This window comes from Anas platyrhynchos, chromosome 5 (genome assembly GCF_047663525.1).
Source record: "Anas platyrhynchos isolate ZD024472 breed Pekin duck chromosome 5, IASCAAS_PekinDuck_T2T, whole genome shotgun sequence".
Classification (NCBI taxonomy): domain Eukaryota; kingdom Metazoa; phylum Chordata; class Aves; order Anseriformes; family Anatidae; genus Anas; species Anas platyrhynchos.
In genome coordinates this window covers 46,095,592-46,323,818 of record NC_092591.1, presented here as the reverse complement: position 1 = coordinate 46,323,818, position 228,227 = coordinate 46,095,592, and the positions used below count along the sequence as shown (strand labels likewise).

At 52.5% G+C, this 228,227-nt stretch overlaps 9 protein-coding genes, 4 long non-coding RNA genes and 1 other non-coding gene across 49 annotated transcripts; 4 read left to right on the top strand and 10 right to left on the bottom strand.

Moving 5' to 3' along the window:
• Window positions 1–5,021: 5,021 nt before the first annotated feature.
• On the bottom strand, window positions 5,022–46,069 carry CRACR2B (calcium release activated channel regulator 2B). 18 transcript variants are annotated; one of them, XM_072038950.1, is made up of 21 exons: window positions 45,712–46,069; window positions 40,844–40,943; window positions 28,524–28,582; window positions 28,327–28,438; window positions 26,806–26,917; window positions 24,430–24,598; window positions 22,134–22,280; window positions 21,709–21,799; window positions 21,485–21,577; window positions 17,760–17,947; window positions 17,011–17,082; window positions 16,422–16,476; window positions 12,813–12,955; window positions 12,076–12,237; window positions 10,699–10,993; window positions 10,422–10,563; window positions 10,102–10,183; window positions 8,137–8,251; window positions 6,737–6,844; window positions 6,331–6,407; window positions 5,022–5,500 (listed from the first exon to the last, which is right to left on the bottom strand). In XM_072038950.1, the coding sequence occupies exons 4-21, from the start codon at window positions 28,402–28,404 to the stop codon at window positions 5,416–5,418; spliced, it is 2,214 nt and encodes a 737-aa protein (XP_071895051.1). In that variant the 5' UTR covers window positions 28,405–28,438; window positions 28,524–28,582; window positions 40,844–40,943; window positions 45,712–46,069; the 3' UTR covers window positions 5,022–5,415. The 18 variants fall into 18 exon arrangements, with proteins under 18 accessions (XP_071895051.1, XP_071895047.1, XP_071895052.1 ...); XM_072038946.1 differs by having other exon boundaries at window positions 28,327–28,582; XM_072038951.1 differs by lacking the exon at window positions 28,524–28,582.
• A 5,646-nt stretch (window positions 46,070–51,715) lies between these two features.
• On the bottom strand, window positions 51,716–68,054 carry PNPLA2 (patatin like domain 2, triacylglycerol lipase). Its single transcript, NM_001310387.1, is given in 9 exon segments — window positions 51,716–51,974; window positions 52,604–52,726; window positions 53,196–53,328; window positions 53,758–53,925; window positions 54,779–54,839; window positions 55,720–55,929; window positions 58,438–58,503; window positions 58,683–58,915; window positions 67,868–68,054. Coding segments are annotated over 9 exon segments (1,440 nt in total).
• Window positions 68,055–73,405: 5,351 nt separating this feature from the next.
• On the bottom strand, window positions 73,406–77,996 carry RPLP2 (ribosomal protein lateral stalk subunit P2). Its single transcript, XM_038180742.2, has 5 exons — window positions 77,837–77,996; window positions 77,396–77,519; window positions 75,543–75,591; window positions 73,914–74,012; window positions 73,406–73,527 (listed from the first exon to the last, which is right to left on the bottom strand). Exons 2-5 carry the CDS (start codon window positions 77,516–77,518, stop codon window positions 73,451–73,453), a joined length of 348 nt encoding a protein of 115 aa, XP_038036670.1. The 5' UTR covers window position 77,519; window positions 77,837–77,996; the 3' UTR covers window positions 73,406–73,450.
• On the bottom strand, window positions 75,255–75,387 carry LOC113843926 (small nucleolar RNA SNORA52). Its single transcript, XR_003497871.1, has one exon. It is a non-coding gene; the product is annotated as a small nucleolar RNA SNORA52 (small nucleolar RNA).
• Window positions 77,997–78,677: 681 nt separating the features above from the next.
• On the top strand, window positions 78,678–94,371 carry PIDD1 (p53-induced death domain protein 1). 2 transcript variants are annotated; one of them, XM_072038943.1, is made up of 16 exons: window positions 78,678–79,054; window positions 80,610–80,981; window positions 82,606–83,019; window positions 83,575–83,778; window positions 84,639–84,693; window positions 84,904–85,105; window positions 85,453–85,581; window positions 85,869–86,048; window positions 86,646–86,793; window positions 87,182–87,317; window positions 87,831–87,981; window positions 88,895–89,018; window positions 89,758–89,876; window positions 90,301–90,408; window positions 91,464–91,669; window positions 94,065–94,371. In XM_072038943.1, exons 2-16 carry the CDS (start codon window positions 80,717–80,719, stop codon window positions 94,105–94,107), a joined length of 2,484 nt encoding a protein of 827 aa, XP_071895044.1. In that variant the 5' UTR covers window positions 78,678–79,054; window positions 80,610–80,716; the 3' UTR covers window positions 94,108–94,371. The 2 variants fall into 2 exon arrangements, with proteins under 2 accessions (XP_071895044.1, XP_038036661.1); XM_038180733.2 differs by having other exon boundaries at window positions 78,681–79,054; window positions 92,339–94,371.
• LOC119717255 (uncharacterized) lies at window positions 90,831–96,008 on the bottom strand. Its single transcript, XR_005266501.2, has 4 exons — window positions 94,570–96,008; window positions 94,367–94,446; window positions 91,881–92,076; window positions 90,831–91,211 (listed from the first exon to the last, which is right to left on the bottom strand). It is a non-coding gene; the product is annotated as an uncharacterized lncRNA (long non-coding RNA).
• Window positions 96,009–96,581: 573 nt separating this feature from the next.
• Window positions 96,582–134,815, top strand: SLC25A22 (solute carrier family 25 member 22). 8 transcript variants are annotated; one of them, XM_038179154.2, is made up of 11 exons: window positions 105,363–108,789; window positions 109,348–109,499; window positions 114,658–114,773; window positions 117,641–117,766; window positions 119,978–120,033; window positions 122,982–123,072; window positions 129,507–129,625; window positions 130,550–130,721; window positions 131,034–131,188; window positions 132,056–132,131; window positions 132,758–134,815. In XM_038179154.2, exons 3-11 carry the CDS (start codon window positions 114,754–114,756, stop codon window positions 132,909–132,911), a joined length of 969 nt encoding a protein of 322 aa, XP_038035082.1. In that variant the 5' UTR covers window positions 105,363–108,789; window positions 109,348–109,499; window positions 114,658–114,753; the 3' UTR covers window positions 132,912–134,815. The 8 variants fall into 8 exon arrangements, with proteins under 8 accessions (XP_071895056.1, XP_038035084.1, XP_027313951.1 ...); XM_072038955.1 differs by lacking the exons at window positions 105,363–108,789; window positions 109,348–109,499 and adding an exon at window positions 96,582–96,600; XM_038179156.2 differs by lacking the exons at window positions 105,363–108,789; window positions 109,348–109,499 and adding an exon at window positions 99,517–99,538.
• On the bottom strand, window positions 134,231–138,023 carry LOC140002656 (uncharacterized). Of its 2 annotated transcripts, none has more exons than XR_011809768.1 (3): window positions 137,872–138,023; window positions 136,991–137,318; window positions 134,231–134,783 (listed from the first exon to the last, which is right to left on the bottom strand). It is a non-coding gene; the product is annotated as an uncharacterized lncRNA (long non-coding RNA). The 2 variants fall into 2 exon arrangements; XR_011809767.1 differs by lacking the exon at window positions 137,872–138,023 and adding an exon at window positions 137,735–137,850.
• A 143-nt stretch (window positions 138,024–138,166) lies between these two features.
• IRF7 (interferon regulatory factor 7) lies at window positions 138,167–141,727 on the top strand. 4 transcript variants are annotated; one of them, XM_072038953.1, is made up of 11 exons: window positions 138,167–138,335; window positions 138,435–138,597; window positions 138,905–139,067; window positions 139,148–139,222; window positions 139,383–139,427; window positions 139,574–139,696; window positions 139,779–139,943; window positions 140,054–140,179; window positions 140,247–140,621; window positions 140,766–140,884; window positions 141,123–141,727. In XM_072038953.1, the coding sequence occupies exons 1-11, from the start codon at window positions 138,313–138,315 to the stop codon at window positions 141,267–141,269; spliced, it is 1,524 nt and encodes a 507-aa protein (XP_071895054.1). In that variant the 5' UTR covers window positions 138,167–138,312; the 3' UTR covers window positions 141,270–141,727. The 4 variants fall into 4 exon arrangements, with proteins under 4 accessions (XP_071895054.1, XP_038035080.2, XP_071895055.1 ...); XM_038179152.2 differs by having other exon boundaries at window positions 139,148–139,233; window positions 139,382–139,427; XM_072038954.1 differs by lacking the exon at window positions 139,574–139,696.
• Window positions 141,728–142,072: 345 nt separating this feature from the next.
• LOC101793943 (malignant fibrous histiocytoma-amplified sequence 1 homolog) lies at window positions 142,073–150,121 on the bottom strand. The gene is made up of 11 exons (XM_038179150.2): window positions 149,307–150,121; window positions 147,387–148,263; window positions 146,722–147,013; window positions 146,260–146,446; window positions 145,240–145,430; window positions 144,657–145,144; window positions 143,917–144,074; window positions 143,528–143,687; window positions 142,995–143,065; window positions 142,370–142,476; window positions 142,073–142,233 (listed from the first exon to the last, which is right to left on the bottom strand). The coding sequence occupies exons 1-11, from the start codon at window positions 149,452–149,454 to the stop codon at window positions 142,216–142,218; spliced, it is 2,697 nt and encodes an 898-aa protein (XP_038035078.2). The 5' UTR covers window positions 149,455–150,121; the 3' UTR covers window positions 142,073–142,215.
• Window positions 150,122–151,859: 1,738 nt separating this feature from the next.
• Window positions 151,860–178,388, bottom strand: PHRF1 (PHD and ring finger domains 1). Of its 2 annotated transcripts, none has more exons than XM_027458126.3 (18): window positions 178,243–178,388; window positions 175,062–175,176; window positions 174,630–174,749; window positions 172,970–173,187; window positions 171,980–172,063; window positions 170,868–170,989; window positions 167,985–168,082; window positions 167,279–167,451; window positions 164,935–165,064; window positions 164,419–164,558; window positions 163,416–163,603; window positions 162,397–162,516; window positions 160,493–160,647; window positions 157,258–160,056; window positions 156,495–156,571; window positions 155,663–155,923; window positions 154,513–154,641; window positions 151,860–152,823 (listed from the first exon to the last, which is right to left on the bottom strand). In XM_027458126.3, the coding sequence occupies exons 2-18, from the start codon at window positions 175,150–175,152 to the stop codon at window positions 152,689–152,691; spliced, it is 5,040 nt and encodes a 1,679-aa protein (XP_027313927.3). In that variant the 5' UTR covers window positions 175,153–175,176; window positions 178,243–178,388; the 3' UTR covers window positions 151,860–152,688. The 2 variants fall into 2 exon arrangements, with proteins under 2 accessions (XP_027313927.3, XP_038035076.2); XM_038179148.2 differs by having other exon boundaries at window positions 164,431–164,558.
• Window positions 178,389–182,545: 4,157 nt separating this feature from the next.
• Window positions 182,546–186,597, top strand: LOC119717147 (uncharacterized). Of its 2 annotated transcripts, XR_011809764.1 has the most exons (3): window positions 182,546–184,552; window positions 185,285–185,468; window positions 185,615–186,597. It is a non-coding gene; the product is annotated as an uncharacterized lncRNA (long non-coding RNA). The 2 variants fall into 2 exon arrangements; XR_005266193.2 differs by lacking the exon at window positions 185,285–185,468.
• Window positions 186,598–186,788: 191 nt separating this feature from the next.
• On the bottom strand, window positions 186,789–216,656 carry RASSF7 (Ras association domain family member 7). Of its 5 annotated transcripts, none has more exons than XM_072038941.1 (7): window positions 216,632–216,656; window positions 194,047–194,200; window positions 192,272–193,176; window positions 191,525–191,693; window positions 191,064–191,171; window positions 188,523–188,675; window positions 186,789–188,427 (listed from the first exon to the last, which is right to left on the bottom strand). In XM_072038941.1, exons 2-6 carry the CDS (start codon window positions 194,147–194,149, stop codon window positions 188,527–188,529), a joined length of 1,434 nt encoding a protein of 477 aa, XP_071895042.1. In that variant the 5' UTR covers window positions 194,150–194,200; window positions 216,632–216,656; the 3' UTR covers window positions 186,789–188,427; window positions 188,523–188,526. The 5 variants fall into 5 exon arrangements, with proteins under 5 accessions (XP_071895042.1, XP_071895041.1, XP_021126252.2 ...); XM_072038940.1 differs by lacking the exon at window positions 216,632–216,656 and adding an exon at window positions 215,582–215,719; XM_021270577.4 differs by lacking the exon at window positions 216,632–216,656 and adding an exon at window positions 205,590–206,180.
• An 863-nt stretch (window positions 216,657–217,519) lies between these two features.
• Window positions 217,520–223,442, bottom strand: LOC110352216 (uncharacterized). Its single transcript, XR_002400849.4, has 3 exons — window positions 223,233–223,442; window positions 220,087–220,269; window positions 217,520–219,915 (listed from the first exon to the last, which is right to left on the bottom strand). It is a non-coding gene; the product is annotated as an uncharacterized lncRNA (long non-coding RNA).
• Window positions 223,443–228,227: the final 4,785 nt, after the last annotated feature.

Below are 228,227 nucleotides of genomic sequence, written 5' to 3'. Positions count from 1 at the left end.
CGCTATGAGAGACTTTCTCCACTATGGTTTTGTTCAGCATTACTTAGCATCATCCCGTTCACAGTGATCAGAGGGAAGGGATAGGTTTAAAGAATAGGGATCCCATCATACCAAAACCAGCAGAGAACAGCCTGCCTCACACAGAGCTGGGCAGGATGAGTAAAATATACAGGTACGGGTTTTTCCGTGCCTCCGAAAGTGAAAACAAAATGGCATGAAGTTACGTGTGAAGTACAGGCAGCGTTATAAAAAGACCGCCAGGGAAAAAAAACAAACAGCTCCCATCTCCCTTCTGCCCACGGGATCTGAAGCTTTAGTTTAGGGCTCCTGGAGAGCCAAGTGATTAAACAGAGCCCCAGGGGATCAGCTCACGCTCCGACACCGAGATTTCTTGCAGAGGGTGTGTGGCAGAGCCAGGAGGCAGCAGCACAAGCACAGGCACCAACCGCAGCCCCTAGCCCTCCTCAGTGGGGTGCTGAGCGCTCCTGCTCCTGGCTGCTGCCTTCTCCCCGTGTGTCTGGAGATTTCATGTGCAAACAAGAAAGAGATCAGCCTCCCACCCTGGCAGATTTGGGTCAGCAAACGGGCAGGATTAGATACAACTGCTGTCTGTGTGGCAGTGGCGTGCTCGGGGAAGCCTGCACGTAAAGGCGGGCTATACCACAGAAACCCCTTTTTCCCCGGTTCCTCAGTTCATTACAGGAATACGCAGGAGCCCAGCAGCAAGGTCACATCACTCAGGGAACGGCACTGCAGGGCTTTTCTGCAGCACTTTGCCATTTCAGTGCTGGCTGTGGTTGCTGCTGTCTCACCTGTAGGACCCACCACCGCTACCTCTACCCAGAACTGCACAAATGTAATCCCTGTGAACATTTAATTATACATTAACCTTGTAAAAAAAAAAACTCAATTTACTGTAATTTTCATAGTTCTACCATAGCCTAGTCACTTCAGAAGAAGCAGGCAACTCTTGTGCTTGCAGGATCAGGGCCTTATTAAATAAACTGCTTGGCTTGATACGCACACAAAGCACGCCTGCGGGCCTGGGGAGTCTGGAGCCGGATTACTCCAACTGCACCAACTGAAAATTCACCGTGACTCAGAAACAGATAAGTAATGAGCAGGCTGAGCGAGCTAACCAAGCCCTGAGCTGCAGCACTGTGGATCTTACTGGAGCTGAGCAGATTTACAAATAAAGTATTTAAGTGCAGATAGCACAAGCTACAAGACACATTTAAACCAAAGCTTAAGTATTTCTTCTGTATATATGCATATATGTATGCACGCACTAAGCAATTAACAAGTAAAGAGTGTGAAAGTATGTGAACAGTAGATGGTAAGGGTCAGAAAATAATCCAGGAAGGGATTCCATGGTCCCCATAGGAACAGATTAAATGTGTTTAGGTGGAAACTGTCTTTTGGAGTTCAAGCTGCAGGAATAAAGTGGTTCTACAGTGGCTGGTGAGCACCTGTGAGCAGTTGCACCTGGCATGCCTCGGGGTGCCAGCAGCACCCCAGGAACAAGCTGCCAGAAAGCAGCAGAGGCACTCCATGAAGCCAGAGTGAAAAAGCCAGCTGCATGTGCTTAATCACTGATGGATGGTGCAAGCCTTTGCAAGGGGAGCCCTGCATTGCCCGGTTTCTTTCCAGGCACCCTGGTCAGCCCCCCAAGGGCTCCAGTCCCAAGCAGAAGGCACGTGAGGTGGGTGGAAGATGCTGCATGTCTCCAGTTTGTTCAAGTGGAGGTGACAGCAGAGAGTCAGGATCCTCAAGTACCCTTGTGTTGTTTTTTTTTGTTTTGTTTTGTTTATTTTCTAGCAATGCCATTTATCATTCCCCAGGCTGAGTACATTTCCCCCCAGTATTTTACCCATCACAGTCACAGGCAGCAGAAAGCAAACATCCCAAGCGTTTGGGATTCCTACATTTGTCCCATGGGAAAGCTTTAAGCCTAGTCCCATGGCTTACTGCGCTCTCTTCAGCCCTGTTTTGCCTTTTGAAATAGAAGCTGTCAGGCTAATCCTGTTGTGCTTATCCTTAACATATTAGCACAAAAAAAGACAAGTGAAACACAAGGCAGAGCAGGGTCCCTTTGCCTGCATGCAGGGCTTTGTGGGACTGTGGCTGCTTGTCAGAGCAGCTGTTTTTTTCTCCTTTGCTCCTAGCTCTGATTGTGTACACAGCTGCACCGTTGCATGTGCCAGGATAGGCTTCTCAGGCTGTAAGTGTATTTTCTTGTGATAGGATTCCAAAATGCTTTACAGATTATGTGCAAAAAGTCACCTGTCCACTAAGAGACCGCAGCCAACGCAGTGCAGGAATAAGCCCTCAAGCAGGGTCTATTTTTCATCCTCCCTTGTCTCATACCACCTTAGGGTATCACTATTACTTGCTTTTTATTTATGTTGGAGTTTCCATCAGTCACCTGCAGAGTGTGGCTGCTCCCAGGGCTCCCGTTCAGAGGCAGGAGAGATTCTGATGAAAGCCTGATTTTGGCTGGGATGGAGTTAATTGTCTTCATAGTAGCTGGTATGGTGCTGTGCTTTGGATTTAGGATGAGAATAATGCTGATAACACGCTGGTGTTTTCATTGTTGCAGGGTAGTGCTTACACAGAGCCAAGGACTTTCCTGCTTCTCATGCTGCCCTGGCAGCGAGGACGTGCAGCAGGGGCTGGGAGGGGACACAGCCAGCACAGCTGCCCCGGGGCGACCAAGGCCCTGTTCCATAGGGCACCATGCTCACCAATAAAAGCCTGAGTAAGGAAGGAGGAAGGGGAGATGTTAGGAGTGACGCTGTTCATCTTCCCAAGAAACCATTAAATGTGATGAGCCCTGCATTCCTGGAAGTGGCTGAACATCTGCTGATGATAGAAAATAGCATGGGTCTGGCATTCAGAATAAACCCCACCCTGGTGCTTACTGTCGTCCAAGTGCAACCTGCTCAACCTCTGTGCCACTTTGTCATGGGTGAAACAAAACTCCAGCTTGTCCCTGCTAAAAAAGGTATAGTTAACTGCTCCCTGTGCTGGCTGTAGCAGGAGAAAGGAGTATTAATTGCTTTGGCCAGAGCTACAGGTAGATAGTTCTGTAAATACACAAGTGTATCGAAACAAACATAGGGCACAGGGATTAAGAACTATGAAATTCCTAACTCTGGTGAGCAGGATGTATGGGATATCATTAAATACGTCTAGTTCTACACGTGTAGATGCAAGGAGACAACGTGCCCTCTCGGAAGGCTCTGCAATGGCCCTGGTTCTCCCAGTTCCCTCTTCCCTGCTCTGCCTTCCCTATCAGCCAGGCTCTGGCTGCTTTAAAGACAAAAAAAAAAAAAAAGACAGGAGACAAATTGTTCCTGTGCTGCCCCTGAAACAAGGGGTTCTGAGCAACTTTCTCCCTGCTTTCATAACTTACAAACCTCCTGTGTGTGCCACCACTGGGTACAGAGCACTCAGCACTTCCTGAGCGCTGTATGCTACAGTGGGCAACTAGAAAAGGCAACTGAATCTCCTGCAGCTCCTGAAAAAACCTCTTTCAACACAACCATTTGCAAGACAGCATGTCTTTATTGTCTGCACTCTGCTTGCACACTAAGAAAACATACTTAAGGTTGTACTCCAAAAAAAAAAAAAAAAAGAAAAGGGGGTAGTTCTTTGTTTTTACTGTAGTATGACAACACCGATGATGGTAATACACACCGTGTCCCATCCTCGCGTGCCAGCTACATTTCACTCCTTTATCTTTCATGTGCTTTGCACGCAGCGTGGGAGGTGCACGTTCAGACCACGTTAGCAGCCTGGATGCTGCTCTCTTCCTTCTGCAGCAGCTTCCCAAATCCCGCCGGGATGCTGCTGCAGTAAGTAAATGTTAGCGTTATTGCTGTGCCTGGACCAAAAACACCAGCTCTCGGTGCCGCTTCCTGGTCCCTGCAAGGCATGTGTGCAGTTAAACCCACCAGCTCTGCAACAGCATGAGCCCCAGCCAGCCAGCAGCAAGGACTGAGCAGAAACGTAATACATTTTACCTACTCCTACTCCTTTTAATCAGGAATCTGGCTCTTCCAGAGAGAATCTTCCTCTTTGCTTTCAGGATTAAATGGCAAAGGGAGGAACCCTGGAAATTCTTTGTAATGCTCATGGGCTGTAGGTGACTCAGAGCACATTGCTGCCTGGGACGTTCCCAGAAAAACTTGTGCCATAAATGGACATTCAGGGTCAGAGTAAATGCCTTATCCCCAGAGAGGAAAGCTGCATTATCATGGTGTGTGCCCAAGATTTCAGTCACATGCAGAAACGGGTTCAAGGAGAAACCCACAAGGCATTAAGAGCAACGGAGCTGTGAAACAGAGAAAGCATCACACCCCAAAGGACACAGGGGCTCCGTGCCCAGGCACAGCAGTGGCTGTGCAGTGTCCTGCAGAGCCAGAGCAGCCAAGAGGGGCACGTGTAGGGCCAGATCCTACCTCAGCCCTGCTCTTGCTTGGGCCTTTTATAAGGAAAGGGAGGGAAAGCTCCACTAGGTACGTTTCACAGCTGAGGCGGCTCCAGGCCACGTATGTACTGCGGATATGTCAGCTCCTACCCGCTGGAGACCTTTCAGGAAAGGATAAGAGAATAGGAGGAAGCAGGCGGCACGCAGCCATAAAACAGGCTGTATATGGCCCCGCTAGGTACAGCACTGCGCCTGCAGTAGGTGCCAGCACCACGGTCACACGCGAGTCTCAGGGCAATGCTCTCTGTCCTGTAAGCAGTACAAGAAGGAGGGTAACAAGGCAAGAAAGGCATGGGGATGAATGATTTTACCAGCTCATAATGTGTCCGCACATGGAATCAGTTAACTACAGTGGGGGCAAGTTCAAGCAAATTTCCCAGCAAGTGCGGGGCCCGATTCAGATCCTGCAGGGACGGACGGAGGCTTTCCCAGTGAGCTCAGCAAGCTGTCAGCTGGGCTCTGCTCCGACAGAACCGAGGGGAGGAGGATGCTCTGAGACAGAAGGATTACTACCTAGAGTTAGCCCAAATTTAAAATTCTCTCTTTATTTCTTACACTAAAATAATCCATTTAACACAGCTCCCACTGCACCCTCCATGCTGTTGCTAGGCCACGGTGCCAGAAACAGAAGGAAATGGCATTTTACACGGAAGTGACCACTGTGGACAGAAGGTGCATCTTGTGCCAAAACTAGCCCAGTTCCAAGCAGAGACCAGGGCTGTGTGAGAGGTGGGAGATGGAGCAGTACAGATCACACGCACATTTTGGCCTGGTTTAGTGCCTTGAAATTCCCAGATGGGGAAAAACTGCGGCTCCCCTAAGTCTCTGCAGACCCAGTCCCATCAGATTCAGCTTGCTCTGAAGGAATCCCAGCTTCACAAACTGGCGCTGACACGCGTCTCTTGCTGACATGTCGATGTGCCTTACGTGCAGCACCCCCTCCTCCTGCTGACATCTTCCAGCTGCAGGGCATTCTCCCTCTGCCTGTCTTCCTGTGCTGTCAGCAACCTGCAACAAGCAGCACGGATCGAGAGCACATCAGACTGCTCAGCTACTCCTGCTGTGGCACCTGACTGCACTCCTTGGCCATCATCCAGGGCCAGTTAGGATTGTAAGAAGGGAGTGGACCAAAGACTGGGCTTCCCTGGGAGCTGGGCTACATAAACTACACACGCAAAATGAGCACAAAGGCGTGCGCTATGCAGCACATCATTTATCTGTCTAAGTAAATCGTCCCAGTTAATAAACAGCCATGTCCTGTTGTGAACTTAACAGAGGCGTTACAGCAGGAGGGGGAGGGATAAAAGAAAACAAAAGGATATTTTTCTCGCAAGATTTCAAAGAATTTTTCAAAAACACTTGCTTCTTTAAAAACTAAAAATCTTAGTGCAAACCTCCTTCAGCCTTACAAGTATCCCCCTTAACCTTATCTTATCCTTAGCAAGAAAAATGTTACTCCCAAAATATCACAGTCTCTGTAACGCTTAGTAAAGAAGAACCCCTCCACCCTCCCCAGAAGCACGTGTGGATTGCAAAGTGAAAATGCCAAGTTAAAATCTGGGATAGCACACCCAGTTTTTGTGATGCAGTGCTCAAATTTGGCTCCTGATTTTTCACCAGAGGAAGGTTTGCATGTGACAATGTCCAGTCTATGCCTGGTGCTCTCCAGCCACAGATTAGGGCCCTGGAGTCAGTGGGGGAGAACTTTTTGCTCCAGGTGCTTTTAGTGCCATGGCAAAGTCAGTCTGACAGCGCCTCGTCTTGCCCACTCCCTAGGAGAGCCTGCACCAGGGACCTACAGCCGGGAAAATATCAGGGGGGCTGCTCCCGTTACTGACCTGGCCATGTGCAGCATGGGCTCCATGATGTTATAGCCGGTCATCGCGCTGCACTCGTAGAAGACAGCCTTGTATTCCTGCCAGGGAGCACAGCACAGCACGCACCCAGCTCAGCCCAGCTCACCCCACCGCGCACCCGCAGCCCCGGGAGCTGGCCCACCCTCAGCACCAGGGTGCACCGCGGGGGTCCGCGGGTGGGAAAGCAGCCACCTGCCCTCCCCTCAGGAAAAAAAAAACAACACTAAACATCCCTGCAAGGAGGCACCGAGCCTCAAGAGTGCCTCAGTGTGTGTTTGTGTAGGGGCAGGGAGGGAAGGCACAGCACTGGGCAAAGGCTCCCGGTTGCTCTGCTCCCAGCTGCAGGGAGGCTGCCAGGCAGGAGGAGCAGGGGGGCACAGAGGCACACCTTCGCCAGCCGTTCCCCCTCCACCCTGGGGACGTGCCGGGTCTCCCTCTGTGCAGCATCCATTTTATTTCCGAGCAGAAAGACCACAGCTCCGTCCTCGATACCTTCCTGCAAAAGAAACAGAGCAAAGCACCCTGGGGACTCAGCCGAGGGACAGAAATATCTCGAAGCAGATCCTGCTCCAGCTCATGCAAACAAGAGCTCTGCCACTGCCTTCAGTGGCAGCAGGATTAGGGGCCCTGAAGGAGCTGCCAAAATATTCCCTGCAAGCACATTAAGGGGACGTTCCTCAAACAGCCCCAGGGACTTGTGGAAGGAAGCTTAAACCATGGGAATATATTTCAAATGTTTGGTGTGTGCCGCCGGGATGCTGAGAGAGGGGAGGCAGGGAATAAATTCTCTGGAAAATAAGAAGCCCAGAGAAAAGTCCAGCAGCCTATAGGGCAAACTGCATTTAAGACCAGGCGGGACTTCTGTCCTAAATTTTGTTTCTGTCTGTGTAGTGCTATTCATCTACCGTGCTGTTCTAAGCTCAGCCATCCCTTGCTGAAAACCCTCTGGTCAAGTTGTGAGGGGCCGAGCAGCTTCCAGCTCTTACAGTCTCTGCAGTAACTTATTTCTAGGTGATTCCTGGAGCCCGCTACCTTTGGTAAAACTCCCTACAGCTCCATCACCAGAGTAAGCCTGCAGGATGGGGCTGGAAGTTATTTCCAAATCTGACTGCCCTGGATGACTTACAGTGCTTGAAGACTTTAGGTTTCAAAGCAAGAAAAATACTAAGATGGGAGAAAGAAAGGAGGAGAGGTTATTAAAGGTTACAGAGTTGGGGTGCTTTGATTCTCTGAGTGCTCATTTTAACCTTCCTGAAAGGAGCCTGATTTTCAGAGCCTAGTTTTGAAAAATCTTAACCTTTGATCTTTTAAAGCGCAAAGAAATAGATATATATTTTTTGTTCTCCCCCAACAGGCCTGTGCAAGTTACAGTACTAGAAGCCTCCAACCTACGCTTATTTATTCCATTTAGGACTCGGTTTTTGAGACTTAACATGATGCAAACAAAACCAACTCTTGACTATTTCACAACATATTTAAATTATACAGAGGTATTTTTGTGTCTGCTTGCAGAGACGAGCCACAGATGAATGCTTTCCGATGAGAGTTTGCAGGTAAAAATGGGTGGGATTACCAGAGCATTGAAAGAGATGCTGCCACTGGCTTTGTGGTACCTGGTCCCATACCATCACAGTCAGCACCCGCAACATCTGCTTCCACAATTCCTCTTCCCAAGGCCACCAGGACCCCCCGAGGCCCCCCAAACACCGCTCTGTCCCTCACCAGAGCGAGACCAGGGGCAGGCAGAGGCAGCAGGGCCAGCAGTGCCAGCCGAGGCGCCGCTCTCACCTGGACGCTGCTCATCCAGTTGCGCACCGCCGTGAAGGAGCACTCGGCCGTAACGTCGTACATCACCAGAATGCCATCCGCCTTCCGGAAATACTGCTTGGTGATGCTGCGGAACCTGAGCCCGACAGAACCACGGGAAACACACCTCAGAAACAGGAGGAGATTATCTGGCTTTCAGCGCAGGCTCCCTGCACGTGCGATGCGTCCCCTGGGGCTGGCACACACAGACTGGTGACAAATAGGTCAAGTCCGTGGGCCTTTGGGACCCCAGGCAGCCACGAGTGAGCAGGAGTTTTTCCCAGCACGCTGTGCTGAGAAAGCAGAAAGGCAGGCCTTTCCAGATTAGGAAAAGAAACACAGAAAAATCTGTTTAGGTGGGATAAGAAGAGGTAGTAACCTGTTAAAAGGGAAGTGGATGGAAAAAACATGATCTTTTTCTAAAGTCTGGAAGAATCTGCAGACTAAGCTGTACCACAGAATAAACTATGCGTGCGTAATGTCTGCCCCAGTGTTGCCAAAACAGCAATTAAGATCTCAGCATCAGCACAGTCTGTTTCCAGTTTTAAATCTACAAAGCGATGCTGCCATACATAAACTCAGCAGTTAGACACAATTTCCAGGAGAAACTCCCACCAGACATCTCCTTTGTCCTGCTAGAACAACAGATTTGTATTTTGGGAATAAACTCCAATAAATAATAAATAATAATAATAATAATAATAATAATAATAAGCTTAAAACCTGAAAGCAGCTTGTGATAGGCCACAATACAACGTCACATTGCATGCAAACTGATGGAATTAAACGGAGCACGAGGATGAGATCTCAGCAGGCAGCTGTGTGTTTCTGCCCTGCCCAGGATAACAAGCTCCCCTATTCCATTAAGAGCCAAGAAAACCCACAGCAAGCAGTGACCCTCCTGAACCCTTCAGCTGACTGCCTGAAGCCTGTTGTGTCTCCCTGTGCTAAGGGCATGGCATTCTGGCAGCTGCCCCAGCTGAGAAAGCACAGGCTGTGTCTTTGGCAGCCCAGGTGCACCTCTGCAGCTAGGGGACAGGCTGAATACTCCAGAGGAAACAAAATGCAGTGTGAACTGGTCTCGGGGGAGTCACCAAGGAGCTCTCCCCTGCCCGCTCCAAGAAGTTCTGTCTCCTCCGTAGGATATGCAGTTGGGCCCCTCCAGTTAGAATAATTCATATTTCTCTAGTGGTAAGGAAAGCTTTGGCTTCTTTCCAAACCTCCTCTTCAGTATCAGCGCTGAGCCAAGTTCTTTCCTGCAAGCACACATCTAAGACATGCTAACGCTTCAGGGGCATACTCTAATGGATCTTCTGCAGAGCCAATATATTGAGTTTGGCCTCTGACGCAACCTGGCCTCAGTAAGCAGCCACGTTTCGTGTCATAACAACTTCCTGCCCAGCTTCAGCACCGAAAAAAACAACCCACAGTAGTCCCCTCAAATAGAAATCTCGATCTCTTCAGCGTGAACCTTGAGTTTGGAAGGAAGAGTCCACTTCTCAACAGAGCATCCTACAGGTCTAGCTGGCTGAGGCAGGCAGCACGGCCGTTCTGCTGCCACAGCTCCGGACTGCCGGACTGCCGTGCCTCCAGCTGCCTCCCAAAGGCCTGGTCCGTACTGAGCATAAAACACCCAACACTTCTTCTTGCCAGGCTCTGAGGTTGGCAGTTCTCTTGCAAAAGCTTTTGATCTTAAGCTTCAAAGTACATCCTAAATAAAGTATAATTTACACAGAGGTAGTGGTGGGCCTGCATGTCTAGCAGCAGGTGAGTGAAGCACGTCCCCTGCTACTCTGACCCTCTCCAACAGGTGACACCTTCTAGTGATGGCCTGTGCTTCTGAAATCATTTTCCTAGGGACTGAATCCAGTGCACACATTCCTTTCCCTCTCCTCCTCTTTTCTACGCTGAGCCTGGCAGTGGGGAACCCTCACAGAATTTGCTCACCTTTCTTGTCCAGCTGTATCCCACAGCTGCAAGGCAACTTGGGTGTTATCCACCATCAGGCTCTTCACCTGGTAATCAATACCTGTCAGGGAGGCAACAACAATCATAAGGCAGGATGGGGAGAGAGCTGCTTGCCATTGCAAGGCCAATGAGCAAGATCAATACTAGTTCAGGGAAACTGCCAGTTTGACCCAAAACGGGGAGAGGCACCGCCTTTACTTTTAAGGGTAGAAGTTGTCTGGGCTAAAATGATGGAAAAGAAGGCCATCTCCAGGCCAACTTCCCCGTTACTCGGATGAGGCAGGAACCCCGTCACGTACCGATGGTTGCGTTGAGCTCAGCCCAGAACCTGTCGTAGCAGAAGCGGTGGATGAAGGAGCTCTTACCAACGCCGGAGTTCCCTACAAACACCACTTTGAAGATACGATCCGGGGAGCAACTGGCTGGTTCCAGCACCTGGAGCTGCAACAGGAGAAAGGGATGCGCTTTTGAAAAGCCCAGCTACAGACTGTGCTTTGGTTTAGGCACTGAATCACAAAAAAAACATTAATTGTGCTACAAATTTATGGAGGCTGAACCCCAAGCAGTCAGACTCACCCTGGTTTCGGTGCCCACAGGCTGTCCTCTAGGAGGCAGTGGAGCATCATCCAATCCATCGGCATTTTTTCTACAGCCAGCATCACCCTTCAAAGCCACCTTCAGCCTCTCAGCATCTGCTGCCACCGGCCACCCCTCCTTGGCTCTGCCACTCTCCCCAAAGTTTGTGCTGCCTCCTTCTCCTGCCTTCAGCCATGCCTCGCTGCCTGGGAAGTATTTACAGCTCTTCCTGTTGGGTTCCTCCATTGCCACATCCACGGGGAAGGCGACGGGAAGCTCCGCAGAGGCCAGCTGTCTGCATTAAAGCCCAAAGGCACCAGAAATGGGGTTTGGAGGGGAGGGAAGAGCAGGAGGAGGGGGGTGCCAATTCCCCAAACAACCAGCGCGATCCAATTAGCACACACTGCTTGCAGGAGCTCTGCTTCACACACACACACACCCCATGTTCCCTGGGACTCAGGCACCAGCAGCACCCCTGGGGGAAGAGACACAGCTCACTTGAGCCATGCTGTGCTCTTATCTGCTGACATATATTTCATTAGTTTTAATAAAAATCCCTGCCTTCTGGATTTTTCACGGATCCTTTAGTACTTCCCCCAGTACTGAAAAATGAGGCAAGGTAGAAGAAAGGTTTAAAGAACGACCAAACACGAAAACAAGCCAGCAGCTCTTTGTGCACGCGTGTTGCTGCCCTCTGCTGCAGGCCCACAGCCGTGCTGCACAAAGCAGAGCTCCAGGACTTGCACACACCACTGAAGCAGAGCCGTGCTGAGGCCAGGCAGCAGCAGAGCACACTCAAACTGTTCCCACGTCGCTCCACCTGGCATTGAGTGCCATCAGGGAGCCATAACCCCAAAAAACTTTTCTTTTTTTTTTTTTTCTTCTTTTTTTTAAGCTTTCTGCCAGCCATGCTCGTAACAGACCCCCAGGGCTCCTCTGCCCAAGACGTGGTGCTGTGCACAAGGGCAGGCTGATGCACGTGTCACGCAGTGGGGACAGAGACATGGTAAGGGGAGGGACAGTCTTCAAATTACAGCTCGGAATAGCAGGCTTAAGCCACTGCAAGCATTGCCGAGGAGCAAGGAAGCATCCTAACTCAGCCTTGGCTTTCTGTGGTTAAAGAACTAGAAGAAGGGAGCGAGAAGACTCAGAGCTCAAAGGCTTTATCCACCAGGGATCTCCGTTATCTTTGCTAGACACCAGATTGCACTTGGAAGCAAAGAAGAGAGAGCCCAAAGGCTTACTGCAGCCAGTCTGAGAGGCAGCACATCCCACCTCTCTCTGTGACATTTCCCCCTTCCTGCTGGTGCAGAAATCAAGACCACCACTCCCTTCTTGTGCCTGTGCCCACAACCTCACCAGGGCTGCAATATTCACCTGCTGCCAAGCCTGGGCTTTTGCTGCTTAATGGAGCTCACGTCCCTGGTCATCCTCCCTGCATCTCCCCAAATCTGGAGCTGGGCAGCCGGAGCCGCTCCCCACAGAGAACAGACACATCCTCCTGGGCTCTGGGGAACGGTCCCCATCTTCCAGGGCCAGCTGGAGAGGCAGCAATGAGAGGCTGAGACTCAAAAGCCTCTTCAGGGAAGAAAGGGAAAGAAAAAAAAAAAAAAAAGGAAAAACAAAAAGGAAAAACAAAAAGGAAAAACAAAAGGGTGTTTGGTCCATGCCTGCCGCTCGCCCAGCTATGAAGGAGCTCTGCCTCAGACCTAGCCCAACAGCTCCCAGCCAGGGCTAAAAAATCGGCCCTGCTCCACAGTTCAGCTGGTTTACAATCAATCCAGGAGCCTGGAGCTCAGCTTTTACAGAACTGCAAGCACTGAGGGTGAGAAACTCCGAGCCTTGCCCCGTTTCTCCGGCTGGCACCAGGAGCAACTGGGAAGGGACGGGAGCCTTCTGCAGAGAGCTGGTGCGAAGGAGGGAAGCGTGCCACCTTCAGAGCCTGTTTGGGGCTGCAGATGCCGGGGAGATCCAGCTCCAAAAGCCAGGCCACCACCACGTCTTTGTGTTTTTGTGTTCCCCGAGGACACCCTCTGGCCACGTCTCCCCCGTGCTCCCGCAGACAGACAGACAGACAGCACCGACGTGGGACCAGGCAGGACACACGGACAGACCAACGGGGTGCTCCAGCGGCACGGGGCGACAGCAGGGACACGACACGGAGAGGCCCATCTAACCGTTTGACCGGCTTGTCGTCCTGCAGGGAGCTGCCTAGCACTGACCCGTTCTTCTGGAGGGGCTTTGTGCTCTGGGGCGCCTGGAAGTTGAAGAGAGAAGGGTGAGGAACATCCCCGCGGCCCGGCACCGCGGGCAGCCCCAGCTGAACCAGCTGCCTCAGGCGCAAGGCTGGAGCAGCGGTGGTGCCCCACAGGCTCCAACAGACACCAGCACAGGGGTTGCTCTTCGCAGCTCAGCTCACTGAACTCCTGCCAGAAAGCACCACTTTCCCCTCTGCAACGACATCACCGAAAAATGACAGTGTCTCGAGCTGTAGTTTTCCTCTGTCATCCACAGCTCTCCTTCCTGTGGCTCCCTCACCCCTGTGCATCACGGCTGATTCTCTCTTTCCCCACCGGCCTTTTTATAATGCTGGTGTTTGGTGGGACAGACCAACCCTGTACTCCACAGGTACTCACCTGCAGCCGCACAAGTACCAGAGGAAAGAAAGGAGCCAAGGGCAGTGCACATGCTCTGCCTCACACACTCGTCGCCACGCTTCGCTCCCACTTACCTCCCCGCGCTCCCTACAGCCACGCTCAGCGCCTTCCCGAGGAGAGGAGAGCAGAGCAGCTCTCACAGCCCTCGTCCCCCAGCTGCAGCAGCTTTCCCGTTCCCAGGGTCAAGGAGAAGCGATTTGCTGAGATCACACAGGGGAGCCTGTGGCGGAGCGAGTGCTGACCCGCCGGCTCTCCCCAGAGCCACGCCAAAGCCTTGTCTCCCTTCTCATGCTCCATCCTAATTGCTCTGTAGACCCCAAAACCACCAAGCGAGAGACAGTGCAGCAGGGCACCACCACCCCGGCACTGGGAGCAGGGAGACATGCTCCCTCTGGAAGCCTGAAGATTTCTGACACATCCTCCCAAGTTATTTTGGGGTAAAGGTGGAGAAAAGAAAGGATCCTACAGCCTGTGGGATCTGCAGCAGTTTTGAGGCGACCAAACGCCGCAGGCAGCTCCTGCCAGGCCTGCCTTTGTGCTGCCCGCAGCCCAGGGGAGGACCATGGAGATTATTTCTTCAATAATCCCAGGTTCATTTTGTAAGGCAAAACCTGAAGAGGCAAAACCTGCGGAGTACCTACCTGGGGAAGAAAGGAGAAACAACGGGGGTGTTTTGCCAATGGTTCTGCCGTGCTTTATTGGCCTGCCGCCTTCATGGAACATGTGGCTTTTCACAGAGATGGTAAAGGGACAAACACGACATCACAGCTGTACAGCACACAGAGCGAGGCTTCCACAACGGAACAGCACACATGCAAGCATTTGGGATGGGAAAGAAAAAAAATATATGGAACAAAAGCATCTTCTGGTTTATTGGTGAAATACAAATGTACGTCCAGTGCGGCCAAAGTTCCAAAGCACTCCTCGCGATGAGCAGACGTGAAATTTGCTCATTCAGGGCAAGACCTTTGTCAACATGCAGCACACAAGGGTGACTCCACAGATGGGTGGGGGCAAAACAGAACCCAGCAGCGGTTTGCACACAGGCAGAACAGCCACACGTTGCTATCTGTGACCCAGCCATCGGGGCCAAACTGCGCCTCACCGTGCTGTGGGGCTGGGTCTGCCCACCCCGGCAAGGCCAGAAACTCTTATGAAGAGCAAGGTATTAGGCTGGGCACTGAGCAGTGCAAAGGAGCAGCAGCTGGGTCGCTGCCAGCCACATGCAGCCCAGCGCCTCCTTCCAACCACTTCAAAGTCACTGCTATAAAGAACCACTGTTTGTCATCCCTTCATCTCAGAGAAATAACATAGCCCTTCCCAGCACTAAGAGAGGACATTAAGGCTTTATGTTTCTTTTTAGCTTGTGAAAGCACTGACACTCTCTGCCAGAGCATGTCACGCACTAGGGATCCACAGCAGAAGGCTGGACTCTCCTTTTTGCTGCTGCAAGGATTGCTATTTCTTTTCCCTCTGACAGCGGGACAGGCTGGACAGCAGATCTTCTGCAGGTGTGTGACGACAGCAGCGTCTCTGCAATCCCCTGGAGCCCTGTTTTGCTGCAGACTGAAATGAGAATGGCCAACGAGATGTCCTGGCTGACAAAGGAAAAAACCTCATTCCAGTACAGGCTTCATCTGCCAAGCATGACACAGCCATGCAAGATGAGCAAAGGTGGGAGCAGGAGTTCACCCTGCTGCTGCACCCCTAGTGCCAGCAGAGGAAGGAGAAGGTGGCTCCTCTACACCACGACTCTCTGCAAGGCCCTCTCTTGGGTCCACCTGCAGCTGTCGTGTTTCAGAGCAGCCCCAGGCGGGGCACAGCAGGAAAGCAGAAGGGAAGGAAGGGGAAGCAGACAAACTTGGCACACACAGGCACGTACCTGAACCGTAGTCTCCATGGGGCACCCACCCACCCACAGGAACCCAGCAGCTGCTGAAGCTTCCACATGGGAAGAGGAAGCCCTGGCACACACACACACATGCACTCACATACGCTTACTGAGCAGCTTTAAAATTTAAGAAAAAAATAAAAACATCTTCCGTCGGATTGCAGAAACACACACAGGCACACGCACGCACACCTCACCTCCATCCAGAACAGTTACTGGAGTTATTTTCTACAGGCGCTTTTCTACTTAGAGATGAACTCCAGCCTCTCCCCCAGCAGCTTCCCCTCCGCAGCGTCCTGTCTCCTATCCAGGCACTCTCCCTGTGCTTCCTGTCTCGTTCCCTCGCACACCAGCCAGAAAAGTCTCTCTCAGCCTGCTGCTGCCTCTCATCACTGCAAGCCAGCTACTTCCAGGTCTTCAAGTGCAGCGTGGTGGCACAGCCAGGAAAGGTGCACGGCAGCAGGGGTGGGTCCAAGATGGGCACAGAGCAGCCTCAGCAATGACATTTGTGAACAACAAGACTTTTTCATGAAAAACTAATAATTAAAAACAGAACTCGTATTTGTACTCGTCTTGGAGTCTAGGAAAGGCCAGAGATGGCACTGCCAGTCCCAGACGTTCCCCAAGGCTCAGAGGCCCCCTGCTTTCTCTTAGCCCTCTGATACAAGGCTCGTTGCTGCACCTCCACCACAGGAGCTGCCACAGGGGAACATCTGAACACACCTACTATGAACTCAAGGGGTCAGAGAAATTCTGAACCCCACTTTGCCCCTCCCCCCCAGGTCAGCAGGCAGCACACCTGGGAATCCATCTTCTTCCTCCCCACCACCCAGCTCCAGGAACGCATGCAGCTTCAATCCCCTCCTTGCACGTGCCCAAATCCTGCCCAGAAGCACAGGCGCAGCACGTGCAGCAGGCAGCACGCGTTCAGCCCTGCCCGCGGCTGCGTTACAGTCACGAGCTAACATGCCTTGGGTTACACCCGGGCAGCTGGAAAGAGCAGCCAGCAGAGCTTGTCTCCAGAGGTGCCACGAAGTCTGTATAAGCACCACAGCAAGACTCGTGAGGTCAGGTCATTGTCCCCCGTGGAAGGGATAGGCCCCCAGGTGGTGACAGCAACAGCAGCAGATGAAAGGAGGGTGGTTGGGAATTAGGATTTTCTTTCTGAGACTAACCGGCTTCTTGGCTTCGAAAGTGTCTCGCTCATCTCGAAGTTTCTTGTTCATCTCTCTGCTCCAAAGGAAGACACAGGAGAGAAACAATGAAGCACTCCCTGAAAACGCGGTAAAGGCTGACATCTGAAAGCTAAATGGGAAGGGAACTTGGGGCACAAATACAGGTGCTCTTTATTGCTGAGCATGTTGGGATTTCCAAGCATCCCAGCTCAGGTAACAGGCTCTGCATGCTACACTTTAGTCAGCAGGGAAAACTAAATTCCTCAGCTGGAGGGATTACTCAGTAAAATAACACAGCCTGTGCCCTGCTGGAGCTGAGCGGATTGCAACTGCTCTGTCAGGGCCTACAAAAACAAGCAGTGTGAGCACTTGTCGAGTACACTCCCATAGCTTTCTGTGGGAGAAACCAGACCTCAGCACTGCCAGCGAAGCAGGCAGCCAACATGACAAGGCCAGCCCCCCGCTCCTACCCCCAAAGTGGCCATCGGCCATGCCAGCCGTTTGGGCTCCCCCGAGGAAGGAAGCAGGGTCTGGTCTGCATCCCTGATGTGCATGAGAGCTCGAGATCTGCATGCAGCCCTGTTCTTACCTGAGGAGCTCCAGCTGCCGAAGGAGGCTTTGCTTCTCTTTCTGCATGTTCTTGGAGACTCTGAACACATCCCTGGGCGAAGGGGATTTAAAAGAGAGAAATCAATGGGAGAGGAGATGCAGAGATGCCTTTCTCAGGGACACAAGTGATGTTCACAAAGATGAGGGCCTGTCCCATGCCAGGAGAAGTCGGAGGAAGCAGCACTGCCATAGGAGCTGGGATCACAGCTCTCCCAGTGTCCTCCAGCATGAGGGCAGGGAACCCAGCTCCCCCTTCACACTCCGGTTTCCCCAGCTGTTAGGGATGGGAAGGATGCTCACTGCCAGCTGGGAGTGAAACATGCCAGTGTTGGAGCTGAGTATTAATAGATTAAGGCCAGAAACAGGAACACAATTGGTTAGCATAGGGTCTGTAGGAACTTCACAGAGGCAATGATGAACTGGAAACGACAAGGAGGAGAAGCCTCCTTAAGGCTGAGGAACATTTGCATTTTTACAGGGCTTTTAAAGCCAAATATCAATGAAAATACTCGTTTCCCACCAAAGGCAGTGGGAGACAGCAGTAACGTACCCTTGTTAGGCCCATAGCACCACTGCACATTCCCTCTCTCCCTCAAGAAGAAACAATCTCCTGGCAAGGCCAAGGCTTCTAATTAGAGATCCTTATTCTTTAACTACTTGCACACTTTCCTTCTCTGCCTGGGTTCCTGCTCAGACAGCCCACACAGCCCTTTCCCTGCCCACTCCTACCTGTCCTTCTGCTCTTGCTCAAGCTGGGCCTCTTTCTGGAGCTTCTGTAGCTGCCCCTTCACAGCCTCCAGCTCCCACTTGCTTTTCTCCAGCTCCTCCAGCAGGTTTTCGTTCAGGTGCCGGAGCCTTTCATTCTGCACACGGGTCTCCAGCTGCTCCGAGTTCAGAGACTGCAGCTGATGTTCCAGCTGTAACGGGAGAGGAGGAGGAAGAGGTGTCAGATACAGAGAGGAAGGGCTCTGTGCTGCAGTCATGACTGTAAAAATAACCTGAAAGAGCAGATGTAAACGAGGCAGAAGGGAGGAAAACACAACTCAGGTCTACAACACCACCAGGGGTATCAAGAAGGTGAACTGGAAGCAATTATGTCTCATCAGCGCCAGCACTGGGGAGCAAGCAGCACAATTAGTCAGGCACAGCTGAGGAAGTGCTTCAGGCAGTGCAAAGAACTTGCTGCTATCGGAGAAACCGCTGCAGAAATCAGAGTGCAAATGGGGCTCAAAGGAGGACTGGGAAAATCAGGGTGGAGGCAGGGGTTACTGAGGGAAGCATAGCTGTTGTAATGCATCATCTGGTTTAAGGACTTCTAAGCCAAAAGGGGATACCTCGAGGTGTTGGGGCATGTCACACTGCTGGCATAAGGGAAGGTAAGTGACTGGGTGCCTTCTTCTACTGTTGGAGACTGAACCTCGGGCCAGAGGTGCTGTTTAAGTGCCACTGGGGCACAGTGCCACTCCAGACAGCACAACAAGGCACCAGCACAAACAACAGGCCTGACTTGGGAAGTTCAAAGCCTGCTGCCACAAGTGATGTGATTCCTCACAAATGGCTGGCATAGTCTGGGAGAGAGCCCAGGATGGATGCAGCAGCCCAATTCTCTCGTCTCAGCTGAGTAGAGCGTCACTAGGAAGAACATACTGGCACGTCAGCATCCAGCCAGCCGTGCCAGCTAACCAGGGCCCTCTGCTGAAGCTGGTGCTACGCAGGAATTGTGGTCCCCACAACCTGAACCGAACGCTCCACTTCCATGCTCACAATTACCCAGGCAGCACAAGCTGCCTGTTACTAAATGTTTTGCCCACGCACACAGACAAGTTTAGCCCTTCGCACACCATCTGTGACAACTTCTTACCACACAGACAGAAAGTCAGGCACCGTGAGATGCGATCTCACCACAGAGCAGGTACCCTTGCGGAAATGGAAATCCATGAGTGCTTTAAGTCTGCTTTTTCCACACCTTCAGCTAGACTCTCTGAGGGAAAGGAAAGCAGCACGCTGTGGACAAGATAAAGTGCTTTTCTCCTTCCTACTGCTCTCTGCAAATGTATAGCTACAACAGCCATGATCAGAGCTCACCCTTCCTATGTTCCTTGAAACACAAGCCCCACATCTCTCCCCACTGAGGCTTCAAGCACAAGTCATGCCCAGCTTTGCCTGGAGAGCTCCAGTCCTTTGGACATCACGGAAAATTTGCATCCAGCCACACATGCTGAGCAGTCAAGTTCAGAGTAAGAAACAGCAACAGCAGCCCATGGCCTCTGGGTCTGTCAATAAGCCAGAGGACAGGCTTTAATTAAAACACCTGCCCCTCCCTAAGAACTCTCTGTCAGAAAGAGCTCTGGTTTTATGCTGTCTGTACTCAAACAGTACTGCAGAACAGCACGATCACAATACTGGCCTTACACCACAAGAGGGACCCGGCTATCCATGTAGCTTGGCATGAGCCTCGGAGTTAAAGGCATCAGAAATGCTCAGTTGAGTAAGAGTCTCCACATAGTCCCATATTCTGCCCTGAGCCATAACACACAAAGATACTATTTAGGAAGAACATGCCTAGAAAGCCACTACGATCTCCATCCTCAGCACCTACGGTACTTGGACTGGGGATAAGAATCTCCATCCCTGATTATTTCTCCTTTTCATGTTTACAGATTCCTGTCCATTAGTTTGTCCAATCCATTTTTGAACTGCTGATACTGCTTTCCTCTACAACCTCCTGTGGTAAAAAAATGCAGTTTTCTAGTCCCCTAGTAAAGAAGTATATTCTTCAAGACCAGTCTCCTACTAGTCTCACTGAGTGCCCTTCGCCTCTGCTGTTGTTGGGTTTAGGGAATAATAGTTCCACGTGGATTTTGTTTTATATATAATTATGTAATAATATGTAATTATATATAATAATACTGACATGTTTTATACACTACATTATACAATATAATATATAGTAATAATAATTATGTATAATAATATACAACACCATCCCGAGTCCGTAAAGCTGTTACACCTTCCCTCAGCCTCCTTCTCTCTAAAGTTAGGTTAAAGTTTTCCTAGTTTCTCCTCTTAAGGCAAACGCTCCATTTCCTTAATCCTACTAGCAATTGTACCTTTATGTCTCAAGAATAATTCTCAGGGGTCCATCTCGGGACTGGTGCTGTTTAGTGTCTTTACCAATGACATGGACAGTGGGACCAAGCGCACCCTCAGCAAGTTTGCAGGTGACACCAAGCTGAGCAGTGCATCCCTTCCAACAGAAGGAAGGGATGCCATCCAGAGGGACCTGGACAGGCTGGAGAAGTGGGCCCACATGAACCTAACGAGGTTCAGCAAGGCCAAGTGCAAGGGTTATGGTTAAGGTCAAGTCATTGAGAGCAGCCCTGCAGGGAAGGACTTGGGGGTTCCGGTGGACAAAAAGCTCAACACAAGCCAGCAGTGTGAGCTTGAAGCCCAGAAGGGCAACTGCATCCTGTGCTGCATCACCAGAGGAGTGGTCAGCAGGGGAGGGAGATGATTGTCCCGCTCTGCTCTGCCTTTGTGAGGTGCCACTTGGAGTGCTGCATCCAGGGCTGGGGCCCCCAGCACCAGGAGGATGTGGAGCTGTTAGAGCAGGTCCAGAGGAGGCCACGAGGATGCTCGGAGGCTGGAGCACCTCTCCTATGAAGAAAGGCTGAGAGAGCTGGGGATTTTCAGCCTACAGAAGAGAAGGCTCCAGGGGGATCTTACTGCAGCTTTTCTATACTTAAAGGGGGCATATTGAAAAGATCGGAGGGTGACATTTTGCTCGGGCAGGGAGTGACAGGACAAGGGGGATGGTTTTAAACTACAAGAGGGGAGAGTTAGTTTAGAGGTTAGGAGCAAATTCTTCACTCAGAGGGTGGTGAGGCCATGGATCTCGGTTTTTCAAAGAAAGGAAAGACACCCAGAACAGACCATCACATACAAATGCACATAGCAGGGACAGAAAGCCAATGGAAAGTTTCTGCTTTGATCTTTTCATTGACTGATTAATCAGTACGTCATCAGATGCTGAAATGCAGGTATGCAGCACAAACAACTCAAAGCATCACAGAACTGTTCCCTCTGGGTTATTCTGGGGCAAAAGAAAAACTATAGAAATTTGGCTCTTGCATGTGCATACACAGCTTTCTTACGCACCACAAAAGGCCCCAAACCCACAATTTCCAAATCTCTACCCCATTTTCCTTGCCAAATAAAGGCAAGGCAAAGTACCAGAGAAACCCAACCAGATAAGAAGATGAGCAGCCAGGATGTGACAGGATGACACTTCAGCTGAGGACAAACCAATCCACTTCAGCACTTTCAGGGACAGGCGACAACTAGACTAGCCAACACTAAGTGTCAGCTGATGAAAACCACCCTCAGACAGAAGCGGTCTTAATAGAAAGACAGTAGAAGTGGATATGCTTTAGAAAGGCTTTGGGTCCTGTTACCTTCTTCTGTCGGTAGAGAATTTTCTCCAGCTCCTGCTCTTTGCTGCGCAGCTCCTTTTGGAGCAGGTTACTCCTGTCATGTCTCAGTGCTTCCTGCAGAGGTAAAGACACACAGCTGCTGATGTAACACCCAGCACAGCTAAGAGCTGTTCCTTGGCCAGATGAGCCACCACCCCTGCTTCAGACCAGAGAAAGTTTGCCTTCAGCCAAGAAAGACGAGGTACCTGGCAGATTATCCTCTCCCTTTCTGCTTTGATCTGTTGCTCCATTTCTTCATAAAGGCACCTGACTTCTCGGTCATGGTCTGTCTCCTTCCTACAAAAGGAAAGGTGCATTGTCAAGAGAGAGAAAGAGAATGCAGAAAGAAAACAGGAGATGTGGTGGAAAGAGTTCTACTAACAGCTGTGCAGCATTGCCAAAAAGTTATTTGAGTGGGATTTTAACCAGACCAAACATTATGGGTGTGCACCGATGCAAAACAAACCTGTGGCAATTAAGTCAAGATAAGGAGTCATTTTATCATAGCAAGAAAAGAGCCCATGTCCTGTAACCCAGTCTCCCCTTGTCCTTGAAGAAGAACGTAACACAGGAAATTGCATCCAAGTACCAGCTGGTTCCTGGCAGCAGCTGGCCATGATGTTCTCCTTACCGCTTCAATGCCTGCTCCATGGACTCCTTCTCATGATTCACCTCCTTGATGTACGATGAAACACGCAACAGAAACTCCTCAAAGCTGGATAAGAGCTCCGGGCGCTCCTTTCGTAGCCGAGCCCAAAGCTCCCGAACCTCACTTGGACTGGAGCAAGCACACAAGAGAGAAGGAAAGCAAATGAATTTTTGTCATCTTCTGGGTTGTTACTCCAACTCCAATATGCATTCAGGGACTGACACCCTGCCTGTGACCCCCTGCATTACACCACACAGCAAAGAGGAAGGGAAAGCAGTTTCTGAGTGTGCACGGGGACTGAGAGCTACTGCAAAGTTAACAGGAAGGAGGTCAGCTGGAAGAGCAAAGGAGTTACCTAGAAAGCAGTTCTGGAATGATTGTTTTCCAAGCACTCAGTCATAACACATTTGGTGTTTAAACGAAGATAGAAAGAGATAAACATTCAGCAAGTTTGCTGTCAGCTGTGATCAAGCAGCAAACTCTCAGAGCCAGCACACATCACATTGGTTTTATCACACCATGACTGTACTGGTGGGTGCTGCTGCCCTTGTTTGTTTGCTTATTCAGCAATTTTGGAACTGAGGCACAAACAAAAGAAGCAAGTTTTCCAAGGTGTTGCATTAAGATTATGCAGGAAGCCCCAGAAATCCAAAGTCTTGTTTTTATGAACCTGCAATAACAATTGTATTATTTGGCATTTAGCTCATCACAACTGGTACACAGCACTTAGAAACTCAATCTTTCTCAAAGAGTCTCATAAGTCTCATGTTTTTTTTTTTAAATCCATGGATTACTTTGGAGAAGCTACCTTGAAATGTACAAAACAATTATATTCATAGCCATTATCCAAATAGAAAGTTTTCTTTGCCTATGTATTTGTCTCCCTCAGTATTCTCCATGAAAAAAAAAAGATTACCAAAAAGCCCTTGATTCCCTCTGCCACCATCACAAGATAGCCTCCCACTTTTGTCTCAAGTTGAAAAAAATTACTGACAGTTCTTCAAAACTTCAGATTTTAGATAACAGAAAATATTCAGCTCCATTAACACTCAAAGCTATTTATCTGTAGCAAAACCAGTGAAGACAGCTCAGATTCCTAATCTATCCCCAGTTAAGTTCTGGTTTTCATTAATTCCTTACAACTGGCTCGGCACAGAAGTATGATATGAAGTAGCTGTTGGACTCATTGCATAAACCTACAAGTAAGTGGTCGAAACAAAACACAGGGTAAGTCCTAACACACTTTAAGACCAGATGCTTCACAAACAGCTGTAGACAGCAGAAGCTACTCATCCAAAACAATAATACATAAAGCCTTTCACAGTGTCATCCCATTCTTTGAGGCATAAAAGCTTCCCAGAAGTTTTCTTGAGAAGCTGTTTAGCATTAAAAAAGACAGGTAGGTGTTCTGTATCACAATGAAAATGAAACAAAACAATCTGTTTCATGACAGACGATGCTCTACAAGCAGCAGAATCCTTTGCTCTCAGCTTCTGTCTCCAATCCTGTCTATCTCCTGTCCCTGTTGGGAGCAGGGCTGCTCCCAGCAAGCTGCTGACAACTGTTGTACTACGACACCTGAAAAAATCAAAGCCTGCCATGGATGCTGTCGGGCCACCCCAGCTCCAGCAGGTGTGCATCAGTAAGAAGCAATTATGGAGAATGTTTCACTCGGGAAGGCCCTAAAAAAATCTCTTGTGGTGTAGCAGCTGCATGACACTGGGGTCAGCAGACTCTGCCACTGCATGAGCATTGATATCAATTTTTAAGGCACGGGTTTTTATCCCTTGCCCATTTTAGCCTCTCACCGTTCTCAAGATTAGCCCAGCCCCAAGCGGCCCCTTGAGCACAGATCCTTCAGGCACGCTCTCAGAGCTAAGATTCTCTGGCCATGTGTGAACAATCACACCCCCTTTTGGGAGAGACAGCACACACATCCTCCTTACCTTGTCTAACCCTCACAGGCTTTTCATTTGCTGTGTGCCAATGAGTTTCCACATCAATTGCTACATGTTACAGCTGTGGAATTGAACTTGCAGTTTGGGAAACAGAGAAGCACTGCACTGAAAGTAATTTATAACCAATGAAAAAACCCAGACTTCACGGCATTTGTTACCAAGCATATGAAAACACGAGAGAGCAAGACAGAAAACGCACGCAGTAGTTCAGGGAGCAAGCAGCTCACTTCACCTCCTTGGTGTTCCGCTGGTACTTTCAAGTGTTGGCACTGCAAGTTCAAAACAGGGCAGAAGTAGGGCCATGAGATTCTCCTACTTACTCTTCAAATACTTGGGCTGCTCCGAGCTGCTCCATCATGGAGCAGAAGCGTTTCTCTTCATCATCTGCCGGGTCCATATCATCTGACCAGCCTGACTCAAAGGTCTCCTCGTGACTGGAGCGATCCGTCCTTCCGGCCCCCTGACACAGGTCAATCCCTATCAGCTTTCCTGATGGAAGGAGAAGGGAAGAAGGAGAAAAAAGGAAGTCAAATTACATGTAGATGTCACTTAATGAGTTGTTGTTCAAATGGCAGCCCGACACAGCTCCACCAGAAGCTGCGTGCATGCTGCTCTTGTAGAAGACAGCTCCTGGTCAGCAAAGAGCCTTCGCTCTGCCATCCTGAACGATGTGTCCAGCGTCCAGTCTTCGATGCTGGCACTGAGGCTGGCTTCCAGCCTGACAAAGGGCTGCTATGGCTCTGCTCACGTCTGTGCTAGGATGATCTACCACCTGCAGCCTTGGATCCTCCGCACATGGAAGATGGCATTTGGTCATTTCACTGCTGCGGAGCGGTGCTGTGGGTGCGTTTGTCAGTGGTGCCACAAACTCCCTCTGGGACTGCAAGCCAGGCACCGAATAGCTCCGTGCCTCGGTTTCTCAGCTTATAAACAGTGGTGGTGGGAGAGCATCACCCTTCCCTCCTCATGTGCTACCTCTGCTCTGATTCAAGCGCTACAGGACGAGGACTGCCTCCTGCTAGGACTGCGTGGCGTCTGAGCAAAATGACCTTATCCTCTCGGCACCCCCTCCGGCCCCATCCCACGTATGTTCAGCTTCCAGCCTTCCAGATCCTGTTTCACGCTGAGACACTAATGCCATGAGAATTTCATGCTATGCAAGGCATGTGACAGGAACTGGTGCTGGGAACGAATTCTTAAAGAAACAAATTGAGTGAGCCTGTCCAGAACTCAGGCCCTCGTCCTGCACACCGAGGTCAGGCCTCTGTTAGCAGCCACCCTTCCATCCCAGGACGCATCTGCTTGGATCCGAAACTGACATCCCAGCCACAGGGCCAGGAGCCAAGGATGTTCAGAGCATGGCTAAGAACATGAAGCTACTCTACAGGGAAAATATCCCAAATTTGTGCACCTCCCATCATTTAACTCTACCACGGCTTGGCTCCAAACGTCTTCACCACATCCTCTCCGCTAACTACGTATAATACTGTGAGAAGTCACCTGTAAAAAAGAGTGCTGAGGTCCTGATGCAAGCTTCTTTTCCCTTTCTGTTGTCTCTCTGTGCTTAGATGCCAGGGATTGCATCCAACACATGGCAGGTTGCCCCACTGCACTTCCTCCTCCTCTTCCCAGGTGGTCACAGCTCCACTGCACCCTGGGCATCTGCTGGAGACCTGCCAGGCTGGGGGCCGCTCCAGCCCAGCATAAGACACACATTGCTGGGGTCTGCAACATGTTTTCCTTCACGCTGGGAGTAATGCAGAGGGATGCAGAACCTAGCAGCCTCTCTCCCACTCTTAAAATGTGTAAAAAATCTAAAGCACAGGCAGGCAGGCCCCACTCCAGCTTAAAGCCTTGGACAGTTATTAAGGGGGTGGACTTAGATTAGGCACTTTGGATGTCTACTTAAGAAAAGAATCATTATCTCTCATTAACTGTCTCTTAGAGCTGGGAAAATTGAGGTAGGGAATGGTTGGAAGATTGTTTTGACACCCCAGAAGGATCTCCCATCACATTGCTTTACATTGAACATTGTAAACTGATGTCAGCTGTGCAGAAACACCCCGTAAGCTCTCAGAGGCCATGCAAGGAGCCCTCTGAAGAAGCAGAGCTGATGGCTGCTCAGTTCCCAGCTGGAGCTCTCTCCCTTGATCTCCCCCCTGTACGCTCTGGAAGGACGACAGCAGGATGCCAGGCCAAATTCCTGAGCTAGAGGTCAGCCTGAAAAGGATCTCAGTGAGGCCAGCCCAAGGAATGACCATAAGGAGAAGAAATGGAGAAATGAAGTGTTTTGCAATAAAGTGTTTTGCCCGGACTGGAGCAAATGTCAGGGAGCCAGGCTGCCAAGACAGGGTGGTACCTGACGAGTGGCTCTGTTCCTGGCTGAGACACAGCAACCAGCCAGGGTGGCCCAAAGGAAGATCTGGCCTGCTCTACCCGCACTGAGGCAGGTACCCTCATGATGTCTGCCTATGGCTAGCTGCCCAAACCCAAAAAAAGCCCTGCTCAATCAGGATACAGCTACTCCTCCAACAGCCCTGTACACACACTTGCTCCAGTGATATTCAGGTAACCATGGGGCACTGCCATGCATAACTGGTACAGCTTCAGCAGAAGCACTGCACTTGCAGCTTTCTTGCCAGCATAAAGAAATCTGCAACAGATTTTTCCTTCCTCTTTCTCCGTGCAGTCCTTACCCAGCCCCATGCTGAACTCCACAGGCGTCAGATATCCATTATTGTTCTGCTCCAAGCTGTCAAAAACAGTCTCCAGCTGCTCAAGCGTTAGGGGGAGTTCACTCTGAAGCCGCTGCAGAGAGAAAAAGAGCGAACAAAATGAAGGCATGACTCAAGTCCTCCCTGTGACCTGCTCTGTCTCTGCTGGACCCAGCTTTCTGTGCCCTGGCTGGGATGAGACAGTTTGGGGCGTGCCTGAGTCACACCACAAGCGCCCGTTTGAGCCCACTGATAAAGCTCTCCATCACCTGGTGATCCAAGCAGGTCTGCAGAGAGAGAGCTCCGGGTTCTGTTGTTTGAAGGGAGCTCATCCCTCTTCCAGCCCCACTTCAGCCTCCAGCTCACCGCCTGCCCCCACCCAGCCCTGCCCAGGCTCTACCCAAGGGTGGCTGTGCTTCCTGTGGCCACTGCTGCTCCCAGGGAGCTCCGTGGGCACATCAGGTCCCAGCTCCACCTCTTCAGCCAGGAAGGGAGCACAGACTGGTGATCTAGGACTCAGGGTGTCTGCGTTCAGCTCCTAGCTCTTGCAGGAAACCTTGCAGATCACAAGCAAAATGTTCAGTCTGTAGCAGAGAGTTAGCTTCCTTCTGTCATCTGTCTGTTGGGATTGCATCATTATTCCCGCTACACAGACAAGGAACAGAGAGATTTCCCTTTGTAATACATGTGCAGAGTACACAGTGCCAAGGGGTTTCCAAAAAAGCTTCCAAATAACATGAGGTCTGGGCCAAAAACCCATCACCATCCATTAAAAACTCAGCTTTGGATAAAGCTTAAGAAATCTTTATTAATGTCAGTATACAAAATGAGGCATCGCGCAACCCATGAGTCAAAAGTCAAACCAGGATTTGTTTACTAAACTGGACTTGCCAAATGTTAATCAGAGACTGAGAAGGAGATGGGACAGGAGAAAAACAGCCCACATGTAACCTTCCTGATAAAACGTTAAAGCAAAAAGCACAAAGAAAGCGAGATTCTGTTAACACGGGCTGTTTTGAACAAAAAGCAGCAGAATGTATTATACCAGAAAAATATTCAGGCCTAAAGAGAATGTCTGAGATAAGGCTTCAGCTATGTTTGAGACAAAAACAAAAGTTAGAGGGTTTCTTTTTTGTTGTTGTTAAAAGACTGGTGGGCTTGTTGTTGTTTATAGTGGTGTTATTTTGTTTTTTAAATAAACCAAAGATTTTTTCCCCAGATTTCCCATCCATCGCATGCTTAACGTTTGTAGGATCTGTTGCAATTTTTTTAATTATATGCATTCCTTACAAATTTGGGATTGCAGTCCCAGGAATTCCCAAGGGGTACACGGCCTTCCCAGGAGTTTTGGCAGCCGGCTGTGGCAGAGCCTGGCTCGCAGGGAGGCAGACACATGCCCGCCCATGCCTGCCAAAGGATAAGATATGCCACGTTCTCCCCCCTTCTGGCCCCCCATACTTTTACAGCTCCTCCCAGGAAAGGGGATGGATTTTTTTCCCTCACCTGCATGTCCAGCTTGGTGATAAAGCCCTTCTCATCCTTGTCACACAGCTGGAAGAGCTCCCTTGCTTTTTTGAGCATCTCCACCTCCACCTCTTCCAACGCAGTCGTTCGGCTGGAAGGAGAAGCAGCAGGAGTCACCTCACCCTCCTCGGCCCCCTCCTCGTCTGCTTCCCAGTGGACGTATCTCAAGCACGAACCCCTCCGCTTCTCCATCTTGTCAGAGCTTTCTCCCCCAGGGCAGGGGCAAATGGGTGAGCTGTGGGGCAGGAAACAGAAAGCCCAGTCAAACGTCACCCTCTGCTTCTTACCACCGCATCACCTGGTTGCACGCCTTGTTGGTGGCTGATATTTAGCACCTGTGTCTGCTACCCAGCAGAAAGCTGGGGGTTTGGGACACAGAGAGGTGGCAGAGGTATGTGCTGGACACCACACGAGCACAACTGGGCTTGCCACACGGCTGTAACCCTCCGTGCTGTGCGCTGAGAGCAGGGCCAGCTCCCTGCACGCGATGCTTCCCTCTGCTCCGCGTTCCTCTGGCATCAGCACGAGCTCTGCCTCCTCCTGCTGCTTTTTTGTGCAGACCTGCACCACAGCTGCACGAGCCCAGAGCAGGACAAAGGCAGCGAGGAGGAAGATCTGTGCAGGCGATGGAGGAAAGAGGAAAAGGATCGCCTCTCCCACCCAGACCCCACGTCCGACTTCCCAGCGCTGGCATTTTCTTGTTAACACTTCCCAACAGTAACTCCATCTTCTTCCGTGGTATCAGAGTGTAAAAAGAAAGGTCTGAACATTCCTATACTTGGACATAAGATGGGAAAAAATTAATAATCTGGGCACTCCTGCCCTTTTTGCCTCTGTTTTGAGAGCTCATAAACTGCCAAACAGAATTTTAATCTGAAATGTTCACCTTTGTAGGAAGGAAACCACACAATTATGGAGACATTTCGAATGCCAAAGAAAATAATTCCCATTATTTACACGCACATGAAACAGAACGGCTAAGAAAGAGAGCACCCCTGTAAGCACAGCAGGGGGACTGTAAAGATGCACACAACGCATCCCTACCCCAACCCACCTTCCGACCTGCTGAGCCCACCACATAACGCTCTCCAGGCAGCTTTTCTTCAGCACCACCACCGCATTTTTAAGCCCTGTTGCACCAGTTGATTTAGGCGTCTCCTGCAGCAGCTCTGTGCTCTGCCCTGCAGGGCAGAAGCGAGCTGTGCAAGCAGGCTGACAGCAGATTTAAACGGAGCTAGCCACGAGGGCTTGGATTTTTGTTTGTGAAACCTCCAAGGAATTAAAAGCCGTGTACAGATGCAACGATAACGAGCGACTCGACTCTGTTTGTACCCTCAGTACGTCGGGACGATAAAGAACTTGTTGGCCTGGAAGAATGTCACCACGCAAGAACTGTATGAAACTAATACAAAGGGAGAAGGCGATTATGCACCGTGCTATGTGACTCCATTCATTACTGCCGCTTCGTGAGCCAGAGGGTTGTTCTGCTTCAGAGAACGAGCAGAATGCTTTGCTCCCTCTCGCAAATCCGTATTTTTTTCCGGGCATCTCTGCTTAGTGTCACTTGAAACAATATTTACTTGAAACTCTGCAGAAGACTGCCTACAGACTGGGAGCGTTTTGTGTTTCTGGTCAAGCAGCCATCCCTGGCAAGCAGGGGACGCAGAGCTGGACTCAAGCTTTGGGGAGCAGCGTTGGGGAAAGAAAGCATGAGAAGTCAGACCTGTAAGAGGAAAAAATAGACCTAAGTATCTTTAGCTGCATGGATTTTACAGGTGTCTATGGTGAGAAGTCAGAGAGCCACACTGATGAATGGTAATTAGTGGCGGCCACGGGCCACCTTGCTAAAGCTTTCTGCCAGACCCATTTGTTCCACAAGGGAGTTCAAAGCAAGAGCCCTGACAGGACTGAGGGAAAGAAAAAAAAAAGGAACAATATGGAAAAGCACGAATAAGAAATAAGTCTTCTAAAACTTCCCACTAAGAGACACTGATGCCACCAGAAGATTTTACTTTTTTGCTAGCAGTGCCATAGTTTATGTTTCAACAGCCCAGGGCAACCCAAACAGAGGATGTCTCCCCAGCCCTGCTGCAGCCACCAAAAGGCTGCACAAGGAGGATTCTCTGCTCTCTCTCAGAGACTTGTTTGCAAGCTGAAATCAGAAGCGTTACATCCCCACCTCTAGCATCTCCCTGTTTTATCAAAAGCCCAGCTGCATTGTAACTCCCAAATCCTAGTGGAGCTAAAAGCCTCTTCATTAGAGGAGCAGGGGCAAAAGTCTGAAAGGATTTGACTCCTACATGTGAGAAACCAAGCCCGTTAAGAGTCTCTTGTTCAAGTCGTTTCAGGTGGCTTGAAGCCAGAGGTGGCTCTCCATGTTGAGATGGCACTACCATAAGATGTACAACCATAAGAACACCTGCAGTGGTTCGCAGCAGAGTTCATCCAGCCCAAACCACCACCAACGCCCCCAGAAGGTGGAAGGGTTGGGACCTGATGGCACCACCGAGCTCCAGCCGCTCCGGCCCGCTGGAAGCCACCTCTGCGTGTCACGTCCTGCTGCTCCCTCTTCCCTCACCCAAGGGGTCTGAGATGATCCTCAGGACCTGTGCGTTACACCTGGAAAGCAAACACGGATCAGCTCAGGGAAAGCACAGGAGAACCCCGATGGACAGTAAGGAAAACCAGCACTGGGTGCTCTTCCACGCACAGGCAACTCAGGCCAGTCTTACACATATTTTAACCACTCGAGGCATAAACTGCAGTTTGTCTCGTGCAAAGCTGGGTCAGAAAAACAGCTGGGTCTGCTGGGCAAGGCCTCCTCTGGGGAAATCACAAGACCTGAACCTCAGTCCTGACTCAGCCTGCCATATGGCCCGGGGTAAGTCACGTCACCTGCCCATGCCCGCAGCGCCGTCCTCCCCGCCGCTGCGAGGCCGGGGCTGGTGCTTCATTTTAAGGCTGTTCCTGGATCGATAATTACACATGAAACTCAAGCAGCAGAATAGTTCCAAAGCCTCGCAGATGAAGACAAAAAAAAAGAAATGAACATGAAACTTGGAAGGCCTGCAGATTTCAACAAAAAGAATGAACCCAAGGTGCTTTTCCTGCGGGGGGGGGATGCTCCTCTCAGGATACTTTTACAAGGTCCTGGTTTCCCATTTATTCTCTCAGAAAGTCTTCTTTTGTAGCAGTAAGCAGTGTTACAGAGGTAAAGAAAAGTCATTACTCGAACACAGTCGACAGCCAAGCCCTTATCTGTGTGACCATGAGGACTGCGCACACATGACAATTTTGTTCATTTTTCTCAGCCCGATGACAAGGAGGAAAGGAAAGGGGGGAGCCCAGCCAAATTCCCCACAGCTGGTCCTCGGCTGACCTCCATCACCGGCAGGGCATTGTGCAGGCACTGGACACGCAGCATTCCTAGCAGCCCTGCCAGAACAGGGGCAATGAATCAACAGTTAACAAAGGGAAAGCTAAGGACAACTGGATAAGTGGCTTACCAGGATTACAGAGCAAGTCCGGTGCTTGGGGCCTGCGGAGCTACGAAGGACAGCAGGGTTTTGTGTTCCTGTACCACTATTTTTCGGTGACATTGTGGCAGAAGGGAATTTTAAAGGAGATTCTTTATAGGTATGCAGGAGGTGTCCCAGGTGTACAACAAAACAAAGCGTTCAGATACCTGCTGGGAAGTTTCGGAGAGGAGATCCTGTGTGTCTCTGCCTAAAGCAATATTATCGGAAATGAAAAAACCCACCCTCATACTAAAGCCAAACAGCTACGCCAGTTCTTGAAGCAGGTCAGAAGAACACACCCTGTCATTTCTACTCCTCCTGCAGACAAAGAGCCCGGCAACTTTAAAGGAAGCCCAGCACCAGAAATGCCAGAGAAGTGATGTTAGGGGCAGCGAGGTGCCCAGGGCAACGGTGTGCCGCAGGCAGACCGCCTGCTCTCCAAGCAGAGCCCACAAAAAGAGGCTTGGCAGGATCAGGCCCATGCGAGGAGCCCACCCAGCAGCACACGCAGGCTTGTGCATGAGTCCTGCAACGATTCAGCCTTGCCCTTCTCCGGGTGCTCAGAGAGCGCAGACCGAGATGCCGCAGCTCGGCGCCTTCGCTTGCTCACGGACCGGGAGCGTCACTTGGGAGCACCAGCTAACAAGTAGGATTTCAAAGAAAGGGTCAATAAAAGCTTTATGGGTCCGTACATCATTTTGCATCAAACACGTGCCGCTCGCTCTGTTTATTCTGCCTTCCCTTCCCTCCTGCTCTTTGGAAAGCCAGTAATTGCTGTAAAAACAGCGCTCCTCGTAGGGCACAGTCCCCTCTGCACGTGACGAGGCTCTCAGGTTTTACAGCACCGCACGACTCGGTGATCTCACATATTTACAGCAATTATAATTACTCACACACGTTTACAAGCATCCTCACTGTGTGCAAAAGGCAGATATTACGAGGGCTGACTGAATGACAGCCAGGCAAGTCTCTCTGATCAGGCGAACGTGGAGGAGAAGCCCTGCCAGAGAACGCCACCAACCCCGTGTCGAGAGAGGTCCCACGCAGGCTGAAATTTCCAAGAGCTGCTCCAAGGAACCGGACGCCCATTTGGTGGAAGCTGTTTTAACAGGCTCTGCCACAGCCTCTGAAAAGGCTGGGAGGAGAGCAGGAAGAAAAGAGTTATTTCTCAGCGTACTTTGTACAAAATTAACTTTACTCTCTCCCTTCGATAGGAAATTGGCTCCCATTGTTTGGGATCTGTTTGGGTGGTTGTTGGGTTCTCCCTTCCCAAAGGGAACGGCAGGAAAAGAAATACATTGAAAAATGAGAAAAACACCGATTGTTTTATGAGGCTTTTTTCCTTAAAAAACTAAGAACCCACACACACGCCCAGGGCCGAGCGCCTGCAATCAGGTGTAATATCTCGAGCTCCACTTCATGCACGCTCTCTCTCTCCTTTAATTGCCTGCACTCGATTGTATCCCTTTAAGGGAACAGGAACGAATCCAGGAACCTTTGTGTTGTTTATTCAGCGGGAGATTAGCCCAGCCTGATAGCTCGGAGCTAACCCGTGCTGCAATATCGATGGGTGACTTCACCATGGGATGTGCCGGGAAGATAAGGAGGTGTATCCCAGCAGCACGGACTGCAGGAATGGGCTCCCTCGCTCACGGCAGCATCTTGGAAAACGCGCTCTGCTCCAGTTCAGTACTTCCCTCACCTCAAGCAGGAACTCGTTTTTTATGACTTCCCACGCCAACCTCTTGAACTTTCTCAGAGAAACCTGCCGTGAAGGAACCTGCTGCACGCCCCGATCTGCGTCCAGCTGGAGACAGTTCTCTGCTTTATTTCAAGACGTGAGCACGAATGAACTTCCTGAGCTGCACTTGGGGCTGCCTTCTCAGCTTCTCGGTCCAACACCGCAGCAGAAAGCACCGACACGCGCCAGGAGTCATCACAGCAACATGTCCAGGTGTCCATAACATCCCCAGACCGTATCCTTTCCCCAGGAGATGGCCACAAATGCTCCGTCTCATCACGCCCACGCTCTGCCCCTCTGCCGTACCTATGGCCAGCCAGGGACACTCGGCAGCTGTCACGCTGGCCGTGTCACCCTGCTGGCACCACAAACACCGCGGGCGTGTGTTTGCTCTGGAACCGCTCCTGCTCGCTGGGGTTTTGGCCTTTGTTGGGTTGTTTTTCTTGGGGAGCGGGAGAGAAAGCATCAGTTTTTCCTCCAGCAGTGTTTGGGCCGAGAGTTAATTCTCAGCAATTAAAAGCTAAATCCAAAACACATTTTTTCCATAAACAGCTAACAGTCTAGGATGTGTCCATGTAACTAGTACGCAGCTGATTTTCCAGAAAATAAAGAACAAGCCTGCAACAAGACATGACAAACAGCAATAGCCAGCTTAATAACAAGTCATTTTTAGAAATTTCTTCACTTTATAAAGTCTTTCAAGTTTCCCCAAACTTTTTTTTTTTTAATGAGACAAAGCAGAACATTGCGACATCCCAAACAATGCAATGTAAGGATTCATCTCACACACCCCAACAGCAGAGGAGTGGAAAAACCCCACATTAGACCCTTTAGCGTCATGAAGAAGTCGCTGCACTTCCACAGATCAGAGCTCTCGCTGCACAGCCACAAAGGACACAATTATCCAGCAGAAAGTAAATATCACTCACTCAGTCAAGTGGAGAAGGCTCTGAGAGGTATCGAGTTTCTCGCTGATGCCACTGCTGTTAATGTTCCACCACAAGTATGTGGTTGCTAGAGGACAGGGGCAATCAGCTTGAGCCCAGCAGCTGAGAAGGACAGGGTATTTTACCCGTGTGGAGGTAACACAACCTTTATTCCCCGCTGAGCACTGCCGGCAGCGCTGCGAAGCTGAAGGTCGGCGCTTTGAGCGCAGCAGTCAGGAGGCAGATTGCACCTCGGGGCTTTCAAAGAGTTTTTACAGGAGAAGACGTCAATCTAGAGCAGCTCCTCGGCACCTTGAATGGAGCATCACCGCCGATTTCCTCCGAGCTCCGCTGCCTTGAGCAAGGGGAGCCCTCAGTCCTCTGCTGGTGACGAGCCACACGCACCCTCTTGGTGTCCTCGGAGTACTTGAAGGGCAAAAATGTATTATCCAGGGGCAGATTTTTGCTCAATAAATGGATGAAAGGTCCTAAAGGGTACATAAAATTTTTGAATGCAGAAATTTGTTTTTACGGAGTCATGCACGTAACCAATTCCTGAATGGCAGAGATGGTAAAGAACTGTCCCCAGTCACTGCCATCTCGGAGAGGAGAATTCGGGAGCCTCAGCTGAAATTGGGTGGTGCACACAAAGCACAAGGAAGCACTTCTTCATGAGCTGTTGAAGCGTGGAACTCCCTAACACAGGATGCCAGGGATGTCATACGCATCCACAGGCTGTAGAAGCGGTTGGTTTTTCCTTCCTGAGTTTGTCCACAAAGGGCTGCTATAAAAAATCTCTCTTTTTATCTCAGAGAAATCTCTGAGCCACAAGCAACCACCAGAGCATACTAGGGACGTTTTGTTCTGCATTTACGATGGGAAGAGGAGGGTACCTGCTATCAGCTGCTGTTGAATACATGATGCTGGTTCAGCCTGGCCATTCCTCTAGCTGGATCCCAATCTTGTTGCCACTTCTTCATTAAATTTCCTAATAGCTGTCCACTCTTCTGGGCCCGAGCTCCTGGCCAGCTGCAAGGTTCCTCAGCAACTTTGCCCTCTTTGCACAAAGGCTAAAAATCCCGTGACAATCCTATCCTGGGTGACTGGAATGCTTCTCCCCAGGACTGGGGAAAGCTTTTTTTGTTTAACATCCTTGACCTTGAAATTATCCTTCTGCAAAGAAAAATCAACAGCCTAATGCTGTCCTCCAGCAGTTCCCTCAGCACACACACAGACGAAACAGCAGACCAGAACATCAGACCAGCAGGTCCCTTTTGAAGGAGACCCTCTGCTCTGCTCACACTGCTCACTGGACACATTTCTTCTCCATCTGAGCCAGCAAGCTCTCTGCAGGATGCGACAAACTCCTCCAGAGGGCTACAGCTGCAGGGGGTGTGTGAAGTTGAACCATTTTTTCCTCACCCAAGGCAACCCATCTCCAGTCTGTTGAGAACTGGACAGGGCGATCTCACTGCCCTTATCATTTCTGGGTTGTATGTTAGCAACAGGACCGGGGAGAGAAGTTTCACCTCACCGTGCTCAATCTGCAAAGCACACTTCAAGGACAAAAACCCTTTGCAAAGATTAACAAGTGGGAGAGGATTTCTGGAGAGCGCAGCCCCCCGAGGAGCCTGCCTGTGGCTGGCACTGTATCGGTTTCGCCCACGAGCAATGCATGGGACCCACGGACAGTTTGACCTTCCTGCAAATGCTGCTGAAACAACAAACACAGCTGGGGGAAGCCGATTTCCGAGAAGCCCATTAACCCGTTCCCTGCCCCACCAAAATGCCCACATCGCCGCTGCGTGACACCTGGGCACCTCCCAGCTGGGACCCCATGGGTAACAGAGGGTGTAGAGGCACAGGCTCAGCCCTTCTGCCAGCTACAGAGGTGCTGGCTGTGCTACACACCTTCCCTGAAATGCCACAGTAACCTGGAAAATGCTCACTGGAAAGGGATGAAACCCGTTCCCTGAGCACAGACACCTCCTGGCTGTCAGGCCACACAAAAAGTCTTGGCTCCAGGGAGTCACCGCTCCCGCTTCCTCCCCCTAAAGAAGAGAGGATCCGCTCTGAGCGCCCAGGAGCTCCAGGCTATCCCACGAGGTACCAGAAGTGTCCTTTCCCTTTCTCACGCAGGGGGCACAATCCCAAGAAATCCCCGGAAAGCCTCGGAGTGCCACGAGACGGAAACCCGGCGTTTAAAGCAGCCGCAAGCCCTGAACCACTCCTCCAGAACAACACGTGCAGCGCGCACACGTTCCCCGCGCACTGGGGAGCGCAAGGAGCGAACACCACAAGGAATGTTCTTAAAGAATAATTCTAAACTTGCACAAAGCATGCAGAAGAAAAGCCTTAGTTTTCCATCTAGCCAGCTCACGACACCTGTTTCGTAAGGAAACACCACAGCCCCACATACTGTAAGCTCGTACTGCTTTTTCCTTTGCTCTGGAAAACGTAACTATTGCAGTGATCGCTCCAAATCCGCAGTTCCCAAACCACAGAGCCACCAGAATTAGCTAAGCGACCTGCAGAACCTTACCAAAACTGAAATCAAGTGTTTTCAGCACAACACTCACAAAGACGCTGGGTAACCTGAAAAAAAAATAATGAAAAATGACCCATCTGCTAATTAAGCGTCTCCAGCTCTTCCACACCGATCAACACATTTCCCCCTGCCCCAGGAGCAGCGACCCTTTCCTGCGGGCACACGGCGTGCCCCTGCAGGCAGCGGGTCCGTCCGTCCCCACTCTGCTTCCTTAAAGCAAAAGCAGGAAGTCAGAGCAGAAAGTCCCGAGGCAAAAACCGCCGAGACACAGCGACTTGCTAACTCCTTCAGTCTTCCTTCTGCTCAAGTAATTCCTTGCCTGAGAGAGGCTTCCTGCACCTCCTTTCCCCTCTTCCACAGCCTCCTCTCCTCTCTCCCGGCGGGCGTCCCCAAATACCTCCAGCAGCGGGACAGTGTCGTTCCCCTTCCCTGCAGCCAGCAGTGCTCCACAGCAAAAAGCCAGCGAAGAAATGACACCGCCACTGTAAACAGAGGATCAGAGCAGGTCCAAGCGAGGAGGTGTGGTTTGCAACGCTCCCCACGCGTCTCATCCCCCTTCCAGCAGAGGCTAGCAGCAGTCGCTTGGGAAAGCAGCACAAGAAATCTTGCTGTTACGTTCCCCGGGCAAATTCCTCATAACCCTGTCCCACACACAGCTGGGAAGAAGGGCTCATTTCCGAGCTGCCACAGAAGCACTGCTCTCTCATCCCGTGCTGATCTTATGGGCACAGCTGGAGCTCCTCGGGGAAGGCACGCAGCTTGCTGCCTACCTCCTGTCCCGCTTCAACAAGGACCGGGCTGGAAACTGTCCCCGGGAATCCTGCCTTGAATTTGATTCCACTTGTATGTCGCTGGCTACTGCCTGCTTCCCAAAGAGAGCTTGGGATAAAGGCACAGCGAGGCAGAGGGCTACGGTGCAAGGAGCAGCTTCCCAAAGCACAGCAGGACGTACCCCAGCAGTGGGACACACACCACGGGACTTCCTCAGTGAAGCAGCCCGAGATGCCATCACCCTCTGTCCCAGCACTAGCTCCTGCATCCCACAGCCCCACCAAAAGGAACCAAAGCCCTCTGCCAGTTTGGGATGCTGAACGAGGGTGGGGTTTTGTCACTCAAAGGCAGCTCCAGCTGCATCACCTCCCCTCAGTGACAAGGGGTGACAAAGGAAGGAAAAGTGAGTGCAGTGAGACCCCAGCGTGCCAACTCTTCGTCACTCAGCACGGTTTCGTCCCCTTTGCTCACCCCCAGCCCTAACACCCCTTTGCACCAGCCTCAAGGACACTCTCTGCCCAACAAACAGCCTTTGCTGTGCACGTCACCACGGGGAGCAAACCCTTTTTTCCACCTGTTTGCCACTGAGAAGTCTCTGGCTGGCACCTGATCATCAGCCTAAAGGCTGTGAAGGGGGAGCTCCAGACAGCTCCATCCTCCCAGCAGCAAGCAATGAGGGGATCCACAGGAAGCAAAGGCAGAGGTGGGTCCTTCCTCGTGTGTTTTTCCTCCCTTAGAGGAGGGTAGGAGCACAACCGGACAAGAATGCCTCCCTGCAGTCCCATGGATGAGATGACAAAACAAGGAGGAAAGGCTCCACACGAGCCATCACTAACGCATGGCAGTTCCTCAGCTCCACAGCCCGAAGCACCACAAGGCCCCTTCACTCCCTGCAGCCAGCTCTCCCGAGAGGGCTTTGCTGCAGGACGGCAGCCCTGCTCCCCTCCAACTAGCACTTTCATGGCTCCACTCATCTCCTCCCTGGCTTTGCCTCAGCCCCAGGACCACACACGCTTGGGGCAGGCTCCAGGAGTGCAGCTGAGGCATAAAAAAAAAAAAAACAGACCGAGTGAGTTACCTGCCTCTGAGCGGGGGAATTTACTCACCAGTTTGTTTACTGTTGGTGCAGAGGTGACGCTTAACACTGAGCTGTGGTCCCAGCTTGCACGCCTCGATTCAGCTGGGGCGCTGCTAACACAGCACCAAGGAGGCACCTCGGGGCCTGCCTCCTCTCTAATCTCCTCCTGGAGTCCTTTATAAAGCTGCTTCTAGTACTGACCGCGACAAAAAGCTTATTAAACAACAACAACAGAAAAAAAAGCATCTTGGAGCCACGTTAACAAATCTTTAGCATTATACAGGTAAAGGTCAGGGAACACAAAAGTTATGGTTCCCATAGTGATGCTAATTCAACCATACTGCACGTCCTGTGCATTCAGTTGTACGTGCTGAAAAGAAAAAGCCTTCATCCACTGCTGCCAGGAAGGTTTCTCATTTCCTAAAGACACTTGAATACCACCCCACCACACGTCCATTGTTCGGAGAAGTGGATTTTCAGATCGGATTGGATTAAGCCAATCTAAGCATTGTAGCAGCCTCCCCAGAGCTGGGGCAATCCAAGGGCTCTCGAGCACAATTACAGACTGCAGGTTACTCGCCCAGCCTGAAGAGGGAAGAGAGACCCAGGCGTCAGAGCAGGGTGAGTCACCAAACTGCAGCCTGCACTGATCCTGCACCTGGATGGGGGACCCTGCACAAGGAGAGAGGGGAGAGAATAACCAGCCAACCCCCAATGTACCCATGGCTAGGACGTGTTAATCCATTTCTACAAACACCAACTTGTTTGACACCAACAGCTTGAAACATCCCCCTGCCTAGCAGCCCACCTCACAAGTTCAAAAACGGGAGGCGAGCAGCATCACTGCAGGAAGGCAGAAAGAAGGGGATCAACAAAACAGAGAGGAATGTATTTTTCCATATTAATATCACTCAGTGAATCCTCTTAGCTGACTCCGTGTTCTCCCAAGGCAGTGCTCTCCTCCTGCAGCAGCTGTTTGCCCAGTGCCGTTTCTCTCCCTCGTGCAGGTGATGCAGGAAGGGAACAGTGCGCACACCTCAGCTGGATTAGTGGTCTGCAATTTAAACCAGCTAAAGGAATCGTGTTGAAAGCAGGATTGATTTAAGTGTAATAGGAGAGGCTTGTTCACTTCCCTCCATGCGGATCCGTCCTTTAAGACCAAGGATCCCCTGTATGGGAGAAGAGGCCCGGAGCAGTTGCCACACATCACAGAAGATAATGATACACCAACCCTAAGTTGGCAAGAGCTATTTATGGGATCATTGTGAACGAACCGCTGCCACGTTGACCTCTCTCCAGCACAAATCCGTGTTGCTGCGTTTGCTGACGAGCTCCTGACATCTTATCTTTATGTTTTACATAAAGCCCACACCACTCTTCCCAGAGCCAATAACTACAAGTGGCGCATTTGCATTTAGCGGCTTAGAGCGAGCAACCCGATTTGCATTGGAAGCAAAAGACTTTTTTGTGCCATAGGAAACGCATTAAATCAAAGCGTTTTGTGCATCTGTGTGGAGCAGAGGATTATTCCTCTGGCGCTGCGTCTAAATGCCAGTTTGGGAGGGAGGGGAGGAGGGTGGGAGAGAAACCTTGCAAACTCCTGTGAGAGGCAAAGAGGGGGAGGAGGAGGGAAGGAAGCTCTCACGCACAGTAGCAAAGAAGCAGCATGCATTTGCAGGGGCATCAGCGTTTGCCCTTTTTCCCTCCAATAAATCCAAATTCCTTCCCGAGTTCCCACGGGACAGCCCTGTGCAGAGCACCCTGAGCTCTGCAGGCCCACTGCTCACAGCACAGCAGCACACAGCAGAGGTCCTTCTGCCTGCAGAGCCCCCGGGTGGCTGTTCCCTCACTCACAGCCCTCAGGCCTTGCTGTCACCGTCCCTGGGGGCACAACCACACCACTGTCACACCCACCTTGCCTCCTGGGCTCTGGCGTCAAGCCTCCACGCTGCCTGGAGGTGAGGCCTGGCGGTTCCTCAGGGCTGCGCGAGCCCCGGCCGGTGGTTAGCCGCGCCTGCCAAGGGTAACAAGGAGTTATTTGGGCACAGTTTATCTTATCTGAGCAATGACGCGCGCCTTCCTCCTTGGGCAAAGCTCAGGAGCTTGGTGTCTGCTGCAGGAGGGCGGCTGGACAAAGGCCAGCGTCCAGGAGGAGGCCTGTGGTGATTCACGGCACAGAGGGAAGGCCAGCCCGCTCCGCAGGGCAGCCTGTCCCACCTGCCGAACAACACGGATATTTGCATTTGGCCCACAAGCGAGAGCGAGGTGGAAAATGTCTCGGCAGTGTTTGCACACCTCATCCCTTCACCTCAGCCGCCCCGGGCACGCTCACGCAGCTCACTTTCTCTGGACGCAGCGCAGCCGCGCTAGTCCTCGCCGGCAGATAAGGCCCAGGCTGGCTGATGTTGTTTTTCTGGGAGTCAGACCATTTGTCTGCAGAGGAGATTTCCAAATCCGTCACACTGCCAACCCACAGGCCGCCCACAGCTTGGATGAGCTCAGTCTCCTCTTCTCCGTGTTACAGAGGGGAAACTAAGCCAGATAAAAGCCCCGCTCGGAGATGTTTTGCTGAGCGTGGTGAAGCATTCGGCATACTCAGCTACTGCAACAGCGAGGGCCATCAAGGTTTCCTGCAGTAAGTACCAGATGTGCCTCCTTGCACCTCTCCCAAGCCCCCACACGGACTTTTTCTGGATTATTCCCTAACGGTTTGTTTTCCTCCACCTTTCAGGGAAGGGTGGCAGATAGCAGATGTAACACCCGGCTCCTGCAACCCGCCAGCACACACAGACCCCGGCGACTTGAACCCCAGCTGCACTCCTACAGCTCCCTGCACATGCCCTTAGACTGGCTCACACAGCTCCCTCCTGGCTAACTGCTTTAATTACACCTTGAGCATGGGTCCCTAACACTGCACAGCCTAAACATGTCACATCTGTATTTTTTACACCACCTGGATAGCAGTCTTAGACCCCCAAAAGCCTACAGATATATCCTACTTGTTACTTGTTTGAAGAACATGATAGGAATCAGTGAACGGCTGGGTACTGTTACCTTGATTGCACAGCTCCAGCAGCAGGAGTGAATGTTTTCAAACCTTCACAGCTTTGCTTTGGCCTTCAACCTGCACACATGCTGAAGGCTAATTCTTTCAAAAAGCTACAGAAGAGGTCTTAAGGGCTGCCTTTATTCGTTCTTTCATTTCCTCTTCAGGAACGCAGGTTGCCTTGTCCCGTGTTACCTTTCATGCTTTGAACACTGACATCTTCCCACCTGCCTGACCTTCCCAGCATTACAAGCTCAGGCCAGCCCTGTACTGTCACAGCAGACCTCAGGAGGTTCAGGACCCCTGGTTACATGTATAGAGATTTCCTGCCATCCTCAGGACAACACCACGTGCACCTGTAGGACTTTCAGTTTTGTGTAATTGTTATACATCCTCCCGAATCAGGCAGTCTCTTCCACATGGACAGGACCATTATCTCGTGCAGAAAAGCCATACAGTCTTGTACCAGCACAGAGATTAAGACTAGAAGCAGACACACAACAGCTCCTCCTTTGGATGACATCTCTGCTAAAGAGATGCTCTTCAAGCACACACTTCACTGCCCATTATCCCAACTGTAGCCCAACTAGATAGAAAGAAGGGATGTTACAAGCCTCTTCCTTCTTGATCTTAGGACTTGGCAGGTTTTCCCCTAGTTATGCCAATCAGCTAAGAGCACTGCACCCTTTCAGTGCACTGCACCGGACACCGCTTCCTTCAAAACAACCCCACGATTAAAGTCACTCTCTAACAACACAAGACAATCCTTGCCCCCGCGTTAGTGCTCTATGACACAAGGTAAGAGCAAAACCCTTGGTTAAAAAGTCCACAGGGCTTCCCAACCACTTTGCCCCAACCCGAATGAAGCACAGGAAAGATAACCAATGCTCCAGACATCATTTGAAAAGTCACAGTACCACAACCTGTAACAGCCATTAACATCAGGTTTGGCATCATTTTCTCCCAAAGCTTACACAATTTGTTATTCCGCTTGAAATGCTTAGGTACTGCAGTCAAGCGAATTCAAGCATTCCTGGCAGCTTATACGGAGACACAGAAATATCCACAACAACCAGAAATATCTAAGGCAGATCAGCATGAGAAAAAAAATTAATAACACCACTTTCAAAAAAAAAAAAAAAGCCAACACTTAAGTCATCCCATGGCACTTTTTTTTTTTTTTTTAATGTCTGCCTGGTGATTTTCAAACACTTAGGGCTGCCAAACTTTGTGAACATATGGCCCGAGAAGAGCACATTGTGCTTGTTACTGCAGCAGAAGCGTACAGGGAACATTTAGTGAACCCACCTCAGTGCTCCCTGAACAGCTGCAGAGGTCAGGTTTGCTTAGCAGCATGTGTAATTAGGTCCATGCACAGTGAAAGCCATCTCGAGATCTGCCAAGAAAGGTTTTAGACTGCAGGATGGGGGAAAGAGAAAACTGTTAGGAAAATACTAAGAGAGGCAACTGGAACAACACTGAGCGGGAGTATCTCCATTTCAAGCTGCTGGGCTATGCCGTACCGCAACGGGAGCACAGCGACAAAGGACACAGAGCCTTCCTGTTCCAACACTGCTCTTTGGGTGCTACAACAAAACGGATCCTTCGGGATTCAGATTTGTGAAGTAAAACAAATATTTCCACCTTAGCCTTTATATGGACAACAAGCAACTGTGTCTGGCAGGAATAGGGAAGATGCTTCTTTGCTCAGTGGAAGAAAACACACTTATTACAGCTGAAGTTTCTTGTCACTGTCTTTAAAATCAAGATGAGCTCCTGCAAGCAGGCAAAGAGAGGTGGGAGGATTCAGTCCCCAGAGCAGCTTTATCAAATCAAAAAGATTTAGGAAGTGAATAACATGTGGGCTATATTATGGAAACCAAACCTAGTTTACTGTACGTGAGGATCAATATCTGCAAAGCTCTCTGACCATGAAGAACGCAGTGCCGGGAGCTATGCCTATTTGATTTATGTTACTTGTCAATCGAACCTCATCCCATTAGTTTATTCTCCGAGGCTGCCTGGCAAAGTCACGAGTAACAGCAGACCCCATCAATGCCTGCAGACTGCTGAAGACAGCCACACACAGAGCCCTCATCTGCAATACAACTTTCAGACCAGTAGATGAAAGTCTTGATTCATTATATGCACCAAACTGGGGCTGGGGGTTATCCTATTTGATAAGGACAAACAAAATAGGCAAGCAGACTTTCCAGACACTTTCTGGTACCCAGCTTAGCTTGCCACTGTCAGCAGAAAGACAAAAAGAATGATACCCTGAAGAATGATACCCCTCTCTGATCTAGCACAGGGATTCCCATAGCTCTCAGCAGATGAATATGCATGTTTTTATGTATATACCTGCTTATATAATCCTCATAAATAAATATAGTTCTAGAACATGAAAAGTAAGGTTAGAATTGCTCCTGAAGCTGGATAAAGCAAGCCTAGAAGCTACCAGTTTTCCGAGAGTCCCAACAACCACCGTCTCCCTCAGCATAAGTACGGATTTAGTAGGTCACGTTTAAACAAGGAAATTGTATTTTGATTATCATGTCTCCTCAGGACATTCCTGAGCACAGCCATTTCTCTCTATCTGAGGCAGGCAATCACTGGCCTCTTTTTCCCCTTGCTGTTTCAGGAAGTCCTACAGGAAGGATCTGAGGTTTCATACACAAGTTCACTGAAGTGCAGCCCATGCTCACGGGACATTAAAGAGAAAGATGCTGCAGTCTGAAGGTAAGGCTTTCCCTTTTGGGAGGGAAAGCTCTGGAATCTCTTCAAAAGGGAAGGAGAAGCACTAATGTAGTTGCTAGAGAGACCCTTGGCATCCCTGCTGCACAAGAGCCATGGAGGCCTGGTGTCATCTGCACCTGGATCTGGGCAAGAAAGAACAGAGGGTGATGGGAAAAAAAAAAAGAGAGAGAGAGAAAACAAAAGATCTTCATTCAGTTCAGTCACTTGCATACAAGAACAAGGTCCCAGGGCTGTAAACTCCTAATTTCTAAGGAGCCTGCAGGCTACAGAGCAACAGAGGGTGGAGAAGGCACAGGGAGAGCAGCTCCTGAGCCCAGAGGCACCAGGACCGCGCTTCCCATCGCCCAGCCACGGCTGCAGCTATGCCTTCAGCAGCAGCATTTGGTCAGGGAGGAGGTTTTGTGAAGGAATGCGAATCCATACCCGTCTTTCACTAGCGAGAGACTCCCGCCAGCTGGGGAAGAGGCGGATATGTAGCTCTGAGCGCACAGGGACATTCGCAACAGGCAGAAAGCCCTCGGCTCGCAGCTCCCCTCTCCTTGCTGCCTCCTCAACAAGGGCACCGCAGAGCCGGGGAGCTCCTGCGAAGGAGCAGAGCCGGGCTGTGCAGGTAGGGAGGTCAGTGTGGCGAGGGGACAGCACGGAGCGGGGACAGCACCACGAAGAGGGGATGGCAGCGCGCAGGGCCGCCAGGTCAACCTGCCGGAGGGGGCAAAATGGCGGGCAGGGCGGGGGGCGGCCGGCCCGGCTCGGGGCAGGCACCGGCCGCTCCCGGGCGGCCCCATGGGGCGACCCCATGGGGCGACCCCATGGGGCGACCCCATGGGGGACCCGTCCGCGTTCACCCCCTCCCGGCCCCACAGAGCACCCCCCCCGGCTCGGAGCTCCGGCCGGGGAAGGCACCGGCGCTGCCCGCCCCGCCAAGCCCCCCGCGCCTCGCCGCTTACCGGGTCCGGCAAAGGGGGAGCGCAGCGGGCACCTGCGGCTCTGCCCGGGGAGAAGGGAGCCCAGGGCAGCGCTGGGGGCCCGCAGCCGAGCCACTGGGGCTGCCCCGGGGGGCGAGGTGGGGCCGGGGCTCGCCGCCCTCAGGCGCTCCCCCGCCGGGGCCCGAGCCGGCTGGTGGAGAAATAAAAACTTGGCAGCTCACGGCAGCGGGTTGTGGTGCTCGGTTCTGCCGCCACTGAAGGCGAGAACGCCGCTTGCTTCGTCAGCTGCACGCTGTGGTGGTAATTAGGAGAGTTTAGCCTGGCCTGCGCTACCACATGAAGGGGCTTTTAGCACCGCACTACGCTCAGAAGGCTGGGAAAGATACTGAGGGCGAGCCCTGCAGCCCAGCACAGCCCCAGCAGGCACCTGCAGCAAAAAACCACCCCATGTGGGTTTTGGTCCGCCTCAGCGGCTGCAGCCCAAGCTGAGCAGCAATGCACACAGCTTGTGGGCTCACACTGAGGAGAGCGAGCCCTCGGCTTGCCCCAACACCAAAGGGGTCAGCCTCTGCCTGCCCCAGCTGGGCACGACCCCGGGCAGCTCACAGCTCACTGCTCCAGCCCTTGGCTCTCCCCCGGCTGGGTACCTAACAGCTGCTGCTTGAAGCATTCACTGCCACCACGGGGAAAACAGATGTGAGGTTCAGTTCCTCGATGGAGAAGTTTGCAGTTTAGAGCTGTGCAAGACCTCCTTGCACACCTGTAGCTCCCCCAGGATGGTGCTTAACCCATCTTGGGAGCCAGGTGCTACCCAGAACTGCTGAAGCTGATTAATGGGAAGCAGAACTGGGCACAGCGCTCAGTTTTTCACCTCTAGAGCAATCCTCCCCCGTCATCACGTGCTGACACATATTTTAGACTATTTAGAGAATAGGGCTCAGCAAAGCAGACCCACATAGCACAGCGCCTCCAAAACTGTTTAATAAGCCTTTAAATGGCAAGGCAAGCAACCTCCCACAGCCAGGTGAGTATATTGAGAAAGTTTTTATTAGAAGATATATTTCTGCCAAAATAAATAGTTACATTTTCTTCAGCAAAACATTAGAAAAAGGGAAACAGGAGAAAAAAAAAAAGCATCAACAATTTAATACTGAACTTTTAAAGTGACTGAGCACTACAGACATTGCTATGTAAATAACATCACTTGCATATACTATTGCTGGTCAAGTTGCTGCTCTGACATGAGTAATTTCCACAGGATTTCCACGTGCGTTGTGCTCTTAAGGGTCTTCTCCAACTCTATGGCAACAGCAGAATCCCAGGATACATTTAGCTCAAAAATCTGCTTTAAGATGCTGATCCCCAGAGCAAGAGAAAGCCCCCTAATTAAAATGCGTTTATTTCAAAGTTACATTGCTTGTCTTCTGCTTGGAACTACAGGTTCCCCCTCCCTTTGCAGGGGGGCTGAGGTGGATCCACACCGGAGGATGGATGCAGTTAGCAACCATCCTAGTGGAGCCACGGATTGGGAACAACGTCCCACAGAAGGGCAAGGGGAAGGAGGAAAAGGAAAGGGCACGAGTACTGCTGCATTCAGAAAGGCAGACACCGCAGGGACACAGAGGGCAGGCAGGCCAGAGCCCACTGTAAAGGCACAAGGTGAGTTTGGCACAAACTGACTGGCTGACCTGGCAGCCAGGTGCGATGGTCCATTCTCTCATCAGTTTAAGGGGAAGAGGGAAACAGCTTGAGAGAACTGTTGGCAAGACCCCTTGACTTTGGCAACCCACCACCTCCACCAGGAATTTAGCAGAAATGGACCCCTAAGGAAAGCAGACAAACACAGAGAGTTGCAGATACTTCTCCCCCAACCACTTTGGTGAAAGTGAGATCTCTTCTCTCAAGGGAAGGAGTGAAAGCTTGGAAAAGGGATTACTAGATTAATTTTAAGAGAATAGACAAAACAGTAGCGGATATGTAAGCACTTGGGGCAGACAGCACAATTCTTTTATTCTCATGGTCAGAGTGCTGCAGGTACAGTCCCCCCAGGAAGTCACGAGAAACCAACTCCTAGGTCCTACAGACTGTGGTCAGAAATATTTCCTCCTACCTCTTGAAAAGTCAGTTTGCAGAATTATTAAGAGTAGGTCAGGCAGCAAACCAAACCCAACATACCACACATGCGTGGTGTCTTACAGAGCATGCCATAGATACACACTGTTGTGCACAACATCAAACAACTACGCTGTTGTATAGGTTAGGGACTGGTTAGATGCACGAGAGGTTCACTGTTAGCTTTGTTAAAATCAGCAAGTAGTAACCGTGTCACAGGAAGGAGAAAAAGAAAGTGGATTCCTGAATGCACAGACCCTTTATGCAAACCAGTGGAAACTGCAAGGGTTGGGACTCTTGCAGAGTTCAAGTGAATGTTATACAGATTTCAGATGTGCGCTGCAAGATGAACTTTTGGTCAAGGAACCTGACCTCTCAAATACCACGTACAGGAGAGCACAGGCCCTGGCCACCACCTGCTGGGCTTCTCTGCCACACATTCTGCCAAAGGACTGACTGCTGCAGATGATTGCCTTGTTCAGAGGAACTTGATGAGTGCAGGTTAATCAGCATCTGCTCACCCGAAGATAACACATGCCATGAGGTATACAAAGAACAAATGCTTCAAGAATTCAAGTTAGCAATATCACAATAAACACCTCCAGGTCCAATACAGAGCCTAGCAAGAGGTTTCCAGCTATTTCAAAGTGGGGTCTGGTCTAGACAAGGTAGCACTGGATAACAAAATGCTAATCTCCAAAAGCAGCCGCAGCCCTTTTTCTACATCAGCTAGCTAGAAGACCTTTCCTAACTTCTTCATCCTTAGCAATCTGCAGCATGAGCAGCAAGAATTTCAAGAAAATGCTTGAAACTTCTCTTAAGAAAGAGGAGGATAGTACGGGGTATTTATTTTTGACAGATCTGCCTTTTCTTTATCAAAGCTTAAATCTCTATAGCCAACAAGCTATCGCACAACAGCCACTGCATCACTTGGTGAATAGAGGCAAAAAGAGGGTTAATACAGAGTGGTACTTTCCCAAGTATCCGTTCACACCCTGCAAATTAGCATAGGGAAAGCAGGATTTTCCTCCCTGAAGAGTTAGACCTTTACAATTAAAGCCAGGCTTTGGTTTGTGGTTAAAGTCAGCAGTGCACATGAGCTTCTCTTTGAGAGGTTAATATAATGAAGTAACGACAGATGAGGTGAACCAGAATGAAGTTCTGGCCTTTTACCAGCCACAGCAGGTTGGAAGGCATGGACCAGAACCAACAAGCCTCCTGGATCAGAGTGCTGGAAGACAGGGCCACCAGCTGGGCTGGTTCTGATATGCAAGAGGAAAGCTGAGGAGATCCAGGGAAAGAGGGTGCCAAGCTGCAATTTCTTAGCACACGCTACTGCCAAGAGAATTTGGTTCACAGTTTAGTGGTTTACATAATCATACAGTGGTTTTGCCAGTCCAGGAAGAAGGAATAAGAAAAATAAAAATAGTTACATCATTTTCTCCACCCATATGTTAACACAAACCAGGCAGAGTCAAGAGGGCAGCAGCTTCTAGACACGATTTTCTTATCTGGCTTTGCCCCTCACAGACATTTTGCTCCTGGATGAAATATTTTAATTTCACGCCACTAAACATCTACGTGTTCTTGCCAATTACTCTATGTGCATTAGGAACAAGAGACAGGCATTCAGCAAACTAAGAAGGTAGTCCAGAGCAGCAGCAGAAAAGAAGCCCTCACAGCATGCCACAAAATAACCCCCTCTTCTTTATGCCAACTCTCAAATTTATCCTTCTTTCGCAAACTGACAGCAGTTTGTTGCTGGTTCACCTCCACTGCAGTTATATTCATCTGGCAGTTCAGCTTTTCACACAAGCTTTAGGAAATAACAAGACTGATTTGGTTTGTAACCCGACATTCGCATTTTGGTTTCAGAATCCTATTTTCTTTACCTCTCCCCCCCCAGCGACTCCCGTTCCCCAGTTGCCTTAACTACGTGAAGCTTAAGAATAAATCTGACTCTAAGTGCAGGCCTGTTGCATGAGCTACGCAGGCCCTTGTGTTACATAGGTAGGTTACATCCAGGAAGGACAGTGGGGTGACACTCTGAGTCACAAATTCGTCTTTGCACTGGTGTCTCGCAGACAGTCGGTCAGCACTGCAGCCGCCCAGTCTATTTATTGCCTCCCAGCTTGCAGTGGCCCCTGTGGGAGAGCCCTGATGCTTATCAGCCTCTGCTACAAGCACTCAAACCCACACCCAGTGCACAGCTGTGCTGGTAGGAGACAGCACCCACCACCTCACCCACACTGCTCAGGAAGATGCGATCGAGTAGATTCACTACTTTCTCCAGCTATTATTAGAGTTTCTGAGGATATTTTCCCTTTTCACATCAAAGGGGGAAATGAGTGTTATAAATGACTACTCCGCACACAGGCTCTGTATCGGCCTCAGACACCCTGCCTGCTCCCCAGGAAGGAGAACCTAAGTTAGCTTTGGCCAGTTGCATACTGTTTGTGCTAGGAGAGGTAGAAGACGCCTCGTGCAGCAAGACACTGCAGAAAAAGCTACTGGGAGCTGGTTTTGTGTCATAGTGACTTCAGTTGAAGTACATGCAATCCCCACAGGAAGCCATCTCACCCTGGGAAGAGAAGAGAGCATTTCTGCACAGCAAGTCACAACTAGACCATCACTGAGAAGGCAGAATTGCGCAAGGCAGAGTCTTGCCCTGCTGTATATCCACTAGATCTGGTCTTTTAAGGGACAAGACAAGTGCAGCCAGTTCCAAGAGGGCTGAACATGCACCAACGCTCCTGATTTCACTTTGCTTCTTGTGCTCCTGCTATTGCCAGCTGCAGAGCCCGTGAGCCACAACGCAAGACAGGCAAACTGCAAGGCTGATGTAACTGCAAGCCTACATCCTTCTCACCCCAAATCCTCAGGGTCAAGCCCCAGCTTGGCAGGAGATCCCTTACGTGGCACCCACTTGGAATATCCTTCAGTTGTATGGTCCCTTAAGGGGCGAAGCCCAACCCCTGTCAAAGGTGGCCACTTACCCAATGCTTGCTGCAACACAGCACCACAAACCTCTCAAAGATAACATGACCCACACCATCTCACCTTCCTACAAACACTTCACATTCCTTCCCCGGTGTCAGCTGCTAAACTAATCCTGAGACAGTCAGACTGAGCTTTTCCAGCATGATCCCACACTAATTCCATTCACAGTGACAGGAATGGGGCCTCAACCTCCATGGAGAAAAAAAAATCTCAGTCTAAATTACTTCTTTCAAATAAGCTCAGTGACATTTAATACTTTAAATTCAAGCTGCAGAAGTTCTATCAGGTTGGAAATCATATAGGGAGAGTAAATGATAATACGAATCAGGGTGAATACACAAGTTTTCTACATTTCTGCAGTCCCAGTGCAGTCCGCAGCAGGGCCAGCTCTGGTTTCCAGTGGGGATGCAGTTAAGGGACAGAAGGATCTGGCTTCAGCAAAGAATAAGTCAAGAGGAGATTTGGAAGCCCTAAGAAAAACTGTTTTGGCAAGAGGCTACCTCATCTTCCAGTAGCACAAAGGTAAGTCAGACAAGTCAAGAAAAGCAGACTGTTATACTCTAAAGATCCAAACTAAAAGCTATGTGAACTCGAGAGCGTCGTCTACGTCCTGATTATTTGGCGGTAAAAAGCCAACGGCAATTCAAAGTGCATTATTTGGGATAGCCCAGCTGGGCCAGCGTCAGCACGGCCACGGGCAGTGGCCAGGCCTCAGCACAAGTCTAGAGCAAGGAATCCGCCTCTGCATCCTCTAACACAGAGATCTCCTGCCTGGCCCAGGGGGCAACAAATGGCTACAGTCAATTCCACCAGTCTCCATCCCGGGGAAACCCCCTTTGCAGCATATTCATGAGCACAGGGCAGCCTGCTGCCAAGGGATGAGACTGGTCCCACCCTACATGTGCTTCCCTTCCCACCCACCCCCATCCCCGCAGGGCAGCAGGCTCAGAAGAGCGGCAGGCACTCTTTCGCACAGTCTAGAGGTGGGAATTTTATCTGAAACCCTTCCCGAGGGAAGAGGGAGGCCTGCATGTCCACGTTGATGCAGAGTAAGCCCAGCATGAGCTGGCGCTGGTACTCCTCCCACTTCAGCATGACATCGGACAGGGAACGGTTGCTTCTCATCCACATGGGCATTGCTTCGCCACAGGCAGGCGCTGAAGGAATTGGCAGACTCTGGGGCCCTCCGAGCTCAAAGTAAAGCCTGAAAGACAGAACGCAGAGGGTCAGGATGTGGGATGCCTGGAGCAGTCACCAGAGCAGAGCTCCAGAGCTACAGGCACAGTCCCCCTGCTCACACCTCCTGTTTATACAGACCATGAGCTCTTGTGGAAAGAATCACCACGTCTTACCATCACCTGAATCACAGCTGGGACCCTCTGCCCACAGCTGTAATACAGTTTCCTATTCTTATCCAAAAAAAAAAAAAAAAAAAAAAAAAAAAAAAAAAAAAGTAATTTGAACTCAAGAACCCCTATGAAGGAACTTTTAGGGAACCTTGGGCTGGCAAATGCCACACAGACAAGCACCTGTCTTCTACAAAGGGAGAGTGGAATAAGCTAGTGTATCATTTCAGTTAGACCTCCATCTTTTAACCTATTGCAATAACAGCTTCATCACAGAAGCTGCCTGAAGAAGCAGACCACAGGCCGCATCTATCCAACAGTTAAAGAAACCAAGAGACCGTGGAGCAGATTTTTGTTTGAAGTTAGGCAGCAAATCCTTCTGGTTAATCTGAGCTGCTCTGCTCCCAAGGACAAGATGCCACCTTTCAGAAGGTGGACAGAGAAACAGTACTCCTCCCAAACAGGGCTGTGGAAAAAGCAGCCATACCTGGCTGAAAGGTGATTGCCCAGTTTCTTCTTGGCTTTCTTCACAAGATAGTTGCAGATTTCAGTCATCTGCTCCCTCATCCATCTAATATCCTCAGGGATATCTGGAAGCCATTCCAGCAACCTGGGAAGAGACAGGAGACAAACCTAAGTTCAGCTCACACAAAGGATAGGACAGAAAGAAACAGTTTTGCCTCCTATGGATGGTTACTCATTTTTAGTGACAACAGCAATACGAGCCATTCACACAACCATTCAGAGAATTAAAGGGGAGAAGCTGTGAAGAATGGGAACAGCCCAGGATTTACTCTTTAAGTTTTGAATCTGCTCTTTCTGTATTCCCCGTCCATTTTCAGATTTGGAAAACGTTTTTCTCCCAAGCCTTCCTATCACAATCTCCTTCCAGAGACCTTTTATACAGTACTTTGTACTAAGAACAGGTCTGAAGGACTTGCCTTCCCAGCTGTGGAAGTTTAGGGCTGAAAGTGACTGGAACTGCTCTCACTCCAGAGGGGAGACGCCTCTCATGAGATTCCTACAAACAGCTGGCTGCACGGGGAAGAAAACCACCGGAGGAAACAGCTGAAGCATACCTGACAGTGAAGGAAACTGCAGACTCCAGGGGCAGCATGTAGGGGACCATCATCGCTGTGGCCACACGTATAGGCAGCATGTTGGTGATGCCAGTCAGGAGACCTCTTCTTTCTGCGCAAGCCTCCAGAAGAGCTGAAGACAGAAGAGAACACAGCTGAATCCCTGCAGTGGGATTATCCCTTTCCTTGCCATATCCTATAAGTTACCCAGCCTCTCTCCCCACCTCCCACTTCTCAAGGAAGTCTCACTCAGGATAGCAGTTCCCCGAGCACAGCTGAGGGACAGCAACTTTTAATTTTATCAGGTTACCAAAGGAACAAGCATCGAGATCCTGTCCTTGTGCTACCATGCGGAAGAGTCAAATGAGAATCCTCTCCCAGTTCAGCCTCCACACCTTTATCTAAGGGGTCCCAGCTACAACTAAGCACCTGTGTAGACCAGTTCAATCCCTGGGTGCAGCAAAACAACCACCACAAGCAACACCCCACATCCAAGCAATTCTCTGACAGGGAACAAGGCAGTACAGGAAGATTGCCAGGGCTTTCTTCCTTTGGATCATACCTTGGTTCAGTCTGGGAGGCAGGTGTTCAAAGATGTGGTCTTCAACAACAGCAAGAGCTGTATTGTCCTCTGACTGGTCCTCAGCTTCTGTTTCTTCCTCTTTCTTCTCTCCTGGGGGAGCTTCTATGGCAAGGAGAGGACGGGCAGGACTCGGGCGATTAAGGAGACCTGAGAAGAGAAGCCAAATCATAAGGATGATACAAAATAGCTGCCCTTTCTTGCCTTGCACTTAAAACATTTGTCTTCACTTCACCCACCACTAGACAGACATTACATCGAGCCTCTTTAGCTTGTATCTGTTGTAATGCTTACCACAATGAGTTAATAACCAGCTGCTTTAAGCCCATCTTCTCTTTCCCCAACAGAAAATCTAACGTTTCACCTCCACATACTGCAGGGTGCTGTTTCACAGGGGTTTGTTGCTATATACTCTGCCAGTAACTAATTTCAATTTCCCTCCTGCAGCTTAACCCAGAGCTGCATGACTGTTCTTATCCTGTAAGGTATGCACTACAAAGCAAACCGTGCTCGGTCTGCTGGAAATTGACACTAGGTGGCATCAAACACACTCAGACAGCAACAGGAGGTTAAGGAGATACGGAAGTCTGGGGGTTCATGTATCAGAAGGTTTAAGAGCAGTGTCAAACTGCCACGCTCCAGAGACTACTGAGAGCATGCTCTGCCTCCTTACACATACCCTGGCTGCACATGAGAGGGTGCAGGGTACCTGCTGAAGCTCCAAATGGCACTGGTGCCCAACAACTGCTCTAGTGCTGAGCACACACTGTGTGATTTCAACTGCATTGCACTGAGAAGGTGTCCACTCTAACTCTACTTCCTGCAGTGCTAAAATATACTTACAGATGGAAATCCCAAATCCCATACACTGGTATCCAAGGCACGCACCTTGATCGGTTCTACCCTCCCACATTTTATACATGCAGTAACTGGCCTCAAAGCCACACCACCAAGCCGTGCAGAGAAGCAGGTCAGTGCACCCCACAAACACTCAGTGCCTTACCATTCTTCTTCAGGAAGTGCAGCGCATCCCGGTAGCCCTGCTTGCACATATCCCGCAGCACCTGTGGGCAGGGGAAGGCAAGAGCAGGTCATTTGGAGACTGCCTGGCTGAGCAGAGCAAGCACTCAGCTCAATGCTGACTTTCGAGAACTCTGGTTGTGAGCAGAAGAGGCGTAACGTGGAAGCTTTGGATATGGGAATCACCAGATAACTCATGTTGGAAGGGACAGCTGGAATCCTACCCAAGTACAGGCTTAGAGTGGCAGCTACTTCATTTGCCCCTCTAGAGCCGACGCTGCTGTGGGCAGCCTTCTGGGAGTCACTCTGATAAGCAGCCCAAAATACTTCCTGCAGATGCCAGGAAGGGCCGCTGTGTTTACAGATAAAGCCAGCCAGGACTAGGAATGGGGCAGCAGAAAACTTGTCCAAGCGATTCAGGACACGGATGCATGTTTATTATGCTCAAATGCCAGGGCTAAGGTTGTATTTGCCCAGCAGCAGAAGCATGCAAAGCTGTCTGCGGTGCCACCTGCTCCAGTGGCACTTTTTAGGAGGCAGTCACTGGCTTCAGCCTGGCAGCTCTAGCGTGACCTTAAAAAACATCACGAGCACATTGGTTATGAGGGCTGATACGCCCTTGTTTAGAAGCGAGCCTGGCTTCCTGGCAAATGCCACACAGGCATGTGGGAATACTTTCCAAGCAACTGCTAGCACCTGAGTTCCAAATCTTACAGTATCAACAGAAAACCAAGCCACCTACATGACCTCGTGCAGATGCTCAAGGTTTGCCAGCTCACGGGGCTGCTAAATGTCAAGGTGAAAAAACAAACAAACAAGAGATACAAAACTAAGCATCTGCAATCCTCCTCCTGCTCCTGAAGAGCAGAGGTCAGCCAGCATCTATCCACTGTCCCCATGTTTGGGCACTGCCAGGAACCTCACCTGTGGCTCCGGAGGAAACAGGGCCTTCGAGAGGCGGTAGAGGTTGCGAAGGTTGAACTGGATGCTTGTATTGGTTACTCTCAGCTCGTGCATGTTGGTGGAGCTGTCCCGAGGACAGATATCGCTCTCCCCTGAGAACGGAGACACTGTGATTGTGTTCTTCAGCTCGTATCGGGGCAAGTTGTCTGAAATCCCTCCATCAACGTATCTCTGAAATAAAGAGAAGTGAATCACTCTTCACTCTTGTAATTGATCAAGCGACTTCAAGTAGAAACACTGCCCCCATTAACATCTGTGCCAACAACTTCAGGTAAGAATGGACAACAGCCACCAGTGCCAGAGGAGCTGAAAGTAGCAAAAGCACAGCTGTGTTATTTATAGTCACCATTTGCTACGTGCTTTTCTTCCTAGGAAGGAGTGCTTTGGTCACTAAAGTTCAAGGAGAAAGGCAAAATTCACTCGTGTGACTGCTGACGTATCTGCTGTGGGGCTTCAGTGCTATCCAGCGTGACACACCAACAGCCACGGCAGTGCCAACTCACGCTGGTCTAAGCTGTCACACTGCCATTAGACTTTGCTTTACTCATCTTTAAAATGAATAGCTCAGACACAGGTCCCCCCCATCAGAAAGCTGGTTAACTAAGAACGAAAGCAGCTGGTTTGTTTCTAGCAGGGTAACTGAGCAGCAATCCCAACACATCTGGAACCAGCTCACTGTGCTGTGATATAGCGTAAGGGACTTGGGTTTTGCGCCTAATAGGCACCCTCTTATCAGAGAATGTTCTGTACATATGTTCTGTAAACACAGTGGCATTCCCCTTGCAGGAAGGGCAACCAGACACAGCTAGGGAAGACAGACGCCCCCTGCAAGGAAGGACCACGCCATGCAGAGTGGCAGAGGACAGAACAGAGCAGGCAGCACAGTGCCAGACACCTGCTTTGTCTGAAGAAGATTCAGATCTGAGTGTTTTGGCCGCTTAGCCAAAACAGCTAGTTTGTGGTAAGGACGCAGAAACCCACGTTTCCCTGAGGGTGGCAGCATGAGTTAACATGCTGTTAGAAAGAAGCCTCCAACAAAGCCGGCAAAGCAAAGCCTGCATGGAAAGAAAGGAAAAAAGAGGCAGACCCTGCTTTCTGGTCCATCACAACCCCCCCCAAGCAACACAGAATTAATTTTTCCTCTCCCTCCCACCCATTTATTTCATCATCCCCTCCAGGAGGCTGCTAGAGCTCAGAGAAGTAAACACAGGAAAAAAAAAAAAAAAAAAAAACAACGAGGAAGGCAGGATTTGGATAAGGACATTATACTTTTCACAATCACACTGCCTTGAAAAGTGGTCCTCATGATCTGAGTTGGCCTGTCAGCATGTCCCATGGCAAATATAGTCATCAAGGGTATGCCAGGAATCATGTAGCCCCATTTCAAAGCCTAAGCTCATGTCCAATCTACTATAGCCTCTCCTTCACCGTACGCCCTTTCAGAGTCAGGAAGGATCGTTATTTTCTGGGCAAGAGGTAAAAACTGATTTCCTCACACACATACCCCCGCTGCCACCGCCTTCCCCCACGAGGAAACTCGACATGAGAAGTCGGGCAGCTGCAAATTCCAAAAGCCCTGGTGTTGGGAGTTTTGTGATTTTGCCTGAGCCAGGCTCACCTCAATTAGCACCAAGGAGTCTCATGCAAGAGCCACTGAGACATTCCCACCAGCTGCGGGACAAAACCCCAGCCTGTGGCTGCTGAGCACATGCCAAACCAGCACTGATTCTGTCACTTTGAAGGGCTGGATGTTGAATGTTTCCTCTAGATCATTCCCCTGCCCAACACGCTTGCACAACACAGAAGCAGCCTGTTTGGATGTTAGGCAGGAGCAGAACCGACCTCGCTCTCAGGACACTGGTAGCAGCGGGAGCAGACCTGATGCCCTGTCAGACTGAAGCACCTCGGTCAGGTCTCTTGTGTGAAACCAAGGCACGCAGACGTTAACAGCAGCTCTTCCTTTCAGCTTTTTAGTGTAAACTAAATGTTTGTAAGCTAAGTGCCTTTCAGTGCATGCAGTAACCTACACAGCACAAGGGAAGTCCGAGCTCAGCCGAGGCCCTCAGCCGTGACTCCTATACCCAGAGATGCTCAAGCTCTCACAGCTTTCAAGTGCTTTCACTTTTAACATGAACATACAAAAAAGTACAAACTGCTCTGAATATTCCTGGACAGGAAGCTAGAAGAAGCTCCTGCAGGCAGAGAACATTATTCTCACAGGAAGGACAGGAAGAATGTCACGGAGAAGAGGCCTGGCATCAGCACCACTTGTCAAAGCTCTGCAAAGAGCGTCAGGCACGTGGAAGAGAGACTACAATCACGATTTCTACCCTGTACCCAAGTTCTTTCCACATGCACACAGGGTTGGAGCCTCAGTGCTGGGAACGTTTGTAACAAGGAGCCCGGGGAACTATCTGCTAAGTCAACCAGCACTCGTCCAGATTGCTCTGTATTTCCATCCTGTTAAACCATCAAGCCTTTGGGACATTTGTAGCCAACTGCAGGACTGGAAAAGAAGATCTATTTGCTGCTGAAGTTATTTACTTGGGAATTTCTCATGCTTCTTCACAATATTTCCTGCTAGCAGATGGGCAACATGACTATCAGAACTGAGTATGGCATTTCTGCCTTCTTATTCACCAGTACATGATTTAACAAAGAAATGTCTTAAAGCCTTACCACTCCACGCAAGGTTGGAGGTATCAGCCCGCAGTACACAGGGATGAAGGTGCTGCAAACACAGGCCTGGGGAAAAAAAAGAGAGTCAGCACGTAAGGATCGTGTCAAAGCCTACTGAGTTAGTCCAAGTGCCGTACTGGCATGTGCTGGGAATTAAGCTATGTTACAAAGGACATTGGGAGTGCAAGGCAAAACAAACCAGCTCGCAGTTGTTGCCCAGCCCTCTGCAAGAAGTTTCCAGTCACCTGGATGAGCTCCTCCTTGGAATGGAAGTCCGACAGGATGACGTTTTCTCCATCAGACACCCGCGTAAGGGAAATCCCCAGACGTCCTGCTGCGACCTCGTGCCCATTCTCCGGCACGGTCTTGGACAGGCAGATCCGAATGATCTTCACCAAGTTGAAGGATGGGTGGAGCGGCCCCAGGAACCTCTTCCGTGCTTCTTTGGACACTCGAATGATGCTGGCGCCAGCCTCACCTGCAATGATAGAAAGAAAAACACCCCATGAAATGCTAGCAAAACCAGCCTTCTTCACAAAAAAAAGATGTAGAAAAACCTCATGCAGAGCTTTATTCAGAGGTTTCTCGCTGCTTGAGGATATAGCTCAAGATGAGTGAGGCTTTGGTGTCCATCCCGCCCATATCTGACTCCAAAGCACTAAACCAGGCCCCGATGGAAGGGTTCCCAGAAGCACGGCTGCTTGACACTTTCACACAGTGACCCAGCTGGGTTTGGAGGGGAGAAGACATCCCCTCAGCACAACAGGGACATCTGCACGGCCGCTAAGCCCGTGAGCTCACGGTCACTCGGAGCCCAGCCTGGCAAGAGCTCAGGGCTTTGCGGTGGGAAAGGAGGGACGGGAGAAAACAAAACAAAAACATCACCCCCAGCCAACTCCTGCATGCCCAGCACGCTGCCCTTTGCACACCCTGCCCTGCCTGCTGCTCCCAAATGCAGCCCAAGCCGTGCTGAGACCCAGGGCAGTGCCTCCTCTGGGCACAGGGAATGGATGGGTGAGGAAAGTATCCGGGCAGGAATTAAAAGAATGGGGGGAAACAGCCACGCTTCCACAAATTAAATCTTCTCCCCAAGCTGCAGGTCAGTTCTCGGGCACAGATGAAAGCTGCTGTCGGTTCCTGCCAACCTGAAATCCCTCTGGTTTGCTCCCGGTCCCTCTCAGCCCTGTGACTGCAGAACAGAGGCAGACGAGTTGGGCTGAGGTTAACAGAGATAAGAGCAACACCACCCTCGGCGCACCGGGGGCGTTGACACATCCCATTCTTTTGCAACACACGTGTGCCTGCAGCATGTTTTCCACTAGGGCAGCCTGTTAACGTGATTGTGTGCGCAGGAAAGCCAGCGACACCAGCAGCTCAAGCGAGCACCAAACGAGACCCTTGACCACGACCAGAGGCTCTGGGGTCAGGATTTGGGTACTGTGAGGTAGCAACTGAGCAGAAAATCCAAGTTCCCCTCTCTGAAGCAATTTTTAGCCCTATAATCCCAGTCTTCTGCTCTTTCCTAAAGCAATGTTTAGCAGCCTAACTCTGATCTTACTTACTCAATTAGCAGTAAGCCACTGAGCCCAGCCTGTTCCAGATAGTAGTTGCAGTTCAACATCCTTCCCAACGTGAAGGACGACAGCCAAAAACGACAACTTATTAGCACACCATGCCTAAGACACCTTTGTGCCTAACGAGAGGAAGGAATACACACAAAGAACCCGCAGCAGAGCCCAAAAATGGCCGGATCCCACTCCAGCACCTTGGCCACACGAGTCCTGGAAGCCCCACTGCACGCTGCTGGCCTTGCTGAAACCCCAATAATAAACAGGGTGGGTGCTGAGCCACGGGGACACCCCACTCGCAGGGCCATGCTGGGGAGGGTGGCTCAGGGATGGTGCTTAGAGAAACTTGCCTTTGGACTTGGCACCTCGGCCTGCAGAGATGTGATGGCGATACTGGGGACAACTGCAATTACATGGAGCTTATGACTAACGTCTGAGCAAAAAATCTGATCTGGGAGTTTAGGGAAAACAAAACAAAGTCCCGAATATGCCAGGAAACACTGTCTCAACATCTGAGGAGGGACTTCAGCTGCAGCTGCTTCTCTGTCATCATTACCCAGCCAAGCAGGGCATGGGAGAACTGGGGACAAAACAACAATTATTGATCATTAGCAATCGCATTTTTTGAATAGTTTGGGTTTGTGTTTTTTTTAACGTGTGCATATAAACAGATTGTGCAAAAGCTGCTTCCCAGGTATTCCAGTTTGAGGGCAGCTCTGATCCCGTTGGACTCGTTGGCTCGCTTGCACCAAAACCGAGCGCAGAGGAGCTCTGCGGGACGAGGAAGGCACGGGGCGGCCTGCAGCACCGCCGGCTTTCCTGGAAATAAGGCCAGCCGAGGGCTCAGCCAAAGGAGTCAGGTTTACGCAGCGAGATCCAGGACAGATGGCAAGCCCTCCTGGAAATGAGTCCGGGAGGAGAACGGGGAGGTGAGAGAGTGAACAGAACTGGAGCTGGTTTTCCTGGAATAGCTTTTCTGGTAGTGAGGGGATCAAAGGAGTCTGCCAGAGGGAGCAGCTGAACGAGAGTGGGAGAGAAAAAGCCTGCAGGAGTCAGCCACCAAGTGCCTGCCCCTGCTGGGGTAATTCTGTGCCAGCTCCAGTCCACAGAGCAGTTTGTTTCTGGTGGCTCTGATGATTCAGGGCACAGGGTCACGTGGAAAACCACAATATTTATTTTCCTCTCTTGGGGTACATCCCAAGGAGCACTGCCAACCTCCCACAGCTGGCACCAGCTCTTCTCCCACCACCCCATTTATCCAACGCTTCTCCCCGTACAGACTTCACTAAACCATTATCCCTCTAAAAAAACAGCCTGTATCAACGAGAAATATTTCACAAGGCACAAGGGAGCCCAGCTGGGCCACCTCGGGCCTGGGATCCCTCTGCAGCAGCCACAAGAGGCAAAGGATGGCTGCCTGGGGGAAGAGCCCTGTAGGCAGCCGCGGGATCCCAGTTCATCTTTAAGCTTTGCCAAGCCAGCTTTACATGAGCTTATTGTCCTGCTGAGCCTGGTTTCCTTAAAGAATTAGCTCTTGCTCCCATGGGTTGTGCTCAGCCTGCTGGGGGAAGGCAAGCAGCCCCGGGCCCCTCCTGACCTCTGTCTTCTGCACCAAGGGCACCTCGGCGCTCGCCTGTTGCCCACACCGGTAACCATCCCGCAGCCAGCCAGGGGACGGCTGACCCACGAGGTATTTCAAGTGGAAAAAAGAGCTTAAGGCAGGCACAAAAATAGGAGCAGCACAGGGCGAGGAGGGAGGGGGCATGCTGGACATTCCGGCTCCTGGGGCCGCAGCTCCCCTGGAAGAGCTCCACGTGGGCACAAAGATCACCCCCTGCGCCAGGGACATTCCTGCTCCCCGGGTGGGAAACAGGAGCAGGGCTGAGCGCAGGGACAGCCCTGCAAGGGAAACAACCAGAGAGGGGCACAGGTTTTGGGATAGCTGCCTCACCCTCCTCCCGAGCTCAGCCCCTGCACTGCCTCCTCGCTGACAGCAGGCAAGGCGCACGCTTCTCCTGCCCGGCCTCTCCCTGGAGAGGGCACAGCCCTAATCACAGCCCAGCCCCTCACCAGCCTGAAAACACTGAGCTGTAAACCAGGGACATCGAAAGAGGAGTCTGCAGGCTGACAGCTAGAAAATAATTAACCGAGGGAGCTTCATTGGACGTTTCCTCAGCGCCCATTCGCTCCCCAGAGGGGCCAGCAGACAGCAGCCTGCAGGTGAGCCAGGGACACCTCCAGTCCTCAGGGGCACCGACCTCAGCCTGGGAAAGATCCGCTGCCACTATGCCTGTGGCTGAATTTGTATAAATGCCACTATTTGACACACACAAAAAAGCTCTTTAAGTGCCTGGGGCTGGGAGAAGGCAGCCAGCACGGGAACCCCCAGCGGCACTGGGCGTTTTCCCATCCATGCACATCATCCTGTCAGCGGGTAATGCTGAGAAACACGTACCAGGACAGGCTGCTCCTTGGGACTCCCCTCATTTCTGTGGTTGTGAGGAGCATTTATGTGATCTATAAGTTATCAGTCATTCCTTCTCTTCTACTGTTTTGTCATCAGGTAACAAGGAGCTGCCTCAGCTCCAGGTAACAGCTGGGAAGAAGTGGTTTCTTTCTTGCAGAGAAAAAGATTTTTTAGCAAAAAATCAGAGTGACTCCTCAGGCCCCTTCCAGGCTGATAAATAGCCCCTCTCCTTACCTGGCAGGTGGGGTGAGTGGAGGCACCAAGAGACAGCTGTTGAAGTAGGGCCAGCTCCTGCAGCCCCAGCTCAGCCCACCCCAGCTGCTGGCCCAGTGCTGGGCACTCAGCGCTGCAGAGCCCAGACGCAGCCCGCAGCAGGAGGACACCCTGAATGCCCATCGCCTGCAGCTGCTCCAGAGCCCCAAGCCTCCCTCTCCCTAACGTGGCAGTCCCCAGGATGTCTGAGGTAGGTTACTTTGCTTAGGGCACAAGCCAAAAGGCTTTGGGAGAGCAGGCACAAGAGCTGCCAGCCTTGCTTACGCCTCAGCCGAACCTTTGCACTGGCATTAGGGCAGTGCTGGCACAGCAAAGCCTCACCAGGCAGCAGGTGTCCTGCAAGCCAGTGCCTGCGTTGTTCCTGCAGGCAGGACCGACAACCAGCTGCATGAGTGTGAAGCTGCCCTTCTGCTCTGCCCTGCACGCAGGCAGGACAGGAACCAGCAGCTCTTGCCTTGTTCATCCAGGTGACAGCCACTAACACAAAGCCCCCAGGTTCATCCCCAGCAGGACTCGGTGCACAAGGGGCACCCACACACCACACTGCGCGCTCCTTCCTCGCCCATACTCACTGTACAGCCCTGTGCTACTGGAGCACCGTCCTGCCCTGGCAGGGAATGAAAGGAATAGCTCTGAAATCCACCCCTGGCCCTGAGCCTGCATCGTGCCCTGCTCCTGACGTCCGTGCTGCCGGCGAACGCTCCGTCCCACGCCAGGCACCTCCCTGCTCACCGTGCCCGCTTTGCCCTTCCATCGCATTCGGCGTCACCTCACCCTGCTGAGCTCACCCCACCAGCCCCGCATGAGCAGAGCAGGCTCCCTCCGAGCCAGGGGGATGAGAGGTGCTCCAAGGCACTGCTCAGGACGCAGGCAGGGGCATTGTGCTAGGAGGAAGCAGCCATGTGAGGAGCTGCTTCACAGCGAGGCGGAGGGCGCAGGAGCAGGGAGGCAGCCAGAGGAGCAGCAACATCCCCTGACACTCACACACACCCAAGCTTCTCTATATTTCTAAGTATGGCGAGGAGCTAAAGGGCTGGTTTGGTCCCTTGGAGTTTTTAGCAGGCCCACAACATAGCACCGCTGGCTGGATACACCGAGACATCTGTGCTGCAGCCTGCTCTGGGCCAGGGCTCTGACTTTCTCCGTGCCTGACATAACCCGAACCCACACCCTGCACACCACGAGCTTTCTCACCGGGCCCAGCCCTGAATCAGCAGCATTCAAATAAGCCAGCAAGAGCAGCTCCTGTGATTTGCATATGTAAAGCACTCCTTGACTCATTTACACCCCCAGCTGCCACCTCCCCGTCTCAGGATGGAGGAGACAACCCATGGGGGTGGCAGCAGAGCCACTGCCAGGTCCCACGTGAAAGCAGCGCTCAGCCCTTCAAATCCCGGGCTTCCGAACCCAGCATCCATCCTGAGACCGCATCCTATCTAGAGGAAGGTTTGTTCTTGGGAGAAATACTTCAACCACGAGCTGCTCAGGCCACCTGATGAAGCTTGGTGGGGGTTTTGCAGGCAGGAGGCACCAGCACAGACCCGGCCCTTAGTGGCACCACGAAGCATCACAGCCTGTAAGGCTGGGCAAGCAGCAGAGGGCAGCACAAAGCCCGCTGGCCTGCCAGGATTATCAACTGCAAAGCCCCTGTAAGAAGGTTTGGCCATGCCCAGCTCCAGAAAGGAGCGCCAAGCCAAAGGCCATCTCTCCACCTCTTGTGCATGGCCATCCTCAAGCACAGAGCACGTCGAGCTTAGCAGAGTTAAGGACAGTTTATCTGCAGGCACTCTGGGCAGTGTTTCAGCCGCAGCCCAGCACACGCAGCCCTTCTCCCACAGCAGAGGAGAGCCCCATGGATCGAGCGCCACGGACCCCTTCCCACAGCAGCACCACGTGCGCTTCCCTGCAGCGGGCGGCACGACTCACACCTTGGCCAGCACAGCCGGGTAGTGCCCTGCGGACTCCATAGAAACCAAGCTGATTTATTTATTATTAATCTGGGATTTGGCACTGGGCTCCACACACGCAGAGAAAATAACCTCTGCCATCAGGCTTTAAGCCCCTGCACGCACCTGCACTTCAGCAGCCCATCACTAACGATGTCTCTGCCGCTCATTGAGAGAGGTTTCCATTTCTAAGGGCAAAGGAAAGGGTTAGCCCTTCCTGCCCCCTCCGCTGCCCAGTGCAAAGGGAGCCCACACTGCTCCTGGGGATCACACAGTGACAGGCAGTGAGCAAACCTGACTCAGATAACAATTACTGCATCACGGGGCAAGGCTGGGACAGACGCCTGGCTAGATACTAAGGGGAAAAATAATAAATGGTTGTAATCAACCTAGGAAAAGCTTCCCTAGGTTGATTTCCTAGCTCAGGAAGGGCTGCAGGAGCTGAGGCACACATAAGGCAGAGCAAAGCCAGCACCAATTTCTCGCCTGCTTGGCACACGAAGGTGTTTCCCAGCGGGCCAGGCTCCAGCAGCCCCGAGAGCTGACACAGAAGCCCATTTCACAGAAAAGCCTCTGGACAAGAGGTGATTCATGCTCCAACAGCGTAGCACGCATGATCAAGCGCCTTGTAAACATGCAAGTGCACCTCGATATCCACACATGTGACTAATGGAGAAATAGCAATGTTTTTCCATGCCAACAGGCCAAAGAGTCTCAAAGCTGGAGAGAGCACTTCAAACACGGGTCAACACCCCAGCTACAGCCCTGGAGAACACATCCGAGATCCCTACAGCCTGCAGTGAAGTGCTTAACAAGAAGAAAAAAGCTGGAGGAGGCACCTTAAGTGGGATCCTAGGCTCTGAAGCCCAGGAGAGGCTGTTCTCTTTGGTCAGGGCCTCAAAGGCTCAAACCCAAAGAAAACCCGAAGGAAAAGTTTTTTCCACTCCTGCCCAGGAACTGCTTCTCTGCACAGCAGTGACAGAGTTCACAACCATGAGCAGATGCAGGCAGGCACTAACCTTACCTACACTCAGCCAAACAAGCAAGGCTGCTGCAGGAGTCCCGTGCTTGCCACCCACCCGGAGATGCCCTTCAGTCTTCCCAGTCGATGGGCAGGGCAGCAGGGAGCACAGGGCATGGATGCCACGAGCCTTAAAGCTCACGGGCTGCTATGAAGAGAAACCAGCTGCACTAACATCCTCAGGGCCCCCCAGCAGCCTGCACCAGGATGAACTGCTCAGCCAGCACAGGCTGCAGCTGTACCTCTTCCCTGTGAGCTCATCCCAACCCCTGGACCTCAGCCTGCGCTGTCAGGGAGCTTTATGACAGGGACAAAGTGCAGCGATACCAAGTCTCAGCTGGGCACCTGCTCTGCTTTTACTTTCACAAGTCAGCTCTGCTGCTTTTCTGCTGGTTTTTCTATCCAAGACATGTGGATGCTCCAGGTATATAAGTAGCAGAAAGAAGGCAGACAAGATAAGAGCCTTGCTCAACACGGCAGAGGTGTCTGGGCCAGGGGAAGGGTTGGGGCACTGCTGCCAGCCTGTCCCACGGCGCTGCCACACCTGACAGCGAGCCGGGGCGCTCCCAGTGCGGAGGCTGGCCGTGCACTCACCTCTTCAGCACAAGCAACAGCAAGCGAAGCAGTCAAGAGCCTGGCAGCAAACAGACCCCTGCAGGAGAAGGGATTAGAGGAGGCCTATTCCCTTATCCCTGAGGAAAGCGGCGTGACTACAGCCCAGAAATGCCAGGCTGAGCTTTGAGCAGCTGGTGAGAGCTCCCCACCCTGCTCCACAAGCAGTGGCCCCGCTGCATCGGTCGGTCCTGCAAACGAAACGCTCAGGAGGGGGAAAGTTCAAGCCTAACCATACAGATAACTTTTGCTGCACGAAGGCTGCATCACAAAACCCTACCTGTCCCCAAGGAACAGGGAGTGCCCTGAAAGATCAAGGCAAGAGGAGCTCAAGCAGTAAACAGCTCTGGTTTCACTTTGCTCCAGGACAGGTTCCTATATTCACTTCAGAAACAGCCTTTCCACCGATAAATTATTTGAGACTGAAGAGATGCACCTGATTCCCTCACATCACATCCCTCATTTCACGTTTAAGGTCATTGTATGTATTTGCTGTTCTCAGAATAAAAACTTCCAAGGGCAACAAGCTGTGCTGTGCTTGTTGGCTTCCCCACCCCCCCTACGTAAACCAGCTGAACTTGACAGCCAGCAGCTTTTTTAGGCTGCCAGGCGAGCAAAACAACATGAGGCACCACACACACCTTCAGCTGGCCGTTCCCAAACCATACCCTAAGCATGAAGAACCTACACTGGGTGCCCACTTTAAATAAAATTATTCTGTAAGTGAAGAATGTAGATAGATAGCATTGAGGCAAACTGAAGATCTGGCTCATACAAAGGGTGAGAAGATTCCCCAGTGCCTGGCAGCCCCAGGAATAGCCCTCTTCTGAAAATAACAGTGCTAAGAATAAAGCCTCGGGGATGCAGTGCCTGGAGACGCTCAGCCCCAGCCCGCACACACACGCTGCATGGTGGCTCCGGTTGCTTCGCTGCCTGCTCACAGCACCCAAAAACCCACAGCCATGCGGCGAGAGCTCGACATCTCTCCACCCCATGCCTCGTCAGGCCAGCCTGCGCACAGACGACCCTAAAAACAGATCTCCCCCTACACCAGGGGGGTGAACATGGGGCCGCTCGGCTGCTTTCCTACCGAGGGGAGCCTTCTCCAAGGCGCCCTCGGCAGCCACCTGCCCTGTAGGCAGCACCCGCTGCCTTCCTCACAGGGGGCCCATTTCAGAGGGGGTTTTTACCCCTGCCACCCATTTCCGAAAGGTGTTTTTACCCCTTTGGCCTCCACCTCCTGTATGCAGGGAGCTGAGGGCGCGAGTGGCGAGGCAAAACCCCTCAGAAACAAAGCACCACGCGTGCTGTGAGGAAGGCAGCAGGAAGGCAGGGCGCTGCCCCCATCCCTGTGCTGCCCTAAGACAGAAACAACACCAAAAAAGAGAGAATAACGACAACAAGGAAGGGAGGGAAGGCTGAAGGGTCCCAGCCGGCTGGTGCACCACAGGCAGCCCTGCACCCATGGGCGCCCCAGAAGGGCCCCAAGGAGCCCCCCAATGCCCCCAAATCCCCCCCAAAGCCTCCCCCGGGCCCCCCTTACCCAGGCAGGCGCCGCTGACGAGGGCGGTGGCGGTGAGCGCCCCGGCGGAGGCACCGTAGACCTTCCTGGCGTTGGCGACGAGGAAGGGGGCATGCTCCTGCAGGCAGCTGGCCACCCCGACGTGGTACACCCCCAGGAAGCCGCAGCCGGCGAAGGAGATATTCCAGGTGGAGTCCGTGGGGAACATGGCCTCCGACACGGGATGGGACGGGACGGGACGGGGTGGGGGGGGGACCCGCTCACAGCCCCACCGCCGCCGAGCGGGCGGGCCGGGGGGCGAGAGGCTGGAGATGAAGGAAGGATAAAGGCTGCTGAGACCCTCTGGGTTGCCACTGGGCGACCAGGGCCCGCCGTCGCGGTTTTATGGGGCGCCCCTTGCCGGCGGCCCGCCCCGCTGAGGGGCCGGGCTGAGGGGCGGCGCTGCCGCCTCCCCTCCGCGGGCAGCAATGGGAGGGCGGGCGGCGGCTCCGCCTCACAACCCTTCCTCCCGTGAACCCCTCCGGGGCCGGGGGCACCGAGAACTGTGTCCCCCTCAGCCCCCTCTGGTCCACCCGTGGACACAGGGGACAGGGTTTAGCGCCCCAACCTCGGTGCTGGGTGTCGGAGGTCTGTGCTCCCAGCCCGTGGGCTGTCACACCAACACGGCGCTTTGCTTCCCCAGAGCAACATACAGGCAATAAATGTCAGGGGATGGGAAAACATCGAGCTTTTCTCTTCACAGAGCGCTCAGGAACCTGAGGGAGGCTTCTACATCTCAACAGCAGAGCACAGCACTCCTAACAGCTCCCTGAGCCTGCCCCGAGCTCACCAAAACACAGTCGCTTACCTTTCACCAAGGTGACCACAACTTCTATTGGTGCTTCCGAACAAGGCTGTGTTATATCAGCCCATGGCAGCACTGTCAGCTCAGCAGAGGTCTCGGAAGGTGGAACTATCCCCTTGTCACAGCTAGGGCAGGCTGCAGGCACTCAACTCACTAGATAAGCGTGAGAGTTTACAGGGACATCAGGAGGCTCAGCATGGCAGGCTCAGAGGTACAAAGAGCATAAATAACTTCTTAATAGCACCAATATAGAGTAAAGGCATTTCTATCAAGAGAAGGACCTCATTCAGGGTTACACCTGTCCTTAAGAGCTCTCAGACTAAGCCTTCCTCCCCACAGGACTTTCACTAATTGTGTTACTGAGGTTCATCAAGGTGGCCCCCCACTCCCGTTCCTTCCCCTGGAAGCAGCCTTTCAAAGGTCTTAAGTTTCCTGTTTATACACAATAACCTCCCTCTCTGACTTCCTCTCAAACCTCTACTTAGTCTTGCAATTTCCTTCCTTCCTCCCTTACGTTGGGTGTCTTTATATGACCCTTGTCAACCTTCATCTCCTCCACCTGGAGAGGTGAGTTTTGGGACACCTGAGCCTTATCCCTCCTAAAGGCCCTTCTTACCCCTCAGCACCAAGACAATCATGGTGCTTTCACCTTGTTCCTTTGGGGATGCTGAAAGACATTTTCCATGTAGCCAAATCCAAAGAAAACATTGTCTTGCACTTTTCAGAACTGTGCAGCTGGACAGCTAGTCACTGGTCTGTAACATTAGAGGAAATCTGTGTTAAAGCTGAGCTGAACCTTGTTAGCAGAAACCTCCTTAACACTGGCAACCACAAGAGCAGCTTTGTTCTCGAGCTAACATTGCTTCCTCTTTTGTCAGCATTTTACGAAACATAACGTTCCTGCTGTGTTTGGAAACCAAAAACAATGCTGTGACAATAACGAGGTTAGTTTCACTTTAGTTTTCAGTAGCAGCCTCATTCTTAGTTTTTTACACCACTCTGCCTCAAGTGGTTACCTCTCAGTGTTGCCTATCTGAGGAAGTTATTGCTGCACGATTGGAACAGGTTGATGAAATAAGCCTTGTGAACAGTAATCTCTTGCTGAGTGCTTCCTGGGTACAGATGCTAGCAAGCTGGCAAAAAGCAACTGCGTTTTCCTCCAAAATAAATTATGCCCCTAAACTAATCTTTTTCTCCTCGGTAAGAAAGTACAGCAAGAGAAATGTTCATAATCCTGCAATAAACTAGGTCAAGCAGATTTTCACGTGTACTGAACTCCTATCAGAACACTGCAAGTTCATTCCTGCCCTTGCATGTTGTGATAGAACTGAGAAAACTTCTCATGCAATTCCTATTTGTCACATTGGTTTTCTAGTGTTGTGTTTTGTTTTGTTTTGTTTTTTTGTTCATTTTTTTTCTAGTTTTGAATTGTGAGCAGTCAGCAGGTTGAGATAATAACATACTACATATGAGATAATTACATACAGGCAAAGTCTCTGCTGCTGTTGTGTTGTTTTGTTTTCAGGCAAGACCTTAGTTGTTGGTTGGCAAAAGGGAATTAATAATTTTAAGTGGAAGCTGAGAGCCTGTTGTTTTCAGCATGTTACTTTCTTTAATACTGTGGCCTGTGGTCAGAGGACTGGGGCACTGGTCATGAAGCCCAACCCAAGGCTGTGAAGGTCAGTGGCAAGCCTGACTTCGATGTCTTTTTCCCACCTGTGAGATGTATCAGAGCAATCCACGGCAAACAGGAGCATCTCCTGGTGCAGTGGGGCAGTCTGTCCTGCTCTCTGGGGACTGGATTCTTCCTTCTAGGCAAGCTCCTTCAGATATCATTGCTCTACGTAAGAGAAAGCTACTGCGTTTGGGATGCGTGTAACAGCTTGCAAAATTGGGCCTCAGTAGGAAGAGTGAAACCAGCTAATTTGACAATGCCCCCCAGGGATCCGTTGCTTATTACTCCCCAGTTGTGCCCAGGACGTTCTCATTGCTTTCCAAGTAGCGGAGATGTCATGTCACACCCCCTGGCCAGTGGGGTTTGTGAGGAAGTAAGGAATGGTTTTCAGGCAGAGCTGATTTGAGATGGAGCAGTCCCAGCGAGGAAAGCTCACGTGTTTCAACGTCAAGCCTATGACTACATCACTCTCCCCTACAATCAATTTAGTAATAATCAGTTAGCGGTGCAATCTCCAGGCCCGAGGTTGTCCTTCCCTTTCCCTTCAACATCTTTGAGGTTTCTATATTTAAAAAGTCAGGAAAAATCTGTTATGAAACTGATTCTGCAGGGGGACAGACTAGGCCACCTCTCTAGGTCTTCACAGGCACTCATTTTCTCCGAGAGCATCCCGGAACACAGCACATCTATCCCACTGCTATCCCTGCTGTTGGAAACCATCGATAAGCCTGAAAAGGAGACAGCGACACTTGAAATCTTGAAACAGTACCCAAAGAGCAGAAGTAGGGATCCCAATTCCTTTCGCCTAGAAGCTCATTGAGATCATCAGTGGTGGACTCCACCCAGAGCACCAGACAAGCCTGCAGCAGATTTCCAGGCACACGGGGTTCTGTACACACCAATCAGGTGACAACCACCTCATACTGCCTACGGGGGAAGAAAGCTTGGATTTTGCACTGGGAAGAAATGTTCACCATGCAAGACGTTGCACCAAATTCTGAAAAAACGTGTGAAAGTTCTGTGCGGACAATTCTGGTAGAAAATTCTGGTAGTAGAAATTCTCTGGACTTCATAAGGAAAACCTGCAGGGTATTGGGTAAAACACATTGCCTGCCTGTGGCAGTGTAACAAATGCAGTGTTTTCAGTGCTTTCTCCCTCAAACCACCCCTCTCCTCAAAGCAGGAGGAGCGATAGTCCTCATCAGAACGATGCACCTTCAGGAAGGTGCTTAAGGGTGATCGTAGGACACACAGCACAGGATCGCGTCTGTCACTTGAGATCTAAGAGGTTGCAACGAGAAGAAATAGAAGATAAAGAGGAAGGAAGAAGGCTGGGTGTAGCCGGAGCCCTCCCGGGGTCCATTCCTCTGCAGCAGCAGCTAACCGCAGCAGCCAGCAGCAGCTGACAGGCTTGGCTCATCCCGCAGCCCTGGGCACAGCACAAGCCCATGGAAGAGCTGTGCTACGGAAACAAATTAGTTTGTGCGTGGAAAAACCCCGATGAGCAGAATGACAGGGCTCGTAGCATGACACTCACTCCTAGCAGCCAAGAAGGGGAAGGAAGCAGGTCAGGGGAGGCTCCCTGTGAAACCACAGCCTGGAACCGCTGTTTCCCAGGGGGCTGAAACGGAGCAGTCTGTGAGGAAGGAGCACAGGTAAGGAAGGAGCACAGGTATACCTGCATCCTTTCCAGTATCGAACCACAGCCAATCTCACAGGGAATTTGAGCAAACACAAGCAATTGTCATTACTGCTACACGAATCACCGCACTAGGACTTCAGAGGTTGAAAACCATTGGCATTGCCCCCTGTAATTCCTCCTGACAGCACGCACAGGTCGGGAAGGGTTAGTTGCTTAAGTGACAGCCGTTTTGAGGCCCGAGGATCAAAGTTTCAACTGCCCTCTCCCTTGGCTGCTGCAAAGTAAGGGCATTCTCCCTCAGTACACCAGAGGGAGATAAAATAGCTTTTCCTACTTGGATTTCACCCATCTGCCCTCTCAGAAGCACTTGCCATGCTTTGTCCAGTGACTCATAACCAACATAGCAGCAGCAGCTAGTGCCTTTTTTTTTTCCACAACTTAATTAGGCTGGCAAAGCTTCACAACACAGAGTACTCCAGGGTCTCTCTCTGGACTCTACCTGCGGAGACTTGGCATGGGGAGATCATCACATGTACACTACCTACTCGTGGTGACAGCCCAGGACTGCTGTAGAAATCACTGGAAGTTGCCTGCTGGAATCGTTTCCTAGCACGAGGCAGTTTATAAAAGCAACATTTACTGTCCTCCCCAGCTGATATTCTGCGTGCACCGGAGATCACATTCAGTTCTCCAAAAATACTACTTCCGTCATCAAATATTTTGGTTTTTATCCTCATCAAGGAGATTCGTGTCCTGGTATTTCAGCTGCCACCAGAACAGACACCGAATATGAAGAGATCATCTTGGCATTGATCTCAGGGTACCAAGAAGAACAAGACACACGCAGCAGGGTTTTGTTAGAGGTTCCACATTAACCCTCTGGATGTCATGTGAAATCCAAGTATAGAGAAGCATTTTAGTGTTGTTGTGCCTGGATCCTGGAAATACAAAGCAGCAATGAACTCAGGGATGTTTTAGATGTTTACAGAAATTATAACTAACTCTGAGATTACATTGCTGGACTTGTTCTCCATTCAAATGGTTTTGTATATTGTGGAACTGATTAAATAGACACCCCCAAATAAACTTTTTTATTGCTGGATATGGAGGAGAATTTCAATTGGTGTCTGGTAAATTCAGCTGTCACACACTATTTAACAGATGGGAGCCCCAAAAACAAGCATCCCGATTCAGACAAGCTTACCAGTTCCTGACTACTTTAAGAGTAAAGTCCCATGGCTTGCTCATAAAATTCATAGAAACATGGAATCATTAAGGCTGGAAAAGACTTTCAAGATCATCTGGTCCAACCAAAAACCAAAGCTTTGTCAGAGCTATTTAAAGAACAGCTGTCTGAATCCAGTAGCATTTGCGTGGTTATAATAATAAACAAAAAAAAACATTTAAAACAAACAGTTTTAATAATTTCTCTATAACAAATAATTAATCAAATAGGCCAAATCCCATGTCATCATCAGATTCTTCAGATTCCTCTTTCTTCTCTTCTTTCTTCTCCTCAGCTGAAGAAGGAGAGACAAGATAACGGTCAGTATATATATTTTTTGCAGAGACTTTTAAGCAACATTTTGGTGTTCCCAGCTTCCACAGTTCCCCTTCAGAACTGCCATCCCCTTCCAATAGGGGAACACAAACACCAATACCAAGGGGATGCCCTTTACACAGTGAAGTCTGTCTGATTTTCTGTTCTAAGCCAGAACAAACTTACAGTGAATAAAGAAGAGCCAACGTTTCTCATTGCCCATGGCAAAAATAACCTTTTAGTTCACATTTCAATCACACAGCGAATTGCCAAAGTGGAAAGACCTTGAGATTTGGTCTTCAGCATTAGGATTTTAACAGGGAAAAGAGAAATGCCCTGTAACCACCCCTCTCCATCCATACTCACCGGCAGCAGGGGCAGCACCCGCAGCAGGAGCAGCGGAGACCCCTCCAGCAGAGACTGCCACAGCTCCCCCAGCTGGCATGCTGGCAAGCTTGCCATTGCCTGAATGAGAAGAGAAAGGATTTCAATGCTCATCGTAAGCACAGGCAGGCAAGAAGAGGAAAAGAAATGAGTGCAAAAAAAAAAAAAAAAATCAGGTTGCAGATCACAGACAAACTGTCACTGTTAGTGAGAGGAGCATGAAGCTGCGCCTGTAATAAAGTAAAAACTAACAAAGAAACCTCACAAAAATCATTCCTAATGACAGCTTACCCCAACAACATGAACAGCACATTAATAAGCCTTCTGCTGTATGCAGTCCCCCCCTCAAACACAGAAGTATTTTTTTTGTTTAAGGGTATAGAAAATTGAGGGCATGGCTGGGGCCATCCAGGGGAGAAGAAATTTATGGCAAAGAGTACAGCATTTTAACCAAGTTTTCCAACACCCTATGAAACCTATTGCATCTCCTCTGAGAGTGGCAAACTCGCTTCTGATTTACGCTCGTCTTCAGCACATTAGCGAGCTCTCCGGCATCTGCTTGTCACATACCAGGGCTCCCTTGGCACTCAGGGGTCACGTACACAGTACATTTGCCTGTATTCCAATTTCTGGGAATCCATTTCTAAATAATTCCTTGTTACTTCAAGCTCTAATAAGCTTGCCAAGTAAACAAACATGTTTCATATACATGTCAGTATGTTCTAGGAAACAATTTATTTTAAGAAAAACCCTTACATAGAGAGAGAGCTTAAATGTGTTGTAAGCACACGCATAATGGCTCTCTTAGGTCTTCAGACCACACGGACAGAAATGTCCTGTTACTGCTCAAAACAGCAACGCCAAGCAAAGTGCTGGCAACCTTTAAGCCAACATATGCCCAAGAGTTCCCTTGTGCCTAAGCATTTGCAAAAATAGAAGGCAATTTTATCAAGACCTTTGCGCTACCTCAGCTCTGCATTATTTTAGCCCTCTGACACAGTCAGGCAATGTTGTAAGCCCCAGCTTCAGTGAGAGCCAGCAGGTAGGAGCACAGTGAGAGCCAGGAGGTAGGAGCACAGATCAGCACCCAGAGTCCTGCCCTCACGAAAAGGAAGTGCTAGAACAGGGAGCTCCAGCAGAGATACGCTGGAGATGCTTGTGTTAATCACTGAGGGTGTAACTGTGCCTTTAAAGTCAATTGGCACTTAATTACATTTAACAGTCCCTTCTTCCTATTTTACGTAATTAGTGTGTAACAAGTGGGTAACTGCAAAAAAAAATATTGTAAGAGTATGGAAGGAGAGCTAACTCCTCCTTCATTCAGCATGTCCAGAAAACTACGTCACGAGCAGACCACCAGTAAGCTCAGACACATTTCAGTCTTCCAGTTTGATGTGGTCCACAAGCGAAACCCAGCAGGTACTGGCACCAACCTGCGAGGCATTAGAATGGACCTGCTGGATTCCAGCCATTTCAACAGGGATCCAGCATGGAAGCCCTCAGCTGCATGAGGAAACCGATGAATAATCGGGGAGTTGGCGGCAGTTCTGTGCTCTCAAGTTCCTGAAGTAGCAGAGGCAATTATCTGTGACACTCAGGGACTGTACTTACCCTGAGCAATGACATCCTCGATGTTTTTTCCATTCAGCTCACTAATAACCTGTAAATTAGATTTAAAATGTTAATAGCTTCAAAACAGCTTGAGTACGAGCTACACTCAAACAAGCAGTGATTAATCATAACACGCAACGCCTCCATCCTGCTGCTCGCACAGCTCCCACATTCCTTATTTCTCAGGGGAAGGAAGAGGACACTGGAACAAGAACTCCAGCTACATCTTTCCTACCTTTCTGTGAAAGCTTTTTCATGAAATCTGTTCCGATAAATTCACAACAAATCCAAGGGCCTTACAAAAGGCAGGATACACAGACGTGGTGGAGCCAGCTGGGAAACCCCACTAACGGCCTGTTAGTCGCTGAGGGACTGTTAGCATCTCTTGCTTAATGTCCACAGGGAGCCTCTGAGGCACTGGGCACTGAACCAGCAACCGCAGGGTCCTGTTCCTAGCATTACTAAATGTTAGAGCCACGCTGGTTATTGTATCCTTAGGACACAGAGTCCTAACTCTAGATTTACTACCACTGTTGTATAAGCAGGGATGAGGAAAGCAACACACGAAAATACAAGTTGCTAAAGCATGCAACCAGTTGTAATAAAAAAAGGAGTATGCCACAGAGCCTCCTAGTGAGTTCCTGCGTTGGGGTCAGCGCTGAACACTGCAGAGTGCTCAAAGGCCTTTTGGGAGGTTTTCAATGTTCCCCTCCTGATTACACTGCCTGCGAAATGCCGTGCCTGTACACTTGTTTCATCTACAAGGTGCTTTTAAGACTTCAGTAGATTTGCATTCGCAAGAGATACAGTCAGCACAAACATAATAAATTAATCATGATCAGCACAAATTTCAGAGATGCTTTCTGGATATCAGAGAAACCAACGAGTTTACAGAAGAAGATTAAAGAGACCTAAGCATGCCAAGGCCAAAGGCCCTAATGTTTCACAGGAGCACCACAACTTCAAGCCAACGTCCTAAATCGTATAAGGATGCTCTCAGCTGATTCAACTCATCACTGGGTTGGGCCAATGGAAAAAAAAAAAAAGTTTCCAGCTGGGAAAGTAACTGTTCTTCCTCCATCTCTCCAGAAACACCACACTGATGTATGGGGCAGACTTCCCCTAGCCATCCCCATGGCCATTTCTTCTTCACTCCCCACAGACTGAAAGCCTGCTACATCACAACACACATTCCCAGTAGGACACCCTCTTAAAAAGGCTACTTTCCAACCTAATCATTCCAGAAATTATTTCGTTTCCCTACATATTATTGAAGATCCCTATTGTCCATGTTAAAATTTACACCTATGTTTCCTGGTGAAGGTACAAATGCTTCCTTGCAGCATGCTAAGTAAGAATTTACTACTGTGTATCAGGCCTTCAGGAGTGTTCACTTTCTGACCAAGAGCCAAAATTAAACACTTAAATGCAAGCTAGAGCTTAGGTCAGAATAGAACAAGCTTTAGTAGATACTTATCTGTAGCTGTGACCCCACTGAACATTACTAGATTCAGCGGTCAGAGGGCATCAATGACTGACAGAGGTACTTCCAGACAACAGAAGCTAAACTAGAAAGCCCGGCTTCTACAAAAGCGTTGCACAAACAGCTCTGATTGGCTAAGCAGTGTTTAAGAAATCATGTATGTAATTATCTGCGAGAGCCTGAAAGAAAGGCAGAGCAGGCTGAGAGCAGGGGAAACAGAAGGGTGCTGGAGACCAGGGAGCAGCCCCGAGGTTTGATCACAGCGCCCCGGGGCTGGCAGGGCCCCCAGAGCCCACCGAGCTGAGTGGAACAAGGAGGGTAACGCAGGGCACGGTCACGCAGCGGCTGCGGGGCCGTGAGGAGGCAGCACCTTGTTGAGGCGCTCATCGTCCGTCTCGATGCCGACGCTGTCCAGGATCTTCTTCAGGTCCTTGGACGTGGGCGCCTCGTTGCCGCCCAGGACGGCGAGCAGGTAGGCCGCGACGTAACGCATCCTGCAAGACGCACAGCTCAGCGGGTGAGCTCGTGTAAAGGCCCCACAGCCCCCATTTCACCCCCCTGCCCCCCTCTCCCCCCTCCGTTTAACCGCAGCGGAGCCGCGGCCGCGCTTCCACCCCCCCCCCCCCCGCTCCCGTCCCGCAGGCCCAGGCGCACATGGCCGCCGCCGCCACCCCCCCCCCCCGCGCCCCGAGTGGGCTCGCCCAGGCCCCGCCCCAGCCCCCCGCGGCCGCCGGCCGGGCCCCGCCGGGCGCGTCCATCGCCGCGCGGCCCGGGGGGGGGTCGGGGGGGGTCAGAGCGGCCCCGCGCTCACTTTGCGGGAGCGGGGCCCGGGACGTGCGCTCGCCGCTGCAGCCGGGCGGAGAAAGGGAAAGAGCGGCCCCACGGCGACGCCTTCTTCCCGTCACCCCTCAACAAGGCGCGCTGCCATTGGGCCAGGGCCGGAGGGAAGCGGGGAAGAGCCAATCCAGGGGCGCGGGCGGTGAGGCGAGGGAGGGGGTGGGAGCGCATGCGCAGAGCGCTTGGAGCTGCTTCTGAGGCGCCTGTGGGCTGCGCGGGGGGGGCAGCGCTCACACGGCCCGTGCCGCCCGGCCGCTCCTGCGCATGCGCACACAGACACACAGACACAGCCCCCCCCCCCCGCCCTGCCACCACTGCCACCACTGCCACCAGTGCCACCACAGACATGTCCCCAAACATGGTCCTCTTGGCCACCTGGGCTCACTGCTGGCTCACGTTCAGGTGAACATCCATCAGCACCCCCAGATCCTTTTCCCCTGCACACCTTTGCAGCCACTCTGCCCCAAGCCTGCAGCGCTGCATGGGGCGGTTGTGGCCAAAGTGCAGGACCTGGCACTTGGCCATGTTGAACCTCATCCCAGTGGCCTCTGCCCATCAACAAATCCTGTCCAGGTCCCTCTGCGGGGCCTTCCTGCCCTCTGGCATTCAACACTGACCCCCAGCTATGTATTGTCTGCAAGCCTACCAAGGGCGCACTCAGTCCCCTCACCCAAGTCATCAGTACACATATTAAAGAGGATATAAAGCTATTAAAGAGGATGTAAAGATACTAAAGAGGATATAAAGATACTAGAGGAGAGCTATCACTTCCTTCTGGTAGTTCTGGCACCGCCAGGCTCCCAGCTTTACGGCAGCGAGCGCTGGGAGCTGCCCCAGAGCGCTGAGGTGCCAGCTGTCCTCACGCACAACACGAAGAGCAGGACAGGCACCGCAAAGCCCAGCTGCGGTTTCCCTGCGGGCTCGCATTTTGGCACAGCTCTATCACAGAGCGGAGCCACGTGGGCCCAGCTGCGGAGCTGGGCTGCCTCCAGCCTCCTGCTCTGTCCCAGAGCCGCCTGCCCCTCGCCCCGCTGCATCCGGCACCTCCCATGGCTCGGCCCGCCCCGGCTGAGCAAACTTTGCAGGAAGTGCCTGTGCTGAGCCGAGCTGAGCCGTGCCGGGCTTGGCCGAGCCACACAAGGGCGGCCGGGCTTTTGGGACGCGGGTTTTGTGTGCCAGGGACGGGGCAGGGGTGAGATGAGTGCGGGCATGCTCAGCGGGACACGCAGTGCCTTCCGCCTGGGCTGAGGGATCCGGGGGGCTCGGGGCCCTGCAGGGTGTGGGGTGTGGGGTCCTGGGGCTGCCGGAGCTGGCGGCAGGGTGGGTGAGGATAGCCTGGGGCGAGCGGGTGTGCGTGCACTGTTGTGTGCACACGCATGTGTCTGTGTGCTCGTGCACCAGTGCGCCTGCCCCTGTCCCGTGCGGACACGTGGGGCTGCGTTTGTGGGCTCTGAGGCCTTGGGTCTCTTCCCCATCAGCTGCTTTACAAAGCTGTCTTTTTGCTCACACCTGTCTGTCAGAGAGCTGTGAGGTCTGTGTATATGTTGCCTCCTGTTTTTAGTAAGAACTGCTTACTTTTTTACTAAAGCAGTCATTTCCATTTGCTCTGTCTTCATGTCCTGATGTGCCCATAAGGTGTTTGCTCCCTCATGGAGCCGGGTGTGCTGGGGAGCATCAGTCCCAACGTGTCCCACCCTTGAAGGGTAAAAAGGAACACGTTTGGGGTGCCTCAGGGACTCTGGCTTGCTCCTGCTGCCCGCGGATGTTAAAGCTGCTAAAAGGTTTTTGTAGCTCTGCATCCCTCACTCAAACAAAACATTTATTCACCTATTCAGCAGCGGCAGGGCTTAAAAAGATCTGATGTTTGCATCTTAAGCTACTGCAATTACCAAGCTCAGGAGGAGTTGCAAAAGACAAAGGAAGTGGAAATAACAGCTAATGGGAGACTTAGAAGTGGGTAACTTGGTATAAAAACAAAGGAAGTGCCTGCGCTCATCCCCACTGTGCCCGTTCTGAAAGTCCCAAAGGATGAGGGCACCAAGGTGGCAGAGCAGCAATTAACCTGCTCAGATCGCACAGCTCTGCTCCTTAAGCATGAAACCTCTGTCCGCATACTTTCCCCCTGTCTCCCTGGCAGTGGAGGGTGCTGGCGAGAGCAGCCCTGCGGAGGCAGCCCCACGCGGGCCCCGGTCCCGCTGCACCGCGCAGTGCCCCCGCCACAGCCGTGCCTTTTACAGCCCCCTCTCTCCGGCCCTGCCACGTCTGCTCCACTGCCCTTTGCCCGTTTTCATCTCCGTTTTCGAACCACTGGCAACCAGTTTCACAACCGGGTTCGCTGAGGGTTGGTGGCAGCCTGCGAGCAACGTGCAGGCCCGGGCTGTGGGGCGCTGCTGCTGGCTCGCTTTCCCTGCCCTGCTTTTGCCCTGTGCCTGTAAAGCTCCTGACTCCCTGCTAAGGCAATCTGCATCAAGCATGGGCACTATGTTTACGTCTTTTAACGCTCCTATTGCTGTTTATTCTGGGAGATAATGGGAATTACAGGTGCTGGCTAGGGAAACTCGGAGGCTTTCACTGGGAGGGAGAAGCCCCCACGGTGTCCGTCACCTGCATTTCTGTCCCCGCTGCCCACAGAGCCTTCAGTACCACGTCTGTAATCCCTCCTGCCCCGTTGCTGTGGTTATAAACTGCTTCCAGCCCCCCTGCGCTGGGGCTGGAGGCCTTCACCGTGCACTCGCCTTCCCTTTCAGAGCCGTCCTCCCTCCTCTTCCTCGCCCCGGCTGCCTGGCGGTGCCGCCGGTGCCTGCCTGCACGGCAAGCTGGAGCATGTCCATCCCCTGTGGACGAGACGCAGAAGATGGCAGAGCTGCCGGGGCTCGGCGACGAGCGCGGGGAGGGGGCTTCGGGGGCTCCTACGCTCGCCGACTGCTGCCTGGCGGACAACAGGCTGAATCTGGACGTGTACCCCGCTGGCTGCCGCCGGCTGCTGCAGCTCTTCGAGGGGCGGCGGGCAGAGGTGGTGCAGGTGGAGTTCCTGCGGCTCAGCACCAACGACCGCCTGCTGGGTGCTGCACTGGGCATCCTGCCTCGCCTGAAGCACCTCAAGTCCCTGGTGCTCAAAGGTGAGTTCCTGCACCCATCGCCTAGGCTCGGGTTTTGGGTTTGCCTTCTCTCCACATCCCAAACTGCCTCTGGGGCTTTTTTAGTTCTAGTGCCCTGTGCGATGGCTGTGGCTCTTAGCCTTGCTCCGAGCTGCATGGAGATTTCATCAGGAATTACCTTCCAGACTCCTCTTTCCTTCCTTTCTCCCTACGGCTGCATGGGGAACAATTTTTGGGTTTGGTGAGGCTGATGCTGCAACATTTTCTTTATCCATCCTCTAGAAGAAGAGCATTTTTTGCAGAAGTTATATAAGGAGAGGGGGATTGAAAGATGCTTGACTTTTTGATAAATGTTCAGCTCCCCTTTCATTTCTGGAAGTATAATGAGCTGCCTTTGCTGCAGGTTGTTCTGAATCAGTCTTAGCTTAATCCTTGCATTGTGTCAGGGAGCGGAGGTTTAGCAGGGCTCAGCACAGACAGAGCAGCCTCTGCTCAACATTTTACCAAAGGCACGACCCAGAGTGCCTGCCGTTCGGCACTCTGTAATCACAGTTACATGTCTAGCTCTTATCTCAGTCCCTGACGTCCTTATCTCTTTCCTGTAGGAGTCTCTCCATATGAATGATAAATTTCTATATCTGACTGAATCATTTCACCTTTAGGAGGTAACATTTGAAAAGCATGGTAGAGAAAAGAGTGAGTTTGTAGCCAAAATTCAGGGCTTACAGCTGAAATTTTCAACTGCAAACTTTAAAGGATGAGGGTCATTTCTATGCCTGCCGCAGACTACCCATAAAATCTTGTACAGATAATCTCACTTATCTTTCCCCCTTCCTTAAGGTGAGGATAATGGCAATGCATTTTCGGAGAATTGTTTTGTGAGCTGTATGCGTCCTCCGAGCATCCTCAAGTGCAATAGAATAGTTCAGCTAAGCTTTCCTTCTGTGTGAAGTGCAGGGTGTCCGTTTGTTTGGTTACATTTTTTACCCTTACGCAGCACGACAAATGTCTGGTGCCCTCTGCTGTATGTGCTTACCGTCAGACCTGAGTGGAAGGGGAAGAAACAGAGGGTTCGGGAAATTTGCTTTTGTGTGTTCAGCTTCTTTTTCCTGGGTGCAACCCTTCTCCACTTCGGGTGCCACAAGCTGGGGCAGGACCCGTGCCCTTCTCTCTCTGCGCTGCCATCCAGCCTGCACAATACCGAATGACCTGCTTCTTGCCACATTTTCTCTGCTTTTCCACAGCTGCTCCCGTCTCTCCAGGGCAGGTCTCATTCCTTGGGGCTGTTGGTCCCCAGCAGCACGGGCAGAGGCCGGAGGGTCAGGAGGTCTCCTCCATCCCTGCAGTGGTGTGTGGTGTCCAAAAGTGGTGGAGGGGAGGGAGAGTGGGAGGCTTTGTTTAGCAGGACTCTGCGAGCTCACTGGGGCATCTCTTGATTTCCCAGCGGGTCTTCACATTTACACCCCTCTCGCGGGTCAGGAAACTGAGCCTAAGTGCAGACAACCTAGAAAACTTTGTAATCAGCACTGCTCATTGTGAGTGGTGACCATCTGAGCCTCTGCACCATGGCTTGAGGAGGGTCACACGGGCTGGCGAGGTGTCCCTGCAGCACGCTGACCTCTTCCTCCACTCCCCTCCGCACTAGGTGGCCATGCCAGGGACGAGTTCGGCTCGTGTCAGCATGGCTCCCTGACAAGCTTGCCACCAGACGTTGGGAGCCTGAGGTGCCTCACCCACCTGGATCTCAGCTTCAATAGCCTCTCCACCCTGCCCAGCTGCATCCCTCGCCTCCCCAGCCTCCGCGTGCTCTCGGTGAGCCACAACAGCCTGGTGGCGCTCCCCGAGGACTTCGGCTCCCTGAGCAAGCTGACTTTCTTCTCCGCCATGAAAAATCAGCTGATGGGCTTACCTCAGAGCATTGGGGACCTGGCGGCGGTGAAGGACCTGGATCTGTCAGAAAATGCTTTGGAAGCCCTCCCTGAAGAGGTTGGAAATCTGCACAGCTGCACACAACTGGATCTTTCTGGGAATCGGCTGTCGAGCATCCCAGACTCCATAGGTATGTGTTTCCTCAGGACAGTGAGAACAACGGGGGCCTGCCGAGCTTTTGGTCAGGCTAGGAGCCCTGGGGCCCTTGCTCTCTGTCCCCAGAGCTGCTAGCAGGAGCTGCCCATTCCCCAAAAGAGCCAAAATGGGAGGGATAACCAGAAGAGACATACTTGGGTCAGTCACTGTGGGCATTAGTGACCATGGACCATGCTTTCTGCTCTGTGGTTCAGAAAGGCTCCTCAGATTTAGGTACAAAGTACAGCAGCTGAGGGTCTGGCCTTGCTGCTTTTGGGAAGCATCCGGGACTGGAAACAGTAAAGCTGGGGTTAAAGGGGAAGCAAAGTGGGGCTTGAAATCAGGCTGCCTGCTGCAGAGCAGGCCACGGAGCCAGGTTCTGAATTCCATAAAAGATAGGCAGAGCTATTGTGCCTCCCTTCCCCTTTTTGCACGCACGGGAGGCGAGTGGAGACCCAGTGCAGGAGGGCAGGAGTGTGTGTGTGGGGAGAGCTGGCTGCAGCCCAATTAGCAGCCCGGCTGGGGAGTCAGTGCTTGTTGTAACCTGCAGGCAATCTGAAGGCGCTGCGGCAGCTGCATCTCCACAGCAATCTCCTGGTGACAGTCCCCGCGTCGCTCGCCAGCCTGCCCAACTTGTCCAGGCTCGATCTGCGGAACAACTGCCTCCGGGCCGTCCCCCCCGAGATCCAGACCTTGCCTTTCGTGCACCTCCGAGGCAACCCCTTAGGAGAGACGGAGCCGTCCCCGCAGGCCGGTAATTGCAGGGCTTCTGCTTCTGCACGTTGTGCCCAGCTGTCCCCTCGCTTGGCCCAGCGTGGTGCGAATGGATTTGGATTAGGGAAGGGAAGCAGGGGGCAATCAGATCAGTATTTACTTGTCTGGTGTAATTATGAGGTTGTAACGGCACAGGCAGGCTGGCTTTAGGAGTCCGAGCCTATTCTGAAGCGCTCAGAGGTCCCTGGAAGTGGGAGTCCTCTGAGCCTGGCTCACTCTTTGGGAACATTTCACAGTGGAACTGAAAATGGGATTCACAAGAAATGGATCAGGTGGGGCCCTAAAGGGGTCTGGCCTTGTTAGCAAAGGAGGACCCCAGTTCTTGGATGTGCTGTGTGACCCTCAGGCCGTGGTGGCTCGTGCTAGAGGCAGAGGAGGCAATCAGAGGTGATGCTGCTGTAGTTAGCTCCTGCTTCCCCCCTGCTCCCGGGCTTCAGAGCTCTTTCTCTGAAGGATTCAGAAAGGTAACGGATGGGCAGGGATCCGAGCAGGGTTCCCCAGGGGTGTTCACATTCACAAGAGCGAGCACCGATTCCAGCAGGTGGCCCTGGGTGATTGACCACGGATGGCCCTGAGAGCTGCAGGACTGGTGGAGGGGAAGCTTTTCTACCTCCTGAGGGTTTTTCTGGGGCAGAGAGCCAGCATTTCCAGCGTGGCTGGGGACCCCTAGGCTTCTTCCCATCCTCCTGCTGCTGCTGCCAGATCTGAAGCCCACCACAGTGTGAGCAGGGTTCCTTTAGCAGCTTCTGTCAGATTAGGATTCAGCCCACACTGAAAGGTGAATTCAGCCTTTCTTGCCTGCTCTGATGTAAATAACCTAACCAAACCTTACTGCTGCAGAGGGATCCAGTGCCACAGAGCTACAAAGACTGTTCCTTGCATCAGGAGAGGACAGGTAAGCTTCTCTTATTAACAACTTACTTTACAGTAGTGTAACGAGGCCCCAGGCAAAACTGTGCGTGGTAGATACTGTGTGTGTGCATGGGGAGCATAATGGAATGTCTCACTAAGCCAGTTGTACACAAGGTGGGAGATGCTTCTGCTGGATTTGTGGAGGGTTGAAGTCATTGCACGGTGTCATACATCCGTGTATTTCTTCTGGAAGCTTTACTGTGACTTCGGAAGGCTGCGAAGTGATCCTGGCCTGTGGCATCCATTTCTACTTCCCACCGGGGGCTGCCTCTGACCCTGTGCGCATCGACTTCCGAACCCTGGAGCCAGACCCTCGGTGGGTGAAGCTGCGACACCACGACGTCCTGCTGAGCAGGGTCCTGGAGCTGCAGCCTCACGGGGTCACATTCCAGCAGGTGAGGGCCCAGCCAAGCTGCCCGCTCAGCAGTCTGCCTCTGCCGTGGCTTGGCGGAGTCCTTTGGGAGGGACTTCCCAATACTATAACCTTCCCCACTCACAACCCTTTTTCTCCCCCAGAAGAGAGGTGCTCTTTCAGCATTTGCCCTTAGTCTGCAAGGCAAATGGTCCACATCCTTCCCCAAAAGTCTGCTTATGTGGTTTCCACTCCAGATGCCCAGCTCCTGCCCCACTCCCTGCGTACAGGCTGTGCTTTGCCTCCCCTTTTACCCTGTGCAGGAAGCCACAGAGCACAGCTAGGCCTGATTTTATCCTCTCTGTTGGTGCTTTACTGCTTCTGTGCTAGGAGGTGCAGATCTGGATGCCGTATGCCTCCCCGCAAAGCCTCCAGCAGCGTGAGGTGGTTGTTCGGACCTTCAGTGGGCACAGCTGGAGTGATCTGAGAACACAAGTAGAGCAGGAGACAAAATCAAAGGTAAGCAGGTTGGAATGACCAGTGACACACATTGCTCCTCTTCCTCTCCGTGGTTTTACCGAGCCACGAGTTTCAGCATTCAAGTGGCTGCTGTAAAATGGAGTGGATTTCAGCTCTAAGGTTCCTCTGTCACGGAGGTGTGTGTCCTGAAGGTGATGACTTGCTGCATGCCATGCTTCATCCCTGTCCTAATACTCTACCTGCCCAGGTGTTGCTGTCTCTTTTTTTCCTGCTGTTATCGTATTGTGTTGTCTATGTTCTCTCTTCTTCTCTGTCTTCTGTTACAGAAGCACGTGGCTCACTGTCGTGTCCTTCACTTCTCCTGGTTCCTTGTTGTGTCTCGACTTGTGCAAAATGAATGCCAAGTGTCCACAGAGGGGACCTTGCTCTTTTCCAGCGTGGATCCCAGCATCAAGGTGACCTTCCCTCCTGGAGTGACGGAGGAGACTCGCAGTGTCAAACTCCAGGTACGCCTGCTGGAGAAAACACGCCCCAGTAAGCCCTGGTGCAGCTGCTGACCCATGCCAAGGGGCAAAACAAAAGAAGAGACGTCTGCCCTAGGGCAATTTGTGTCTGACGTGGATGCTTCATGGGCTGACCCATCTCTGATCACTTTCTGCCTTAGTTTCCCTGCCTGCAGAACGGGCTGTGCGCCAGGCTGCCCCAGGGGGGAAAGGGGGTTTCCTCGCAGCTCTGCCAGCGATCCCTGCAGCAGGGAAGCCTTTGCCTCTTGTTCCATTACAGACCACACCAAGCCTGGCAGAACAACTCAGCAAGCCAGGTTTGGGGGAATTATTTATGCAGATCTAATATTAGAGCAGTCCCACTAAAAACAATTGCCCTGTAAAGCTGGTAGGTGCTGCAAAATGCTCCTGCAATAGCTCGGTCTGTCCCAGCTGGCAGTATTAGAGCAAACTTCAGCCGAAGGTCACTGTGCTTCCATTGCCCACCGTGTCCTGAGCCGAGAGCTGCGTTTGCTTACTGAGTGCTAGGGGTGCTGAGCAGGAGATGGGGGAATTTGGGCGCCTGACTGCTCGGCTCATTGCGCTGCGCTCCACATCCAGGTGCTGCCGGTCTCCGCGGAAGAGATAGCAGAACTCACGGCTGACGCGGGGTGCAGAGCCAGTCCTCTGCTCTGCCTCTCCCAGGACTCCTTGGTGGATTTTCTCAAGCCTGTGAGAATTCAGCTCCCCCTCCCCTTCGGGGTCACAGGTCAGTTTATTCCCAAAATCGGCACAGAGAAATTGCGTGTGGAAAAAAGCAAGTGGCAAGCTATTGCTGATGGGAATCAAATAGTGAATCATGAATGTGTGTTGTTGGAGATCATCATACTCTCAGTTTAAGGCTGCATATTCTGCTAGAATATCCTAGAAGTATTCGGACAGCCTCATCTTTTTATTGCTGCTCTTCTTTGACCAAGGCTCAGTCCTGGATGCTCAAGAGAAGGGCATGAGTCTTAACGTGGTGCATGTAAAAAGTAAATCACTCAAACCTGTGGCTGGGTATGTAAAGCCAAGAACAGAGGTAGCGAGGGAGATGCAGATATCCACCTCATATTTAAGTCTTCTGCTGCATATAATATCTTGATTGTTGTTATTAGGGTTAAACTTGGATCGGTCAAGGCTGCATCTGCTCCGTGGGGATGTGCAGGGCCAAACCTGGGATGACATTACCAGCCAGGTGGTGCTGGAACTCACCCATCTCTACGCAGTGTTTGAAGTCACCCACTTCTCCTGGTAAGTGCAGGGTTAGTCCTGAGGACAAGATGTTTCTCTGCCTTGCATTTCCCACAGCCCAAGCAGGGGTCATGCTACCTATTTCTCTTTCCCTTTGCAAGTCAGGCTCAGCTTAGCACTTTACCCATCATTTTTTACTTGCTGATAATAACCCAGATCCTTTTGCGTATTGCGCAGGTTTACTGGAGCAAAGCTCGTGGTTCTGCTCTCCTCACAATGCTCTCAGCCCTTCTTGTCTTGTAATGCAGAGAAGTCCAGTCAGATTTGCAAGCAGGGTGTCCTCGGAGGAAATACATTCCACTTAGTGCCTTTCCCCTTTGAATTTGTAGTCTTTCAGCTACGGATTTCCAGATCACACTCCCTCAGCTCCCTTTTCTTCCTCACTGGCCTCAGCCTCCCTCACTTTAAATATTATCCTTCCCTCCCGGTGTGAGTCCCTGCCTCTCGTGGACATGACGCCTGCCTCTCTTCTCAGACAGGATCCCTCCTGTTTCTTAATCCCTTGTGTGCCAGGTACTGGCTGTGGTATACCACCAAGACCTACATTGGAGGCATTGCCAAGAAGGTCTACGAGCGGTTGCGCATGTACCAGGTGAACTTCATTGCTCTGCAGAGGAAGAAGGACCCCGAGCAAGTCCTGCTGCAGTGTCTCCCCAAGCACAAGGTCTGGTATGGTTGCATTGCCTTGCTCCTGAGCTCCCTGGGCCTCTCTTTGTAGGATTTAAGGGCAAGAGAGTCTCGTTCACCGCTCCAGAGTCATGACAGGGGTGTGCTGTCACCACACGGTCTGGGCCTGCATATCCAAGGCTCTGCATAATCCTCTGACCTGGTTGCTTCTTTTTCCTTTATTTGTTCTTCTGTATTGAAATGACGCGTGGAAAGAAAATCTGTCAGGGATGTATCTTGGATCCTGGACGAAAATTCTGCTTCCAGGGAAAGCAGCAGTGGCACTCACAGTGAGATCAAGGTGCTGCGTGTCTGCTTGCCTGCCAGGGGTGGTCTTGGGGTAAGAGAGAAGGTTTACTGTGATAAATATAAAGAAAAACAGACACCTCAGCTCTAGCTTAACATGTGCACTGCTTCTGAGACCCCAGGTCTTACACTGTTATTCCAGGCTGCAATGCCAGAATGAGTTTTCTGGTGCTTCCTCTTCTGCGTTCTTGTAGCACATGTTTTTTTGCAGAGAAAATGTTTTTTGATGGCATACTACAAGGAGGAGAAGGTAGCAAGTAAATCCTTGTCTTTGAAGGTTACTGACCTGTTAAAAAAAAGAACAGTTGCTGATAACCCTTTTTTAATGGCAGTTTTGGCCTATCTTTGTTAGCCCACAGAGGATTTTCTTCTCTTTACTTGGGAAATAAAGAAGCCATGAAACCCAGAGCACCACTTCTTCAGTTGTGAATGTGTCTGGGACATAGGGCGTGGGTGTTTGTTCATTCATTTGCATCCTTTCAGTGGAAGATGGACTTTCCCTATCAAAGATGAGTGAGAGGAACATGGTGGGCGTAGGGACACAGCTCTGAGGACAGACTTCTGTGTCAGACCAAACATGGGGCCATGTGTTGTCACCTTGCCAGGTTGACTCAGTGTTGAAGAAGCTGCAGGACCGCTACCGAGGACCCGAGCCGTCCGACATGGTGGAGATGTTTGAAGGAGAGCAGTTCTTTGCAGCTTTTGAGCGAGGCATCAGCATCGATATGGGTATGGTAGCACTGAGCTCCTTTCTGCTCTTACCTCTTCTGCTTCCCTCATCCCAGGCCTGTTTTTCTGGGGGCTGTACTCCTCCTTGGTGCACCCTCAGTTTCCAGAGCACTGCTCGCCCGCCGCTCACAGCCCCTGGACGCTGAACCTGTCACATTCTCTGGTCACCCAACTTTTGTGTCAGCTTTTCCCTATAAAAATGCTGTTTGCAGGCTTTCATTTCCTGTCATGCTGCTGCGGCCTGCAAAGGGCAATATCCAGAAGGGTTTATTCTGTGACTGATCTGCTTCTGCAGCCAGTTATGCCCTTTTCCTGGCATCTCAGGCAGTGCACTGGAATGCCCTGGGTGATCTAATTCCTGTTGTCCATTTCTAGGTGAACATATATAAAAGAGGCTTTTTGGAGAGGTTATTTCTGGAACAATCCAGAGCAGAAAATTCCCGTTGCCAAATTTAATGTGTATCCCAAGAGGGAGCAAGACCCTCATGTTTTATCCTTCCATTCTTGAACTCGGCCTCCACCTTGTGGCCATTCTTCTTTCTCACCTGTAGGACCTGCGTGCTCCACAGGCACTTTTCTGCTTTCCCAGCGAGGAAAGGAGGGTTACAGCTCTTTCAGGCCTGAGTAGAAGGAGTAGATGGTAGCATGGAGGCTGCCAGTGGATGGTGGGCTGTTGCCCAGGCTTGAAAAGGTGCACACTTTCTGCACAAGTTGAGTGTTTGCTGTTTCTCTGACACAGATCGCCCTGACTGTGTGGATGGACGTCTCTCGTTTATTTTTTACTCCCACTTGAAGAACATGAAGGAAATCTACGTGACTTCCCCTGTAGACAGGAAAGGCCAAGCTGTAAAGGGCCAGGTGAGCAACAGTGACACGGACATTTTGTTTCCTCCTCCTTCATCATCATCATTGCTTTTATAATGCGCTGTGTGATAATCTCTTGAGCACTGGGCATGACTCTTCCTCCCCTCTTTCCCTTGGCTTTGCATTTCACTGACTAACCCCTGAACACATGGCGAGCAGAGTCTGGAAGGATCACTCATCAGGATAGCTCTCTGCCTTTACATTCCTGCCATTAACTCCTGGGGTGTTGGCAAAGAGTCCAGCCTTTATGGCAGAACCCCAGTGTCCCTCCCAGTCACACTTAATTGGGCAGTTTATGGACTGAGGATGGGTGAGGAATGCTGAATTCATTCTTTCGCAGAGAGAAAACTCATACTGCAAACAGGTTTGTCCTCTGTGCTGGCATCTGAGTCTCACTGTGTGCTTTCTGTTTGCCAAGGTCTCTTTCTACCGAGGGGCAGTTCCTGAGAGCATCCCTGAAGAGGCCAGCAGAAGGAGGAAAGGACCAGACTCCCTCTGGCTCGCTACTTTGCCAATCAAACTGCCTGTGAGTTATTCTGCCTCCTGCAGAAAAATTAATCCAGATTATCTAGTTAATCAAGATTATCGAAATCACTGCCCAACTGTGTGGAAGAAAGGAAAGCCTCTTCTCTTTCTTTTAAGAGCTCTGTGTGTGTAAAGGAGGGGTGTTAGCTTTCTGTAAACGAAGCGTAGGGCAGGGTTGTGGTGACAGATCACTGAAACACAGCCAGGCACAATTCCATGAACCTTCTTGGGCCAGAGTCCTATCAGATGTGCACCGAAATCTCCCGTGTGCTTTTTGCCTGTCACGGTGGAGATTTCCCGCTCCCCGTGTGAACTTCCCAAAAGGGAAACATGAGTCAGTCTCCATCTCTCACACTCATCTCACCAGTCTAGCACAGGCACTGGAGGTGGTCAGAGAGGGTGGATCCTTTATATAAATGAGGCATGTGGAGGAGGAAGCTTGCTGTGACTAAGGGAAGTGTCTGCTTTGGTTTTAAATTTCTTAGTCACCCAGCTCATACTGACAGCCAAAAAAAAGGTCTAGGATGAGGTAGTTACAGGTGTTGGGCTTAAGTATTCTGGTGTGAGCTATTGGCTTAAAAGGCCAGTGAGAGAGCCACTTTATCTTACAGAATTTAATTGGTTTTTTTTTTGAGAAGCTTAAAGCAATAAATACCTGTGTAGTCTGAATGCTTCCCTTCGGATCACATGCCATGATCTCTGATCCTTTTTTGACACATACAACCTCACCTGGGAATCTAGACCAAGTGCTTTCTTACTGACAAGGCAAATACGATCTGGGGAGATGGTTCACCAAAAAGTGCTCTGTGAAGACAAGAAAAAAAGTTTCCAGTATGAGCTGTGACTGAGAGCATTATGATTTGAAACTTTTCAGAAGTACTGAGCATTGCTGGTCACTGCCAGTGTGAGTGCTCCTTGCTTTTTACATCTGTCTCTTCAGCCTCAAGTTAAGATCTCCCCTCCTTAGGAGGAAAGCTTTCAGGAGGCTGAATGGCCAGACAGACACAAAAGTCAATTTATTTAGCAGGTTCCCCTTCTCTCTTCTCTATGACACAGAGGCTGAAACCCCGCTGGGGTGAGAACCCCAGTCCCCAGAACGGTTTCTCCTTCTCTCCCCTGAACCTGGGCAACGCTGAGACGGGCTACCTGACCCAGGCAAACCTGCTGAGCATCGCCAGGCGCGTGGGAGCTGACTGGCAGACCATCGGCCTGAACTTGGGCCTGACCTACCAGCAGATCGAGCGCATAGGGTACAACCACAGGTAAGTGGGGACTCTGAGCAACAGCACGGGCAGCTGCAGTGCAGTAGTGTAAACATATGCTCAGGTGGTGGGAAGTTTCCCCACTGGAATTTTGCTGGATAAAAGATGGGTTGAGTAACAGCTCTCATGACTTTGTCATGGAAAACTGATTATTCTCTCTTGCTGCTGTAAAACAAAGCTTGACGTTTGAAAAGCAAAATTCAGAAATTACCAGCTTGATGAGCTTTGTAGTTCAGTTGCGTGACATTCCTGTTGTGTTCTGTGGTCTGCATTCCCGGCCAGGCTCCATCTCCAACAATGAGCAGTTGTCCGTGGCATTAAGTGTGAATATCTGTATTCAAAAAGGTCTTGTGGCATGTTGTAGGACATGCGGTCTGACCAAAACCTTGAGAGAGTGGGGCCTGTTCCTGTGGGAAATTTACATTAAGAAAAAAATTACCCCTTTAATTTGAAATTTCTGTTAGAGGAAGATATTCTGGGGAGATTTTAGTGCGGGAACTACAACTGCTGTGTGATGGGTGGGGAAAAGGCAGCCCCACTAAGGGCTTTGTTCATGTCTGGATGGCTTCCTATGGGGCTCCAGGTCTGGGCTTGGACTCAGGTAAGGCTTCTTTGGGTTGCCAGCCAGGAGAGTGTCTTGGTTACTTCTGCACTTATACCTTTCTTCAGAGAGGACCTTGATAAGCAGATCCTGGACATGCTTTTCTCATGGGCTCAGCAAAATGCCGAGGATCCTGACTGTGTGAGCAAGCTGATCAAAGCCATGAAAGAGAGCGGCCGCCAGGACATTGCCGACGAGGTTGAAAGCATCATTGAGCTGGGGCGGCACAAATACAGGGAGTCCATCCGCCGGGTGGGCTTGGAGCAGGAGAGCAGCACCGAGGACTCTGCAACAGCCGCGATGTAGCACCCAGCAGGAAGGAGCAGGCTTCGTGTGGGGGCTCCCTCTGTGTCCCTGGGGTGACAGCGCCTTGGGGCTGCTCCCTAGGGGCCAGTGTCTTCCTGAGGAGTTGGCCACTGATTTAATTGTGAGCAGACTACCGAGCTCTGTTGGGTCTATACCTGCATGCCACTTCTACTGGTGGAAATTCGTAGTGGCCAGGCAGTTCATAGTGCATTTATGAGCCTCTCCTGTGCAACCTAAACATTAAGCGTTAGGTTTTAGAAACAGGAAGACGTTCAGAGGCTGAAGTGTCTGCCAGTTGAGTAGTGGCTAAAGTAGCCTTCAGTTAATTAATACTGATTTTACATATATATCTGGAACCGTCTTCTGCTGGAAAAACAGGGTGTGAGCATTTGCCAGTAGGTCTGTGTGTGCTCTGGTGCTTGATGAGAAAGTGGAGATGCGATCATGTGTGAAGTCAAATGGTGCATGTGTGAAGTCAAATGGTGCAGTTCAGCTACTTCTGTCCATTACATGCATTGCTCACATGAAAATGTGAGCTGTACTCCCCATGAAAATGTTTACTGTTTTCTGCTAAATCTCTTCTGGTTCCCTCAAGGCCAAAACAAAACCTAAGGCTTTGTGAGGAAAAGAGAAGAAAATAATTTCTAGCATTTTGGGGGGCTCCAAAAGCTATTCTGGAGCAAGTAAGGAAGTTTCACGCTGTCCCTAGGCTCCTGCACCTGCCAAGCTTGTTAGACGAGATCTACAAACTGGTGGTCTTTGATAGAGTGCCAGTTTTATTTTACAAATAAGTAAAAGTCAATAACCCCGCTGTTTTGGAAAGATTCTAACTTGGCTGAAAGTAAAATTTCCCTTGCAGTTTCAAAGGGTTATTGGTCACAGCCACTCTGTGAAATGTGCCCGTGTACTAGTGAAGGAGTTTGCAGAGCTGGGTGAAAAGCATGATATCAATTTGCATTTTAGAAACTGGCCCAGCCAGCTGCGAGATAAGCACTGTTAAGGGGTTGGCTTGAACTGTGCCGAGCTAACCTCCCGGTTTTGCAATCTGAACATCTTGTAAAAGGCTGTAAGTATTTATTGTTATTTAACTGTCCTCCCGCTGACTGCTGAGGTGCCCTTCTCCTCCTGTCACCCATCTCGTAGTGTGCCTTAGCTGACAGCCCACTGAGGGCAGTGGGAAGCTGCACGCAAGCTGTTCAGAACAGCGCTGTAATCTGAGTGTATTCAGCTCTTTCAGGACACGTTTGGACTCAGTATATCCCACTCTGAACAATATTTAAAGGGCTGCTCTCAGTCTGCAAACCTGTATGAAAGTGCCAGGTTGTAACACCCAAAGTCAGCCTGAAGCTGCGGGTCTGAGCAGTCCTTGTGCTTTCTTCCCCCAGTGAAGAATCACCAGTGATTTCCCTGATGCTGTGCTTCAGACCTCCCATCAGTATTGAAAGAGGATAAAGAGCATAAAACTGTTGCATTTTTTCTTTTTTAAAGGACATTCTTACATCTCAGGCCACAGAGCACATGGACTGGGTGATACAGCACTGGACAAGGACTTGCAGACGGACTCAGATCTGATTTCTTAGACCATGCTGCCCCTCAAGATTCATGTTGGGTTTGTCAGCAGTCCTCTTTTGTGTGCATGGAATCTCTGGTGTAACCCGTGTCATTTGTTCTTGCCTGTAATTTTGATGTACACCAACGGGGTATTTGGTTTTTCCTCCAGTTTTGGAGAGATGCATTAGGGCATATTGCTCTCATTGGGAATAATAATAATAATAAAAAAAGGTGCTTACCTGTTTCATGTCTCTGCATGATCTGCTAACCTATAAGTGCCTCGAGGTACTTGCTGTGTTACAGCTGGGTCCCTTCACACCTGCGGGCAGAAATACGGAGGTGAGCTTGGCCATGCTGCATGGAAATGGGGAGGAGAGTCCAGGGGGAGCAGGTCCAGGCAGCAGTAGGAGAGAGGGAGGGTAGTGCCAAGCGTTACGGTTACCGAAGGTCTGTGCTACAACCAGGCCAGGCGACAGGAGATACACATGCCAAATCCTAGGCAGTATCATCAGGACTTGTGCAGATCACACAATGAAAGGGAAGGTAAGTCACTGCCCCAGAGATGTGCTGGTGTCTGTCCGTCCCTGCTGAGCAGCAGCCACTGGGCTGGTGGCCCTGGTGGCAGCAGGACTTCTTCTTGTAGCAACACCAAAGCAAGCGCTGGGCTGGGAATGTGGAGGTGCTCGTGGAAAATCAGAGCAACAGCCCCAGTGCCCTTTTCTTCAGCTGACTTGGCATCAAATATTTGAGCTGGATGAAGTCAACAGAAAGCACGCTATTTGCAGGCATGTTATCTTTATCGATAATCTCTTTGAGGCACAGTAACTCCTTCTTTAAACCTGTAGTTGCTGTGGCCAGAAAATGCTGGTTACGTTGCCATACGTGGTTGAAGCAGAAAAAAAAATGTGGCATTTATCTTTTGCTTCCTATTTTCCTCTCTTCTTTCACAAATTGATTACAATTCTTGAAATTGACTGCCATCAGAGACAGTCAAAACAAAATAAAGGGGGAAATTGTTCTTTTTTTTTTCTCCTCCTTTTTGACTGCAACGTCTGCACCTCTTTAATTCTCATCACCAGACTCTCTTCCACCTCCTAGAGCCCTACAGACCTCCAGCAGCATGACCCAGGACCATGAGCAGTGCATTTCCCAAGCACCCCATGCCCTCTGCTTCCAGCTCCTGCTAATCGCAGCACTCCTCTAGCCGCCAGGGGCTAGCAGGCTCAGATAAAGTGCTTCCAGCCCATAGGTGGCTTAAACATTAATAAAGTTCATTGGTGAGAAATGAAAGCCTAAGCAAAGCTCAGATGGGTTTGTTAATTATAAAACAACACAGGCAAAGCCTGGCTGTGCCCTGGCAGGGGTTTTACACTCTTGACACAGCCCCGCCAGTGAAGGGGTGCACAGTTCCCAGTGAAGGACCTGAAGGGAGCGTGGACGGGGCAGTCAGCTTGCAGGGGCTGCACTCAACTTGTCTGCTGTAGGCCAGACAAAAATGCTACAAAGCAGCACACAACCACGGGACGGCTCTGTTAAGGGACCGGTGATAGCTGTGGTGTTTGGAGGACTGGCTGGTTCAGCCATGACCCTACAGAGCTTGCTAGGAGGGAGCACAGAAGCTACCCCGCCAGTAGATAAGATTTCCTGCTGATTGGTACCCTAAAGTTTTTCTTCACGCCCATACTTGACTGTGTTATGCTGCTCTTAAAAGGGAAAGAAAATCCAAATCCCCTCAAATGCACCATTTTCCCCCAAAAGGAGGATCACAGCAGCTTTCACTGGGAAAGGTACGGGGCAGAGCCCCAGCCCAGAGCTGCCTGGAGGTGAGCCTGCCATCATTGTTGGTTGGATGTTGTTAAAATAAAGCAAACAGCCTTTGGGAGAAATCTGTGTCCATTTTCTGAACTCTGCATAAATAAATTGTGTGTTCTTAAAGCTCACAATTTCTTATTTTCCTGTAAATCTGTGGAAAATTTGGCCTCCATCCTTCCTGCCTCGCAGTAGGCCCGTGTTTTTGACACAAGCGGGTGGTTGCGTTGGGAAGGCAGCACAGGATCCTCCTGCACCATTTGCTCATGGCACAGCAGAGCAGCTCTTGCCTTTTCCAGAGAGGAGACGGTGGAACTGGGAAATGTGACAGGGTAGGAGGGATGCTCGGAGGAGAATATCACGGAGCATTTTTTCCTCTCGGGAGGGAATGAAGGCTGAGTAGGTGGTTGCCATCCGCTGTTCCACGACTAGGTGGCAGCAAGTGAAATAGTCCAGCAGCACCTGCCAAAAAAAAAAGCCAAAGGGAAGTACTTTTTTTTTCCCCCCGCTGTGCATAGTTCTAAAGCTGACTCATTGCTGTGAAATGTTTGAGGTCAAAATATAAACGTTGTGCTCGGAAAGTAATTGGGTAAATTGGTGGGAAAATGAGCTGCTGAGCGCCAAGCGAGCATGGAGCGCTGAGAGGAGCTTTCTCAGGCAGGGGGTGAGTCAGGCAGCACTGGGGCACGAGGGAAGATGGAGCGGGCAGAGGGAGCGCATCAGACATCGGGGACATGGGGAGACCACGGGCAGAGGTGGCTGCTGCCCTGATCCCTCCTCGGAGCCGGGAGGATTTCGGTGATGGCCCCTAACAATCAGGCAGCACCATCCAAAGGCAGAGGAGATGCAGGATTCTCACCCTGGGCACGTTAAGCTTGGGCACATCTGCTCTGCCCTGATTTTACCAAATGTCTCTGCAGAGAGCTGCAGCTGGAGGTGTCGTCCAGCACTGGCCGTGAGCAGGAGGTGAGGACGCAGCACTCTGGGTGACCCCGGGCATGTCCCAGCCCAGCCACAGCTCTGCCAGGGCTCTGCCGGGACTCAGACCCGGCCTTCTGGAAGTGTTGAGCAACCCCAGGCTTAGACACGCAGCTCAGTGTGTTCAGGAGAGCAGGGCTCGTGCAGGGTGTGGCTGCAGCCCCTCTGGAGGGCCCTACCTCCCCACTGGGAACCTGGGTGGTTAGGCTCCTGGTTGCGCTTTGTTGTTCTGATAGACGGAAGCTTTAGATTGCAGCGGGTAGGACAGGCGAGCTGGCTGAGGGATGTTGCAATCTTCCCCTTGCTGCTTGCAGCAGGCTCGCCCTCCCTCTGAAAGCAGTAACACCTATCCAGAAGAAGGACAGATGTTTTGGCTTTTCTTCCCTCCAAGCTGGAGAAAAAGGCAATCCTCGTGATGCTCAGCTTCTCCCCGAGGACGGAGCTGAGATCGAGCAGGTGCTGTGACGCTGGTTGGAGCTGCTCCCTCCCAGCACCGCTTCCCAGGCAGGTCGCTGGCCTCTGGGGCTGAGTGTGTGCTTCAGCAGGCGGCTGGAGAAGATCCTGGTGAGGCTCTGATCCTGCTGCGCTGAGAGGAGCAAGAAGACACCCTCAAAAATCCCTTACGACAGATGATTTGGTCACAGCCCAGGCAGAGAAAAGAAGATCCCGCTGCTTAACAAGATATTTTCTGACAACTGCTGCGCGGTGACGATGGCTGGAGGGCAGAGACGGTCAGAAACAGATCCATCAGCTTCCTGGGGAAGGAGCTCAGGATCCCTCAGTAACACGGCTCTGAAAGGGCTGGCAGCATCTCCCAGCTCTGGGTGAGGCAGCGTGCCCAGGAAGCTGTAACCCTCCCTGCAGAGGTGTTTCAAGGAGGGTTAATGCGGCCGTAGGGCTCTCTTAGTTGATGGAAGGGCAGATGAAGAAATAAGCTGGGGAGAGAAGGGAGCAGGGTAAAATCCCAGAGCAAACGAAACCATTTGCAAATGCTCAGCTGCATGCCCTGGAGGAAGAGCACGATGCTCCTCTGGGCTGCCATGTCCATAAATCCCTCTGCAGTGGGGCAGGTGGGGCCTGTGGGACGCCGTGGGGCAATTTCTCAAGGGGCCGAGGGGCTGAGCCCTGCCAAAAGGCTCCTGTGGCAATAAGCGCCCGCAGCCGCCAGCTCCCTGCCAGCAGCCAGGCCTGGAGTGGGACCTGGTGGCTGATCTCGCAGCCAAGACAGCTCCATTCATCAGCACTCGATAAACAAAAGTGCCCCGCTCCTTTATCGGGGAGATAAACGCGCAGGGCAGCAGACTGGCTGCTTTGTGCTCCCTGTGCCGAGTGTGGGAGGCTGCCCCGGCTGCACAGCGGCACCGAGGCACTGCTGCTGCAGGAACCAGCGGGGAGAGATGTGTGGGAACGGGGTCACAGGGTGGCAGGCATGGGGAGATGCTTATCTGGGGTAGCTGTTCCTGTGGGCACGCCGCAGGAGCTGGGCCAAGGTGTGAGTCAGGTCTTGAGGCATTGCCGGCACCAGAAGCTGCTTCATAAAGGGGAGAAAATCCCCTTTGTGAATTTTTATCCTTTTTTGGCTTCTTTATGGTCAGAACTTGAAATTCCTTCTGCTTGCTTTTTACATTTCTTTTCTTCTTTCAGAGCCTAACGATGCTGAGCCTCAATCCTGCTTTTGCTGGAGAGCAGTGGCAGGAGGGTTTGCTGGCCAGCTAGAGAGGAACACATGTGTGATCCAAGCATCAGGGACTTTCCCCCTGTTGTTTGTTGGGCATTTGAATCAAGTAGCTGCTAAAAATACAGCTGCAGCCTCCCTCCACCGAGTCATCACTCCACGGGAACAGACAGACCATCCTTGCTGGTAGTCCTATGGTCTTTGGAGACGACAGAGGCAGGCATGGGGCAGAGCTGTCCCCTCCTGTGTCCCAGTCACTCCCCACCTGCATCCTCTTCCTCTCTCCTTTCGTACAGGTGTAGATGTAAGGCTGAGTGTCAGCACCAGAAAATGAAACCAGACCTGCTGGGGCAGTGGTTTCTGGGTGATTCCCAGCGTCCAAGCCGACTGCCAGCTTTGAATCCATGAATCATTGGATTCATCTTTGCATCAGCTAACACTCCTTCGCTGCATTTTTTGTGGTCGGACGCCGGATGCCTCTCACATCACCTCTGTGCTGTTAACTCTGGCAGCCTACCCTATGATCCTAATGAAGAATGAGATCAAGCTTGTTTGAGATTGATTCTTCCTGAAAATGACGTTGACTGGTGTTAGCAGTACGTTACTGCCTCTCCAACCTTTACCAGTTGGATTGTCTACCAGCACTCTGATTACCGTGTCCAGGGTGGCCACCAAGGCAGCAGTGACCAAGCTCGTCAGATCTGTCTTTTTTAGTGTCGGTTTAATCCCCACACTCCTCGCGCACCTGGGGATTTCACCGGCACTCCGTGATTTATTGAAACAGAAAGCAATGCAAATGGGGAAGGAAGCTGCAAAATGCAGCCTCGTGAAAGCCTCTTCCCCTGCAAACAGACTGAACTCTCCCCGTTTCCTCAGCAGCACCAAAACAGCCGGATCCTCGCTGTCAGCCAGCCTGACGCTTTCCTCGCCTTCCGCTCCGACAAGCCAGGTGGGATTTTGAGATCTCAATTCCGCACGGGGAAAGGCATGGGGCAGAGAAACACGAAACCTTGCCTGCCCTTCTCTGGGTGGCTGAACCGTGCCACGCAGCGGGTTTCTCTGCACGGGAGGGCCTGAGCTCTGCTCCTGGCCACGTGTGGAAGGGCAGGGGGTGCGAGCCCACCGCTGCGATCTCGCCTGGTCCCCTTGTCGCAGATCAGACAGCACAGGTTGCTGCTGCTTGTGAAGCTCCACTTTGTACCCAGCAGTTTTAAATTTTTTCTTGTGCTCTGTCAGGAGAAAAAAAAATATGTTCGAGAGCACAGGAAACCTTGACAACCTGGCACTTGCTGAATGCGAATTCTCTTCCTCTGCTTTTTTTTTATCCCCTCTCTTGAAGGCTGCCAGAGGAAGCGGGTCCTTTGCTCCATGCAGGTTACAAAGAGCAGTTGTTCTCATGCAGCAGAACCAAAAATAAAAACGGGTGATTTTGCAGTCCTATTAAAACTCAGCTTAAAGCAGGCCAGCGTTAACCTCTTCTGTGCCAGGGGATGGCACTGTCCAACCAGCCCATCTACAGGATGGCAAGATACGATAAACGGCAAAATCTGTCCCCAGCTACCCATTCTGAGTTCAGTTCAGCTTTTGTCCGTGTGAAACCTACTGATGTCTTTGTGAATCAGGGCAGAATGGGGACCCAAGGAAGGCACAGGCAGGGCCAGACGCAGCCCTGTGTCCCCTCGCATGCAGCTCATTAGCATTGGCTTGTGATATTTCACCAGCCCCTGGTTAACATCTTTTTCTCACCTTGGGTCACAGGTCTGGCTGCGATAACAAGCTCCTCTCATTTTCAGGCACATGCACCTCTCTGCCACGTATGGGCTGTTCGTCACGTCTCCGTGTAATTGCCACTTGTGTGTGTGCAGTGTTCTCGGTAGCCTGAGGGGCTCCCCCATCCTTGTAGCTGCTCTTCTCTGATCACCCCTGATTTGTTGCACACCCTGACTGTGTATTAGTGCTCCTCCAGCTCCTGCAGGTGAACTCACGGTGTCTTTTACAGCGTAGTCCCAGGTGAATGATGCTATTACAGAAGCGTTCCCTGGAGATCTTCCCTTCTTTATGGCTGTCATCCCAAGAGCCACAGAGGTCTGCCTGGCTGCTGCTGTCCTCCTGGACTCCTCCGTTATTTTCCAGAGCTTGTTGAAATAGCCTCAGTGGTGTTTGCTTGTTTGTTTTGTGAAAGGAGTCAGGTCTGAAGCCCTGTGTCGTGTTTTTCCATCTGCAGCTCATCTCCATGAAAACCCAGCCTGACCCTGAAGCAAGCATCGGCTCCTTATTCCTTATTCCTTATTCATCGGCTCCTTATTCCTTGCATACCTGGTGGTTTGTGGCCCAGGCTGCATTTGTGTGTGGCTGGAACAGTTTTTGGAGGAGCCCAGAGTCCCGGTTCTTGTTTCTGGGCCCCTGGTTGTCTGAAATCCTTGGAATAGCACAGGCATATTGCTCTCAGACACCACACTAAAACCCCACTGTGTCCTTTCTTTTAATTCTGCTTAAAAAAGCGATCCCCTTTGCCTGACACAAGCTGTCTTTCCAAAACCCCTTCAGCTTTCCGCTGGCCAGCTGTGGGGCCACCCCAAAGCAGGAGGCCTGGCCGTGGCTGGCCTTGCTCCTGTCTCCCCACTGCCCTACACGTGTGTGCCTGCATGAGGGTGCCGCAGCCCTTTCCGCCTCCTCAGTGCCCATCAGAGGTGTCGTTCCCAGTTTGCAGAAGTGAGAAAATCAGAATCCATCTGTTCCAGTGCAAAAACTGGGCAAAAACAACAGAAAATGGTGCTTTCCGCACAGCGCCTTGGGTGTTTTGGCAGAGCTGGTGCTTGGGGGAGCCACAGGAAAATTGAATTAATTTTTAAAAGAGGGGTACGGCCCCTCGGTGGTCGCTGGCCAGGACATGTAGGGTGTCACCTGCTGCTGGCAGAGCAAGGCGCTCTTCTCAACCCCCCTGCACCACCCCGGTACTGCCCTGAGCTTATAGAAATGTGAAAACAGAGCCTGCACGTGGAGACATTACAGCTGGGCAGCCGTGCTCAGCAAGGGACAAAATATCATCACCCATGTGATGACAGCCAGGCTGGCGTTTATTTTGTAGATAACAGCAAGTTTTGGGGGTTCTGCTTGTTATTTTACCGGGGCTGGAAGGATGCTCGCCAGGGAGCAAGATGACGGACTGGCGGGTTTGGTGGGCACACCACCAGCCATTTAACGGGGGCAAGGATGGCCAGGAGGGTTTTTTTTGCCAGAAAAACGTCAGTTTTCCAGCGATTAGGCTCAGTGTGGGTGCTGTTGGGTCTGAAGCCCTCGGCTGGGGACGGACTCGGGCGGCGATGCCCCAGGACCCGCCGCCGCGGGGCCAGGCTCCTCCCCGGGGGAGGCCGGCGCTGATCGCCCCCCCCCTGCTTTAAGCGATTTGCCGTGAAATCCTTCAGGGACTATTTCAGGGGGGGCGCCTGTGGCCAGCACAGCCTGCGGGCTCCCCACAGCCCCTTCCCGGCAGCGGGGGAGGCACGGAGGCCGCGGCCCGCTCCGGGCCCGTGTTGCTAGGGCGACGCGGCGGGCGGGGACGGGCCCGGCGCTTTTCCTGCAGCGAGCACGGCCACAGAGGGCAGAGCTGAGCCCCGCCGAGCCCCGCCGAGCCCAGCCGCTGGGCAGGAGCTCCGCACCCCGCTCCCCACCGGCCCCCGGCCCCGGCGGGAGCCGCCGCCGCCCGGCCCGGTAAGTGCGGGCGGACCCCGGCCCCCCCCCGACCCCATCGCGGCCGCCCCGATCCCCCCTTCCTCCTCCTCATCGCGGCGCCGCGGCCTCCCCCGTGCCCCCTTTTATCCCCTTTTATCCCCCGAAGCTGTGAGCTGCCCCCCCGGGCTCGCCCCGAGGGCTGCCAGCCGCCCCCCTCCCCCCGGGGTGCGGGTCCCGCTGCGGAGAGCGGGGCCGGAGCCACGCGTGGGGCGAAACCCAAATTGGGGGGGTGGTGCCCAGGCCCCCCAGGCTCGCTCGGATCTCCCCACGGGGCTGGGGTCGCCCTGGGTGGGTGCTGGGGACGGTGGCGACCTGCCCCGTGCTCCCTTTGCCCACACCGGAGAGCTGCGGGCGACACGTGTGCGGCTGGAGCTGTGCCCCACAGCCCACGGCCGCCGCTCGCCGCCACCCACAGCCACTCGTGGCTGCCCCCTTGGCTTCTCTTTGGGGCCGTTTGTGGGGTCAGAGCGTCTGCTGCCACCCAAGCCAGGAGGACGGGCAGCCTGAGTGCCACCGGGATCCCGCCAGGCTGTCCTAAGCCAGCTCGGCGCCTGGTGGAGGTGGGTCAAGGTTATCGTGCGCTGCCCCGCGGGGATGGGCAGCCTGGAAGTACGAGGAGCTTTGGGGTTTCCTCAAGGTCACCCTGGGAAGGGAACACCCCAAGCATCCTCTCTGCTGTCGCTGCACCCCGCAGAGCTGCCGGGCTCCTGCTGGGCAAGGGCACAGCCGTGGATATCGCATTTTCCAGTGCCGCGGGCCTGTCTCCTGCAGGGGTGCTCAGCATGGGGTTCCTACATCCTGCCAGGCTGTCAGAGTCCAGCAGACAGCAGGGCAGGACTGGATTTACTCATCCCATAATCTTTGTTTCCAGGTGGGGCAGGGGCTGTCAGCATCAGCGGTTTTTGTGTAGCCCCCCAGGGGATGGGGCCTCATCCCCGCCACGCTCGCTGCCCCGAGGACGTGACCCGTCGCGGTGTACCCGCAGTGATTGGGATCACTGCAAGCCACTGGGGCTCGCCTCGTACGCGCCCTTCTTGGCAATGGGAAGCAAAAGGCAATCAAACTAGAGTGGTACTTGGCTGATAACAATATATCATGTGGGGCTGTCTTCTTCGCCGCAGCTTGTGTTTTGCTTTCCAGGCTGTTAAAAGCTGTTGTAAGGTATAGAGGAGGCCTGATGGAGGGAGATACTCAAAGCTCTGCACCGGAAAACAAACACCAGTGTTTAAAGAGGATTTGTGCCTGTAGGATCTTGAATCATGTCCTGCTACCTCTTGTCGTTCATGCAGGTACAGTTTTTCTCCCTGAGCTTTGTTTCCAGGAAGCCCACCGTGGTGAGGCACGCTGGATTTTGGCAGCCATGGTGGAGGTGGATGGCCGAGTTGGAATACGGAGCAAGCCTGCCTCGTAAATTGGAGCACGGCACGGCTCAGAAGGAAAGCCTGCTGTCTTGTTTGACGCCTAACAATCTTGTTAATGTCTTACTAAGATGCCAGAGCCCCGTGCGATCCTCCCGCTGCCATTTTAAGAAGGGATAGTGCGCTGTGTTAAGTTACAAGGAGGTAGAAACCACTGACAGCCTGGCAGGGTCATATGCTCCCCTTTTCCTGCCAAGACACACGTAGTGGAGAAGAGAGGGGGAAACACCTACCTGACCCTGGCTGGCCAAGGTGACAGCAACGTGTATATGTAGAAGCAGACCCTGCACTTGTGCTTCGTGTTTTGTGTCGTAGGATTCTGGCAGGGCAAAGGTGTGATGGAGACAAGGGACAGAGGAAGAGCTGCTGGGGTTTGGTGTGCCCACAGAGCCTGGGAGCTGTGAGGCTCTGGGCGTTTTTTGGAGCTGTGCTCCATTGAGGGTGCCACGAGAGGGAAATTCTCGCTTAGGAGCTGCGAGCGTTTCATGTGCCTGCATAATTGTTCTTATGTAACTGTCTTTGTGCCAAAAATTGTGAAATATCGGGAGGGAGAGCTCTTCTGGATTAGGGCAGCAACGTTTTTAGGGGGAAAAGTAGACGTGAAAACACTGCGCTGTGTTCGGAGCTTGTATTCCTGATGAGGGAACCAATTTACAGATTCCTCTAGGAACAGATTTTCCGTGGGGAGTGAAGCCTGATCTAGGTGTGTGATGACTGCACAATGCTGTGAAAATAGCTAATGATCCCTTGACACTCTGGAGTGACTGACGTGACTAATACTTTCTCAGCAAGGAGCGCCCAGGTGTGGTGTAGCACTGCCTCGTCTTCCCTTTGGGTCCTCCCTGGCAGGAGCCAGCTGTGTGCTGGGCTGGGGGACACTTGTTCTGCAAGCGCTGGCAAACCTCTGAGCCACCTCTTGCACCCCTCTCTGTGTCTTTGGGAAGCACAATGCTCTGGGGGAGCAATTGCCAAATTCACCGTAGCTGCTGAAAGGCAGCGTGCCCTTGTGAAATATTTGGGGTGAAAGGCGAGGGCGGCTGGTTGCGTGGCGAGAAGTTGAGCAGCACTGAATGCATCTGCAAAGGCACTCGAGTGCCCCTCGGTGCTGGCCCACGGTGCTTTTGTCACTCCATCCCTGAGCCAACCTGGGCAGGGAACTGCAAAACTTTTGCCCTGCTAACTTCCCAGCGCCAGCAAGATCCCTCGCACAGGGTGGATCTTGCAGTGGGCTGTTTCTGTCTGCCTGGAAGCACGCTGTGCTGCCAGAACGACATAAAAGAGCTTTGAACTAGGCCCCAAGGCTGAAGGAAGAGGGGAAAAATGCAAAACATTTTTGTTCAGTTGTTAGGAGATCCCGTGCTGGGGAGATGAGGTGTAGCCAAACCAGGTTTGGAATGGCTGGGAAGCTCATTTGAGCTCCCTTGTGGTCCTGCTGGCTGCAGCTCAGGTATATCATAGCAGGGTGCAAATACACCATCAAGGGACCTTCTGCAAGTCCTCCTCTGCTTCAGAGCAGATAGGCATTTCTCCTAAGCCTGCCTTCTCCCTGGCTGTCCATTTATCAGATTTTTTTCTGTTGTTTTTCTGTGTTTTTTTTAATTATTTTGTTTTTCCCCAGGAGGAAGTTTCCACACATCTGCTGGCTGGTCAGTGGCGTCCCAGAGCTGTGCGCCGTGCCCTTGGCTGCAGTAAATCGAGGTAGTTCTGGCAGAGGCAGTGCAGCAAATTCGGTTTGCACCAGCTGAGGCCAGGTCATCATGTGCGAGCCCTCGGGCTACGGGGAAAAGCCTCTTCAAGTCTGTCCCTTACAAGTTTGTCAATGTCCTATTAGGCTTTCAGGCCGATGTGGTTATGTCCCAGCTGCCTGCACAGCCCTAACTCTGCTCCCAAGTTTAAATTTTATTTAATTTTGACAGTTTGCAAGGAATCCAGCAGATTGCAGGATGGGGAGGGATCTCTCGGTCTCCGAGTCCTGCCTCCTGCTCTTGCAGGGATGTAAGGGCTGGTTCTTTCTTTTCTGCCTGCGTCTGCGTCACCTGATGCCTTACCACTGCATTGTGGGGAAATGCAAAAGCCTGCTTAGAAATAAGTACCCAGACATCTGCACCATGAGAAGGTAGCAGAATTGGATGCGTAGCAGTGCACGAGCTACAGATGCTGCCTGTTCAAGCCAGCGTTGTTTTTATTTCTGACTCTGGCACACAGCACACACGGTACCTCTGTTTCAGGGTGCATTCCCAAGGACTCCAGCATTGCAGAATTTTCCTACCCCCTTCTGTGTGCCTTCAAGCACAAAGGTAGGGTGCAGAGGGTGTTGCTGTAACCTCGCGGGATGGCTTGCTGGGAAGTTCCAGTTGTTAAGATAAACCAAGAGGGGCACAAAAGCTTTAGGAAACAAGGCAGAAACCCAAATAAACCCGATGAAAAGACCTTGCCACCCTGGGTGGTTTGGATTTCTGTCTGGCAGTTTCCTCTGACGCATCTGCAAATAAGAAAGCTTTGCATACTTGCTCTCTTACGAGGGCTGCCCACACGGAGATTATTTGCTGGGGAAAGGGAAAGGCACCCGGGCAGGAATGCTTGTTCTTAGTGTCAGAGGAAATGCGATGGGATGCTGTTTGTTTGATTTGTGAGGTCTGTGTTGATCTTGATTGAATGCAGCCCATGGCGAGCTACTCCCAGGAAGGCAATTTGATGTTTGTTTTGTTAAACCTTCTCATAATCAGCTCTCGTTCTCGTTTCAGTGGTGCTGGTGTGGGTGGGTGGCGATGCCTTGTCAAGTCTCCCCGTGTCGTGCGCCTTCCTTTGGCGCTGCTGCTGGTGTGTGGCGCACCAGCAGAGCCGTCTGGATTTCATTTCTTTCCTGGCTGTGTGGCATTTGTTGATTTTATTTATTTATTTATTTTAATTTAGAGATTAATTTGCCAGAATGGCGTGAATTTGAGCAGCCGGAGATGCCCCAAGTCCCGTCAAAGCCAGTGCTGGGCTGTGCCTGCCCTACCTGGGGGCTGGCTGTGTGGCTGAAGCTCTTGCTTCCAAAAAAAAACAAAGGAGGTGTGGTTTTGGGACAGGATATTTCAGGCACTAACCGTGAGTTTGGGTGCTGCTCTCTCCTTTGCCACAGCCTCAGAGCGTGACCTTGGATGAGTGGTAAAATGTCCCTCTGCCTCTGTAGGCTGCAAGAAGCAGGAGCAGCAGCACCGCAGGGTTTTGCCTCTTGTATGCAGTTGCAACAGCAGCTGCTGCAGAAGGTGTGACCCGACAGCATGAGAGCTCTCTGCTGGGCCCTTCATTTTCCTCTTTCGTTTGATGTCAGTCTTCCCAAGCACGGGGACAGCTCCCTTGTCCACGTCCTGGGTAAGCTGAGCTCCTCTCTGTAAGGCAGCAGCAACACTTGTTGGTTCATCTCATCCTTCGGGAGCAGCTGTTGTTTGTGAAGGCTATTTTGTCAGGGGAGCAGTTCTTCTACAGGACATAAAACACGTTGCGTTGGCCTGAACCGTTTCCCTGAGCCATCCCGCGTGCTTTGTTAGCAGCTCACTGTATGCCCGTGGGCACTAGTTGCCTGACTTTGTGTTTGTGTGTTTTCTTATTTTTATTTTTAACTTTTTCCTGTCTTGTATTACCTGTCTCCTTCTGTGCCCTGCCGGTGAGCGGATGAGCAGGACCGTGTGTGTTTTTGTTTGTCTGGAGCCTCCTAAATATATTCTCTCCCTGCCGGGTACTCCTCGCCTGCCTTGCAGCCTGCTGGAGTCTCTGCTGATTCACAGCACCCTGGGCGAGGAGGGATGGATCACGCCGCAGACTCTGGAGCTGTCAGACAGCAGTTGCAGCCCCTTGGCAATCCTCCTGCCCGTGGCCGAGCACGGGGAAGTTTCTGCGAGGAGCTGCTAACCTCTGGAGGAGCAGCGTGACCCGTGCTGGCTGCTGGCGAGCGAGGAACCATTTTGCTGTGCTCCCAACAGCTTTGGTGTGAGCCAGCAGCTGAGAGGGGAGGAGAAAAACGTGCTTCGTGCTGCAGGAGCAGAGCAGGTAGGTTCAGGCACCGGTACAGCAGAGGGACAGGCAGCAGCAGCAGCGGTGTCCCGGGAGGGCTGCCCTGTGGCGGAGAGGCGAGGAGCACGGAGCAACGTGACACTGAGCTGGCACTCGGAGCGTTTGGGAGCATTAGTCACAGCCTGCCTTCAGCAGTGGGAGGTGAGGACATCTGCTGCCGTCGTTGGAAAGGTTTGGGAGGCTGGGAGAACATCCGTGTGTTAGCCTCTTCGCTCTCCACACCCGTCCTGGTGCTTTTTTCTTTGTTTGTTTGTTGTTTTTTTCAGTGTGTTTTTTTTTTGGCATGGGGAGCCAGGGGAAAGGCCTGGTGGGAAAGGGGTCAGGCTGGTTGCTGGGGGACAAAGAGCTCCCTCCTCTTTGGCAGTGTCACGGCTTTGTGCCGGGCTGGTGCCTGAGTAACCACAGCCTCTGCTGGGAAACAGGCTGACATGGCTTGAAAGAGGGCTAAAAGCCCCTCCAGGGGCTAAAAACCCCTCGCATGGCTTCCTTGTGAAAATATTTGCGTCTTCTCTGCCAGCTCGCTGCCGAGGCTGCGTGCAGCCTGTACCCATGGCTCGGTGTAGGGGACGAGCCGCATTGTACCGCAGCCCTGGGTCCCTCGGGGTGCCTGCTAGGAGCTGCTGGCTTTGGGGACAGAAAGCATCTTTAAAACACTGCGCAGTTCCCACGGTGTGGTCCTTGCTGCTGGAGAAAGGTGATTGCTTTTGGGCCTCCTGGGCACAGCTCTGCTGCTGCCACACGCACGTGGTGTTGGAGTGGGAACAGAGGGGAAAAACCCCTCTGCTGCGGTGCTCTGTCACGGTCCCCTAGTGTCCCCTGGCAGGAACATGCGCAGGCTTTGCAAAGGGCTCAGCGAGCACGTGTCCCTGGAGATGCAGAGCAATACGAGCGACTTCCTCTCCTCTTCCTCTTCCTCTCCCTGCCTCGTGTGCCTGCAGGCAGGCACCACAGCGTGGCCGGCGGCACCGAGGGCTCCCCTCCGGTGATGGCAGAGGTGAGGGACCCGTGTCTCGGGGGCTGGCGAGGGGGGGGCTCCTTTCCGAGCACACCCCAGCCTGGCCGGGATCGTGCGTTGCCCTTCCTGCCCTCCTTCCCCGTCTTCCTTTCCCTCCGTGCACTCAGGGCTGGATGGAGGAGCCGGGCTTTTTGCCCGCTAGCCGTGCAGCCGGGCTGGGCGAGCTGTAGGGCCGAGCCACAGCGCTGCTGTGCTCCTCCTGCAGCCTTGTCAAGGCAAGCACCTTCCCCTCCTGCACAGCTCTTGTGAAAGAGCCTGGGTTTGTTGCACCCTTCTCTCCCTTTGCCCTGGGGGCACGCTGGGCTTGTTTGAATTAATGTAATTAGCACATGCCTTATTAGCTCGCTAAGGCACAAAGAACTCGTGGATATTTGTAGCCAGGTTAAGCAGCCCCTATTAATTTAATAACCGTGTCCTCGGCGCATGGCAACAGTTAACGGCTGGTGGTGACTCAGGACGGGGCAGGATGGAGGGAATTTGGGCAAGGGATCCGTGTGCGGTTCCCTTTTATTGTGTTGTGCTTTTGTTAACGAGCAGGGCTGCGAGGGGAATTAGCAGCAGGAAGGGGAGGTGGAAGGAAGCTCGCCCTGCGCGCTCGCTCCGCAGCCAGCCTGGTGTTCTTCTGCAGCCCCCGCTGGGGGACCCGGACAGGAACAGCTCCGCGGGTGTGGAGGTGGTGCTCTGATGAGGTAATGCCACGAATCGGCCAGAAGAGATGCTTTTTTTTTTCCTTTTTTCCCCAGCAGGGCTGCTGAAGGCCTGTTCTTGCAGAGGAGAGCCATCTGCTGAGAGCCAGGAGCCCGGGTTTTGTTGCCCGTGGGGAATGAATGGGGCCTTTCACACCCCGGGTCCTCAGCTCTGCCCTGCTTGCCTCGTTCCTACTGAGCGAGCTTGAATCCAGCCCTCATTTTCCCGTGGGCTCTTTGGCTGGTAGTTTTTAGTTACTGCTTTGTACCTTTTTTCTACTCTGCCAGTCTCTTGGCAGAGCAGCCAGGTGAGGGCTTTGCACCACGTCGTTTCCCAGGGTGCAGCAAGTCCTGCCAGCTCAGAGGGGTGGTCTGGCTGCGCTGCCAGGCTCCGGGTCTGCCTTTCCTTATGGACAAGGCTGCCGCAGAGCAGTGGAAAGGACAGATTTCATACAAGTTCTGATTTCTTTTCCCCTCGGTCAGTTTGTGCTTTCTCCAGCTAACGCCGTGTTTCTCCAAAGCTGTAATTCCATAAAAACTGGCGTGGGGAACTGCTCCGGAGTGGGACGGCGTGACAGTGTGTGTGAATCACACCAGTTCGGTGCGTGACTACACGATTCCTCCGGCAGCACTTGGACGGGGGATCACTGGCAACAAGCACGCATGCTGTCATCTCGAGATGTCCGAGCTGTTAACTCGCCTGAATACCACATGGTCATGTCTGGGCTGCTTCAGTGTCTGTCAGCCAGCTTCTGCTTCCACTCCGTGCTCCAGCTGCAAAATACCATCGGCTGTTGTGAACTTAATTTCGATAGCCATTGGCTCTGGGAGCTTCCCCGTAGCTTGTTTGTTGTGTCTGTGTATGGATTATTTGCTCCGTAGCCACTTTTTTCAAGATCCCTGTGAATCAGGGCATGGATTTGCAGGTCTCTCCCGACCACAGGCTGGAGCCTCCTGCTGTATTCGAGCAAAATTGGGCCTGAATTTGTGCTGCTGCTGTGCTCTGGCCTTGTCTCGCCGTGTCTCTACAAACCTTACAGCAGGAGACGCCTGGAAGGGGCTTGTGTCCCTCTGGCTCCTGTGCTGCGCTGTCCACGCTCCTGTGTCCGCCGCGGGGAGCTGACAGAGGTTGCCTTCGTGCATGAGGAGCTGTCCGAAATGCAGCAGGTTGGCTCTGCAAATCCCAGCCTGCGCTCCGTGGCACAGCATTGGACGTGGCCGTAGTCCTAGGGTCTGTAGGGTCACCCCGTGTGCCCCTATTCCCCACTGTGGCTCCTCTCCTGCCGCGATGGATGGGCAGCTGCGCGGGGCTGGGCAGGCAGAGGCACCTCTGCTGAGACGTTGAACACTTTGTGTCTGTGGCTTGTTTTTCCTAAGCCCAAACGCTGTCTGGAGAACAGGGTGTTCCTCAGCCTGCTGGCTGCGGTTGGAAATCCTGTCTGAAGGCAAAGAGCAAGTCAGCAAACGAGCTGGAATGAGAGCTCAGGAGCCTTTGTGGCTGATCAGGAGGCCTGGCTCCCCTCCGGGGACATCCAGGTTCATCCGTGCTGCCTCTGCTTGTGTTTGCCAGGCCAAACGCCCCTGTGCTGTGCCCTCACCCCGAGGGTTGATCTGCATCCCCAGGACACTACCCCATTCCTTCGCAGCACGATGGGGGTGTCTCGAGGCATTTCTGTCGCCACGAGGGCAGCAGGGGGATGGAGAGGCAGCCCGCACCCATGGGGGAGTTTGCAGGGAGCAGGGCGGGCAGGTGCTGGGGCAGAGTTTGCTGCTCTTTTGTTCTTTTTTTCTTCTTTCTGCCCCCTCCACTGTGCGGGCAGCCAATGGGGCAGGCGGGCCCGCGGCACCTCCCCGCGGGGACTTTGTCCTGCTTTCACCTGGGCCAAGGGGGGACCTGCCCTGGGCCTGGCACTCCGAGGGCTCGGCGGGGACGGGGCCGGCTGCGGGATCCCTTCTGACCACGAGGTGAGTGGGTTTGCAGCTGCACTGCCTCTGTGGAGCGCGGCACGGAGGGGCTGCACAGCCGGGGAGCCGTGTCTGCTCTCCAGACAAATGGGAGTGCGTGGCAGGGAGTCCTGTTTTCCCCTTCTGCTGTTTATTTTCCAGTCAAGGTTGTAGTTCAAGTGTTTGCTTTCAGTGACAGCTCCAGCATGTGCTGGCCTCGAGCTCTGTCATCCCTGCCTGACCGCCCTGCGCAAATGTTTGTGCTGGCACGGCAGCGGGGCCGGGAACACATGTCTGGGAGAGGACAGGGCTGCTTCTTTCGGCAGCAGCGCCAGATAACGCTGGCTGGAGGTCTCCCCTCCAAACGGCAGCCCGTGTGTGCTCAGATAAATCAGCATTTCTCGGCTGGGCAGGGGGAGAGCAGGACGGGACAGAGGGGCAGAGCTGCAGGCACGTGGTGCTGCCCCACGGCCGTGGGGCAGTGCGGTGGCATCTCTGTTTGCATCCAAGCTTTGTGGGTGCTGCAGCTGCTCGAGGTTCCTGATCAAAGCCCAGATTTAAGGCTTCAGCTGTGCTTAAAAATATGGGGAGAAGGGCTCTGCGATGTGTTGATCCCGTGCTTGTAGGGGGGAGCATGAGCAGATGGCTCGAGTGGCTGCGTGCAGGTGCTGTGGAAGAGGCTCTGCGCCCTTCCCTGCTCCTTCTGCCTCCTCCACCCCCTCTGCGACCCCTGAAGTCTCAGCCAGGCTGAGGACAGCCGACTGCAGCCTCCCTTGCCACCTGCCTAGAGAGGAACAGGGGGGGAAAATCCGCCCGTCCGTTCCCCTGCCTGGGCTGTAAATCCTAGAATTACGATGTAATGATGGGATGCTTACCGGAGTAAGCACTTTTCCTTCGAGTGATAAGGAGGAGACACAGAGGTTCAGAGTCCAGCCCCAGCAGCAGGTCTGAGGGCTGCAGAGCTGGCCACCTGGAGAACACCTCACAGGACGAACGTGTGTGTGCAGCAAGGACAGGAGGCTGCGAGGACTGGGTGCATCCAGAGCTGGCCACGTCTGTGCTGTGGTACCCTCAGTCTGGCTCCTCCATCCCTCTTTGGAGCCGTGTTTTTGGGAGCTGGGGAAGGCTCGAGTGGGCTCCCGGGCTGTCTGCACGGCAGCGCGGGCTGTCACGGCGCCTCTCTGCCTGGCACGGAGGTGCTTCCCCGGGCACGTCGCTCTAAAACTAATTTGCTTGATCATTTTAATAAATGGAGAAGGGACGTCGTGGGGTGCGAGTAATGGGGCATTAATCCACGCCTAGCTGTGCTAACAGCACTCTAGGAAGGAATTACCGCCACGTAATTCATCGCCTGCGCGGCTCTCGTTGCTGTAATTACGGCACGTACACTTCGGGACCCCCTTCCCCTGGGGTTCCCCAGCCTCTCCCACTCGAAGGCAGGCCTCTGGTGGCTCTCATTTCCATAGCTCGCCTGTACCAGCTCCTCCAGGCTCCTCGTGCCTCTCCTCCCTAGGATAAAAGCACAATGTTGTCCTGGATTTCTTTTTTTTATCGTCCCCTAAGACTAGCAGCATTCTCCTCCCTGCCGATGGTTTAGCTCCTCTCGGGCTGCAGTAGTTATTGTCCTGCCCTGGGGTCTGGCTCTCCCCTGGAGTTTCCCTGACAGGACACCAAGGGCTTCATCCTGCACCACCCTTTAAAGGGCTCGGGGCATCCCGCAGGCTCCGGGAAGGCACTGAGGCAGCGTGCGCAGTCACACTGCGCCTGTTGTGCAAGCTGGAGCCGTGCTTAAACAAACAGAGCTCACGCAAGCTTTCCGCTTTGGTGCACTAAAATCCCTCGGTGCATGAAAATCCCCTGGCCAAGGACATCGAGGCCTCTGCGGAGCCGGGTGCTGGGTGCGTGGTCCTCAGGTACGTGGCAGGAGGAGCGCAGCCGAGCCGGGCAGGTCGGGATCACCCAGTGCGCTCTGTCCGAGCTGCTGCGCGGGGAGCACAAACATCCTGCGGAGGGTGTAGATGTTATCAAGTGAGCTTTCATGGTTCAGGGCTTATTTACGCCGGGATAACAGGCTTTCAGCTGGAGCTGGCCTGCCTGTGTTTGTTTTTGTCTACTGGTCTTGTTCTGGTGAAGGCGATGGGGAATCAGATTAAGCCGACCTGAAGGAAGTTGCTCTGGGAGACGTGACAGCGCACACAGGGAGGTGCAAGTGGTTCTCGCTTGGGAAGTGCAGGCTTCACCCAGCTCTGGGCATTTTTAAGCCCTGCTTCCTCAGAGCAGTCAGGATCAGGCGAACTCTCTGGAGAGGGATTGTGGAAGAGCAGGAAGGTAACCTGATGCAGCAGGTGAGGTCGGCGTGCAGTGTTTGGAGAGGAGTCCCCTTCCTTAGCAAGCTGTGTGCTGGTCGCTCGGGGCCGGGGCTGGATTTGGGGCTGCCAAAGGCAGCTTTAGTCCCACACCGCCAAACTGTGGGGCCGTACAAGCGCTCTCCCTCTGCCCCATCCGTGACACTTGGCATAACAGAGAGTGGTGCGGGTCAGCGCTGAACCGTGTGTGCAACCTTCCCCCTGCCTCGGGGTTAGGCTTTCAGGGAGCTTTTACCCTCGGGAGTGCCTCTTGCCCTCAGGTTGCATCTCCAGAGCAGCAGTATGTCAGCCCAAAAGCCACCTTGCTGAAAGTGAAATCCTGCAGGGCTTAGGAAATCATCTGCAATCAAGGGGCAAATTTCAATCCCGAGGCAAAGGGCAGAGGTATTTCCTCGGCTTCTGTCCTCCAGAAGCGGTGTGTCTGTGCTGCAGGGACGGGCCGAAGGGGTCTTGCAGCAGCATTTGATCCTCGTGGGGTGGCTGTGTGGACCTGTAGAGGGCTGGGGTTGGGGATCCTGGTGTTTGAGGGCGATGAGCCCTGCTCTCCTGGATGGCAGGCAGAGCTCGGGCACTGCCTTGCTGCGGCCCTTCCTCACGTGCTGCTGGAGCCTGACGACTCTGGCAGCTCTTCCTTCCAGTTGTGCATCTATATTTATGTGTATGCGGGCGTATTTTTACACGGCTCCCTCGGGAGCCCAGTCAGCAGCTCAGTCTCCTCTAGCAAAGGAGACGAGGTGCTCTCCCAACTCACTTCTTCCTCTGCCTGTCTCGCCCTGCCAAGTAGGACCGAGCTGCAAGAAGAGCAGTGCCCCTTCTCAACAGTGTCTCTCTCTCTTTCTCTCCTTTCCCAGGAAGAAACCAAACTGGAAAAGAAGTGACTGAAAAAGAAATTAAAGAACGGTTTGAAGGAACAAATCCATTTCTTAACAAGATCAAGTTGGAATTAAATGGCTGATAAACAGATCAGGTAATGTTTTATAAACGTTGTTGGCTGTGCTTTGGAGTTGTCTGTTGAAGTATTTCCAACTCAATCCCTTTTGTGATACAGGAGGTTGGGGAAAAACACCTGGGCATCTCTTCTGACCTTAAAGAGCTTTAACTCCTTCTCTGCTCCTTTCTTACCTTCTTTTTTTTTTCTTTCATACCTTATTTTTCCTCAGCCTTTTCTTAGTTTGTCTGCCATGTTGTCACATCTCTGCTTTCTCAAGCTGTTTTTCTCACTGCTTATTGTTTCCCTCCTCTGCTTTTGACCTTTCATGACCCCATTGCTTTTTGCTTCCTCTTCCAAAGGTCAGCTTGACCTGCTGACTTCAGCTGCTGACATCAAGGGAGCAAAGCAGGCTCCTTGAGCAGCTGCGGATCCAGTGCTTGTCGGTACAAGGTCCGCGTGGATGCAGCCTCGTGCCCTTCTTCTAACCCCACTCAACACTTGAGTGATTGCAGGAACGTAAAGTACCAGTAATAATTTGTGCCACTTAAGTGCACAGCAGGAGCTTAAGATCCAGCATATGCAAAGGCTGGATCTGAGTCCGGTCTGGGGGTGAACTGGGATGTGTTTTCTCAGAAGACACCACCATCCCCTTAGCTCCCTATGATCTGTGCCAGTGCTACAGCTGGGTTGAACTTTCTGCTGCTTGTGAAGTTGTCCAGGATGAATGACTCCTGTCTGCCACGGGATTCCTCTTGTTTTGTTGTGGTTTTGGTGGTGTTGTTGTCACCTTTTTCTGATAGTTGCCTTTCCAGGTTATTAGCTCAGGACAGGAGGGAAGCAGCTAGCCTGGACCAGTGGGGGAATGAGACCTGGTGACAGAGGACTGGGATTTGGTGACAGCTGAAGGCGAAAGGACAGAGGGCTGCCCCCTCTTAGGGCTTGCCATGATTAGGATATCTTCCTGCCCACCATCCTGCTGCAAATGAAGGCAGTCCTGAGCTGCACTGATAAGGATGCAGCACTGCAGGGTGTTCATGTGCCTAGATTTGCCTGCCGCCACTTACCCAATCTGGAGCCCTTGGCATGCTCTTATGCCAACGAAGGGCACGCTGAGATTCACCCCGTGAAGCCTGCTGGGTGCACGTCCCTTGTAGCCCCAGCAGGGCACCGCAAGCAGATGTCCCTGGCCGTGCTGAAGGAAGGGGAAATGCCCTGTAAGGTGTCCTCCAGCCTCCCCGATACCCCCTGGCAGTGTGAACAGAAGCCTGCTGGCTACAGGGGCTGGTTAGAAGGGCTCGGGGGGAGCACTGAGAGAACTGGGATGTTTCTCTCTCCCTTCTGGTGTAAAACTGAGCGAGTGGCTTTATTCACGTGCCAGCCTGTGTTAGCTCCACTGCAGCAAGCACTGCGCACATGGGCTGTGAGGGGCAGGGTCCGTGCAGAAGGTAAAAAAGGGAGAGAGCAGAGAGCACCAAGGTAAAACACGGAGTGACTCAGTCATAAGGAAAGAAGTTTTGCTTCAGCTGTGGTGCCCAGCTCCGTCTGATCCCTGGTTTCAGGTTCCTCTCTGTGCCCCGATTCCTTCCCCTTTTCCTGCTCAGGTCATCCCTGCCGTCTGTGGGACCGTGAGCCTGTGGCAGTCACAGCCAGCCGGGCTGAGGACATCCCTCTGAGCTTGGGGAACACACCGAGCGCCTCCTCCCTTGCAGCGCAGGGGGATGGCACATCCCGTTGTCATGCTAAAGCAAGATGAGCTGAACACCAAAAGACCCAAAGCCACAGCAGCACTTTGCTGCAAGGTGAGGCGGAGGGCACTGCATTTCCGCAGCTGTGCTTGGCTAACTTTATCTGAGGGTTTCACCAGCCACCACCACGCGCTGTCTGCACCAGGCTCCCTCTGCAGTGCTGCCTGGGTGAGCAAGGATTTCTCATCCACAGACAGGGCGAGAAGCTCTGTGCAGCCCGTGTTGCCCCAGGTTTTTGGCTTGCCCAGATTTATCAAACTATCCCCCTTTTGTGCTGCGGTCTGGGCTGAAATCAGTGAATCTTTTGCCCCTGGTGTGCCAGCAGGCAAGGTGTTTGCCGTGTGCCTGTGCCTCGCTCCCCCCTGATGTTAAACCCTGGGATGATCTCGCTGTTGGAGCAGGCTGAGAGCAGGCATCTGCCTGCCCCGCGTGTCTCGGAGACACTTAGAGAAGTGGTGACAGCTCTGAGGCTGGCAAGAGGCACGGGTAGCATTTGTGAATTGCCAGCAGTGACTTCAGAGCTGAATTTGGGGAGGCTGATGTGATCCTCTCTTGAAATACCCTCCCGTCCAACGGAGCTTCCATCCTGATGCACTTTGTTTGGTCTGTAGCCTGCCCTTGCAGTGTAACCGGGGGTTAGATGAGAACGCTGTGAAGCTTGCTTACTGCTGGACATTTCCCCATGTCCTGAGACAAAACGAGCACAGGAGCTTGCAGGCACATCTCTCCCCTTCTCCAGCCGTGGTGCGAAGATCCCTGAGGCAGCAGAGGCTCAGGCTGGTGAGTTTTTAGTCTGGCCCAGCGCTGAGCTCCTGCACTGACTGGGGCCTGGCTTCCACACACGCCGTGCCTGATTTAATCTCAGTCAGCACCGCCTGGCTCCTGGATGCGGGCTGAGCCGGGGCTGCTGCCCATCATTGGCACCTCTTCCTCCAGCTGCGCCAGCCACGGGGCTGCCGGGGAGGAGGAAGGAGCTGTGGCTGCCAGGGAGCAGGAAGGAATTTCCTGCAGCGCCCAGCTCCTGCTTAGCACCAGCAGGCAGGACTTCTCCTGTCCCAGCCTCGTCTGGCTGCTCCCCACGGCGAGATCTCGAGCAGCAGCCCGGAGTCTCCACGCCCAGCGCTGAGACAGCTGTTTCTGTGTCTTGTCCCCTTGCAGTTTACCTGCCAAGCTGATCAATGGAGGGATAGCTGGGCTGATCGGGGTCACCTGCGTATTTCCCATTGACCTGGCAAAGACTCGCCTGCAGAACCAGCAGAATGGCCAGCGGATGTACACCAGCATGTGAGTACTGTGTCCGCGGGGCTTTCGGTGGGGAACCCTTCTGCCTTGTTACCTCTGCCAGCTGAGCTCAGCATTTCCAGGAGCTCGGCTTTCCCCCGGGAAGCCAGGGACCATCTCAGAGCACGCTGTGCTGCAGCAAACAGAGCGGTTATCCTGGCTGCCGAGCCCAGCAGGTGAGATCTCTGCAGAGGACACGTCTGTTTGTGTCCCTTGCTCGGGAGCAGCGTGTTCCCTGCTTGTCAGCACCGGCCAAAAGGGCAGGGGGGGCTCAGGACCAAAGCACAAGGAGCCTGGTTCACTTCTCCGCCGAGCCACAGCCAGGAGCACGAGAGAATCTCTGGCTCTTCTGTGGCTGTCATATCAGAGGGAACAATCCTTTCCTTTGCTGTCAGCTTTGAAAAGGACAGAGTAACCCATTCCTGGGCTGGAGCACCGCAGTGCAGCCCTTCTGAAGCCTCACAGGCTGCAGAGGGTTTCGGGATGATGGGCTATTGGAGTACCCCATCAGTCTTGTGTCCAAAAAATCATGCTGCAGGCTGTAGGAGAAGAAGGCACAAATGCCTTCAGCCCTCCCAATTCCCCTGTGCTTTGTGAGGTGCGTAGGGCTGTGTGTCTGCCACGGGAGCGTGCGCTGCCCTTAGCACAAGCTGCTTTAGCTCAGGAACCAGAGGCAGGCCTTGCTTTGCAAAAACTGGTGTCATTGAGGGCAGAGAGGGGTCTGGGGCTGAAGATGTGCATCCTCTCCTCCTGCCAGTTTGTTCAGAAGCAGTGCCACTTGCTCCCTGCCCTTCCACACCGGTTATTTTCCCCTTCCCTGCCCAGGAGATTCTGGAGCAGAGCGGGAATAGGAAGGAAACGCTCCCTGCATTGAGGGGAAGGGAGCAAGGCTGGGCTCCGTGTCCCTGCTGCAGCCCAGGGGGCTGGGAGTGCTGCTCAGGCCTTACAGATCCATGGCAGGTTGCGTGGGGTGGAGGCAGCTCTTCCCACTCCCCTCCCTGCCACGGCCTGCTCAGAGCAGCACTGTTGGCTCGGGGAAGGTGCCTTGCTCCAGCAGCACGATGGAAGAGCCCGATGGGTTACAGGAGAGAGGTGCCCTGAGTCTGGGGCTGGGAATGGACGGGGGGGTGTCCCCAGGAAAGAGGGGGGCACGTGCAGTCTGCAGGAGTGGGACAGGCAGGGCTCCGAGGGATGCGGGGGTGCTGGAGGGCAGGGAAGCTCAGTGCCTCGGCCGGCAGCACTGCAGGGTGGGCTCCTTGCAGGCACTGTGTTACCCTAGAAACCGTCTTGGCCAAAGCAGGCAAAAAAGCCCTGGAGAGAAATCTGTATTTCCTTCTCTCCCACCTCAGCTTTACTGCAGAGCGGACACGAACCTTCCTCCTTGTGCTGCCAAGTCTCTCAGAAGCATATTCCCATTTTAATCAGCTACATTTCCCTCATTGCTCCTTAAAAAAGCCTGTTGTTCCTGAATAATTGACACGTGCATGCATGCGTGCACACCTCTCCCTCCTGCTACAGCCACAGCAAGCACCTGACCCCTCCCAGAGACTCCTGAGCAACCTCCAGACAGCCGTGCAGGACCCGAATTTCTTAGCCATGCTTTCAAAGGGCTTTAAGCAATTCCGACAGCCCGCAGAGCTTGTAGGTTAAAAGGGAACACAGTGGGGGCAAAGAAGGTGGCAGCTTTCCCCCGGGAGCTGCCCACGGCTGCCGGCCCTGGCAGTCAGCGTGCTGGAAGTCAGCGCTTTGGGCCGAGGGGGAGGTCACGGCTGGCTGAGCGCTCAGGGCACCCGGTGTCTGTGTGCCCTGCGTCAGATTTCATGCAGGAAGCGGAGCGCTAGGCGGGCTGGGCCCCCTTCCCGCTTCCCTCTCTGAGCTGGATCGAAAAACACACACGGGGATCTACTCGTCAGAGCACCTCATGTGCAGTGCCACGGGGAGCCTGGATAAGCAGCCCTCGCAGTGGCATTGTTCCCTTTGTGTGTCCAGAAAGCAGACAGCGCGTGCGGGGCGAGACGGGGGTTTCAAAGCCCCGCTGAATTAGGGGCTGAAGTCGGGCTCGGGGCCGAACAATGGGGCATTCAGCGCCTGACACCCGGCCCAGCCCGGCTCGGGGTTTTGCTGACGGGTTGGAAATGAAAACCACTCCGGGAGATTTGGTCTGTTGCCTCTGGGCTCCCGGGGCTCATCTCTCCCTGTTTGTTCTGTTCGCAGGTCCGACTGCCTCATTAAGACAATCCGCTCGGAGGGCTACTTCGGCATGTACAGAGGTGAGAAAAGCTGAGGCAGGGCCCTGTGTGCTGACCTGCTGTAAATCTGCCTCCTCGGCTTGGGCTCACGCCTTGCTGTCAGCAGCAACTCCGCAGCTCCTGAGGAAATGTGGACGCTGCGGCCACCCAAAATGGGACACGGGACGTGGGACATGGGACATGGGATGTGGCACTGGCTGCTGAGGCAGCAGCAGCTCTTGCCCAACTGGCTGGTGGGCGTTTCGGGGGAGTGGGGTGGATGCTGGGGATGGATTGGCTGCTTTGGGGCAGCTCTCCCGGGGGCAAATAACCCCGAGGAGCCCTGGCACGCTCCGTGCTGAGTGCCAGCACAACGCCTGCCCCTTGGCTTTCCCCAGCAGCGGGCTGCTCCTGGGTTCCCAGCCAGGAACGAAGCCTGTGTTGGCTTTGGCCGTAAAAATCCAGCTGCAGGCCAATTTCTGGGGAGTGGAAGGAAGAAGTTGTTCCTGGGAACCTACAGAGGAGATCGTGGGGTTGTCAGGGCTTTTGGGAGAGACCACTCAGTCCTCTCAGAGGAGGTAAAACACATCCAAGATTCGTGAGAAGCACGAGTGCTTTTCTGGGAAGAAGGTAAAGAGGTGGCTCAGCCTTGCAGGCAGTGGGAGTTGGAAATCAGACGGTGGGACTGCTTCCTGCCCCTTCCTTCTGCCCCTGTGCCCCAGCAGTTTGCAAATTGTCTGGTGCAGAAGACAAGTCCCACGGCTATTCTGAGCGCAGCCGTTCAGCCAGGCTGGCAGCAGCCAGCGGCCCGGGCCAGGCTGGGAAATGCCCTTTGCTGCGGGTGACGTGTGGTGTTTAGCTGCACCTCGGCTGAATGTGTTCCCAGCACAGTGCCACAGCGGTGTGTCAGCCTTCCCTGGCCTCTGCTAATAATATCTCCCGTCTCACCCCCTACATTCACACACCGCCTGCCAAAATTACCCTGGACTGCCAGGATCATGCTAAGTTTTCCAGGCTTCATTGTATCCTATAGATACGTGGGATAATTATCTCTATATGGCCCTGGTTCTGCCCCTTCGCTCCCCGTCTTGCTCAGTTCTGCTTTGTTTCTGACGTCCTCAGTGCGGAGCTGCCTCCGTTTTCCATCCCAGGAAGCACGAGCCGTATTTTTCCATGAGGTGGTACAGCAAGGTGAGCTGTGCCCTCCTCCCCTGCTCGTGAATCAGATCAGTTTAGGGATCACAAACAAGAGCACCAGTCCTGCACCGGGGGCAGAAAGTGACTCAAGGCCCCTGCTGTTCCCTGGGGCTTCCATGAAAAATGAGGTTAATGACAGAACCTGAGGCTCGGGGAAAAAAGGGCACTCGGCGGCTCTGCTGGCACACAGCTAGCTGTTCGCACCTCTCCCTGCCCGATTTCATTCTTTGTGGTGCTTCCCTGCTCCTTTGCAAAGTGTGTTATTCTTAATGATTGCAATTTATTTCGCGTTCTGGTTGCCTGCCATTGCTGCAGGTCCGCGCCGCGTTGCCTATAGGCCAAGATTAGCTTTTAATTAGGAACACACAGTTGTTGGCATAGCTAACTTGAAGAGCTGTGAGGTTTTTTGAAGAGGTAGAAAACACCTTGGAAAGCAGACAGCCAGCAGTTGAAGTATCTAATTTCTCCTCCTCCAGTGGCTCGATGCTGCTGTGGATTATTGAGGGCAGGGATTATCCATTCTCTGCTAAGCAGCTTTGCTGATAATATCAGAGATGGAGGAGAAAAACCCAGTTCATTTAACTTTTCCTTGTCTTTTCTGTATTTTCTTTTTCGCTTGCTGCCACACAGTCTTGCTCTGTGGCTGTGGTGGGCAGAGGGAGAACCGCGTTGCAGTGCCCAGGCACGGCCGTTTTCTTGCTGTGACTTCCCACACGGTGGAGATGTGTGCTCTGAGCAGAGGAGATGGCTTCAGGGATGCCCGTGTGATGCTGCCTTGGAAAAGTCCCCCAGAGCCTGTTTTTAGGCTGTCTGCAAGCACCAAGCAAAGCTCTGCTTTGCTTTCCGAGATGCCTGGAGCTCAGCGTGCTTCAGCGTGGGCAGGGGAATCGTAGTCATCCCCTGCAGGACTTTTTGAGCCGTAAGATTTAGAGGGAGGAGAATATTGGAGCGCTAACCTGATGGTGCAAAACCCCGTGTGCCCACGCAGGACAAGCCAGGCGGCCAGTTTCCCCCAGGGCAGCTTGCAGGCTGTGTGCCCTGCTGTTGGATGTCACTAATGCCCGGCTCCATGGCCCCAGCTCTTCTTTGTGGCGGGCACAATGCAGGGATTTGCTGCTTGGTGCTCCGGACAAAAGGGAGTTCAGCGGGGGGAGCAAAGGATCGTGCGCCCCTGGTCCCCAGCGAGCCCAGCCATGGGGCTGGGAGGGGAATTTCTGCACACCAGGGCTCGGCTCGTGGGGACAAAAAGCTCAACAGCCCCACGGAGCAGCTGCTCTGAGGGTGACACCCAGTGGTGATGTACAAACGGGATCATCAGACCTCAGCAGTCGGTGCAGAGCTGGCTGGAGCCTCTGCAGAGGAACTAGTGGCCTTCAGCGACGAGGCAGCAGCACACACATGAAGGGGGGAGTTGTGCTTCCCAGTACCACAAAGTATTTGCAAAGGAGCTGGGACTGGGTTTTAATCCAGCTTGTGCTCCTTTCTTGGTCCTCCACCCTTCTGAATTCATAGCAATGCATCCTTGGATGGGGGAGAAGGAAGTGGTGGGGGTCAAGAAGCAGGTTACAGACGGAGCAGAGCCGTGTCACAGCCCTTCAAAACTCCAGCCTGGGGGGAGGCAGGGACCCCACTCATTTCCAGAGGTGTTCTGTGCGGCTAAATCCCATTGGGAGCTCTCTCCCAGCTGGCCTTGCTTTTTAGCAGGGGCTGCAACATGTTCCTGAGTGCTCCAGTGAGCTGTTCAGCCCTCCGTTTGCATTCTCCAATGGACTTTCCCTCTCTTCCTCTCCTAGGAGCTGCGGTGAACCTGACTCTCGTGACACCAGAGAAGGCTATCAAGCTGGCAGCCAACGACTTCTTCCGGCATCACCTCTCCAAAGATGGGTGAGCAGGGGGTGCAGGCCTTTAGCATCCGCCTGAAGGGCCACCAGCCCTCGGCACAAGGCTGGTGAGATGTCCGGGCAGAGGTGGAACGGGGTGATGTGCTGACCTTGGGCAGCTCAGCCAGCCATTGCGTTTGATCAAAGGATGTCATGTCTAAAACTGGAAGTGAAAAGCACTTCACGGGATGACTGCTTTTTATTCGAGCCTCTAAAAATAGTCCTAGATCTTAGTCAAGGTTAACAGATCCCGGGTTTGTAAGCAGCGTGTTTGAGAGGAGCCCAGTGGGATGGCTGCTCAGGCAGCTGCCGGGAGGCTCCGTGTCCTCAGCGTCCCAGTGGGCCCTGCTCTGCTCTTTCTGGCTCTTCAGTGACTGTAGCTCAAACAGATGGCAACCCAAATTCTCGAGACCCCAGACTCTCTCCTCTGGTCCTTTTATAGCTTGAAAATAATTTCAGGGAGGTGATGAATGAACCCAAGTTTGACAAAGGGCACTCACTGGCAGTGTTGCCCAGCATGTAAATGCCGAAGGACTAGGATTATCTGTTTAGTTTGAGTGGGGTGGGGGTTAGTTCCTGTGAATTAAATGCCAGTAAAAGATGCTAGCTGGGCACTTGAGAGGAGCTGGATCCTGAATATTTAATGCTGTTTTCACCAAGATATTTCCCCTGCAGTTCAGAGGCCACTTGTGTCCCCCTTCAGGCCAAGAGCTCTCTCCAGCAACAGCCAGTGAAGGGCCCAGCAAGGGCACTGCCTCAGGTCCTCAGTGACAGGGCTAGAAAACAGCCTGCCTAGGGTATGAGCCTAACTCTGCAAACACAGAGCTCTGCCGCAAACACTTAGTTTAACACCTCCCCGTGCCGTGCTGACCTCCACTGCTGCAGGTCAGAGGGGCTCGACCACTTCAGGGGCGCTTGCAGGCTGGCACGGGTTGAGGAGCTGGGCCTTTCGTGCACCTCCCTTTTTGTTCTGCAGCATTTCTGAGCAGCACTTGCTGTGTCTGCGTGACTCATCGGCTCGCAGCTGTTTGCGATTGTCTGCCTCCTCAAATAGCATCCGTCCCCGTGCACCCTGCGCAGGGGGTGGGAGGTGATGATGTCCTCCTTGCTGCTTCCAAGTGCCGGGTCTGAGCCCTGCAGCACACAGCACAGCTAGCTCTTTGCCACCCTTTGTGAAATGAGTTGAAAAAGGTTGTGCAGGGAGGGAGAGCGCCAAGCTGAGTGTGTGTGTTTGCTCTCCATGCTTAGGCAGGCTTTGAGCTGGTGTTGGGGTTAGTGGGACGGTGCCACATCCACGGGGAGCTGAGGACAGGGCTTCAGACAGGCCATCTACTGCAGCCCTGAAACTGGGGTCTAGGCAGAAGGTGTGGTGCGTGCTGTGACCTGCCGTGGGTTTGCCTTGATCTTTCAAGCTCTTTGCAGTCGGCAGGTTTCTCCCTTGAGATGCGTCTGTCCCTTCCTCCCGGGCTGGTTTGGATAGAAGACAGGGCAGGACAGCATCCAAACGCCTCTCCTCCTGCTCAGGGTGAAGTAGGTTGTGCACCTGCTAACATACCTCAGGGCAGGGATACCTCTTTCACAACTGGACCAAAGCCCAGGCACGAACAACAGAATAGCCTGGGGGTAGAGAGGTGAGGACCAAAGCTGCTTGGTGTGTCAGTTGATGGATATGGCTTCATTTATGGGTATATAATTATGGTTAAACGGTGTGAAGTACAGCTGAGGGAGTTCGGCTCGGTGTAAGCGCTGCTTTTTCACAGTGAGTGGTTTTTCATGGCCATCAAGATCTTGGCTGAGCTTCACCAAAGCCCTTTTTGCACGAGGCAGGCTGTGCATTCACAGCATGCTGTGCTCTCAGACCAGCATCCTAAAGGACGTGATTGCCGTCAGGGCTGGTGCTTTTCTGACTCGGAGAGCTGCAAAAGTCTCCTAGATCTATTTGACATTGAATGCCTTCACGGCTAAGCTTCTAGCACTTGTCTTGCTTGAAATATGTTGTTGATCAGATCTGTGTCTGATAACACGGGCACGTTTTATCACTATTTGCTGATTAAAATTTGCTGTGTGTGTCTTCCACGTGCAAGTGGAAGAAGCACGTGTGGGCAGCAGAAGATGTGGCAAATCCAGCATGACCCAAAATAGCCTCAAGACATGCAGCAACTGTTAGCGTGCCTTTTTCTTTCCCTTGAAACACTTTGTGTTGAAATGAACCTGCTTTTAAACTGCTAGAAGAAGAAAGTGGCACAAAGCCTGTTTCCAAGAGGCCAGATGGAAAACACCCGTGGTGTAGGAAGCTCCTGGCTGCAAATTGCTGAAGGAGTATTTTGGGGATGCATCGCTGCAGGTTTGTGCTAGACTCCCTTTTTTCTTTTTTTTCTGGCTGTGCTCTTGGATGCTTCAGGAGGTGGGATACTGGGGCTGCAGGACTGCAGGTGGGACCCCTGCCCCTGTTGGTGAGCTGTCTCCCCGAGGTGGCAGTTCCCGCAGGCCTCTCCACCCTGGGATCAACTCAGGTGGCCTTTTCCAGTGCTTTTCCACTTCTTTTGGTACCAGACATGTGTGTTCAGAGGCTAGGGGACTTCATTTCTGCTTCTTTTCCTGTTTCTATTCTGATGTTGAGGCCAGTGTGGCAGCCTGCTGCTAGCACTTCTCGTTTCCAGAGGAAGCAAAACTTACTGCGCTCGCCTTCCCGTGCTGTCCTCATCATTTCGGACCAAGGAGGCTGGGGCGAGTTTTGTGAGTGCTGGAAAGCCCCTTCCTTGCTAACGTGGCCTCATCTCGTGATTATTTTGGCCTTAGGGTCTCTGCAGTCCCCAGAACAACAAGCAGGAGGGACCCTCAGAAGTCTTCATGGGTCCTCATTCCTGTTGTGCTCCGTGCTTGCTGCTCCCTACCTTGGGGGGAAGGCAGGATGGAGGGAGAGGGGAAAGTTCCTTTAGGCTTCAGGAAACAGATAAGATTTTCTCTCTGCTTTCTGAAGCTGGCCATATTGAGACACCCCTAAACTCTTTTATAGATGCAAGTGTCGCCCATAATTTTTTTTGTCCCCTTTGAATTCAGGTGTTAAGCACTGCCTAAACACCAGTCCCTTTGAAGTCTCCTCTAAGGTTTCATGTTTATCTCCCAAGCGCTGAGTGCCAGACAGCTGTTGTTGGCCACGTGTTTGCCAGGTTTTGTTGCTCATTTCTAAGGCTCGTGGTTAAATACTCTGCCCTGGCTGTAGTAAAATGTGTCTCATGTCTTCGTATAAAAGGGATTTCTTGCTCATAAAATCTCTGCAGTGTTCCTGGATGGGTTTCCTGCTGCTCCTCCTCAAGGTGCATTATTATGTATTCCCTAACCTCTCCTGTCATCTTGAATCTTTACCTTCACTTTGTTTGCTGTTGTGGAGCAAATCTGCTGGCAATCTGCTGACTGAGCAGCTCAGGTTCCTAGGAAGGCCGGTACAATTGCATCGTTTCTTTGCCAGTGTCAGCAATTTTTCTTCCTTTCTGTCCCTCTTCCTTTCTAGCTTTGCTTGGAGAAGTAGCCAAGAGAGACAAGCGACAAGGCTCTTTTCCTGCTCTCCCATGCAGATATGGAGACTGGACCTTGTTCTCTGTTCCCTTGCAGGCTGCTACAGCTCCCCGGGGCTCCTTCCTCCACATGCTCTTTTTTCAGGCTCTCCTGAAATACTCAGACCACCTCTTCAGTGGCATCTGTACAAGCAGCTGGCTGATCCTTAAGCTGCAAAATACACGTAGACAGGCTTCAGAGAGAGGCTTTTGACTTAGGAGGAGGAAGGATGCTGCCATTAGTCCTGCTGCTGAGCTGCTGTGTCATCTTGCCCGCTCTCACGGGCCAAGGCAGTCTCTCCTCTGGATGTCCAGACACGTCTTTAATGCCGATAACCCTCATCCAACCCCCTGGGACCTGTAGGAGGGAGGCTCCAGCCCTTCCTTAAGAGAAAGAGCAAGTTAAGAGCTGCTAATCTTACCGTGTCTATTCAGGGAGAACTATTTTGGGGATGCTCTTCTATTTAGGACACAGAGGCACAGGGGGTTACAGTGCATTGAAATCATAGTCCCCAAAGGTCAGCCAGAAAGTGAGCGCACTTTCCCCTGGTAACCTGGAGGGAGCTGGAGACGGGCTGAGTAATCACAGCAGGCACCCACAACAGGAGCAGTGTCCTTGCTAAGTCCCAGGTGCCCTTCCTGGGACAAAACACGGGGCTGTGCCCACACTCAGCTCTAGTTTGAAACTTTATATTTTTGAAACTTATATCGAACATGAATTTGTTTGATTTAGCACCCTCCTGCTGGGATAAAAGGGAGGTCCTGCCTTTGTAGGGCCAGTTCCTTACTGGGGTCGGGGCTTTTGAAGTTGGCTGAGCTGTGCCCCTTTTTAAGGCACTGAGGACAAGGCCCGTGGTGCCTTAAAGCTGAAACCCCTTGTTATCCAGAAACGAACCCTTTTGCAACTCATTTTATGTGCAGACCGGTGAAGTCTTGCAATGGAAGTTTGACCCTTGTATGGCAAATTGTAAGCCTCCTGACAGGAGATTTGCTTATCTTGGTCTGTTGTTTTTTTTTCTTCCTGGACTCTCCCCAGGTTCCCAGGAGATGCAAACGAAAAGCCGGAAGCCCTTTTTCTAGCTGCTTTTGATGTACCTGCTTAGCATCTCTCTCAAACACACCCACACACGCTGATCCTGCACCGGGTTGCACTGGCGCAGCTCCACGGCGCTCAGCCGAGCCAGGCTGCCTTCTGTGGGCTTCTCCGCAGAGAAGCACATGGGCACAGCTTCCTGATCTTTTGAACTGGGTATCAAAGCTGTTCCCGTGGATGAAAGGCAGGAGCTGTGTGCCCCAGGGCTCTTTCTGGAGCGGGAGATGCTCTGCCTCGCAGAGCAGGGAGCGGGACTCAGCTCTGCGGGTGAATTTGGAAAGGGAGGGCTGTGAAATGTTCCTTCTTTCGGCCTCAAAGGAGAGCTCTATATTTAGGGACTGGTAATCCCTGCCGTGGCTTTGTGCCTCTAATCCCCTGCTCTGGTGCCCTGCCTGGGGAAGACGAGAGCTGGGGGAGCGGGCGCAGTGGACGTGGCAGGCAGCAGGCTCGCCATGCGCCGTCAGCCTCCCGGCGGTCCCGCCGTGTCCTGGGGTGCCCCGCGGTGGCATGAGCAGGGCTGGAAGGAGCCTGGGAGCAGAGCAGAGCAGTGTGCCCAGCCTGGGGGACCCCGAGCAGATCCCTCATGCTGTGTGCTGCTCGGCACACAGTGCTGACAGCTCCTGGGAGCAGTCCGGACGCTGCTCGTCGCGCTCAGACCCAGCAGTTTGCACCCGTGGGATTCATCTGAAGGCTCAGGCTCGTGTGTGTCGTCATCAATAACACGCTCGGGGCATTTTAGGAAAGAGTCACAGGCTCGAAACCTGTGCTTCCCTCTTACCCAACAGAGACTGAAAGGCATTTCCCCTCCCTTTCCTATAGGGCTGGAATTGAAACTTCTGGCACGCGGCGCTGCAGCTGTGCGGTGTGTGCATGCGTACGAAACCCCTGGCTTGGTTTTGCAAAGGGATAGGGTGTCATGCTGGCAGATCGCCTTTGCCACGGCATGGGGCTTGCCTCACATTGCTTAAGGTGAGGTTTTGCTGCAGGAGCAGGGCTGGGGGAAGTAAAGCTCTTACTTTAAAACAACAAAAAAGGAGCCCGTTTCCTCTGTCTGTGTGATTTAGCTATGCTTTTTTTTTTCCTCTTTTAAAAAAGGAACAGATCCTAAGCGCTTTTTTTTTTCTTTTAATGAAGTCAGTGATTTGTGGTGTCGGGGGTGAGATTTTTGTATGGTGAGAACTCCTCGGTTTCTGAAAAATGACCCTGTCTGAGCATTTGCCTTCTGAGTTCCTCTTTGAGTCTCAGCTGGGGTGTTTCGTGGCTTTGGGAGGGGGACAGTTATGTTTTGTAAGGCAAGAACGTGCCCCCGGTGCCCCCAGCTCTCCGGCACAGAAAAGCACAGCGCTGCAGTGCTGGGGGCCTGCCCCATCCCTCGTCCCTCAGGCAGGAGCAGTTTGGTGCTGTTCCTGCCTTTGGGACGCAGGCTGGGAAAAGGCAGCGAGGTGAGGAGGTGCCAAACCACAGGGAGCTGCCTCCTCCACTCTCAGATCCACTTTTCACATACCCTGCTTCTGTCGGAGAAGTCGAAAGCAGTAACTTGCTTTGTTTGGCCCTGTTCCTCGGCCGGTGGCCCTGGTTTGTGGGGATGCTGTCAGTGCTCAGAGGATGAGGCCGGCAGGAGGAAAGCTGCTTGTCTCCCTTCGTGCCCCTTTCTGAAGGTTGTGCCCTGATGGCACGGCGTGACAACATGCAGCCTCGGCATGTGGGATTCTGGGGCTGGTCGGGGTGGGCTTGTGGCTTTTCCTGAATGCTCGCCACCTCCTCTGACTGCCTCTCTGTTCCTTTGGGCAGGAAGAAGCTGACGCTGCTGAGGGAGATGCTGGCGGGCTGCGGCGCAGGCACCTGCCAGGTGATCGTCACCACTCCCATGGAGATGCTCAAAATCCAGCTGCAGGACGCGGGACGAATTGGTGCGTGTGCCTGGCCTCCGAAACCCTTCTCCTTCCTCCCACCCTCCTGGGCCAGAAATGTCTCAGGTCGTGGTGGAAATTCCTCCTCCTCTTTCCAACTCGTTTCCTCCCCCACTTGCGGAGGCCCTTATGGCTACAAGAGGTGGTATTTCTTGCTCAGGGCTTGGGGAGTGAAGCAGCAAACGCTGCTGGTGGGTGGAGAGAGACAGCGGAGGTGGCTGGGTGTGTGATTAAGACTAATTAGTTCTGCATCCCCAAGGGGTTACCATCCTCCCTTGTTCTATGGCACTTCATCTGTCTCCATGTCTTCTGGTGTCTTTTCTCTCTCTTTTGCCCCGTGTGATAGCACCCCCCTGACAGCTTCCAAGGGTCCTTAGCAGATGATTTTTCTCTCCCCTCGCTCTTTATTTCCCTCCTGACAAAGGCAGCAGCTGTGGCTGAACCGGTAAATAAAATTCTCCCGGCGTGCTGGGTTTGGAAGAAGTTGGGGGCCAGGCTCTGAATAATCACGGCTTTATTTTCCATTCCTCTGCTTTCCACTGTTTGCAGTGCAGGCCTTATCCTCTTTGTGTGTAGCATTTGGAAATGTTTGAAGGAATTAGGCCGCGGTTTGAGGGCTCCGAAGAGGCTCTCTCTGCCCGAACAGCCTGTTCTCTGGGTGGCCAGGGGACCGCGGCGTGCCAGTTGGTTGCTCACGGGTTGATGTGCTCACGGGTTGATGTGCTCACGGGTTGATGTGCTCACGGGTTGATGTGCTCTCCACCTCCTGGCCAGAGAGCAGAAACGCATCGCGGCTTGGAAGGGCTCCTGGAAGGAGCCGAGGAGCTGCCGAGCTGCTGATCGCTTCCGAGGGAAGGAGGCTGAGAGCAGGGGCGTGAAGCACGGTGAGCACCTTGCAGAGCAGCTCTCTCTGCTTCTCCCCAGCGGCCCAGAATAAGCTGATGGCGGCTCAGGCCCAGCTCTCCTCGTCCTCTGCGGCGGGGGCAGCGGAGCCGGTGGTGGAAGCGCGGCCCACGGCGACGCAGATAACCAGGGAGCTGCTGCGCAGCAAGGGCATCGCGGGGCTCTACAAGGGCCTGGGGGCCACGCTGCTAAGGTAGGAGGCTGGGTGCAGGGCCCAGTACCTGCTCTGACACCCTTTACCTGGGCTCACGCAGATTTAAGGAGGGCAGAACAAGAGCAAGGCCTGGTGGGGTGGGGAGCAGGCTGTGAATGCCATTCAACTAAAAAATTTTGACCTCTGCGTGTGCTGGGGTCTTCATTTCGGGTGTTGAGAAATCAGAGGGGTGGCTCCCTGCACGCCTCCCGGGAACCTGCTGTATCCCACGCAGCCAGCTTTGACCCTGCTGAGTTTCACTGACTTTCTCACGTTGATTTTGCTCATCCTCATCCTCCTTCCCTCCACCAGGGACGTGCCGTTCTCCATCGTTTACTTCCCGCTGTTTGCAAACCTGAACAAGCTGGGCCAGAAGGACCCCAGCGTCAAGGCCCCCTTCTACGTGTCCTTCCTCTCCGGCTGCGTGGCTGGCAGCACGGCCGCCGTGGCTGTCAACCCCTGTGATGGTGAGTGCTCCGCTGGCCGCCTGCAGCCACAGGGCAGCTGCCAGAGGCCCTGGGGTCGCCGAGGTGAGGAGGAGGGTGACCAGGCCTGCCTCCACACGCCGCGAGCCTGGGGGAGGTGTGGGAAGGGAGCCCTGCTGCCAGAGCTGCCTCCCGCAGCGGGAGGTGTTTCCTGCAGTTGGGCATGACCTGGGCTGCTGTTTACACAGAGCTTTGCAGTGCTGGCTAGGCACAGCAGGAAGAGGATGCCATTTGTTTCAGCCTTTCTTTGAAGGATGTGCCCCTGACAAGGCACGTTGCCACGTGCAGCGATGCCCTGTGCTTGCCAGCCGCTTACACGCGTTCCAGAGGTCATGGGCAGGATCCCTTTCCTCCTGCTCCACAACATCTGCCTTAAATGACACCTCCTGGCGGCTCTGCTGTGAAAAACAGCAGAAAGCAACTCCTCAACGTTACACGCTTCATGGTGGGAAGACATCTAAGAGCAGCACCATGTATTTTTGATGCTTTGGTCTGCTCTTCCAGATGGAGCTGAACATTTGAAAATGAGCTACCATTTTGTACACGAATACTGACTTGGAATTATTTAAAGCTAGGCCAGCTTTGGAAGGCTTCCTAGGTCACAGTGAGGGGAAGGGGTGGTCAGCTTTTGGGTAGTTGTGTTTTATTTTTGTCCGTTTGTAAAGGAATGCGTTTGCTTTTCCCCATTTTGCTGATAAATGTATGAAAATGGTTTCTGTTCCTAGTGATCTCCTTTTGGCTGTCTTAAAGACGTTGCTGGTGGGTTTGGCTCTTGCCTGCTTTGAGACCAGTGACTGCAGGTGGAAGGGCAGCCACTCACTCACTGCTGTCTCTCCTCTTTCTCCCCAGTGATCAAAACACGGCTGCAGTCCCTGCAGAGGGGAGTAAATGAGGACACGTACTCAGGAATCCTGGACTGCACCAAGTAAGAGTCCTTGTGGGACAGATCACTGAACGTACGGCACCTGCTGGTGCTGCTTCTAGACCCAGCCAGCTGCTTCCCCACTGCAGGTTCCCTCTATCTACCTAGATATAGATAAACAAACAGATACACACACACAGATATCTGTGTGTATATGCAGATACCTGTGTATATAGGTATATAAGTATATACGAGACCAGATATATACTGGCCATATATATAGGTACATAAAAGGGAACTTGCTCCTATTTTAAGCAATGCAAATATAGCAAAGGGCCCTTTCCTGTCAAAGCCGCAGCTGTCACAACAGCAAGCTTTTAATTTTGCAAAGGGAGGCTCTGGCGTGGCTGTGCCTCCCAAGGCCCTGTTTGAAAATCCGACAGCATTCAGCCTTGTATCCCTCTCGGGAGAGCTCCAAGCACTGGCTGCAGCAGTGGGTTCTCTTGGTTTTATATCTCGAGCTGTGCAGGCACCTCTGCTCCTGGCCGGGGAGGTGAACGGGGCTCCGTGGGGAGAGATAGATGATGTGTGGGGACTTGGGTTTAGTACCAGGGGTGGTCGGAAAGCCAGAGGCTGTCCCACCACGTGGAGGGATGAGGTGGACACTGAGCTGTGCTGTCTCTCCCCAGGAAGATCTGGCAGAAGGAAGGGCCCACGGCCTTCCTGAAAGGGGCGTACTGCCGAGCCCTGGTCATCGCCCCTCTCTTCGGCATCGCACAAGTTGTCTACTTCATCGGCATCGCCGAGTTCCTCCTGGACATGCTCCCGAAGCACCGGGCCTAGCCCCGGCATGCCTGCGTGTGCCTGCCCGTCCTCTGCCGAGCCCAATTCATCCCCGTGTCCGTCGTCCGTGTCGATTGGTGTCAGAGCAACAGCACAAAGGGTTTGTGCCGGAGCGCCGAGCGGAGGTGGTCTCCAGACGAGCAAGCATGGGGAGGGAGAGAGTCCCTGTTCTGTCTTCACCTGGAACCTGCCCCCTCCTGCTCCTGCCACGGACAATACCTAATTATGCATATCTTGTTCTTTTTTTTTCCTTTTTTTGTTGTTTGTTTTTAATTGTCATTCTTAAGGACACTGGTAAGCACAGACTGGGCCTGCAGACCCCTAAGTCTCCTCCCAGCACCTGGAAGGAAGAGGGAGGGGAAAATAATAACCTGAGCCCTCGTCCACCTCAGCTCCCTCTTCCTTCCTGGGGGCTGCAGCTGGCTGAGGAGGAGCTGGAGGGGCAGCAGTGTCCCGTGTCCCCTCAGCCCCTCCTTGGCTGTGCTGGGCCCCAGCTGGGGCAGGTGCTTTGCACAGGGGGCCCAGCGCTGCTGGAGGGGCGGCAGGAGGGGATGCTGGAGCTGGCAAGTTCCTTGGCCTGGAAACCTCCGCCCCTTCCCTCTCCCTTGCTCAAAATTGAGTTAGACTTAGTTGAATCTGTTGGAGATCGGAGGAAGGGAAAGAGGCTCGTTGCTAGTGTTTTGTAATTATTTCTGTTTTAAAGCAAAGGGACTTCCCTCCCAGCTAGGTGTCACAGGCACATCAGCGAGACGCAGAGCCGAGCTGGCTGCTCTGCAGGGAACATGTCCGTGGGATCCTATGGACGTCTGAAGGTGCTTCACTGCTTGGCTGCAGGCAGGGGAGGGAGAGGAACTTGGGATCAACTATTTTTTCCTTTTTTTTTTTTTTTTTTTTTTTAAATAAGCAGGGGCTGTGGGGAGGGAAAACCAACCAAGTAAAAAGAAACCACTCACATTCCTTCAGCCTCCCCGCCCCAAGCATCAAGTGGTGGCCGCAGCGGGTGCACGGTTAGCCGTGCGCATTTTCTGGCCTGGCCCCAGGTGCAGGAAAGGAGGAACCTGTTCTATTTCCATAGGGTCCAAGCTCTAGGAGCCACATTGTAAGGGCTGTGCATTTGTTTGTACCTCGCCAGGTGAAAACACAAGGTCTAGTTGTGCTCTGAGGAGCTGTTGGCACCTGCGTGGTTACGGGATGGAGGCCTGCGGACCACAAAATCTCATCATCCTGCTCGCTCCTGGGGTCGTGATCGCTGTTGGGTGGCAGGGGGCAAATCCACACTGAAGAACCCACGCTGTCAAAGGGATACTGCCCAGATCAAATTACTTGTCAGAGGACTTCCTTGCTAAGTACTCTCTTGGGCTGTGTTATTAATTCTAGCTTAAATTATCTTAAGTGCTAGATCGTCAAACCCAGCGTGATCTCCATTATTTATTCCATTTGCTGCAATCCACCCGACCTTGATGTTTAAATTAAACCAGTCAAATCCACTTTTCATTCCTTCTTTTCACTTTTTTTCTCCAGGCGCTTGCTTGGTGTTCGTGTTTCAGATGTATATTTAAATTAATTTAACAAAAAAATCCATGTTTTTAATGTTTGAAAGAAAACCACCCCTGTTTCAATGTCCTTGGGTTAGTCTTTTTTTCCAAACCTGTGCGTTGAGGGCCTTCTTCCTAGATGTGTCTCCTTTCTCTTAGAAAAAAAAGTTGTTCTGTGGCTGATTCGTTACTTGTCACTTTGCTTCTGTGAATCACTTTCCTTTTTTATGACTTTTCCTTGTACCTGGGAAGGAATCTGTGCAGAGATGATCTCTGAGTCCGATAGATGTCTGTGGTGTGTGTAGTGCCGTGATGCTGCTCTTGCTCTGGATTTCCTCTGGGTGGATTAAAAGAGAAAGATTTGTGGTTTTCTGTTTTCTTTTTTCTTCTTTTTTTTTTTTTCCTTGCTGCTTTGTGATTCACAAAGAGGGTCCCTCAGAGAAACCCTGCATCTAAAGCAGGGGGGTTCTGCTCGCCCTTCTGCACGGGGATTGCCCCTTAAAGCTGGTGACCCGGGGACCCCCCCCTTGTGCTGTCTGAGTGTTGGCAGCTGGGGGGGAAACTCGGTGCAGGTGCAGGGCTGAAATCGAGGGAAAGTTCCCCTTCTTTTAGATGCTTTTAAAAACCTCTTCATGGAACTGCTCCCTCCTCCTGAAACCTCCAGCTCCTCTGCTGCCTCACGGGGAAATTGAAAGAAGTCAGCCTGAGCTTTGCAAAAATAAGGAAGGGAGGTGGGATGCACACCAGAAAGCAGCAAACTACCCCAAATCCCACTTGCTGAGAGGCCGACGTTTATGGTTTTCCAAATGAAGGTGTAAGTTTGGGGGGGCTCGGAGCTCTTTTCCTCCCTGCTTTCCCCACCCTGCATTTCGGAGGGTGAGGGCTGGGGGGCACCTGAGGGGTTGGGGAGGTGGCAGTGGCTGTGACCCTGCAGGCTGTCACCAACCAAAAGCCAAATACAGGTTGAAGTGGGGGGATTCCAGTCAGTTAATCACCTATTCATAGAAACCTCTAAATGTTTATTTTTTTCAGTATTAAGAAAGAAAAGCAAACAAACGTGCTTAAAGCAACACAGCTCTGCACGCCCTGGCCAGGTCTCTGCTCCCCTCTCTGCAGGTGACGTGTCCCCAGGGCAGGGGACAGCAGAGGTGGCACCTGGAGCAACCTAACCCCATTGCTCCAGCACGGGGTTCCCCTTGGCCACAGGCCCCTTTCGGTCATACTTTGTCCTGTGTCACCTTGTCCCTGCCCTGGCACTGGATCTGGAGCTTTTTGGTGCTTAGTGCCTGGTCTGGGCAAGGAAAGGGGGGAAATGCGCTGAGAAGTGCAGCGCCTGGAAAGCGAGGAGGAAATGTCCTAAAGCAGGGGGAGGAAAATCCTACAAAGCAAAAGGGAAAAGTCTGGGGAAATGAGAGAGAAATCCTTAAAAGCTGCAGTGAAATATCCTGGAGGGTGACGGGGAAATTTCCTGCAAGACGAGGTAGGAATGCCCTAGAAAGCTCTAGGGGGAGGAATTCGTCACAAGCAAAGGGGCAAATTTCCTGGGAATCATCTGGAATTTCGTAGAAAACAATAGGTGGTGTGCCTAGAAAGTAATGGGGGAGCTAACAGGGGCATTTCCTCAAAAACACAATGGGAATTCCTGGAGGATATAGAAAACCATATGGGGTGTCTCCCGGGAAGCAAAGAGGAAAAAGTGCTAGGAAGCAACAATGACATTTCTTTAAAAAAATAAAATAAAAATAAAAAATGTCTTTCTGAAAACAAAAACAAAACAAACAAAAAACCTTTGAAAAATTGGTAAAAATCTTGGAAAGCGAAGGGGGAAAATGCTTAGAAAGTGACATTTTTTTGGAGCATGAAGGGGAGATTTCCTGGAGCAAAAGAAGCTAGGGAGCGAGGGAGGAACTTCCCAGAAAGGAGGGTGAATATTTGCTGAAAAGGAACAAGGAAATCTCCTAGGAAGCAAGGGAGGAGCTTCCCAAAAACCAATGGGAGGGAAATGTCCTGCAAAGCCACGGGGAACATTCCTGGAAGACAAGGAAGGGGTCCCTGGGAAGTAATGGGGAAATTTCCTGCAGGGCAACAGAGAGGGACAGCGGGGGAACTTTGTACAATGTACCGGGGGGAAATCCTGGCAAGGAAGGAGAAGAAATTATTGGGGAGCAAAGAAATTATTGGGAGCCTCTCAGCACTTCCTCCTAAGCAACAGGGAGAAGTTCCTGGAAAGGAGGAGGAAAATTCCTCACAAGTGAGAAGTGTAAAGGAGAAAGGGGCCCAGAGCGGGTGCTTGGGCCCCAGGGTGTCAGCACTCGAGGCCTGGGGCAAGGCCTTTGCCTGTCTGCCCCCAGGGGCTTCTTGGTTTTAAATGCTCCCCCCAGAGCTGGGCCAGGCTCAGGGAGAAGCGAGTGCTCAGCCCTACTGCCGCCTGCCCTGAGCTGTGCCATTCCCTATTTTCCCCTCGTCTCACGCGTGGCCTCCCCAGTCCCGGAGGTGCAGTGGGGGCTCTGTTTCTCTTTTCCGTGACGGGCCCCCGGCACTTACTGGAAACCAGCTGCAGCCCGCCCGGGCGCCGCTTCCCCTTTCCAGCACAGAATTTGCCCCCAGCCTCCGTCCCCCTCCCAGGGGCTTGCGGGGCCGCAGCAGCTGCAGGCAGGCACCCCGTCAGAAATGTCCCCGTGGGGATGCACAGCATCAGGCCTGATTTATTATTTTCCCCTCTTATTTTTTTACGTTTAACCCTGGTATTTGCATCAAGGTGGCAAGAGGCTCTGTGGTGCTGCAGCCGTGCCGTCCTCGGGCTGTGCGGGGAGCCCTCACCCCGGGAGCTCCATTTCCCCGCTCACGCCCTTAGCGTGCAAACCCAGGCAGCCTGAAAGGAGAAGGCACGCAATAAATATCGAGCAAGCAAACATAAAAAAAGAGGCACGGGAGTTTCCAGCCTCAAGGTTGAGCCCTGCGTGGCTGTGCCAAGCCGCCGGTGCACCTGGAAAGCCCCGGTGGCGGCGGGCGCAGCCAGACCCGGGCGTTTTGGGGCATCCAGGGGCCGGCCCCATTACTCCATTTTGGGGTGCTGCCCTCCCTTGCCTTGGCTCTTTGGGGCTGGAGCAGCCTGTGGGGAGCGAGAGCAGCCAGCAGCTGTGCTGGATGTGGAAACCACAGCCACAGCACCGAAACCGGGGCCGGGAGCCGCCAAGGCCAGGCCAGGCCAGCACCGGGCACCCCAAGCCCCCCCCCAGCACAGCGGGGCCTGATCCTGCCCGGGACCCCCCCGCCAGCCCTCATCACCTCCGGGCCTGCCATCCCCGGGGGTGCAGCTCTTACAAGTGCAGCTTTCAGCCTGGATTTGCTGAGTTGTTGTTGTTGTTGTTTGAGGGGTAGAGTCACAAATATTGCGGCACGGCACTGGTCAGCGCAGTAATTACCTCGGAGGGCACTAATTGCTTTCAGGTGGGCACAACAGGGCTGGCAGCTGCTCCTGCTCACCCCCTGCCATCACCGTGGTGGTGCTCGGGGGGCCGTGCACCCCCATCCTGAGCCAAGCCCCCTGCACAGTGGGGACGGGGATGTGGAGGGGAAGGGGGAGACCCTGTGTAAAAAGGGGACCCCAGGGGTTGCAGCTCGGTGCCGTGACCCCCCAGCCTGCCACCCATCCTCCCCCCCCAGCCACCCAAGCAGCCAGTTTCAGTTTCGGGAGCCCCACGTGATTTCCAGGAAAGCCGCTCCCACTGTCGATCCTATAAAAGCCGGCACCCGCGGAAGGGAACCCCGATACCAACAGGTTGGGGGGAAAGGCACCGGGACCCCCCAGCCAGTCCTGCTGCTGCAGGGGGCTCCAGGAGGGGAGCGAGGGCAGCGGGGACACCATGGCAGCGGCGGAGAGCGAAGGGTAAGCGGCAGCCTCTGCCCACCGGGCAGGGGGCCCAGCACCGCGCCGGGGGGCTGCGAGCCCCGAGCCCCCCACGGTGACGGCCCCGTGCCCCCGCAGGGACGCCCAGAAGCTGCGCTTTGGGCCGTGGCTGCTGAAGGCCATCGACAGCGGCTTGTACCCGGGGCTCTGCTGGATCAACCCGGCCCAGAAGGTCTTCCGCGTCCCCTGGAAGCACAACGCCAGGAAGGATGTCACCAGCAGCGACATCGAGATCTTCAAGGTGGGTGGGAGGGAGGGGAGAGGCGGCCGCCCCGCCTGGGCCGTCGAGGTTGGATGGGAGGGGGTGCAGGGAGCAGAGACCACAAAGCCTGCAAGGGAGGCGAGATGGAGGCCACCAGCAGCGACCTCAAGTTCCTCAGTGTGGGGGGACGGGCTGACCACGAGGCGGGGGCACAGGTGTAGGCCAGCAGTGACCGTGAGGTCTCCACGGTGGGTGAGATGGGCAGACTTGGGGAGGGGGCACCAGCGTCCCCCACACCGGGTGCCCCCGGGGCCGGGGTCCCCGCGCTCACCCCCGTGCCCCCCAGGCCTGGGCGCAGGCCAGCGGGAGGTATGAGGGGAGCCCCGAGGACCCTGCCAAGTGGAAGACCAACTTTCGCTGCGCCCTGAGGAGCACCCACATGTTCGTGACGCTGGAGGACAACTCCAAGAACAGCGACGACCCTCACAAGGTCTTCGCCGTCACCTCAGGTGAGCCCAGGCCCGCAAGGAGCAATTGGGGAAGGGGAGGCCGAGCTCGGGGCGCCCCCCTCACCCCGTTCTCCTTCCAGCTGCCCCCCAGCATGGCCAGGACACAGGGTTTGGGGTCCCCGTGGCGGACGCCCCACCGCAGCAGCAGCCACAGCAGCAGCCACAGGTACCGGGGTCAGCATGGCAGGAGGGCAGGGAGCCAGGGCCTGCATCCGCCGTCCCCCAAATCCTTGGGGTGCTCCAGAACTGGAGCCCAGCACCCACCCCGTGCCCCAGGCCCTGTCAGTAAAGCCCCTTCCTGCTTCCCTTTGCAGCTGGAGCTCAACCACCACGATGTGGCCCCACAAATCGTCCCCCGAGGTAGGCACCGGTCCCCCAGCTCGTGGGGGGGGCACCTGGGTGGGTTTGCCCCAGGGCCAAGCCACCGCAGGGTCCTGCTGGCTAGCAAAGGATGTAATTTGGGGTTGCTGATGGCTGGTAAAGCTCCCCCCACCGTGCCCCCCCAGGCAGCACCACTGCTCCCACCACGCAGTCAATGACGCTGGAGGACCTGGACACGCTGCAGTGGGTGCTGCAGCACTGCAACATCTCCAACACTGACCCCACACCGTCCCCCTGGCCGCCCGCAGGTGAGACTGGGACCTGCTTGGGGCCAGGGGGAGGCGCAGAGGGGTGGGGGTGACCCTGTCCCCACCTGTGCTGTCTCCTCAGGGGATGTCCTGCACAATGAGGATGCTCTGCTCCAGCCCGGCCCTGGCCAAGGCGGCTGCCTCCCCCCGACGGCGTTTCAGGAGTGGGGGCCCGCGGCGGAGCAGCCCCCGCTGGGTGCCTACGGCCCCTCGGAGCACATGCTGCTGGGGGAGCAAACCATCCCAGGTGGGTGCTGCAGGGCTCCGGACACGGGAAACCAACATAATGGGGCGAGAAGTGAATGGGGGAGGATGTCCCCAAATTGTGAGGCTGACGCTGTCCCCGTGCTGTCACAGGAGCCGTGCCGCTGCCGTGCCACACGCACCCTGCCGAGGCAGAGCCTGCTGTCCCTGCACTGTCCCCGGGCGAGGAGCTGCTCTTCCACCCCAACGCCAGCCCCGCGCCGCCCGTGGATGACACAGGTGAGGGGCTGGAGGAGGGAGCGGGTCGATGTTTTTGGGGGCTGCTGCTGACCGCTGCTTGTCGCAGGGATCCCCCCACACCTGGATGTCACCATCTACTACCGGGGGAAGACGGTCCACCAGGAGGTGGTGAATGACAGGCAGTGCCTGCTGACCTACCAGTCCCTGGACCCGGTGGTGGTCCTGCAGCCGGGGCAGCACGTCTTCTTCCCCAGCCCCGAGGGCCTGGCCGATAGCAAGCAGCGGCAGTACACCGAGGAGCTGCTGCTGGGCGTGGGGCTGCGGCTGGAGCAGCGCGCCGGCAAGCTCTTCGCCACCCGCCTGAAGAAGTGCAAGGTCTTCTGGGCTCTGTCGCAGCAGCTCGACAACGGGAGACCCCCACCCAACCTCCTGTGCCGGGACCAGGAGACCTCCATCTTCGACTTCCACAGGTTTTGCACAGGTAGGGAAGGAAGGGTGGAGGTGGTGGGAAGGGGGCAGCCCCAGGCTGGGCACCACCCAACCCCTCCCGTCCCTTTTGTCCCCACGGTGCCCGCTGCCGTCTCTCGGGCTCGCCCCGAAGCCAAGCCCGGCCTTTGCTTTGCAGACCTCAGGGACTTCCGCGACAACCGCAGGGAGCGCTCCCCCGACTTCACCATCTTCCTCTGCTTCGGGCAGTGCTTCTCCAACTGCAAGCCCAAGGAGTCCAAGCTCATCCTGGTGAAGGTGAGCGGCCCCGAGGGGGCTGACGGCCACCCCTACAGCCTGGGGAGGTGTTCCTGGGGGCCGCGGGAGGTGGGAAGCTGGGGGGGGAGCCCTCAGGGGCTGGGGGCAATGTGGGGCTGGGTACACGTGGAGTGGGCCCCTCGGGGACAGGGGTGCCCTGGGTGCCTCCTTCCTCAGCTCTAGGGGGACGGGGCCACAAGGGCTGCCTGCAGGACACGGTGCCCCTTTTCTGCCCCAGCTGGTGCCCAAGTTCTGCGAGCACTGGTACGAGCAGGTGCAGCGGCAGGGAGCCTCCTCCCTCAACAGCGGCAACGTCAGCCTGCAGCTCTCCGACTCCTTCAACCTCTACGAGCTCATCGAGCAGTACAACATGCAGATAGACTGACACCCCCTGCCACTGCCCCCTCCGGCCTCTTCTGCGGCGCTTGCAGAGTGTTTTCGGGTGCTGTTGCATCTGGACGGACTGATCTCCCCGCTGCGCAGCACCTGCTCTGGCCGCAGGTGCTGACTGAGAATTAGCAGAGCACACCTGGGGCCATGCAGGCCAGCCACGTCCCACCCTCCAAGAGAAAGCAGCTCTAAAAGCACCAGAAGTGGTTGGCAGAGCCTCTGCTCTGGCTGTGCGGCACTTTACCCCTGCAGCAGCGGCGGGGCATCAGAGGTGGGCTCCCTCCTCCTCCACCCCCAAGGACAGTTTCACCGGCCGGTGCTGGAACTGACACTCAGCTCCTCTCAGCCAGTACGGGCAGCTGCTAACCTGGGTTTTTGTAGTGTGGTCACTTACAGATTTATTTTTCTGATTATTTTTTTTTTTAAGTTTAAATATATGTATATATAAAAGTGCTTCCTGCTTGCTGGTGTTGCATAGACATCTGCCCAGAGCCCTTCGTGCCCTGAAGCCCCCGGGCCAGCTTTGTCCCAGCAGAGCCGCGGCCAGCTGCAGCCCAACAGCGACCACGTCCCCTTTGGGAAAGGGATCGAGGCAGGGGTTAACCCCGGCAGCAGGGAGTAGGCTGCTTGACGTGCAGCTCAAGAACCAGAAGTGGCCTTTGCAGCTAAATTATTAACCTTTGGGGCACCAAATTGCTGCTGTGCTTTGTCTCGTAGCTGCTGACACTGGGCTCGTACGGCAGCAGCTGTGAGCACGCTGTCCTCTGGAGACGAGGCAACTTCCCACACATGAAGGATGCATTTATTTATGTATTTATTTCCATGCATCAGGGATGCATGCAGGACTTGCATGCCAGGAAGAAAACATGTTGAGGACAGCTCGTCTCTGCCTTAAAAGTAATATTTATGTCTTCCACAAGCACCTCCCTGCTGGCCTGAGGTTACTCACTTGAGATGTTCTGGAAACAAAAAATAGAGTCACGGCAACACAGAGCACGGGGGAGCGCCACAGGATCAGCCTGCTGCATGGAGCTGCGTGGGGAGGGTGGCACGGGGACACGGGCAGGGGACCTGCCACGCAGGGCCCCCACCTACCTGCCGGTTGACGTGGATGCTGCTGGGTCCAAAGGTGGTGGTGCCGTAGCTGGTCACGTAGTAGTGAACGGCTGGCTGCGCCGGGGGCACCTCCGGGTGCGTGGGCACTGCGGGGATGCAGGAGGGGACCGTCAGCTGTTAGGCAACTCCGCTCCCATAAACCCAGCCACTGAGTTATTCAACCCTAAAGATAAACAGGGAGCCCCACTGGTGACAGGACAGCGGGTAGCAGCTGCTTTGGGCTCAGCGAGAGAGGGAAAACTGCTGCGGTTTGGGTGTCGGGGGACGTGCTTCCAGGCATGATGGGCAGTGGGAAGGGGGAGCACAGCCCGTGTTGGCCTGGCTGTCACAGCCACCGCCGGCGTGGTGGCCAGGGCCTGCCCATAGGGTGAGACGCCCCGAACCAAAAGGGTTTGCAACCCACCGAATTGCACAAAGGCTGCTCGCTGCCACTGCTGGGCCAGGAAGAGACGGCCATGAAGTGAGCAGGCACCTGGCATGGGATTTCCCCTACAAGCTCCTCACCATTTAAAGACAGTAAACATGCCCCTTTACCCCCACACCTCCCATTTAACCCCCTGCTTCTCGTCTGGCTGCTCTGTGGCGCTGCCCTTTCCAGGCTCACCTTTTGGTAAGAGCAGCTCTGTTCCAAACCGATGACCACACGTTCCACAGGTTTTAACTTCTTCCTTCGTCCTGTAAGGGAAAAAGCCCCAAGGATAAGAATGAGCAGGATCTGCCTTCAGCACTTCCCATGGAAGATGGTGCCAAGGCGGTGGGCGAGGATCCCTCTTCCCACTCTGATGTAGGGCCCTGTGGTTTTTGGGATGGGGCCGCCTCCCTGGGTGCCCGAGCCCCTGGCTCCTTATGAAATGGGGGGAATCTGGCACTGCCCTGTCCCAGACCAAGCTTGAGAGGACATTATGTGACTTTTCCCTAAGCCCCCGTCTCAACTTTTTTCTCCTTTCCTTCCTTGCTCGAGTTTCTCGTGCCATTAAATGCTACCACCTGTGTGGCACGGGCTCAGAAGGGCAGCACAGGGCCCGGCAGCATTACAATGAATTCAACACATCTTTTAAAAGCTGATCAGCCTCCCTGGCACTGCAACAGCAGCCATCGGGCTCCAGCCTCGTGCCTGGTGAGACAGCACATACATACACAGCGTTTTTGCCATCCATGTCTGGCCAGACCAGCTCCGCAGGACAGCCGGCAGTCCGGCAAGGCGTCTTCACGCACACGTGCAGCCCTGGCCACTCCTCTGAGAGCTTCTGGACGATGAACACGACAGCCATGAGGAAGTCCCAGGTAAACTGGAATCCTTCAGGACAGAAGGAGAAAGTCACAGTTACTCATGACCACCCAGAGTGGTGGCCTGGGTGAACGTGGATCATTTCCTGCTTGGTTGTGTCCATCAGAACCGGTGTGCCAGCTGCTTTTCGCCTTAACCAATTTCCAGCCCTCTTCAAAGGGAATTGCTGCAGAGGTTTTTGGCTGGGAGCCATGGCACCAGCACAGCACACAGGCTGCACGGGGACAGGGATCCTTACCCGTTGTTCCTGCTGGCTTTCTGCTTCGGAGCTCCAGGTAGCTGTACGCCCTCTGGTTGTTCTCTTTGATCAGCAGAGGCTTGCCGTTGCATATGAGCAGACAGGTCATCTTGGCCACCCAGTGTGTGGAGTAGAAGGAACAAGCTTTCACCAGGAACCTGCAGGTAGATTGCCTGAAGCTTTAATCTCCTTCCTCCCGCTCATGGAGAAAGAGTGGCACCTGGTGGGCCTCAGAAATACAGAGCCAACATCAGCCAGGATCGAGCTAGAAGATAAAAGAGGACCTCAAAAGCTCAAGCAGCCTCTTAAGCCAAGAGCTGCTTCCATGTTTGGCCACCAGATAAAACTCTGGGTACAAGTCAAGAACCCCAGGAGACCTTCCGGAAACTGGAACTATCCCAGTGGAAACTGGACCCTTCCCAGCTCTCTGCTGTAGTGGGACTGGGAGATCTCAAAGTGCCTGGATAGGCAGACTAGCCCTGTGGCCTGCCAAAAACCACCCTGCATGAAAGGTAAAGCAGAAGGACTGTTTTCCTTGTTCACATCCAGTCAGCAAACATTAAAATGATTCACGTACAGCCCCACAAGTCTGGGGTAGAGTTGAGGTCCCACCATGGTCTCCCGAGTCCTGGCCTTGTGCCTCAGCTGTTTTGGTTGCCACAGCTGAGAGCCTGTCATAGCTGCTGTGTCCCAAACCAACCCCAACACCAGCCTCAGCACGGCCAGAAACAACTGCTTACCTCTGAAAGAAACCCTCCGGTATTTCAGGTGAGAAGTAGGCACGGATGTGGAGGTCCTCGGGGTGATCTCCTCCCCACACCTCAGCGACCTCTTCGGTCTGGTTCAGGTAGGTTGGGAACAAGTACCAGGACTCCCCTTGGCCCTGCGTGGTCTCCCATGGCTTCCCAGGCACAAACTCGCAGGCCTGTGGGTTGAGAGCTTTGGCGTGCCTCACCTCCAGGCAGAGCTCGAAGTGCTCCAGGAGGCTGAAGAGCTTCCCTCTCCCTCTGTGGGGCTTGTACCCCATGATTTCCTCAAAGACGTCCTGCATCCCTTCCGAACAGAGCTGGTACTTCACCAGAGCCCGCACTGCCCGGTGGCACAGCATTGCCTTTGACTTGAAGGTCCACACCCAGTTGGACCTGTCTCTGATGGTGGCGTGCTCTGCAATCAGCGTGTCCACGGAGATGCTCTCCAGCTGCTGGACCAGGCGGTACCTCACGAGGAGCTGCGCAGGAAGAAAGGGAGGCAGGAGGCTGCAGCGAGAGGAGCACCGCCGAACTCGGGCTGTGCAGAGATCGTGGTCTTTGTGCCCGTGCTTACCCTGAACATAGTGATGAGGAAGGTGGGCTGCAGGAAGACGGTGCTTTCCAGGTGCTTGATTTCCTCGTACCACACAATGAGCCCGATGCGGTGGAGGTACCGCAAGATGTCCTGCAGCAGCTCTCTGTCCAGGCTGGCCAGGTGCTCGCGCAGGGAGAGTTTGCTGAGCAGGTACTGGAGGTCCATCATGCCTAGAGGGAGACGCTGGTGCTCAGCACGCTGCCCACAGCTGCCAAGCCAGCAGTCGGAGGCTTTGCAGAACCAAGGAGCACCACCAGTACCCATAGTCACACAGGCCGTGCCACCCCTAGGGCAGCAGCCGGGACCAGAGCGATGCTCGGTGCCCATGGCACAAGGTGCTTTGCCCACCTTGGGCTGTCCTGCTGCGGTGCTGCAGCAGAGGCCTGAGAAGCAAAGCTCAGAGGGCATGCAAAAGGTGTGCACAGGCGTCCCCAGGGAGGTACCAGCTCCGCCGCCGCTCACGATGAGTGCCAGGGGAGTGTCCCCATCTGCACACACGTCCCTTGGGGCGCTGTAGCGAAGCCACCGTGCAGGAAGCAGCAATGCTTCGCCCCGCCACCCTCCAGCTCCCATGGCATTGCCTTGCCTCAGCGCTGGTGGGTGCTGATGGCCTGCCAGAACCTCAGTGGAGCACCTGAAAAGTGAGGCTGATTCTGCTTTTTTCAGTGTTTGAGCGTATGGCTTGTTTCCCACTAGAAGACCTCTGAGGCAAGTTTAATCTCAGTGTCATTTAGTCATGCAGAGAGCACAGGGAGACAGGCAACAAAATGTGGCTTATCTCCACAACACACTGGAGTTTGCTCCTCATCCTCTAGCCCTGCAGCTGCAGGGGAGCCAGAGAGGACTCAGGTGGTGCAGGAAATTTTTTTCTTTTGCTTTGGAAATGTGAGTGAGAAACCAGGGCTGCCTGCTAGGCCCGTCACTGAAGACACAGAGAAGGGGCTAGGGGCGTTAAATAAATTTGGCAAAACATAGGTTTTGGAAACCAAAACCGCTCACCGTGCTCGGCCACCTCCTCGCCCTGCGCGATATCCACGATGGCGGCTTCCACCTGCCGGTAGACAGGCGGCAGCACCCGGACCACCTCGGGGAAGAGCTCTTCGTTCCTCACGTGCTCCAGAATCGTGGCTTCGAGCCTTTTGATGTCACGGTGGTTCGTGCAGTTGACAGCAACTAAGTCTAAGATCTGGAAGAGAAGAAGCACGCACACCTGCCAAAGGGAAGACCGGCGGAGGCCAGGGCCACACAAAATGGTGGACGCCCTGCTGAGGGAAGCCAAGCAGCGCTCCTGGTTGCCCAGTGAAGCGCTGCATCCTCGGAGGTTCGCCACACTGAACAGTGTGCTAAGCACCACAGGAAGGACAGCTACCCCACTAAACAGGCCTGTGTAAGCATCCCAAACCCTGCAAGCTTGCCCAGCTCCCCTGATAGCTGCAGCAAATCCACAATAATCGGCCCTACGGTTAACATGTGGTTCTCCATCTCCTTCAGCCTCTCCCACTGGTCCACATAAAACTCAGGCTCCTCGCTGTCCTCCAGGTTGTTGATGAAGTGAGCAAGGTTGTTTTTTCTCTCCACCAGCATGGCCGCGATCTTGGACATGATGTCGGACCTCTTCTCCTCCACCTCTCCCTCCCGGCAGCAGTCCACGTGGGTTCCCACAGGAAGCACCACCGAGTTTGGGACTCGCATGGACAGGTTGTTGATCCAGAAACCAACAAGGTCCTTGAACGTGTCATCGTTAGTTTGGTACCTGGGGAGGGAGAGAGAGAAAAATTCCCAAATTCACATCTAGTGCTCTGAACCTTTGAAGACTGAGTCCTTGAAGAGGAATCTCTGAGGCAGAAAGCAAAGCTGGGGACCACATAAACTGGGATCACTTGCCACAAGACAAGTTAATGCTTAAACCTCTCAAAACAGGGGGCTTTAGTAAGGTGATGCCAGATCTAGTGGCTTAATAAAAAATGTGATCTCCAAAAAGGGGGAGAGTGAGATCTATTTAGTCCAGCAGAGAACAGCCATGAAGGTACAATGGAACTGGCAAGAATTGTGGACATGGAAAGGAAAAGCTTACCCAACCCAGGTTCGTTTGTCTGCTCCCGCTCTGCCTTGAATTCAGCACTTACCTGTGGAGGTTGATGACAAGGATGACAAGTGCCTGTGGGGTGATGAACACATGGTGAGTCATGTAATACTCCAGCTGGCCAGCAAAGTCCCAGAAGAGAAAAGTGAAGTCATCGATCCGGAACTCGCTGATCTCTATCCCAACCGTCCGCTCTTCCTTGGGCACCAGTTTGCTTTGTCTCTGCTTCAGGCTCTTGCAGATGGTGGATTTCCCTGCCAGCGAGGCCCCCAGGAACATGGTTTTGACCCTCTTGTCCTCCTGCCCTGAACCATGTTGGAGCTGGTTGAAGTAATTCAGGATCTGCTGGATGCCACCGGCGCACACTTCGCTGGGTGGCTCCCTGAGCGGGTTCCCGTTGGCCCTAAACATTTTCAGGGACTGCCCCTGGAACAGCTCCTTGGGGAGCTGGCGAAGGGCATTATTCTGCACGTGGAGCTCCTGTAGGTTTGCCAGCTGCAGGACAGGCTGGGGGAAGGTTCGAAACAGGTTGTTGGAGATGTTGAGGTACTGGAGGCTGCCTCGACAGGCTGCCAGGTCCCTGGGGAGAGCACCCAGACGGTTGTTGTTCAGCCGCAAATGCTTAAGCCTTGGGAGATGAGAGAAAATCCCCTCTGGGATGACTCGGATTTGGTTCTGATTCAGTTCGAGCTTCTCTAACCAGACCAGTCTCTGGATTTCTCTGGGAAAGTCCACGATCTCGTTCTTGGACAGTATGAGCTTCTTCAGGTTGCGAAGCTTAGAAACGCCGGCGATGCTCCTGAGTTTGTTCCTGTCGAGGTCAAGGCTCTCCAGCGCGGGATTGCTCAGGACTGCTGGGGGCAGCACCCGCAGCCTCTGGGTGGAGAGAGTCACCTCCCGCAAGCAGTCCTGCTCTGGACCTGGGCACGTGGGACAGGAAAGGTTTGTAAGGACACCACGCAGCTGCCGGCCTGCTGGAAGAGAGCCTTTCAGCCGCACAGGGGCAGATCGTTTGCTCTCTTGAGACCTTGTGCTTGGCAAAATTTGAGACCATTCTGTCCAGCAAGGCAAAGCTGAGGCTAAACGCAAAGAGCTGTTTGAGCAGCGTGACCACAGCTCCTGGCCCCACTCAGGAGAGGGAACAAAGCCGAGACGAGAGGATCTTGTCTGGGCCTGAAGATGGGGGAAGCGGCAGAAGAAATGGTGCCCACCGCATCTCGGCCGGGAGCCCCAGGGTTGCAATAACAGCTTTGCTTTCATTAGAGCACTGTGAGAGCTGTGCCAGCAGATGCAGCAGCCCTTATTTCAGCAGCGGGCTGGCAGGGCAGAGCCAGCACGTGGCGGAGAGCTGCTCCCCAGATAACCTGCCCAGATCGCCCTTGTGCTGCCACCCACCCCCAGCGCCAGACCACAGCCAAGGCAATGATGCTTTGAGGCCAGGGCTGGCGAGATCAGACACTTCCTCTCTCACATCCTCCCCCTCCAGATGCAGGCTCCGACTCCCCAAATCACTGCTGCCAGCCCAAGGAGGCCAGGGAATAAGGCAGGGAGAGCAGGGGTGTCCCAGAGGATAGGGAGCAGGAGATGGGAGCTGCGGAAGGCCTTGGGCCAGAGCAGCCCCAAAAGGAGGGTGCTTATGGCAGAGGGATTTGCACGTGAGAATAGAGCCGGGGGTCAGGACTAGAAGCAAATAGAGCTGAACTCGCTCTCCTCTCCCTTGTTTCACTTCCTCGCCGGATGACGCCGCGCGTGGCACCCCCTTGCGCAAGATGCCGGGCTCAGGAGCTTTCAGCATCACCACCTAAACCTGGAGCGTGCCACGAGCCTGCTTGGAAAGCCAGCTTTGACCCGCTCCCAAACACCTCTTCTTGCCTCTCTCCTCCAGAAAGACAAGCCAAAGGGCTCCCACCACCATCCGAACCAGGCCCCGTGGGCAGCACGAAGAGCTGGGGCAACTACTCACAGGCTCTGGGCTGGGCCATGGCCCTGCAGCGCAGCACCGGCTGGATCCTCCCGATCGCTCGGCCTCCCCCTTTCATTTCCTCCTCTTGTGTGGCTCCCCGCCTCCCCGGGCTCTGCACGGGAACCCCACCCTCTCTTTCTCCATCCATGCCCAGAGCAGCTCCCAACAGCTCGAGCACGCCTGGGCAGACACACCAAGCCCTTGATCACCACGCTCGACAAATGACGGGAGGATCCCGGCCTCCTGTTTTCAGCTGCCCGTAACGTAGAGGACTCAGAGCAGTTCTTCCTCACACTCTCACCTATTTGCATTCTCTTACGGGACAGGAAAACAGCTAAATTGCGGAACAACTTAATTGCTTTTAAATCCTCATGGTGGGGCAAGGGTACCTACCTGTACTGCTTGGTAATTATGAAGCATTTCCCACACGGAAACGAGCTGCCACCCAAGATCCTGGCCTCAGAGTGCTGTACACCACCCAAACCGTTGTAACCCTAAAGGAACACTCTTCTCTTAAAATACAGGGACAAGGGCTCTGTGTAAGACAGGCCTTCACCCCTACAAGGAGGACAGTGACCTCTTTCAACATTACCTTATGCAAGCCAGGGAGCTCATTCCTATAAAGAGCGCTGAGAATGCTATGAGATGAAGACGGTGGCAGAGCAGGGCTCGTGTCAACCTCCAACAATCCTTGTGCTTGCTAAAGGAACTTCTCTTTAGCTTAAGTGTTACCACTGGTGTAGAGGAGGGGAAGGACATTAACAGGAGGTCATTGCGCACGTCAAATAAATGAGATTTCTTCCACTGAATCGGTGGCAGCACCTGATCTGAGAAGGTCAACCAGAAAAAAAAAATGCACATGGAATATGCAGCATACTAGAAAAATTGTTTTGTATAACATGCTCAGAAAGGCATTTTAAGGTATGTCGCTCAATGTAAGTCAGCCCTTGGGAGAGGCAATCTCATGAATTTATTTTTCACAGTAGGCAGATTGAAGGAACCAGTATTATTTCTCACACAACTTCAGGGGAAAGCACTTGCACAGTGCGTGTTTTTCAGCTTCGATGCTTCTCCAGGCAAGGGCAGGTGCAGATGTAAGTGAAATTTAACAGCTCCTAGACTATACACACATTTGATATATCTTGCACCAGGCTATTACCTTTGCAGCTAATTCAGACTAGTATCAACCAAAAACTGAAAACAGTGAATCTGTCTGGGGAACAAAGCAGGAAGTTATTGTCTTCCTAGTCACCAGCATAGTTGCTTCCACTACTGGGTCAAGCTTTGTCATTCAAACCTCTTGTCAGGTGCAGGCTGTTCACTCCAGAATTGTTCCTCTGATAAATCCCAAAGTGTCTGATTGTCAGCCTATATGGAAACTCAACTAGATAACACTCTAATTCTTGTTTCATCAACACCATAAAGGCTTCTGGGCTTTATTTTCTCAAGAAACCTAGCAGAGGTGTTTCTGTTCACAATCCCACATCCACCTGTGAGGCATGCATTCTAGCTACATGTTTAACTGTAAAACTAAAACTCTGCTCCCTAAAAAAGAGGCTTCCTTCCAAAACTTTGGAAGTCATCAACCCCTCCATTCAATTTGCACTTTCATACAAAAAGCAGACCAGAGAAGACCAACCCCAAAATGCTCAAGGCTTCTCCTTAAGCACAGCTCTAGGATAGTGAGATAGCAAATTGTGGCAGTGAAGTGGTGTAGGAGGTCAGGCAGTACTGGTGGAGGTTTTTGTTTGTTTGTTTTAAACAGTCAAACACACACACAGAACAGATACTTAGAAGCCATCAGAATTACAATATGCCAACAAAGCTCGAGACAGAAATCAGCATTTGCTAAAAAGTCAGGAAAGCCAGCAATGGATGGGAGTTCTTCCTATTTGTGAGCTCTTCCCATGCTCACGAGGAAAAATAAGAGCTGAAAAGTTCCTTAGTTCATTTAAAAAACAAACAAACAAACAAACAAACAACAACAAAAAAAACCACCCCCAAGAGCTTATTTTCTCTTTGAAGATGAGCAGCAAGACCCTCAAAGAGGGTAGTTCCTATGTGCACTTCACAAATGTTACTGATACCTGGTCTAACGGGCCACCTATACTCAGATCCCCTTGAAAGGAAAAGCCACTTTCTAAGTTGTTTTTTAAGTTGTAACTTACTGTTTTTTTCTCCAGCTTCCCTATTAAAATGCCTTCTCTCTTCCTAACACAGGAAAAAGGAGCTTTTTGTCATATTCAAAAGGTGCTGAATATATTTTCAAGTTGCTGTATTTCAGACGATCATTTAAAACAGTAGTTGCTCTACAGTATGTGTGAACAAGGAGTGCTTTTCAAGTGCTTTTAAAGCAACACAGAGCCATTACACATGCAAGATGTCCTTGCTTCTTGAAAAGGAAAGCAGCCCCCCTCCTTCATAGGAGGAACACTTACTTATCCAAATCCAGTCCTCTCCTAGAAACCCAGTATTCCTTTGTGTACACATTTATACAGAATGGTCACGGAAAGGGGCAGCTGAAAGGCAAACAAACGACACCTGCTATAGGACTAAAACCGTTCAAAATAACTTTATAAATTCTGTCACATTTCTGCTTTGTACATCAGTTCAACCTTGTCCCTCAAGCTTGTTACTGAAAATTCACTATGTTTGCTTTTTGTTTCATTTTTCCTGAAAGGCAGACACAAAACCAGCCATCAGTGCATTATTTACAGAAGTGCAACATAATCTCCCACCCCCAAAATTAAACTTTTCACTAACAGGATATTTCCAACAGGATGTAAATAAACACCACGGGTTGAGCAGTGTTTCTGAAGTCAATTTATAAAGGTTAGCTCATTTCTGCAATCCCCAAATGACAGAGCGAGTAAAGCTTCGCTCCTCATCGAGCAGGCTAAAAATACCACATTTCAAGTATTAAATTAGAAGTTTCTAAAGACAATCCATATTTTGATAAATAAACACAAGGGAAACAGTATATAGCTCTCAATATACTGTATACGAAAAGTGGTGTCCAGTTTCAAACTTTTAGCAAGACAGGTGCACGGGCCAAAAATGTGATCAAAATAACCCTGAAAATGGTAGCAATCCGGGAGTCCCAAACATCAATCTCTTCTGTGTTTCCCCTGGAATTACTCTGCTGGTCTGAGGCATTTGATTGTTATTGAGTTCTACATCTGTAGGTAATCAGAAAAAAAACAACAAACCCAAGCTCATTCCCATATGGAAACAATTCAAAAGTAGGTTCAGCAGATAAATCCTATCTTGCTTCTCTGCATTTTACTTTTGATGAGATGTTACTGCAGATCTGTTATTTCTTCTGGAATAATGTTCTCAGTTCATAGAGTTCAATTCAAGTCATTCTGGCTGCAGCTTACTCTCAGTTTTCCACTTCACGTGCATCTTCACCATCAGACTTCTTATGTTTCCTCATATGTTTGTATTTTTCCACATACGCCTTCACCAGATTAGCTACCTTCATAGGGTTGATCTCTCCACTTTTGCTGTGGCAGATCTGCAAGAGATTAGAAAAGGCATTCAGTCGCTTAACGGTATCACAGCAGCTCAGGCAGACAAGCAGTGACCAAGAAACCCTGAACTTCCCAGGAGAACTGATTCCTTCATAGGCTCCTAGACTCTCAGACCAGGACGCAAAGTGAAAGACTCAACAAGAATAAGAGTGTTTTCAGCCAACGCTGGGGTAGGTCTAACCCTCTATGGTTATTTGTAAAACCTACGATGCATCTTGGACTAAATGCACATGGGCAAGTCATATCAAACCCTTCCTCGCTGCGATAACTGCATCTGTGTTCTGTCCTAGAGAGTTCAGCCTCTGTTGCATTGCAATAATGAAGCTTTCAGCTCTAATATATCCAAGCGTCAGAGCAACCTGGCATGACGGCTTACACATCTCTGCGGAAATCATTAGCACATCACTACCCCCACCCCACCCAAACTGTATTAAAGAACACCACAGAAGTTACGCTTGATCGAAGACTAATTAAGAAGTCTCTCCAAGAAAACAGATACCCTATAATCCTAGCTGGCCTTCTTCTGCACGTGTAATATTTAGCCTCAAGAGCTGGACACTGTTGTACTCCCATCCCTCTACCATTGCTCAGGATGAACAGTGCTCACTGGTAATATTTTCCTTCACGCATTCCAGAAGCGGCCCGAGCACTTCCCTACTGAGCACTAACTGAATGCATCTCTGAAAGGAGAATCATTCATTTTTATCATGGGCTTTTCTGTGGTTTCTAATTAACATACCAAACTGCACTGCAATTGTCCAGCAAATCCTATATAATACATGGTAAATTAATGTTTATTTCCCATTTTTCTGACGGTTTTGAGGAAGTGATGTTCAAATTGAAAGAATTTGGCACTTTTGAAGGCCCATTCTGAGATACGTAGTGTCTGCTCACTTTCTCCCAAAGTACTAAGAACTTAATCACAGGGACTTCACAGTTCACAGGGACTTCAGCTGTAACTGGTTTTGCTCAGGTCTTCTACAAACTGGATTTTCTTTTCACGTTGGTCATGCAGAAGATGTGAAATTGCAGACATTATCTCAGGAATTGTTGTTTACGATGGAATTTCCTAGTGATAGCAGGAAGGCAGAGCAGGGAGAAAAATAACAGTTCTCCAGGGTATCATTTACCTGCCTCAATCGCAAGAGCATTAATTGCTTTCACAAGACAACATGCATTTGTCTGCTGATAAGGTATTTTTTTCCAGCCACAATCTAGTCAGCACTAAGATTTGAGACAAAAGTCAGCGTCAGCCAAATTGCAAAGCCCTCTTCTAAAGTTCAGGGACATCACAGGTGTCCAAGGAATTAATACACAAAATATTTTCTAACTTTCGGAGAAGCAGCTTGACGATTCAGGCTGAAGTTCTTAATGAAAGGGAATTAAGAACTCCCACACAAGGCGTGTGCCATATAACACCTGAGATCAGGCAGCTTAAGCTTCAATGTTCCATATCACTGAAAACATATTATAAAAGGGTCAGCCTTGACAGCTCTCAATGACTCTGCTCAATCCTGCTTGGAGCAACTTCACAAGACTGTCGAGTCCAGGTCAGAGTCCAAAAATCTGCTATTTCAGTAACACCATGTAATTACTGAAGCTTGCAAGTGCAATCCAAAGTACTGCCACTATTTAATTACCTGCACGGCTCCTCCCCTTCACAGTCACCTTACCTTTTGCACAGCTTTTCGAAGAATGTTCTTATATTCCTCCTTCGTAATCTCCCTCTTCTGGTAAAAAGGTTTAATGGCAAGTTTCACTTCTTCCACAGCTCTTTCCTGCATGTGAAGCTTCTTCATGTACTGCACAGCAAAGAGAAGTTCATTACCTTGTTTTAGCCTGGGAATACTTTCAGAACCTATTCTTCTTAGAAGTGCTCAGACAATGAAAATACCCATTTCACCTTTCAACAAACCAAGAGCTAGCCTCAAAGCAATCTCCTTTACCGTACCTTGCAGTCTTGAAACAAAACACGCTTCATGCAGTGAGAAAACCTTGTTTTGTGAAACATTCTGTCTTAGAGAACACGTTTTAAAAAAGCAAACATGACACCTTAATTTTCATCTCCTCCTCCCATTCCAACAGCTCTGGAGTAAACATCCATCAATCAAAGAGGCTGTCAGAATCTAAAAGCAGCAGGTCAGAGGCATAAATACAAAGCTTCGCATAGCTCTAAAGGTACTCTGACATAAGAGCATACTCTATCAAGACAAATTCACAGAAACTGCTGCTGAAATGGAGGTTCAGTTGAAAACATCTTCCTACCAATTTTTTTTTTTTTTTTTAACTTTATGATAGAAAATAGAATAACTGGCTAAATGACAGTTCTTCTGTTAATGTGCACTGTGCGTTTACAGCAGATGGTCTGTACAGCAGACCCAAAACTCAGCAGCAAGGGACTAGCACTGTTAGATCTCTAATGTTTTTTTCAGTGCTGATTAACAGCAGGATGCAGTCCTACCTCTCCATAGGACTGTCATGAGAATTGATGCTCATTTCAAAACTGAACAAGAGAGGAGAGCACCAGGTGTTTGGAGTTTGGACATTCTGGCTTTCTGAAAGCAGCTTTCAAACATTCACACAAGAAAGTTTCACAACTGTAAGGGTAAATTAGCTGCTTTCACCCCTCTCAGAGAGGGTACAGAGAAAGTTATAAAACCTAGGTTTTAAAAGTCATAAAAAAAACCTTTAAAATTCCAAACAAGCAGCTTATTAACATATTATTTTTAATTTCTAAAGAACAGGTAATGCCTTAACTAACAGGACTGTGGCCTGCATGTGCAATTCCAGTTACGCATTTGCTACTTGAGAGCATTTACTCACTTCCTCATTCTTCGTTTTATCCACTGGAGGTTTCGGTACTTTGATCTTTTCTTCTGCATTTCCAACAGAAGCAGCTTGAATTCCTGGCTCAGAGGCAGTAGCCAAGCTGCCCGGCTCTGGAGTCAGGCTCTGCCCCGCCACGCAGCCAAGCGCTGGCAGGCTGCCCTGCATGATGAACTGAACCGTGGGCTGGCTGACGGGCGCGTAGGGTGGGAGGCTCGAGGGCAGAGGTGGCGTCAAAGGTAGATTTTGACAGAACACCTATGAAACAGAGACCGTTATGTAAATGCCTGTCCTCGGAAGAGAGCATCAGATTGGTATTTTCAGAGCAATTTTTATCCACTGAAACAGGCAAGTCATTAGTAGTGTGAATCAGGGAGGCTGCAGTCCACCTCTCAGCTAGGTTGGCACACACCTGTGCCACCAGTCCATTTTATTTTATTTTATATTTTTTACAGCCTGATTGCAATTAGCAAGATGCTCAAAGCTTCTGGAGCAACATGGTTGTTCATCAGGGAAGTGCTGAAAATGGAAGCTGCACACGTGGTGCAGAATGAAAGGGAGATGTGCTTCTTCAGCTGTAAGAATCACTCGAAAGATTAAATGATTGGAGGATTGCTGAGGCGTATGGGCTTTATGAAATGCACTAGACGCAGAGGAAGGCGAGCTCTGCCATGAGGGAAGGGTGTCGTACAACAAGGGCACAGATGAGGTGGGATGCCTTCCATGACACTGGGCTGTCAGAATAGGAACCAACCTGAGAGGAATCTAGGTCAGGAAACATAGGCTCGGGAATCATATAATTGGTTGGAGGAGGCTCATTTAACTGCACCTGATTTAATGTTTGGTTCAAGTCCTCTGCCTTCCAGGCCCCTTCTTTTGCTCGCTGAAGTTTGTAAAACGGCATCCCTAGGTTCCCCAAGAGAAGAAAAAAAAAAAAAAAAGAACAAAATAAACCTTGTGGGTCAAAGATTCGAAGCAGTTATACATAAAAAACCAACAGTGAAGATGGTTCTAACAACAAGGCTGGCTATTAAAGGACTTAGTTTAGTAATCATCAACATTTTAAAGCTGATAAGAGAGGGCTTATCATCCACTTGTGCAATTGTTTTTAGTGGGTTGCTGTGAGAGGAACTGAGAAGCACACAACTGTCAATACCCACAGCACAGGGCACCAAAGTCGAGCTGTTTCGAGCAGCTTTTGCTTAGCAGAGCTCACAGGAGCAAGCTGTAGAGATCTGCAGCACTGCTCAGTTTTGAATAATCTTAACTTCTGAAGGATAAATCATTCTAGTTAAACGCAGAAAGCATGGAACGCAGGCTGCCAGTTCAGAGATCAGGTTGCAGTATGTGCTTCACAGCCAAACAAGTTGCCACTGGCTAGCCGAGCTGCTGAAGTGACAGCAACAATTCATTAACGTGATTTGCCTCGTGTTTTTGGCAGGTACAAAACGCAGGCTTTCAGGACTGGGAACCACAGCATCACCCCAGCTCAGATGACAGAGCTACTACACTTACAGCTTAAGCCGGGCACCTAAGCCCTAAGCCTTATGCAGCCTGCTCCAACTGCTGCTTGTTTTCCCCAAGAGACTTACGTGGAGCTTTTCCAGCAGACAACGCACCGCTCTCTTCCTCTTGAAGATTCCAGGTCACTCTTTTCACTGGTGCTTTAGATTTCAACGCGGGACCCTGAGGTACCACCTCCAGTTCAGGTTTAGTGAAATCACTGGTTTTCTCCGTTGACACAAGGCACTCATCTTTAACCTCTCTCACACAATCTGTTATTTTGCTTTTGGATGAGCTTTGAATTGGCTCAGCCTCAGGCTGAACTTGCACGATAACCTCTTTCTTTGGAGGTGGCTCCATCAGAGGCGGACACAGCGCAGTATTTTCTATTTTAACTGTAATCTCCAGGTTCGTATTGCTACAGCTACCAAGCAATGCTGGATCACTGCTAGTCATTAATTCAGTTTCAGCCAAAGAATCCATGCTGCCAATTGGAACACAGCTGTTTGTGATCTCTGGCACACGGAATGCAGCTTCACTTGCCACTTCCTCACAAATAGGCTCTACCTTTATAGTTTCTTGGGCCTCCCTCTGTTGCACGGAGGTCTCAGCCTGTACTTCCTCAACTTTGACGTTGGGTTGGATGGTTATGGAAAACTGCTCCAGTACTAGCTCTTCCTTTGGCTCCTGTTTGAAGGAATGGGATTGCTCTGGACAGCTGGGTACATCTTCAGCTGGAGGCTTTTGATCTTTTTCCGGCTGGGGAGGAAGCGAGGTCTCTTTTGACCTGTGTTTCCTTTCTTTGGAACGTGATCTCGATCGTGGCCTTTTTTCTTTTGATTTGCTGCTTTTGTGCTCCCGAGATCGAGATGCAGACCGAGACCGAGACCTCCACTTTCTCCTCTCTCGAGACCTGGATCTTGATCTCTTTCTCTCCCTGGACCTCACGCTACTATCTTTTTCATACCTCTCATAGCTCTTGTCTCTCCTGTGTTTCCGCCTCTTAGTCCTTTCAGTGCTATTTGAGCGGGAACGATCCCTCCGTCTAGATCTTGACCGAGACCGCCTTTTCTTCTTCCTGTTTTCATAAAACTCAGAAGTACTTCCAGGACTACCTGAACGTGACCTCGATTTCCTTCTCTCCCTAGACCAAGAAGATTTTGCCTTTTTATCCTTAGTTTTATCCTTCATTTTCTTTTTTTTGGATCGCTCGTGACTGCTGGAACGGTCAGTAGAAGACCTCTTGTTCTTGGGTTTCGAGGTGTGTGTTTTGCTGTGCTCCTCTCCACCTGACCAAGACGTAGATCTGGAACTTCGGTCCCTCGAGCGTGCTCTGTCCCTAGACCCTGATCGGGATCTCTTATGGTCTTTGACAACTGCCTTTTTCCTCTTCACCTTCTTCCTGCTCCGGGAGCTGGAGTTTGAACAGGATCTGGAACGTGATCGTTTCTCTGGTTGTTCCGTCTTTTGGCCTTTTTGCTGCCCATCATTCTTTGAGGGACTTTCTGGTTCTGGTTCTAGTTTCACACTAATACTAGGTCTGATTAATTCTTCAGCATTAAAGAACACATTTGGGCCCTCTCTACCTTCTTCCTTTAAAGGCTCTGCATTAGAGATTTGCTTAACAACAGATGAAGTGCAAGGACCGCTTAGAAAGTCTTCCTCATCCATATTGTCTCGTTCCTCCGTATCAGAGATCTGTTCTACAATCCTGCTTTCTGCTGGCACGTCTTCATGAGACTCCGTGTTACTAGAGGGTACATCAGATTCAGCCCCAGACCCAAATATATTTTCTACTGTGTAAGGAGTGAAACGACGAACAGTTTGAAATGTTTGAACTTTTGGATTTTCGATGGAAATAGTCCTGGTAATATTAGTTAGTGGGATCCCTGAGCCGAGCCTTTCAGGACTACTGCTTGCTGAACTCGAGTCTGACCCTGTTGGCTCAAAGGGATCGTATATTTCACTTTTGACTTGCTTCTTCTTGACTGAGAAAAGAGGTGAAGGAGTCTCTTTCTGTTGCACTTTGTCATCCACAGGGCGAAAGGTGTTACAAAACCCTGGGTTAGGCAGTCTGCTGGAAGTCCCTACATTTCCAGGAATATTAATTTTAAAACTCTCAAAAGAGCTCGGGCCTTTGCTCCTCGAAGTGCCCAGAAGTGACGAACTGCTATACACACCTGCATTGGTAGAAAAAGATGCCCCGCTCGTACGCGTTTGCTGCTGAGATTCCTTGGCATTTGACTTCTGACTTTCCACCCTGCTGCCCTTTCCCGGCTGATTAGCGCTCTCTTTGCCAGTCAGCTGCGTTATGCAGGAGCTGGGGATGTCGCAGCTTTGGCTTCCTGTGGGTTCTGGCTCCACCTGCTTGCTGCTGGTTTCCTTTTTAATCTTTGGTATCCTGGGAAGCTCAAAGATGTCAACTCTCTTGAGAGGTGGTTTTAATGGTTGCCTCACAGTTACAGTCTTAGAACCAGAATTCAAGTTACAGCTCGGGGGCTTTGAAGATGAATTAGTGGGGGCAAAGTTTTTAGAGTTCCCATTAAATCTGGGCATTTCATCTGACTTGGAGCCGTGACCACTCAGGCTAGCTATACTGTGAGTCTGAACAGACCTGGGTGTCATTGAAAATTCCGATTTTACAGTTGCCTTTTCTGACGTGGTCTGTGCAGGGTTTGCTGCGGGCTCAACCCTGCTCAGGGAGGGTGAAGGTGATGAAAACAAACTTGATGAGGTGGGTCTAGTGCGAGTATTCAGCCCCAAGGAAGCTGAAGGTCCAGCAATGGAGCTGCTTGCCATGGTCCCTGAGTGCACTGTACTCAGCTGGGGTTTACGTCCCAAATCATCATCCGGTCTCGAGTCTTTTGCTGATTTTCTGTGAAGTGGAGCTACAGCACACAAGCAAACAATTAAGCTTTTCAAGGCGTATTTATCATTTTCCCTCACAACATGAAAAGAAGTACAGAGATAATTATTTTAATTATTTTAAGTTCCATTTTGGTTTGTAGACATACCACACAGTAATAAGGCAGTCCAACAGTTCTTTCGATCAGACACACAAGGGTTACTGTCAGACAATGGCACCTTTGAGGTAAATGCCAATATTTAAGAAATGAATAATTCTGTTCTGTGGGTCTCACTAGATTTGTGAGTATTATCCTGTAGCCGCCAACTGATAAAAATGACTTTAACATAGGATGTTATCAGTTATATACTACTATATAGTATACGGGTTATATATTATGGAGCATGCACTTTTGACATAGGACCAGGGCAGGCATGGATAAAACAGGCTAATTACAACAGCAAGTGCCAAACCCTTACCTGCCTTCTTTGCTGTCAGAGAACCATCTCTGTTGATGACCACGTCAGAACTACTCATCATGAGGATGCTCTGTCCAGACAGGATACTTCCCAATAGATCAGGCACGGGGGCAGCTTCTGCTTCGTGATCAGGACTCAAGGCAGGTACACTGCTTCTGCATGTTTCAGAGGGGTTACATTTCCTTTACTCTTACAGCACTTGTTCTACACACACACATTACATTAAAAAGAAACCAAAACCAACAGTATAAACAGAGGTCAGCCAGGAAAGTTCACTGATAGTTTTGGCTTCACTAGAATAATTCTGCTCCCATCTCTCTCTGACACAGAAGTTGAAGTATTTACTTATCTGTAAAAGTGTTTACAGATCGGTATGATTATGTGCTTCCTGAGACCTTTAGTAAGCAAATGCTTTTTATCTTATTTAAGAATGACGCTCAACGTTGTCACGTATCAGGGCAGCGCATTGTTCAGTGCTACGCAGATACTTCCATCCCAGCTGTCTCTTCTCCCCACCAAAACAGGATCACAACTCTGTTAGACCTACGCTACTATCTAAAAAGAAACCAAACACTGACGCACCTCATAGAAGTGTTTAGCATCAGCTGCTGGAATGCACATCAGTGCCTACCAGTAGGGTAGGTACACTGAAAAATAACAGCAGTGTTCCTACACGTGGGATAACAAACACTCCCCTTTATGCATTACACAATCTTAAGAAAATAGTTCTAACTGCAGCTTCTCTGGGCTTAAAGCATGGTTTTACTGGATTCATGTTTTATGAACCATTCTGGGGGGATTAAAAAGGTTTGAGTGCTTTTGGTGGTTTGTTTTTCTTTGCTTGTGTGTTTAGTGGAGTTCTGGGTTTTATGTTTGTCTTTAAAAAAAAAAAAAAGAGGTGTTGAAATGGAACGAATAGACTTGGCTTTTTCAGGGAGCTAGACTTCATTTCTGTACAACAAAGCAAGGTTTCCAAACAATACACACCAAAAATTTGCAGCATACAACAGAAAGAGAATATGGGAGGGCTAAAAGCATTGGCCACCTAAGCCGGACGAGGAAACTCACTGTGGTTCAGGCAAATCAAACCCTTAGAAAAGCTGAATTTCAGCTGAACACGTTACTTGAGCTACTTTAGAGGACATGGAAAGCCTCCTGGAAGGCTTCCTTCAGGATGGAGATAACATTTCCATGGTAACTTGGGATATTTCTGTACCTTTCCTATCTGAATCCCAGGAAACAAACCTTTGCTTTAAGTCAGATGCATTAGAAGACAGCCACGTAAATCTCTTACGCCTTTCATCAGGTTAAGATGAGCTCTCTGCATTTCTCCTAGCCTTCAGCTCCCTCAGCCTTGCAGTCTTCCATGACTTGGTTGGTACCTGCTCCAGACATTTTCCTCATCCCTGTTCTTCTCACCATGCCCCTCTCTCTGTGCCCTACCTCTCTGCACTGCATCCTGTGCCCTAGTCCTGAAACCCCACTGGGGCTGGTAGTGGGGGGCGCACACGCATGTGCGTGCATGCAAGTACACACAAATCACCTGTCAGACAGCAAAGCAGAGCAATTGTTCAATTATAGATTCAAACAAACAGTTTCTTCCAATTCTGAGCTCCAACAGACGACAGAGGAGTAAAGTGATGTGGCCACACCCCTTGTTCCCTCCTTTGGATATGCACCTAGCTTCCCCTGCCTCCCCAGATATGGGAGCAGGACATTTTGATTGTTTTTTAGAGTTAATGAGACTAAGAATTGTTTAGCAACCCCATTAGTATATTTGAAATCCCAACTTGAAAGACTTACAAAATACATCTGGTAAGAAAAAAGTTAAATAAGAACGATCACCTGTCCTTAGAGTCATTATACAATTTTAAAAATAAAAACAGCACTTGATGGATTTTTACCTGGGAAGTCCTACAGAAACAGGTCTAGCTACAGGACGGTGAGACCTCAGAGCTGACTGGGAGAGAACTCTCCTTTTGGCACTCACTGGTGAATCTGGATTTGCTGGAACTTCTTCGTTGCTGTGGATAAAACACACACACACCCTGAAATTATTGTCAAATGCATGAAGCAGATAATATGATTAGAAGATGTACTGTTAGAGAGCATGATACTTAAAAAAAAAGATTTGTGCCATATATTTATTTTCTCTTGATTAATAAGCAGAATTGTGTAACAGCAGTTACTGCATACTGTTACACAGTAGAATTCTACATTTAAATCTCATGAGATTTTTTTAAATATTAAATGGGTAGTTTCCTTCTAAGAGACTATCAAAAAAGGTCTGCTCAGTAGAAAATTAAATTTCACCAGCAATAACTTCAGATACCTCCCTCACCACATTTCAGAGCTTAGGAGTGATACAAACTATGGCATAGGGAGATTCCTCCTGAATTTAAAGCACCTGGAGAAGGGGAGATTTGGAAAGGAGAAACATAAAAAATTCCACAGGTCCACCTAATTCTACATGAAGTCACCATTTATCATATAACATAAATGATAGCTACCTTTACTTAAAGTAAACAATTATTGGGATCTGACTCCTTCATTCTCTAGCCTTTAAATAGCCTCATAGATCTTATTAAAGATTTTCATGCGGCTTATTTCAGCAAACCCCTTTAAAAGCAGCTGATTCTTTAAGAGCTCAGCAACTCAGCCAAGGAGGGAAGAAAGAACAAGTACATCATTACATTATTGTGAGCTGTGTAGCCCAAGTCATTTTCAGGTGCGAGATTTACACTTTTTGCAGAAAGTCACAAGCTCCTTTCCAAAGTATAACCCAGTTCTTGAACTTCTCCTGTATCCTAACATCCCAAGTTTCAAATACTCATGAAGATAGGAATACATCCATGCACAAGTGCAAACAACCCAACACCAGTGAAATTAACTTTGGATTGTGGTCATGGACCTGGGATCTTACCTCTCATAAGGATCCAACTCGTATGGATCTCCAAACACGGACAGAGAAGCTGCACCAATGTCTGCCCTCATCAGACCAAGTGAGGGCTCTGTTGGTTTGTATATGGAAGGAATCGAGGCCCCACGCACAGGTTTACTAAGACCGAGAGTTCGTGCAATACGGGAGCGAGTAGTAACCTCATTTTTTACCTGCACAGATACAGAGATGGGTTACTTGTATGCTAGAGGCAGGTACAAAGTCTTCACTTAGCAAGTGCAGTGATCAGGTTACTACTGTCAGCAGCAGAAGCAGTACGCATTTATTTTCTGTTTGCTTTAAAGCATTTATAGAACATACCACAGCCTGTATGCCACTCCATACAGAGACTGCATAGAGTAACTTAAATGATCAGACAAGGGAAATTTCTACAAATCTGTAAGGCAGTCACTCCAAATTGTCACTTCCTTATTAAAGGCTGGGAGGTCAGCTGTCTGTAGAACATAACCTCTAGCTAAGGTGGCTGAGGACAGAAGTCAAGCTGGTACAGAGTATTCAGTATAGTTCATCCGAGAACACTACCCACAACTGAAAGGGATTTTGTGAGCCCTTACATGTACTTAACGTGGTTTGCAACAACACAGATGCAAATTACCACAGTCCGTTAAAAGAAGTGGGTGGTGACAATTTCAGCTGAGCTTACACCAGTACTGAGTAAACACAAGAGCTTAATGGTAAGAGCATAACACAAAGCCTGCAGGACGCGCTTTAGTGTGATCCCTGCAGCACAGGTAATGGGATTTGTAAGCAAATCCAGCAAGCCTGCTTGGAATTTGCAATTCATTTCTAGGTACATACACTTTTCTGCAGTACACTGGGCATAACATCCTGTACATACTTCCACCAGAAGAAAAAACCTGCCTGCTATCATTACAAAACAGTATTTTTCTACTGAATACCACGATATAATCATCTGATAGATAAAATAGCAGAAAACTGGCAGATTCTGATACTGGCAGAGACTCACATGCGATCTTACTCTTATCTTTTTCCCTCTTCTCTTCTTCATTAAACGCTTGCGTCTCTTCAGCTGCGTCCCTGACGTCTTCTTCCCAACAGAAGATTTTGTCTGAGCTCTTTTTTTGCCTGCTACCTTCTTCCTCCTACCTGATGGGACACAAGACAACCAAGTACCTGGCTAAATGCTGGTGCTGTGTTGTACCCTGCACTCCCCCTTCCATACCCCCATGGCACACAAAGCAGCTGAAAGTGACCTACCGTGTGCTGCAGCAGTATAAAACAGTGCAGCAGAAGAGAGTGAAGACATTAGGATTTATTTAAAAGTAATCTTTACAATGAAAAGATATCTTGGGGAGGGAATTACACAGACCTATGCGTGTACATATGCACTGGGCATACTTCTGTAGCTGCACAGGTGCAGCAGCACACAGCTGCTCTAAAGTATTTTGTATGATTCAGGCTTATTTTCCCAAAGCTTTTATTCTTGCAGGTGGGAGCCACAGAAGGCTTCTGATGCCCTTACCTGTTTTTCTCTTCTGTCTAGCAGGAGCCCGCGGTGTAAGAGGACGCTGGTAAATGGCTGTGTTCAGGCCCGCTACAACTGCCTCAATTGTTTCATCCAGAAGAGAGGACATGAGGTACCTCGGCACATGCTGGGGGGGGGATTAGAAGTTAGATGATAAAGGTATCTGAAGATCAGCAGCAAGTTCGGTATAAAAGCATTTGAAGAGAAAGTGAATTGACATTCAGGAGAGAAACACTGATGGCAGCCCAAGCTGCCAGTAAAGCAGTTATGGCACTGTTCTCACCTATTGGTTGTTGGATTAAGGAGAACCTGGCCTTGCCCTTCAGGCTCCCTCACCATCACAAGCCATGGGTAGCTTAATGCCAACTTTGTTAACAGAGTACTCCCACTCAGCAGAACTTCCACAAGCCCACCGAACTGACCTCTGGCCCATCACACAAAGCATGATGAGCATGAAGACCATGAAGACCAAAAAGCCAATGTAGTACAGCTACCCCACCAAGATTCACCTTCCTCTTCCTCTCTACACAAAAGGGTCGACCCCATTTCAAATATGTTTAACATATTTGAATTAAGTGTATGGATTCTGAGGCACTGGTTCCTTCCTTTGGTTGGAAAGAGGTGACAAGCAGGTTTCTCTCAAAAGCTGTGTTAAGCATGTCATATCCATGCCAACCATATTCCTAGAACGTCTCTAACCCCCTCCCTCCTTCCTTCTAGCAGCGCTGCAGTGGCAGGACAGACATGACAAAAACCTAAGGCACCAATTTCAGCCTGTATTAACAGCTATAATAAAGACCATTTGGGTTTTGCTAAAAATTTCTCTCCTCCAATTATAATGACTTTGATGACAGATTCAACATGTATACTCCAGAGAGCTAATTAACAGTCCGTTGTTCTTCAACCAGTAGGAAAGTAAGATGACAAGAAAGCTTACACATTTTCTTGCCCAGATTTTGGCATTTGTTTTGCTTCCCTCAAGCCAGTCTTCAGGAAAGTTATTTTTCTGCCTGAACTTACAGAATATAGAAGTGTTGCTCACAAATTTGAGGCACTTCACAACCTTAAGTACATTTTCTTTTTCTCTCTCACCTGACCATTACAACTGGATTATACAGGAAACCTTTAGCCACCAGACCTCTCACCACTAACTCTGTCTTTTGCCCATCTGTACTTCACACTCTAACGAGAGCCTCTGCACCTAACACAGCCTGAAATCCACAGCCAACTGACTGACTTGAAGAAACATTTAGTTTTATCCACTCTTTTCTCTCTTTTTTTTTTTTTTTAATATATTTTCTTATCCTTGGAAAAAAAGGCAATACAGTCAAAACCAAAAGAGCATGTTATTGTCAGATGATAGAAAGCTTACGTAGAACTATGGAGCAATTCAAGTTGGACAGAACCAAGGGGTTCCCTAAGGAGGTCTAACCCTTCTGTTCATGGCTGGGACAACACTGAATTCAAACGAGGTTGCTCAGGGCTTTCTCCATCTCGGGGCACTAATGAAAAAACAATTAACATATCACTAGTCCCACAGAGGTTATTTACAGGCTCTAAGTCACAATATGTTCCTGTGCAAATTAAGGCTTCTTATATTTACGGAAGCGAAGGGCTAAAGCCAGAGGGGAAGACAGGCAGGAGATCCCCAGTTTGAAAGTGCTCACTTTGCAGCACAGTAATTGTTACCTAAAGGATCCCAATTATTTCAGACAGCATCACTTCACCCGTCTCTATTTGTTCAGTAAGCAGGTCCATGAGTAAAGGATTTCAAGTACCTCAGGGATTTTGCATAGATTCTGGGGAATCTATTAATGAGGTTGAATTCACACCACCACATCAGCAAGGACACTAGGATTTGGGTTTGCACTGCTTAATAGGAGGCTAACTGTTAAAAAAATAAAACTTAATATTTTTTTCCCTCCGGTTTGGCTGAAGGTGGCCAACAGATCCAACTGCTACTGGGAAGGGGGTAGGAGGACAAACAAGCAAATCCACAAAGCTCAAATAAACAGGCACACTAAAACATAGGAACAGTGCACAAATTATGAACTAACACCTGCTGGGAACAAGAATATAATTTTGTTCATGGCTGAAGTAATAAAAATGCAGATAAAGAGAAGAAGCTACTACAGATTTAAAAATAAAGACAATCTTGCTTGCATGCTGCAAAGCCACTTGTGTTACGTCTCAATTAATAAAAAACAAGAACTCCACAGCTACTGACCGTTTTGCTATGGGTGGTCAGCACTCAGACAGATGAGCTACGCCAGGGTTGAGATGCATTTCAGCTCTTCCACAAGGTTCTTCCAGAAGCTCGTTAGCAAATAATTCTACATACCTGAATTTGTTGCGCAGTTGTTATCCGGTTTCTGTTCACTGTTGCCCGAACTCGCTCACTCTGCCGAGTCCTGGCTATAGCTCGGGTTCGGACGTGAGGACGTAGCCTGCTAGTGGTAGGAATAACGTCAGCCACGAGGGCAGCAACCTCTTCTTCACTCACGTGATCTGTATCTTGAAAGAAAAGATGTCCAGGTCACTTCTCTCTCTACAGGTGAAAGCATTCGAGAATCTGGGACAAGAACAATCTGCATTCCCCTTCTTAAGTCAAATGGCCTCCAAACATGGACCTCATCCTCTCAAAAAGAAATGAATACAGACACCACCAATACTACTGCAGACTGTGACACAGAAACAAGGTTTTCTAGGTAAAACAGAACACTACCACCTTGGCAATCATCTGAGATCAGGGTGCTAATAAATTCTTTGCAGTGTAATTTAACACAATTGCACTAAGGTCCTGGACTAGCTTCAGAAAAATTGAAGAATGCTTATAAGAAGAAACTCCATAGATTTTTTTATTAAAATCTGGATTGGCAGTTACAAAAACCCCATACCAGTCAACAGGTTCAAGAGAAGAATGCCCAACAATTATTCTAAAGCAGATCAGAGCAAGGGTTAGACATGTTTTCAAAACAAGACATGCTTCACAGCATTTAAGTCAGGAGAAACTTGTTTACTCTTATTGCACACCACCAAACCCTCACCTGCAGCAGCACTGATACCCATGGGAGCACAGGCAGGACAGAACCATTCATCTACAGGGACTTCACTCAGAGGTGGGTTAAGGCATTCCATATGATACCTTGAGAAAGAAAAAGAAACAAAACAAAAATCAAACAAAGTGCTCCTTATCAAGGGAAAAGAGCACTTTATGTCTAACTACAGAAAAGATAAGACCATAACCCCAAGTGCAGATGCATTTCCATAAGCCTGAAACTACAGTCTGTGTATCTTCTTCTACCATTCTTCAGAGAAATGATGCTACCTGATAGTTGTGTAACGGTCTTTGATTCTAGTATGTATTTTTAAATCATTTTAGGCCCAAATAACTCCCTGAAAAGTGCCTGGTTTAACCCTCATGGTGGGGTACGTGCTTACCATTTGAACTCAACAAGTGTTCAAACACAACAAGTGGCCAGAGCCAAGACTAGTGGTGGCAAAAAGAACAGAAAGGAGCTGGTGAAGCACTGACATGACAGACAATCTGGAAACAACATCAATTTCCTGAGAACCAACGTGGCATCACCGTAACCGAGAGTTATGCACATTTTACTTTGCATGACTGGGCACCGGTCAGCTGCAATGCCTTATGTTAAATAAACGCATTTCATCCCTCCCCCACAGCTCTTGATTAAGAAAACAACTAGTGATGAGGATTTCTGCACAAGAGGATGAACTAGGTTGCAGAGCATTGTGCAGCTGGCTGCCTTCATACACCTGCTTGCTGCCTGGAGAACACCACCCTTCAGCATTTTGAAGTGTTTTCTAGCCAAAGAGAAGCTATCCTGGAAAACCTTTTAATATTACCCAACTTTGGCTCCATAATTCACTCTATTCCACTTTCAGCCATTAAATTAACACACACACAAAGGAACACATTAGTAGCCCAGAATTTCTAAAGCAACTCCTCTTCAAGTTACACTGCTAAAAAGAATTCAGACTTCCCAATAAATGAGATGCTTCCCATCAAAACAGAGTGTGTAGAACAAGTTCCCCAGTCGAGCAACAGTAGGATGCACACAAAAAAAAAAAAACTGCAGAGAGAATACAACTGCTCATTCACCTCCCACCTACTGCTCCAATTTCAGATTTTGTCTTTCAAATCTGTTCCATGAAGTTGCGATTAACTCAATTTGTGACTAGATTGCAAAACCTGCTATTATGTTTATGCTAAAATGTATTAATTATAAACACAAAATGGAATATCATGTCCTTATTGCAGGGAAGAGCACATCTGAGCAGATGAGATTTTACACTCTCAGAAACACAAGAAGAGGAAGTTGAAAAATTATGTTTGCAAAAAATCGCTATGTTAGAGTAGCAAAGTATTTTCCTTATCTGGGAAAGGAGAGCTCTTTCTCCAATTGCCAGCTACCAGGTATGAGATAATTTCCCTAAAGTGGTATTCTGACAAGTAACATTGTTCAGGCTGAAGTCATAACAAAAGTCCTTATAGCAAGAGCTTTGTTAAACACATTTTATATTATCCCTGGGCTTTCTGAAGTAGCATTTGAAAACCCTGGACACTGGAAAACCTATTGCAACAGCTATTTAAGAGCTCCCCGGATATTGAAAGAACCCAATCACACACAAAAACATCATAACAAAACTCAGTGCCAGACCTTATGTAAAGGTAAGGTGGTATTTGCTTTGCAAGCAACTCAGAGGTAAATTGATTTTATTCACACTCATTCTCTCAGTCTCATTTACATGTACTCATGTGCCCACCCACTCACAAGCACAAACACTGTGCACCCAAGCACTCTGGCCAGGATTATACCTGTGCAAAACAGCGGGAAAAAGACATCAGCAGTCAAGTTCTCTACACTTCTCTTGGACTCTTTGTGACTGCCAGTGGTGAACTGGTTTCAGACTTCTTTTCTGGGCCATTAGGGAATCTTCTGCCTTACTATTCTGTCTCCGTCCTCACAAATCATAAGAAAAATGACATCTATGGAATTCAGGAATTTTGGCCACAAAGCTAGCCCTGTTTTTCATTTTGATACCCATCTTCAAGTCAATTCTTTAAAATGACAGAAAAATCAGGACTTTATAGTGTTTCTGAAGCCAGTGCTATCTTCCATATTTATGGAAAGACAGGATGACTCCTTTGGCTATAAGCCTGATGGAAAAATAACTGATGAAGTTTTCAATGCAGTGTCAGGTCAGAGAGAACGTGAAGGAATAAAAACAGGGTTTGAAGCAAGCCATACCACATTTTCCTAGGAATAATCTCAGCCAAATTCCCCCCCCCCCAAGTATTTTAAACTGCACTTGTTGCTCAGCGTATTGATGACATGCTTAACAATATTTAGTGTTCCCGATTGCATCTTCTGTTTAGAAGGTGAATCAATGCACATGGAGGTTACAGAACACAAATACAAAACTAAACCTACCAGTTACCTTGTAAGCTTGATAAAAGCCACCTTTAAGAGATTATTCTACCAATTCGTTCAAAGAAGCATCTCATTTTGTTCAATAGGGGACTTCTGCCATCAAACTGACAATGCTGCAAGACTGATTCAAACAGTAGAACAAGTTGAAACTCTAGCAGGAGACTATAGGCCCAAAGTCACATATCAGTTCCTTGGTGCCTCTACTGAGCAGTTGAAAAATTATTTTATTTTTCCAGGAGGAAGAAAAAAAGATGTCAGGTAAACACAGCAGTAAGCAAGAATAAAATAATCATCTAATAGATGTGGCTATACAGAAAATACCTCAACATTTCATGGAACTGTAAATCTCAAGCTCTCGCACGCAACATTAAAGCCCAGTCAACTGGGACAAGTCATGCACCTTTTCAGGGAGGCATAAAGAATGCAAGTGTCAATCACACAGGTGCTGTACTCCCTTCACATCTTTCTTACCCTGCATCACAGCCATCGCACAGCAGCAGGCGATCCTCACGGTCACTTCTGCCACACACCTCGCAGAAGGTTGGATCATCCTCTCCATCGTTACCCTGAGTTTGTGTGTTCTCAACAGGAATCTGGATAAAAGAGGGATTCACGTTGTATGCAGAACGTGCCACTTCTAAAATCCATTGTCACATGAGCAGTAACAGCAGCAAAACCTAAACATGAGTGAACCGAGTGGCCACCACAAATCTGATCCTTCATTTGAGTTCATTCAACACATCTCAGACGTGATCAAATACTTTAAGCCAAGCTCAACAGATCTCATGTCTATTGTCAGATGCTGACAACCACAGAGAACTCTTTTAAGAAGCAGTGGAACAAAAAGTTTCTGAATAAGATCAAAAGTAGTCAAACAAATAAAAAAATCCCAAAACAAAACCTAAGAGAGCAAGCTTATCTTCTCCCCCCTAAATTATAATTTATTTAAGTCTCAGTAATCATACCTCTGCTAAAATGTAAGCAATAATAAACCTTCAGTTTATGAAAACATAATGAACTCAGATGCCCTCCGAAACACGGTACGTTTCAGATACTGATTTAACAAGGACAGCGACAACTTCAATATTGTTTTGTGAGAGACCATCACCACACTCAACCTCTGCCTTTACGAGCTCAACTGCAGCCTCCTCTTCCTCCCTCTCCCCTTACAAACCCAGCTGCTACACAACAGAGCTGGTAGCAAGACATAAGGAACAGGTCAGGTACGTTTAACCCACATTGTTCCTGTTGGTATTGTACAGTACTTGCACAACACTGGGCACTTTCCCCTCGGGAACTGGCTTATCAGTGCAGAACAGCTTAGAGGCAAACTATACAAAAACACAGTTGTAAAATCCTTTTTGCCTTCTGAGCCAGCACCACACTTCAATCCACACACTCTGATGAAGGAAATGTGGTTAAAGATGAGGAAAATTTATAACAGTGCCTTAAAAGGCAACCTCAGATCAGGAAAGAAATAATTCACGTGGCTACCAACTATCAGACACATGTGCTAAAAAAGTAAGCCTTTGAATAGCTTTTTTGTGGCCATTTGGGTTTTGTACTACAGTAGTAAAGCTTACCTTTTTTAAGATTTTACCACCAAAATGCGCCCGAATGCTAATGTACTTAAAGAGGATTCGATCCACTGGGCAGGAGTTTGCATTCTAGAAGGAAACAAAATATTTTTCCCATACAATTAACACACACACCTCGATTCCATTCCTAAAAGGCGAAATTTAAATTATTCATGTGATCAGCATTAACGTAGTAAGCATTTTTAAAAGCTACTGGTATTGACATTTTAAGCAGTTAAATCTGACATCTGTCAAACAACCTTTTGCACCAGAGAAGACACTTTTTTTAGAAAAACATTTATTATATCACTGAAGTCATTTAATTATTATTCAATTGCTAAAGGAATATCAAAGTTCTTCCAAACATGGCCTTAAAATACTGCTCATGTTGGAGGAAATTTTCTTTCTTTGGGTAAAATGAGCAACTCAAAATTACCTGCAAATCCATCCAGTAACTCTGATTTTAATTGCCACAGGGACTGTGTAATTCTCACCCCGGACTATGATTACAGAACTAGGCAGTTAGGTGGCAGCAACTTTGACTGAAAAATACTGAATTCAGAGCAAACTGCTGATTTAGTAATCTTCTGTGTCTTTCCTGGGTTTAAATGTTCGCTGTTGCAACAGACCCTGATCCTGCTGTCACAGCACAGAAGTTAGAGAGATAAATATATGTCTACACGCACACACACACAGAAAACCAATACTGTTGGTGTCTTGACTTGAAAACAAGATTCTTAGATGCCTAGAAATGCACTCGCTCACAGTATCACAGCTTTCAGAGAACAGAACACATCAGAACGGGTACAAGAAACAGATCCACACTTCTCAAACATGAATCCTGGCATATAAAGCAGTCACCTAAGCCTGTGTAGAAAAGCTCAAGGAAGCAAATATAAATATTACAGGGATCTGTTCTCATGAAAGAAGAACAGTGTGATCAGAGAGAGCAAAACACATCAGAATGCTGCAGGAAATCAAGTCCCAGCAGCTCACCTTTGACCACTCCACAATGCAGTCCAAGCAGAAGTAATGGGAGCAGTTCTCAGGAGTCCCAACGGCCTGATCTCTGAACGTGTTGAGGCAAATGGGGCAGTTTTCGCCATCCTCATCAGAGGAAACATTTGCTACGTTTAGGTGTGGCTCTAATTTCAGAGCATCAGTCATTCCCCCCCCAGCTTCTTCCTCCTCCTCTTCATCGTCATCTTCGCAATCTTAAAAAGTGAGAAAAGAAAAAAGAATGACATGCTGCAGGGCTTCAGCAAGGGGAGCAAGCACAGGGGGATTTGTAAGGGATGTTAGCTTGTGGAGAATTCTGTGTAAGCTTACTTTACAGGGCTGCAAGGACAAAACATGACCTCCTCAGTCTGAGGTAACAGTTTTTGCTGGTTTTTACTCTTCCCCTCCCCCCCCTCAAGTCCCCTCACTAAAAAGCAATGGATTACCCTGGCTAAATAAAGAAATAAATAAAAGCCCAATAACATAACTAGTCTTGCAAGAGATTAAAAGGACAGACAGCAGAAAAACAACAGGTTACTACAATGCCAAGATATGTCAGTATACCGCTGAACATGGAGCTTAAAAATAAGATTATCAGGTATCCAACTTTTCTTCTGTTTATTAGACACTCCAGAAAACAAGGCACAGCAACACACTTGCCCCCAGACGAACAAGCTAAGGAGTTCACAGGTAAATCACAGTTTTGAGGGGATTTGGGTGCCTGGCTGGAGACTGCTCAGAAAAGCTTGATTTTGAGTAAAATTCATTTTTAACTCTCATCACGGGTTACTGAGAGGTGTTTTCATTTTTAGTCCAAAATACAGATATGTCTTAGTGTTAAGACTGTGAAGTTGTCAATTTCAAGAAGCAATGAGAAGTTACGTAGAAGCATTCCCACTTGAAAAATAAAGGACCAAGAAAACAGGGCCTGTGCGTTTTCTGTTGATTTTTCCTGGCAGGACATAGGATTGATCATTCTAAAAGATGGATTAATTAAGCTTTTTGACACCTTGCATCAGCTTTTTAGAACTAGTCTGTGTTCAAATCAGTCTAACTGGTGCTTGGAAAACTGTGCTCTTCCTTTCCTTCCTAGCAAGCACCAAAATGTGACAAAAAACTTTGTTTATCCATTTGAGCGATTCAGTTTCAGAAGCGTATGCATTTACAGACTACGTTTGTAGTACAATTAATAAATTCAGTATCATCCCCACTCCTTTTTCCAAAGAGAAATTCCTTGCCTTCTTCCCTCCTCCCAAGCCTTAAAAGCAAACTTAATCTCTTTCCAGAACTCCCCATCACTACGTTCATTTTCAAGCAAACTGCCACAAACACACCTTTTGTAAGTGAAAAAATTTTTCATTGCTGTAATTCCAACTTTTTTTTCTACTCATGCTGGAGCTCTACCACTGTCAGTCACTCCTGATGCCTGTAACTACACTGTTTTTGGTAGTGGATAGTCCTCAAACATACAAATGCTATAAACAGTTAGAAACTGGGGAATGTTCATGTTTATTACTGTAGGTTCTGGGCACCACTCTACAGAGCAGCATGGATTTACTTTTCATGGTTACTTTCTGGAAGGAAAATTTTCATCTTGCTCCTCCTTCAATTGTTAAAAAAAAAAAATATATCAGTTGTGCACATTAACAGCCCTTACCTTCTAATTCTTCATCTTCACTTTCTTCTTTGTCCTCCTCACCTCCCTCTTCCTCAGAGTCATCTTCCTCCTCACTCCCGGTGTCATCTTCTGACTCGCAGCTGTTCCCACCGTTGCTTTCTAAAGAAGAAAAAAGAAGAGGGGGATATGAAACACAAGTACAGCACCAGAATTTCTGCTCAGGATGTTATATAGGAAGCGAAACCCCAAATTTCCTCATGAGCTTCTCAGAAGCGTCAAAGCCAGCAGCTCGGAGCAACTCAGAAGAAGCACGCCAGCAGTTTGAGATGCAGTGCTTAGAAATAAAACATTTTTCAGACAAAGAGAAAGATGGTCACAATACAGCTTCACTTCTTTTGGAAGGTTTAAAAAAAAGAATCTGTTCTCAGACCTCCAACTGGAAAGGTGGAGGCACCGAGAGCCCGCAGTTACCTGTTTCACTGAGGAGTGCCAGACTCTGCCTTTTGCCCTTGCCCAGCGCGGCGTTCTTGTTTATCAGCTCATCCTGGCTGTCATCATCCATGGCAGGACATTGGGAATCCGCTCCCTGCAAGAAGGCAGACAGCGGTGAGGCAACACAGCACCTAAGCAATCGCAGAGGGTATTGCTACCGCACAAGTGCTGAGTGACACTTGGTTCTTTTTATTTTTCTTCTGGTTCGATCTACAACAATGGAGGTCTGGCTTTGTGCTGCTGGAAAGCAGCTCTTACAGGAGGAGAAAGAAAACCCATTTAGTTTTCCCAGTTTCTCCTGAAACCATCTTCTTGTGCAACTCATTGCAGGGGAAAAAAATTCAGCTTATTCTTGGATGACCAAAAAAAGCACAGCCAGACCTCCCCACTAAAGGCAGGAGAAGAAAACCTGCCAACACCAAAACCATCCTGCATACTAGCTGTAAGGAGCAGCATCGAAAGGGGCCAGAGGTCAGCCTGCCCTTTGGATGAGGGCTGACGGGATGAAAAGTAGAGGTTTCAAATCAAGACACTTCATCCTGCTCAATTCCAACGAAACGAGAACAAAGAGGATGCGTTTTAGGTCTTTTTCTACAAAGGCCTTTTCACAGCTCCATCGTGAAATAGGAGAGCCTCAGAGCACACAACCGCAGCAAAGAGGCCACTTCATTGGGCGCATATTAATGCAATCAAATTAATTGCAGTGCATTAGCAGACTGGCAATAAAACTGGCAGATACCGAGATGGCTCCTGATCCAAATCCATACCGACGACCAAACCACAGCTTTCAGCACGCGGTGCTACAAAGCGTCAGGGAAGGAGGATCGCTGCTCCATAAACAAGCCGTGGCTGAACACAGTTAAGTGACACTCACAAAGCTTGCTGTCATAACTCAGCAAGGAGGAGAAATTGGATTCTTCTGCAAACGTGGCAAAGAAGTTTCGGGTGCTCTTCTCCCCCTCTCCCTGCTCTGCATTATGCAGCTTACATATTAAAGTCATTTTTGGAACAAAACATTATGTTTTATTCAAGCTCTCGAAGCACATCCTCACTCGTTCACTCCCTTTTTTGAGCCACGTAGCACAGCTCTGCACTTAAGAGCCCTAAAAATGCAGCCTTTGCTAAGGCGGGCTGAGTTGTAAATGCAGCCTTTGCTGCTCAGGAAAAAAGGCTAAAGAGATCAAGCTCCAGGACGAGCGGGTTCCTGGTCAGGATTTCTCCTAACTTTGGTGAGAATCTTGCCTAAGCAGAGGATTAAACTAGCTGAATTCGTGGCTGTTCACAGGAGCGCGGAAAAATGGTTTTCGTTGGCTGAAAACACGCAGACTCATCAAAAGGCAGGCGCTGCAACGTACCCAAACCAAACTGGGAAGAACCACTGGTTTCCACCAGGAACGCGCCAGTTCCAGCACTGCGCACGGATGAATTATTCAGAGAGAAGCCGCTTACATAAGAACCTCCCAAATGGGAGCTCACGAAGCTGGAGCTGGGGAGCAGCACAATTTCACGAGGGGTGACTTGTGTTTGTCCCAAACCTCCTCATCTGGCAGGAGGTGGGAACGCCTCTGTGACCCCACCACTACATCCAAGCAGCCACGGATCTCCCCAGCCCCCGAGGAGCTGGCAAAACCCAATGGGGTTTGCCTGAAGGTCTGGGCAGTAAAAAACAGAAATCTGATTTGTGGAGAGTTTGAAACAGGTAAGGAGGAGCCAGGCAAAGGTGAAGGTAAAGATCTCACCGTGTGAACAAACTTCTCAAATCTGAGCTGCTCTCAAGGAGAAGGGAAGCGAGGCGGGCTGTGCTCTCCATACGATGGCTCGTCCTCCTGTTCCTTGAGGACAACAAGCAGCACTTCCCAGTTTTTCTTCTCAGGGGAGACGTGTCAGCATTTATGGCACACGTCAGGGCTGCCCAACCCGTACAAAAGCACAGCTGTCACCCCGTTCCCTACCCTCCCTCCACCCCGCCAGGAGCTGGGAGCAGCAGATAGCAAACAGAACGATTCTTCCTGAAAAGAAAGTTGCTGGAGAAGGAGGTTGTGCTCATCCCCTTGAGGCCACCCTCAGCTGCACACCTCCAACACAGGGCCAGGATGTGTTGGAGCACCACCCTATTTCCAAGGCAATGCAAGCACTTCCCTTGAGCTGCGTTAGCAATTTGTTTGAACGCTTCCTCTAGAAGAGGGGGTTGTCAGAGAAGCACCCCGGCTTTCTAAAACCCCGCGGACTGCCACAAATGGGGATTCTGACCGGCTGGGAGCACGCTGCAGCCAGGAGGGAAGGGCTAGATTAGAGGCAGGAGATCTGCTGGGCAAGGCGTTTGTTTTAACCTGCGGGAGGGGCACTGGGGACGGGGCCCAGGCAGAGAAGGAGCCAGCTGGGTCTCCTCACTGAATGCTGATCTAATTTCAGGGGTAATTATTGCACAGCCTTGTTCCGGAGAGCACTTGTAACTACACCGAAGGCTACTAAATATTCCAGCATGCACTCGCACTGCCATAGCTGCTTTGTTATTATCATCACTCCCCCTCCCCAGTGCACCCTTTTCTGTCTCAAACTGGCAGATGCCACACACCTGGAATCGAAGCCAAACACTCACAAACTCACCTGCTACATTAAAACAAAAAAAAAAGAGTTGTGAAGGATGTTTTTATACACGGGGTGCGTGGTGCACCTGGCACCTGCCAGCACCCTCCGAACAGGGACGTTAAGAGGGACTGTGCAGGCACCTCAACGAGCACCCTATAGCCCGGTGCCAGCCTAACGCGCCCAGGCAGCTTTACCAAAATCCCTCCGGGCCTGAATCTCGCTCAGCCTTTCCCCCGTGTGCGTTACAGAAGCGTTTAACTCCCAAAGCCCGGTACCGAAACGCTGCGGGGGCTTCCACCGCTCGGAGCCCTGAGGAACCGACCTGAAAACCGACCGCGCTCACCCCCCCACCCCCACCCCCACCCCTATCCCCGCCCCTGCCCCTGCCCCTGCCCCCAGGGCCCGGCCCCAGACCCCCCCCAGGCCTCAGCAGCGGGGCCGGGCCCCGGGGCCCCGCTGACAGCGCCCGGGGCCCCCCCGAGGCCCCGGTAACAGCGCCCGGAGCCCCCGGAGCAGGCCCCGGAGCTCCCCTAGGAGGCCGCGGCCCCCCCCCCGGAGCCCCCCCACTCACGCAGGAGGAGGCCCCGGGCCCGGGCCCTGCCGCCGCCGCCGCCGTTCCGGGAGGCACGGCCGGAAACGCTCCCGGAGCTCTTCCGGGTCGCGGCCCCGCCGCTGGGCCGGGGAGGGGGGAACGGCGGCGGGAGCGAACCACCGCGGGGCGGGGGGGGGGGAGGCGGGGAGAGGCGGGCTGGGGGCGGGGTGTACCACTGCGGGGCGGGGGGGGGGCTGTGAGGGGAGTGGGGAGGGGTGGGGAGGGATGGGGAAGGGATGGGGAAAGGATGGGGAAATGGGGAAAATTGCGCGTTAATAAAAAGTGGGAGAAAGAGGAGAGCGGTGTGCTTCCCTCAGAGCCCTCCTGTTACCTCACAGCGCTCAGGCTGCTCGCTGTGCAGTGCACACAAACACACCTGGGTCTTACACCGAGTTCCCATGTAGCCCCATTATCCCTGACGGGTCTGTGGTGACACAAACCCCGGCTGTGACTGTCCCCGCACAGCTTTAACCCAGCACTCACACCGCAGTCGGGGTGCGAGCTGAGCTGGGCACACGCTGTGCTCCCCATGGCGTGGGAGGCACACGCACGGCGTGCGAGCACACGGACAAGTTCCACATTCCTCTCTGAGGCAGCTGGGATCCTGGCTGTTTGTGGTTTTTTTCCTAACTCTGCGTGTCTGATCCCAACCCCAATGTTCCAGCCCCGCTGGGTGATGGCAGGCACGTAACGGAGGAAGGATATTCCCCCTCTCAGTGCCCTTCCCTCAGCCACGGTTTTCTGCCCGCCTCGGCTGGCCTCAGGGACGAGGAGCACGGCCCCGGCTGATGAACGCGGCCGGGAGCTGTGTGCGTGTCCTCACAAACACTCGGCTCATTGTCAGAAAGGAGACCGGGGCAGAAAACAAGCTCCTTTTCCTGAAATCGCAGAGCGGAGAGAAACCTGTGCCAGCGCCGCAGCCTGCTTGTGGGTCAGCGAGGGGTGGCTGCGGGGCGAAAACCCCGCTGAAGCAGCAGCAGCTGCTGAGCACAGCCCATCCAGACTGGAAAGAGATCCACACCAAGGCTACGATGGCCCTGTGCTGTTAAGGGATGAAATTTTAATCACACTTTGCCAATTTGCTGGTCCCTGGAGGTAGAAGTGGCACGTGTTGCCCTCTGCTCCCACCCCTGCTCCTGGGGGCAGTCCCCGGCTGGCAGTGGCACGCTGCGGCAGGCAGAGCTCAGGGGCAGCCTGTGGCACGGGCAGGGAAGCCTCTGCCTCTTATCAGAGGACGTAGCTCCCCGTAAGCCACTGTAAGCATCATCTTTTTGGCAGCGCTGTCAACTAAAAGCTAGCCGGGAACAAAGGGAAGAGCTTCACGGCTGGGATAACTGGGGGCTCTTCCAGCAGCCTACCCGCACAGCACCGTCAATGTCAGCAGGAAATTTCATCCCAGAGATTAAGGGCTGAGCCACGAGCTGAACAGCGCGTGTTTGGAGCCGGAGGGGGGAGCGGGGACAAGCAGCACCAGCCACCATTTCTGCAAAACCCCCCGGGGCCTGGAGGCTCACAAGGGCAATGTCAGCAGCAGACCATCCTCTGAGCCTAGGGGCACCTCGTGGTTCACTTGAGCACACGAAAGATGGCAGTGCCAGAGTGAGCACCCGTCCTTCTTTTCACAGGGCTGCACCGGAGCGGTTTGCCCGCCACAGCTCCAGCTGGCACGGCCCCAGCCCCTGCTCCAACGCGGCACAGTTGAAGACGGCACCCAGGGCGGCCGCAGCAACGTGCAGGACTGGACTCTGCAAGCAGCCAGCTGTGCAAGCACCGCTGTGAAGCACGCTCCTCCGCTGCGCATGCACAGCCTCTCCCCGGGTGGGGAAAGGCTTGTTTTTTTTAACAAAACCTGAAATGTAAAGAAGAGCCAGGGGATGCAGAGGAGCACAGCAGCACAGGATGCTGCTGCTCACAGACGGCAGCCACTGGAGGATCCAGGCAGCTGCTCCCCGTGCAGGCAGCCCCGTACTGGCAGCAGCAGTGCTGGCGGGGAGGTGTCAAGGCAGTACCCGACCACCTTACTCCTCACCGGATACTCACTGCTAAACAAAACAAGTATTTTCCACAGCTTTTTGCCTTGGCTCACCCTGCTGTGGGCAGCGCCAGCCCACCGGGAGGGCGCCGGGGCCAGCGTGCTCGTTGGCTGATTTTGTTCCCGAGGAGCGCTGCTCGCGCCTGGGTGCGAGCCCTGCGCCGGAGAGAGACATAAAATACGTGACTTTCTCCGTACAGCTGCTGGGTGAAAACAAAACCCCCACATAGCACACAGAAAACAACAGAGGCTGTTATTATGCGGGTTGTCACGCAGGAGAGGGGCTGTCCCCCCCGGCCTCCCCCTCTGGCAATGCGGTAGAGCCCAGAGCTGCCGACGACTTGTAGCACTCCAGCAAATCCCGTAGGGAAGCTGGGTAGAGAATCGCAGCGTGCTGTAAGGTTTTGCTTTCAAATCTTGCGAGTGAGAGGAGAATCCTGGCGTGCCCCCAGCCGTGTGCGGGACGTGCGTCGGGTGCACGGCTGTGCAGGAAACCACACCAGGACCAAGTTGAAGAGCGGCAGGCTGCTGAATTCCCACTAAACCTTCAGAAGCTGCCAGGGAAGTTTCTAAAAGGGATGCAGAGACGGTGTCTTCTGTGAGATCGTGTGCTGCTGTGGGGCCAGCAGCCACGATGGCACACGACAGCCTTTTTTCTCACCACCAGCAGTACAGACAGGTCGCACACCGCTCAACACGGCCAGCACCCTACAAAGGACGGGGACCCAGGCGTGGCAGGGTGCCTGCAGACACCCTCACCTCCCCACCACCTTTTCTCCCCCTGGGGTCCCCCCAGACGTGCCCGCCGTGTCCAGCCCGTGGTGGATCTGTTTGAGGAAGGCGTGAGGCAGGGCAGACAGGAGCCAGCGCCTGACTCACCGTCTATCTGAGCGAGGCTCCTCACCTCCGCGGGACACCGGCACACCCACCATAAAGCCCTATCTATCTCTGCCGCTCAGCAATTCTTCGTTAAGGCACTCGCAAATTTCCAGCACGAAGGCCATTGCGTGAGGGTGACACGTTGCAAAGCTCCAGAGGGCTGGGGTGGGGGGGATTTGGGAGGCGTTTTGGGGAAGGTGCCGCGCTGCAGGGCTGCTGAGGGGTGCCTGAGTGTGAATTCTGTGTGTATGGGTGCTGCTGGGTGGGGAACGGCTCGGGGAGAGCAGCCTTTCCAGGGGCACTGGGGAAAATGGACTTTCACAGCCCGTCCCTGGGGGAAAGGCGTTTGGGCTGCAAAGTGCTGGGGGCCTGCCAGCATGAGGGGAGGCTCGGTGGTGTGTTTTGGGGTCATGATGGCGCTGTGAGGGTCCGTACCCCTCAGTGCCATCGTGTATCCCTCAGAGCCACCATGTCCCCCTTTAGAGTCATTGTGTCCCCCTCAAAGCCATCGTGTCCCCTCAGAGCCATCATGTCCCCATCAGTGCCATTGTGTCCCCTTCAGAGCCATCATGTCCCCCTCAGTGCTGTGTCCCCCTCAGAGCCATTGTGTCCCCCCTTAGTGCCATTGTGTCCCCCTCAGAGCCACCACATCCCCCCTCAGGGTGCCACCACAGCAAGGCGCAGCACCCAGAGCCACCCCCGTCCCACCCTACCCCAAAAAGGACGAATTTAAAAAAAAACCACCCAAACACCCTCAATCCACGTTAAATTCAGCCTTTATTGCCCAGCAGGTAACATCCCTCTGGCAGTGGGGGGGGCACACACACAGCCCCCCCCCCACCCCCCCCGCCGCCTACGTGCGCCCCGCCACTGCCCTCATGGCCCGGCCCCGCGGAGCGTACCAAGGGCCGGCGGGGGGGGGGGCACAACGGAGGGGGGGGGGACGGACCGGGAGGGACACGGGGAGCTTGTGGGGATAACGGAGGGGCCGGGGGGGGGCCGGGGGCTCGGAGCGGCGGGCTCGGAGCGGGGAAGGGGCGGGGTGAGCGCGGCGGGCGGGCCGGCGGGGCCGAGTGGTTGCTGCCCGCCTCACGGACGTGCAGAAGCGAACGCGCTGTCACCGGGGGGGGGGGAGGTAACGAGGGAGCGCGGAGCCGCGGGGGGGGGGGGCGGGGAGGAGGAGGATTCCTATTGGCCGCCGCGCCTCGGGGGCGTGTCCCGGCGGCGGGCGGGCGGCGCGCCCATTGGCTGCGGCGGGGAAGGGGGCGGGGCGAGGGGCCGCGGCGCGCGGCGTGGGCCGGGCCGGGGGCAGAAGGGAGAAGTTGGCGGCGGCGGCGGCAGCGCGGAGCGGAGCCGAGCGGGCAGGTGAGGGACGGGGCGGGGAGGGGCGGGGGGAGCGGGACGGGACCGGGCCGGGGGAGCGGGACAGGGGGAGCAGCCCCCGTCCGGAGGGTCCCGGCGCTGCAGGAGGGCCCCGCCGCCACCCTCCAGGAGCAGGTGAGCCACTGACTAACGCACATTGTGCTCTCGGCGACCCCACTGTGCGTGTGACAGCGGCTAACCTGCTCCTCGGGCACCGCTGGGCGGCCGCCGCCTCGCCTCAAAGCGCCTCGCCTCATCACACCTCGCCTCGCCGGCACGACGCACACCCAGGAGATGCCACCCGTCCGTCCGTCCGTCCAGCCTTGCCCAGCCTCACCGCCACCATCCGACCTGTGGGTGACTGCCCATCACCAGCCACACCGAGCCTCACAGCCCCCATCCATCCGTCCGTCCGTCCATCCATCCGTCTGTCCCACCCGGAGTGACTGCCCAGCAAGGAGTTGGTGGCGAAGTTGCACGGGTGAAGGAGAGAGGTTTTTTTTTTTTTTAACCCCCCCTCTCTCCGCCCCTGCTCGTCTCCAAAGTAAATACGTGCTCGTGGCCGCCGTACCGAGTTCAAGAGGCGCTTTATCCCAGCCGGTGACGTCTTGATACCCAGTCAGTGACTAACTGAACTGCTATTGCCAAGGGTGTGTTAATAGAAGAAACCATGCCTGGTATTGCCCTGGATGAGTCACCTTTAAAGAGAGACTCTGTAATCTGTTAAATGAGGAGCAGAAAGGAGCCTTGCTTTCCTTTTTTGCTGTTGCTTGCTTCCCATCCCACCCCTCACTTTTGCTCCCTCCTTTCTGCTTCAGGCGCTGGGGGTGTTTGGGTCCCGGCCGGGCTGCCCTGCACGCTCACGCTGTGATATCACACGGGGGACTCTGACTTCATGGCCTGAGGAGCAGGAAGGCGAACGGGCAGGGACTCCTCCAGCTGTGCAGGGCAGCTGTCACTTGAAATCGAGGAAGTGACGAGGCAAATTGCTTCTTGAGCAAAGTTCTCTCTTTCGCTTTTGAGCCCATTGAAGGAGCTGGGTGGTTGAAAAGTGTCTTTTTAGAGCATGGCTCGGCTTTATCTCCTGCTTAAGCTAATAATAACCAGATAGGATTCACTGCAGCCCTCCCAGGTTTCCTGAAAGGGTTTTCTGAAAGGTAGCCTCTCTTGCTTGGGCTGCTGGCATGTAACCCCGGACTGCTGTACAGGCATAATCTCCTGAAGGACTCAGCAGCGCTCTGCTCAGTAAGTACTTAACCACACAGAAAAGCAGAGCGACATCCTTCCTACAGAGCAAGTCTCTTACAGAGAAATTCTGCCTGTCCCCATCTCCCCTGCCTGTGCTCATTTGACATTTCTCCCGTCAGGTCCCAGAGGAGCATCTGCTCTTCAGAAAGGAAAATCAGTTCCTTGCGTGCCTCGTGCTGCCTAGGTGAGTCAAGGCACACCAGAAAGTGAGGAGAACTGCCTGAGTTTACCAAAGCTGCTTTCACATTTGCTCAGTAGCCAAACGGGTCATGTCTGACAGTGGAAAAAAACAAATTCTCAGCTTTCCTGTTCCCCAGCTGCGCTTCCAGCTGCAGAACTGCTGCTCTCTGAGCTGGCAGGGGCACTGGTGTAGCCATGGGGAGATCAGGGTGGGGGGAAACCTGCAAGATACCAGTACCTGCAAGATACCAGTATGGGTGGCTGTGTCCTGACAGCGCATCTGCGTGCTGAAACTGAAGTCTGCCAGTGCTGTACCACCTTATTTTACAGGTAACAAACCCGTGCCCGAAAACGAAGGCGCTCTGCTTCTCTCTGAAGAACTAACCCTGCGTTCGGCCCCGTGCTGCTCAATGCCTAACTGCTGGAGGTCCCACCAGCAGAAATGGCTCTGCAGGTCGCCCAGTTGCTCTGGCAAGGTTTGTCCCAGTTCGCATCAGGCAGCACTCGCTATGAAAACTTGCAGCTTCCCGCTACCTACAAGACTATCCTGTTGAGCTCCAGTAAGCAAAGGCGAGGGATTGAAACAAGGTTTGTTTGTTTTCCCTTTTTTTGTGTGTTTTTCTTCAGTATTTGGGAAAAGCATACGGCTGAATTCCTGTTTTTAACATTCTTCTGGCATGATTCAAAACTAACTTGCTGTGCTGTCACCTGAAATCTTCAATAAATGGTGCAAAACCAGTGTTTGGGTGCTCGTTACTCTAACTCAGGGCTCAGCGCAGAGCTGAGCAGCTCTGTAAGGTGGCTTTGGTTACCCTGACCAAACATAGAGGAAGGCTGTGCCCGCTCAGTGAAGTACCTGTCTGATGTGTGCCGCATGCTGTGTGCCTCCCATCTCTGATTTTGCCTTTCTAGCAAGAGAAGGCAGCTTGAAAAGCAAGGGGGAAGGTACCCTTGCGACCTGGCCATCTCAAGCCAAAACCCTAGTGCTGGTGCCTTTGCCCCTGCCCTAGCCCAGAAACCCTTTCTAAACGTGGAGCCAGGGCTGCTCTGAAGAGTGCTCCTGAGCGATGAGAAAATACACCAGGGCTAGGGCGTCCCCTCATTTAAGCGTTCAGCTTGTTCAGCAGCCAGTAACCAGATTTGTAAGGTGATACTTCGGTAACCAGAGCATCCAGGAGCTAAAAGATCCTGCTGAGAAGCGATGCGGTAAGATTTTGGGGAGAGGTGTGCCTTACAGGCAGGGCAGATGCTGAAAGTCAAGCAGGCCTGTTAAGCCAAAGGGACTCTGTGCACCTCAAAGATTTCGCTCTTCTATTTCAGCACTTCGCAGAGGGAAGCGAGCAGCTGTAACCTGACGTGTGCTGGGCTAGGAAGCACCTCGCGTGCTCTGTCAATAGCGTGCCAGGGGCAAATCAAAGCTGTGAGTCTCTCCAAAGGAGCGAGCTGGCCTGTCAGGAAAAGAAGGGCTACATGAATTGTTTAAGAGGAAGCCGGTTAGTTACATGTAAGCAGGGACTTATATAATACATCTCAAAAAAAAAAAAGATTTCTGCTGGCAGGAGGTTCCGTTGGGAAAGAAACTTGCTCATCCATAAACAAGAAAATTTCCCGGCTTCCTCTAGTGCTCTGTGATTTTTTTTTTTTTTCCAGAGCAAGGTAGAATGTGCTTGGTCTTTGCTGTGAGACACAGAAAGGAAAGCCATCACTGTGAGGACAGGCAGCGCTCTGCGTGGACAGAGACGTGCACGCATGCCAGTTCAGATAGTTTCCCTTCTCTGGCTTCAGTGAGCTGCCCTTCCAGAATCTACACACCCGGGAGCGACAACCAGAGCATCTGCACATCGTTCAGAGAGCAAAACCAACAGGCAGTTTCTCCTCCAGTCATTCACACCTTTCCTTATGTAACTGGTGCTGAAGCGTGTGCTTTAAAAGCTGCTTGCCAAATCCAGGGGCTGGGAGGAAGCAGAAATGCTTCTAGCACTCTAGATGAATTTAAAAAGAAAACACAGAACCCACCAGGACACCCAAACCCTGGGGAGCACATCCAACCACGCAGCTGCTCACGGGACGTTTCAGGTGGCTGCAGCAGAGTTGTCCTTTGAGAAACCATTCCAGGTTGGTGCAGCGCTGGTACCCCGAGCTGCCCTTAAGCATGCCTGGCTTTGCGAGCAGACACAGTATGGGTAGATGGGTGAGAAACTGAGAATCATCGTCACACAGCACTAAAAAATAAATCAGGTTTTGTCACACACTGAGCGGCTTCAGGAGTGGCACAGGGAAACGACTGAACCTGAGCCTGTGGCTGAACTCCACTCCTGCCCCATGCCTTGTGCTGAGAGAGCCTGTGGGTACCTCACAGGTCTCAGGAAACACCACCAAAAAAAGGCTGCACGTGGGAGATGTACCCTGTGCTTTGTGGTGTTTGGGTGGCAGTGAGCGAGCCGCATCCCACAGTAGGGGAAGGAAGAAGCTGTCCTGCTGCCTTCGGTGCCCGGGGACGCAGGGACACGACTGCGGCTCGCCCAGGCACAGCATCCTCAAGCCACCCTACGTACTTGGATCGCTGCCTCGCCTGCCACTCACTTGTTCACTCTCCAGGAGGCGTCGTATGCTGGGCTTGATTTTTTTTTTTTTTTAAAGAAAAATAATAATTTGCTTTGTTTTAATCTCACAATGAGTAATTCCTTCCTACCCCTCAGTAGTGGCCTAGAAAAGGACAGCATCATCTCCACTGTAGCAAGAAGGCTTCTCCCAGGGCATAAAATTTTAATTAGGAACAATCATGCAGCCTTGAAATGGGAATTGCAAGCAGCGAAAAGTCAAATCATCAATAAAATATTCAATGGCAGGAATGTATTATTGACACAGCCTTTAGAGCAGATAAAAGCAGGAAGGCAGAGAGCTGCGGCGGGTGGCGAGCCTCACCCGGTTAAACACCGCGCGCGGCGTTAAGCTCAGGCTGGCGGCACTGGATGCAGGACAAGCAGCCTGGTGCTCCCTGGCCAGATCCGAATTCGGGAGCCCAGGGGGTGCCACCGCCTCCCTGAAGCGCGGGGCCCCTCGTGCCACGATGAATTTAGGTCAGCGCCGCTGAGCCGCGCGGCGGGGGTACGACAGGGCGGGGGTCCGGGGGCTGGATGCAGTCAGTCGTTCATTACCTTAAGGAACTCGCCGCCTTTGTGGCTGCTGGTTTTGTAGAGAAAAATAAATCAATCTATCCACAGAACGCCACCAGGCTCTTGCCCTGCGTGTCGGTAACGCAGCGTGCCCCGTGGGACAGCCCTCGGGCTGCCTTTCCCCCAGTGCAGAGATGTGCAGGGCGCTGGCGACGGCTGAAAATCCAGGGCTAGTGCGTGGCCGCAGCACTCTCTCCCCAGAGACACCCAAACCCGCAGAAAATCATCTTCAAAACAACACCCAAACAACCACCCCGTAAGCGGTAAGGCAGGGCTAGAATCAGAGATTCCACCGCCGCTGAATTATTTCTGTGGTTTCCCCCCCCTGCAGGAGGTGCTGTCAGCGACGAACCTTTTCTCTTTATTCCTCTTTGCTTTGCACACAGCAGAACTACAAACGGGGTGCCCAAATGAAAGAACCCCCTTTTTCAACCCGCAGATGCCAGGTTTGCAGGCACGCTGACCATTTCAGCAAACACCTCGAGTTCTCAGGGCTGGTTCGGGGGGAAACGAGGCAGCCAACGCTAAGGTACTCGGCCAAGCAGGGGCAAACAGCCCGCGTGTCCCCAGAGGAAAACCTGGCTGCGGCCAAGGCAAGCAGTTTTTCTGAACCTAGGGTTTGGGGTTTTTCCACAAGCAGCACTGAAATGCTCTTTACAACCTCCATCATGCCCCAGCACTTCCCTCGGAGTCTCGTTTTAAAAGCAAGAGTAGCAAGAAGTTCAAAAAACAAGCAATCAGCGCTCTGGCCGCAGGGGACAGACTTCGTCATGCGGCTGCACGGAGCAAACGTATTTTTAACACATTTTTTCCCAACGCACGTTTCCAACTCCAGCGATTCGAGGGGGAAAAAAAAAGGAAAAAAAGGAAGAAAATCTCAGTTCCAAAAGGACAACCCTGAAATCGCATCTCCTCGCTGTTCTTCAGGACTAATCGGAGACTCGGCACTGGCAGCGGCCTCCAAACGAAGCAGACTAATCCTTAAACGCCGCGTAGCCAGCTGCTGAAGGGCAGCAGGCACTCACGCAGCGAGTAGGGGGCTCTGCCGCGCCGCCCTCGACGGCTTTCCTCTCCCCCACGAATATTTCACTCGCCCGCAGCCGCCCCTCGCTGCGGCACGGGGAAAATCCTGCGGGACGCCAGCGGCCGCCGTCCCCACGCCCGCTGCGGTGGCACAGCTGTGCTGGGGGCTCGCGGGCACCTCCGAAAAGGGCCGGGCGAGCACGTCCAAGTGGGGTCAGAGAGCAGCAGAGCCTCGGTCCACCCTCGGGTTCCCTCGGGGAGATGCTGGTGGGGAGAGAGCCGGCATTACCACGTGTACCCGGCCATGCCGCTGGGACAGATGGGAGGGCGTAAAGGTGAACAGGAGGCTGGCCCCTTACCTACTCATATCTGCAGCCACGTGCCGTCCCCTTCTCCTCCCGTCCTAAAATGCTCCGCGCCGCTGCTGTGCATTATTAACAAGCTGCCATGTTTCATCCTGGAGACGGCTGCCTTCTCGGCGGACACCAGCTTCATCCACTGTGTGTAAAGCACTTTGTGATAGAAAAGGGGGGGGGAAAAAAAGAGCAGCGTGTGCATAAGCAGCATTCAGTCATAAAATACTTACGGCTTGAATTCCCTGCGGAAAGAGGCCGCCGTGGGGTACGTGAAGCGCTCGCCGTGCCCCGTACCTGCCGCGGGGACGGCTGGGCTCCAGCAGCACGTGCACACTCGCTTTACACAAATCCTTTCCAAAAGATTTATTGAAAATTGAAACCAGACAATGCCGTAGCGCGCAGGATACATTCATACACAGAAAGTGTGTTTTACAGTGAACACAGCGTCCAAGTCACATTTTTTTTTGCATACAACGGAGAGGACACGTGGAAAACAAAGACACCGGAGCGCTGGGACCCCCCGGACAAACCTGTCCCCTCCCCAGGCCCCCTTGGCTGCTTTGGCTTCACAACTAAAAATACAGCAGAACCCAGTGGGACAGATGAACAGAAACAAGAGGAACTACTGGCCATCAAGGAAAAAAAATAAGAAACACAACCAAAAAAACACAAACCAAGAAAAAAAAAACATTCAGTGAAATGTCACCAAAAGCATTTCTGTCCTGCACACTCCGGCCATGGGCAGCTGGGGAGGGGCTCATCCTGCTGGCAGAGTACTGATTCAAGAACAAGTTTAAAACTAAGTGGACTTAAGAAAAAAAAAAAGTCTCCACACGTGTCCCTGTCTCCTCGAAGCCTGGTTGTCCCCTCTGCGGCCGGGGAACGGCTGCTTGCTTCTCCCTCCCTCTTAGCACCATGGAAAGGGGGTTTCTAGTACAGGTTTCTTACAATAAAAAAGGGGGGCAGAAAGTTGTCTAAAAAAGCTGCTCGTGAGCCCCCTGGCCAGTATAAAGGCTGTTTGTAAAACCCACCAACCCGTCCGATAGTCCCAGGGCATCTCTGCACTCTCTGCTTCCCCCAAAAGTCTCTGGCTCAGGCAGCCACCCTGGAGCAGGTGCGTGGCGAGGATGGAGACGTCAGCAGGGCAGCCGTGCCTAGAGCATTCGCTCTGCTGCCCCAAAACAGGGCTTTTTGGGGCTGCTTCAGGATTTGGGGAGCACGCAGCCCCTCCAGGTCGTGCAGACATCCACAGGGGGTCGAACCCAAGGAGGGCAGCTTGGCAAATGGACTATCCACGCCGTGCTTCTGCGCGAGGCGGGCAGGGCAGGGTGCTGGTGGTTGCAGGCAGCCGGGTCGGCCCCAGAATGGGTGCGTGCCTCGTGGCAGGGGTCGGCTGCTCTGGAGCGAGCACAGCTGAGGGAATGCCGCAGCACAACATGGGACACAGCCCGGACTCCGGCAGCTCCTTCATCGTCCTCGGCGCTGGGGCTCGCTGGGGAAAGCGCACCAAAAACGTGGCACCAGGTCCCGCTGTTCACTTCGCCTGCTTCGTCGGGTGAGGCTCAGCAGCAGCCCGAGGGCAGGTCTCTGCCACAGGAGATGTCGGCCCAGCCGTCCCGACGCAGCTCTGCCCCGCTAGCCAAAGGGACGAGGGCTTCTCGAAACACACCGCGGGTCTTTTGGGAAGGCCCCGCGGAACGTGAGCGCTGCCACGGTGTGTTAAATACGGAGAGCACTTTAAAAAAATAGAAGGGGGTTGTTTCATCCACAGGGGAAGAGGGTTGCTTTGTCTGGTCGGTCTTGGTCTTATAGTACAGTCTGTAAAAATACTCTGTCTGGCCATCCACATCCATTCACGATATAAAGCAGTAAAAAATATAATATATATATATATATATACGGAATATGGGTTTATTTATACAGTTACACTTGCAAGGCAATCAATCGTCCACTGGCTGTGCCCTTCTACCTCCAGATGCTCTGCCTGGTTGATAGGACTGCAAGACAGACAAAAATAAACGGCGTGACCCTAGGGCAGCGGGAGGGTGAGCGTTCCCAGAGAGCAGCACAGCACAGCACAGACGTGACGTGTGCGAGCACCGTGCGCCTGCGGCACGAAACCCAGCAGAGATGGACACACAGACACCACGGTCACAGCGTCGGGTGAGATGGAGGACGGATGGTTTGGCCCCGAGGTGGGCAGAAACGGGAAGCCGAATCCTCCCCATCCTACCCTCAGCAAGGGCTTTGCCCTGCAGCGCTGCAGGGCCCCCCGACGGCCCGAAAGCCGCCGGCAGCATCCCAGGAAACTGTGCCCGGAGGACCGCAGATGGCCCCGCACGCCGGGGACTGCTTCGGATGCCACACCACTGGGCTCACCGCCTCGCAAGCTGGCCGGGCACAGGCGCTGCTCTCCTAATGGCCTCTATAAATAGCTCCGGCCTCCCACTCCCAGCACACGCACGCAGGCTCGCTCGCCACGGCCCGTTTCACGCAGCGAACCCCTCTCCCCTTCCCGCAGGCCCTCCCCGGGGATGTACGCACCCTCGGGGTTCAGGCTGGACACCAGGGGCTCCGGCAGGGTCCGGGGATGGCCGAGGAGCTGCTTGGTGCTGGCACGGGGAGGCGAGTCGCTGCCAGAGGGGGGAAACCCTGCGGGAGAGGAAAGACACCCAGCTCAGGCGGAGCTCGCCGGGCACCTGGGACTCACGGAGCGTGGATATCCCTTGGGAGAAGGGACCAGATCCCCGTTTTCCCCATCCCCCCACTCCATGGAAGGCCATGTAGCTGCTCTCGGTCTCTCCCCCATCCCTAACGCAACACTGCCGGCCTGGTCTCCGTCCCCGCAGCGCCCCGTCCCGAGGGCTGTGCCATGAAAGCACGGGCACGGATCCCGGGGAGCTGAGCCGCATGGAGCCCAGGGGGAGGAGGAGGAAGGAGCCGGTGTCATTGGGGAGACATTTGGGGTCGCAGGGCAGCCCCCCGTGCCGAGCCGGCGCGCTGACCTCCGTTCCTCCGGCAGGCTGGCAGCTCGCGCGGGCTTGGCTCCGGCTGGGCGTCCTCCTCAGACCTGGCCTGCCCGACCGTCACCGTGGCTCCCGTCTGCTGAATAAACTGCTGCAAATTACACTGCCTCAGCTCCTTATTTAACTCCTCCAGCTCTTGGTTCTGGGCCTGCAAAACACATTGGGGGGGGACAGGGTGAGCTGCGTGCCCCCCAAGCTGCTCTGCGCCTCCTCCCGAGGCCCCAGCCCCGCTCCCTGGCTCATGTCAGGGACTCGTCCCCCATGGGGACAAGGCCACGCCACCACCCGTGGGGACTCCAGGCCAGCAACAGCCACGCAGTGCTGGACAAACTGCTGCAAACAGGCCCCCAGATGGCTCTGGAGCCCGCCAGCTCCTCTGGGATGCAACCCCAAGCTGCGTGGGGATGGGGATGCTGGGGCAGCAAGGACAAGGACAGCACATCACACAGCACCCAGACCCCAGTGGGACAGGAGAACCACAGGTCTCAGTGCCTCAAGCCCGACAGTTCTGGCACAGCTCAGCTCCTGGTTCAGAGCCAGCCAGCCCAGAGCAGTGCCAAAAAGCCTCGTGCCTGGGCACCGCGGAGACCTGCGCTTCCCCTCCACTACTCCTTTTTTCGGACATAAGAACAACGCTGACCAGCAATGCCAGCAGGGACACTGACCCCACCGACCCCATGCGAGGGTCCCTCACCCCCCGGGGCCAGGTACTCTGGCCGTACCCACCTGCAGGGACCTTTCGGCTTCCTCCAGGGCCTTCTCCACGCTGGCCAGGTTGCTCTCCAGCTGTGTGCCCTGCTTGACTTTAGCTTCCAGATCCCTTTTCATCTTGGCAGCCATGTCCTCCAGGTCCGTGGGGCTCGGCACCGGGCTCTCCTTGCCCCTCTTGGCCCTCTCGGCCATCTCCCACTGGATCTCCTTCTGCAGGGCCTCGGTGCGGGCACTCAGCTCGTAGATCCTCTGCGTGTACTCCTCCAGGCTGGCCCGTAGGCTCCTCACCCGCTCCTGCCTCTCCCGCTCGCACTCCTTCTCCAGCCGGAGCTCGCTCTGCCAGAACTCCTCCTCGCCCAGCTCCGTCTCGTTCCTCCGCACGAGGTGCTCCAGGTAGAGGATCTCGTCCTCCTGGCTGGGGGCCCGGCCGTGCTCCCAGAACCGCAGGTCCGTCTCCAGGGTGTCCCCATGGGCCTCCAAGGAGCTGAGCTGCTCCTGCTGCCGCAGCACCGTCTTGAACAGCTCCTCCTTGGAGAGCTGGCCGGCCCCGCCATCCTTCAGCTCCATCCCCTCCCAGGCGTGCTGCCTCCAGCGGCTCTTGGCGAACAGCTCGCCGGAGCCCACGGGACCCAAGTTGAAGGTCATCGATTTCCTGGGCTCGCGGGACCGGGGCGCCTCGGTGCTCACGGTGCGGGGCTTGATGGGCAGGCTGGCCCGGATGAAAGTCCTCTCGGGAGCCTGGGGAGCGCCCTCCGAGGACGGCCGCTCGGCCACGCTGGGGCCCGTGCGGCGCAGGATGAACTGCACGTCATTGGCATACTGCCCGCACTTGGCCAGCGACTCCAAGGGGCACTCGAGCGGGAGCAGCTGCCGCTCCTTCTCCCGCAGCTTCTGCACCAGGACGTAGCGCCCCGTCTGACCTGAGGGCAGGACACAAGCACGTCACTCAGGGGAAAGCCGTGGCGGCGAGCAGGGGTCAGTGAGGTCCCCGCTGCCCCCAGGAGGTTCCCTCTCCCCAAGAAGCACCCGGAGGCACACCTACCCACCAAGGACGGGGCATTTTTGTTGTGCTCTGGGCACCAATATGAGCAAGAGCGCTGGGGGCGGATGGTGCCGGGGAAGCAGGGTGAAACCCACACAAATTCATTTTCCTCCATTTCCAAACCTTCCCACCGAATCTCCCAGCCATCACCCAAATCTTCCACCCATCTCCCCAGGGACACCCAACAGCACAAGCAGCTGAGGGCACGAGTCATCCCCCCATTAACGGGGTCCCGTGCTGCCCCTCTTTGTAGGATGGGGCGTCTCTCTGCCAAGCTCAGTGCCTCCGCAGTCACATTTCTGCGTGTGAAAAAGCTGAGGACACCACGGGGAGCTGCCCCGCTGTTCCCTCAGCCTGGAAGAACGCACGCCCTGGAGAGTGGAGGTGGAGGAGACATCAGCCTGCTGTTCTTTTTGGAAGGCGTGCGAGGGGAATCGGAGGTACGAGGGCTTTGATCTACGGGGCTCGACCTCATAGCTGGCACAGAGGGGAAACGTGGCAGCACAAAGCCTGCGCGCAAACAGGATCGCAGCATTTTGAGGCCGAGCCACTAGAAGGCAGGATTGACCACGGGCGGGAGCACGGCAGGCACCGGCATCCAGGCACGCCGTCCACACCGCGTGCAAGCTATTTATTTTGGCCATCTCCCCAGCAAGCCTCCGTGAGGAGGGACACAAACACACGGCCGTGCCGAACGGAGGGCAAGGAGTCTGCTCTGGTCTCGAGAACTTTGTTTTAGCTCACTCACCTATGGCCCGCGCCAAAGCGATGACCACCTCCTGGCAGGTGGTTTGCTCCGAGACGCCGCAGACCACCCGCTGGATGCCGTCCACCCACACCTTCAGCTCCATCCCCACGGCTGCCGGGCCTCAGGCACGCTGGGGCATCGCGGGACGGGGTCCCTGCGGGAGAGAAGACACAAGGAGTCAGTGCTGAGCCTCCTCTAGGGCCGATGCTTCACCTGCCCTGCTTTTAGGTCTGCTGGACGGCTGGAACACACGCTTGCTGTTGCTCACAGATTGGATTTATGGCATTATTGCTAAAATACCAGCGTTCACCTGCAATAAAACCCTGCTGTCTCACCAAAAACCCCGTGCACAGCTCAGCTCTGGGCAGCGGGGCCACGTCCTCCCCGGGTGAGAGGCACGGGGGTTTGCCCGTGTGCGTGGTGGGTCTGGGCAGCCAGAAAGCACCCTGCCTATTTCTGCTGAGAGCGCAGCCTTCTAATGGATTTGTTGGACTTTCGCTGCTATTTCCCCAACAATTTGGCAGTGCGGCACTGGGGATTTTCCAAACAATATCTAAAAGGCAGAGGAGCCTCCGGCCGCCCTCCCGCCCACCCTTCCCAGCTGTGCAGAGGGAAACTGAGAGGTGTGGATGGCACACGTTGTGCTCTCTTTACCTTCCCCTCTGTTAATCTGAGAGGGATTAAGAGATGGGAAAAATTAACTGCAGCAAAATCTCGTTTAGCACTCCTGCCTCTGCCAGCAGCCGAACGACCACAAGGCTTAACAAATGAAATTAAACCAACATAATCTGCAACGGACTCAGATCTCTGGGTTTATTCTGGTTTTAAGCAATCTCAAAACATTTTTTCCAGATCCTTCAAGCATCAAGCCTGTCTGAAGGACCTGGGCAGAGGAAGGCACAAAGGGTCCTGAACTGCTTTCCAAACCCAGCCCAGCTCCCAGTCTCCCAGTTCCCCGAAGTTTGGGGACATGCCACAACCGCTGCCATCGCCCCAGGGGGCGCCTGCAAGGAGCAGGCTGAAGGAGCAGGTGTCAGTGTGGGGAGAAAAGCTTTAGCTTGGGTTAAACAGCTTTTTTATTATTATTTTTGACACCTTGAAGAATCAAAGCAAGGGCTCGAAGGCTGCCACCCTGAGTAACACGAGGCTTCGGCCATGACACAAGGAAGACAAAGGAGGAGCCTAGGAAATGAAGCAGCCCCACGGCACTGTTCCCACCACGAGATCCGGTGGTGCTGGGGCAGAATGACTTGGTAGAGAACAAACCCGAAAGCCAAATCCATCTCCCGGGGAGCACTTGGGAGCAGCTGATCCAATGCCAGCCTCCCCGTCAGCCGCAGCAGCGCTATCGATCCCTTGCTCCCAGATTCACCCGCGGAGCACAGCGGGGACTGAGGGCAGCGGGTGCGGGGCAGCCACCACGGGCACAATTATTCACCTTGGCAGCACCAAGGAGTTCGGCCTCTGCCCATTTCTCCTACCAACATCCCCTAAACGCCGTATTGGTGAGGTGGAGACCAGGCTCCTTTCAGAGCACGGTTCTGCCCCGCTGCATGGCCACAAACTCTCAGCGAAACCGGCGCCCGCCCCCGCCACGGAGCAAAGTTCAGCGTCGCTTCCGCGCTCGGGCACCACCCGGCTGGGTTTTGCCGCCCCAACGTCACCGTTGTGCCGGGACACAGGACCCCAAGGCCAGCACCGGGTGGCAGGGTGTCCTGGGAAGCGACGTGCCACCTACGGGCACCGCCAGCGCCAAAACCGCCCGTGAAGCCGGGCTTTTCCCCCCCCGTCCTACCCCACAGCCCCGGCAGAGGCCAGGAGTGGGTGGTTTGAAAATAAATAAAAGCAGCCGGCTGTGTTATGAGAAAAGCAGCGGCCTCACCTCTCCTGGCACGAAGCGCCGGCGGCTGCCGAGACGAGGGGTGACCCAAGCCGAGGGGTGAGGAGCGATGGTGGGGCCGGGAGCGGGACGGGACGCCCGTGGGTCCCGCATGGGTGAGAAGCTCCCGTTTGGGTGCAGAGCCAGCCTCTGGCAATCATTTACCAGCGTCCAGCCCACGGCGAGTGGCACGTAACAGAGAGGCAGGGAGCGGCACAGGCGCTTTTCCTCTTACGGAGGAGTTTCGGCTTCGAGCTGCCCGTGGTGACGCAGGGGCTGGGGTAGGAGCTCAGCCCCGGTGTCGCATCGCTGCTGGAGGGAGAGCCGAAGGAGGAGAGTGTTTTGTACCAAAAACACAACGCCAGCAGCTAGCAAACCGTGCTGTGCCGGGGAAGTGCCCGTGGGTAACACGGCTTCGAAGCTTATCTCGTGGAAATCCCTACAGGGCTACTTGGGAAGGCAACCCTTTGAGTGTCCCCCAGCAGCAATGCAGGGAGCAGTTTGTACCCAGGGAGAGGCTGAAGCTCGCTGTTGGATCTCAGGGACAGCGATTTCTCAGCTCTCCCAGACCACGCTCACCCTTCCTGGCTTCTCCAAACCTTTTCCATCAGCATCGCCACCGTGCTGCAACCCAGACCAGCCCCGCGGCCTCTCCTCTCCCTGAAAGTTCACTCCAGACTTGGGAAAAAAAATATAAATAAATTTGTTTCCATAATTATGCACAGGGCATTATCTGCTCTTCCACTGCAGCGTTATCCTTGTTCCTATAACAGCTTTCAAAAACACAAAGCTCCACCTCATCCCAAGGCATCGCCTCCTGCATAGCCACTGCTGTTAAATTTCTCGTATGAAGTTATTTGCCTTCTCTTAGCTGTAAATTTTTTTTCCCTTACTGTCAGAAGAACACGTGCATATAGCAATTAGAAGGCTGTTCCTTCACATTTTCCTCCTTTACTTTACTGTGGGACCTCGCTGGCCACCCCAAAAAAGCACAGGGAATCGAGCAGGTGGCTGCTGCGCCGGTGTGAGGACGCGTGACAGCAGCTCCCGCAAGCTGCTCCTCTGTTTTACCTCCCCCCGTGTCTTTCTAAGTCAGTTTTATTGGAAGCAGATTAACGAAGTGACTAATTTTCTGCTCCCTTCCCATGTGATCGGTCCTAAATTGATGGTATGGATGATTCACACAACTTCTTCGACAAATTTCCTAACTGGGAGTTGGAATTTCAAGTGCTGGCACTGAGAATAAAATAAATAAATTAATGCTCCCAGATCTTACAGCTTTATTTTTTGCTGCATCTTAGTCTAAATTGGAAAAAAAAAAAAAGCTCAAAAAAAAAAATGTTCAGACTCTATTCGAACAGAGCTGCAACCTGCCATAAATCAAGGCTGCTTTTAAAGCCCAGGGTCTGAAGCCAGCTTCGGGTTACCTTGATTAAAAGTGGGAGCAATCAGTCCTCCTGCTAATCGAGGTGTTTTGCAGCCTGACACAGCTCTGCAGCAGAGGTAACAGCCGAATTTTAGCTCTCACACTTTGGCTGACCAAGCTCACTCCCTGGAGCTGGCAGTGGGCGATCAGGAGGGAGCTGGGCAGGCTGCAGGTGCTCCGAGCCTCGGCTGACAGCAGGACCTGCTAAAGCAACAGGAGGCGGAGGGGTTACATGTATTTCTGCAGGTGAGAGGATGCACGCTTTGCATAGCTGGGTTTGGTGCCCTGCAGACGAGCAGGGCATGTCCCAGCCGGCTCATCACCACCCCACGGCTGCTCGCAGCAGCATCGTGACCTCCTGGGACCTGCAACATCACGCGGCCAGCCAAGAAAATCAGCTGGCTGCCCCGATTACAGAAGCACGTCCCTCCACCGATTTGCAGGGATCCCTCCTGGCCCCTGCAGGGGCTCCCAGAAGCTTCTGGCCAAGAGACCAGGGGCTGGTGCGGGGCTAGGGCTGGGCTGGCAGGAAAGCACCAGTGCAGGCAGAGCTTCTGGGCAAATCTCATTAGGACTTCAAACGGCCAGCAGACCAGCAGTTCACCTTTGCCCAGCTTACAGGTCCGGGTTTTGGCTGGGGATAGGGAGCGGTGCTGGCACCCAGAAAGCACCAGCACAGGATCCCAGCCCCAGTGCCGGGGTCTCACGCCGCTTTACCGACCGACAAGCCGAAACGTGGGCAGCAGGGAGAAACCCTGTCAGCAAGTCCCGCTTTGAAAAGCCCCTCCAGAGCAGGGGGAGGTCTGCAGAGAGCCCATCGGCCAGCCTTTGAAATCCCTGTTTGCACCACGGTTGCCACAGGAGTGCCTCTGGATCTGAATTCAAATGCATACAATTTTTTTTTTTTTTTGAAGTCCGTAATTAGGGCTGCCGTGCTTGATAAACACGGATGAAATCCTCCCGGGCTGCTCTGCTCTTCCCTCGTTAACCTGAGCAGCAGCCCCGTGCCTGGCTCCTGCCCACGGGGCCGGCAGGGTTTCGCCTGCTTTGCAGTTTCACCTGCCCAGCACTGCTGAGCTCCAGGTCCCACGCTGACCCCTGGCCATCAGGCCCTGAAAGGGGTCTGCAGGCAGGCAGGAGCATCCCCAGCGCCCTGCGGTGAGCAGGGAGTTGGAGGTGACAGGAGAAAAGGTAGAGAAGATGGGAAAGCTGCACCTGGAGCAGCCAGCCCAAACAGCCCTCATTTCATTCCTGATTTCAACCTGAACTTCTCACGTGTCTTCTCAGCATCGCCTGACCCCACGCTGCAGCTCCCTTAGTCTGAAAACAGAGGGCCGCTGCCTCTTCGTTTCCAGCCCCAAACTGTTCATGACAGCCCGAAGCCAGCAGGTTGAGAAAATGCTGCAAGGTTTCGAGGTCCTGCACCAGCATGGGGAACTTCCAAGGGACCAGGAGCCTGAGGAGGAGGTCTCAGACACCCAGCTGCTGGGGATGGGGCAGGAGCACCCTGCTGGGCCACGTCCAGGTGGTTTTGGGGTGACTGTGGCCTGTACCTGGGGACAAAGCCCAGCCTGAAGAGGTGGGGATGAGAGGAGAGGTGCGAGAGCTGGAGAAGACAGGCATACAGGACGCAACCTGCACGTGTGAACCCACAGCACAGGAAACTACTCAAGGAGAAGAAGAAAAAAAACACCACACAAGTCAATAGCAAGTGGCGGCAGGAGTGGAGGAGCAGCCACGTGCTGCCATCCTGCATGTCTGAGTGCTGGCAGTGACTCACCGCCCGTGATCAGCTGCTGTGCTGACACATCCAGCAGCTATTTAATGCTTCCCCAGGTCCCTCCCCACCCCAGGGAGCAGCCCGGCTCCTGGGCACCCAAGGGAAGAGATGGATCCTGCCTGCCCACCTCCCAACCCGCCGCGAGCTCCGGGGACAGCAAGGCGCCTGCGCGAGCACTGCCACGAGACTCATTCACCGACAGCCACAAACAAGGGCTCCCTAAGCGGCCCTGGATGCCCGCCCCAAGTGACAACCCCCCATTAAGAACAAAATAGAGGCTCTGGGATTTTCTGCCCCGCTTCCTCTCCCAAATGACAGGGAGGAGCAAACCCAGGCCAGCGTGCCCGGGGCGGACCCAGGAGGCCTGGAAGAGCCGGGGGCTGCCTGAGCTCCTCCTGACCAGGAAACCGCCTCGGGGTCACGTCCTCAGGCAGGGATTTGGGCGAGGGAGGCTCAAGCCCCAGCAGGCCGACTGATGTGCCCAAAACCACAGAAGCCTCACCCCATGCCAGCCCCACCTTCCCAGCTGCCATATTTTGGGTCTGCCACGGCATCCAACCCGACTTTTCTCCCCCCACCTCTCTTTACCCAAGCCAAGATCGCACCCGAGCGGCCCCCTCTAAGGGGAGCGGGGTGGCCACCGAGGCGGAAGGTGACCGTGACACCCTCCCCGGGGTCCCACAGCGGCCTTGATGGAGGCCAGCGGGTGAATTAATGACTAACCGCTTCCTGCCCGGCTGGCAACGCCGGAGCCGTGTCGAAATGTCAATAATCACAGGCAGCGACAACACTGCAGGCACGCCAGGAAACGCTGCCGCTTGATTCAATCACCGCTGCAGGGCCAGGAGGGGGATTTTTCCTTTTTCACTTCGCCACACGGCCCCCCCAGCACCCTCCTTATGGACCAGCGATGCGGGCGGGCTCCGTGCCAAGCACACGGCTGCAAATCCCGAGCCCAGAGATGAGCAAAGTCTTGGCTGGTGCAGGCCACGGCACCAACCGAAAGCTCGTTATAAATTAAAGCAAATTTTAAAAAAATAACACCTACTGCTGTAAACACCGAGAGCTGGCCAGGTGGATTTGTAATGGGTGAGCGCATGCACGCACGCAGCCTGGAAGAGCCGCCTTCCTCACCTGAACGCCGTGCATTTCTCCCACGCAGCACGGATGGCAGCTATCCACAGGGGGAGAAGAGCAAGGCTGGCTATTAAAGCCAGCCATAAAGATTAAGGTTTACGAGGGAAACATTAGCAGCACCTGCTATTGCTGTAATCATTATGATCAACCTCAGACACATGAGCAGAGAGCGCCTTCATGAAAGCAGCCGAGAGTGAATCCCTGGCAGTTTCTTCCCAAGGGGGTGAAGCAAAATTAGCAGCAGCATCTAGATTAGAGAGGAGAGAGGAAAGGCTCTTGCACGTAAGCCAGACCTTGCACTTCCATGCTCATTTTTTCTTGTGCAATGAGCCCGCCCAGGTGCTAAGCCCTTGGGAGGAGGGGCTGGGAAAGTATTTAGGTGTCCAGCTCCCAGCCAAAGCTGGGATCCAGACTGAGCCAGATCAGCCCTGAGGACGGGAACTCAACTCCTTTCAGGGTTGCACCCCTCCAATCCTTTCCTACAATTATTGCCTTTACTTTTAATAAAATAATAATAATAAAAAAATAATGCTTGCTTTCCAGCTGTCAAAAGCAACACTGAACCTGCAAACATTGCCCAGCTGTGAGCCCCCGCACAGCAGCTCTGGGATGCCCAAATACTCCTCTTCTTTAGGGGACAGGTTTTTGGGGAGCACTCACAATGCAGCTCATACAAGCCAGGCTCTGAGGGGTATCAGACAACGCAACTGCAGCGTGCATCTGCCAGGAACCCCAGCATCTCCACCGCGTCCACTTCCCGCAGCAGCCAGGACGAAAAGCATGATGCAACGCATGAATATTCCCCTGTTATTACACACAGACCATTCCCCAAGACAGAAAACAGCTTATATTTATCATGACACGGGACGCAGGAGGAATGCTGCAAATCTGGAGATGCAGGAGCCCGGTTCAGCCTCGGAAATGCTCAGAAATACCCAAACTACCTGCTTGCTCCTCTGCTGCTCCTCCCCAGCCAAAGGCGGGGGGAAATGGTCCCTATAAAAACTTTTAAAGGGATATTTTTGCTGCTCCGCTTCAATTACTCACGCTGCTTTCTGGAACCAGCTGTAAGCTTTAAAGTCCCGTAAGTTTTAAAAGCCCTTATTAGGCAGCAGAGCTCTGATGGGCCATAGGCAACTTCTCGCGTCTGCTCCAAACATTTGGCTTTATCAGCTCCACTAGGATGGATCATTTCTCTAGATGGGTCACTCTGCCCGTGATTCTGCCCCTCGAGCAGCCATCTCACATTGTTCTGGGGCACGGCTTTGCTCCTGCTGCCCTACACGCTGGCGTCTTCACTACTCCAAACCCTGGTCCCACCCAGAGTCCTCACGCTGCTGGCAACTACAACAGCAGAGGCAACCTTCCAGCTTGTTTTCCACGCGCAGAGCAACCCAGGCTCCTTCCCTCTCCGGAGAGCAGCCGCGCGCCAAGGACGCGCCGCTGGGCCTCGGGAGGGAGCGCCGAGGATGCACTAATGAATATGCAGGTGCACGCCGCCACCAATGTTTATTTATAACTCCGTAGGATTAAAAAGGCCTTTAATGACCACTTGCGGGGAGCTGAAATTGCTCCTTTCTTTCTCCCTGTCTCACACAGACACGGAGCGAAACAAACAAAAGAGGCGGAATTAATCCAGGCTGAAACTTTTGATAAGGCGCTTGTGTATTTTGGAAGGCTCTGCTTTCACGGCACCTCGCGTGTGATTAATTAGGCGAAGGTGCCGTCAGTCCCAACCTGAACCCACGCAGAGATAACGAGCTCTCTGAAGCACTGAGATGGAGGTGGGTGCATCTTCAGAGAGCCAGCTCTGTCCCTTATCTGGCGCACAAACGCAGGGGGCTATCTGCAAAAAAACATTTGCCTTTCGGGTAACAGCTCTGCAGAAAGAAACGTTGGCGAGGGCCAGGGCAGGGAGCCATCCGTCGGGGGTACAGGTCACTGTCTTTCAACAAGACGGTGTTTTAAAGTAAAATGGAAGCAGCAGAGGTTGGGCTGCTCAAAAGGATAAAAATCCTTTTTTTATTCCCCCCCCCATAAGCATTTAGGTGTTTAAGCTGTACACGATACAGGCTCATCTCAGGTTGCTTCTGGAAACCGAGCCTTTAGAGCCTTTTACCCTGACTTGTCTGTGCTGTCAGGTCATTAAGAGCCTAAATGAGCCAAAAGCGACAGCACCGAGTCCAACAGCACAGCCTCCGCGATTCCCAAAGCACCATTACAACACTTCCCAAACTACCAGAGGCGAAGCAGCCTCTCCTCGTCCAGCCCAGGCGTATCTGCCTCTTCTGCCTCTTCACAGAAAGGAGCGCTGCCACCTCCAAACACAACTCAGGGGGAAAAAAAAAATCAACACGTGAAAAGAGCAAGCACAAAGCCTCCAAAGCCACACCACCTCTATCCTGTAGAGATGCCTCTGGTGCTCGCCCAACTCCCCGCACACCACCAGCAGCCTCAGGCAAGCATCCAGAGGCAGGGACAAGCTCCCCAGCAGGCGCTCGCACCTCCTGGGGGAAGCAATCCCTGGCAGAAATCACAAAACCAGCAAAACCCTAAAAAAGTGCTCTTCCAGAGCCTCCCTCCGTACATCAGCCACATGGTACAGGACATCTGGCCCCAAAATGCTGCTGAGAGTGCCGTGGCACCAACAACACCCGACCCAGTTCAACCTAGGAACTGGTCCCAGAGCCCTTCCCATCCTCAGTCCTCCTGGGCATGCAGGAGGCACCCTGGGGCTGCGGGGAGGTTTTAGCACACAGCTCCTAAAACCAAGAGCTCCTGCAGGTCCTGTGCTGCAACGGGGATTACGAAGAGGCAGAGGAAACCACCCCAAACCCAGGCAGCGCTCGCCTGCCCCAGCACTTCCAGCTCAGGGCTGACCCACCCATGTCTTCAGGTAAGAGGTTTCTTTTTTTTTTTTTTTTTTTTTTTTTTTTTTTTTTGAAGCAACGAGTTATTCTAGATGACTAGCCCAGGGCAGCTGGAAGCACCCCAGCACCCTCAAGAAAGTGCTGACTCCAGCCCACAAAAAGCAAGATAATCAGCTGCTTTTAGAAGCTCATGAGCTTGGCACCTGAAAAATGGACGGGCATAAAATGGTTAGCAATCATTTACGATAATAGGATTTTCTTGAAAACCCTGCGTGTAGATGCATTTACGCCTTAATTTGGCTGCACAGGTTTACAAGGGCACAGGCAAGTTGCAACAGATAAAGGAACATCCTTTAAAAAGATGCTCTTAAAAACCACATGCACAGAGGTAACTCCGAAAACATCCCTCCCACCTCTAAAACCAGGCACAGGCCAGCCCGTCCCCAATCAGCACCTGGACTTCTTTCTAGGGCAGGGTGCTGAGCACAGGCACCTCAGGCCCGCAGTCCCACAGCATTGCTTCCCTGCCCGCAGGGGGAACACTTGGGTCACCTCCAAGCCCCTGCTGAGGTTCCTCCCCCAGCAGGAGAGCCGAAGAGGACGGGGCAGAGAGGCTGGGAAGCCGCGGAGGATGAGCCAGCGAGGCCTGCAGCTGACACACTCGGGCAGCGTTTCTCTGCAGCGTGGTGCAAGGGCAACCACGACATGTCTCCACTTGGTATCCAAGCACGTATGCACCAGGTATAACCCTGGTATCTTCGCTAATTACACCGCTCTACCTTTTTTGGCCAAGCTGCCTCGCAGAGAGCAGGGAACCAAGTGCCCTCAGATGATTCAGCCCCGCCGCTGCCTCCCTGCTTTCACCAGCCGCAGCCCGCTGCCAAAAGGTTTGGTCAAGGCTGGCAAACTCCCCAGCACGTTCACTTGGGCCTGCAGGTATCCAAAGCTACCGAGCACAGCTCTAAATTGCTTTTCTTCTCAAAGAGAAGAAAAAAATAGTAATAAAAAGTGGATTTGGTGCCGCTGCTGGCTTACAATCTCAGGGACAGACGGTCGCTCAGGCTGCCCTCTTCAGAGGGGGAACCCTTTTCCCCCTTTCCCTTTTCATCCAGGGAAAGCTAATTCCCTGTCTCACACTCGGTCAGGGGGGGTTATTTCTTAGAGCCACCAGACCCCCTTGCCAGGAGATGGGGGTTTTGGAGCATGGCACGGCCCCATCCCAGCCCTGCATCCCCGCGAGGGTGAGGACGCCCCACCGAGGCTGCCCCGAGCATCCCCCCAGGATGCCACAAGCTGTGCACTCCAGGCCTTGCAGCTGTTCCCCAAAAAGTTGCCAAAAGGCTTCTGCACGTCACGTGCGGACCCCTCGCTTTCCGCGTTATTTATTCCAGGGGAGCGCAGGGCGGCCGTCAGGGAGGCGTGCTGAGCGGGGCCAGGCGCCGTGCCTGGGCTCTCGCAGCAGATAACCAGGGCGGTGGAGCAGCGTGGGGACACGGGGAGGGGGATTCCTGGCATTCCAGCCGGCTCCGGGCAGGGGTGAGCTCCTCCACCCCATCCAACCCGCACGGCCCCCCTGCAGCACCGCCAGATAAGCAAGGCGAGCAGCATTCGGGGCTGGGGGTGCCTTTAGCATCGCTTGCAGCTGAGCCCCTGTGCTCGTGCACGGTGCTGTCAGCATCCCCTGGAGCCTGCCCTGGCTCTGCTCAGGGAGCAGCCAGGGCTCCCCTCGCCTCTTCGGATCCCCTCTGGTCACCGCTCTGCAAGAAACCCCTGCAAACGCTGCCGATGCCGTCCCGAGGGGAGTATCGTGTGCTGTGCCGATGCACCTGCTCTGCTCGAGCAGGAGGAAAGGCAACGCCAGCCCCGAGCTCCCCGCCGGGATTTTAGGGTGCAGTGCAAAGCGTTGTCACAGGGCAGGGAGAAGGCAGAGGCCGGTTTGCTTCTGGACCCGCAGCGCGCTACGAGCAAAGTTACAAAACAACCTGCTGAGTGCCACTGGAGTTCACCAAAGGCATCAGAAGTATGCAGCCAGGAGCCGAGCGCTTATCTAGCCCAGTGCCTGAGGAATTTAACCCCTCTCTGCGCCACGCATTTGGAGACGCTTCTGCCCTTCCTCCCTGCAGAGGAGAGGGAGACAGACAGACGGCTTCCCCGCATGGCTGCGGACCCCGTTTGTGGCTAGGCTCAGCGCTGACACCCCAAACACACACAGCCGAGCCCCCGTGGCTGCTTCGCCCGACGCTGCCCTGCACCGCTGCTCCTGCAGGCGGGTTTCAGGGCGCCGTGCTGGTGGCAGGAGGCGCTGGGGACAGCAGGTGCACCGTGGTGTTGTCCCCAAGGTCCTGCTGCCACCGCCACGCGGGTGACACCGGGTCCCCAGTGCTCGGAGCAGCCCTGCGCAGCCCAAAGCTGCTCCAAACCACCCCAGCTCTCCACCCTTACCATCCTTACCAGAGGTCGGTGTCCACGGCCCCGAGCAGCGGATGGCGGCCTCCTTGTGCCACCGAGGGAGGCTGGCCTCGCCGGGGCGGCTCTTTTCGCTTCGCGGCCTCCCGATAATGGGCTCAGAGCTTCCCAGTAATGGGCTCGGAGCCTCCCGCAGCCAGCCCCTCGGAGCCCCAGCGCCAGCCAGGAGCGGAATACCTGCGGGTTGCTCCGGGAGACTGCTCCCAACTTATTTCGGGGACGGAGGCTGGCAAAGCGCCACCTGCCTCCGCCGTGCCGGGCCCTGGCACCAGCTCCTCCGGCAGCTTCGAGGGCGAGAGGCAGCGAGCCTGGGGGCTGCTGCGAGCCCTGCTGCAGCACCAGCAGCAGCAGCAGCAGCAGCAAGAGCAGCACCAGCAGCAGCAGCAGGGCCTCGCTGCCCGGCGCAGAGGCTCAGCGCGGTGCCGGCAGTGCCGGGGGTGTTGCAGGGCGGCGGGGGGCTGCCGGGGGGTGTGGGCGAGGCGCTCCCCTGCAGCCCAGCCCCGCGCCGGGGGCCGGGCAGGACGCGGAGCCCCCGCAGCCGCCCGCAGCCTCCGGCGCCGCTCACGCCGCGCCCTCCTGGCCGCGCCCCCTCCCCCGTGGCCCCGCCCCCCCAGGTGAGCCCGCCCCTCCCCCTCCCCTTGGCCTCCAATTCTCAAATTTTGGCTTTTTTTTTTTTTAAATTAATTTTTTTTTTTTTTTTTTTTTTGGAATAAGCAAACCGAGGGGAAACCGACCGCATCGGGTCTGGCGTTTGGAGGACAGGGCAGCGAAGCTCAGCCTGGGGAGACCCGGGCAGCCTCCGCCAACCCAGCCTCCGCCATGCCTCCCGGGGAGGCTGGGGGGGCTTCAGCCCAGGTGAGGCCAAGGGGAGCCCTGGGCATGGGGGAGGCTCCAGCAGGAGGTGGCCGTGCCGCCCCTCGCCCTCCGAACCAGCCTCCACCAGCCCCAGTGGCAGCCTCCCACCTCCCACCACGGAGGCTTCAGCCCCTGCTTTCCCCAGGGATCGGGGTTGTTGCCGACCCGAGCAGCACAGGCACGGCGGGGCAGGGCTCCTTCATCACGGCAATTAAAACCCCAGGCTCTCCTGAGGACCAGCCCTGCCGCGGAGCTGCTCGGCTGCTGGTGGAGGCCGGAGCAGGTGGAGGCCTGGGGGGCAGCCTGGGCAGGGGCAGGGGCGAGAGCACCCCCAGCCCACGCGTTTCGGCTGCTGGGGAGCCCTAAATGCGCCGTAAGGAGCAGGCACGCCGGGGCAAGGACAGGTTGGGCAGGTCTGGGGAATGAAGCAGGTGCCTGCTGACACGCCGGAGGCCTCGCAGAGGCGCTGGGCCTCCCTCCCTGCTGAAGGAACCGGCGCCACACGCCCCTCATGTCACCAAAAAACACCCCTCATGTCGCCAAAAGCCAATGGCAGCGAGGGGAGAGGTCGGCCCCGATGCCCTTGGTCCCCACTTGCAGCCACACGGCCGGGTGCTGAGCCCCAGAGCTGAGCAAACGCCGCGGTGCAGAACGGCCTCTGCAGGCGTCCTGAGCGCCTCTGGTTCTGGGACCTCGCTGTGCTCAGGACGCCCCTAACCACTCGCTTCTCCCCGGGATCAGTACATGATGCAATACCTAAGTATGTAGTTGTCACTCGGCAGCTTTAATTGGTTTTTGAGATGAAGTTTTCTGTTGTTCTGACATATTCTGCGTAATTATTATCTCCCCAAATCAGATAATACACCTGGCAACCTGCAGCGCAGGCCGTGCCCTGGAGAGCTCACGGTGCAGAAGAAACAAAGATCTATATGGGAAAACAACAAAAGCTCTTCTCAGGAGATATATATCTTATTTATTAGTTTGGATAATCTTCTCAGATCCTCATCAGACGCAAGCTGAGCAGAGGTTTGCTTGCCACTGGTTAGGACGGTTGTCTTTCCCTGTCTTTTAATAAAAAGATTTTGAGTTTTAAATCTTTTCACCTTCTGCACCTTGTAAAAAGATTGGAAATCTCTTGTAAAGGTAAAGCTATTACTGCGAAAAATAAACAAGCTTCTACCTCGCCTGCTAGCCCTCTGGCATCCCACGGGGCCGCAGCAGCGTCTCGCTGGCAGCTTTGGCCTCATGGAGAATTAAATCCCCGAGTATTCACCCAGCTCGAGGCTGCTGTGACCAGCCCGAGACAGGATGCAGCTGGCTCTCCTGCCCAGGGGAGAGAGCCTCATGGCCCTGAGACCTGAGGGGTTGCTTCTGGTCCTGCAGAGCCTCCCAAAATGTGTGTCACTGTCCTGCCCTGCCTCAGCCACTCCACTCACCTGCCACGGATAAATTACCCGGCACATCGGTTGCCTGGCTCAGCACACAGAAGGGCACGTTTCCCCAGAAAAAGGCCTTCCGTCTCTGATAAATACAGCTACCCCCAAAATCCCAGCAATTCCAGGGGAGCCCTGGCTTCAGGAGATAACAGGAGTAATTTTCTCTTGCCAGTACCATGTGGCACATTGACTGCTTCTTTCGGCAGACCCCCCCAACCTTGAAAGCTGTAATTTAAAGCCAGAAGCGAGGACGGTGACCTTGGATCTGGCCATAAATAAACCATTGCATGTAATTGTGTGACAGGCTGCCTTAAAGGCAGGCAGGGCAAACCTGGGCAATACAGCCTGGGTGTCTGGTACCTCTGGGGGCTGACAGCGTTGATCCGGTCTGGGCCAGGCTGTGCACTCCTATGGAAATATTTGCAAATGTTTTTAGCATTCTCACCAGCATCCTTAGCCAGAAAGGCTCTGAAAGGCTCCTAACCAAAAGCCCAGTGATGTCTCAGCCAGAAGAAAGACTGCTTTTCTGCTTCCCGCTCCAAGGAGAAGAGGATGAACAAATAGCAAGACGTGTGGGGCCAGGACTGAACACAAACCCCCCCCAACTACATCCCATTTCACCCCCCATGTTGCTCAGCCTGTACCTGTAGCAGGGCTGGGAAGTGCCCACTGACCCCTTCAGGCATGTAGCACTCTTAGGACTTGTGGAAAGTTTGGAGCACATGAAGTTTTCTCAGGTTTCTTTAGGAGGTTTTGAACCCGCTGCTATTTTTCTCTCAGGGATTTCATTATGTAATGGCACGTTGTTTCACTGAGAGGCAGAAGATGCTGCCTCGAGTGGAACAAAAGGGCCTGCCTGAAAGAATTTTTTGCTCTGTTTCTAGGACAACAAGAGGAACGAAAAATAAAAGATACCGCAGCGTCGCAGCAAAGCTGAAACAGGGCTGGGAACCGCAGAGCCATTGCAGCTGACAGAGGGTGCACCAGGAACCACGTCCCTGCTGATCCACCTGCAGCCCTGCTTGGCCTTGGTTGGGCCTTTTAGGAAGGCGGCTGGCCCTAGTGGGAAGATTAGCTGTTCTCCTTTAAGGGCAGGCCTCTGCAACATGATACACCTCCTGCCCGGCTTTATTCAATGAACTATTCATTCTGCTTTTGCAGCAGTCCTGGAGAAGCTGCTGAGCCCTTGGCTCCTGCAGCTGCAATAAGAATGGGGGATGCTCACCAGCAGCCCGCAGGATTGCAGCCCCGGATGGCAAAGTTTATGGCTACAGGGCTACAGTGGTCTTCCTACGTATTTGGGTTGCACCTTGTAGGCATACAGCACTTTTTCCAAAAGCAATAACAGCAGCTGCAGAGTCTGTGTGCGCCTGTCTGCGGTGGTGGGAGCAGCAGAGGGGGATGATCTGCAAAGGATCTCGCAGAAAGCGGTGCCCTGGAAACTCAGCGCAGGTGAACGGGAGCTGAGCTGAGGGCAGTGCTGCTAAAAAAACATGCGATGGGATAATTGCCAGCAAGCTCAAGGTCCCTGCTGCTATCATCCACCAGAAACCTGTGTTGTCTGCTCTCTGCTAAAACAGCTCTTGGAAAATGTACTAGCAAAATCTATATTTAAAGTGGAATGAATAACTCAGGGTGTGGATCAGGGCTCACCATTTCTGACAAAGAAAGCAATAAAAGTAGAAAAAAAGTGATGCTGTTAAGACTGGAGCTCCTCGTTTCCCATCCAGCAGCCCCAGGGGAGAGTGTGCTCTGGATTGTTGCAACTTCATTGCTGTTCCCCCTCACCCAAACTCTCCACTTCTGCAGTGAGTTGTGCTGCGTGACACCAGGAATGGCAGAGAAAGCCAAGCAGACAGCAAATATAAGCACAGAGACAGAAATCAGGAGGTAGAAACAGAAAGGGGAAAGGGCAGTGGTGTCAGGAAGTAAAGCAGGGGGAGAAAGGATGCACAGAGTACATCCCACGGGCTTTTATTTCCCAGCCAGGTGCTGGGTAGGCTTCTCAATATCTGCCTTCGCCTAGGAAATAGCCCCATTAATTACGTTGTTGAGCATGGGAATGCAACAGCTCCTTGCCTCTCTGCTTCTGGGGGAGCCTGCGACCTAAGCCATCCGGGTTTCCCAAGCCTTTAGCAGTGTGGTCATGCTAATTTAGTTAGGGTTTTTCAAAGCCTCGCCGGGAAAAGTTCTCCCCTTCCCAGAGGCATTGAAAGTTTTGACCTCCCGACCCCCCTTTTACTAGGAGGTTCAAAAGCAGCATTGCAGCTGTTAAAGTTTTTCTTCATGCCTCAGTGGTTCTCTGATGGGGGACCGAGCCAGTGTTTATCTAGGGCTGACCTCTCTTCTTTGAGCCCGCTGATGTCTCTTTCTTGTCGAGCTGCAGACAGCGCGGCCCTGGCTGCCTCCCTCTCTGCCCATTCATTCCCTCCCGGCGCGTAAATGCACCAGGACCCATCACTAATCCGTCCCCTGCAGGGAGCTGGGATTCCCAGCACTGATCTGATTTGTCCATCAAGCTGCAGATTCATTTACGTTTAATTCACCGCGACTTGCCCATGAAGCACAACCCTCCTCCCGCTCTGATGCTGGGAGCCAGTCGGCTTCCAAAAGTCAACTGGGAGAAAAAAAAACACCTCCCGACTGGCTACCGTGGGGCCTGACACAGCCCCTTGCCACCTCATCCTCCCCATCATTTCCAGAGGAGACCCTCCCTTGAAGTTACATCCTTGTGGCTCACTGCATCCACCAAAGAGCTCTTGTGCCAGCCTCCCCCTGCCTCAAGGACCAAGGGCATCAAAGAGCTCAGCAGAGCTTTCACGCCTTGCTTTGTGATGGCACCACTCGTTTCACAGCCCCAAGTGCCAGCTGGGCCCTGTTGTAGGAGCTGAAAGGTGTGGGACAGGCGGCCTGACTTGTTAACTCCTGGACCTTGGGTATTTCCAAGCCAGCACAGGGGTCAGAGCCTCCTACATGCCCTTTGCACAAGTGGGACCAGACACTGATGGTAGGGGACAGCCGGGCTGGGATGCAACGTGACGCAGGAGGAGGCAGCAAGGGAACGGTCTCTGATTTTCCCCTGTCAGCCCACACAACTGCAGGATTAACGGCCTTCACACTCACAGATTAGGGTCATTAACATGGTCATTAAAAAAGGGAGAGTCCTCCTGTGAATAAGGATGGGTGCTTCACGCTGGCAGGTGCCTGTCCCCTCGGTGGAGGCTGGGAGCTGGCAGCGATCACCCTGCTGGGACAGCTGGAGGGCAGGATCAGTCCTCACCCTTTTTGTGCCTTTCCTCTCACCTGAGAACCATTCACAATTTGCAGGCACTCAAGGCCGGGGTGGTGGCACAGCGATGATTTTCAGCGGAGACTGTGAGTGCAGTGCTGAGGGGCCAAAGGTTTGAATTATTCCGGATGATCGAAATGATCGTTGCATTTCCCTGAAATAACTACACCCATCCCGGGGCATCCCATCCTCCAGCCCATCCTCCAGCCCGCTCCTGCAAGCTGATGTCCCCAGCGCCCATGCAGCAGCACGCTGGTGGCAGAAGTTAGCGTAGGGCCTGGCTCTCTGAGCTCCTCTATGCCTGCTCGGCTATTACCTCATTAAGGGAGCTCAGCTACCCTTGCTGCAAAATGGGGATAATGTTTGCTTTGCTTGCAGGGGTGTGGAGGAATAATTAATTAATGTTTATGAAGTGCTTTCAGATCCCTAAACAAGAGGGGTGAGATAAGCAGCGAGGATTCATGAGGTAACTGCAAAGAATTGTGATGAATTATTGCGATTAAAAGGTAAATTATTGTTGTTACTGCCTCATAAGCAGATACAGCCCTGGACAATCTGATCTCTGGCTCTGTTAGCTTCTTTTTTTCCTCCTTCTTCCCAAGAAGAGCTCGCTCCTCACGCCCAGCGAGCTGCCTGAAAGCCTCCTCCAGGTAGGCAGGTACAAGCACTCCAGCTATGTGCAGTTACCACCCTGCAGCCAGGCCAGGGAAAATACCTGCGTGCAAGCCCCTGGCAAACACAAAGCCAAACACGTTGGCTCAGGAAGGCTTAAATCACCAGCACGGCCTCACACTGGTGCTAGGTTAGGGGTGCGGGGAGGCAGTGATGCACCTCAGAGGCCTGTAGGGACTCGAGCACGTTCTGCCCAGGTCAAACCTGGCCCGAAAACAATCTCGAGGCTGTTTGGCCGTTCAGCTGCTTTGAAACCAAAGCGAATGCGACCTGTTTGAAAACAGCTTGGGTAATGCGAATCCGGCCTCGCACCAGCAGGTTTTTCCTGTTCTCCCTTCGGCTCCCCCCTTCCCGGCCCTGTTTGCACAGAGAGGGCATGGAGAGGCTTGGGCCTGCGGGAGCGGCTGGGGAGGAGCACGACTTCCACCCTTTGGGCCACCTTTTCCTGCTTTCTACCGGCTTCAGCAGCCACCTGTTGTTCTGCATCGGTGTAAAATCCCCATGAACACACCCAGCCAGCCCCACATCTGCTTGCCCCACCGCCTGCTTGTCGCACCCCGCGTCCTGGCCTTGCAGCGCTGCCGCCAGGAGCCAGAGCACACACAAAGGTTTCAGTTCAGCGAGATAATCACATGTGTGTTTGCCTCCGTCAGGATTTAAGCACCGGTTTCAGTCCCATCGAGTCAAAGGGCACGACTCTTAAGCTCTTTGGGGAGCAGGGATGAGTGGAAGCCCAGAACTGCCTGGGGCAGGGGGCTGGCAGATCCCTTCTCTCACCGTGTGCCTCCCTGGAAAGCCTAGTCTGGTGGGAAAGCACCTGAGCAGCTCCAGGGAATTAGGCCTCTAGAGTTTCTCTTGAACAGATAAATCCTGAGCAGTGAGTTTTTAAACTCTCCCAACTGTGAAATGGGAAGAAAAGTGTTTCCATCTACCTGCTTTGGCTGGCTGCTTGTTTATACTGGAAGTGCTGTCTGTGCTGGAAGTGCAATGAAAATAACAGTAGCTATCCCGACTTAAAGTCTTACATGAGCCTTATAAACAACTGAAATACAGAAATAATAATGCCTAAATAGTCTGAGAGGAGCAGAGATTTTTTTTTTCCATTCACTGACAAAGATGTGCAGTTTTTGTTTAATTTTAAAGATGAATTGCTATCACCCCCAGAAGACTAATTTCTTATTTGCTATTGATTTTACAAGATTTGTCAAGATACTTTATTTCCTCTCCATGTCCAGAGTACTTAGGGAGGTCAGACAATGTGTCTCAGTCAACTGCATCTCACGTGGAAAGTGAAAGATACGATAGGTTTTATTATATGTTATGCTGAGGGTAAATGGTACCTGATGCCTACAAAGCATCCCTGCACACTTAACCCGAGGTTTTCTAGTAACTGCATAAATCATGCAAACAAAGTTGCTTTTCCACTTAACAGCATTCCTGAAATAGAAATATCATCCGACAGATGCACGTTCAGCATGTATCTTCCTTTCTATTGGAAAGTGAATAAATTGGCTTTCACTTCCCTAGCACTGAGCTCTTGGCAGTTTTTGAGCACAGCCATCCCCAGCACGCGGTTGTACAGCAGGCAGATCCAATAACAGGAGATACAAGCAGAGAGGAGGATTTCGGCTGCCCTTGCTTGCCTGGATTTTCCACCTCAATTCACCTTTAGGCTGTGGGTTATTTAAAGATGTCAGTGGCACCTGAGGAAGGAAGAGGCTCTGCAAAGTGCCACTAATCTCAGAAGCCAGCAGAGCCCCAAAACACACGCCGCGACCCAAACAGGACGTGCCACGGCAGCTTCTCTCCTTAAATTTGGCACCTTCAAGCAGCTCTCTGGCAGGTCCTGCTCACATCCCCTTCTCCCCCAAGCAGGCAGATGCTGGGAAAATACTAGCAGTATTCAGCAAAAGCCCAAAATAACCCAAGAGCCAGAAGCTTCAGACAGGACGAATGCTGGAGCACGTCGCCCTCGAGGAGGGGGAGTTTCAGAAAGCACCACCTTTGTGAAGCCAGGGAGCAAAAACAATGCCCAGCCTGGCACGGCCAATGAAATATGTATGTACCTAGGACCTAATCCAGCCCTCTCCAGCCATTCCGGGTCTTTCCTTCACATTCAAGGGGCGCTGGATCCCATCCAAAAAGATGAGGGAACAAATGTAGCCCTGGCAACCCCTCCAAGAGCAGGGAGGAACAAAGAGGACCCCCAGGGCTGAATTTGTTTCCATTTTAATCCTTATCTATACCAATCCCCACCATGCATAGAGAGAGGCTGCTCGGCTGTATAGATTTGCATTGCTATGGGAGCTTGAAGTGATAAAACATTTGGCCTAAGTATTCAGAAGCAATTAGTGATTCAAAGCAGCCCAAGATATCTTAAAGGGGCCTGATTTTCAAGAGACAGGTGCTCGGAGCTGTGCCCTGACTTCAAGGGAAAATGGAGATTTTTGGAAAAAAAGCTCACCGACTGGCTGCTTTTGAAAGTATACCTCGTTCAAGCAGTAGTGTTCCTAGTAGGGGAAAAAAAATCCATAGAAAATTCCAGTTTAGGCCAGTAAAACCTGGAAGAAATAACTTAATGTGCAGTGTTGGTAGAAGTACCAAGAGGAGGAGGCTGGCACAGCCATCCTGCACTAACACCAACATCCCAGCATCCTGTCTCAAAGAAGCTGTCAGCTCTGAGACAGAATAGCAGAAAACCCAGATCTCCTAGCAAAGCATGAGGTAGTCTTCAGAGCTCAGTTGCTTTTGAGCTGACCCTCTGTGCGCCACCCTCCTGGGGGGTGCTGATTGCCCCAGGAGGCTTTTCCAGGCAGAAAGCAGCAGGGAAAGGCTGTAGGAAGCGGTAGGGCTGAGTTAGAGGAGAGGATTTCTTCAGGAGGCTGCTGCAAAGCTCACAGTGCAGAGGTGTCGGAGCCAGGTTAAAAATAAGCAGTGCTCAGACACCAGCCTGCACCTTTAGGCACCTACACGTCTCCACACCGCTGGCTCTGGATGGTTTTACTTAACCTACAAAGCTCAGAAGGCACAGAATGACAACTTCTTCCCCTGATCCCAGGCTGCCTCCCTGCCCAGGCCAAAAACTGCTGCTGTGCTCAGCCACAACAAGGAGCCAGACCCAGCAAACCTATTCCAGGTGCTCTGCAGAGCTCTGCCTGAAGGAAGAGCTATTTAGGGCCAGGGCAGGAGTGCAGGTGAAACACGAGCAGCAGCAGGGAACGGAGAGCCATGGGCATCGTGGAAGAGGACCAAGCCACCTGGCTTGGTGGATCTCAGAAGATCCGGGAGCCCTGATGATGCCACCGTGTTTCTCCTCACCCCGACAGGAGCTGACGATACGGGTGTCTCACTTCCCTCAGCACATACACTACCAGGCTTTAGCTACCAACGCTGTGAAGACACACTGGAAGCGTGACCCAGAAACACTGCAAAGGTTCAAAAAGCGGAGTACCCAAAGTTTACTTCTTAAAGCTTACACTTCACCCTGGGGCTGTGCTTCTTTACAAAGAGTTGGAGCAGTCTCTCCATATGATGCCAGTAGGGTTTTCACAGGTCTGTCCACAGCTGACAAGCTGGTGTGGGACCAGAGTAGTAAATGCCAGAGCTTCTCCCCCCAAAATCAGGTGTCAGAGAGGGGAAATGAATCTAACAGCAGCTATGGGAAGGACTTCCCCAGATCCTACAGGACCCCCAGCCCATATGACAATGCCTTGGGAAAAACTCACCCCAGGAGAAGCAAGAGCAGACAAAGCAGGGCTGCTGGCTCTGCAGCTGCGGGACGGGAGGCAGAGGGAGCGCTCTGCCAGGGGCTGGCAGGAATAACCAGGTCAAGAGGGAGGTGCAATGCAAGAGGAGGCTCCTGCTTCCTTTCGCCTGCTTCTTCCTTTGCAAATGTCCCCCGTAACTCGGAGCTGCAGCATGGCGAGCATCGCGCAGCCCCCAGGGCTGCAGGGTACCAGCCTGCCCAGGGTACAAAGGGGCATCGAGGGGACTACCTCCGACCCTCAGCAAACACCGACCTCCCCCAGAGGGGATTTCCTGCCCCTCAAGGTGACCGGCACGGCGAGTTTTTCCTCACCTACCTCCACTCTGGCATTACAGGGCCAGCCACCCTCCAGCCAAGAGGATGCTGCCCCGTGACAGGAGCGGGAGGCAAGCCTTGTAATTAGGGGGTGGGTGCCACCCACCAGCGAAACCCTCCTTGGCCTTCATTTGGCCCGGCAGATTTGTAGCCAGGCTTGTTTATATTGCCCATACAACTTATCATTTGCTGCTTTTCATCTCCCGAGCACTTCAGCAGGTGTTTTTGCATGTTTCTCCCCTGCCCTCATGTGAGGGAAAAGTTATATCTTTGAGTTGTAAAGGGGATGGAGAGGGAATGGGAAAGAGAAAAGCCAAATAATTTGCCCTAGGCCCATGGGTCGGATCAACCCTGCCTTTTAGTCGTGTGCTCAGACCTCTGCCTGCACCTCGCTACCCTCAGGCTCAACAGCAGTGTCACGAGGCCTTGTGCTCATCTAGGTGCTAGGGAGCAAGTCCTGTCCTTCCAAGGGATTTGCTCCAGTTTGGCACCAGTTAACCAGCCCACACAAGTAACATGAAGACACTGACACCACTTTGCATTAATAATGAGGTGAAACGAGAAGGCTCCAGCAGATAACGAGCCCCTGCACCAGAGCGCTCCGGGCAGCAGACCCCCCTGCGAGCTGCTCCGTGGGGTGGGTGAGCGCAGGACCACTGACCCTCAGCTCTCTGGGGAAAGCCCCTGCCCTCACCTGCTGTTTGCTCTGCTTCTGGCAGTGTGTGACAAGGCCTGCTCACATTTCCAGGGAGGTTTCTGCCCCCCCTCTCTGCTTGCTTCCTCCCGGCTGTGAAACGGGTGTAATTCAGGCGGCGCCTTTCCCAGAGCCCCGCAGGACCTGCTGGTGAAGACTCCAGCAGCTTTAGAGGACTCTGGTGTCACTACAGCTCCTGTGATTACTGCTTGCTGGGATAGAGGAGGGTGGCAATTATAGGGATTGAGCTTCCACCCCTCTCCCCCACAAGCAGACGGTGTAGGACAAAGCAATTTGGGCTTCTCCACCGCAGTGGACAAACACAAAGAGCCAAGGCTGGGGACGATGCAGAGCTGGACACAGCCCCAGACACAAGGGCTGGGGGCAAGGTGAGGACTCCCAGCTCCACGTCCATTCAGGATGGATAACATCCTGAGGAGCCCAAACACACCCAGAGAGGGCTGGGGAACCTTGCCCAAGGGCCACCGGGGCTCTAGCGAGTGACCGCACAAGCTCTCTCAGATCCCACATTCATTAAAAGTAGAATTAACGTTTCCCTCTAATGACCTCGTTAGTGATGCCTGCTCTCCTAGGACCTAGGGCTGTTGGTGCTGAGGGAAGCCTGGGTTTCTGATGAATCCTTCTGGTGAGTGAGCCAGGCACTGCATCTGGGAGGGCTTGCTGGTGGCCAGCGGAGGTGGGATCCGTGCTGCCCCTTAGCAGGGGCAGTAAGGAAGCCTCTCTTTCCCCTTCTGACCTGTTTTCAGGACGTGGGTACATGTCCTGGAGCGGAACATCCCTACTTCTGAGCAGTTTTTACAGGATAAGGAGAGAAGGAAGGGGCACAAACTGACAGACAAGCGAGACTTACCAGGAGCGTATTATCTCTTTAATAAAGCAAACACAAACAGATCAAGCATTATTTTCCTTGGTAAGGGGAAGGGATCATTTTCTGGCTGTGATTCAGCAGTGTCACATGGAGACAATGACTGCCCTTCACACACCTCACAGCTTTGCCTTTATAACACGGCTGGTGACAACACACCTGGCTGGGTAAGGTGCAATTACCTGGGAGTTCACTAGCTCATCGTTAGCAATTACCCGGTTGTGCTGTGACCAACAACCCACCCTAATCACCACATCATCGCCACAGACCTCAACCAGCTACCTTCCACCGTCAGCAGCAAATACCAGCGGTAAGCCCCTGCCAGTGAGTTTGCTATTAGCCACGGTGTGATTGCCTGCTGGGGTCACTGCAAACTGAGCAGGGTTGTTATAAAACACGATCCCAGTCAAACAAAAGCCAATGCTCGTAGTGAGCAACAGGCAGTGCTTATTCCTTCGGTGCCTAAGCCGTCAGAGAAACAATTTTAGCTGATATTTAGGTACAAAAAGCATTATTTAATCTCATGGATCCCATAAATGGGTCTAATAGGCAAAGCCTATAACACTGTAAGCCCCCCATAAAATCCTAAACTTATTATTACTATTTTAACAGACAATTCGTGCTCCATATTCCCACTTGAACAGTGAAAAATGCTCTATGTAGTAGGTGTGACCCTGTCCCTCTCCTGAGCCCCCCAGCTTGGGAAAAAAAAAAGAAAAAAAAAGGGAAAAAAGAGAGAGAACTTGCAAGCTCCTTGAGCACTCAGGGCAACCAGAGCCCAGGAAAGCCCCAGGGATCAAGCTTGTCATAGCTCTGCCAACACAAGGATAGGATACAGAGAGGGAAACCTGACCACCATTTTTCCACATGAACCCTTCAAACAGACCCAGTTTGAATCACAGAATCGCAGAATTTCTAGGTTGGAAGAGACCTCAAGATCATCGAGTCCAACCTCTGACCTAACACCAACAGTCCCCACTAAACCATATCCCCAAGCTCTACATCTAAACGTCTTTTGAACACTTCCAGGGATGGTGACTCCACCACCTCCCTGGGCATCCTGTTCCAGTGCCTCACAACCCTTTCAGTAAAGAAGTTCTTCCTAACATCTAACCTAAAACTCCCCTGGCGCAACTTTAGCCCATTCCCCCTCGTCCTGTCACCAGGCACGTGGGAGAACAGGCCAACTATAGGTTTTCTCAGCAAATTAATCCCTGCCCTCTCTCCCTCGGACCAGCTCCTCCACAGGAGGGCTCTCCCCATTGCCGTTCCCCTGAAGGGCTTTCTGTACCTGGCAGATTTGTTTTTCCACCTGCCCAGTGGGAACAGCGAGTGAGGGTAATCGTGTGCGCTCATCCACACCCCGATGTCCAAACCTATCCATCTCACAGGTGGGATGATATTCCTGCTGGGAATAGCAGCCTTAACCATGGTGACATGCTCCAGCATCACAAGCACAAAGGCGCTGAGGTCACAAAGAAGCTGGAAAAGCAGGAAAAGAGGAGAGGGACTGGGTCCATCAAGGCCTGCCGAGAGCCAGGCACTTGGACCTGGGCTGAGAGGCCAGGTAGGAGGGACTTGAGTACCGCTTCTCCCTGTTTTTCTTCCTTTCACACTCACTGGGAGAAGATCTTATTCCACCACCTCTGGCACCACCAGGCTTGGTTTCAGAAACCCTCCTGTCTCAGCTGATGCCCGGAGCAGAGCTTCAGCTTTCTGTTAGTTGCAGCCAAAGTCTTGTCACTTCTGGGCGATTTCACTTGCAGCTGCCCTCAGCTGTCCCCTGCGCCTGTGACACCTCAAACCAGCAGGTTTCTCCTGGAAACCTTGGTCCAGGTTGGGGAAAGAAGGAGAAAATCAGATAGCCTCACCTCTCCTGGAGGGGAAAAGAAGAGTCTGAGCTTGACGGATCCGTCCCCTCCAGCTCTCAGCAGCACTCCTTGGCCCTAGCGTGACTTCGGAGCTGCTGCTAGCCTTTCTGGAGGGTGATGTAGGTCACTTTGCTTATTCTCGGTTAAAACCAAACGAGCCTTTGTGCCCCCCCGCAGCCCGCAGATAGCGAAGGAGATTAGGAAGCAGCACATTGTCTTTGGGCAGCGAGACGAGGGAGGACAGCCGTCGCTTAGGGAAGCCGTGCCGGTGCCAAGTGGGAAGAGGAGCTGCTCTGAAGTAACATCAAGCACAGCTCAGTTATTCGCAGAGGGGGGGAAATGAGTGATGCTGCCAAGAGGGAGCTAAATCAGAGCCGCGCGGGGAGAAGAGAGCATCCGAGGGCAGCCAGCTCAGCGAGGTGGAGGGGTGTCGAAGGGTTAAAGGGTTTTGCTGGGCGCACAGAAGAGACTAAGTAGATTGGAGAGGAGAAATCCAATTAGGAGATCTAACAGGAAGAAGCCAAGCCCTGAAACAATAAAGATAATAGTTTTAGCCGCCAAAGAAAAGATTAGAAGAGAGTGGGGAGAGCGGATTTGTGGTGGGGCCAAGAGGAAGGAAAATTGTTGAAAAACATTTTTTTAGAAAAACAAAATAAAGAGTTATTGTTTGTCAAGACAGATTCACGTTGGGGTTTTACCTGCAACAAAGTTCATCTGAGGATCCAAGCTGTGCTGTTGGTCCTCGCTGTATGAATGCCTTCAGAGTGGCTGGAAGTTTCAGCCCATCCCCGCCTCCATCACACGCACTAAGCCAGGGGAGAACTGACCTCGGTGAGGTTTGTTTGCTTGCTGTTCTTTCTATATTATCTTGTCCATACATGCTGCCCAGGATAAAAACAAAGGGAAGGAGCTGTTACAGGCTGCAAATGCACCGAAATGGAATAGGGACAACACAGACAATGGGATCAAGGGGGGATCAAAGGTCTGGGGAGCAGGGGACTCTGGAGGGGACATGGTTGTCCAAGCGAGGTGCTGCAGAGATGAAAGGAGTTTCCCCAGCCTTTTCCACCGGCTCTGCTGTGGGCGCATCAATCCTGAGCAGCAAGGAAAGCACCTAACAGCTTGGAGAGGAGTGGGCAGGAGGGGCAAGGGCAGAAACGGGTCACAGGTGCCTCTGTCATCATCTGCTGGCCACAGGCTCAAGCCTTGTTAGTGCCCAGAAGTTGCACAGATTTAAATCAGTTGGAGTAATTACAGCAGAACGACTCATCCATCATCATCATTACTATTATTATTATTAAAGACAAACATATACATACCCCTGTAAAATGAAAGCAGTACCATTTACGTTGGCATAGCTTATTCTTGCCTGGGAAAGGGAATGAGGCAGTGATACAAAATGCCTGAGCGACGTGTTTATATCAAGTGTTGCACCCCGTAGAAGACAAAAACTGTTCACTTTCCGAACGCCTGCCACATTATCTGACTGGTGTTTACATTAGCAAAAACATCGCGTGCGCTCTTGGAAAATTAATCCCTAATAATTAAGAGTGCAAGTTTAGATTAGCTTAGTGGAACCACGTGGAATCTTTTTGTACACGCTCTCATTTGAAATAAATGGTCTTTTAATTCAGGTTAATTTATAATTCATCAAAAAAAAAATCCTTAATTAAACTGAAGGGAACATTACTCTGTTATGTCCCCAGTGTGGATGTCAGCTCCTGGCTCATTTCACACCACCTGCTGTAGTCACAGCAGGGCAGGGACACCTGTGAAGTCCCCTGGGCAGCCCAGACACCCCCAGGGTGTGCGATGGAGACCCCGGTCACTTGAGCCCACTCCCTGCAGACACGGCCACTTGCACTGGAAACATCCCTTTTTGGGGACATTCAAAGGGTCTCTGGAGCCTTCAGCCTCAACACCTCCCCCCTCCACATGGGCTGCAGAGGGAACCGCTCCCAGCGAGGTGTGGGTTCCTCTGCCAACCCCACTCCGAAGGCGTGTTAATGAGGGCTCGTTAGGCCTTCCCGGCCTAATTGCTTTCCACACTGGGCCTTCTACTGACAGTGATAGGCACAGCAGGGCACGGGGAGCAGCAGACCCCCAGAGGACCTCACATTTCCCACTGCAAGAGAGGCCAAGTGTTGGACAAGGCCTGGCCTTGGAGTTTGTGTTTGCTGGACAAGTTTGGGTGACATGGGAAGGAAATGGTGCCGGGGACGAGCAGCCTGGCACCACAACGTGACAGCAGGGAGCTGGTGGCAGTCTGGTCACCCTGCCTGGGGACAGGGCCCGGGCACTTGCCCCTGGTAACTCAGACAAAACCAGGCAAGGAGCAGTGACACGGCCCAGGCCCCGCTGCTTCCCTCTGCACACACGTCCTTCAGCCTCGCCCAGCCCCGTTAGCTGTGTTAGGGTAATTCTCCCAGCGCCGCTGAAGCGATGGAGGCTTTTCCTAGAGCGACCGGCGGGGAGATGAGACTGCAAAATGATTCCTTCCCTCCGTGCCAAAGGCACAGACGATTACAGCTTCATTTCTGACTCCTACTCATCCCGCCTCTGAGAGACCAGATTAATTGCGGCACATGATCCAGAAGACTGAAGCTAAGAAACCAACAACCAGCTAGCTGCAGTGACCCTGCTGCAAGGCTGGGGTGGAGATAAGGGCTGCAATTTTGGTGCAGATCAGCCTGGATTTGGAGCTAACCCTGTGTGTCTGCAAGCCCTCCAGCCGCCCTGCTTTGGCAAGAGCTTTGGCAGGCTCCTGGATCCATCCATCCCCTTTCACAGCTGTACCAGTTAAGGGCTGGGGCTCTCCGAGAGGAACTTGCCTGCTGAGGGCACGTGTGTCCCTCCTCCCCTCACCTCCTGGTGCTGGAGAGCGGAGCCAGATGGAGCCTGCAGCTCGCGCCCACGGGGGCTCGGGCTTTGTGAGCCATCCCCACGCGGGCTGCCCACTCCCCAGGGAAGGTGTGTGCGATGCACGTGGCGCTGCCACCGCGGGGGGGTTTGCCCCCACAGGGCTCGGCAGGCAGCTGGGACGCCGCAGGAGAGTCTCGGTTGGGATTTTTGTGGTAGTCCCACTGTGTGAAAAGCCTCAGGGTGCACAGACCTGCTCCCCCCTGCCCACTCTCAGTTTTTGGGATGACCCCAAGGAGTTGTGTCTGCCTTGTCCTGCGGGGAGACCCAGTGCAGGTGTCCCGTGGGGTCTGGCAGGGAGGAGATGTCACCCCCTGATGTCACCCATTCTACTCCAGGTTCAAACCAGGGCCTTTCCAGCAGGGCTCTTGGAGCTGGAAAATCAGTGCTGTGCACCCAGATTTTGGCAAACCGAGGCGAGGAGACGCCTGTCTCGCACGGCTTGAGAAGCAGGGAGCAGCCTCTCGTGGGCACGTTGGTGCCAGGCAGAGCCTCACACATCTCACTGACTCCCTGAACACATTTCTGCCAAGCCTCAGCAGTGCTGGAGCCGTGCTTCTGGGGCGAGGATGCTCGGTGACTGGGGCAGGACTGATGGCAGCACTTGCCTCCGGAGGAGCCAGCAGAAACCCCTTGTCCCCCTGTACCTCCAGTGTGGGCTCTCAGTGCTCACAAACCACCAGCCACAAGGTCTGTAACGGGGAACGCAACACGTGCCTCTTCTCTCCCGAGACAGGAGCGCTGCCTGCTGCCCTGACCCCTCGCCATCCCCATCTCTTTAGCAGAGCACTCCCTGTGTCAACCCAGACTGGCGCAGGACACAGCCCCTGACCACGAGCCCCATTTCGCGGCTGCTGTCACCCCCAGGCAGCAGCATTTAAGGCTCACAGGCCTTAAATTCAGGGCTGGGGGGCTGCATCCTCACCTCTTCGCCTCTCTCCATGGTAACAGGAAGATCCTGCAGCCCCGTCCCCCTTGGCAGTGCTGGGGCGAGACAGATGGCAACAGAGGGGAAAAGGGCCCAGATCCTCCGGAGTCGAAGAAATCACAGGAATCCCTGAGTGCCGGGGCCAAGACGCTGACCTGGAGCTGTGGGAGGGAGGAAAGGCGGAGGCGCGCGGCTCTGCCGAGCCCGGAATAGCAGAGCAGCTGTGAAGTTATCGTTTGTAATTATTACGGCATATGGGAGGTAAAGAAATAGCTCCGAAGGGGAGAAAAACAAATAAGAAAAAGGCGGGATGCTGCAGGGCTGAGCCGGGGGGGCAGAGCAGCACTTGGCACCGCCGTGCGGTGAGGGGGCAGGAATTTGGGCGATGGCAGCACCGGGTGCTCGGCCTCACCCAAACACCTGCCCTGGGCACAGTCGGTCCCATGGGGCATCCCATGTGTCCTGCGGGCGTCCTGCTGCGGGGATGCTGCCGAGAGGGGAAATAAGGAGAGGACTGACAGCCTGCAGGCGAGGAGCAGTGCCAGCCGCCCTTCAGTTCTGTGCTGCGCAGAAAACAAACATTTTATCCAATCATGGCTGTTATTGTGATGTGCTCATGTTAAGGAAAAAAAACAAAACAGACAGGCCGCCTTGGGAAATGTGGAGCCATTCCCAGGGTGTCAGCAGCACAGATAGAGCCACGGCATGGGGATGAAGGCAGGCGAGGGGACGCTGCCCCGCGTGGCTCTGAGCATGGAGAGGCAGCTTTCTCTTGGACATCACTTCTGGAGCAGCAGGATACGGGGGTGATGCAGGAGCCCCAGATTACCCTGACTGATGATTGGGGACCCAAAAAGCCAGAGGCTCCCATGACAAGGGACAATGTTTGTGCTGGTCAGCAGGGCAGGGGGAGGAAAGCTTTTGTTGCAGCTTGCCTCATGAATCACCCTGCAAATGAGGCCGCGGCAGAGGCACTGGAAATAGGAAAGACCATTCAAGCTCCGTGATCCAGAACATGAATAAATCGTATGTGGCAGGGAACAGCCCCAGTGCCCATTAAAAGCAACCAGGCAAACCCTGCCGGCATCCCGGGATCCCTGCCGAGCCACGTGCGGGGCCTGCAGAGCGAAGGAGCAGCTCTGCACATACACATCAACACATTCATATTCATTTATTTATTTTTAATGGGTGGGACAGCACTTTCACAAGGGCTATGATAAAGCCCCTTCCTCACAATTTCTGTCTCTTCCACCCTGATCCACCTTGCTGAACCTGCCAAGGGCTGCAAGACCCTCAGACACCGTCAGTGCAAGTAGTGGCGGTGCCATCAGTCCGGCGCACGTAGTGTCTGAATGTAAATGGTTACTGGGAGCTGGGACCTCCCAGAAACATTCCCTCTTTTTGCTTATCTTCCCCTGTAAATCCCCTGAGCCAGCTGACCTGCTCCACCTCTTCTTCCCCTCTCGGGGCTGACCCGTTCGCAAGCTCTTATCTCCGCGGCGTGTTTGCTTTGTTCAAACTGCAAAGAAAAATATATATTAAAAAAAAAAGACAAGCTAACCCTTCTTTGCAAAGTCTGCTCGATTTTAAGGTGAAGCCGTCACTCTTTCCGTAGCAACAAGGGCCTCTCCTTTGTTTTTCCAGGCCACTAATCTAATCCGAAGATTTGTGTTTGGGTTCCAGCTTCCCCTGGACTGTTCATAATCCAAAAAAAAAGTCAGTATTGTGCAATAGCAGTTGAAAGGGGAAAATAACACCTCTCTTTTTGCCCTTTAATACCACAATCTGACACTAGATACCACGAAAGTGATAGGACGATCAGGGAAAAGACGGCATTTTACCTTTTTTTTTTTTTTTCTCCCCCCCCCCCCCCAATAAAGACAAGTAATTCCTAGTGACCACCCAGGGGAAAAACACACTTGGTGCTTTGACCCCACAAGACCAATCAATGTTTTTAATCTCTGCCTATCACTGCCCCAGCCCAACAGGGATGAGACCAGGAGATGTACTCCAGAGGGTCCCGAGCTTCTGAAAGGGAGAGGATTTGGTAAGTCGTCCAGGAAGTCCTGCTGAAGATCCCTCAAAGCATCGAGAATGAGGCCCAGGGATGGGCGAGGGTCCGGGCTGGAGCCACAGACAAAGGAAATCCCTGCAGGGAGAGGATGGAGGGCGATGAGCACTGTGTGGTGGGAACCTCGAGGTGACATGGGCACCTGTTTGTCACCCCTCGGTGCCCTGCCCTCTCGGGATCCCTCCCCAGCGAGGCACAGGGAAGGGGACGTGGACCCCAAGCCGTCTGAAACCGCCTGCTTTTGGTCTCCCCGTCTACTTTTCCAAGTCAAAGCTTGCGAGACTCTCTCCTCCCCTCTAGCGTCCGTCCCAAGCTATTCCTCCTGCTCACCAAGCACGGCTCGGCTCACTGCGGCTCCAGCCCCGCTCCCCTCGGCAGCTTTTAGGCTTCCAAATAACACCGCAGCTCTGCGCCCAGGAACCTGACCCCTTACTTTGGTCATTTATTTTCTACCTGTGGGATTTAAGACCCAGGTGAACCACGGGACCTTACAGCCGAGCCCTCCAAAGACTAGTGGAAGGGCAGGGGCAGCTTTGCAAGCCGTGATGGGGAAAAATGGCTCAGCCTCCCCGCAGCAGCTGGTTCAGGCACCGAGGGCACGTCGGAGCTGTCTCTGTGCCTTCCTCCATCTGCCAGGCTCGTTTGCCACCAGACACCCCGTAATTACACACAGCGACCTCCGCGGCCCTGCACAGCAGCCCAGCCTCTTCTCGTGTCACCAATTAATCCTGGAGGACAACTCGTGTGTGGCAGTGCCCTCCTGCATTTGGCTGGGAAGTCACCGTGAAGCACCAGGCTCAGGACCAGGATTCTGTGCCTCTAACCCCCTGCCTACCCAGTGCTCGGAGGCTTTGAACTGCTGAGCCTGGGTCAGCCCACCCCAACGCACCAAAGCGTGGTCCCAGGGGAGCTGCAGGTCCTCCCGAGGGGCAGGGACCTGGTACCTCGAGCCTGCCGTAAAACAATTTGGGGTTTTGGAGTGCGATCTGCTAGAGATGAACAGTGAGGTTTAAAAAATGATGCTGTCTGTGAGCTAACCCTGTTTTCTTTCAGAGCACAAGGAAAAGCTTGCTCTCTGCCCTTCCAGCAAGGCTGCCTGGTTCAGAGCAGCAGGAGAAAAACAAAGATGAAAACTGGAGAGGGGCCCTCAAGCACCACCCGTTCCACACTGCAGTGCTGCTCCTCCAGAGCAGCTGGGGGACGGAGCGGGATGCTCGGCTGCCTCTGCTACAGGCTCCTGTGGCATTGCACGGCACCAAGCAGGTGTCAAAACCACCTCAAACCCTATTTTATAAACAGAGAGACTAAAGCACAAACCATCTGAGTAGCCATGCCCCTGAAGACGTCTCCTGGGCTCTCTCCTCGACAGCCATCTCGCAACGAAGAGGAATTTGTTCCAAGCACAGAGCAGCCCATGCCCAGCAGCAGCACTTTGGGGCCAAATCCTTCTTCTCTTAGCCCCGAGCAGTGCAGCTGCTCCTGCTCCCTTAGCAAAACCTCAGCTGCTCCTTGTCCCGGAGCACGACAGCTTCTGCCAGAGCAGAGCAACTGTAATAAAAGCATCAGAGGGAGGAAAAAGGCACAGGGGAGCAGGGCTGCTTCGCCCCCGCTAAGTGGGAAGTGCTTTGGAGAAATAAACAGACCCACCAGGAGCACGCGCTGAAGAGGCTTCGTTTCTGGCAGAAAGCTCTTCCCTGCGGTGCTGATTTATTAACAGGTGGTGGTGGGGAGCAGATCTCGCCCCTCTCTTCTGCTCGTACACTAAATATCAGTTTGGCAGCCAGCAGCACAAGCCAATAATGTAACAATGCTTAAAGGCAGCGGCAGCTCCTGGGCCATTATGGGCACGGAGGGATGGATGCTGACATTCAAAACTCGTCCCACCCAGCTGGAGGCAAGGACTCGTTCCTTAAGAGACTTTGTCCATATTTAAGGAATCAATGCAGAAGAAACAGTGACAGAAGAACCCGTGATGAACCCCCCCCATATACCTCCCTTTGGGGCTAAGAGATCCCCCGCGTATCCCAGGGCCCTAGCTCCTGGCACTGCTGCTGTGTGCTGCAGGACAGTCCTGCCACAGCACACTTTGTACCTGCTGCAAGGTGCCACAGCGCTCACGCCAACCTCTTCACTCCTCTGGCTTTCAAGTCACCTTTGGACACAAAAAAAAAATCCATAGTGACGCTGAGAGAACACAAGAACAATTGATCTGAACATGGTTCAAGTACGTGTCTCGCACACCCAGCCCGCAGTGCCACACACAAGGAGTTACTCCACCACGAGATGGTGCAGGGATTAAGGCTGGGTCGACCCGGACAAGAGATTAGGGGTCTCCGTGATAGATAAATGATGACACAGAAGGCAGATGTAGTGAGGACTGCTCTGATGACACCCATACACATATTACTAATTATTCAAGCATTTTTACCCTCTAACCATTAACCAGCTCATGGTAATTTTGCAATGTAAGGACAAAAAATCATTTTTTTTCCTCATCATTTTTCCAAGCCCTCTCCTGCACCCCAGTGAAGCTCCTTGCCCAACACCTGCACAGAGCCGAGCTGTGTTTGCTGAGAGCAGAGCTCACGGGCACTTCTGGGAGTACTTTCCAAATGCTCACCCAGAGTTTCGCATCTGCAGATGCACAGGGGCAGACCAGTCTAGCCACCCCATTTTCCAAGCACAAAAACCCACTTGTGCTTTTTTCAGCCACTTTGAAACCAAAGATGCAAACGGAGGAGGAGGCTCGGAGTATGTGGAGAACACGGCCCTACCCCTCACCCCTGCTACAGAGAAGGGGCGAATTGTTACCCGCGCCAACTGCCAGAGAGGGCTGCGGACTTTAGTCACAGGGAGGGTGCAGAGCGCTTTGGAAAACTATGCTGCCACTTTCTTCTTTCTTTTCAAGGTCAGATGTTTCT

Bases quoted from the DNA above. Each gene is read 5' to 3' on its own strand.
- CRACR2B (XM_072038944.1), bottom strand. From the start codon at position 29,427: ATGTGGTGGGCTCAGCAGGTCGGAAG. The intron at 26,918-28,326 runs GTGAGGGAAAAA...TTCTCTCTGCAG, and splicing joins TCACCAAGCTGGACATGCAG to CGGCTTCAGAGTGAACTCCC. The intron at 21,800-22,133 runs GTAAGGAGAACA...TTCCTTTTGTAG, and splicing joins ATGGAGCAGGCATTGAAGCG to GAAGGAGACAGACCATGACC.
- RPLP2 (XM_038180742.2), bottom strand. From the start codon at position 77,518: ATGCGTTACGTCGCGGCCTACCTGCTCGCCGTCCTGGGCGGCAACGAG. The intron at 74,013-75,542 runs GTAAGTACAGTC...CTTCTCATTCAG, and splicing joins CGAGGATGTCATTGCTCAGG to GCAATGGCAAGCTTGCCAGC. The intron at 73,528-73,913 runs GTGAGTATGGAT...CTCCTTCTTCAG, and splicing joins GGGTGCTGCCCCTGCTGCCG to CTGAGGAGAAGAAAGAAGAG.
- PIDD1 (XM_038180733.2), top strand. From the start codon at position 80,717: ATGGCAGAGCTGCCGGGGCTCGGCGACGAGCGCGGGGAGGGGGCTTCG. The intron at 83,779-84,638 runs GTAATTGCAGGG...TTACTGCTGCAG, and splicing joins GGAGCCGTCCCCGCAGGCCG to AGGGATCCAGTGCCACAGAG. The intron at 91,670-92,338 runs GTAAGTGGGGAC...ACCTTTCTTCAG, and splicing joins CGCATAGGGTACAACCACAG to AGAGGACCTTGATAAGCAGA.
- SLC25A22 (XM_072038955.1), top strand. From the start codon at position 114,754: ATGGCTGATAAACAGATCAG. The intron at 117,767-119,977 runs GTGAGTACTGTG...TTCTGTTCGCAG, and splicing joins CAGCGGATGTACACCAGCAT to GTCCGACTGCCTCATTAAGA. The intron at 120,034-122,981 runs GTGAGAAAAGCT...TTCCTCTCCTAG, and splicing joins CTACTTCGGCATGTACAGAG to GAGCTGCGGTGAACCTGACT.
- IRF7 (XM_038179152.2), top strand. From the start codon at position 138,313: ATGGCAGCGGCGGAGAGCGAAGG. The intron at 139,068-139,147 runs GTGAGCCCAGGC...TTCTCCTTCCAG, and splicing joins GGTCTTCGCCGTCACCTCAG to CTGCCCCCCAGCATGGCCAG. The intron at 140,622-140,765 runs GTAGGGAAGGAA...TTTGCTTTGCAG, and splicing joins CTTCCACAGGTTTTGCACAG to ACCTCAGGGACTTCCGCGAC.
- LOC101793943 (XM_038179150.2), bottom strand. From the start codon at position 149,454: ATGGATGGAGAAAGAGAGGGTGGGGTTCCCGTGCAGAGCCCGGGGAGG. The intron at 147,014-147,386 runs GTAAGTGCTGAA...CTCCCTCCCCAG, and splicing joins CTTGTCATCAACCTCCACAG to GTACCAAACTAACGATGACA. The intron at 142,477-142,994 runs GTGAGCCTGGAA...GCATCCCCGCAG, and splicing joins AGAGCTGCTCTTACCAAAAG to TGCCCACGCACCCGGAGGTG.
- PHRF1 (XM_027458126.3), bottom strand. From the start codon at position 175,152: ATGGATGATGACAGCCAGGATGAGCTGATAAACAAGAACGCCGCGCTG. The intron at 162,517-163,415 runs GTAAGATCCCAG...TTTTATCCACAG, and splicing joins GAGTTGGATCCTTATGAGAG to CAACGAAGAAGTTCCAGCAA. The intron at 160,057-160,492 runs GTAAGGGTTTGG...TGTGTGCTGTAG, and splicing joins TCTGACAGCAAAGAAGGCAG to CTCCACTTCACAGAAAATCA.
- RASSF7 (XM_072038941.1), bottom strand. From the start codon at position 194,149: ATGGAGCTGAAGGTGTGGGTGGACGGCATCCAGCGGGTGGTCTGCGGC. The intron at 191,172-191,524 runs GTCAGCGCGCCG...CCTCTCCCGCAG, and splicing joins AGCCTGCCGGAGGAACGGAG to GGTTTCCCCCCTCTGGCAGC. The intron at 188,676-191,063 runs GTGCGTACATCC...TCTATCACAAAG, and splicing joins GTCCAGCCTGAACCCCGAGG to TGCTTTACACACAGTGGATG.